This window comes from Cydia splendana, chromosome 1, assembly GCF_910591565.1.
Source record: "Cydia splendana chromosome 1, ilCydSple1.2, whole genome shotgun sequence".
Classification (NCBI taxonomy): Eukaryota; Metazoa; Arthropoda; class Insecta; order Lepidoptera; family Tortricidae; genus Cydia; species Cydia splendana.
Window position 1 is genome coordinate 22,703,726 of NC_085960.1, and position 243,793 is coordinate 22,947,518.

Genomic DNA, 243,793 nt, shown 5'->3' on the forward strand with positions numbered 1-243,793 from the left:
CCGCACCTCATTTTATCGGTAATATCGGTCATTATCGGCGGTTGAATTCGACGAGCCAAATTGGCGTTTGCGTCCGCACCTCCTTATTCGATCGAGCAATTGAATCAGATTGGCGAAAAATTTACTAATCTAGATACGCCTATAGCAAACTTAAATCGGGTATTTTCAGTTCGAGAAACAGTTTTAGTGTTACTATTGCTCGGAACTGCCAAAATTATAAATAAAGATAAGCATATTAAGCATATTATTACATTATGTTTGGGGTTTTTCAGTGATTTAGGGCCGATACAGTCGGAATACAACCCGACTGCAACTTATATGGAAACTGCACGCCGACTGCACGCCAATTGCAACGTCGGCGTGCAGTTCAACAAAATGACCCAAAACCCTGGCAGTACCTAGTGGAACTCAGGTTTGGTGCAACATAGGCACACGCTGTTTTAGTAATTTTGACACGTCTTGATGAGCACTTGGGAGAGCAGTAGGTACGATAGAGCTGATGTATAACCCTGGCTGTACCTAGCGGAACTCAGGTTTGGTGCAACATAGACACACACTGGGTTGGGCATCCGACTCGTCATGATGATCACTTGGTAGACCAGTACCCAAGATAGCTGATGCTGAACCCTGACAGTACCTAGTGGAGCTCATCAGGTTTGGTGCAACATATTAGGCACAGGCTGTTTTGGACATCCGACTCGTCAGAATGAGCACTTGGGAAAGCAGTACCCAAGATAGAGCTTGAACACTGGCAGTACCTATTGGAACTCAGGTTTGGTGCAACATAGGCAAACGCTGTTTTGGTCATCCGACTCGTTTTTTTCAGCACTTGGGAGATACCCAAGATACTCGTAGCGCTGTAGCTAAACCCTGGCAGTATTTAGTGGAACTCAGGTTTGTTGCAATATAGGCACACGATCTTTTGGTCATCTCACTCGTCTTGATGAGCACTTAGGAGAGTAGTACCCAAGATAGAGCTGATGCTGAACCCTGGCAGTAACTAGTGCAGCTCGGGTTTGATGCAACATAGACACACGCTGTTTTGGACATCCGACTCGTCATGATGATCACTTGGTAGGGTACTAGAGTAGATAGCTGATGCTGAACCCTGGGGCCGATTGCATAACAAACTACAACTAATATTACAAGCGGAACTCCTTATTTAATAAGTGAAATTAGAAAAGGAGTTCCGCTTGTAATATTAGTTGTAGTTTGTTATGCAATCGGCCCCTGGCGGTACCTAGTGGAGCTCGGGTTTTATACAATATAGGCACACGCTGTTTTGGTCATCCGACTCGTCTTTTTGAGCACTTAGGAGATACTCAAGATAGAGCTGTAATCCTGGCAGTATTTAGTGGAACTCACGTTTGTTGCAACATGCACACGCTGTTTTGGTCATCTCACTCGTCTTGATGAGCACTTTAAGGCTCCGTCACACAGGCGCGTTTTGCGGGCGGCGCGTGAGCGGGGCGCGTCGCGTCGCTTTTACATATAAAACGCTCACGCCGCGCTCACGCCCCGCCCGGAAAACGCGCCTGTGTGACGGAACCTTAAGAGAGCAAATTATACGTAATTTATGTGCGGAGCAGCATGATTACCGCCTGTAGGTGTCCAGACGGGATAGTTTTACGCTCAATTGTGTGGTGTGGACGCATAAATAAATTCAAGAACATTGGCTCGCCGACCCAACATTATGTAGGAAAGCCAGTTGGCTTGCTTACAAAAAGTACTGGGCGACCGTTTAGGATGTAATAAGCGCTTATGAATTTGTATATTACGTGTGGATGATATTGGCAATTTGATTTTGTCGTCTGGACACGATTTTAATGGACAAAGTAAAAGCTGTAACAGACAGTAGCGTACCGGACAGCGACCGGGGTCCAATTAGTAGGTATATTTCTTTCTTGCACACACTTATAGCTGCGTCCTTAACGGACTTATGACGTACCCACTCGATCGAACATGGAACAAGCCTCGGACAGGATCAAAATCGCGGTCCGGTACGTTTAGGTCAGTGGTGGGCAAACTTTCTTCATGGGAGGCCAGAAAGTTTAGGAAATTTAAGTGGAGGGCCAGAATTATAGCCAAAATTTATTTTGATTTGTGATAATCGTGGGCCAATGCCATATAGCCCATATTCTAATTATTTCATACGACCGCCGGCGGGCCGGATAAAATCCATTCACGGGCCGGAGTTGGCCCGCGGGCCGTACTTTGCCCATCACTGGTTTAGGTAGAAAAACTCCGCGAGCCCTTACAAAGCTCTGCTTTTTGCTAGTTATTATCAATTTGTATTTTGTTGTTTTAAATTTATTTTTGGGTTATATTATTCAGATTGACTTTCACGGCTTCGGCAAACATTGCCATTCGTCCGGGGAATGGGCTAAGAATGCTGAGATGGGCCAAAAATACAAAGTTGATAGTAAGTTATGTAGGTAGATTAAAGTGCATGTTCAGATATTATTGAGCGACCTGATAAAAATAAGCAAATGTACAGTCAGCAGTCAGCCAAATATCGTAATATAATTTTGTTGCCATAGAAATAAGGATGTGGTCCGATATAGTGGCGAAATATTGAGAGACAAAAGCGGCTAAATTCAGTGGTGGCTCGGACACTTAGAGAGAATGAGAGAGGATCGTGCCGTGAAGAGAGCGCAGGTACTTGGGACAACAAAATGGGAGACGCCCGAGTGGACGTCTTAGGTACCGCTGAAACGACGTAGTTGCTCAAGACCTGCTCAACCTCGGCCATGGCGACTGGCGAGAGCTATCGCAAGACCGAGAGGATTAGACTACCTAATATGTTTGTATGAAAAGGCGATTTAAGGGCGGTGGTCGTCCATATTCGTCTTAAGGCGAAAATTAATCTAAGGAACGTTTTTGCAACTAGGCTTATAAGAACAAATAATAATTTTATCTTGAAACAAGTTTTAAATAAATACGTGTAGATGAGAAAAAAATTCTTGCCTTTTATCAAATCACATCATTTTATGACAAATTTGCGAATTGAGTTATCCAAATAACGGCTACAAATAAGAAATCTCTATCACAGTTTTAAACCATGGCAGGGTTGAATACATAATAATGTCGGTATTTAACTAAACATAAGACGAACTCTTTATTTCATTTACGCGAGCGGAGCTGCGGGCCCGTCTAGTATATAATAAAATTCCAAAGTCGATACAGGTAGAAACCAACATCCTTAGATTTAAAACACAACTAAAACAATATTTAATCAGCAAATCCTAATATAGCTAGGGCTTGCAATATCCGCCCATTTTTTGTATCCGGATATTTCGAATATTTATTATTTTAGTATCCGGATAAAACGGATAATTCGAATACTTGCTTTTTATTTAATAAAACTCACATGAACTTTACAAAAAAATAATAGAATCAAATTTTACGTATAAAAGGTTGCGTAACAGCAAGAGTTAAGGTATTTTTAGGAGTTCTACCTTTTCGTCGAAATTTTACTGTCCGAATTTCACTTGGAAAAATATTTCACTGAAGCTTTACTGATACAAACAACCTTCGGCAAATTTTATTTATGAGAGCGGTATTATTTGCTTCAGTTTTGCAAACGGAATCGGCTGAGTCAAACTATATTTATTTGTAACAGTTTATAGTTTATGAAGATACTTCAACCCTCCGCTTAATATTGGCAGCCTGCGCTGCGAAATTCATTTGTTAATTGACTTCAGATGATCACGAGAAATTTGGCGTTATTTCATGTAAATTTAAAACCATGAATTATAATTCTAGTCAAACTATTCTTCAGTTAAGAAATTGGCTTCTTATTGACATATGGTACTGACCGTGGTTTTGATGTTATTTCGAGAATCGAATACGTCTTCTAAATGTTGAGACAGTCTCTTCTTGTTGAGATATTACATTGCATTTAAGGTCCATCAAGGTTTTAATTAGAGACTTATTCAAATGCAGAATGCCAAATCTTTCTTATCATATCTGCTGAACAGCTACTACATCTCGTTCGGCAGTTCAATATTAACCGAAGTCCTCAGTTGGACCTACTTTAGTTATTTTCGCATGTTATTAATAATGTAACCAGACGCTAACAATAATGCAGCTCAGCGCGTTTGACAGAAACACGCCCGGTACAAGTACATTCAAAGCTTTGAGCAAAACCGGCTTCCGACACGTCGGAAGATTCAAAGTTACTTTGTACGTTTTATGGAGTTAGGCCGATCCGCATAAGATTGTTCCCAAATATAAAAAAAAATAAAGGAGTTATACCGTAAAAATGTATCCAAATAAATAAATAAATAAATCAACCGACATCGTTTACGTTATAATTTCCAACGTTTTTGAAATCGTTTTCTTGAAAAATGGAATGATATTTTTGTCATAAATGGTATTCGAATTATTCGTTTTATCCGCATATCAACCTCATCGAAATCCGGATAGTAAATTTCACGGATATCCGGATAAAACGGTTATCCGGATATCCGGATTGCAAGCCCTAACTATAGAATACAAGAATTCTTAAGCGAGTAATAGATTATTCAGTTCTACGAGGGGCGTTCAATAAAAAGTGAGAATGAGTATGTTATATACAACTTTTATTAAATGTTATTTTATTTTTCGACATAGTCACCTTTTAGCATAATACACTTAGTATATCTTTTTTTAAATTTAAAATTCCATTTCTAAAAAAGGGTTTACCTTGAGTACTTAAAAAAACCTTGTACTGCAGCGACTACCGCGTCGTCGTCTTCAAATTTCTTGCCTCTTAGGTATTCCTTCAATCTCGAAAATAGGTAGAAATCACTAGGTGCGAGGTCTGGTGAATACGGAGGATGCTTAAGAATATCGAACCCAGCATCACGTATTGCAGCCATTGCAACGGCGGACTTGTGTGCCGGTGCATTGTCCTGATGGAACAACACAATTTTCGAGAGTTTACCTCGTCGTTTTTCACGGATCTCATTGCGCAATGTTGCTATTTGTTTGGCATATAAAGTGCCCGTAATAGTGGCTCCATGCTCGAGATACTCAATCATTACGACCCCTTTACCATCCCAAAAACAGAGCCCATGACCTTACCGGCAGATGGGCCCACCTTGAATTTCTTCGGAGTTGGAGATTATGGCCTTTTCCATGTCATAGACTGCAGTTTCGTTTCAGGGTCGTAATGATGGAGCCATGTTTCGTCCATTATTATAAATCACGCCAAAAAAAGTTCCCGGTCTTGCTGTATCAGGTCCAAAGCTTCTTGACAAATCTCGACTCTAGTTTGTTTTTGCGCGTCAGTAAGCATTCTGGGTACCCAACGCGCTGATACCTTTTTCACACCCAAGCGTTCATGTAAAATATTATGCACGCTCCCCGTTGAAATCTTTACATTTTCAGCAATAAAACGAACCGTGACACGACGATCCGCCAAAACTAAGTTTTCGACTTTTTTCACAATTTCTTCAGTTACTGCTGTAGTAGGGCGTCCGGAGCGGGGACATCCATGGTCGATGTTCTTCCACGTCTAAATTCGGCGCACCAACGTGTGACTGTCGAATACGGAGGAGCATTAGACCTTAAAGTGTCCCGTAAATCTAAATTGACTTGGTCCGTAGAAATTTTTTTCAAAAACAAGTATTTGATAACGGCGCGCAGTTCAATTTTCTCCATTTTCGCTAACGTACTCAATAGCATTGCAAAGAAATCGCCGTATTTTTTTTTAAACAAAAAACAGTTAGTTTTTTTTTCATGGCATTCAGCTAGGTAGATTAGCTTTACTGGCCAGTATTTACTTTCCCAATATTTAAAGAGTTTGCATCTCATTCTCATTATATATTGAACGCCCCTCGTATAAGTTCGATAGTCGCTATAATTATTGTGAAAATTATTGTTATTATTAAGATTTGAATTAGTTGATATTGTCTATTCATATTTTTAATGTTGCTATACCCTCTCAGGGTTCATGTTGAGACTGTACTTAGCTTTAAGCTATTTTAAATAAGCATCAAATGTACATATGAAACGCAATAAAATATTTGAAATTTGAAATTAGAAAAAATTAGGGCTGATTTAGACGGCGCACGAACTCGGATGCGATTTTACTTACATTGCTGACTGTTGGTGACGTCCAATTCAACCGACCGATCAAAAACCGCAATGTAAAGAAAATCGCATGCGAGTTCTCGCATCGTCTAAATGAGCTCTAACTCTATGTTATATCTTTACGGGAATACGGAAATAAACTACTTAAAAATGAACCGTGTTTTTATTACTACACGTTCAAAAGGCAAGGAGTACGACTCTCAAGTGATTTTTAAGCGTTCATATGAACACAAATATTAGAAACGGTAAATAAGTTTTTAGCAAAAATTTTATTTTTGGTACAAGCTTTTATCGCTGACAGTACTTTTCTTACGACAGACAACTAATACTCATCGAGACAATTCTAAAAACCCCTAACACAATTAGGTTGCGTTGTTTCATCACAGAGTTCCCATGGCCACCTCCTGTCTCCATCATCAGATCAACTTCGACAGTACCATATTATTGTATTGTCATCAGAACTACATACAGCTGCCAATTTTCATGACGCTACGATCCTTGGAAGATGGTTCAATTAGTACCTTAGATTCCATTACAGTTAATTACATACAGGTCGACCTAATAAAAGCTTGTTAAAAAGCGCCAACGTCGGATTTTAACGCAACGCTTTTTAAGCTCTCCGAGGCCGAGACCTAAAAACACAGAACACCGCCTCTAGAAACCTAATATTGGCCATTTTGTTCCCGACGCAAATCACCAAACTGTGAGGTGCGGGAGGGGTGCTCACGGCGTTGCGATTGGTCGTTTTAAACATGGCGCGCTGACACGTGTAAATGTAGGGATGGGACATGTTCATTACTGGTAGTGGGTACTGCCATCGAAATTTATTGTGGTAAAATTGTTACCAATTTAGTATACTTAGAGTAAACTTACTTAATAATTATACTTATTGATTAATTTAATATTTCATTAAGTAATTTAACAACGTACCTGAATTTTTTACTTAACATATTAGGGCATTTCTGTTTAAAGTACCCAGAACTTGAATTTTTATATTATTTCCACTCAGAATCGCAATCTCTTTCGATACGAGAAAAAAGTGTCGCCAAAATCTCATACAATTATTTTCTTTTGTCCATTTTATTAAGGTCATAGAAGGTTGTATTGAAAACATATTCAAATGGACCAATAACATATGCCTATTACAAATCAACTCCGAGTTCTCTCGCACTTCTTTGAAGTTCATCATCAGGTCCATCTCGTGACATGAGACCTAACTGCTCACCTAGAGGATTCTAAAAAACCCATACAACATGTCTATCACAAACCAACACCGAGTTCCCTCGAACTTCTTTGAAGTTCATCATCAGGTCCATCTCGTGACATGAGACCTAACTGCTCACCTAGAGGATTCTAAAAAACCCATACAACATATGTCTATCACAAACCAACACCGAGTTCCCTCGCACTTCTTTGAAGTTCATCATCAGGTCCATCTCGTGACATGAGACCTAACTGCTCACCTAGAGGATTCTAAAAAACCCATACAACATATGTCTATCACAAACCAACACCGAGTTCCCTCGCACTTCTTTGAAGTTCATCATCAGGTCCATCTCGTGACATGAGACCTAACTGCTTACCTAGAGGATTCTAAAAAACCCATACAACATATGTCTATCACAAACCAACACCGAGTTCCCTCGCACTTCTTTGGAGTTCATCATCAGGTCCATCTCGTGACATGAGACCTAACTGCTCACCTAGAGGATTCTAAATAACCCATACAACATATGTCTATCACAAACCAACACCGAGTTCCCTCGCACTTCTTTGAAGTTCATCATCAGGTCCATCTCGTGACATGAGACCTAACTGCTCACCTAGAGGATTCTAAATAACCCATACAACATATGTCTATCACAAACCAACACCGAGTTCCCTCGAACTTCTTTGAAGTTCATCATCAGGTCCATCTCGTGACATGCGGCCTAACAGCTCCTCTGGCCTAGAGGATTCTAAAAAAACTTACACATGTTACCTATATGTCTAAAATGGTACAATACGGTATGACGAAGCACGAAGTTTCCGCAACTGAAAAACCATCATCGTCACATCACTAGTCGAAAGGGAAAGGGATAGCGCATTGCATTTTCAAGTTGACGAAAAGGGACGGACATACTTCGCCTCTGCTTACTGACCAGTATAAAATGAACCCCGCGGACAAGAAACATTATCCAATGAAATAATGAATTTCGCTTTCCTGTGGGATGTTATTCCATCTGTTTTGTAAGTAGAAGTCTTAGATGACTTGCCACACCATTTTACGCTGCAATATCCCATGATTTCCCAATGAATTCAATAGTTTACGATTTATTTTCTTAGACTCGTGCACACTGCTAACAGGTCGTAACCATGGGCGCAACTGATCGGAGCGGCGCGCGAACAATCTTATATTTGACCTATACACCATACGGGCGGTGACCGCGAGTCGTCCTATAAGCTCGGTCTATAGGGGTTGGTCTGTGCCTAAAAATGAGTTCGCATATTGACGACCAGTCTGGCCTAGTGGGTAGTGACCCTGCCTGTGAAGCCGATGGTCCTGGGTTCGAATCCCGGTAAGGACATTTATTTGTGTGATGAACACAAACATTTGTTCCTGAGTCATGGATATTTCTATGTATATAAGTATGTATTTATCTATATAAGTATGTATATCGTTGCCTACCACCCATAGTATAAGCTTTGCTTAGTTTGGGGCTAGGTTGAACTGTGTAAGATGTCCCCTAATTTATTTATTTATTTGTTATATGGGCTATAACCGCAAAAAAAGAATTTCGCGGGCATTTTTCTCTGTTACTCTAATTACGCCTTCATTGAAGTAAAAGAGAAAGATCCCCGCAATTTGCGAGATTCGGGTTTCGCGGCAGGCCCTATGCATATTATAATCTTACCAAGAGTCCGGTTAGTGTACGACCCACTAATTGGCGTCTACTTTTCATAGTGGTAGCAACTTAGTGGGTACAGGATACTCACTGGAGCTGTGAATTATCCAAAAATATACTCATCCCAATGTTTTAGATATTGATAAAACTACCCGACTCTACCGGGTCGTTTATCCCTAGCCGCACACGCACGGAATTTTCGTTCGGTTCCGTACGGAATGACAGGTGGGTACGGGACGTCGCTCTACAAATGCATAGCGCTGTCACGCTCAGGGCTCGGAACCGGTATTTTACTAAAACCCCGAAATAGCTCAATATTTTGCATTATTTCATGCTCTTTAGGTAGGACTGAATCATGTATTTAGGTAACAACTTTGTATTAAGGCCCCAGTACACAATGGGCCATTGCCGGCCACTCCAAGGGACGCATTTATGCGTTAGAGGGAGCAAGTGATATTGCTATCTCATTCTACCGCATGACTGCGTCCCTTGGAGTGGCCGGCGATGGCCCATTGTGTCTCTTTAAATTTAAGAGCTAGGCTCTTGTCGGTGCAGCGTGATGAAGTTGTCTCCACCTTGGTCGGTCCAAAGCCAGCCCCTTAGTGTCCTGGCCTATTGTGTACTGGGGCCTTTATTAGATTGTCCCATTAAAAATGAAATAATAAACCAAAGAACGGAAAAGAACGTAATCATACCGGTATTTTTGTATGGACCAAATACCGGTTTCCGACCCCTGGTCACGCTTGCACATGCATTGCGCGTGCATTCCGTGCGTGACATGTGCAAGAGAGTCAGCGCTATGCATTTGTTAGCGACGTCCCGTTCCCACCAGTCATTCCGTACGGAAACCGAATGAAAATTTCGAACGTCTGCGGCCAGGGTTAGCGCTCATTTGCACGAGCGCTTTTTCAACGCGCGTTAAAACAGCGCTTGAATCCGTCCACACGCTAAATTTGATAAAACGACTAAAGCCCCCCATTCACACTCCTACCTTGTAGTCCGCCTCGTAGTCCGCCTCGTTGGGTAGGATTGTGTATGGGGGTTGCAGACTACGAGCCGTCCTACAAACGGCTAAACGGTAGCAAGGCGGACTACGAGGCGGACTACAAGGTAGGAGTGTGAATGGGGGGCTTAACGCTTAACGTCGAAAATCCAACAACGATTGATAAAAAGCGCCACCGCCATCGTGTGAACAATACACATGTTTCCATTTGTGTCATTCAAACGCTTTTTAACGCGCGTTGAATAAGCGCTCGTGCTTATGAGGGCTAAAGTCTTTAGCCCCCTCCAGACTATGCGCGTGAATCGCGGGCGAAGCCGCGAACGCGAGTGTGGAGTCGATTTTCGCAGACAGCGAAATCGACTCCACACTCGCGTTCGCGGCTTCGCCCGCGATTCACGCGGATAGTCTGGAGGGGGCTTAAGATTCAAGTTCATGTTCAAAGTACCTATATCACATTAATTTTGGAACGTAACCTGTAAAGTGCGTTCTACCTTTAGCGATTTACACTCACGGCTCGTGGCTCGGCTCGTGTCTCGGCCACAGCTCGTAAGCTCGTCGAGCTAATCGATTTTAAATACAAACGGCACGATATAAGGTTTGTAACCGAATTAAAGCTGAACACGAATATAAACAGCAAGCGCGCATCCCCCCTTTGATTCGTGACCAAAAAACCGCTCCTCCACGAGAGTCCGGCAAGCGGGTGCCGAGCCGCGAGACGAGCCACGAGCCCACGAATTGATTACATTGATTACACTCGCGTCTCGTGGCTCGTCTCCCCGCTCGCACGCGAGTGTAAATGGCTGTACGCCTTCCGAACGTCATTACGTCATTAATGTCATTATGGCGCGGCACTCGAATTTCACATCGCACGGTTAAATAAAATATAGTTAGATGTAATATCGGTGGGTAAAATTGATTATTCGAATATTTTTATGGTGCTAGTATAGGTATATTGTTTGATTTTACATATCTATCTGTGTAACTACATATCATTGCGCATATTATATTTACCTTGTCTCACCTATCTGGATCGAAGCCAAAAACAAAGTGCTGATCTCTGTAAAACTTAATGCATTCGCGTGGCTGTGATTTGAAGCTAAATAAATAGTTGATTGCAATTTCTCTGAATATTGTATACTAAGACACAATTAACGATTCGGTTACAGTTCAATTGGTCTGGTATGTGATTGATTCGACCTTGCGAAGGAGCGTCAGAAATGGATGAATTGCCGGAGAGCATTGCAAGCGGTAGTAATGGCGGTGGCCAGCTGGAACCCTTGGATTACTTGCGCGGCGTGGAGTCGTCGACGTGCCTGCTACTGACGCCGAGTCCGACGCCGCTGGATTTTAAGCATCCCCTGTCCGAGGAAATGAATGAAGGGCCTTTTATAACGCTCAGTGATGAACCTATTGTAAACCTGCAGAATCTGGCCAACTGTGGTAAGTTATTTATGATTTGTTTATAGCTTTCTAGGTACAAATGGCCAAATATTATTGGTATACATCTTTATTTCTATGGTAACAAAGGTGTTCAGTTTGGTGGTCACTACCTTCATAAATATGATTTACATAGTTGTAAGGTACTTTTATTTATATTATTATTTCTTCTAGGACTAACACATATTGTTATTACATTTTATCTTTGATGTGACTGTTTTAAAGCCAGAGTGCATATAATATTACTAAACATTTATGCTTTATTATTTTTGTCACTGTATAGCAGACAGCTTTTAAGTATGTATTATCAACTTACAGAACAGAAGGAAGTATAAAAATTCCAAATTCAAGCCTAAACCCACTCAGGGCAGCATGACTCCTACTGCAAATTGTAAATCAGAGGATGCTTGTGCCTAGCAATAGGAGATATAGATAAACAGGCATTAAATATCATATATTCTTCTTCTTCAGCGAGTATGCCACCATGTGTGCACTTATACATACACCTTTCAAATTTTCCTCCAAGCAACCTGTTTCTTGAATCTCTCCTCCAGATCTTATATATTGTTGAGGTGTTACCCAGTCCAGATTTATTGAGTTCAAATGTAGATCTTGTAAATTCTGATTGCTGATCAGTGTGATTTAAAATTATTGAAACCTTATGTATTCAGGGCTTTAATATCAGGTTTTTTTAATAAAGTACAGAATGTTTCCAAGCGCAACAACACTTTGTAAAAAAATAGTGAACACATAAACATGTCACAAGTTTCTTTTGCATAACTTTGACTTCATATATATTTCAGATGCTTCGGGAGGTGACTCCTGCTCCTCAGGAGACTCGAACTCTGTAGTTCAAGACCCAGTCAGCGCACAGCTAATCAACAACATCAGCATGATGGATTATCAGACACTAAGCAAAAATGTAGACCTGGTTATTGGCGAGGTATGAGCATTTTTTAAATATTTGATACACTATTTAATGTTATTTATTTGTGACCACTTAGTACCACAATAATTAATAAATTAGTGCTTATCATTTCAGGTTGAGGATTGCAAAACTAACGGAAGCCTCAACTTTGGCAACAGAAAATTGCCAAATTTTGTGAACTGGAATTGGTGCATTATTCGTAAAGTAATGCTTTGGGTGGTCCTGTCGGGCCTTGTGGCTTGCTTGGGTGCAATTATTGGTATGGTGATCTCTATCCCCAAGGTGTGTGACCCTGATCTTCCATGGTACCAAGGAAAAGTGTTTTACGAAGTTTTCCCTGCTAGCTTTAAAGATTCAAACAATGATGACAGAGGTGATTTGAAAGGAGTTATTATGAAACTGGATTACATACAAAATCTTAATGTAGCTGCTATAAGATTAAATTACATATACCAGGCTAATGGTTATCCTGAGCACTATTACAATGTAACATCTCTAAAGAATATTGACAGTAGCATTGGAGACTTGGCAGATTTTGAACACCTAGTAACTGAAGTACATAATAGAAATATGTCTATCATCCTCGATATACCTGTGTGGTCACTGGCTTACCCTCATTCTTCTTCAAGTCATAATGCTACTCAACTAAGATATTCAGATCCCACATCTGATGCCATTGACTTTTGGTCTCGAAAATATAATGTTGATGGATTTTATTTGAAAAATTTAGAAAGATATGTCAGTGACAATGACTTAGGTCAAACGCTAAAATTGTGGAAGCAAATTATTGGTTTTGACAAGATACTGATTGCCAGTGAAGAGGCTTATAATAAAGCTAAAGGTGATAATTTAAATGTCTTGTTGTCTAGAATCGATCTAATTGATGTGCACTTAGACCTCGGAAGAGGTATAAATGAGTTGAAAGATAAAATTAAAAGTGTTATAAATGGGCCCCTGTGGGCTAAACCGCACTATCCTTGGGTACTTTGGAACATAGGTAATATTGATAGTCCAAGAGTCGCTACTGAAAACGATAAAAATGCTTTGGCACTCGCAGTACTCGAATTAATCTTGCCTGGCACAGTAAGCATTTTTTATGGAGATGAAATTGGTCTTGGGGATATGCCACATTACGAGGCGGAACAGGATTACCACGAGTACGAAAATGTGCGTAATTTGGTACAGATGAAATTCTCGAATAACGGAAATGAAGATAATAATATTATGCAAAAACACGTGCAATGGAACCCTGAGTCAGGTTTACAACCGAAATACGATTTCTTACATATAATAAAACAATTAGTTAAATTGAGATTAAGGACGCCGACAATTTATTTAAGGTCCTTTTTCAAAGATGGCAATGTATTGAAGAACATGGAAATTCGTAATGTAACAGATGAAGCTGAGCAAAACCTTTTGATAATCGAAAGATGGTATCCACGGAGGAATACGTGCGTTTTTGTTGCCAATCTTGGCAACAGCTCCATTACCACTGACTTGACCACGATGTACTACGGGGGCACCGTTATATCTGGCATCAACAGCTCATTGATAGGACAAGTTATGTACTTTGACCGGGTAACGTTTCCACCGAATTCTGCCATTGTCTTGAAGCTCGAAAAGTAAATTAGTTCTAGATAGCTTCCGCGCGGATTTCTAGGCAGCAGTAACACATGTAGACATATAGGTAGTACATATTATTATGATTGTGATTGATATTTATATCTGGTACTTAATTATATAGGTATTTTTAAACCAAACTATTTGGCATGTAGTTAAATTCCATAGAAATAATGGTTTACGAATAACTTCCACATTTAACTCTTTTTTTGTGTATGTACTTATTTTGTGTTAGTTAGTACATTACCTATGTTAATTAAGGCAGTTATTTTATAATCTGTTTTTTATTCGTTTAAATATGTACTTACCAGTAAAGAATAATATTATTAGTTAGGTTAGGTATAACCAATATTTTAAAATTAACCTTAATTGAAATATCGATCTGCGATGCAATAGATCTGAAGCGCGTTCTAGTTGGTTCTTTTTTATTGAATTTATTGGTGAGTGTTTTACGGGGTTTAATAATCATACGATTGATCTGTGTTGTGTAGTTTATGTTTGTTGGTTGTCTGTCTGTCAGTATGTATTTTATAGTATTATAGAGAAAAATAATTCCTAAGCGTATAGCAATTTAATGTACTTACTTCCATTTAGGGTATGCTCTCGGTACTGGATTTATTTAGGTACAACATCAGTCTCGGAACCGGGGATTCCCGGTTCTCGCCATACTAATTTAGTACCGGAAGCATTCCCTACTCCCGATATTATTTGTGGCTTATAAATATTTTTTAAGGATTATTAAAAAATAAGGCATAGTTTTACACATAATTATTTATTTACATTTGTACACATCGTTGTATGTACTCATTACACTTGATTATATATACATGTAAAGATTGTCTAAACAAAATAAATAGCTGCAGATATTATTATGTAAGTATTATTATTCTCTACGAATTATCTATACAATGACTTCAAACAGATCTAGATACCAAATATTTATCAATCATCTGCGAATTCTTAAAACTGCGAGTATTTATTATTACGAATAGGTACAGTGAATGTGTATAACCGTAAAACAATGAATTGACCACTTGAACATCTAGAAAAAAAATGTAGTTGATTAATACATACGAGAAAACGAATTTTATTAGAAGAGGTCGTGCGTTGCGTAGTAACTTAGTAACATGAAATAAATATGGAATTAATGGTTGGCTGGTGGTTAGAGCTTTTTTAATTTTATGCAAGCAATAATATTATAGGCATAAATAGGTATTCATAACGTTTGATAGCAGCAACTGTACAATACGTGGTTATAATTAAAAACAGGTTTGAAAACTATTTGAAATGAAAGGTATAAATGTAGTTAGGGAAAATAATACAATATTCGATTTTCGTGTTGTTTTTATCTTGAAAATCTACATTGAATAAATTGTATAATTTTCGCTCAACTACATCTACGTGGTAAAACAGCCAGACAGCAATAAGGAAATAATTGTTTATCGGTTGTTTATGGTTAATGTTAGATCGTTCATAAGGCATCAATTGCCTATTAAGGGCCTGTGAAACATACCTAACACATTACCGATAAGCCTGACTGTTTATGGCACAAATTCATCATACTTACTCAGTCAATGACATTTCATTTGTTTATAACACGAATGTTACTTATAAAATGTAGGTATCTAATGTGCACTATTATTCTATTACCGACATTCTCGAAAATTGGAATGTTTCTGATAACCTATTTTAAGGAATGTGTATAATTGTGATAAAATTGTAACTTTAAAATAACTAGTCGATAGGTCTATAAGGACTTTTTATTCAGTCTTATTGCGTAAGGTCGGTGGAGAAAGCTCATATCATAGCACTGGAAGTATTCACAAATAGTAAAGGCTAAATTACGATGTCAAGTCGGCACAGCGTGTCATGAGCTGGGTTGGATTTTCTTTACTTTTACACTTGGATGCATTACGTAAGTGTTCGACAATGCTCTAGGGGTGTGAGTGTCGGAACTGGGTAATGCGGGAAGTTTGTCTGTCGGCTTTCTTATCAAAATTTTCTTTTGCGTCCCTGTCATTGACATTCTTGCGATGCCTTCCTGTTTGTTGTTATTCTTAAGTTCTAGATTATCGGTGGTGTTTAGAACAGACTTGGTACACTTTCGTTCACTTTCACTAACTGTTTGTTTATGCAACTTAGGAACACCAAATGCTTTTGTCTGCTTTAATAACGACCGGTCGTTACATAACGCGGCGATCAGTGGCAGATCTAAATTTTTACTTTTTTCCCGAAGAGTTTTTATGTCTAGATCACCATTAGCGTCTCTTACTTTACTAATTTCACTCATCACATTTGCGCCACTGTTAGAAATGTTGACTTCCCTAAGCGGCGCCGAGAGCTTCTTTTTATGTTCATAGGGCGGCGGAGGCGGCGGTGGCATACGCCTCGAGCGAATGGGCGGCGGATCCCTCGGGTTTAATAGGTTGTCGTCCGACTTGGTTCGCGGGAAATTGGATACTTCCGGTGTTCGGATCGGTTTCTGTGGACGTTCCAGGTTAACTGAGTAATTACTAAGTGATGTTCTGGATGTTAAGGAATACCAACTTGAACGATTTCCAGGCAATTGAATATAAGAGTCTGATAGATTCTGTATGGATCCGTACATCGATGACGTCGACATGTTCGTCGATAAAAACGGCGTACTTCTATATTGTAGACCGCTCTTGTGCATATTTGAAACACGGGGTTCAGAAAATTTGTGATCGAGGTAGTTTTGTTGGGATATCGTCGGGTCTTGTAAAGGATAGTAAACGTAGTCCACGTCGCTATAAAGCTGTTGATGAAACATGGGATTATGTGGTGGAGGCGGAGGAGGCAGGCGGGCTATAGGCGGTGGCGGAGGTAGTCGGGTGCGGCGGGGTGGGGGCGGCGGCGGCAGTTTCATCATTGCCACCAGGACATTAGCGTCTACTACATGAGAGGGCATTTCTCTTGATGGGGATAGACTGTTAATTCCTTGAGCTAGCTTGGACCGCCCGGCTCTACGGCTGGAAGCTTGATGCCGTTTCGATTTCTGAAATCTATGTTCCATCACCATAGGACTAGCGAAGGTTCTTTCGCTTGGTGTATTTACATCTCCTGCTTCCGCTTTTAGTATCGTTATCATAGGCTTAGATGTTACAACTCTAGCGGCTACTTCTTCTTTTTCTGCGTAATTTTGAAAAGACCCATGACTGCTTATAGAACCGGGGTACGCAGGAGGAACTTTTGTGTTTGTAGATGTGTGCGCAGGAACAGTTTTGTGATTATAGTCGTATGGTGGTGGTGGAGGTTTTTCAGGTATGGATGACATCACTTGATCCCGGTCTATGTCCAATATGTTCGGGAGAGATAAATTAAAAACCTTTCTGCTATCAGTTCTAGTTGGCGGAGTTGGTGGTCGGTCGAAAAATGAACCGTTTGGGTAGTTATCATCAGATGGAGCAGTATCTTCGTGACCTTGGATGTAACTGTCACCAGAAAACGGCAGGGGTAACCTGACATAATCTGATACTGAGTCTAACGTATCACTGACGGATTGGCTTTTAGGATATACTCCACGTCCAACTATTAAGTCACTTAATTCACTAGCACTAAGTAAATTATGTTTCTGGTCTGTAGGGTCGCTGCCGTCGCCATGAAAAGATACGGCACTGACATTGGAGTTAGATCGTTCCCTAAAAATATTTTCTTTGTCATCATGCTTTTGATTTGTAAACTTTGCATCGCCATCAACACAATCAACATCTAATAGAGACGCCTGTAATCTAAGAGGTCCTGTAGAGTGACTAGGTTCGGCTTTGTTTTTTAATATTGACGAAACACTGTCAAAGGCAGCAAGATCGTTCTCTTCTGGTGGTTTGTAACTGTCATAATGAGAACTTTCATACTCTGTTCTACTACCTTCTGAATGGATCCCAAGTTTTGATCGTGCAGTTAGCTCTGAACTACCCATTGTGTAAACTCCACTCGTTTCGCTCGAGGCCGCTATTGTCACAGGCTGACCCAAGCCATCGTACAGCGCTGACTCGGTATCTTGAGAATATTCCACATCTATTCCAACTGTGCTGTTATCACTTAACATTGAATTTTGTGCTGTATGGCTAAAGCCTAGTTCTAAACTGCTTGTATTAGATGCTCTACTCAATGTACTAAGGCCAGCTCGCGCCATAACTACCGTACTGCAAGATGAGGAACACTGCGATCCCGTGCATTTTGATTTGTTGACAGGGCTATCGGTTTTTGACTCGCTTATGCTTTGATCGGGTAGCGAAACAGTCTCGGCCAGATTATTTAACACAATTTCTGAAGTAGTATCTAATTTAGACGATTCATTCTCATCCATACTTTTAGATTGATGTAACTTCGGTTTACGTAGCTGTAATGACGTTGTTTTGTGTAATAAATGGCTGTTATGAGAATCGTTTCGTAGGAAATATGAGTTTGAACTATCTAATAAATGGGCAAATGCCAAACTCTCTGTGGATGGAGCGGGAGGCGAGTCGATCATTATCTCTAATTCGTCTTCAGATTGCACTCTGTCACTGACAATTCCTGATGTAGTGTTTGAACTTGTTGTTGATATTACTGATATTCTTTGTTCGTTTTTATTATGCTGATTGTGATGAAGATTCAACGATTTCGAATATCCGTAACATACTTTTCGTTCGTCTTCTTCTCTTTTAACAATTTCGTTAAATTTGGGTGCAATTTTCATAGAAAACTGATGGGACTCTTTGCACAATGCGAACAAATATTTACATTTTTCGTCACTAGAAGAATATAAGGTTATTTTGCCTTCTTCCGTTTTTATTTCAAACTTTTTTCTATCAAAGCTTAGTTTTCCAATAGAACTCCATATGAAATTATAAATCGATCCATTATCGGGTAAAATTTGTATACCTTTAGCTGTCACCAAGAGCCAAACAGTTCCCGGCTCGGGTTCTGATTTAGTTTGCTTCATTCTGTATCTGTGCGAGTTGATAGTGTCGGGGAGCAGGCAGACTTCTCGAATGAATCTAATCTCAGCGTCATTCTTTGAAAGTCCCCGGTGTTCGCGGTGGCACGCACGCATAGCTGCGGCGACCCAGTCACCTGTCAGGGATGGTGTTGCATAATCCTCAACTTTGAAGTAGTCTCGGTCCTCGTAAGTGTCCGCGTCGCCATATTCTGCTTGCAAAGCCAAACCGGTGAGTAACAAAAGAACTTCCGTAGGCAATCCTTCTCTAGTTCGGACGTTATGCCGCAACTGTAAGAAGTACAAATGTAATCCGACCTCGTCTTGCAGCAGAAGTGGACTTTCGATGTGGAATTGAATGACAAGGTGTAATTCCAGGAGTGGCTTCCCATTTGCGTCCAAACCCTGAAATCGAAAATACTATTTGAATTATTTTGTTCCGTATATACACCGTGCGCTGGTAAAACCCGACAGATTTTAACCACGCTTTCCTGAGGTCATAGGGAGCAAAAATGTTATACGAGTTTTGGTCAAATTCAAAGATGGATTGGTTTAGATAGATTTTAAATCACAAATTTATCAAAATGTAGGCCAGAAATTCAGGTCTGTATATATGGTAGGTATCTTAATTAAAATATTTTCATATATCTTACGTGTGTGTGTGATGACCTCCAGCTCTTTGGTGCATATTTTGATAATTTACTTTCTTGGTCAACAAACAAGTATTCTCCATCTGAAACAGAAAAACAGCCACTTTATTTTTTATCTCTGTCATAAAAAAACTCGTTAATCTATGTTGTGCTCTTATTTTCATTCAATTTGTAGTACCTACGGTTTAATACCAATCTGTCTTCAAATTCAAGCAAACAATGCCTATTGTCAGAAGTCGACAACTCGAGGACGACGTCTGAAAAATCGCCCATTGTTCTGGTGAAAATGTCGCCTTGTATGTGACGCAACTAATAATAAGCGGGAAGCGAAGTGTGTTGCTTACGTTACGAGGATACTTTGTAAATAAATTCAAGCGGTTTATCCTTTCACATGGGCAGACAGTAGGTACACTTAGATGCTGTGTCGATTGGGGTGTTGGGATAATCATTTTGTATTGTGTCAGTGTCACTAACATGAATCACTCCATCTTATAAAACCTTTATAAAACAGTCTCCCACCGAGTATGTCGGTATGTTCGCGATAAACTCATAAACTATGGAACGGATTTTCATGTGGTTTTCAACGATCAATAGATAGAGTGATTCTTGAGGAAGGTGTATAATTTGATAAGGTTTACCCGTGCGAAGCCGGGGCGGGTCGCTCTACCACCACTACCACTACCAACCCATTATAATTGAACGTTGGAATAACTTTAACCGCCTCGAGAGAAATATCTTTGTTGATCTCAAGCTATGGACAAAAATATCTGTAGACTATTATCTACGCATCGACAGACTCGAAATCATCTCAATTTCTTACCTACTGATAAATTAGTAGTAAGTAGTTAGGTAGGTACATATTTGGAAAGTAATCTGGATTCTTTTCCGTCTCTATTTAATTCGGGTTAAAGATATTTTATTTGTCTCAAAAGAAATAATACATTTCACTTATTGAGATAAGTCGATAAATGCAGGAATTTTATAGGCTACTGAGCGTTAACACTAAAGCAATTAAGTTTCATATATTTAATTAATCCTTTTATAATCCTAATAATGAATAAGAAATGCCTAATAATTATTCCATGCTGTCACCCCTCGCCTCGCCTTAATACATTTTTCCTCGCGCGTTGTCCCTGCATTTTTGCCAGAGCTCATGGGAGTCTGGCCTGGGGTCCGATTGGCAACCATCATAATATAATCAGTATGCATTTTTTTTTCGTTATGTGGTAACGTAATTGTGGTTCTGTCATATTCTGTACATTACTTAACGTGATTGCAACATTTATGCCTAACCTAACCTACTACCAATTCTTTGTTCATCTGCATTATGGAAGTTTTCTATCATTTGCTTAGTTTATTCGTGTGTAGGTATCGTGCGTCACCGAATTCCATTAATTAAGCGTTTAACTCAGATTTGACATTTGTTGTCGTTACTAGATTTCAAGATAATGTATTCCCCGCTTTCTGGGTCATAAAGTCTACGTCTGTCCTTAATCGGTATTGTTATTTTCGAAGTTTTGAAGATAGATTTTAAACATAACTTACTTTGTAAGATGGCTAATCCAAAGAAGTCGGTGTCGGTCATGCCTTGTAGCTGAGCATGTGTGCTGGCCAAGGCCTTGAGCTCCTTGACCCTCGCCTTGGCTTCGACGACGAAGTGTAGCGGCTGGGCCCGGCCGGGCACGCGTAGCGACAGCAGCCGCGCGCCCGCGCCGAGCGCGCGCGTCTCGCCGCCGAGCGGCCCGCGAACCGAACATAGAGCGCGCATGTCGCATCTCGAAACAACTGTTACGCGCCCTGAAACAATAATGCACATATTTACGATTTCTGTCAATTTACAGATTCCTTAACTTGCCACGAACATTTAACGGAATGTTGGGATCGCCTATAAATGCTTATATTTATTCTGCCCTGCCCAGACTGCCTACTTGCTATCTGTGCTCAAGCCCGTAATAGGGGTAAACATTTTTGTAAAGGTCACCCCAAAGGGTTACGATTACGACCAGGACCTTCTGGACGTTATTAAAGCCTCTGCTCCACTGTCTGCCTATCAGCAAGGTTTCATAATTTGAAGATTTTACATTTTTATAAGCTTAAGCATAAAAGAGAAAAACTTGAAAAGTGGGTCGTGAAAGTTATTAATGCCGTTTCTTTTTAATGATTTTGCATGGAAAATGAATCCGACTGACTTACTTCCGAGCAACACCCACGTAGACGTAGGACGTAGGTATCTTCTAGGCACGATACACTCCAATAAAATTGATTAAAAGCCAAACGGCTTGGAGTGTTTTGATTACATAACATAGGTCCTACCTCACGAAAAAACCCGAGAAAATAAAATTCATGAAGGCTGTTTACGGTTGTACTACATTTAGTCCATTACCATAGAACAACCTACATATGTAATAGGTAAGTTTGAATGGAAGGAACAGGAAATCCAACACGGATATACATAGTACTTAGAGCTATATTTTCTCCAGGCCTCTAGCATAGTATACAGTATATAGTGTATAAATTCAATACGGGCAAACCTTTAAACGGTGGTTTAGTATTATAGGACCTAAGAAGTGTATTGAGATAGCTTTCGGTTAGAAACACAATGAAAATTTTAACCATACAAAATAAATCGGCCCGCAATGTAAAGGAATTCAAAATTTCGTATCTAGGATGTCATTATATGTTAAATATGTCTAGTAATGTTTGCAGTAGATAGGTTGCTGATCGGTAAATTTTTAAAAACGTATTCAGGGTCACAATTAAGTGTAACGTGACCGTGACGTGAAAAACCGGATTAGCACAGGATGGATGAAATGGCGACAGGCCACGGGAACCATTTGCGACGCCCGAATGCCTCTTCGATTGAAGGGTAAAATTTATAAAACCGTCATAAGACCTGTCGTCATGTATGGATCAGAGTGTTGGGCTCTAAAGGTGACGGATGAAAAGAGGTTGCATGTAGCGGAGATGAGAATGTTAAGATGGATGTGTGGTGTGACAAGAATGGATAGGATAAGGAATGAGTATATAAGACGAAGCCTAAAAGTTGCACCCATAATAGAAAAAGAAAGTAAGAGTAGTAAGAGCAAGAGCGAATCGCCTAGCGTGGTACGGGCATGTGATGCGGAGGGATGAAAGCCATGTGACGAAAAAGGTATTACGAATGAATGTGGAGGGAAGTAACGGGAGTGGACCGGAAAACCGCGAAAAAGGTGGATGGACTGTGTGAGAGATGATATGGAACCAACGCAAGTGAATGATGAGATAACGAGCGAGAGAGAGGTATGGAAGAAAAAGACATGCTGCGCCGACCCCAAATGAATGGGATAAGTGCAAGCGAATGATGATGATGAATTACCTAAGAGTAACGTAAAAAAAAATTACATACATAATTACAAGGGTAAATTCTATGTCGGGTTCCATTTATTGCCTGTATTCGATTTACACAATGTAAATGGTGAACTTTTCGGCTTCGGCTGGTGGAGTGGAGAAAGTTCACCTGGTATTAGCTCGACTGATAGGTATCTGTTCGGCATTCTAATAAAATTATTCTAACCAACCAAGACGTTGATTTGAAAACGAGAAAGTATGAACTATAAATAAAGGTACACAGGTAGATAAGCAATTAATTAATGGTACGTAATAATGTATAAATAATAGTTGAGATATGTACGCACATAATCACCTAATAAGCTAATGCGTCCAAACATAGTCTAAGAGCCGAAATGGTTTTTCGGAATTTGTCGGCATTACCTAATGCACATCCGTTTAAGTTGTGCCTTCCCGCGGCGCGACAGGAATGTCCGGATCTCGCCATCTGTGCATTCCTTTAGTTTTTTTGGATGCGATCTTCTTTTTGCTACCTGCTGCCTGTAAGGCCCACATTGTTGCCGCGGTATAAATATCTATGCGTCTATATATTGCTATAGTTTGGTTTAGCAACATATTAAATAAAGGTCATAAGAATATTTTCATTAAAGGCATTAACGTTGAACAATAGTAGATTAAGTTATGGGTACTTAAATACGACGAACGTAATTACATATAACACTACACAAAAAATATTAGGTACTATATACCTGTATGTATTAGGTTAGGTACCTACATTTAAAAAATAATACACATGTTTTTCAAATTTGAATAATAAATGTAGGATAATCTACAAATCTATTTTGGGAATAAGCATGGATTTATATGGGTTGTTTTACTGATTCTAGGGAATTCATTTGTAGACGTAACATTTATTTGAAGTAGGTAACGGGTTATCTTTATTACTAGAGTTAGACCAAGGTAACTCCGCAACGATGTTATGTATACCTTACGTCATAGTCATAATTTCATAGATGTTTGACGTTTAAAATAACACTTGCACAGCTTAGGCTATCAAAATTGCTGCAGACTTATCTTGGTCTATCTCTAGTGGTGTTTATTAACGGTAGGCAAAGTTTATATGGGTTTTCCAGATTACCTGTCTACATAAATAATATTGTAGGACATTTTTATGCAAATTGACTAAGCCCTTGACTAAGCTTGTGTGTACCTACTCAGACAACGATATATATAAAATAATATAATATACAAGTACTTACTTAAATACAAGGTCCAAGGGAGGTCCAAGGGGGAGGCCTATGTTCAGCAGTGGACGTCTTATGGCTGAGATGATGATGATGATGATGACTTAAATACATAGAAAACACAACCATGACTCAGGAACAAATATCTGTATCATCATACAAATAAATGCCCTTACCAGGCGGCTTAGCACGGTCGCGTTTTTATCCCTTGTCACCATGCCTGTCACGTTCTAACAAGTATGTAAGTGCGAAAGGGACGCGCATAGTGATAGTCGATAAAAATGGAACCGTGCTGAGCCCGCAGGATTCAAACCCGGGACCATCGGCTTCATAGGCAGGGTCACTACCCACTAGGCCAGACCGGTCGACAAATACAGACATATTCTTAATTTGAATAAATTTGTGATGTCTGAACGAAAAGAGATAAAATGTCATCTTTCCGGTGCCCCTGGATAGGGGGGGACCTAACACGTTTTTTGTTTTAGTAAATGCGCGATAGTTTGTGATGGCGCGGTCAGGCGCGCGGGCGCAGCGGGGGCAGACCGGTCCGAGGGGTGCGCGGGGTGCGGGCGGGGCGCTACGTAAGCGCGGTAGCAGCGGTCGGCGACGCGAGGAATGCGGACGACCTTCAGATGCCGAGCGCCCCTCCCCCAGCGCCAGCCGCATCTTGCGTCCTCGCATGCCTGTGCCTGTGGCCATCGCTGCCTCCACTTTTCGACATCTTGCCACCATTTCTGACACTAACGAATTGACAATATTACTGACACTATTTCAGGTATGTAGGCAACAGCACAAGTAATGTGCCACCTAGGGTTGCCAGATCGAAAGGCGCTATTATCGGGATAAAATATCAATTTTTCGGGATTTTGGGACTTAAGTCGGGAAAAAAACATTCAAATTAAGGTAATTGTATTAAAAACAACGATATTTTACATTATTGGCACTACATCTGCTGCTCTGCCCGTTTTTATATAAAAATAGTATACCTAAATTCTTTGAGATCTTGAACAAACTAATTATCAACGCGGGTCGCTCGCTCGCTCGACGACAGTTCGGAACATGAAATTATTGTTTTATATGGTGAAGCTGTTTTTCGGGACAGATTTCACTTTGTCGGGAATCGGGAACACATGCTAAAAATCGGGAGAATCCCGCCAAATCCCGACCATCTGGCAACCCTAGTGCCACCGCCGGCACCGCCACACACCATACGGATATTTAAGATTTATCGACTGTGCAAAGGTGGAAAGTATTGTTTTCTGTTCGTGCTTATTTATGAATAATGAAAGCTGATAAAATCAAAAAACTTTGACCGTTGCGAGGGTTTTAAGAAAATATACAAGTTTGTACCCTACCACCGGAAAAAAAAACGGAAGAAAAAACATTACAAAACTAGTAAGTATGCAAATTGATGATTTTCAATAATTGCTATTCCAAACCAGGTACGCAATTTTACCAACTGGCATGGAAAAACAACTCAAGATGTGACGTCAAAAAAAATATATCTACCTATGCCTGTTTGATTCAAAATCACAATTTGTCAAGTTAAGAATGAGATGTGCATGATAACAACTTCGGCTACTGCAGTAGTAAACAATGACCTTTTTATAGTTGCATAAATTTAATTTAATCCAATCTGAAACGTCCGACGTACAAGGCCCAATTTCTTTCACTTTTCTTCTAATGAGATTGCTGGGACTAAGACTGATTATATGACTTGATTGGCAATAACGCAACGGGTACTTTAAGTAAACAACCCTTTAACCGTTCGGTTACGACACTAAACATATGACTAATACCAATCACCAGCATAACTTCTTGTTTTGTACTCTGTACGGCTGCTTGAGGGAAAGATTATGCAACACGAATATTTGGGCCAAATAGTCGTGTTGCATCTCCATGGGCCATGTGTGTCACTGGCATTAAAATGCCGTACTTACGTATTAGTGCCGCTGTAAGAAGTGACTAAGAAAAACTGACTTCAAAAAGGATAAAATAAAATAAAGTAAAAAACTACAGGCCGATCTCTCTCTTAACGATGTTCTCTTAGTTTTTTGAAAATATTATGGCAAATCGTATATATGCTTATTTGGTCTCAAACAAAATTTTGGCTCCAGAACAATTTGGATTTCAAAAGGGAGTATCTATTTCTGATGCACTGTTTGAAATGTCTGACTAAGGTAGAAGTACTAGTGCTCGACGCTGCACTAGTATTCGACATGGGCAGTTTATGTCAAAGTATTATAGGTTAAATTTGAACGGCGAAGATTTTTCTGTATTCAAATTTAATCCTTGTCACTTTACTTCTACCTTCTGCACTAAATCAGCAGGAAAATGTTGTTGCCATTTTGTTAGATTTATCTAAAGCTTTTGATCATGTAAATCATAGCATAATGATATCTTAAATCGCTACGGCATTAGAGGTATAACAAACAAATGGTTTGAATCCTAGGTAGGTACTTGAAGCAAAGGGAACAATGTGTCTCGGTATCAACTTTGAATCATAAAACTCGTACTATGTTGAATATTAAATCTGATAACCCATGTATTGAATCTGGTGTGCCCCAAGGGAGCATACTGGGGCCCATCTTGTTCCTTTTGTACGTAAATTACTTGCCACAGCTCTTATCCAACAAAATAATTATGTTTGCTGATGACATTTCCATGTTATTTAAATTCAAGAAAAATGAAACTGAAGGCCTTAATAATTTAATTACAAATAACTTCTGTCGTATAGTCAGACCGTAAAAAGTCTGCAGCGATTTTGATAGCCCACGCAGTGCAAGTGTCATTTTAAACGTCAAACTTCTATGAAATTATGACGTATACATAACACTTACACTGCGTGGGCTATCAAATCCGCTGCAGACTTTGTTTGGTGCGACTATATATTGGTTAAGTATTCTCAATCTAACTACAAATATAAAAAAACTAAATGTATGCACTTTAGAAACATAGAACTGGAAGTGTTAGGCTAAATAAAATCAAATAGCTTGTCTGTTCTGGCTGTAAATGCTTTTTCATTTGAAAAATGAAAAATATTTCTACACAAAAAACGGCTTTGCAGGCGTATCATGCGTTTTTCCAATCTCACGTCCTTTAAGGATTAGCCGTATGGGGTAGTTGTATCGAAGTCCATCGTCTGTTTACAAAAGAGGTGTGTACGTATTTTAGTTGGCAGCAAATCCAATCGAGAGTCGTGTAGAGCCTCTTTAAAAAAATTAGGTTTTCCCACTCTTTCTGCACTGCATATAATAGAGCACTGCAAACTAGTTCGCCGGCATGTAAATAACAAAACTGTATAAGAATGTCAACCATTGTTTTGATGAAAACAGTAGATTTTTTTTTCAAAATTAATAGTCCGGTGGCCGGCTGCATGAAACAAACCTCATCAAAAAATAGAATATACCTACCCTGTAGAGGTACCTGACATTTAGTAGCTTCCAACGCACTTGGTCGGCCTAGGCTTAACCTGGCAGATTTTGTACAAATGGCAAAAACGTTGGACAAAAATTCATCAAAAAAAACCTCATCGAAAAATAGAATGAAACTTGTATGGTAGGATACCTGACCTTGAGGACAGTAAAAAAAAATTGGTCGGCCTCACCTTAGCCTGGCAGTTTTTGCAGTCCGACCAGATTTATTGGGTCACGTGAGAGCTACAATTTACCTCATCGAAAAATAGAATGAAACAAACGGATTATAATAGCTTAAATAAGCCTGTTGACGTATGTCTTGGTCGGCCTCACCTTAACCTGGCAGTTTTTGCAGTCCGACCAAATTTATAAAAAAATCATCAAAATTTTTTTATCGAAAAATCGTATGAAACTGGTATGGTACGATGGCTGCCTTTGAGGACAGTAAAAAAAAAGTGGTCGGCCAAATCCTGTGTTGGCAGGTTCCTGTGTCCGACCAATTTTGTGGTGCCACGTGAGAGCTACAATTTTACCTCATCGAAAAATAGAATGAAACAAACGGATTATAATAGCTAAAATAAGCCTGTTGACATATGTCTTGGTCGGCCTCACCTTAACCTGGCAGTTTTTGCAGTCCGACCAAATTTATAAAAAAAACATCAAAAATTTTTTATCGAAAAATCGTATGAAACTGGTATGGTACGATAGCTGCCTTTGAGGACAGTAAAAAAAAAGTGGTCGGCCAAATCCTGTGTTGGCAGGTTCCTGTGTCCGTCCAATTTTGTGGTACCACGTGAGAGCTACAATTTACCTCATCGAAAAATAGAATGAAACAAACGGATTATAATAGCTAAAATAAGCCTGTTGACGTATGTCTTGGTCGGCCTCACCTTAACCTGGCAGTTTTTGCAGTCCGACCAAATTTATAAAAAAATCATCAAAAATTTTTTTATCGAAAAATCGTATGAAACTTGTATGGTACGATAGCTGCCTTTGAGGACAGTAAAAAAAAAAGTGGTCGGCCAAATCCTGTGTTGGCAGGTTCCTGTGTCCGACCAATTTTGTGGTACCACGTGAGAGCTACAATTTACCTCATCGAAAAATAGAATGTAACAAACGGATTATAATACCTAAAATAAACCTGTTGACGTATGGCTTGGTCGGCCTCACCGTAGCCTGGCAGTTTTTGCAGTTCGACCAAATTTGTGGTACCACGTGACAGCTACAATTTACCTCATCGAAAATAGGATGAAAAAAAAACCGGATTATAATAGCTAAAATAAACCTGTTGACGTATGGCTTGTTACGGACGGCTTTCATAAATTCAATGTGGCAGTGTGCGGCAGAATCCACTTGCATCAAATTTGATGCAACACATTGTGGCTGGACATTAAGAGATGAAATGTATAAGATCAAATGGTTTGAAGGACACATAACGCCTTTGCGAGTCGAAGAAATAACAATAGATAAGTCGGAGTCTGGGGAAAGTTCGTCAGACTTCGACTCCGAAGATGATTATGATTAACAGTAATTATTAACAATAAAAGGGTTATTCCCACTAGTTACCACCAAGTTTTGACATCTGATTTGACAGTGACAGCAACTCCACTATGGAGGCGCCACCTGGCGTGATAAAATGTCAGTTATGCCTCCTCATTCTATCTGTAGTGGAAAAGTAGGATATACGATTCAAAACTTGTCAAAAATCGATGAAAACCTTTTTATTTTTGACATCTGTGAGACATCATCTCAACGTAAGTGTTACTCTGAAACCACGTCAGTAGTTAGAAAACGTTATTTAGATATTAGATAGATTTATGAATAAAATTTGAACTGAATGTTTTCTTTTTTTTAAAGCCCTCTAAGACCTCCATGGACTCATTTACTTATGACTTTTTTCAGTTAGCATTATTAAGTTAAGTTCAAGCTGCGAAGAAACCATATTTTCAATATAGAAATTATTATTCTTTATAAATGTGGTCGGACTGCAAAAACTGCCTGGCTAAGGTGAGGCCGACCAAGACATACGTCAACAGGCTTATTTTAGCTATTATAATCCGTTTGTTTCATTCTATTTTTCGATGAGGTAAAATTGTAGCTCTCACGTGGTACCACAAAATTGGTCGGACACAGGAACCTGCCAACACAGGATTTGGGCGACCACTTTTTTTTTACTGTCCTCAAAGGCAGCTATTGTACCATACAAGTTTCATACGATTTTGCGATAAAAAAATTTGATGATTTTTGTATAAATTTGGTCGGACTGCAAAAACTGCCAGGTTAAGGTGAGGCCGACCGAGACATACGTCAACAGGCTTATTTTAGCTATTATAATCCGTTTGTTTCATTCTATTTTTCGATGAGGTAAATTGTAGCTCTCACGTGGTACCACAAAATTGGTCGGACACAGGAACCTGCCAACACAGGATTTGGCCAACCACTTTTTTTTACTGTCCTCAAAGGCAGCTATCGTACCATACAAGTTTCATACGATTTTTCGATAAAAATTTTTTGATGTTTTTTTTATAAATTTGGTCGGACTGCAAAAACTGCTAGGTTAAGGTGAGGCCGACCAAGACATACGTCAACAGGCTTATTTTAGCTATTATAATCCGTTTGTTTCATTCTATTTTTCGATGAGGTAAAATTGTAGCTCTCACGTGGTACCACAAAATTGGTCGGACACAGGAACCTGCCAACACAGGATTTGGCCGACCACTTTTTTTTTACTGTCCTCAAAGGCAGCCATCGTACCATACCAGTTTCATACGATTTTTCGATAAAAATTTTTTGATGTTTTTTTTATAAATTTGGTCGGACTGCAAAAACTGCCAGGTTAAGGTGAGGCCGACCAAGACATACGTCAACAGGCTTATTTTAGCTATTATAATCCGTTTGTTTCATTCTATTTTTCGATGAGGTAAATTGTAGCTCTCACGTGACCCAATAAATCTGGTCGGACTGCAAAAACTGCCAGGCTAAGGTGAGGCCGACCAATTTTTTTTTACTGTCCTCAAGGTCAGGTATCCTACCATACAAGTTTCATTCTATTTTTCGATGAGGTTTTTTTTGATGAATTTTTGTCCAACGTTTTTGCCATTTGTACAAAATCTGCCAGGTTAAGCCTAGGCCGACCAAGTGCGTTGGAAGCTACTAAATGTCAGGTACCTCTACAGGGTAGGTATATTCTATTTTTTGATGAGGTTTGTTTCATGCAGCCGGCCACCGGACTATAAGGAACAAAGTACTTAATGTTTCAGAGTAAAATTTCTCAAACTTCAAATTAGCAGAATGTGAGTGAAATGGATTTGATGACAGTAGTATGTATACCTATACTTACTTACTGACACATATTATAAAAGCTAAAGTAACTCTGTATATCTGTCTGCTTGGATAAAGAAATCTTCATTATACCTACGCAGGTATTACATAGTATTACATTAAATCAAAAGCAAGCATGCCACGGTAGCGCCTATCGAGGACCCAAACTGTACGAACCACCAATACATACATATTTTAAGTTTCTTAATCCTACTTTTTTGAGTTATGATTATGACTTTATTAATCAAACCACGATGAATACTTTTTATTTAATGTTGGGTACTCTACTATGATAGGTAGGTTTACCTACTTTTAACTGAATTGGAATATTACACTTAACAGAACAAACGACATCAACGCTCTCCTAGACACCTGTTTCTGGGCTTAAATACGGCATTGATTAGGTTAACAACAGGTAGGTACCTACCTAAGTAGTTTTTTTTTATAATAAAGAAACTGGCCACCATATTTTCATTTAACGAATGAAGAACCTATCTACATTCTACCTTGAACGTAAAAATGGTACAAAAGGAACCCTTATGGTGCAACTCTGTCTGTCCGTCCATCCATCTGTCTGTCACATCGCTAAATACTCGTATCTCGAGAACTCTAAAGCTATCGATTTGGGAATAGTCGTGAACAACGCTAACACATTGAAAGTGTTATTTTTTATTTTAATTAAATATGTTTATCATAAGTATGTACTTACAAGTATATGAGATTACAATTAAAACACCTTCTTATAAATATTTTTTTTTTGACTTGGGTTCTAATGATTAAGAATTATCCCTGAGACAAAAAAGAAACCAACATACATACTACCGGTCTCGCAAATTAGTCAGCCGATTTGCCGATAGATGGCGCTGTACATAATTATACTTAGTAAGTATACCTTCTTCTAGTCAAAAGTCTTTAGTGTTTATAGTTACATTAGATAGTTGAAAGTTTGTACGGAATCCTCGGTGCGCGAGTTAAACGAACTCGCACTTGACCAGTTTTTATGTTTAGTTATTTCAACAAGTCCATACTTATCTCTGAAATAACGAAAGGAAAAAAATGTATTTGTGTCTCGGACTATTAACAGTCAACATGTCATAAATAGGTACATAGTTCAATTGTTTGCTTGCCTATTTTCATTTAGGTATGCATGTTCAATTGTTCACTATGTTCAGCATTATATTTTATAAATTACGCTGTGATATAAACATAATGATTACCGTAAAATGGGGTGAGTAGGGTCAAAACTGAAATTCAAATCTCGATAACATTTTATTTTTACATATGAAAACTAAATGGTGTATATAATAAGTGATCCGGACGTTTGTATTTTAGTTTTTAATTTATTTTGGGTAGTTCCATTTCATAACTTTGACGATAAAGAGGAAAACCCACTTCACCCCGTAGTGTTTCGTATTTGGGGTGAGAGGGGTTTTCATACAAAGGTGATTTTGGAAGATTGTTGGATCGTTTTTTTTTTATTATTCGTATTACTATAGCTCCATTTTAAATTGGAATACATTATTTTTGTAGCAGTAGCCTTAAAATCCCTTCTCACCCCCCTCTCAACCCTTCTCTCCCCATTCATAACCCAACTCTCCCCGCGAAACCTACTCACCCCGTTTTACGGTACCTTGGAAAATTCACAAATTTTAATAACCTAAAACCGCAAGCTTCGTTTTATCTCCAGACACTTCATATCAAAACTCTATGATAGTTGGCAAAACCAGTAAATTAACCACCAACGTAACGTTGTCGTATAGCTATGTCGTAAACTTTAACTCTGTGCTATCGATGGAATGCGGTCGCAGTTGTAGCTGGAAGAGCGTAAATTATGAATCATTTACTTTATCAATAAAGCGATGCGCTGAACAAATAAATAAGTATGTATAAAATACACACTTCGACATCATAAAGCTAATGGATGTGGCTGTGGTAGCTACGACCAGTATTGTATGTAGACCATGTACGAGTTATATAAAAATTGGTATGGAACAAAATAATGGCAATTAGGTAGGTACATAATTAATATAATTATTATTAAAGTTGAATTCGATGGTACTTTGGTCGGTGTCGAATGTGTCGATAGGTTTACAATGTGATTTTCTGTGCAATTACTAATAACGTCCAAAAACATATTCAGTTTCAAACAATTATTAAAATATATGCCCCTGTTAATCGCCTTGGCCACCACGGACTCGCCTGCTCCTCGGGCGCCGGCCGCCTATCCCGTCATGCCGCGCTCAACGACATCCTGAGGAGAGCGCTCGTCAGCGCCGACGTCCCTGCGGCTCTGGAGCCCCAGATCGCAAGGGATGACGGCAAGCGCCCCGACGGGATGTCGTTGATCCCCTGGCGATGGCGGTTGGGCCGCGCGCTGGTGTGGGACGCCACCTGCGCAGATACGCTGGCGGCGTCCTACATTTCAGCCACCAGTAAACAGGCCGGGGCGGCGGCTGACGTCTGAGAACGTTCCAAGGTTAATAAATATAGTTGTCTCGGCGCACACTACGAATTTGTAGCCTTCGGCGTCGAGACACTAGGTCCGTGGGGTAGGGGAGCTCGGGGGCTCCACAAGGAGCTCAGCAAACGCCTAAGGCAGGCCACAGGTGACCCTCGCGCGGGCAGCTTTCTCGCGCAAAGATTGGCCATAGCAATCCAGCGCGGGAACGCTGCCTGCGTGATGGGCACCTTACCAAGGGCGCAAAGTTTTGATAAATATTTTTAATTTTTAGGTTTAGTTTTTAGTTGTACTTAATTTTAGTTTTGTATTCATTTTATAACACTTATTTTGTGCTTATTTTACAATAAATGAGTTTTCCTTAAAATATCATTAGGTAAGAAAGATGGAAATGCTTTATTAGAATTTCGAGATCTGTGTGATACTCGTAAGGAAACCGCATGGGTGCTTGCCAAGGTTATACTTTCCTCGAGGTGATGGGACGAAAAAAAGCTAAATGTGTTTAGGTACCTACTTCTAGCTTAAAACCCTTACAACGCTTCCGATTCCACTTTTTGAAACCTTTAGCTTACCTACTCAAGTCTCCCAATACTCTCAATTCAACATAAGCACAAGAGGTAAACAACAACTTTGCTCCCTCACCTTACAAATAACTATATAGACTACTTATGCTTTATACAAAGTACCTAGGTACATAAAAAAAAGATGACAAACGATAATAGGTATGTGTTTGCTGTAGATTGACATTTAGCACCCTTTAGCTAGTTTATTTCACACTAGTGATGTACCGACTATTGATTTGGCCGACTAGCCGACTAATCGGCGCTCGGATGGCCGATTAGTCGGCTAGTCGGCCAGATCATTATTTTTGTCTAAGTTCGGTTCAGATGCACTTAAAAAACAATCGTTTTACTCCTTTCGTCGCGCTATTCATCATACTATAAATATAGTAACGCTGAAAAAAATATCCTAAGGCTATATTTCACACGACAGTCGGACAAGAAAGCGAACACACGGTCAATAATTCGAACAAAAGTTTTCGTAAGCACTAAGCACCCTAAATTGGAATTTTGGTAAAATAGGTGAAAAACTTATGGAAAATATTTATTGTTTATTTGTTTTTGCCCTGTTTTCTGTCACTTTATAAAGTGCGACTAATCGGCTATTTTTGCCGACTAATCGCCGACTACAAATGACGCCGGATAGTCCGCTTTCCCGACTAGTCGGCGACTAGTCGGTACATCCCTATATCACACCATTCCAAGCTGTGACGTCCAATTCTCCGACGGGTTTAGCTAATGTTTCTGACGTAATGCTTTTGAGTAAACACCTGAACTATTCGGTCACATCCGAATATCTTAGTCATTTTTAATGTGGGTGTAGGTATTCCTTATGTAGAGTAGAGAGGTATAGATATGTACTCGTATGTGATTGAAAGACAGCTTTTATTAATTTGATTTTCTACCTTGTCTTGTTCATTCTTATTTGTAATGTAAGTTTTGTATGTACATAGTTAGGTGACAATTGAATGGGACCCATTATTCGATTCGAATCGGGAAACTTTTGAAGAGAAGATTCCACATTTCCGCAGTTGGAATCATCAGTTATAGGAATATCGGAGAGCCCATCATAAATGTTTATTTGACTGTCGAAGACTCGAAGCTCATATTAGTGCATTAGTGTGTTAGCGTCTTAAGTTGCACCACCTGTACGGTTACCATCAGTTTGTCACTGACATAAACGCCGTCGAGAACGTAATTTACTTTCTATACGTCCCGTTTGCACTAATATGCGAGTGCGAGCGAGATGTATAGAAAGTAAATTACGTTCTCGACGGCGTTTATGTCAGTGACAAACTGATGGTAACCGTACTGGACCGATTTTCATGAATGTGAGGTACCGTAAAACGGGGTCACCAGAAATCGCGGGGTGAATAGAGAAATTTTGAACTTTTTCTTTCAAGTTGCTATATTTAAGAACGTATATCTCTAAAACTATATTTTATTTTGGAATACGTATATACCTAGTAGACTATTTATTCTCTATATTGATACCAAAAGAAGTTAACCAAACTGCTTAAAGGTTAGTTTTTTTTTACTCGGCCTCGCCGAGGTATGAAATGAAGCCTGGGCGCCGATTTTTGAATTTCGACCACTCGATTTCGTGTATTTCCTTCAAAAATATCTCTAGTACCCGGCATTTAAATTCTACTAGTAGAATTGAAAACGAGGGTCAATACCATTCGATTCCCAATTTATATCGCTTGTATTTCAAAAATTTGCATTTCGCTGTTTTCCACCGATTTTCGAGTGACGAAATCGAGCGCTCGAAATTTTAAAATCGGCCCCCTGTCTGAACTTTGTTCTAGCGGTAAATGTAATAGTGTCATTAACAAAGTAAAAGTTAGCTAACCGTAATATAGTATCTGAAGTACGTAAATAATAGGTATCACCAATTTTCTCTATACTGAAGTAATCTTTTTTGCAAAAAAACTATCAACAAGCAATTTTATGTGATAATGGGGTTAGTGGACACTCATTATGGGGTGAGTTAGGCTATAGGGGTGAATAAATATTTTAAATGTTTTTATTTGTGTAGTTAAATTTATAATTTAAAATTATAAAATTATTGAATGTATTATTTATTAAGTTCATGTTGATTTTATACAAATAAAACTGCAAATTATAGCAAACATTGTTTTTTGTTTTTTTTTTTATAGGCGTAGTGGCAGTGTGTCATTACGAACCATAAAGCAAATACTGCCTCTAGTTTTTTTTTATGGATGAATGCCACGATGCTGTGTCACAAATATCTGTGAAATGAAAATTAAAAAAGAGGCCTTTGCCAATGTTTGCTATAATTTGCAGTTTTATTTGTATAAAATCAACATGAACTTAATAAATAATACATTCTATAATTTTAAATTATAAATTTAACTACTCAAATAAAAACATTTAAATATTTCATCTAAACGTTAGCGGTAAAAAGGTCTACTCAAACACGCGTAGTTATATTTTTTAAATTGTTATGGAGGTAAAGTTGAAAAATATTCATTCTGTTTTATTGGATTTATGGTGCGTTGTTAATTTTTTGACTTTAATATGAGTTCCGACGAAATAATGAAATTAATATTTTAATTTTAATTGTAATCGTAGGCGTTGGAATTGGCAGCGTAAGCAGAATTGATTTTAATAACTTGCTGCCTCTGCCGCCAAGTCAAAGACGAAGTATGTATATGGTTGCTTATGGCAATTTTATTATTTGAGAAACTAAGAAAAACCGGGCAAGTGCGAGTCGGACTCGCGCACGAAGGGTTCCGTACCATAAATACCATAATGCAAAAAAAAAAAAAAAAAGCAAAAAAAAAAACGGTCACCCATCCAAATACTGACCACTCCCGACGTTGCTTAACTTTGGTCAAAAATCACGTTTGTTGTATGGGAGCCCCATTTAAATCTTTATTTTATTCTGTTTTTAGTATTTGTTGTTATAGCGGCAACAGAAATACATCATCTGTGAAAATTTCAACTGTCTAGCTACCACGGTTCGTGAGATACAGCCTGGTGACAGACGGACGGACGGACGGACGGACGGACGGACGGACGGACGGACGGACGGACGGACGGACGGACGGACGGACAGCGAAGTCTTAGTAATAGGGTCCCGTTTTACCCTTTGGGTACGGAACCCTAAAAATGGCTTACAGTTTATTAGAAACAGTTTTGTGGCATATTTTAAATGAATGTAACTACAAATTCGTCAACACTGTGGAAATTATACTTATTTACTCCGTGCATAAAGCAACGATGTATATGAAACATGATATCAACATGAAAGACTATGTAAACTTATGTGACGAAAACGACAGTCAGACGGATACAAGGCGAAAAAAATCAAAGATACATGAAAATATACGGGTAGTAAAAATACACGACTCGTGTAAAACATACGCGTGATAATGATATAGGTACGTGTTGGTTATATTTTGGGTGTAGTTTACTTTTAGTTTTTTCTATAAATAAAACTTGGGTTTCGTGGATTTTTTATTTTATTTATTTCATTGCATGTTTGAGAAAAGCACTATACATACCTCGGCGGGAAATGGGGTTGCCCGCGCTCAGACCTATCCGGCCTCGCTTCGCTCGGCCGTCTATATGTCTTCGGCCGGCAACCCCTTTCGTCCCGGCCTCTGTAGTAATGTACTATTAATTTAAAAATAAACAGGTTAGATGTTATTTAAGAAAATAGCCAAAAATGACCATTCCCCGTCCCATTTATCTCCAAAACTACTGGGTCAAAAATTTTGAAAAAAAATAATACACAAAATAGTTCTTTACCTATAGATGACAGGATAACCTATGAAGGGGCCCACTGATTAACAGTCCGCCGGACGGTATCGGCCTGTCAGAACAACATTTTGACAGTTCCGAACAACTGACAGGCCGATACCGTCCGGCGGACTGTTAATCAGTGGGCCCCTTTAGAAATGTGCAGTCAAGCGTGAGTCGGACTTAATGTACGGAACCCTTGAAAGTCGAGTCAGACTCGCACTTGGCCGGTTTTTAGGGTTCCGTACCCAAAGGGTAAAACGGGACCCTATTACTAAGACTCCGCTGTCCGTCCGTCTGTCACCAGGCTGTATCTCGTGATCTGTGATAGCTAGACACACACACATGATGTATTTCTGTTGCCGCTATAACAACAAATACTAATAACAGAATAAAATATAGATTTAAGTGGGGCTCCCGTACAACAAACGTGATTTTTGACCGAAGTTAAGCAACGTCGGGCGGGGTCAGTACTTGGATGGGTGACCGTTTTTATAGAAAATGGTACGGAACCCAACCCTTCGTGTGCGAGTCCGACTCGCAATTGGTCGGTTTTTTTATTTAAAGATACCTTTCATTTCAGAAAATTTCATTACAGCACAGCCTGTATCCTAGTATTCCTAGTTGTCGTTTTAAAGATGAACTTATTACTTTATAGGTACCTACTGCATTTTAGTTTACCAGTGGCGGGGCCCCCATAAAACTTAGATATACCCATAGAGATATCTATAAAAAGTAAAAGAAGCCAATCAGAAACACCAAATTATCTTCACATATTTAATTACTATATACATTAATTTTATTATTAATGGTAATTAACTGCATTTAATACCTACTAATGCCTAGGTACGTAGGCTAGAATTCTGAAGAAAGAAGCATTGCGATAATTGATTAGGATACCTACCTTATTGTTATACAGTAAGTATTGCTAATCGGCAGTTTTCAGGACCTTGCTACTTTTTGCTGTTTGCCAATCTAAGTACCTATCTGTCTGTACCAAACAGTAGAATACTAGAGCAGTTGAAATAACGCGAGGCTGGTTGAGTACCTAGTTGGTGAGCGTGGCTGCGATGGTGCTTGCCGCTTGCTCCAGAGGAAGGGCGCGCGGGCGCGGGGTCAGCGGCCGCGGCGCGGTCGGCGCGGGTGCGCGGAATTCGAGCTATGCGTATGAAATGAAAGTGGCCGCATCGTGAAAGCGCGCGCATCCACCATCCTCGTACCCGACGTAAACCAAAGGATCGAACTCACCATGAATAGACAAATCCAAAGTTGCTGAACGCAAGCGCACTATACTCCAAAGTCAACCGCATCCATTGGCACTTCACTTCACTTTACAATCGCGCGATCTCCTACGAACAAAAAAACGAGCGTCAACGCGCGCAAGCGGCTAGAGCGCGCTGGGACGACTGAGTTGGTTGGGTTAGTTGAGCGAGGCAGGCGCGTGGGTCGGCGAAGGCACGCGCGGGGCGCGCCGCAACTTCGGCTTGGTGGAATGCGGCAAGCAAGATAGTGGCGCGGGTACCGGCCGGGGCCCGCTTAGGCTGGAGCCTTCGTGCCGTGGCTACGCGACACGACCCCGCGCCGCGCCGTCGAAGCTTGTGGCGCGACGACGGAATGCACGCATGCACCGCGCACACAACCAACCTCTACAATAACTTCACGAAAAGTTTCCGTCAGGAAATCTACTATTCGGTGTAGTTTCATTAATTGGAAAACATTTAATTTAAGCCTTCCTGCCTAGTGCCTATATAAAACTTAACTAATGAAGGAACTAAAATAGCGCAAACTTGGGATATACTACTGCCTGCTATACAGCTAGTCGGCCACATCTCAAACTATGACCCTTGAAGTAGCAGGAACCGGCTCCCGGTCAATTTACGGCAATCATAAAATTATAAAAAAAAACCGGCCAAGTGCGAGTCGGACTCGCACACGAAGGGTTCCGTACCATTATCTATAAAAACGGTCACCCATCCAAAAGTACTGACCCCGCCCGACGTTGCTTAACTTCGGTCAATAAAAACCGGGCAAGTGCGAGTCGGACTCGCGCACGAAGGGTTCCGTACCATAATGCAAAAAAAAAAAAACAAAAAAAAAGCAAAAAAAAAACGGTCACCCATCCAAATACTGACCACTCCCGACGTTGCTTAACTTTGGTCAAAAATCACGTTTGTTGTATGGGAGCCCCATTTAAATCTTTATTTTATTCTGTTTTTAGGGTTCCGTACCCAAAGGGTAAAACGGGACCCTATTACTAAGACTTCGCTGTCCGTCCGTCCGTCCGTCCGTCCGTCCGTCCGTCCGTCCGTCTGTCACCAGGCTGTATCTCACGAACCGTGATAGCTAGACAGTTGAAATTTTCACAGATGATGTGTTTCTGTTGCCGCTATAACAACAAATACTAAAAACAGAATAAAATAAAGATTTAAATGGGGCTCCCATACAACAAACGTGATTTTTGACCAAAGTTAAGCAACGTCGGGAGTGGTCAGTACTTGGATGGGTGACCGTTTTTTTTTTGCTTTTTTTTTGTTTTTGTTTTTTTGCATTATGGTACGGAACCCTTCGTGCGCGAGTCCGACTCGCACTTGCCCGGTTTTTAGTATTTGTTGTTATAGCGGCAACAGAAATACATCATCTGTGAAAATTTCAACTGTCTAGCTATCACGGTTCGTGAGATACAGCCTGGTGACAGACGGACGGACGGACGGACGAACGGACGGACGGACGGACGGACGGACGGACGGACGGACGGACAGCGAAGTCTTAGTAATAGGGTCCCGTTTTACCCTTTGGGTACGGAACCCTAAAAATCATGTTTGTTGTATGGGAGCCCCACTTAATTTTTTTTTTATTCTGTTTTTAGTAATTCTTGTTATAGCGGCAACAGAAATACATCATCTGTGAAAATTTCAACTGTCTAGCTATCACGGTTCGTGAGATACAGCCTGGTGACAGACGGACGGACGGACGGACGGACGGACAGCGGAGCCTTAGTAATAGGGTCCCGTTTTACCCTTTGGGTACTTCCGTACCCCCTAAAAACTAAAAAATATAGATGAAGTAAGAAAGTTAAATTTGTACGCGGAACTAACGGAACCCTCGGTGGGTGAGTCCGACTCGCACTTGTCCGGTTTTTTTCCTTACCTACAAATCTAATAAACACCCTAAAAAGCGTACAAAAAACGTAAAAAGCGGTTGAAGATTGAAGCCACAACAAAATTGATTGATAATTTGATTTGAAGCAAAGAGTTAGGAAAGGGACTTAGGAAAGTTAGGAATTAGGATCACAGCTAAAGTAAAATGTCGCTGTACGGCCCCATGCTATGTATATTACGGTATTATGCGGATTATGCCATTTATGCCAAAGTTCACTCCAAATCTAGGACACTGTATAGCGCCATTTAGTTTTGTTGTTAAACTCGAGGGCACGATTGTTTTCTCTGATTTTATACCTTTTATATATTATATCCTTACTAGATGAAAACCCGGCTTCACTCGGGTAAAATAAATAATAATAATAGGTACTTAACAACTGGTGTCACCTTCCTGCTCTATAAGTCCGGTAGTACCACGGAAGCGAAGAACTACAGACCCATCACATGCTTGCCTACACTATACAAGCTCCTTACATCCATTTTGAGAGCAAAAATCAACGCGCACATTGTTGCAAACAATATTCTGGCTTCCGCTCAAAATGGATGTAGGGTTGAGTCCCGTGGTACTAAAGAGCTCCTCCTCATAGACATGACCATTTGCCAACAAATCCGGCGGAACACGGGTGCCCTCTCGGCCGCTTGGATTGACTACAAGAAGGCCTATGATTCGGTGCCTCATTCATGGTTGGGGAGGGTCTTAGAGCTGTATAAAGTTGATGCAGCTTTGAGAGCCTTCCTAAGCGCGTGTATGAGACAGTGGACCACAGTCCTTCGTCAACCAGGAGGCGGGGATGACCGCCCTGGCCCGCAGGATTTTATAAGGATTGAGCGAGGAATCTTTCAGGGCGACAGTCTGAGTCCCCTGTGGTTCTGCCTAGCTTTGAATCCCCTCAGCACTAGAGCTTCCAAATACCGGACTTCTTTCAAGACCGGTATTAATACCGAAACTGTCTTTATCAATACCGGGATCCCGGGATCCCGGTATTGACTATAAATGGCTTAAAAAATTTGAGTTTTTTTTTAAAGGCTCACTTTTACACCAGATATGTATGTCCTTAGCTTAGGATATTAAACAATAATCGCCATCTGCAATAATTATGTGAACCCTCCAGGTTGACAATCATTTTATCCGCCTTGTTGACTTCACAAGTCACATTTTTAGTTCAACCTAATAATCAGCCAATAAATATTCTTTGGCACCAATAATTCGTATGCCATTACAGTTAATTTCTTTCTACTTTTTGATAAAATTTTAAGAACTAATTATATTAAGGGGCTACCCGATATTTTTGACAAGTTTTGAATCGAATCTCCTATTTTTTCTATAAAAAAACCACTTTTTTCGTATCTAGTTTGCAGTGAAGAATCTTACGAAATCTAAAAATTTGGGTTCGTACTTGACGTCTCGAGAAACGTGTCCAGGGTCCATTTTAAACTAATTAACACAAAAGTTATGGCCAGAAAACTAGTTTTTAGCCTAAAATTGTTCAACTTTGATGCCAAATATCTCGAAGGCGATGAACTTTGAAGTAAATATAGGATACTAAACTGCAAAACGTAATTCAAGACCAAAAAAAGTAAGACAATGTTGCCACTGCAATAATTTGTTTGTAAAATAATAAATTCCTTTTGATAAATAATCACGCTAAGATAATTTATTTATTAGTAATTTTACTCCTGCGATTTAAGAAAGTACTTTTATATACTTATTTTTGCATAAATACAAGACGCGCTAGTAAAAAGTGGCAACATTTTCTTACTTTTTTTGGTCTTGAATTACGTTTTGCAGTATATATTGCTTCAAGCTGTTGTTGTTAATATAATAACCTACAAAAAACATTAGAAAACTAAGGGATTCAGATCGAAGGTCATTCGCGTGGGGTAGCCCCTTAATATATCCTGAACATCAGAATTCATCACCAAATATTTATCTAACGCATATGCACAGATCTTGTTTCAATTAAATGATCTTCTTTAATTAAATTGGCAAGTTATCTTCTTGATACAGCCGAATTTGACCATTTTAATAGAATTTAAACGTTATAATAATTAGGCACATTTTCCTTGTTTTTGAAAATACCGGGATCCCGGTATTTCATTAAAAAATAAGTACCGGTATTGAAAAATCTGTTTAAACAGACGGGATCCCGGTATTTCGGGATCCCGGGATCGCGGTATTGGAAGCCCTACTCAGCACCCTGCTGAAGGATTTGGGACTAGGTTGCCGGCTTCGGAGAGAGGGTGCAGTCATTTCTCACCTTCTGTACATGGATGACCTCAAATTATTTGCACCAAATAGCCAAGACTTGTTCCAACAAGTCTACTGTAAACCACCGAAGTCTTCAGTAGTGCCATCCACATGGAGTTTGGTGTCGATAAATGTGCGGTTATGCATGTACAGCGGGGGAGGGTTGTAAATTCAACAAATTTACAACTTTCTGAGACAATGTCTTTCAGATCTATCCCTGAATCAGAAACCTATAAATACCTTGGTATGTCACAGGTCGGTGAAGGAGCGCTTTTTCAGTCGGCTCACAAAAGTCCTTAACAGTCTTTTGTCAGGAGGCAACAAAGTGCGCGCCTTCAACGCCCGGCTATCCGGATATCCGTATTATCCGGATAACCGTATTATTTAGTATCCGGATTTAGATTAAGTTGATATCCGGATAAAACGGATAATTCGTATAATACAATTTTTAAGAAAACTATTTTAAAAACGTTGAGAGTTATAATGTAAACCATGTTGTCGGTTGATTTTATTTATTTGGATACATTTTTACGTTATAAAACTGTTTATTCATTACTCCTTGATTGCCGTCTACTCCCTTATTTCCACAATCGTATGCAGATCGACCTAGCTTCGTAAAAGTAACTTTGAGTGTACGAGTACGAGTAAGTTGGAAAGAATGGGGATAAGAGATATTCCGTTTCGTCTTCTCCAGGACTATTTAACAAATAGGAAACAGAGGGTGAAATTGGGTGACTCCAGTTGTACCAGTGAAGATGAAGACGTGACGTTCGGTGTACCACAAGGATCTGTGCTTGGTCCAACGCTATTCCTAATCTATATCAATGACTTGTGTGACTTAAAGATCCCCCACGCAGATATATTTTCGTACGCAGACGACACCGCCATCGTCTTCACTGGGTCTTCATGGGAAGATGTTCAGAAATTTACGGAGACTGGACTTGAAACTATTAATGAATGGCTTAAGAACAATATCCTTACGTTAAATACTGCCAAAACAAATTATATATGTCATAGTATATACAGCAATACACAACCTGTTAATAATAAATAATAATAATAAAATAAAAAAAAAAAAAAAAAAAAAAAAAAAAAAAAAAAAAAACCGCTGACACTGACAGACGTCCTTTTACATTTCTTTTCATATAATATATTTTTACATGTGGTTTTTGCCCTAAAAGACTGATAATATACTCATGTGTGAACCCAGTTAGTAGTGAATCATGCGGACAATTGATATAATTGACTATAAATACCGCGACCATGGGTTGCAGTCGCATTAATACCATGTTGACATTTGTCATACACCACCGGCAAAACCACGAACGAAATTAGAAATGATTACAAGGAGTCGAGCTAAAGCGGTAACGACAAGCGCACGCCTACCACCCCCGCCCGCCTCGTCCACTTCCTCGTCCACATTGTCGTCAGGCGACGAGTTCGCAACGGCGCCTGACACAGACGGGTCCAGTGACGAGAGCGGGCCGCCGCCGCCGCCGCCACGACCACCTGTGCGACGAGGACGGCCACCGCTGCCGGCACGCTTGGGGCCTGCGGGACATCCTGCCCCGCCCACGGCTCCCGCTACCGGTGGTATAGTGCGACGCATGAGATGGACTCGAGACATGAACGAGAATGTCATGCGCGCCTATTATGGGGCTACAGAGGGGGGAACACAGCTGTCCGCCTACCGTTCGAGAATACTGCCTCTGTTTCAGACTCTTGAACCCACCATCACCGTGTCGGAGCAGCGATTATCGGATCAGGTGCGCGTTATTCAGCGGCTAAAGCGCTTGGATGACGCGACACTTGATCGGCTTCGCCAGGAGGCTCTCTCTGCTCGCGCGGACTCCATCTCGGTGCGGGATCTGCCCGCCACGTCGCCGGATCCGGTGCCCGCACCCGACCTGGCACCGGGGGCGCCACGGGTTGATTTCTGTACCGACGAGGGGGACTTCGTGAGTCAGAATGTGAGTACAACTGCTAATGAGCAACTGAGGAGGACTTTGGAAGAGGTGATTACGCAATATCGCGCCACAACTAACTCTAGGCCACGATTACCACGTCTGCCTATGAATAGACGCAATCTAGCGCTAATGGGAGCCCTAAACGCTTTACTAGAGCCACATTTACGGACTAGTAAAGATTTAGATGATACGCACTCGATCTTGTACTGCGGAGCCATCGCGGCGTGCCGTGTTGCTCGCGTCAAGTTCCCGGACGCTGAACGTGCACCTAGGACCGTCGGAGGTGTCCCTGCATGGCAAGCGCGGATCGAGCGACGTATCAGCTCGTTTAGGACTCTCATCGCAAAGCTAATCTGCTTCAGGGGGGGCAACAATCGCCCCCGAGTAATGCGCTTTGTGAATCAGGCGTTCGCGGGGACGGATATCAGGCCCCGCGACTACATGGCCAATGTCACAGAGCGCATCGACTTTCTAAAGCAGAAAGTCTATGCATGGGCAAACCGTATTCGCCGTTACAGAGAGCGTGTGGATCGATTCCAGCAGAATCGCCTTTTTCAAAGTGACCAAAGGAAGGTGTACCGAAAGTGGGAGGAAACCAACCTTCGTACGCCCGACACGCAGCCGCCGGATGCTACTGCCATGACTGACTTCTGGCGTAGCATCTGGTCGATGCCTGTTGGACATACCGAGGGGGGTTGGATGAGTGTTGTCGAGCGTGAGTGCGAGTTCATCGAACCTATGGGGGCAGTCACCATCAGCCCGGATGACATCAGTTGTGCCATCCGCACGGCCCAGAATTGGAAAAGTCCTGGACCGGATGGATTGCACAACTTCTGGCTAAAGTGGTTCCGATGCTCGCACTCGCGCTTGGCAGCACAATTCCAACAAGCCCTCGAGCTTGGTTCTCTCCCACCTTCCTTAACAACTGGTGTCACCTACCTGCTCTATAAGTCCGGTAGTACCACGGAAGCGAAAAACTACAGACCCATCACATGCTTGCCTACACTCTACAAGCTCCTTACATCCATTTTGAGAGCAAAAATCAACGCGCACATTGTCGCAAACAATATTCTGGCTTCCGCTCAAAATGGATGTAGGGTTGGGTCCCGTGGTACTAAAGAGCTCCTCCTCATAGACATGACCATCTGCCAACAAATCCGGCGGAACAAGGGGGCCCTCTCAGCCGCTTGGATTGACTACAAGAAGGCCTATGATTCGGTGCCTCATTCATGGTTGGGGAGGGTCTTAGAGTTGTATAAAGTTGATGCAGCTTTGAGAGCCTTCCTAAGCGCGTGTATGAGGCAGTGGACCACAGTCCTTCGTCAACCAGGAGGCGGGGATGACCCCCCTGACCCGCAGGATTTTATAAGGATTGAGCGAGGAATATTTCAGGGTGACAGTCTGAGTCCCCTATGGTTCTGCCTAGCTCTCAATCCCCTCAGTACCCTGCTGAAGGATTTGGGACTAGGTTGTCGGCTTCGGAGAGAGGGTGAAATCATTTCTCACCTTCTGTACATGGATGACCTCAAATTATTTGCACCAAATAGCCAAGACTTGTCGGAGCTACTGAAAACCACCGAAGGTTTCAGTAGTGCCATCAACATGGAGTTTGGTGTCGATAAATGTGCGGTTATGCATGTACAGCGGGGGAGGGTTGTAAATTCAACAAATTTACAACTCTCTGAGACAATGTCTTTCAGATCTATCTCTGAATCAGAAACCTATAAATACCTTGGCATGTCACAGTCGTTGGGTATTGAGGACGAGGGTATTAGACGGTCGGTGAAGGAGCGCTTTTTCAGTCGGCTCACAAAAGTCCTTAACAGTCTTTTGTCAGGAGGCAACAAAGTGCGCGCCTTCAACGCCTGGGTAATGCCCCTACTCACATACTCCTTTGGCATACTAAGGTGGACTCAGACCGAGCTGGACGCCCTGGATCGGAGGGTCCGGTCACTGCTCACCACACATCGCATGCTACACCCACGCTCGTCAGTTATGAGATTGTACATCCCACGGAAGTGTGGAGGCCGAGGCTTCCTAAACGCCAAGGATCTCCACAACCGCGAGGTGTACAATCTCAGGAATTATTTCCTTAACAACGAGTGTGGGATGCATCGTGATGTGGTGGCAGTAGACAGGAACCTCACGCCGCTCTCCTTGGCAAACGAGAACTGGCGCAAACCTGTGGTACTAAGTACTGCGGATCGCAAGGCGGCATGGGAGAGTAAGGTGCTACACGGGCGGTTCTACAAGGCCCTCACGGGACCCGATGTGGACCTGCTCGCGTCGGTGAACTGGTTACGATTCGGGGACCTCTTCGGAGAAACCGAGGGTTTTGCCTGTGCAATTGCGGACGAAGTGATGATGACGAACAACTATCGGAAATATATCCTGAAGGACGGTACGGTCGACATTTGTCGGGCATGCCGCCGTCCCGGAGAGTCACTCAGGCATATCATTTCCGGTTGTTCTCATCTTGCTAACGGCGAGTACTTGCACAGACATAATCTCGTAGCCAGAATTATTCACCAGCAACTTGCTCTTCTATATGGCCTTGTGGACCGCGAAGTACCGTACTACAAGTACTTACCTGCGCCTGTTCTCGAGAATGGTCGTGCCACGCTCTATTGGGATCGATCTATCATCACAGACAGGACTATTGTAGCCAATAAGCCTGACATTGTGATAATAGATCGATCGCAACGTCGGGCCGTGCTCGTTGACATCACCATCCCCCATGATGAGAATCTCGTGAAGGCCGAGAAGGACAAGTCCAGTAAGTACCTAGACTTGGCTCACGAGATAACCGCCATGTGGGATGTTGATTCGACGATCATTGTCCCGATAGTCGTTTCAGTGAACGGTCTAATAGCGAAGAGTCTCGACCAACATCTTGAGAGACTCTCGCTAGGTGGTTGGATCAAGGGTCAGATGCAGAAGGCGGTGATCTTGGACACGGCGCGGATAGTCCGCCGGTTCCTCTCTCTGCAGCCCTGACCACCGGTAGCTTGGGCCTTGCCCCGCTGCTGGCGGCACCCTAGGTTAGGTTTTTTATAATGTGTTTATATGTATTTTTTATCGTTTTGTAAGTGTTTTTATATTTTACTTTTATACTCACATTGTAAAACCCTAACCTAAGACCCTAATTGAATAAAGAGAATAATAATAATAATAATATCGGTTCCTCACTCTGCGGCCCTGACCACCGGCAGCTTGGGCCAAGCTCCGCTGCCGGCGGCACCCTAGGTTAGGTTTTTTATAATGTGTTTATATGTATTTTTTATTGTTTTGTAAGTGTTTTTTTTATATTTTACTTTTATATTCATATTATAACAAACCTAACTTAAGACGAAAAATAAATAAAAAAAATAATAATAATAATAAGATGAGAAATGAATAAAGAGAATAATAATAAAATCATTTATTTCAGGCAAAGCCCATAAAAATGTTAGTATCTGTACAAAGCAAAACTTAAGACTATTGTTAATAAAATACAGAGTCACAAAACACAGACACAACCGGATGAGCATAAATTCATTAAAACAGTCAATAAAATAAATGTAAAAATAAAATTAAATAATTGAATTGTGAATTACAGAAATAAATTAAATTAAAAACATTAAAATAATAACAATACTTAAATGTAAAAAATCGATCGACAATAATAAATAAAAAAAAAGATTAGATAGCAATTATAATAAAAACATGTCATCAATTAAAATTAAAAAATTACCAATTATAATTTACGAATGTCGAATGAAGGCCGATCCATCTTTTAAGCATGGGTGAATCCCACCTGTCGGCAAACACCCTTAGAAGGCTGCTAGGGCTCCCCCGCATCCTTTCTAACAATGAGGCGCAGCGCTTCCTCATGATCGCATGAAAGCCGTCAATCCCCGCCTCCGTAAACATGCCCGAAGCACTGCACCTCCGATGAAGCCCCAGCAACGCCCTAAATGCATTATTATATTGCACCCGGAGTGCGCTGTACGTCCTCTGCGCATAATTGACCCAGAGATTGCAGGAGTAAAAGCACTGGCAGTATGCCCTAAATAGCGTTAGTTTTACTTTTCTAGTACAGCTTGTTACGTTTCAAACGTAGCAGGGGAAATTTCCTTTTTTTTAGTTTGGTACTCACAACGACACCTAGCGGCATTGTGGTTGAACAGACCGCACAGGATTGTCTTCAGCGCCATCTATCCGCACAAGATGGCACTTGATCACTTAGTCGCAAGCTGTTACTCTAGGAAACTTTATGGTTCTTATTTAGTATTAAAGATTTTCTTTAATGATTGAAAGATTTAGGTTTAATTCTTCTAAAATATTAATACTCAATATCGTTAGTCTTTTAATATGATAATTTTCAAATATTGTTTGGGGCATCGTTTGCAATGCCTGGCAAAATTCCTTGGCTGTGAAGCGCGGATGTAGATTAAAAAAATAACAAGAGAGGAAATTGATTGTCGAGCGCGATCAAGTCACGGAGATTTCCGCAGCCATGTGAGAAAGTTGGTGCAGATCTTCTCTGGTCGCTTTGTACGGGAGCCATCCCTGTAAAATATGGAAACACACCTCGACTTCTTGTAGCAAGCAAACAGAACTCAACATGGCGTCCCATATTAAGTCCCTGTAAGGGCAAATTAGGATTATTTTTTTATAAATGTCGGCAGTGTAACATCGGCAGCTTCAATTGAAATCCGGCTTTAATGCCGGTCTCTACCCTGGGTTTTTTTCTTCGGGCACGTGTCGGCGCTGGGCGTTGCTGTGGACCTTGGGCTGGAGCTTCGTGCTGTTCAGCGCGACGTTGGCGAAGCGGGCAGGCAGCCACCTGGACACGTGGCTGACGGTATCACCGCGTGTCACCGCGACTCTTGGCTGTTCCCCTGCGCGCCTCTGGAGCAGTGCGTGGCCACGGCTTCACCGTCTTCCGCTATGGACACGTGACTCAGGTGTGGTCAGATCTAATTTGTTATTGGCTCTTTCGAGCTCGTGATTACTGTTGCGCATCGCGACGTTGGCGTGGTAGATAGGCGGCCACTTGGACACGTGGCTGACGGTTTCGGCACGTGTCACCGCGGCTTTTGGCTCCAACCTATGCGCCTCTGGCGTAACACGTGGACACAGCCAGACTGCCTTTTACTATAGACACGTGATTTAGGTGTGCTGGTATCGATAGACTTTAATTAGCTTCACGCAATAGTGGCCTCTTATTAGACTTCAAGTGCTCAGTGCATAATTAGTGTATAGACTTAATAAACTTTAACTGAGACTGCCTAGCCAGTCCGATAGCATAGTGTTCTTAGTATACTTAATTAGCATAAGGGTATTTTCTGTACTGCTTTACTGTACTACTACTGTTTTCCTTGTGTGAAGCTTTGAAATTATATTTAATTGTCTCGAGCTTAAACAATAGTTTTTCTTTATCTCATCTTAGTTTTACCTATCTGTACGCTCTATAGCGTGCTGGCGCCCAATATTACTGCTTACTCTTTCTCTCTAAAATTAATTTAGTTGGCAAATAGATTTTTAGGAATAACACAGACGTGTAGTGTGACAATAGAGCGTCAGACCCACGAACCCTGAGTACCACCAATAGTTCATGGCTTAATAAGACCAAAACGCTTGTTACAAGCTTGCAAATCTCCGAGCCAACATATTGCAGCGAACAGACAGCGCCCTCCGCTCTCTCTCTATGTCCATATTGTCAGAGAGGTCTTCAGTGACCCAGTGGCCCAGATACTTAAAATGCTTAACCCGGTTTAAATGGGTGCCACACAGAGCAATTGGTGGCACAACCTCGTACGTCTTAGCACCAGCCTTGAAGATTAGGAATTCACTCTTCTTAGCATTGTATCTGAGCCCATGGTCCACTGCATACCTCTCACAAACACCGAGCAAGTTTTGCAATGCGCCGAGAGATGGCGTGAGCAGCACCATGTCGTCTGCATAGCTGATGTTGTTAATACAAACTACATCAACCGAACAACCGACGTTGGTGCTGCTCAACTCCTCTATCAAACCGTTGATGTACAGGTTGAAAAGCCGGGGAGACGTAAGCCCCCCCTGTCTCACCCCGCACTCCAACCTGTACTCCTCCGAAAGAACACCCTCCCATCTCACACAGTTTCTCTGGTTATGGTACCAATATTTAAGAAGAGAGGTTACCTCTGTCGGCATCCCTGCTACTTCCTCAACCTTGCTCCATAGGACCTTATACGAGACGAGGTCGAAGGCCTTAGATAAGTCCAGGAAACATGCAAAGACTGGCGTTTTTCTAGACGTATAATACTGGACGGTCCGCTTGAGGGTCCGCTCATAATAGTTTTGACATTAAAATACATAGCTGTTGTAAGAATGTACTGAACTGCTCCCAGCAAACCTGTCCCACTATACTAAAAGTTGATAGCACCAAATATCTGGGTGTTTTTGTGGATCGGGGACTGTCCTGGTACCAACATCTCGAATATGTTATATTACGTTTACGAAAGCTTAATTGGATTTTTAAAAATTTAAGACATGTGGTGCCAAGAAGCGTTCCGGGTCTAAATGGCCGCAGTAGAGACCTTTTAAAAGAAATCTACACATCGTTGGTTCAGTCTGTGTTAACCTATTGTTTGCCTGTTTGGGGTGGCGCTGCTAAGACTCGCTTTATAGACGTAGAGAGAGCCCAGCGTAGTCTTCTCAAAATTATGTACTTTAAGAGGATGTGGTTCTCAACTGATAAACTATATCAAATGTGTAAGTTGCTTACTGTTAGAAAACTATATGTGGCGTTATCTATGAAAAGGGGCCTTATTGTCGATGGCGCTTACGCTATTATTAACGATACTCCGATATAAATACAATGCCGCGCGACGCTGTGCGGCGTAAGCGCCATCGACAATAAGGTCCCTTTTCAAAGATAATGCCCCATATATACTAACCTCTGTTCTAAGAAAGCATAAAACCACAACTTTTGATCGCAATCTCTTGACAAGACGGAGGAAAGATATTGCCATGCACCTACCTAAAACCAACACCACTTTTGCTAATAGGCAATATAATAAACGTTCTTCGCACCTATACAATATTTTAAACAAAGCACTAGATATATACCCAAAGCTACAATACGATGTAAAAAATAAGGTAGTAAATTGGTTAGTAGATAAAAATTACGATCAGGTGGAAGACTTGCTAGGTTATGTAGCCTAGCCAAGCCGCACAAGTACACACACACACTCACACACACACACACACACACACACACACACACACACACACACACACACACACACACACACACACACACGCACACACACACACATACACACACACACACACACACACACACACACACACACACATATATAATTAAGTATATGATAGTATAATACTATAGTAGATTGTTAACCAAGGGTTGATAGGCACCTTTGGAAATGGTGCCTTTCACCCGAGTTAAACACTCTACTTTTCATATCGAATGCGAGGAAACCAAACAAGACAAGGCAATTTCGCAAAATCAGTAATTGAAGTACCCAATATACCTACGGCCATGATTTTTTTCCTTAGGACTTACTTGCAATCGGAGACTTTACATGTGTGAAGATTAATAAACCCTAGCGAAAATCATTCAGATTGCATATTTACGAAAACACACATTTTTTAACTAACTGCAGTAATTTTAAAATGATTTGTTCATTATAGTGTGAAAATCAGCGGGATTGCCTCATACTTTTTAATTTTATACTTTTTCGTTCTAAAAGCCGCCACAGACTACCGGACCGCACCGCGACCTTGGTACGCCGCACCACGCAATAACATAATAAAAGTATTTTAAATATTAAATAACAATGTAATTAATAATATAAGAAATTTTTATCTTGTATTTTATTTTATTTTTATGAATATAGTGCTAAATAACTTTAAAAACCAATTTAATATCGTACAAACGTTTAACTGTGGCTGTATAAGATTCTGCCTTTGCTCATTTACGCAAGTGTAAGGTTTAAAAAAATATTTTTGGTGTATTCCTTTTGGTTCGAGTCTTATGAAATCGAGTAAATAGAATTCAACGAAAGAAATTAAGAATAATTTGTTTTTAACAATTTACTTTCATCGTTTTTTATAAAAAAAAGGATCAACGTGGGATTAGTAAAATTAAACAATTACCAATTGTTACAGGCGAGGAAATAAAGACACTATTTTTCCATTTTGTTTCCACCCAGTTGTTCGTGGGACGGGGACGCAGAGGAGTACACCACTTTTCTGCGCTAGAGCATAAACGTATCACTTTCTGCGCACCTTTTAGAACAACAACGACCCACTTTCAGAGCATGAGATATGAAAAATAAATTGTAAATTAGATATGGAAGAGCGGTGCCTCCCAGCACAGGTTATTTTGTAAATAACTTACAGGGAGACACCAGCCATTGGTAAAAATATGTAATGGTTTTTAATGAAATAAAGAATTTTGTATTTTGTATTGTATTTTGTATTTTGTACCGTGTTCCTGTCAAACATTATGTGACGTGATGCGCTGTCATTATTGTTAGCGTCCGAATACATTATTAACAAAGTGCGAACAGAACTAAAATGAGTCTAACGGAGGAAGACTTCGGTTGATATTAAACTGCCGATCGAAATCAAATCGAAATGCACGGTTTAGCAGAATGATGAAGGTTTTAGCATTTTGTATTTGGATAAATATAGAAGAGGAAAAATGATCGGCCACGTGCTACGACACGACCACTTCATCAGAAACATCATAGAAGGCAAAATATATAGAGTCATCGGCTCCAATATAAAGAGTTATATGAGCCAAGTAAAGGAGCATGTAGGGGCCGTGTCGTACCAGGACATTAAGGGGCTGGCTTCGGATCGACCAAGGTGGAGACAACTTCATCACGCTGCACCGACAAGAGCCCAGCTCTTAAGTTTAATGATGATGATTTGAATAAATCTGTAATGGAAACCTTGATTGACTTTAAATGCAATGTAAAATCTCAACAATAAGAGACTGTTCTAACAGTTAGAAAATGTTCGATTCTCTAAATATTATCAAAAACTCTACCAAGAAATTAATTTCGCAGCGCAGACTGCCAATATTAAATGGAGGGTTGAAGTATCGCCATAAAATAGTAAATTATTGCAAATATAGTTTGTGTCACCCGTTCGACCATATCTAATCAAGCAATCAAAGCTTGTGTAAGAAATCTTTGCCGAAAATTATTTTAGTTCTTGGTGAGTATAATTTTTTGCCTAATGGCATTTTGCCGTTATCACGTCACGTGGCAACTTAACACAATAACTCGTACCAACTTAACTAACCTAACCTAACCTCACGGTTACATCAGCTGAATATTTGCACATGCACATCAACTTAAAAGCATCGGCGAAAAGGTAGAACGCCAAAAATAGCTTAAACACTTGATGTTACATAGCCTTTGTATACGTAAAATTGTATTATATTACACTTTTTATTGAGTTCATGAGAGATTTCTTAAATAAAAATTAAAAAGTAATTATTCGAATTATCCGTTTTATCCGGATATCCGGATAGTAAAATAATTAATATCCGAAATATCCGGATCCGAAAACTGGGCGGATATTGCAAACCCTAGTAATGCCCTTACTCACATACTCCTTTGGCATACTAAGGTGGACTCAGACCGAGCTGGACGCCCTGGATCGGAGGGTCCGATCACTGCTCACCACACATCGCATGCTACACCCACGCTCGTCAGTTATGAGATTGTACATCCCACGGAAGTGTGGAGGCCGAGGCTTCCTAAACGCCAAGGATCTCCACAACCGCGAGGTGTACAATCTCAGGAACTATTTCCTTAACAACGAGTGTGAGATGTGTGAGATGCATCGTGATGTGGTGGCAGTAGATAGGAACCTCACACCGCTTTCCTTGGCAAACGAGAATTGGAGCAAACCTGTGGTACTAAGTACTGCGGATCGCAAGGCGGCATGGGAGAGTAAGGTGCTACACGGGCGGTTCTACAAGGTCCTCACGGGACCCGATGTGGACCTGCTGGCGTCGGTGAACTGGTTCCGATTCGGGGACCTCTTCGGAGAAACCGAAGGTTTTGCCTGTGCAATTGCGGACGAAGTTATGATGACGAACAACTATCGGAAATATATCCTGAAGGACGGTACGGTCGACATTTGTCGGGCATGCTGCCGTCCCGGAGAGTCACTCAGGCATATCATTTCCGGTTGTTCTCATCTTGCTAACGGCGAGTACTTGCACAGACATAATCTCGTAGCCAGAATTATTCACCACTTTCACCAGCAACTTGCTCTTCTCTATGGCCTTGTGGACCGCGAAGTACCGTACTACAAGTACTTACCTGCGCCTGTTCTCGAGAATGGTCGTGCCACGCTCTATTGGGATCGATCTATCATCACTGACAGGACTATTGTAGCCAATAAGCCTGATATTGTAATAATAGATCGATCGCAACGTCGGGCCCTGCTCGTTGACATCACCATCCCCCATGATGAGAATCTCGTGAAGGCCGAGAAGGACAAGTCCAGTAAGTACCTAGACTTGGCTCACGAGATAACCGCCATGTGGGATGTTGATTCGACGATCATTGTCCCGATAGTCGTTTCAGTGAACGGTCTAATAGCGAAGACTCTCGACCAACATCTTGAGAGACTCTCGCTAGGTGGTTGCATCAAGGGTCAGATGCAGAAGGCGGTGATCTTGGACACGGCGCGGATAGTACGTCGGTTCCTCTCTCTGCGGCCCTGACCACCGGTAGCTTGGGCCTTGCCCCGCTGCTGGCGGCACCCTAGGTTATTTTTTTTATAATGTGTTTAAGTATATGTATTTTTATTGTTTTGTAAGTGGTTTTATATTTTACTTTTATATTCATATTATAAAAACTCTAGCCCAAGAAGGATGATGAATAAAGAGAATAATAATAGGTACAAATTTTGTACATACGTTACGAGCCCCGATGCACATGTTTTCGTCTAGTGAGACCATTTTTTGAGATTCTCGCGTTTATTCAAAAATAATGGTATTGTTTAAAAATTACTACTTAATATTTAATGCTTATACTAATGTAATTTAATTTTATATGGTAATATTCTGCAATAACTAATTCCAAATACAAGAAATACCGTTTGTACTGAAAGAAAAAAAATTATGATTTTTTATTTTTTTATTGACGGGTAGGATTACAACATATGTGAAAGGGCTATTACTAGGGAAAGCAATAGGGCTCTGCCAATATACTGACAATTTTGTTTCGAGCCCATGCATGCAGCAGTGCTGTAGGAGAGGACAATATAATTTTGACAACGTTTTTGAAAAGTCAATTTTTTCAGCAATAAAAGTCTCATGCAATTTTATTATACGATCAAAATAAACTACATTAAACATTGCTATTATGGTTTCCATTACTGGGTCATTTTAAGTTCATGTGTAAAATTTATTAAAATAAACAAAATTGTTGCGTGGAACTAGACGAAATCATTTGCATCGGGGCTCGTATAACTCTAAAATCTTACTTCTGCAGAAAAGTGGGTTAGGTTAGGTTTTTTAATTACAGATTTGTTTTTAGATATATCGGAATAGTAAGTTTTTGGTAGCAGTTCGGTTCTGTAAGGGTCGCAGTTCTAACCTAACCCACTTCTGGTTGCATTGTTATAAGGATCACAGCTCTATCCTGACCTACTTTTCTGGTCGCAGATCGGTTCTGTAAAGGCCGCATTTATAACCTAACCCATTTTCCAATCTCAAAAGAGGGAACCCTTTTGTACCTACCCTTCATGGCACTAAAATGAAAGTATGGAAATGATGACTACGATTTCATTATAAAATATTAAATACAGGCGGCCGATTTTTGAATTTCGATCGTTCGATTTCGTCACTCGAAAATCGGTGGAAAACGGCGAAATGCTAATTTTTGAAATTCGAGTGATAGAAATTGGCAATCTAGTGGTATTGACCACTCGTTTTCAATTTTATTAGTAGAATTTAAATGCCTAGTAGTGGAGATATTATTGAATGAAATAAACGAAATCGAGCGGTCGAATTTCAAAAATCGGCCCCTTGTCCGTTAATAAAATTAGTTTAAAAAATATTAACAAAAACTGGATAAGTGCGAGTCGGGCTCGCCCACCGAGGGTTCCGTGCTTTATAGTATTTGTTGTTATAGCAGAAACAGAAATACATCATCTGTGGAAATTGCAACTGTCTAGCTATCACGGTTCATGAGATACAGCCTGGTGACAGACAGACAGACGGACAGTGGAGTAAACTGAAATAGCGTTTATATGAAAAAGCGGCGCGCCCCGCTCACGCGCCGCCCGCAACAAGCGCCTGTGTGACGGAGCCTTAAACGTCATATACTAAGAAAAAATCGGGCAAGTGCGAGTCGGACTCGCGCACGAAGGGTTCCGTACCATATAAAAAAAAAAACAAAAAAAAAGCAAAAAAAAAACGGTCACCCATCCAAGTACTGACCACTCCCGACGTTGCTTAACTTTGGTCAAAAATCACGTTTGTTGTATGGGAGCCCCATTTAAATCTTTATTTTATTCTGTTTTTAGTATTTGTTGTTATAGCGGCAACAGAAATACATCATCTGTGAAAATTTCAACTGTCTAGCTATCACGGTTCGTGAGATACAGCCTGGTGACAGACGGACGGACGGACGGACGGACGGACGGACGGACGGACGGACGGACGGACGGACGGACGGACGGACGGACGGACAGCGAAGTCTTAGTAATAGGGTCCCGTTTTACCCTTTGGGTACGGAACCCTAAAAACCGGCCAAGTGCGCACGAAGGGTTCCGTACTTTTTAGTATTTGTTGTTATAGCGCCTATAGCGGCAACAAAAATACATAATCTGTGAAAATTTCAACTGCCTAGCTAACTATCACGGTTCATAGTGTCGATAACCAATAAAAAATACGTGTTATAATGACCCCCCTTATATTCTAACCGAGTTGGTCTATATCGCGCAAAATAGGCTCCGTGAATGTCGATTTGCGGAAAATAGCCAGCAAAATTAACTAAAGGGGAAAGATTTTGGAGGTTTTGATAATCGCATTTAAAGATTTTGGAGATGAGATATGTAACTGCCTTGATGAAGGTTAAAAGCAGGGATGTAACGGATGTGGTTTTATCGGAACCGAAAACGGAAACAGATGTTTTCAATTTAGGTTAACGGAACCGAAAACGGGAACGGAACCGAAAAAGGAAACGGAACCGGAACCAGAATCGGAGCCTGACTTTTTAACGATGTAGTCGTTTTCCCCTTTCTAGAATAAACCTTCAGACAAAGTTTACACTTAGCCGTGTCCCCACTAACTTCATCAAAATAGTTCCAAATCGAACTTGATTTCGGCTTCATTGTGCGTTTTTTTACACACTAATATTCACCACACACACTACACACAGTCAGTAGTCAGTACACAACACAACAGAACACATACGATTTTAATTTTAATAACACGAATAAAACAAAGTATACAAACAACAAATTAGCGTAGCACGTGGCAAGCGGGGCGATGAGCGAATGACTGGTATGAACCTGTTTGTTTTTGATGTACACCGCCGCCGCGCGAAGCATTGACAACCGTTATAACTTCCGTTTCAAACGTAACGGAACCGGAACAGAAACGGATGTGTAATACCAAAAGGAAGTTCCGCCTTAACGGAAACGGAACCGGAGCTCCGTAACATCCCTGGTTAAAAGTCTAAAAGTAAATATAGATGGTCAAGCAAATCTTGTCAGCAGAAAAAGGCGCGATATTCAAATTTGCCGCCTTTTTCTACTGACAAGATCTGCTTGACCCAGTATAGTTACTAAATTCAAAATGAGTATTATTATTTATTTTACCCGAGCGAAGCCGAGTTCACATCTATCTAGTAATCAATATTTTTACTTTGAAGTAGGCATGTTGCACTTGCTACATGATTGCTTAGGGTGCATTACATTTGTTATAATTACTTTTCATATATTATAGTTTGCTATATCGTTATTTTGAATAACGTAATAAATGGCATACTACCGTATTACCTAATTAACGGTATATATAATGTTATTATTAGTATAATGGTCATAAGGGATATTTACACTTCGTCTAATATACATTGCCATAATTATTACATATTCTAAAACATATTATTTGTTATAACAAGTGACATCACATAATTATTTGTGTGGCATAATAGTTGCATGACATAAATGGGTTAGCTTAGGTTGGAACTGCGACTCCGCACAAACGAATTACCTAACAAAAGGAGGGTTAGGTTAGTTTAGAACTTTGACCCTCCGTAGAATAAAATATTCTAAAAAAAAAGGGGTTTAGGTTAGGTTTGAACTGCGGCCCCCGCAGAACGAAAACCGTGAAAAAAGGTATCGTCTTGGGTCGTCCCATTCGTTTTTCGTCAAGTTCTAAAATTAGTCCTATTCTGCTTTCGTCGCTCATTCTACATCGAAAGCCACCGACGATTGTGACGAATGTAGAATGAGTGACGATACCTGAAAAAATTGGTTAGGTTAGGTTAGAACTGCGACCTCCCCAGAATAAAATAGCTAGCAAAAGCAGTAGGCCTGCGTACTAGTTATAAAAAGTATGTAAAACTTTACGTTATCAGTAAATGAAATATGACAAAAAATGTTATACAATACTAATACGACTATATATGTATTTATACTTGACAAAATTGTATGAAGTATTACGTTATGTTATACAAAAATATAATATAAGTAATAAGTGTCATTATAAAACATGTCTATATACTATTTGAAAATTATATTACATTAGGCATTATATCCATGACAGTTTAGATGAAATCACAATATAATAAAGGAAACGTATAGTATACATTACATTATAACATACAATAATATATCAAATGGCGTTATAACAAATGTATGATAGTTTTTTTATAATTATATTAAGCATTACACACCCGATTACTTAGACTACATGCGTGTCAATAAATAGGAGCAAATTTACCTGCAATGTCTTTGAGATAGGCATGTTAATGGCTTAATTTGTCTTAACTTATTGAACAAGCCGGTGGTAATAGAGTTCTCTGGACGCCTACAAAATCAATAGGTACTCAAAGTACAATATATCCAGCCGAGTCTAAAAATAAACTACATAATTATAGTGTGTCACACGCCATTTCCGTCAGTAGAAAAAAAGCGGTAAATTAAAAAAATGTAGGCGCGAAATCGTTCCATAGAAAAAAAAACAACGGGTTGCACTCCGGGAGTGCCGACAGAAGTGAAAACTCAATGACTAGTCCAAAATGTCTGCAACACTATGTATAATTGACCATTCCTCCTTTCTATTGAAAAACTTTAGTTCCGAAATTGCTGGCCAGTGAGCTTAAATTTGTAGCGTTAATTGTTTTTCACGCCACTGTTCGGAAATGTGGCAATAGATGGTCTAAAACCAAGCTGGAAAGTAGGCAATAGCTGTAGCACCTGCGGCGCTACCGCGAAAACCGAAATTCGCAAATTGCGGGGATCTGTCTCTTTTACTCCAATGAAGGCGTAATTAGAGTGACAGAGAAAAATGCCCGCAATTTGCGAACTTCGATTTTTGCGGTAGCCCCTCTGAACCACCACTACTACAATGTTTCATTGTTATCATAATCTGTCATTGGTGACGGGGGTGACGGTTCGCTACAGCAATGAGTATCATTTAAAACATAAAAATCAATAAAAGGTTTTTTTTTGGCGCAACTTTTTCCTGCAAAAATAAAATTAGGTTATTTATATGACCAATTTCTTGTTTAAAAAAAAAGAAATGTCAAAACCAATCATTCATTCAGTCAAATCATTCGATTTACGCTTAAGGCGTTTTTACTTTTGTAGTTGTTTGTGGTATTTTTAGCAAAAACGCTTCTAATGCTAGCTGCACACGTAACTATAAAACGTAGCGATTAATCTGTGCAGTCCGACTGTGCAGATAAATCGAACGTTCCTAAAGTCTATTTCAATAGAACTTGCTAACTATGTAAACCAACAACGTAACTTTGTTTTATCACTGTTTCTCTTTTAATTTTCACACCACCTCATCAAATACAATTGAAACCATCAGAAACCATACACATATACACTATTGAAATGGTCCGTTCCGTAAAATACATAAATATATAACTGTATCTTGGATATTTATAGACGGTCAAGCAAATCTTGTCAGTAGAAAAAGGCGCGAAATTCAAATTTTCTATGAGACGATATCCCTTTGCGCCTACATTTTTCAAATTTGCCGCCTTTTTCTACTGACAAGATCTGTTTGACCAAGTATAATTAAAAGTTTAAAATGGGTTCATAAGTTAGGTTATTAGGACCTGTTGGAATGACGTAGATATGAGCGCCGCGCCGGCGCGCCGCCGCCGCCGACAAAATTTTCGCGCCGCCGCCGCCGACGCTGCGCTATCGGCGTGGCATCGGCGTGACCTTGTTAGATACTTTCAAAATCAGATGATATATATTTTATTTAGTTTAGATCTTGAACGGGGCCAGTCTGAATAGCTTATAGACATTCAAAAGGTATTTTAAGGCCATATAATTCAAAAATATCGATGGTAAAAATATGGATGGACCAATAGTTCAATTCCATGCTCTGCTCTCTTGCAGCTTGGCCTTCGGCCTCGCACAGAAGCGCGCCGTAGTCGGCCATTCGTGGTCGCCGTAGTGGTCATTCGGCCGTCAGCCAAGCTCATACTTGGCGTCCGATGCTAAGCTGTAAGCTTACCTGCAGCTCAGCATCTGGCCTCGCATGGGAAGGCGTCGGAATCAGGTCTTCGGTGTTAGGTGGAGCTTGGCCTTGGGCCTCACTTTTTGACATAAATCGGTTTGTTGGGTTGATATTGGTTAATGACGGAGCTCTATTTTCCTCACTCCGGCTCTTTGGACTGTCGACCAGACGTTTCTCTGATACCTACAGTCAATCCGCTACTTTTTACTTAGCACAAAAGATAAGGGCCATGCAAAGATCTTCCGGCCAGGACCTCGCCAAGATTAAAACTGCCTCTGATGCTGCGCGATATCGTTTATACTATATAAAAAAAAATCGTACCTTTATTCAATAAATTTTGCTTGAAATTGAAAAATGCACTTATTTTAGAACTTTCTTACAGCAAAAACATGTATTTTTTTGGGTAAAATTTTGGTTTGAATTCTTTTTTCATTAATCAAAAGGTGTTTCAAGGCCACGCCGCCGATTCGCCGCCGCCGCCGATCGATTTTAACCGGCGCGCCGCCGGCGGCTAAATGCCTATCGGCGCTCATATCTAGAATGACGGTTTTGTTTCTTTTAAATTCTACAATTGTCTATCGGTAACGGTAGTGTTGTGACTAAACTCTAAATCATAATTAGATTCCAAAAAATGTTGCCATTGCAATAATTTGTTTGTAAAATAGTAAATTCCTTTTTATAAATAAATACGCTAAGATAATTTATTTATTGGTAATTTTACGCCTACGATTTAAAAAAGTACTTTTATTTACTTATTTTTACATAAATACAAGACGCGCTAGTAAAAAGTGGCAACATTGTCTTACTTTTTTTGGAATCTAATTATGATTTAGAGTATAAAGTTTGTGCTATAAACTAGGGCTCGCGGTCGAGTCCGTGTTTCGTTTACACGTTTCGAATACCCGTTTCCGAATAACACGTACACGGTTTTCTGGCCCGTTCCGCACGTGTAATTAAGAAACGTGTAATTAAGATCCGTCTCCACGGATAAACGGGTATTCGGAGAAACGGATCTTATTTACCCGTGGCTCCGGACACGTCCTTGACGAGTAGCGAAGGAACGAACCGGCGCGGCGTACTTAAGAGTTAGAAACAAGTAGACAAAAGATTCATGACGAGTTTCCGTCATATTTAACCTTATTCCGTGGTTCATAGAGTCGAAATTCAATAAACGGTTTCTGAGCAGGTAGTTTTTGCTTGCACCCATATAACCATTCCAGTCGCAGAATCACAAAGTGGTAACTAAATGTCAGATGTGTCGTAACAGAGTCCACACAATGTGTCTAGAATTGTTTCGAAACAAAGTGTCGTCGCCGTGTCTACACTTTTCCGTAACAAGGTGTCGACACATTTGTGTGCACTTTGCGTGCGGTTTGCGACTAAATCTGACAGCAAATTTGTGACAGCAAATGTCAATATAAAATACCTCTTGAAAACCAAGGTTTGTCAAACTACTATTAGTGTCTCGTGTGCTCGTAATTCTAGTAAGTCATCATGGGCAATGCAAATGATAATAATCGACCGAAACCATATAAACACCCAACACCCGTCAACCTTTTACAGAAAAGTTTTTAAAGAAATTCAATAAGCTACTTAGGTCAGGCAACGAATGCTCCAAAAGTTGTAGAGGGAAATGCTCGGAACACAATTTTTGACTCCGTAACTCTGTTTGACAAGTTAGGAGGTGAACATATCAAAAGTCCCCGGCCGTAACCCTTGAGCGGGGGGGGGAGAGAAGGGGCTTTGAAGGTCCCATTTTCCCGTTTTTCGATTATATCTCGGAAACTATGCATCTCAGCGACATGGCCACTTATACAAAATGAAAGTTAATTTAATTTGTTACAAGTTTATTCAATCAATTTTTTCGATATGTTGAATAGTTTTTGAGATATCCGCTCTTGAAAGTTTATTTAGGGCTCTCAATTTTATCTTGATATATCTATATCAGTGAAGGTGCTAGGCCGTGTTTGGTATCGTTTTCGTATAAATCTGGGGTGCTGAATCCATTTAAGATATCACATTGACACCATTCCACAAAATAAAAATAAATCTTTTTAGGGTTCCGTACGGCGTACCTCAAAAGGAAAAAACGGAACCCTTATAGGATCACTCGTGCGTCTGTATGTATGTCCGTCTGAATACACAAAATAGTTCTTTACCTATAGATGACAGGAAAACCTATTAGAAATGTGCAGTCAAACGCGAGTCGGACTTAATGTACGGAACCCTTAATACGCGAGTCCGACTCGCACTTGGCCGGTTTTTTTGAAACTCTTCTTGACGCTTAACCGCTGAACCGATTTCGTTGAAATTTGGTATAGAAATAGTTTGCGTCCCGGAACAGGACATAGGATAGATCTTATAACCAAAATCATCTTTTGAAGGTGTGAAAAGTGGCGTGGAAATTTGTACGGGAAATCAATAACCGCTGAACCGATTTATATGAAATTTGGGATGGTCTACATCTTTGATTTAGTTAAAAATGATGAAAAAACATGACTTCAAACCTAAACTTAAACAGTATTAATTTCAAGAAGTCAATTCTGAATTCCCCCCTACACCTCATATCACACCTTTAAAGGATGATTTTTGAGATAACTTATTATATCCTGTCTCGGGACTCAAAATATATGTGTACCAAATTTAAATTAAAACTGTTCAGCAGTTTAAGCGTGAAGAGGAGTTTAAAAGAAAGTATTTTAATAAGTTTATATGTTTTTACTTCGGAATGGTGTCAATGTGATACCTTAACTAAATTTGGTACTGCGAATTTATACGAAAACGATACCAAACATGGCCTCGTAGCTTTACTGTTGTAGAAGTCAAAATAAAATTGAGAGCCCTAAATTCTTATTACTTGGCCAAACTTGTGTAGAAGGAAAAGGTAAAATAAAAGTCTTCGGCAGGAATATAAGACACAAATATATTTTTTTTTGCGTTACTATTTCATTCATCAAATATAAACATACCTTGATTATACTATTCTAGTGAGATCCTCATAGATAAACAAAAACATTTACTTAAAAAATTACAAGGTCGAAATGTCACGGAACTTGTGAGAGTAATATGTAAAAAATAAAAACTTTTATGACAAAAAAAATCTGGACACAATTTAAGAATCACCCAATTGCGTCGAGGAATCATCTGTATTTTTGCTTGTTTCATTACCTCCTCGCTTCTTTTTTGTCCTTTGTAATCTGTAGCAATTTGTTAGATCTGAAAATAAAGATAACTTGCGTCGTCACGGATGTCGATTTATAGGTTTTAGGGAGTGCAGAATTCGAAAACGATGATCATTTTATAATCCAAGATGGCGGCTACGTATTTTGTCATAAAAGTGGAATCCAAAATAGTCATCATTTTCGAAATCTGCGTCCCCTAAAACCTATAAAACGATATCCATGACGACTTTTATGACATAGGCATTGCCGCCATTTTGAAATTGAAAATGTTATCATTTTCGAAATCTGCGCCCCCTAAAACCTATAAAACGACATCCATGACGACTTTTATGACATAGTGCATGGCCGCCATCTTGGAATCCAAAATAGTCATCATTTTCGAAATCTGCGCCCCCTAAAACCTATAAATCGATATCCATGACGACTTTTATGACATAGTGCATTGCCGCCATTTTTAAATTGAAAATGTTATCATTTTCGAAATCTGCGCCCCCCAAAACCTATAAAACGACACCCATGACGACTTTTATGACATAGTGCATGGCCGCCATTTTGGATTCCAAAATGGTCATCATTTTCGAAAGCGCGGCCCCCTAAAACCTATAAAACGACATACATGACGACTTTTATGACATAGTGCATGGCCGCCATCTTGGAATCCAAAATGGTCATCATTTTCGAAATCTGCGCCCCCTAAAACCTATAAAACGACACCCATGACGACTTTTATGACATAGTGCATGGCCGCCATTTTGGAATCCAAAATGGTTATCATTTTCTAAATCTGCGCCCCCCAAAACCTATAAAACGACACCCATGACGACTTTTATGACATAGTGCATGGCCGCCATTTTGGATTTCAAAATGGTTATCATTTTCTAAATCGGGGCCCCCTAAAACCTATAAAACGACATCCATGACGACTTTTATGACATAGTGCATGGCCGCCATCTTGGAATCCAAAATGGTCATCATTTTCGAAATCTGCGCCCCCTAAAACCTATAAAACGACACCCATGACGACTTTTATGGCATAGTGCATGGCCGCCATTTTGGATTCCAAAATGGTCATCATTTTCAAAATTGGGGCCCCCTAAAACGTATAAAACGACATCCATGACGACTTTTATGACACAGTGCATGGCCGCCATTTCGGATTCCAAAATGGTCATTATTTTCGAAATCGGCACTCCCTAAAACCTATATATCGACACCCATCTCGACTTTTATGACAAAGTGTTTTGCTACCATCTGCATGCAAGACATTTCTATTATTTTTACGTACAAAAATGGCCCCCTGTCAACTTTCAATCGAGATTTAGGGTCGGTTGCACCAAACTGTTCGTATCGTTAAAGAGTTCGCTAAATTTTTATGTATGGAAAGTTTCATAATAAAGCGCCGGGGCGCGCCGGCTGATGTTGATCAGTCTGTCAAATGTGGTTGGTGCAACTGGCACTTAATCGATAATTTATTCGATTAATATTCAGATTAATTCAATTTCAATCTATGTTAGGTCGACTAAACTAATCGCGATGAAAATTTGAGAATTAACTTTTTTTATTCCATTAATTAGTCGAATAAACAGTTAATCGATTAATGCCCATCTCTGACCACGGCATTTTTACACTTTGAGAATATCTGAAAACAAATCAACACAAGGAGCCATTTTGCAAATCCAGTAACATACCAGTAACTTTGTTATTACTTTTGACAGCGCGTGTCATGTGTCAACACAGAGTCGACACAAAGTCGAAACATTGCAACTACTTTGTGACTGCAATATTTCTCAGCCTTAAACCATATTTATACATCATAATTAACAAGTTTCGTAGTATGTAAAGCGTTATTTCTGTTATTTAAGTATAGTATACGCATCGAAGTACTAAAAATGCTTCAAATAATATAGTTATGAACACAGGCACTGAGAAGTAAACAATTTCATTTCCGGCTAAACTAAAACAATGTGGTGGCGCGTTGATTATATTACACTTAGTTTATCAAATCACTCGAGCAGTTTAATTCCCCATAATAATTTAAGTCCTATTGTAATATAAATGCAAACAATATATAATTACGTCTTGTAATCCGTTTTAGAGATGGCGTATTAATGTCACTTATTTTTATTTAAGTATTTTTCCATCTGACAGTTTCCATTTGACAGGAACAAAATGAACGAATGAACGAATGATTTTGGCATAAAGTAGTCGCAAACCCGAAACAATATGTGCACACGGCGACCCCACTTTATGTCACTTTGTGTCATGTGTCGACCCTTCCCCATTTCTGGTAACTGTGTCGACACGGCGACGACTCTGCGACTGGAATTGTGACCGAAACAGACGGTGTCGACACAAGATGTGTCAACACCGCGTCGTAACGGCGACTGGAAATGGTTGTATGGGCAATGTTGCAATACGAGTAGAAAATTAGAAATACAGTATACCTATGCTACTTATCAAAATAGTATTTTATATAAGACTTCAAATACTAATACTTTATGGTTTATTAATATAACTAGATAGCAATAAAATTAAAGTGCTTAAAAAAAATAAAAGCAATAAAGAGTATAAAGACTTAACGTTAAAATCTGGCCATGCATGATCTGGTAGGTGGTGGTAGGTAAGTATACAATATTCTTACCAATTGCATATTTTTAAACAGTTCTTATATTTTTAATAATTTGTATTCTATATATTGTATGGGTGAGTTTTTACGAATATATTCTGTCAATAAGAAATGTATATTTTTTAATCTAATTATTTTTTAAGTTACGTAAGCCAGACATCTTAGTATTATTATAGTAAACCATGTAAAAAATAATAAATACAGTGTAACTCTATATAACGACATTAACGACACTGAAGGGACTGCGGATTTTTCGACGTTAAGTATAGAGAGTGGTTGTTAAATGGAGTGAAATAAAAAGGTCATCTTACTATTCTAAATATTCTAATGTATCTGTTTATAATATACTTAGGACACATTTTGCACAAGAAGAACATTCATTTCATACAAATAACAATAACAACGCCTATTAATTTGACGGCGCATCAAGAGAATTGGCTTGGTGGCGCTAGTATCGCCTGTTTGATTTCTGAACGAAACGTGACAGCTGTCAAAGTGACGTAACACCGAGCGCTGGGGTGGCGGCCATGTTGATTAGAGTGACAGTTGTGATTTGGACGTCGCCATGATGCGCTCGCGCCTCACGTGCTACGGTGGAACGCCATTTTAATTCTAATCGAAATTAATCTGTCTCAAATACTGTGTTGCAAGTGTAATTTAATCCTGAATTCGATTATACGTTTGAAAAGCTATTCGGAACAACTTTTATTTCGACGAACCTGGTCTCCTAGCCCGAATACCCACCAAAATGAATTCCTCGAATAAAGGCGTACGGAACGATCACAATTATGTGTCTTTATCAGAAGTGGGATACCGAGGGCCTGATATTCAGGGGACCAGTAACGTAACCGTCGACCCCCCGAGGACGGACAACGGAACGGCAATTTTTTTTGGCAACATGGAGACACTTTTATCTCGCCTACTCGCGGCAACGCAGAATACACCTTCAGGCCATGCTCAGACAAAGCTTGTCAAGTTTGACCCGGACGAAACCGACGCAGACATACAAGGTTGGTGCAACGTGACCGAAATCGTAGTCAATAGCCGTAATCTGGCCGGGCCAGAGCTACTGCTTGCTCTAACGCATGCTCTAAAGGGACGCGCCGCTAAATGCCTCACCTCACTAAAGGCTGATGACTTAACATGGCCCCGTATAAAAGAAACGTTGCTTGCTAAATTTAACCGTCAGATGCTAATGCAGGATTATTTTGATGATATCCTTAAGTTTCAAATAGGAAGCAAGGAATCCGCTACGGAAGCAGCCGCGCGTCTATGGAATCTTATTGAACGTGTTCCAAAGGTAGAAATGAATGAAGAAGTCGTCACAGGATTTGCTATTTCAGTTCTGTCACAGAAAGACCCTTTAATTCGCAGAGAATTGAACTCGCACGTGATTTCCACAAGAGCCCAGCTTTGCAGAATCCTTGGTGGTGTATCACTCAAAAGACGCCATGATGACCATGAAACCAATGAAGTGGACTCAAAGAAGACACGTTTAAATAGCGCGACGGACGCTCGCTTTTCTGGCACCTGTCACTTTTGTGGCAATCGAGGACATAAAATTGAAGACTGCCGCAAGCGCCGCGAGTCCATAAAACCAAAGGAAGCCACAAAACTACCAGACAAAGAAAAAGAGAAGATCTGCTTCACCTGTGGAAAGCCGGGACACATCAGCACCACTTGCCCCGACGGAAAGAAGAAACCAGCGAGTGAGACTATCGCGCGCAAGGAGGTCCACATCTGCGAGCGGCGGTCAGCCAGAGGTACCCTGTCGACATCGTCTGGTGAGGTCATTTCATTCCTTTTTGACACAGGTGCTGCCTGCTCATTGATTCGATGTAGTTTTAAAGAAAGGTTAACGGGCACAAAGCGTAGCGACTCTGTCTGTCTAGTGGGTATAGGAGATAATATTAGCTGTACTGAACAAATCATGAGCACGGTGGTAGTTCAAGATATCACCTTACCACTCTTATTTCATGTCGTGCCAGACCATGTGGTGCCGGAACCAATTATAATAGGTAGAGATGTATTAGCACTAGGTATACACGCCGAAATCGACAGTGATAGCCTTAGGTTCTCTATCCGTAAGGAGACAAATCTGTGTAATAGTACACGAGTCTTTGATCTAGGCGAGATTGATACGGATCTTGTAGGCGCAGAAAAAGAAGCTTTGCTAGACATCTTGAAAAAGTACAGCGAATACTTCATTGAAGGTATCCCAACACGTCGCGTAAAAACCGGCAGTTTAAAAATTGATCCGATTGATCCACATAAAACCGTCCAACGCAGGCCGTATAGGTTATCCGTCGCGGAAAAAGATATCGTCAAAGGCAAAGTAGAAGAACTATTAAAAGCGGGTGTTATTCGTGAAAGCTCTTCTCCTTTCGCAAGTCCCATCCTGTTAGTGAAAAAGAAGGACGGCTCTGACAGGATGTGCGTCGATTATAGGGAACTTAATGGAAACACACGTCCGGAGCACTATCCTCTTCCGAGGATTGACGATCAAATAGATCGCCTTACCGGTGCCCATTACTTTTCCTCACTAGATATGGCATCTGGCTATCACCAGATACTAGTAGAACCTGACTCGGTAGAACGTACTGCTTTTGTGACCCCCGAAGGTCAATATGAGTATCTGGCAATGCCTTTCGGGTTACGGAATGCTGCGTCTGTCTACCAGCGTTGCATTAACAAAGCCTTGAAATCTCTTAAAGATACTGTGGCTCTTGCATATATGGACGATGTGCTTTGCTTTTCACCTGATGTTTCCGAAGGCTTACGTCGTTTGGATGCTGTTTTAGCAGCTTTGTCTGAAGCCGGCTTCTCCTTCAATATTTGGAAACGCAAGTTTATGAAAACTGAAGTCCAATATCTTGGGTATGCGATAAAAGCTGGCGAAGTAAAACCTAACCCGCGGAAAATACAAGCACTCGTTGACGCGCCAACCCCATGCACAGCTACACAGGTCCGACAATTCTTGGGGTTAGCGTCTTATTTTAGGAGGTTCATTCCCGGGTTTGCTACCCTTGTCAGTCCGCTCTATCCGCTCACAAAGTTGAAGGGGCCTATTATCTGGACCGACCGGCATAGAGAGGTCCATAGCAAAATCGTGAAAATATTAACTTCTGAGCCGGTCTTGACGATATTCAACCCCGATATTCCGATAGAACTCCATACAGACGCGAGCTCAGATGGCTATGGCGGTATCTTAATTCAGAGGGAAAATAATGTACCACATGTTGTCGCATATTTCAGTCGCCGCACCACCGAGGTGGAATCCAGATATCATTCGTATGAACTGGAAACATTGGCGGTGGTGCGCGCTGTCGAGAACTTCCGACATTACCTTTATGGACAGCATTTTACGGTCTTCACCGACTGCAATTCTCTAAAAGCCTCTAAAGCTAAAGTCGACTTGTCTCCTCGTGTCCACCGTTGGTGGGCTTATCTACAGGCCTATGACTTTGATGTCGTGTACAAAGAAGGTCGTAATATGGAGCACGCTGACTACTTGTCCCGAAACCCTCTCCCTGCTCCACCGACGACTGCTAACGACACTTGCGAGTTTAGTAGGAGTGGAAACACTCGTTGCAAAGCGGTTAACTTTGTCGAACTTCACGATAGTTGGCTTCAAGTAGAACAGAAGCGTGACCCCGAAATTCAAGACCTAATTAGTAAGCATATAAATAATCAGCTTCCAGAAGGCGTAGCTCATACTTACGACGTACGTGACGGAATCCTCTACAGGAAGGTTGAACGTAATAAGATGAGCTCTTGGTTACCCATTGTTCCGCGATCACTTATTTGGACTCTTATTAATCATGTTCATTGCGAAATCAAACATTTAGGATACGACAAAACTCTGGACAAGATTTATGAGCAATACTGGTTTCCACAAATGGCAAAAAATGTCCGCAAGTTCGTCGATTCGTGTATAGTGTGCAAGGCCTCCAAAGGACCATCAGGAGCTCAACAAGTAAGAATGCATCCCATTCCTAAGATATCGGTACCCTGGCACACCATACACATCGATCTCACGGGCAAACTTAGTGGCAAAAGCGATCGAAAAGAATACGCATCAGTCATTATCGACGGTTTTACAAAATATGTTTTACTCGAGTATACCCAATCCCTAGATGCGGCGTGTGCCGTAAAAGCCTTGCGGAAGGCAGTCTCATTGTTTGGAGCACCGAAGAGAGTCATAGCTGATCAGGGGCGGTGCTACATCAGTTCAAGCTTTAAAGAATTTTGTAACGAGCACAACATTGAACTGCACCTGATAGCGACCGGCTCTTCTCGGGCTAATGGACAGGTCGAACGTGTCATGCGCACCCTAAAAAGTCTCCTTACCATTATAGAAAACGATTCCAATAAGGTGTGGCGAGAGGAGCTTGACAACGTGCAACTAGCACTGAACAGTACACGTTCAAGAACAACAGGATATACCCCAACTGAACTCATGTTTGGCATAAGCGCCCAATCACTAGGCCTTTCTAAAACATGTCCCAATATAAAGCCTCCCCAACGCGCTAACTTAAACGAAATTCGAAATGAAGCCGCGCGTAGTATCCAAAAAGCAGCCCTAGCTGATGCCGAACGTTTTAATCGCGGTAGGGCACAAGTAAAAGCATTTTCGAAAGGAGATTACGTCTTTATAAAGTGTAGCGAGCGAAATCAAACTAAGTTATCCAGAAAATTTCGCGGACCCTTTGTTATCACGAAAGTGCTAGAAAACGACAGGTATGAGTTGAGGGCTATCACTAGTGGTAATCGTGTCTACAAATATTCGCACGAAAATCTGCGTTTAGTGCCCAAGGGTTTTGAGGGTTTGGTTGAAATTGCTAATAATTTAATAGAGACTGAGGAGGCCGAGACGGCGGTTAATAGGGAACAAGTAGACCATGACGATAGCGACAGTGATACACTCTCGGTGATTAGTGATCGCACCATGACCGCCGGCTCAGACACCCTCTCTGATTCAGATAATGAAGATCGATTAGTCATCCCTAATAAGGAAGGGCGCGCAAATGAAAGTAAGTTCTATAAAATTGAGTAGTCTTTATTAGGATCTTGTACATAACTTGCAGTCTGTATTAGTTAGGTATAGACAGAGATATTAAGGTTAGTCAGTAAATGAACTGCCGAATATGGGCCATGCCGTGTCGGTGCCGGCAGAAAAGGCCGTGTATGCCTGTGCTGTGCCACGATCTTATCTGTGTTGTGGCCGGTCGAAGAGGCTTCAGGTGCCTGGTCCGCGTCATAAGTGTGTTTTCAAGGCTGGTCGGAAGGGCTTCAAACGCCCGGTCCATGCTTGATGATGATGGTGGCTAGTCGAAGGGGCCTAGCATGCCCGGTCTACGCCGCAGGTAATGGTAGGCTGTTCGAAGGGGCCCAGTACGCCCGGTTCACGCCTTGTGTTGATGTGTGTCAGTCGAAAGGGCCTGAGCATGCCCGGGCTGCTTAGTAAGTAAAAGTAGGTTGGTCGAAAGGGCCGTAAGCGCCCGGTCCACACCCAAGGGTTTAACTAGTTCTGAGATGATCATAAATGTGTGTGAGCAGGCTTACTACGCCTGAGTTTAATATTATCGACTTATAGACCCCGCATTCGCTTTATCAGTCAGGAGTGGTCGAGCGAACAAACATTGAAGCCATATCTTTTCTTGCAGATGCTCCACTAGATGACTAATCGCACGAGGGCGTGCGACGGTCAGGGTTGGCCGTGACGGCGCATCAAGAGAATTGGCTTGGTGGCGCTAGTATCGCCTGTTTGATTTCTGAACGAAACGTGACAGCTGTCAAAGTGACGTAACACCGAGCGCTGGGGTGGCGGCCATGTTGATTAGAGTGACAGTTGTGATTTGGACGTCGCCATGATGCGCTCGCGCCTCACGTGCTACGGTGGAACGCCATTTTAATTCTAATCGAAATTAATCTGTCTCAAATACTGTGTTGCAAGTGTAATTTAATCCTGAATTCGATTATACGTTTGAAAAGCTATTCGGAACAACTTTTATTTCGACGAACCTGGTCTCCTAGCCCGAATACCCACCAAAATGAATTCCTCGAATAAAGGCGTACGGAACGATCACAATTATGTGTCTTTAAATTTATAACGTGTAACATCTTGTCAAAAGTCTAGTGCCCGAGGTAAACATGTGCAAGTTGATCATACAAAAACAAAAGACAAATTTTCTTAGAATCTCCGGTACGTCAGTCGAAGTAAACACGTGCTAGATAATAAAACAACAAAACAGCAAACAAAAAAACGTACACAGCTTCAGTTTTTGTCAATTTCGGCAACTTAGAAAGTATTTCTTAATGATGTATTTTTATTTATTTATTCAGGTAATTACAACACAATATCTAAGCTTAATTACAAAAGTATCGTTATACCAGTAAGGTTTGTCTCGATACTCCATCATCCGCGGTAGAATTTATACAACAATAGAATAACTTTTAACAACAACTTAAGAAACTACTTACATATTCATATTCATAACATGCTCAATTTAATCTATCATTTAATAATATGATTAATATAATTATGCCGTATTGTTGTCGTTAAATAGAGTGAGCGTGACGCTATATAGAGTGTATTACTGTAAAGAAAACAAGGTAAACCAACCAAAGTCAAGCAATTTCGACATTTTAAGGAGTTTGTCGCTAAATCGAGTGACGTTATAAAGAGTTTACACTGTAATCATGTGTATCTGCCAATAAGTAATGTATTTACAACTTTTAATATAATTTAGTATGAATTTATGAAAAGTAAGACTTTTCTCATATAAAATCATATAATCTTTATATAATCTTTTTTATCATATAAAATGAACTTTAAGACTGTACTAAAAAATATTATTTACAATTTTAGCAACAAAACAACAAAACGATTTTAAATTAAAGTAACTTGGAAAGACTGTATTTTACGAATTGGCCGACTAAGTGGCGAACTCGAGTCATACCTACTTACCTAAACACAATATCTTAAAAGTCATATTTATTTCGTGTTCATTTGCTTCGATACATTTGCTTCTTTAATTTTAGCCGCTGCGTTTGTTACAATTGCATATATGTGTAGACAGGTTCTCCTTATTACACCGACATAAAGCTTATAATTAGCTATGGCAGTTCTGATCATGGTTTGGGATGCTACTTGTTTTCGGCGATATCAGACAAAAGGGTAAAACAACACGTTCTAATGAATGGAACACCACCGGCCGGCATTTATTACCTGAGCACTAGTGTGAAAGTGACTCCAGTCAACATGAATGATTACCAATTTTGAGATCTATCTTAATGTATTTAGCAATATAATTGCAAGGTAACCAAGGTAGCATGTGTTTTTAAGGTTCTCGCTTGAAATCCTGCGTTTCAAATGCCGCTGTACTTTTTTTGCTTCGTTGGTAGATTAGTAACTAATCTAACAGTTAGGTAATTGATGAAAATAACAAATAACCACAAAGTAGTAGTAGGTAGTATTTGTCTGCATACCTATTCTTCGCGAAACTATATAACTTACACCATTATATATAAAATGTGTTTCTTTGATTGAAATGTAATATGTAATGAAATTAACTTAAAAGCAATAATAGTAAAAAAAATTTGGCCAAGTGCGAGTCGGACTCGCACACGAAGGGTTCCGTACCATTATCTATAAAAACGGTCACCCATCCAAGTACTGACCCCGCCCGACGTTGCTTAACTTCGGTCAAAAATCACGTTTGTTGTATGGGAGCCCCACTTAAGTCTTTATTTTATTCTGTTTTTAGTATTTGTTGTTATAGCGGCAACGGAAATACATCATCTGTGAAAATTTCAGCTGTCTAGCTATCACAGATCACGAGATACAGCCTGGTGACAGACGGACGGACGGACGGACAGCGGAGTCTTAGTAATAGGGTCCCGTTTTACCCCTTGGGTACGGAACCCTAATTAAGGTTCTAAACTAGGGACGAGTTAGTTCAAAATTAAAAATAGTAGACTATATAGAATAGGGACACCTACTTCAATTCATATACAGAGTCATTTTTTGACCGTTAGCCATATTGTGCGAGGTGATTAGGTAGGTCATACTGAACAACTTTTTCTATGGGACCAACCTCGAAATTCCAAAAAAAATTTGGCCTTCCCATAGAAAACGTCGACATCGACATCCACTCGACCAAAATGTATGAAAAGCCAAAAAAAATTTTGTGATTTCGGAGTTGGTCCCATACAAAAAGTTGTTCAGTATGGCCTACCTAATCAGCTCGCACAATATGGCTAACGGTCCAAAAATGACCCTGTATTGTATAGTTGGTTAAATATGTTATATTAACACATGTGTTAAAACTGTTATAAATAATTAAAAAAAAAAATTCGTACGCTAAACGAGTTCATCTGAAGTCAACATTCAATACTAGACCTTGTATACCCAGAGCTAGAGCATTGATTGGCTCAAACTGTTTCGGATCCGTTCGGGCCGGTCTTAAGTACCCGTGTAAACGGAGATACGTATCTGAGAAACGTTTCTTGGGAACGGTTCTTGGATACGTATCCGGATCCCGGCGGTTCCGTGTAAACCGTGTTCTTAGCACCGCCGGTCTTAAGAACGGCTGCTATTTAACTGATCACCAGATTTAGTAAAATTTAATACCAAAAAAATCTATTTTACCACCCTAAAATCATGAATGATCACCAAAATTATAACACCATTTTAATGTGAAATGATTACCAATTTTATTACATTTTACTATCCTTTTAAAGGAAATGTCACCAAAATAATCATTATTAACCCAAAAATAGTCAATGATTACCAAATTTCAATCCCCATTTTAATGTGAAATGATAACCAAAACTTTACATCTTGCTATCCTATTAAAGAAAATGACACCAAAATAATCATTGTAAACCCAAAAATAGTAAATGACCACCAAAATTAGAACTCCATTTTAATGTAAAATGATAACCAAATTTTTAAACTTGCTATCCTATTAAAGCAAATGGCTCCAAAATAATCATTGTAAACGCAAAAATAGTAAATGACCACAAAATTGTAACCACATTTTAATTAAAAATGTGCAATCATTTAATATATCGTTATCCTATTAAATTAATTAATCCACTTCGTCACCTTTTTTCTAGTAGCATTTTATTTCTGTAACAGTCGCAGTTCTAACCTAACCTAACCCACTTTTCTAGTAGCATTTCGTTTCTGTAAGGGTCGCAGTTCAAACCTAACCTAACCTAACTCACTTTTCTAGTAGCATTTCTTTTCTGCAAGGGTCGCAGTTCAAACCTAACCTAACCCACTTTTCTAGTAGCATTTCTTTTCTGCAAGGGTCGCAGTTCAAACCTAACCTAACCCACTTTTCTAGTAGCATTTCGTTTCTGTATGGGTCGCAGTTCAAACCTAACCTAACCCACTTTTCTAGTAGCATTTCTTTTCTGTAAGGGTCGCAGTTCAAACCTAACCTAACCCACTTTTCTAGTAGCGTTTCGTATCTGTATGGGTAGCAGTTGAAACTTAACCTAACCTACTTTTCTAGTACCATTTCGTTTTGTAAGGGTCGCAGTGCTAACCTAAGCTAACCCACTTAACTGATAGCAGTTTAACTTACTTTTCTAGTAGCATAACGAAATCCTACTAGAAAAGTAGATTAGGTTAGGTAGGTATGTGGTGCGGGCTACGGGGGGTTGAGCGGGAGGGGCTAGTAATTTTGGCATCAGTTTACTTTATTTGGTAACATGTATAAATTTTTTGGTAATCATAGTGGTTTATTTAGGTGAAAATATCGCATTAAACAACTGTACCGATATTCGAAACCTAAGAATAATATTGAGAGTGGCAACACCGTTTGTAGGTCGCATTGTCCTTTTCTAGCATATACGTCTCTCTCTCTCACACACTCCCACCACAGCAGTTTTGCTTTTGACAGTTACACAAGGCAAATTTTAAAGTCATTGGCTTGCTGTTTTTCCATCTGGAAGGTCGTGAAGCTAAACTGCTGGTGAGTTTTTGAATTTGTACCCCAGTTTAGCTGGCTATATTGAAAAACAGTTTCTAACGGCTTTTGCCGTTCGAAATAAATATTTAAATTTAGTTGTCCGATATACTATCTAGCAAATAAAAACGATCCGGAATAGTGCAAGTGTTTTCAAAGGCTGCCTGCGCGCACCGTCGCTATGGCAATGAAAATACTAAAACACATATGTTAGAAAACACATCGAGCTGGTAAAGCGTGCACGTGTCACCATTATAATTTAATTTTATACCTACATTAAGTCTCTTCCGAGTCTTGTTAGTTTAAATCTTTGTGTGTGTATAATAAAATAACGGTTGAAATTATAATACTTAAATGGTGATTTGTGGAGGCATACCCTTCAGTTTTCAAGTGATTTGTGTTTTCGATTACGAAAGGATCGGATAGTTAATACGTGTTAAGTAGAACCTATGTATTAAGGTAGAAGTTTATAGACGTGTAGGTTTTATCTGCCCAAGTATCTATCAGCAATTTGTCTTTTTATCCCGTTCCGGGTTAATATAATATTGCAAAATTATTTTTTGATAATTAAATTGCTGATAAATAAGTGTACCCGCTTAGGAGTCGACGAAGCCCCGCCTTCGCGGGGCTTCTATTTCCGCTCTGAGGGACACAAGGTAACGAACAAACCTACATCGCAAACATTGCATTTATTTTTGTGGAAAGTGAGTACTTCGGCAGTACATAAACTTAAATCTGACTAGACATAGAGAGAGATTAGCATGGCTCTGCGCAAGAATGACATGCGAAATCTTGAAGTATTTCACTCTTGATCTACCAACTTATATCGCTCCAACTAGATATTTAATTTTGAAAAAAAAAAAAAAAAGGCTACAATGTAGGTAGGTTAAAATGTAGGTACCTACTTAAATAAATAACATAGCAGGTACTTACAGCTTAAAAGGTTAAGGAAAAGAACTCTTGCATGTAGTTGCTATATGTGCTTGTGTTATTTTGGATTTGAATAACTTGATTATTAATTCTATACGTAACTACATACAAGAGGGTCAATTCTTAAGCCTACCTACCTACTTACATAAATAGTACACTTGGCATTAACGATACGGGAATCTTTAGATTGATTCATTGACGAAGACGCATGGTTTGGTTCATATTGTCAAATTATATTAGTTAACTGAAGAGTTAAAGTTTAGTTTTGGCAAATCTGCGCGTCACCGTGAATTACACTTTCTAAAAGTGCCTGTGAAAGCCTGCATAAAGCCTTTCACCTTGTCGAGCAAGGAACCCGCAACTAAGGGAATATTACCCATAAACTCAGGGTATTCGATTTGAATGATATTCTTAAACCTACGTCTGTTATGGTTCCACCTGCGTAAGGTGTGCCTAAGAAAATTTTTTATTCGTTCACAAACTAACGTCAAGTTATTTGTGATGAAACCAATATATTATGTATCTATCTAAGGCTGCGCAAGGCAGCCATGTCTCCACCTGCGTAAGGTGTGCCAAAGAATATTTGATTCATTCACAAACTGACGTCAAGTTATTGATGATGATATTATAACCTATGTAAGCCTGCGCAAGGCATGTCAGACATATTCACAAAAATATAAATGATATGGTCATAACACATGCGAGCAAGTAATCCACAATCAGAAAAATATTACAAAAATGAATTTGTAAATATCTCCTTTTAGAGAAAGTAAAAAGGGTTCTAACAAAATCAGTCGAAATAGGCAAGGCTTTGTTATTTTATTAGTTTTCATTTTTGTTTACCAAACTATTCTAAAAGGGTCCCAAACACCCTATTGGCTAAACCCAAAATTGGGCTAATTAACTGTGGTAAAAGTGAAAACTGCTTTCCCTTTACATTACATTTCTAAAATTATAAGGTATAAAATAACCTAAGATTCCAGGCCTATCTCGACTCATTTTTATTTTAAAGATGAAAAAATCTTTGCACCCTAATATAAAATTGTGGTCTGGAGACGCTTAGCCTCATAACTTGGGCGGCATAGAGAATACTAAGCGATTTAGTCTCCTAATTTCGATTATAAGCCCAGGCAGAATATTGATAATTAGAATCAGGAGTGGTCAATCCACCAAGGTCCAGACAATCTGTGGACTCTAATTTAATCAGACTATGTAAGCTCACGACAGTGCTTACGGTTCCATTCTGAAATAAGCTATGTTTACAATATAATTCAAATTATATTACTCATGGTGTGAAACAAACAGCCTGCTCAAGGTGTACAAAGGGTCCGATTAACGGCCCTATGAATATCTAAAAAACCTTTGAAGTCTAGGCCTGCTAAGGCAGACTAGAAATAAATACATATGATCTCAATGTAAGAGCAGCTCACAGTTGCATAAATTATATTTGCCTCGAGAGCACTAGACTTTCAGTTAACATGTTTACGAGTACCTACCTATGTACACGACATGACCAAGGTTACCTACCTATTTAACTATTATATCCCTGACTGCCATGGTATAGGAAAATTATCATGAGCTGGCGGTGCTGCACAAGCATGTTTGAAATAAAATATACAAAACTGGCCTGACGGGCGTTTATCAATTATGTATTTTACACCTTGTGTCTGTATTGTGACCCAGGAAGTTTTAAACCACCTGTATCATAAGTGCTCCTATGCACGGATTAAGTTTATTTTAAACTACCCATGCCCTAACCTCAAGGGCAAGTGCTTCTATGCACGGACTAGATACTGTTATCACTTAATTCACTTATCATGACTTGTCATAGTTTGATACTACACGTTTAACAAATTTAAGACCGTGGAATGTACCCACTACAAAAAGGTTTTTAAAAACATTGCACGAACGGTTCTAGCACAACTTCTGGGCGGTCACGTCTAGGGCATGACCCTCTAGTTCTCAATTTATACATAATTATAACATTGTGATACTGTTCGCTTTGCACAATAAAATAGGGAAACAGGAGCACGCCTTGCGAAAAGGCGAAGCTATTTTGAAACGCGAACTTTTCAAAAATAGATTGAAATATATAAATATGTCTTTGATGTGGAACATGTACACCCAAACAAATGCATTCATTTATTATATGTTAGCAAAACTCTGCCAAAGTGTTAGTCTGTCTGTACAGTGTAACCTGAAGGCATCAATGAACAAAAATCTCTTGAAACATGGTGGATTAATTAATTTACACCCCGTCTGTGTCTTGCTCCTACCAAATCCACAAGTTAAGGACCTCAACCTATCTAGGTACCCTTCTTGCTCGAGACCTGAAAAAATGTTCACAATAATCTCATGCAGTCAAGTGTCGGAAAACTAGGTCCACACACTTAGCGCTACCGTGAATATATATCTAAGAAGTCTGTATACTGCCTTCCAGGAGGCGGGATGTTAATAGACTAGCCTATATCGTAGGCCAGAGATATAGTTTACAAAAGCACACTGGCCCAAATCCAGTAATATTATAATTTCAGAATATAAAATAATTGACAATTCTGCATATATTTGATATCAAAAAGTTACAGTTATCCTTAGTTCATAAGGAGGATAAGTATACATAAATATCAAATAAATTCGACAAAGTGTTGACTCTAGCATTGGATGAAATAGGTCCCTCTTAAAGGGCCTCTGCGCTGTTGGCTTTGGGCCCACGGGTGCCCGGCAAAAGGTCGGGGACCCCATGGTTCCGCACAGTTATTGCAAATAATGTAAAATCACTAAATAAACACACAAATCTGCATTTTGGTTAAAACACATGCTAACCTAAGGTTTCGAATTAAGTACCTTATTCTTAATAATTTACACACTGGAAAGAGGAAACTGAATATTCAGAACTATGCAATGTCTATGAATGGTTTACATAAATTAAGCCACTTAAGCGTTCAGAACAGAACCAATCAAGCTTATGTCTACTAGTAGGCACCAGATAAGGTAAACTACTCTTACTGCATATATAAAAATTAATGAGTACAATTAAGGTCACTTGATGATAGCTAAACATGAATATAAGCAGAATGAGCCTGCACCTATACAAATATCATTGATAAGGTTCTGTGGCATTTCTATATTAACCATTTGAATGCCAAGAGCACCAAAAAGCGTCATTATCATTACTAGTCGTGCCAACATAGTGTTATGTTATGGCTTAAGCTCTCAAAGTAACCTTCACAATTTTAAGTAAGGTTTGTTTAGGTACATTAGCTCGCGTTCGCGTTAGTAAAGCGTACAAAGGATTAAATGCATTTTATAGCTATAACCAAGTATATAGCTCACACTGACTCACGGTCATTAAAGGAATTTAGTAATTCCCTATGACATTTTAGTAAGTAGGTACCCAATATTAACTTTGTGGGTAGTGATAGTGAATTATAACGAATATTTTAAATATTCGTCTACTCAATCCCGAGGGATTCTGGAAATAAGAAAGGTCTTGTCCTTGTTATATTCCTGCAACTGCTTACTTTACTAGATAATTATTATCAAATTTGTTAATAATTGGGAGTTATAAATAAAAAACTACTCGAGTACTTTATGACTTTATTCTTTTCATACTTGAATTACTTACATCACTCCTTATCACAGATGTTGTATGCTCCTTGAAGAGTAGACTGACTTATCTCATCTTCTTTTACCTAGTTTTCACATACATATAATTAAGTATAGCACCATTGTGGTGACTCACTTTTTCTCTTTGAACATTTATAAGTACATTAAGTACGTATATGAAATGTAAAGTTAGTATCATAATATAATGGTATATCAAATTGTATGCTTTACTATAATAAATACCTCTCTCCTCACAGGTGTTAAAATAAAGGGTGTACTACATAATTAATTAAACACTCGTAATATAATAATATTACATATACATAATAAGTACATGTATAATCAGTAATCACATTGGCTTGGCGTCTTCCCACCACCAGGCGATAACAAACACGTCTCAATATTATTCTTAGGTTTCGAATATCGGTACAGTTGTTTAATGACAGCGTTTTACACAAAAATAAAACGCTAATTAAATAACTTACCATATTCGAAACCTAAACTTTTAATCCTGCCTGGTGTAAATATGTATAATTTTGAGACAATGACTTTAAAATTTGCCTTGTGTAACTGTCAAAAGCAAAACTGCTGTGGTGGGAGTGTGTGAGAGAGAGAGACGTATATGCTAGAAAAGGACAATGCGACCTACAAACGGTGTTGCCACTCTCAATATTATTCTTAGGTTTCGAATATGGTAAGTTATTTAATTAGCGTTTTATTTTTGTGTAAAACGCTGTCATTAATTTGGTCTTCAAGTTTTGGTGATAATTAATGATTTTTGGTGATCATTCAATATATTTGGTATTTGAATACAATTTGAAGTGCAGTCGTAATTAAAGTGGTGGTACTTTTGTATTTTTAGGCCTTATTTTTTTGGTGTTCAGTAATTTTTTTTGGTAAGCATGATTTAATTATTTAGGGTACCAAAGAGTAACACGGATACCGGGAGCCCTACTATAAACCCGCTACACACTACCCAACCCAAGGTCAGTACCTACCGCCGCGGTTCTAAGTTTCTAATACATCATTGTTAAGTACTAATTTGTCTTCTGATCGTGATTAAACAAATTAAAAATAAGTAACTACTTGTTTTTTACTTTTGGTATTTTATTATTCGATATGGTTTGACATTAGTAAAGTAGTAAGTAAGAGTCTTGACCACACTGAAATATGAAACCTATGGAAGTGAAACGTCAACGAAAAATGCGTGCCAGTGTGACGTCATCCGGCCGCTAAACATGGCGGTTTTAGTGCTGCCCAAAAGATTTTTACTGTTACTAGGTTTTATCGATACATACATTTAAAATATGAATGAATATGTATGAGTTATTTGTGGAATTTATATTTTAATAGTAAGTAAGTAAATATTCTTTATGAGTATATTGTTATGTGAAAAGATACTTTGATTGAGTAAGATGTGTAAAATCAAAGACAATTTCGTGCTTCGAATTTAACAGGTAAACCGAGATGACGCTGTGCAACTCCATATATATTGCGATTTTATCGGTTAACTCTGATTTTCAAAAGTTGACGTTTGACAACTCAGTGACCACAAAACACATGGCGCAGTACAGCGCCATCTGTTTTGGATGTCAGAATAAGTGTACGTGTTTTTCTTAGACTTTGCCTCTATTACAATCAATTTTGTTGTGTTGTTAACCCTAAAGTCCGTAACACACTACCGCACCGCACCTCGACCTTGGTGCGCCGTACCTATAAGTGAGAGCGATACAAATTCAAACTTATCAAGCGACGGGTGAAAAAAACAAAACACCTTCAGAACATTTATTTAATTACAAAAATAAGGAATGTCTTCCGCTCTTCAACTTCTTCAACATTTATTTAGCAAATAGGCCAAAAGGGCACTTGTACACGTCAACATTGAATTTACATACAAGCAATAATAATAACAATACATCAACAATTTTATAAAATACAACTAACTGCAACTACCAGTGGCCTATTTTATAAAGCTACAAGTTACAATTTACAAGCGGAAGTCTCTTTCTAACCCTATGTGTTAGAACGAGACTTCCGCTTGTAAATTGTAACTTGTAGCTTTATAAAATAGGCCACAGTTCAAACTAACATATTACAATTACTTATTGATGTACCTATATGGTCTCTTAATGTCGAATTACATAAAAAAAAACTATAATAATAATATAAAAAAAACCCCCAGGGCAGCTTGTGGAGTAACGACCCCACGGACCCGAGTGCTCCCGAGAGTCGGTCAGGGTCTCCGTCTCCAACCACTTTTTCTTTTTATGTTCATTTCTTGGTAACCTGTAAAACATGTTTTAATTATTTAATTAAGATAATTTAGTTGGTTTTAAGCGGGGTAGCATGATAAAATAAGAAAATATAAATAAACAATCATAATAAATCGATATCAAAGTCGATAAATAAAGTACAACCCTAGCTGAAATGTTTACATTATTTAAGCGTAAAAATATAGTTAAATAAGTCAAATCACTTCATGATCTATAACTGCACATAAGAACCTTGCTATTTATAATGTGAATCATCCTTAAAATTCCCAGGAACATTAACAATAACCAATATTTTTAATGTAAATTATAGCGTACCTGTGTAAGGTTAAAGATGGCTGATTTGGTGTTTGCTTATGCAGCACCCTAATACACTACACACTGGCATATTCGCGACGTAATTGTTCACATTTGGCTTCAATTATTTTCACACAGAAGCAAAATACTGAAAGATAATTTATAATTTTCATTTTCACCACGACTTTTTGACAGGACAAGTACCGGCTGAACTGACTGACAATGACATTTAGGCCGCTAAACATGGCGGATTTTCGGCCGCATTAGGTATTTACGTATTTTCATGAACCACTTTATGTACGTACCGAAATACTGTCATCCTTTTTTGCTGTGGGTGACAGTGCTGAGTAAAAACGAGATAGATAGATATTTATGTTTGTGCCGTCAAAATGGGTGCTATTTGTATAAGCAATTGTACGTATAGAACAATATGTCTTGTCCCTATTATACAGGTCTATGGTCATTGGTGACGGGGGTGACGGTTCGCTACAGCAATGAGTATCATTTAAAACATAAAAATCAATAATGCTTGACCATCACTAGTAAATTCATCATTCAGAGACAATTTCAATATGGCGGTTTGTTTACATGGTTAGTAAAGCCCCCCATTCACACTCCTACCGTGTAGGCCGCCTCGTAGTCCGCCTCGTTGGGTAGGATTGTGTATGGGGGTTGCGGACTACGAGCCGTCCTACAAACGGCTAAACGCTAGGACGGCTCGTAAGACGGCTCTTAAGTTCTATTGAAATAGACTTTAGTGCCTCCACACGCCTCCGATATCGGCACCAGGCAGGATTAAAACTTTAGGTTCCGAATATGGTAAGTTATTTAATTAGCGTTTTATTTTTGTGTAAAACGCTGTCATTAAACAACTGTACCGATATTCGGAACCTAATAATAATATTGAGACGTGTTTGTTATCGCCTGGTGGTGGGAAGACGCCAAGCCAATGTGATTATACATGTAGTTATTATGTATATGTAATATTATTATATTACGAGTGTTTAATAAATTATGTAGTACACCCTTTATTTTAACACTTGTGAGGAGAGAGGTATTTAGTAAAACATACATTTTGATATAAAATTATATTATGATACTAACTTTACATTTTATATATGTACTTAATGTAGGTACTTATAAATTTTCAAAGAGGATAAGTGAGTCACCACAAGGGTGCTATACTTAATTATATGTATGTGAAACTAGGTAAAAGAAGATGAGATTTTAAGTCAGTCTACTCTTCAAGGAGCATACAGCATCTGTGATAAGGAGTGATGTAATTAAAATATGAAGAGATAAGAATTATTTATAAAGTACTCGAGTAGTTTTTATTTATAACTCCCAATTATTAACAAATTTGATAATAATTATCTAGTAAAGTAAGCAGTTGCAGGAATATAACAAGGACAAGACCTATCTTATTTCCAAAATCTCTCGGGATTAAGTAGACGAATATTGTACATATTCGTTATATCACTATCACTACCCACAAAGTTAGTATTGGGTACCTACTTACTAAAATGTCATAGGGAATTACTGAATTCCTTTCATGACTGTGAGCGAATGTGAGCTATATACTTGGTTATAGCTATAAAATGCATTTAATCCTTTGTACGCTTTACTAACGCGAACGCGAGCTAATGTACCTAAACAAACCTTACTTAAAATTGTGAAGGTTACTTTGAGAGCTTAAGCCATAACATAACACTCATGTTGGCACGACTAGTAATGATAATGACGCTTTTTGGTGCTCTTGGCGTTCAAATGGTTAATATAGAAATGCCACAGAACCTTATCAATTATATTTGTATAGGTGCAGGCTCATTCTGATTATATTCATGTTTAGCTATCATCAAGTGACCTAAATTGTACTCATTAATTTCTATATATGCAGTAAGTTTACCTTATCTGGTGCCTACTAGTAGACATAAGCTTGATTGGTTCTGAACGCTTAAGTGGCTTAATTTATGTAAAGCATTTATAGACATTGCATAGTTCTGAATATTCAGTTTCCTCTTTCCAGTGTGTAAATTATTAAGAATAAGGTACTTAATTCGAAACCTTAGCTCATCGCATGTGTTTTAACCTAAATGCAGATTTGTGTGTTTATTTAGTGATTTTACATTATTTGCAATAACTGTGCGGAACCATGGGGTCCCCGACCTTTTGCCGGGCACCCGTGGGCCCAAAGCCAACAGTGCAGAGGCCCTTTAAGAGGGACCTATTTCATCCAATGCTAGAGTCAACACTTTGTCGAATTTATTTGATATTTATGTATACTTATCCTCCTTATGAACTAAGGATAACTGTAACTTTTTGATATCAAATATACGCAGAATTGTCAATTATTTTATATTCTGAAATTATTATATTACTGGATTTGGGCCAGTGTGCTTTTGTATACTATATCTCTGGCCTACGATATAGGCTAGTCCAAAGAATATAATACTCACTAGGAGAAGAACGATAACTCCATACAAAAAAATGTCCCTTTCAAAAGTTCGTTTATACTACTAGCGCTCTGGTGGGATACCATTGTAATTAGAATTGACAACCCGTTTAGCCTAGCGGGTATTGGCAGTAATCCAGTTCAGGAAGCTAATGGTCCTGGGTTCGAATCCCAGAGAGGGAATTTCTTTTTGTATTTTTTTATTTTTTGTTGGGGTCAGGTTTTTAAGAGCCCATCAACGTGCACACTAGCGCCACTGCTGAATACAATAAACTAGTTTTTATGTTATTGGATTCGTCAATCTACCCGTCCAAAGTTAAAACGGCCGTTTTTGTTTTGAGCTCATAGATCGACGAATCCAGCAACATAAAATCTAGTTTGATGTATTCAAAAGGTACCTAAATACACAATACAGTCCGTAGCGGCCCCTTTTTTAAATACATGTCGTTAAATTTAAATAATCACGATTATTTAGCAGTGGCGCTAGTGTGCACGTTGTTGGGCTCTTAAATTAGCATTTCACAATAAGTAAAAAAATACGTTAAAAGATAATGATTAGGTTCTATATTCAGAAATTCGTGAAATATAAAAGGTAACAAAAAGTTACGTATTATTAAGATATAAATATTTTCATAATACATATGAATACATACACTGATATGGCAAATGGTTACAAGTTGTTATTACATCTATCCGGTTATCGGACATTTTCTGCTTCACAGCTCCGCGCAGCGTTCTTGGTCACCGGGAAACTAGTTTGGATATGCGGCAGATACGTGCCCTTCTGAGCTTTTTCCAAGAAATCATATGACGGCCCAGGATTATATTATTATCTCACGCTCAAGCCATCTGCTGATTCACTTTCTAAAACAAAATAGTCAAAAAATTAAACAATATAATCTATCTTCCTAATTACTAACGTCGCTAATTCCTAGGGTTACCAGCTTAAACACTGTGGGGTTTTACATCTATGTTGAATTTTGATTATAATTTCGGACGCGTCCGCGGGACTTACGGGGATAGTAAGATTAAATTATTATATTTGAATTTGGTAATTAGCACGCTCATTTTTATTTAAAGATTAATATATATCTTACCTTGAAATTATCGCTGTTTCTGATTTACTACAACGGTTTCCACACACACATTAGGGCTTTCCATAATCCGGATAAGAATTGTTGATAAAGTCGCCATTGCCGGATACATACAGCAAGGAAGGAAGAGAGACAACGGTTTAAATTTAACTAAGTCTGTGCGAAGACGCATTTAGATATGTTGCTCGTACATGTGAATAGATTTTATTTTCAAAATTAATAGGTAAATAAATATATTTCAAGTGAATAAATCGTTTTATATGAAAATTTATATTTTTGCATTAAATGACTTAAATGACAGCATTGACATTACAGACTTTTATCTTGTCTATGTTCTTACCGGCCAGACCCAAATCAAGGCCTATCAAAGAGGCCAATTGACAAAGATTTTTTTTTATTTTATCAAGGAGGGTAGAGGCACGTCTACCCTTCGTAGATTTTATGAACATAGACAAAGAAAAACTGAAATATAATAGATAATAATATACATATATCAAAAAATAAATAATAATTTACATATGACTACTTCATAAAATACAAATCAAAATAATTTGATTTGTTCCTAGAAATCGCATCTATAGACAAAGCCAGTTCTAGCAATGTTGCTGTAGTAAAATATTTTGATGTTAATTACTGGCAATCTCGTCTGGGAACGGACAACACATGCACAATTTTGAAGGGTCACATCGTTTCAAGGAAGTCAATAGGCCTTGGGCTAGTCTATTAACATCCCGCCTCCTGGAAGGCAGTATACAGACTTCTTAGATATATATTCACGGTAGCGCTAAGTGTGTGGACCTAGTTTTCCGACACTTGACTGCATGAGATTATTGCGAACATTTTTTCAGGTCTCGAGTAAGAAGGGTACCTAGATAGGTTGAGGTCCTTAAATTGTGGATTTGGTAGGAGCAAGACACAGACGGGGTGTAAATTAATTAATCCACCATGTTTCAAGAGATTTTTGTTCATTGATGCCTTCAGGTTACACTGTACAGACAGACTAACACTTTGGCAGAGTTTTGCTACCATATAATAAATGACTGCATTTGTTTGGGTGTACATGTTCCACATCAAAGACATATTTATATATTTCAATCTATTTTTGAAAAGTTCGCGTTTCAAAATAGCTTCGCCTTTTCGCAAGGCGTGCTCCTGTTTCCCTATTTTATTGTGCAAAGCGAACAGTATCACAATGTTATAATTATGTATAAATTGAGAACTAGAGGGTCATGCCCTAGACGTGACCGCCCAGAAGTTGTGCTAGAACCGTTCGTGCAAACCATTCAGTCACTGTTTTTAAAACCCTTTTTGTAGTGGGTACATTCCACGGTCTTTTAGGTGACTAAATCTCTTAGTATTCTCTATGCCGCCCAAGTTATGAGGCTAAGCGTCTCCAGACCACAATTTTATATTAGGGTGCAAAGATTTTTTCATCTTTAAAATAAAAATGAGTCGAGATAGGCCTGGAATCTTAGGTTATTTTATACCTTATAATTTTATAAATGTAATGTAAATGGAAAGCATTTTTCACTTTTACCACAGTTAATTAGCCCAATTTTGGGCTTAGTAAAGGGAGGGAGGGGTATCTTTGAATGGGGGCTCTGAGAGATGATATTTTTTCCAAGCTAAGAACTAAATTAGGTTTAGACTTCTTGCGCCAATAAGGCTTAGTGTTACAGAAATTTTGCAATAATTTCAATTTGGGGATAAGGGGATGTGATGATAGACAAACTGTGCGGGATAAGAAGCGATCTGCTAAAAACTTCCGCCTGAGATCTAGAGGGGGGTCTACACTCTCCACCAGGATTGCCTTCTTAGGGGAGTTTCTCATGCAACCTAATACAACTCTAAGCGCCTTCAATTGTATCTTTTCAAGAACTTTAAGAGCTTCGACACTACAAGGTTCAAATATGAAAGTACCAAAATCCAGGTGGGATCTAATGAAAGCATTATATAAAAGTTTTTGAGAATAAGGATGAGCACCCCACCACGCGCCAGAGAGGGCTCTGAGCATGTTAATATTTTTTTCTCATTTTTTAGCTACATAATTTAGATGTTGAGCACCCTTAAGTTGACGGTCGAAAATAACGCCTAAGAACTTAACAGTCTCTGAGAGAGGAATTGATTCACTGTCATAAAGAAATGATGTTTGAGGAGGACACCTGGTTCTAGAGAAAATAATAGCAGAACTTTTTGATGGAGAGAGAGAAAGACCATGAGAAGAAAGCCACGTTTGGAGAGAGAGAAGGGCTGTGTTAATTTTATTAGTGGCTAATTGTGGGGATTTGTCATTACAATAAATAACTAAGTCGTCCGCATATTGCAGAATTTTACAATGTAAATTTACAGACTTGTCAAGGTCCATAGTATATAAGTTATAAAGGAGAGGGCTGAGAACCGAACCCTGAGGTAGTCCCTTCCATAGACATCTTTTTCCCAAGACATTACCCTGCCATCTTAATATAATTGTCCTCTCCAAAAGAAGATTAGACACAAAGCTAACAACCTTTGAAGGAATTCCTATCTGAGACATCTTATTTTTAAAAACTGAAAGCATGACATTATCGTAAGCTGAGGAGATATCCAAGAACACAGCAGCAACACACTCCTTTCTAGAGAAAGCAAGTCTAATGTCAGTTGACAGAATAGCATGGCTATCAGTAACACTTTTACCCTTACGAAAGCCGAATTGAAAGCGAGATAATAAGTTATTATTTTCAATATACCAGTCAACACGATTTTTCAAAAGATGTTCAGTTATTTTGCATAAGGTAGATGACAAAGCAATGGGACGGTATGAGGAGGCAAGATCTGAATTTTTACCCGGTTTCAAAATGGGAATTACAAACTGTTCCTTCCAGGAGTCTGGGATAACACCATTGTCAAAAAAACAATTAATTAGCGATAGGAAATAGGAAGTCGCCTCAGCGCCCGCTTTAGAAAGAAACGAGTAAACCACACCGTCAGGACCTGGAGAAGAGTCTGGTAGACAGTCAAGTACGCACCGCAGCTCAGAAATAAAAAAGGGATTTGAGAGAAAATTATCTGACGAAGAAGTAGACAAAGAGACAGAAGAAGGAATTTCAGAAAAATATGGAGCATAAGGAGGAGCCAATTTATTAAGAAAGTCATCTAGCCAGAGAGGATTATTAGAAAAAGACGAAGGAGGAGGGGCAGAGGGCCCCGCACATCGAAATGTTTTAATTTTATTCCAAACAATGGTAGGGTTTAGGGTTCTTTTTTTTTAATAAGTACTTTCTTACATTTGGCCTGTATTTGTTTGTATGAAATAAAATTTTCTTTATTAATGTTGTTGCTATAAGTTTTTTCGGCAATTTTGCGTGCTTTAACTATTGAAGTGCATTCAGGGTCCCACCAAGGGATAGGGACGCCTGTTTTTGGAAATATTTTTTTTAAAAGGGATGGATTCTTCAGCCCTCGGAGTAATTAACAATGGAGCCGCCATGTCTAAAATTTTCGGTACAAAATAGTCTGCCGTTTTTTGCGGGGGAGGGGCACATCAAATGTATAGGTACGTCATGTCAGATAAACGTCAGTCCATACATATGGTTGACATGTGGTTGACCATTGGCCGCCTTTTTTCGACAGAGGGGAACGCCTGTTAATGGCGGCTCCATTGTTAATTACTCCGAGCTTCAGCCGAAAGTAATAAATATTTTTTAAAAAGAAGGTAGACATCAAGGCAGTTTGTTGAAGAGACAACAGGTAGATCAGCAATTTTGTTACCTAGTGAAGAAGAAAACAGCGACCAATCAGCTTTTAAAAGATTAAATTTTTGAAGAGGAGGGCTCGAAGATGGCAGGGGGCAGTCCATAGAAATAGTGATGGTGATGGGGAGGTGATCACTACCGTAAGACAATTGAGAGGCTTCCCACGCAGCTATAGAAGTTAAAGCCGGAGAACAAATAGACAAGTCTACCGGGGATGGATTCTGTGTTGGGGATATGCGGCGAGTTGAACTACCATCATTTAAAACACAGAGGTTGTCATGGTCTAGAAGTTCTACGATTTTGCTACCAGAGGGGTCAGGAGAAAGAGATCCCCAGAGGGGGCTGTGGGAGTTGAAGTCGCCTAGCACAATAATGGGAGGGGGAAAGTTATTAAGGAGGGACCAAAATGACGAAATGATTCTAGGAGAAGGGTGAGGAATGTACACAGAAAGGAAGCTAATATTTAAGACTCGAGCGGCAGTCACGTAAATATGCGGTTTGTTAATAAGAGTAATTTGTTCATAGTCTAAACCATTCTTAATAAGGAGGCAACAACCAGCGGAGCCTTTGGGGCAATCCTGTCTGAGGCATGTATAGCCCTGTAAGCGAAATGAGAAAGATGGTGTTAACCAGGTTTCTGAGAGAGCAATGACAGAAGGTTTATGTTTGTTACATAAATATAATAAATCAGATTTATTCTTATTTACACTTCTAATATTCCATTGGAGAATCGAAATAGCCATTTTACCCTTAAGGCCCCGTTCGCACGGCAGCTTTTTCAACGCGCGTTAAAAAAGCGTTTGAATGACACCAATGGATAACCATGTATGTATTCACACGAAGGCGGTTTTTAAGCGCGGCGTTTTTTTATCGAGCACTGTTCGATTTTCGGCGTTGAGCGTTGGCGTCAAATTGAATAGAGCATACGGAACTCCGTGTATCTGTTCTCACAAGCGTTAAAAAAGCGCCGGCGCTGCTGTCAGTTGGCTGTCAAGTGTCAATTTTTGGTGTCAATGGTCAAGATTATTATTAGTTTCACCTTAAAAATGTCAACTTATGCTTACAAATTCCTGAAATATTCAAGCTATATTTAAATAATACGTGGTAATAGCAAATAAAGTATGGCTTTGCTGTGCTGCCGTGGCATTACGACTCACAAGTGATTTTTAAGCGTTCATATGAACACAAATATTGGAAACGGTAAAAAAGCGCCAACGTCGGGTTTTAACGCAACGCTTTTTAAGCTGTCGTGCGAATGGGGCCTTAGGGAGAAGAGAGGAGAGAAGTTTCAAATAATCGGCAACGTTGGACGGTAATAAATTATTTTTCACCAAAAATTCTACAGCTAAAGAGACAATCGAAGAGATTATGTATGAGATGTTAGTACCTGTGCCAGAGGGGCCAGATGAAGGTGGCTCTTGAGGATGGACACCCGGATCACGGTTTTCACCAGACAAGCAGACACCATTGCCCGGAAGGGGCGTGTTATATCCAGATATTATGTCGTAATGGGCGTTACGGTCATAGCCAGGGGAGAGAGGAGCGTGTGACTTCCTCAGCTTAACCACTGTTTCCTTGTAGGAAGTTGAGGGGTGGACAGAAGATGGGGTCTTGACTGCGGCACTATAAAGAGGTTTATTTTTAGGATGCATTTTCTCCGCTTCAGAGTAAGAAACACCTCACGTCCCCATTTTGTCTGTTGAACTCACTACAATTTTTGTCAGTTGCCATGTGTCGACCTAGACAGTGCAAGCAGGCTACTTTTGCTTCTTCTACCTTAAGACTTTTGAGTGTAAGGACACTCAGTGGCCTCATGAGGCTGGGCACACTTTGCACAACGTGGACGAGAGCGGCAATGAGCCTTTACATGACCGAACCGAAGGCATTTGAAACATTGAATTGTGGGCGGATTGTAGGGGTCTACCTCAAGCAAGCAGTGAAATAGAAAAACCCTTGAAGGGAGCGCCTGACCGTCAAAAGTAACCACCACTTTTTCTGAGGGCATCCATTGAATAGACCCATCATTGGGATCCTTGGTTTTATAATTAATGCGACGGGCCTTTATGGCTTTGCCAAATCCTTGAGGAGAGACAATAAGGGAAGGGAGTTCCTCATTTGTAAATTCTTTGGGAATGTATTTAACAACCCCTATGCGCGAGATATGAAAAGTTGGGATGAAAGCTTTGTATCCTGTTAGCTGTGCATTCAAAAAGGAATTGGCACTATCACCTGTTTGAAACTCAACCGACATTTTATTACGCCCTACTTTCTTAACACCACCCTCTTTAATGCCCTTTACACCGGTCTGATATAATAGTTGTCCGAACTTCACTTGATTCAAGTAGGTTTCTGATGAGTCCTTAGTAACATGTACAGTAAATGGACCTGAGTCTGACACTAAGTAATTATTCCTGTGGGGAGTAGGGGGGGGGGGGGGGTCTCATAGTACTGTTTGAGTCTGAGGGAGAGTTTTGGGAGACCTCCGTAGGGGTCACGAGATTTTGGGAAGGGTCGGGGGAGCCACCGGCTGCTTCATGTTCCGGTTGAATGGAATCTGATGAATTATGGAACTGAGATAGAGGCAGTTGCGATTCTTGGGAAGGGCCAGGGGGGCCACCGGCTGCTTCATGTTCCGTTTGAATGGAATTTGGTGAATTTTGGGACTGAGATAGAGGCAGGTGCGATTCTATGCCGGCAGACATGATAGAATTCATTTCATTCGGGCCTTTATTCAGGGTGATCAACTGCTTGGCACAGGGGGCCTCATCATCTGATTTGGATTCAGCGCGGTCTCTTTTGCGGGGAGTCGATTCTACTATATCCATGTGAACGGCGGGTGACGGCGGATTCGAAACAACCACGAATTCATCCGGTGGTTTCCCGGGGTCAAACGGGTTTGACGACATCATGTCGTCGCGGATAAGGTGGCAAGTACCTCACATAGAAGTAATTGCCACTTTTCCCACTGTTTCCACTTACCAAATGTTAGATAATGCTACCACACAGATTATCAACAAACACAAAACGAACACAGAATTCTCCTGATTTCCAAATATTTGTTCGTCTCCACAACGTGCTCGAACGATGGCCGGAAGCGGAAAAAAAACGAAAATTTGCCTTGTTTAACTGTCAAAGCAACCTGCCTGAGTGGTGGCAGTGTGGGAGAGAGAAGGACGTATATGCTAGAAAAGGACAATACGACCGACTACGCAGTGTTGCCATTCTCAATATTATTATTAGGTTCCGAATATCGGTACAGTTGTTTAATTTTCTAATGTTCCGCGCAACTTTCTCATTTTTTTTTCTGTCATAAGAAACTTCTCCTGACAATAACTAACATATAGACAGTCAAGCAAATCTTGTCAGTAGAAAAAGGCGCGAAATTCAAATTTTCTATGAGACAAAGTCCCTTCGCGCCTATATTTTTCAAATTTGCCGCCTTTTTCTACTGACAAGATCTGTTTGACCATCTTTAAGACTAAAAGAATTAGCGAAATTGGTCCAGCCTTTCACGCGTGATGCCGTGACCAAGAGAAATATGGATTCATTTTTATATTTTTCATTATTTACTTATAGAATGAACGTGCGCACACAAGCAAGCAACGTGCAGTACTGCCGAAATGACCGATCGCCATCCACACCTAACGATAAAACTGTGCAAATGAGGTGCAAACGCATCGACAACGATTTATTTAATATAATTTGCAACTGCCACCGATGAACGATAATCGACAACGATTTGTCATACACACGGTAAATAAAACTGCGCAAATCGGACTGCACAGTTTACAGCCTGGCAAAAAAGAGTAGAAATTAAAAAGTGGCAACAATGTAGTGTCGTCTCTTTCAAATCAAAATATGTAAGAGAACGGGACGACACTACAATGTTGCCACTTTTTAATTTCTACTCTTTTTTGCCAGGCTGTAATCGCTACGATTTATAGTTACGTGTGTAGCCGGCATAAGTTTGGAGTCGGTTGCATCCAGGTAAAAAAAATAGAGTCGGTTTGAAGCAAACAACAGAAAAACGCCTCTTAAAAGTGATAAAAAAAATTAAAAAGGCGGGATCGGAAAATTGAATTAGATAGTGTAAATCGTGTTTGACAAAAAAATACAAGAAAGACGTATCTACGCTCGCAATAAAAATGAGTTTTTCTAGTGAAGAAAATGATATTCTTACACTAACGCCTATCGAAATTCAAGAGACAGCACAGGTAGTGGCTAGTAATTTGCTACCAGAGAAATCGCGGTCTAGTACCTACTTATAGTTATGCAAATGTTTTCTTATACCCTCGCAGTAGTCGTGAAAAGGACTATGTAATGCCTCGGCCGGAAACGCTAAAGATGGAATCGTATTATTTGAGGGCCTCCACTACTAGAGTTCACTTTTATTAGCGATTTCATCAAGATGTAGCTTTATTGAATTATATTGGAGTGATATAAAGTTAGAATGTAACTGTGAGATCCTCGTATTTCAGCCCGTACAGCGCGTTACGCGTTAAGCCCCCTCCAGACTATGCGCGTGAATCGCGGGCGAAGCCGCGAACGCGAGTGTGGAGTCTAGTTCGCTGATATGCGAAATCGACTCCAGACTCGCGTTCGCGGCTTCGCGCCGCGATTCGCGCACGAGTGTGGAGCGGGCTTTACGCTGTCTCGAGTTTATCATTTTTTCCCCACCTCAAAAAGTGCTCAGCGCCGCTAAAGAAGTTTTCACTTCAATAAGTAAATTTCGCGCCTTTTTCTACTGACAAATTTGTTTGACAATCGCACCAATTTGTCAGTCAGTAAGAACCAGGAAAACTATACTCATCCTTTTCTTTTGGGTGCTAGTACTAGTGTAAGACAAAGATAGTATGATTCTCTCTGTCTATGATTGAAATGAGACAGTCCTTTGACAAACTATAGTTAACTTGTGCTTGCGCTGTTGCTGCGCAGTAACTGTGGCTCTAGTGAAAAAGGGTACAAGTCTTGGGCAGCGCAGGTGTAAAAGGGTGTAAGTCCCACGTAACACTTATGCCCTTTTACACCTAAAGCCCCCTCCAGACTATGCGCGTGAATCGCGGGCGAAGCCGCGAACGCGAGTGTGGCGTCGATTTCGCAGATTGTTCACGCCTTCGCGCCTTGTTCTCCGTTTTTTGTCGGTATTTCGGCCCGCGTCAAAGGAGACGCGAAGCGCGAACCACTGAAATAAATACAGGTCTATGGCGCGAACTTGCAAGACTCCACATTACACACTATTTTGGCTCTTCTGTGGCAAGATAAATATTAATTATATTATGATTATATTATATTAAGCAGCTATATTTTACAGTTTCACAAGAAAACAAAATGGAAGAACAGCTAAATCACGTATGATGCCATAGATAACTAACTAACAGTTAAACTCGATCAGCTGATGCTTTTCCGCCATCTTGCCGCAAACCAAACTGCGAAATCGCCGTGAAGTGTGCGAGTGTGGCTCGGAGTAATTAACAATGGAGCCGCCATTAACAGGCGTTCCCCTCTGTCGAAAATAGGCGGCCAATGGTCAACCACATGTCAACCATATGTATGGACTGACGTTTATCTGACATGACGTACCTATACATTTGATGTGCCCTCACCCGCAAAAAACAGCAGACTATTTTGTACCGAAAATTTTAGACATGGCGTCTCCGTTGGTTATATCCTCTAAGGAGTGTGGAGTCACGTCAACTTCGCGAATATGTTCACTCCGCGAGATCGCGCCGTGATTCACGCACATAGTCTGGAGGGGGCTTAAGCCGCGGAAGACTTGTACCCTTTTTCACTCGGAGTAATTAACAATGGAGCCGCCATTAACAGGCGTTCCCCTCTGTCGAAAATAGGCGGCCAATGGTCAACCACATGTCAACCATATGTATGGACTGACGTTTATCTGACATGACGTACCTATACATTTGATGTGCCCCTCCCCCGCAAAAAACGGCAGACTATTTAGTACCGAAAATTTTAGACATGGCGGCTCCGTTGGTTATATCCTCTAAGCTTTTTCACTAGGGCCACAGTTATATTATTTGGTCTGCGCGTCTGCGCACTGTTGCGCAATCATTAGCATGCTTCATAAACGTAGAGTGTTGACACTGACATTATAATTGTCAATGTCAATCTGAATCTGAGACGTCAATTGACAAACAAATTTGCGGTGTTCGGTTCATTTTGTATCTTGACGATGCAAATTTATATTATAAATCGTGATATTTATTAAAATTATTCCAATGGTGGATTAATTAGAACAAAGTTGAACATGCCTTTCTCCAAAACTGCAATATATCTTCTGTGCGTGTTGTTATTACTTTCAATATTTGTGACGAATTTGCTTAACAGTATTGCGACGGATCACAGTTACTCTGAAAACCAAAGAGAAGGCGAAAATTTCACCAAATACTTGGCTGATAAATACGGACGCATAACAGACGCAAAGGAAAATTTAATTTGGTTTATGCAAGTAAGTTTATGGGTGATACATATCCAACTAAAAGGGATGTCATATAACTCCCATGTACTTTTGTTTCATCGTATTAATTCGAGCTGCGTTTTTTATTAGACTAAGAATGTAGCAATGTGGTGAAGGCAACACACTTTGGACCTACACTGTCTTGTTTTATGGATCATTGCTCTAAGAACCTACTAAATGGAGAGGGACTAAAACTTATTTACTCTAGTATAGAGGCCCGTAAAACGTGGCTCGCAACTCTCGCAAGCCACTTGCGGCTCTTTAAAGGTATAAATGCAGCTCTAAGCCACCTAAAAGTTTCACATGAGTGTTCTAATCTTTAAAATTCCTATTGATATTCTTTTGTTATCAATTTTGTTTTAGATATCGGACATCCACTTAAGTATATTTAGGGATCCAGGAAGAATATCACAGTTTCAGCAATTTTGCGATAATACTGTGAAAAAAATTAAACCAGCAATTGTGCTGGCAACTGGGGACTTGACTGATGCTAAAGCCAAAGACAACCTAGGCAGCTCCCAGGTTAAGACGGAATGGATTTATTACCACAATATTATTAAAGAATCCAGAGTCACAGAAGAAACTGTTTGGTTAGACATAAGAGGCAATCATGGTATGAATATTTACATCTTGTCATATTATTAATTTATTTCCACATTCTGTTTTTAATAATGTAATATTTACTTTTTCTTAAACTGCTGTTTATTGCATTTTACTCTAATTCTATTTAAATATTACTGTTTTATTGTCAAATAATCAAAGTTGTTTTAATTTTACAGATAATTTTAACATTAGAACATTAAACTCACAAGAAAATTTCTTCAGAAACTTTTCTGTTCAGGGAAAAACATATCCTAAATCATATGTGCATTATGAAGAGAAGAATGGTGTAAGGGTTGCATTTATTGGCATAGATGCATGCCCAGAGCCTGGTTTGAGGAGACCATTCAACTTTGTTGGTATTCTTGACAGTCAAGAACAACAACAAATAAGAACATTACAAGCAGAGGCAAATGCAAAAGCTGATCATATTGTTTGGTTTGGGCACTACCCTACATCATGCATCCTATCACTTGACACGGGCACTGAGAAGTTGGATTTAAGGACACTGATTGGTGACAGCAAAGGCTCTCAAGTATATGTGTGTGGACATCTGCACACTATGGCTGGGCGTGTTCCTAAAATGTACACAAGGCATAGGAAAGGATACATGGAAATTGAATTAGGAGATTGGAAGGACAACAGAATGTATCGCCTTGCAGCCATAGATCATGGTATATTTTCATTTGTAGACCAGAAACATAACACATGGCCTCTTGTGTTGGTCACAAACCCAAAACATGCAAAATATACTTTGCCTGGAAGAGAACCCCTGCAACTGATACCGGATTCAACTCATTTAAGGATCCTTGCATTTAGTGATGTCAACATTGACACTGTTCAAATATCATTTGACAAAATTAGCTGGATGAATTGTAAACAGTCAGAAGGACCTCTTTATGTCTGTCAATGGCTGCCGCACTTGTTTTTACGAGATATTAATTATCTCTATGTGACAGTCAGTGATGAGTTGGGAAAAGAGGCATTTGTTGAACATCCATTTTCTATGGATGGTTCCACATTGAATTTCGACATAATGGCGAGAATACTCCTTATGCTTGATGCACGAGTAGTGGTAAGTGTAGCCATACACTATAATTTTAAAAGAGGTGTTTAACCATGTTTGTTTAACTTTCCCAATTTGTCTGTGACAAACAAATTAAAGCACTAATCACTACAGTATGTGTCTACAAGGTGTAACATAAACCAGCAACCAGCAACCCGCTAGGCGGGTACTCTTTTCGCTACATACGAGCTTCGGGTCCCGTGTTATCTGATTGATTAGGAAGAATAAAATAATAAAAAATACGCGAGAAAAAAAAACATCTTTATAAGGGTCAGGTCATCCAAATGGGCCAACCCGCCTTATAAAAAAACCTGCTCTTAATAAGAATATGATAACGCATAATGCCATTCCCACTATTTTATACCTTGTATGTATATGAAGGCATGAAAAACTAACAAATTAGACATTTTATAAAAATAAAACTACAATGAACTATTTTGTTTCAGTTCCAGGCAATATTTGGAAGTCTACTTTTGATGAACGTTTTACCGTTAGTGTATTTACGGTGGCAGAGGCAACCACCGACATGTCGAAGAAGATTGACCCGCTATGTGTTGAGAAGCCTATGGCTCCTGAGTAAAATTGACAAAATATACTATCCAATCGTTCTGTATGCAGTTTACGTGCCACTCGGACCCTGGGCGGTCGGTGAGCTAATCGACGGGCACGTGGGCGTGGTCTTCGCCTGGGGGATATTGATTAAAGGAACGTTTTTGCCTGAGCCGTTCACTTATATGTATGGAGGGGTACAACTACTGTTTATACAAATCCCTCTTATATTTGTGTTATCGCACACATTACAGAAACGACTTTATAGTTCATATTCTAGAGGCTTAAAAAGATTGATTGAGAATCTACCATTCATTATGCTACTCTCTGTTCAGTTGTTGTTGGCATACTTCTTTTGGTTAGAATATGGAAGCCTGGCGTTTATATTTGGACCTCTCAGAACATGGAGTGTTTTACTAAGTGTTGCATTGTGGTACAAAATCTTAACACTATCTCCCGATTACTGCAGGTACTTAATTAATTATACTTTAAAATTAATTAATTCAATACATAAAGCTTTTGTGTTGTTCTGTTTTTAAACTACGTGTTTTGTTTTCAGAAAACTTGTACACTTGAACGAGCACACGCCATCATAATGTTGTCTTCGTGTGAAGATATCGTATGAGGCATTGAATAAATCATTTTATAAGAGAGCGGCCGCTAATAGAAAAGGTATTCCTTCATTGCGTAGACCTACAGTAGGTAAACTATTCGTTTTAAACCAAATAATATTTAAAAAATATTCGATGTGGTCTCTGAGAAAAATATCGTCTGTGTTTTAGTATTAGTATTTAGTGTAACTAGAGAAAGCGATGTCGTTTATAGACTCACTGTTTCAAGCAACGTCGATCGATGATTTAATACCTAATTAACGAAGTGGGCTTGTCATATTGCCGTTTTGGAGCTTGGAAGACTTTGTCTAGTATTGCATGAGTATTTACTGTATATTGTTCACGGGCTGCATACTAGACCGTTTGCTGGCGACGCTATCGTCAACGACAGGTTCTAGTCCATTATAGTGGCGATCAGTCCATCAGAAAAGTAAAGCCACGTCTCAGTAAGGCGTAAGCTCGACACGTCTTAGGAACATGTACTGTATATTTTTGGATCCACTGTAGACTTTCAGCCAAGTTAATGGTATAAAGTAGGTAAAAAAAAAATCGTAAGGCTTCAAATTGTTCATAAGTCATGAAGGAGTTTTTACTGAGGAAAGTGACCAAGCCCTCCAGTGGCATAATATGCCACTCCTATATAGGCCTATACACGGTGTAACATGAGGAAATCGAATAATTTTAACAGCGTATTCCAGATCATATTTAGAGACAAAAATGTCCTATAAACTTTTTTGAAATTCGCCTAGTTTCAGAGATAATATTAATTTAAAAAAATACAAGTTTTTATTGTTACATAGTGTAAAAGGCCTTTTTGATGGTGGTGTTGCTGCTATGGGACGTGGTCTAAATATCCTTATTGATAGATGTCAAAAAGTGACAAGTAACACTTTGCAAAAAGTAGGTTTTACGAAAAAAACATGTAAAAATCAATTTTAAGTGACAAGTTTACCAATATCATTTATTTTTTATGTACAAATACATTCAAAAATTTTAAAAAACAAAAAAAAAAAATTTTTTTTTGGCGAAATTGACCTAAGCTCATATTAAATTTTTTCCTTCTTTTGACCTCAGAAATGCGTGGTTAAAATTATTCCTCATGTCACACCGTGTATAGGCCGAATTCGTACTGGGGTCTTCAGCTTTCGCGGCTAACGCCATAACCTCTGGGCCACCCGGTCACAGCGGCTCTCCTTTTTCTCTTTCTTCTCTTTGAAACACTAGGCGCCTCAGACCATATAATATAAATAATAATACATCATTTCAGCCTATATACCTATAGGTACGTACCACTGCTGGACACAGGCCTCCTCCTATGCGCGAGAGTGCAATGGGCTATAGTGCACGTGCCCCGGGCGCCGTACAAGGGGGGGCGCCAAAATGGGCAAAATACTACTTACCTCTCCGCCTTGCCAAAGGCAGCAGAGAAACATTTGTCAGTCGTATTTACCTCCACTGTGAAGTGTGAAATGCGGATGGTAATCTGGCCCACAACGCAAAAGAGAAAGCCGATCTTTTAGGTACTCTTTTTGCCTCGAACTCGACCTTGAAAGACGACTATCCAATAGCAGCTGTTGCATATCTATGACATGTTGTCTATCTATCGACGACAGTACTAGGGTTTCCTATACAGGGTGGCTAAAAAATAACTGCATTCCCGTTGCCAGGGAGGTTTTGGGATTATACTGAGCAACTTTTACTAAGGGACCAACCCCGAAATCGCGAAAAAAAAAATTTGGCTTTTTCATACATTTTGGCTGGTCCATTTTCTATGGGAGGGTACACTTTTTTTTCGCGACTTCGGGGTTGGTCCCGTAGTAAAATTGCTCAGTATAATCCCAGAACCTCCCTGGCAACGGGAATGTAGTTATTTTTGAAAATCCTCTATTCCTCTCGTTATGGGCTATCAGAATATACCCTATGTATGTTAGCCGATTTTTCGTAGTTTTCTTATGATTTTTTTTTCTTTAAACTTTTGTTGAGAAATTCCGGGCTGAAGCTTTGCTTTGCTTTTATGCCTTCTATTTAATTGTTTGTGGTATTTGCACTGATAACATGAAATAGCGATGGGGAAGTGACCCCATCAAATAGTAGAAATAACAAAAGAGGATTTTTTAAAATGAATTACTAATTTGGAAGCTTTCCACCTCATCAGTTCCTTTGACCGGCGACTCTGTCAAATTATGACTATTAAGTATCACTTTTTTGACCTTTTAAAAAAAGCGATGGGGAAGTGACCCCATCAAATAGTAGAAATAACAAAAGAGGATTTTTTAAAATGAATTACTAATTTGGAAGCTTTCCACCTCATCAGTTCCTTTGACCGGCGACTCTGTCAAATTATGACTATTAGTTATCACTTTTTTGACCTTTTAAAAAAACTTAGAGTCTAGCAGTTTCTAAAATAACCAAAAGTCCTTGAAATGGCTTGTATTTTTATTTATTTTGGGTAAGCGCAAAATCTAAGCTTGACATGCTTGAACGTAAAACTTTGTCTTTCTTTTCTAACTCAGCCAAGTGAGGATGCTGATTTTTTTTAGCAACTGCGCCGTTTGTCAAGGATTATGTTACAAAAAGAAACATTCAAAAAAGTTCAATAGTTTTTTTAAATAAATTAATTGCTTCACGCCGGAATTTCTTAACAAAAGTTAAAAGTAAAAAATAAAACATAAATCGAAAACTACGAAAAATCGGCTAACATACATATTCTGATAGCCCATAGCGTGAGGAGTCTAAAAAAAAATTTTGGATGTCAAGGTTTGGACCATCCTGCCGCACATGCCGTGCCAACATCCCTCGTTCTGTGATGCTAGAATGTCGCGAAAAACCTTTGTCAGATATCGAGAGCATTCTATCCAGAGTTTCGGTGTGGGATCGGGACAATTTAGTCCAATTCAAACCCACCAAGCCTCAATTTTGCGCGTTTACCGCTAAGAAAACCCCATTTTTCAAGGCACAACCCTTCCCATGTCAGCGAGTATTGGGAGCCTCGGTGTCGACATCTCCAGTGACGTCCAATTTCATAGCCACCTTGCAGGGTAGGCTGCGCTCGTATCAAAAAAAAAAAACTCGATGCTCAATAAAGGGAGGCGATACTTTACTCTGGGGTACTGTGTGTATTTTATGTAAGTCGCAAGTCGGATTCCATATAATGAATACTGCTGTCACCTTTGGGCAGGAGTACCTGGATGCCACCTTCGACCCTTCGAATCAGTCCAAAAGCGCGCTCTACCTACGAATAGTCTACGATCCCAAACTCACAAGTAACCCTTTCGTTTGTTTTCGGCAAATTTGGTGCCTGCCCCGGGCGCCATATCCTCTAGCTACGCCACTGGTCGTTCGTTCGTTCGTCGCGCGGTGTCGCAGGAAAAGGAGGGGCTATTAAAAGCAGTTTTAATAATAACGATTTTTGGAATCAAACCGAAATGATAGTACTTCACGTCAAGTACACGAAGTACATGAAACCGGTATAAAAACACAATTGGTATCCGCGGCTATTCAGAAAAGTGTACCATTAAGTTTTTTTCGAAAAACTAAAGTTTCGGAAACTTTTTTCTTTCCTTTTTAAATCGATAGATCTCGTAGTCTGAGTAAAAAAAATAGTTCTATTGTTAGACATAAATAATTAATTTTTAGACATAACCTGAAAGTTGATATTGCAACAATATTTTCTTAAATATCTAGGTAAAATCCCCTTTAGGCGTGGTTTAATAACGGAAGTTATAAATAACGTATTGCACAAAACGCTGAGCTTAACTTTTAATCAAATCTTTAACGGTTAAAGGACCCGTGGGTAAATAACTTAACCATTAGTAATCACCTTTTATTAAATTAAATAATTGAACACATTCCAAATGAGTTTACAGTGATGAGTTGATGACTCGTCAGTCTCATCACATACCTTCTTAGAATATTTAACTTTTACTATCGTAGGTTATTTTTCTTAGGTACGCAGTAGGTATTTTTCTGCAAAATTTTAGCACGCTTATATTTTAATCGATAAAGGGTCAAACCCTTTTATATAATTACCTATTTTTAGCTACCTACCAACAAAGAGGTTAGATATGTGCTCTTGTTAAGTAGCTAATCGAGATCTTTATGGCATAACTTACTGGGGCATGCATTTAATTCCTAAATGCATGCCCCAGTCATTAAAGCCGCACGCATTAGCACAGTAATTAAACGTGTAGTTGTTCAAACTACCAAAGAATATTAGAAACATCTGAAAGTTTGATCTTGTTTAGATAATAATGTTTGAACTTCTCATTAATTCCACTAAAAAAACGTATACTTACGTAACCTTTAGACAATATAAGGTTAAATACTGCCAATAGCTTACTCAAGTGGACGTTGTAAATGGTTTTATCTGACAGGTTTGAAGTCTAGTTCTAGGGTTCATTTTTCCTGTAATGTTTTCACTTCGTTAACAAGAAATTTAATACTTTTTGGGTTTTTTTTACCTCGAAACCCGGAATACGAACTGAGAAACTCACCTATCAGTTCAAACCACGCCACCAGTACAGTCACCTGCAATAATATGTTACTCTTCGAAGGCCGCAAAAATATGTGACACGTTCTTATGATTATGACTCTACAAATAAGATCGGGTCAGATATTTTAGCGGCCTTCGTTGTGTAACATACTATTGCGGGTGACTGTACCAATTCACGAATTCATGTGAAGTGCTCACCTGTGTAGGGCTTCGGGCGTTTAAGTAATAACCTAATTGATTTTAGTTAATTGTGAAATCATTGTGAATTTGTCTTAATAAATTATTATTAAATATGTTTACTATTGCCAAAGAACTTCGTCTGCTTAGATAGTTTTTTTTTCCTTGTCAACTTATCAACTTTTAATGTTCAGAAAAAAAAGACGATGATGCAACGAATACGAATACTCGTATTAACAAACCATTCGTATTTATTAGTGCTTATTGCAAAGTTTGCTTATTTTATAATTATATATGTTTCACAATGCCTTAGATATATAGGATACACACAATTGCATTTACTTTTTAGTAGTATGTAGGTACCCCAGCACCCCACCTATCTCTAACAGCGGAAATTTTCACTAAGTAACTCAAAGGAAAACGTTAAAAAGCGAATCAGAAAGAGGCCGTGTGGCTAGTCCCCAATAAAAACCCGTAACATTATGGCCGTTATTCCGTGAATATGGTGCTTGCATACCTACCTATAAACAAATTGAATATGTACCTACATGGTTAATACCCAGTTATTTATTAATTGTAGCTAATAAATAAAGTGACTCAGTTTATTTTAAATTTGGATGATTCGTAACGGCTTAGGCCTTGTAGTATAAGTCTCCATATTATGGAGACCTATACAGTACCGGCCAATAATATATCACCTTTGTGTTTTTTTGTATGAGCATGTATAGAGTGAACTACAAGTCAATGTTAGCTTCTTAAGACACTAGTCAAATATGAACGCTATGAAAGTTATGTAGGTAAATGTTGCTTAATATATTTGTTTATCTTAAGACGTGGTGACTTACAAAGCACTAAATAATGAACTGTATTATTTTACACAACAGTTGTTGTTTATTCATATAATTAAAATGAAACGATTAATATATTTTAAATGTGAGATTACATAACGTAAATCGATCAGATGACCTGTATTTTCTGTGTATTTTAATTAATAAAACACGCTGGATAAAAAGACCATTGCATCAAAATGTTTATTTATTTATTATTAATCTATCTTTCCATGAAACCGATACATTTTATCGCTATTTGAGCAGTTCTGTTTCGGTTATTATCACTAGCAAGGCTCGGAACCAGTAGGGCTACCGCCAATACCGAAAATCGTCAATTGCGGGCATTTTTCTCTGTCACTCTAATTACGCCTTCATTGGAGTAAAAGAGTAAGATCCCCGCAATTTGCGAATTTCGGTATTGGCGGTAGCCCTACAGTTTAAAATACTCATACCGGTAAATACTGGTTTGTTTCGGTTTCGCTCTGAATTATACTTGAGACTGCGATTATTTAAAGAACTTTATTTAAAACTAAATTAACCGTTTTAAATTTTTGAATACAGAACCGAAACCGGTTTTATAGTATTAACAGACGGGCGTACTGGACCGTCGTTAACAGACGTATGGCAAACCATCTTACCCTCGATCGAACAGGCCAAGGTAACGGTCCGATACGCCCGTCTGTAAGTGATTTTACGTCTAATACCTACATTTGAACGGTTTGAAAATTTAACTGGTATCCGAGTCTTGGTCACTATGCCGGTAAGATCAAATATACCTATCAACGCCAGAGGTGAAGTCACACTCACACACAACAGTCTATCATGTTACGACATTAATGACTAAATTGTCTTTATTTGTCCTAAATTTTAACAGTCCGAAAATGCCTTATATGACAAATTATTTCCTTTTTAAAATGGCCGAATGTCATAATGACTTAATTCATATCGCCCAAGTTTCAAAATATCGAAATATTAAAAACAGTAAAGGCCCACTGATTACCAGTCCGCCGGACGATATCGGCCTGTCAGTTAAAAGCAAAATTTGACAGCTCGCACCAAGAAAAGTCTGCAGCGGATTTGATAGCCCACGCTGTGTAAGTGTTATTTATACGTCATTATTTCATAGAAGTTTGACGTTTAATTTGACACTGCGTGGGCTATCAAAATCGCTGCAGACTTTTCACGGTCTGACTCTATCGTCCGGCGAACTGGTAATCTGTGGGCCCCTTAACAACAATTCTAACAATACATTTTTTCGGGCATTTTCATCACTAAACCGCATCAGTGTGATAAACGCGTAAATGTAAAATTCATAAATAATAAACAATGTCATCTACAACAATGACGAGGCACGTCTCTTTGATCAAAGTACTTTTATCAGGTGCCTATCTATCTACAAAGACAAATTGATTGTATAAGATGTGTAAAGTTTAACACAAATTATTGCTTCGAATTGGCAGCTAATGTAGATGGCGCTGTGCGGTTCGATACATTATGTGGTAACCCTGGTTGCCAAAAGTTGACGTTTGACAATTCAGTTAGGTAGAGTTCGACCAAGAAAAGTCTGCAGCGATTTTGATAGCCCACGCAGTGCAAGTGTTATTTACACGTCATAATTTCATAGAAGTTTGAAATGACACTTGCACTGCGTGGGCTATCAAAATCGCTGCAGACTTTTCTCGGTCTGACTCTACCTACTACAAAACATACGGCGCTGCATAGCGCCATCAACTCAAGCTGTTAAATTCGGTCGAACTATTTTTCTTAAACTTCACACAGTTCACATCTACTACAACCATTATCTCTTTGCTACAAATATAAGTACTAAGTTTACAGTCTTATTGATTTAGTGATTGTGTATATGTACCTACATATCAAATTTCATCTAGATCACTTCAGCGGTTTAAGCGCGAAGAGTTAACAGACAGAGTTCACAGAGTTAATTTCGCATTTATAGTATTCTATTATAGGTATTACTTATCGAAATGCGCCTTATATTACTCGTTAGCGTAGATAACTATATGTACATAATATTTATACGCTGTAAACATGTCATGGAATGTTATTTATCTTAGGTATATTTATGAACATTATTTAAGAATAGGTACCTATGTAGAATTGTAGGGTTAGAATTAACTTACAACCTCGTATAACATACGATACGTCGACCATTATAAATAAATAATCGTTCGATTACAATATAAAAAAACCGGACAAGTGCGAGTCGGACTCGCTCACCGAGGGTTCCGTACTTTTTAGTATTTGTTGTTATAGCGGCAACAGAAATACATCATCTGTGAAAATTTCAACTGTCTAGCTATCACGGTTCGTGAGATACAGCCTGGTGACAGACGGACGGACAGACGGACAGCGGAGTCTTAGTAATAGGGTCCCGTTTTACCCTTTGGGTACGGAACCCTAAAAAATCATAAAGTTACTACTTATACATTTTAGTACTTAAATATAACTTTTCGCATAAGATCGTTAATCGCTCGGGTTAATCGTCATGGACAGAATTAGAATATCCAATGGTATTACACCTAAATATAAAGGCTTCAATTATAATATTAAAATAACAATATAATTAGAAAATACGTAGTATCAGAATGTATAAAATTAAAATGTCAGAATTGAGGTGAAATATACGTAGAAAATACAAAATGAATAATTAAAACATATACATACAAAAGAGTTACATTTAGGTATTACAAATTAACAATCAAAATTAATGAACAAACTGTTCTCACAATTAATAATTTTCTATAGTGATTTAATTTTGAAAGCGTTGTCGTTAAATTGTAGTTGTGACGCTATCGCAGTTATCGCACTAATGTGGAAGAATGATACGAGTAGAGAGACAGAACGTTTCGTAGTCGTAGCGCAAATGATTGTCATCTTGATTTAGGTCCCCTGCAGGCCTATTATGATGGCTTTATCTGCGTGACAAAATATTCGTGCACTTTTAACAGAGCGCGACTGAAAGTGACGGATACCGTTTTATCACGCTATCACATAGACAAGAAGGATCCGTATTGGTGATCTAGGTTTGTTGTAGATAGGTAAGTATCTAAGAATTTACACCTATCACGCACACAAACCTAGCAGCCGCCATTAGTTACGTTCTCATTTTAAAACAACATTCTAAAATAACATGTAATTAGACATGTGAACATTCAAGTAACATTACGAGTGTAAGTTACGAACATGTTTCATGTAATTTCAGCATGTCGTTTTAAAATGAGAACGTGACTTCCATTGTATGGGGGCGGGTTCATGTGAATGTTGATATTTTTTACCGATGTAAAAAATATGATTTGTTGTTTCATTCATCTTGAGATTTTAAGGTAGATTGAGCTAGCTCTGTAGCTTTCTAAGTACGAGTATACTATCGACATGCCTTATATACTCTGTATTTTAATACACATACAAACAAAATCTGCAATAAAACTATCCATATTAATAAGGCGTAGATATCATATATGAAAGGTCTATTTAGTCCTAGATATTGCAGATACTGCTGTGGGGTTCGGAACAGGCAGAATGCTTTGTTGCACGGCATAGGTTCTCGCCCGAAGCCGTAGGCTGCTTGCACGAAGGCATCGAAGGCGTACCGGAAGTAGGATATGTTTGCGAAGGGCTGTAAGTATGTCGGCATCTCGTGGTAGGGAATGAAGAACTCCGAGAACATCAGCATCGGAATATTGGCGGCTGGTACTACGAACATTCCCAACTGCAAAAAATACGATCTTTTTAATAGGACAAAGGCTGCAAATTGAAGTTCACCACCTGTCACAAGCTTTATTTGTTAAATAAATGTCGTGGGACAATCTTATCAACGTATCAGTCTAGTTCCCACACAGTAAGCTCTATATTGATATGAGTGCATATGGCCGGTATATTAAACATAAATTAAAATTGTTAATTAATGAGATAACTGAACGTATGAGTGGCTATGTCATTAAACACCTTGACATCACACGCCGTCCCGACGACCAGCCCAAATGTCTGCGCCAGTATCGTGATGAGAACGCAGATAGCCCAGGCTAGGCCCAGGCGGTGGTATTCCATCGGTTGCGACGTCAAATACCACGCCGGAAACAGGAACAGCGTAGCACAAAGCAGCTGAAAAATAACAAGTAAATACCTTAGTATTTACTTAGGTACATATATATTCTATATCTTAAAATTTTAATAGTACCTACACTTTTACTACTAAGGCCGGAAAATAGTAGGATTACTGCTAGAATTAGAAAGCTAGTATAAATTTTCCTCACCTGCACTGGTAGATCAATTATTATTTTGGCCATGCAGTATGCTGTTAAGCTGTACCATTTATTTAAATGTTCTTGAAGGATCACCGTTGCTTCTGCTGGAACTGAAATGTGAAATAAAAACACTGAAGTGCCTGCAATCTGCATACATTACTAAATACCTAGTTCATACCAGAAAACTTATATGTACCTAGCTAGAATGATACACTGGGGTAAGATGTTTAAACCTTACGACTTCCCAACTCCCTTCCGTTGACGCTACACCTCCCTTAAGGGTGCATTAAGGCACATTTCATCCTAATGGTACCGGTAACCTATTGACTGCGTTTTATTCATTTTGGCAAAAAACTAATATACATAACAACTATTATTAGATACCAATAAAGTATGAATGGAGAAAATATAAAAAGATGTTTCTAAGGGTCACACGAAATTGCTTGTTACAAGAATCTTCTACAGGAGTGACGTTTGAATCCTATACCCAAATATAGACCTCATCATTTCCAAAATATAACTAATCTTTTCTGAATTTTGTGGCCTATGGTAAATATTAAATGCTACATTATATTGTGATAAGTACTGTTTCTCTGTCACTAGGCTATTTATTACCTTACCCTTACCCAAGCTGACTTCCATCGCTTTCCTTCGTAGGCATGTAATACAAATAAGTAAGAGTAGGAGTAATTACACGTGTTAACAGTAGGCATTGCGTTGGAGAAGAAGAGGAAGAGCAGGAAGAAGAAGAGGCAGGCGGTGTTGGTGACGATGCGGTCGGCGCCTGCGCCCGCGCCGCTGTACAGCGCGCCCAGCAGCAGCGCCACGAGCAGGTGACATACCAGCCGGATCTGGAAATCCGTACAATATACATAGTCAAAAGATGTGGTTGATTTCCAAAAAAATCCTGAAATATGTATTTTATTAATTATAACAAATAAGTCCCTAATATATAAATTTTCAGACCTCTAGCATCAAAAGTCTAGTTTAAAGAGTTGGGGAGTAAAAGTTTCAAGTTTTAGAATTCTTCTCCTTTTTGTGTACTAATACTTGTTACATACCAAATTTCAGCTTTCTAGGACTTTAGAAAGTAGGTAGGTACCCTAAGATGCCCTAAGAATTTTGGTGATCATCAATGAATGAGTGAGTGGTTAAAAAAACGACGAAGCGCTTCGAGAAAAGGTAGGCGCAGGCCCTTGCGCCCATGTCGGCGGATTAAGAACTATGGGACATATTTTTGTGTAAGTTGTATGCACCCTTGTTTTTACACTTGACTGTACAGCGGTAGATGTCTTCTATAAATTTAAGTAGCTATACTATACCTGTGTTAAGTGTACGTCTCGCATGGCGCCTATACTGCAGCGCCACAGCAGCGCGCATAGCTGTCTCCACAGCCCGGCTGTGAGCCGCGCGGACTGCGCCGGCGACGCGCTCAGTAAAGCCTCGTCTTCTGTTGCGTAAACTGGAATAGGTGTCCGGAAACAATAATGCTTTGACATATTAACGACCGTAGTTAAATTATCTCTATTATCATAGGTGGCAAGGTAGGCAACCCTTTTTAGTACTGTCGTGTCAGTGCTGCTATTATACTACCTAGCTTAGCTAGCTGCGGCTATTTTATCAGACACTAGGTACTTGTTTAGTTACTAAATTAAAGCTTCGCATGTTAAAATTAAATATGACTACAGTTATTAGATTTTATATAGATTCTGAATGAAATATTTACACATTAGTCAATCTGTGAAAGTGACTTTCGTCCACTTCATTATCGTGATCGCAAGGGAGACTATTTTCCTATTGAGTCGACAAACATTTTCGGTTATGTTGGAGAAACACCCAACAGGTTTCTACGTTTTTAGGGCTCCGTACCTCAAAAGGAAAAAGCGGCCAAGTGGGAGTCGGACTCGCCCATGAAGGGTTCCGTAGCAGCAAGTAACATAATAAAATTGCGGTTTACGATTTATGACGTATTAAAAAAAACTACTTACTAGATCTCGTTCAATACAATTTTCGGTGGAAGTTTGCATGGTAATGTACAGTCACCTGCAATAATATGTTACACAATGAAGGCTGCAAAAATATCTAACACGAACTTATTTGTAGAGCTATAGTTCGTTTTTTTTAGCATTAGAAAGAACTTCAAAGAAGGTAAGCGATTTTGACATGTCTTTTAATTGAAAAACGCTTTCTAAAAATCAAAAACTATTACTTATGAAAGCAGAAGAATATAAATGATCGTATTAAATTCATAATTGTTACATATTTGCCGTAAGTTATTTTTAAAATCTGTTTTTCAATTAAAAGACACATCAAGATTGTTTACCTTATTTCTAATGCTAAAAAAAACGAAGTATCCCTAATAGCATTTTCTTGTAGGGATTTTGTTGGGCCTTTGTTTACGTATTAGTTGGGCAACCGTTATATTTGGCCGTACGATTTGCTGGAGGGCCCTCGACAAAGGCCCTCCCGAAGATTCCCAACAGAGGGCCATAAGAGTAATTTTTTCGTTGGGCCTATTTAAATAAATCATACAATTATTCAACGGTGGTGGTTTTGGTTGGGCCGTGGTTGGGCCTATACACATTTGTTTGATGGTTGGTTAATTGTTACATTTGGCCGTACGATTTGCTGGAGGGCCCTCGACAAAGGCCCTCCCGAAGATTCCCAACAGAGGGCGATTAGAGTAATTTTTTCGTTGGGCCTATTTAAATAAATCATACAATTATTCAACGGTGGTGGTTTTGGTTGGGCCGTGGTTGGGCCTATACACATTTGTTTGATAGTTGGTTAATTGTTACATTTGGCCGTATGGCTTGCTGTAGGGCCAACTGCAAAAAAATAAAAAAGGGCAATTTTTTCGTTGTGCTTCTGTTTGCAAATTCAACAATTACCCAACGGCAAGTCAGGTAGGGCGGTAGGTAGTCGTGCTCCAGGTTGAAGGCCCAACACAGCTTGTCCCACAAAGGGCCAACATTGTAACTTTAACGTTGGGCCTTGTGTAGGATTCTTACAATACTACCGTAGGTAAATAGTTGTGTAATTTATAGTGTGCCTACAGTCTAATTATGTAATGGGCTTTTGTTTACGAGTCCTACAGTTACCCTACGTTAAGTAAGTGGTTGTGTAATACGACGTTGGGCCTTTGCTGATAAATATTACAATTACACTACGGTAGGCATTGGTTGTATCCACATGAAGGCTCTAGGCCGGGCAGCAGTTGTTGTTAATCTTCTCTGTATTCCAATTTTAGTATATGCTGTGTTCCAATTTTAGTATATGTACTGTCGAAGCAAGTACACTTAATATACACTCTAATTTGTATATATACTAACCGCACTTCGAAACTTCGTAAGCGAGATTTATGTTTTTTGAGATTTAAATTGAGAAAATGTTGGTAAAATACAATTTTTTAAATTTATGTATAAATTTTATAGTTATAGCTATTAGATTTATAAGTTACTTTAAAAAATATTATGATTATATCCGGAATAATCGAGAAAATAACTATAACTTCGATGTTTGGAGACAGTAACGCCATCTAGTGACGCCACAAGCAAACTCAACTGGTATTGTTGGGCATCAGTACCATAGCCAATGTTGGTAAATGCGATATTTGTGCTCACTGGGCCAACGAATGTTATCGTTGTTTAGCCACCGGTACCAAAATACACAAAAGCCCATTGTTAGGCGTCAGTGCCACAGCCAATGTTGGTAAATACGATATTTGTCATCATTGGGCCATCGGATGATATCTTTGACTAGCCAACGTTACCAAAATACACAAAGGCCCATTGTTGGGCATCAGTGCCACAGTCAATGTTGGTAAATGCGATATTTGTCATCATTGGGCCATCGGATGATATCGTTGATTAGCCAACGTTACCAAAATACACAAAGACCCGTTGTTGGGCATCAATGCTACAGTCAATGTTGGTAAATGCGATATTTGTCGTCATTGGGCCATCGGATGATATCGTTGATTAGCCAACGTTACCAAAATAAACAAAGGCCCGTTTTTGGGCATCAATGCTACAGCCAATGTTGGTAAATGCGGTATTCGTCACCATTGGGCCAACGAATGTTATCGTTGTTTAGCGAACGGTAGCAAAATACACAAAGGCCCATTGTTAGGCCTCAATGCTACAGCCAATGTTGGTAAATGCGATATTTGTCGTCATTGGGCCATCGTATGATATCGTTGATTAGCCAACGTTACCAAAATAAACAAAGGCCCATTGTTGGGCAGCAGTGCCACAGTCAATGTTGGTAAATGCGATATTTGTCATCATTGGGCCATCGGATGATATCGTTGATTAGCCAACGTTACCAAAATACACAAAGACCCATTGTTGGGCATCAATGCTACAGTCAATGTTGGTAAATGCTATATTTGTCGTCATTGGGCCATCGGATGATATCGTTGATTAGCCAACGTTACCAAAATAAACAAAGGCCCGTTGTTGGGCATCAATGCTACAGCCAATGTTGGTAAATGTGATATTTGTCGTCATTGGGCCATCGGATGATATTGTTGATTAGCCAACGTTACCAAAATACACAAAGATCCATTGTTGGGCATCAATGCTACAGTCAATGTTGGTAAATGCTATATTTGTCGTCATTGGGCCATCGGATGATATCGTTGATTAGCCAACGTTACCAAAATAAACAAAGGCCCGTTGTTGGGCATCAATGCTACAGCCAATGTTGGTAAATGTGATATTTGTCGTCATTGGGCCATCGATTGATATCGTTGATTAGCCAACGTTACCAAAATAAACAAAGGCCCATTGTTGGGCATCAATGCCACAGCCAATGTTGGTAAATGCGATTTTTGTCATCATTGGGCCATCGGATGATATCGTTGATTAGCCAACGTTATCAAAATACACAAAGACCCGTTGTTGGGCATCAATGCTACAGTCAATGTTGGTAAATGCGATATTTGTCGTCATTGGGCCATCGGATGATATCGTTGATTAGCCAACGTTACCAAAATAAACAAAGGCCCGTTTTTGGGCATCAATGCTACAGCCAATGTTGGTAAATGCGGTATTCGTCACCATTGGGCCAACGAATGTTATCGTTGTTTAGCGAACGGTAGCAAAATACACAAAGGCCCATTGTTGGGCATCACTGCCACTGCCAATGTTGGTAAATGCGATATATGTCATCATTGGGCCAACGAATATTATCGTTGTTTAGCCAACGGTACCAAAATACACAAAGGCCCATTGTTGGGCATCTGTGCTACAGCGAATGTTGGTAAATGCGATGATGGGCCAATACAAAATTAATGTTGGCTACGGAACGAACCTCATCCCGTTAACGTTTTCCCTACCGTTGGCACCGTGGGCCCCAACGAAAATGCTACTAGGGATATAAGAGTGTGTCACATATTTTTGCGGCCTTCAAAGAGTAACATATTATTGCAGGTTTAGTTTTATCATTCTCTTATTTTAGAAGTTACAGGGGGGGGGGGGACACATTTTACCACTTTGGAAGTGTCTCTCACGCGGGTTCCAAGGGGAACGCGTGTCTGCCTCGCACTTGGCCGGTTTTTTTAACTAGCAAAGTGCTTTCTTATAATAATTATCATAAAAATATGTGCGTTCACGGCAATGAAGTGGACCAAGTAAGTGGTCAAATAATGACACTGTTCGTAGGAAATACCCACCTTTTCCGTTTCCGTTTCCGTTCCCGTTTAAGACTGTGTTCTTGGCTATTTTCTTCATTTCAACCGTGTAACTTTTAGCTTCTTGCTCTATGTAGGTTAAATTACCAATATGGTCTCCACTGGCGATTTCTAATACTGTAAACAAATATGAACAAATAACACCAAACCTAAAGTTACATGAAATAATTACAATTATCATTAATGAAGTCTTCATCACTGAATAAGCTTTTAAAGGTAGACGTCCACAGGGCCGCATCGCACGCAACGGACGCATCGCACGCAACGGATGCAACGCAAGTGCGTCCACTGATCCGCAGTGCAGTGCCGATCAGTGGACGCACTTGCGTTGCATCCGTTGCCGTTGCGGTCCTGTGGACGTCTACCTTAAATAAGTAGCTATTATCCGTAAGACCGACTGTTGTCTACGCTAGTTTAATTAATGTACAAGTATATGCTTAATTTGTGTGTACTGTTTCTTTTTGTTATTAAAATATACCGGGTGTGGCCTGTAACATGAGCAAAAAATTTAACTGTAGGCTGTACTCCTCATACTGACCAACATTAGTTCAGCGACTTTTAAAAATAACTTGTGGTTTGATTTTTATTAGACTTTAAAGTTTATTCTAAGACGCAATGTATTGCGAATTTTGTTATGTTTAAGGCATGACAAGCAACGTCAATCACAATAATATGGCGTGGCGATGGCGTCCATTGAAGATAATATTTATCTTGTATGAAAAATAGGGAGTCTAAATACTTCATAATTTTTAAAAGTTGTTGAACAAAAGTGTCACCGTTTGAGGAGTACAATCTATGTTTTAATTCTTTGCTCGTGTTACAGGCCACACCGTGTATATATAAGTAAGTATATTACAGGATAATTTTACACAGATCGGACCTTGTCCCACAGTAAGCTCAATAAGGCTTGTGTTGTGAGTACTAATATAGAATATATATATATATATATATATATATATATATATATATATCATCATCATCATTTTCATCATTTCAGCCTATATATACGTCCCACTGCTGGGCACAGGCCTCCTCTCATGCGCGAGAGGGCTTGGGCTATAGTCCCCACGCTAGCCCAATGCGGATTGGGGACTTCACATACACCTTTAAATTTCTTCGCAGATGTATGCAGGTTTCCTCACGATGTTTTCCTTCACCGAAAAGGTAGTGGTAAATATCAAATGATATTTCGTACATAAGTTCCGAAAAACTCATTGGTACGAGCCAGGATTTGAACCCGCGACCTCCGGATTGAAAGTCGGACGTCATATCCACTCGGCTACCACCATATATATATATATATATATATATAAAGAATGCTTATCTAAATAGAAAACACACAAATAAACACCCTTACCAGAATTCGAATCCGGGACCTCCCGGGACTAGGCTAGAAGACCTAGGGGAGGAGGTTAATTGGTGAGCAATAAGGAATATTTGTTTTGTAATGTATTGTCGCTAATAGAACCAAACCTGGTAGGTAGGTATAGGTAGGTACCTAACGGTAGTTACCTATCGATACTTAAAATGTATAGCAAATATACCAATTATATTATCCCATCGGTTAACGGATTTATAAGCTTGCGTTATATTTTTTAATTCTTGTCCCTGAAAGGTTAGAGCATGATAGAATGGAATACCTACCCACAACATTTATATCTATTGTTTCAAGTTACAGGCCAAAACTATGCGGATCATTATTTCCCTAATATAAATCTAGAAAATGACTAGTGTAGTAAAATAAATACACAATTCAGGAATAAATATTTGTGTTTGTCACACAAAAGTAGTTCAATTCAAACTGACCATCAGCTTCACACCTTGCCACTACCAACAGTTAAACGCTCAATGTGTCGCATAGCTACTTACAATAATCAGCCATGTTGTAGTACTGAGGACATCTGTAGCCTGCTTTAGCCAGGGTGTCGGGGATATCTTGGATCGCGCCCGCGTATATAGTCCGCCCTTCGGCCATCAGTATGACGTCGTCGGCGGAAGTGAAGAGGTTGGAGGATGGTTGGTGGATGACGCACGCCACGGTGCGGCCGTTGCAGGCCACGTCGCGGAGCGCGCGGGCCACGGACATCGAGGACACAGAGTCTAAGCCACTAGGGAGAAGAGAGCGAACTCATGATAGGTTATGATTTTGTTTTGCAGTTTACAATCTAATATTAGTTATTTTTATTGTTAATTTGTTTTAGCTTAACATTCTTGTATTTTACCTAACTAAGCGGTATCGTCTTGGGTCGTCCCATTCGTTTTTCGTTAAGTTCTTAAATTAGTCCTATTCTGCTTTCGTCACCCATTCTACATTCGTCACAATCGTCGGTGGCTTTCAATGTAGAATGCGTGACGAAAGCAGAATAGGACTAATTTAAGAACTTGACGAAAAACGAATGGGACGACCCAAGACGATACCAATTAAGCTGCTTTTTACTTATTGATGTTATATTATATACCATCGACAATACAGAAACATAAACATGTACAGATGTACAGTCTGCGATAAAAGCTATATAATAAACCCTACGTTTTATAATGAATATTTTAAGTTGTTTTGTATCAGTCTTTTTCCTATATAAATATTCGGAGAATAACTTTTCTTTGTCTTTTAAATAAAAACCGCCCAAGTGCGAGTCGGACTCGCGCACGAAGGGTTCCGTACCATTACGCAAAAAACGGCAAAATAAAAACCGGCCAAGTGCGAGTCGGACTCGCACACGAAGGGTTCCGTACCATTATCTATAAAAACGGTCACCCATCCGAGCACTGACCCAGCCCGACGTTGCTTAACTTCGGTCAAAAATCACGTTTGTTGTATGGGAGCCCCGCTTAAATCTTTATTTTATTCTGTTTTTAGTATTTGTTGTTATAGCGGCAACAGAAATACATCATCTGTGAAAATTTCAACTGTCTAGCTATCACGGTTCGTGAGATACAGCCTGGTGACAGACGGACGGACGGACGGACAGCGGAGTCTTAGTAATAGGGTCCCGTTTTACCCTTTGGGTACGGAACCCTAAAAATCACGTTTGTTGTATGGGACACTTAAATATTTATGTTATTCTGTTTTTAGTAGGTACCTATTTACTTGTTGTTATAGCGGCAACAGAAATACATCATCTGTGAACATTTCAACTGTCTAGCACAATCACGGTTCATGATTACAGCCTGGTGACAGACAGACAGACGGACGGACAGTGGAGTCTTAGTAATACGGTCCCGTTTTTACCCTTTGGGTACGGAACCCTAAAAATGCATACGTATTACCTATTAGGAGAATAAAACTAAGATAAAATTACGTACCTGGTAGGCTCATCCAGTAGCATGATGAGAGGATTGGTGAGTAGTTCACATGCAATCGTCAGTCGCTTCCTCTCGCCTCCTGACATTTGATCGGCTTTTGTGTCAAGTACACCCTCCATACCGAGCTGAGATGACACCGACTCGATCTGGTGGCATAATTTGACTTCTTTTAACGAAGGCTCGTTACATGACGATCAAAGTTACAAAGTTATCTCTTCGTAAAATAGGCAATCTTTGTGAACAGACAAATTTCGTGTTATCTATAGCAATGGCATTACAAGGTTTTAAAATGTTTCCGGCTTAATAAAAATGTTCTGAATTCGCAACATAGGTATCCCGATACGATTTGGGCACTTATACAAATTATATCATTTACAATAATAGGTACATACCTACTTAACGCATTATTTGTTTATCGTAAGTATATAGCAATTAGGTACACACTTATTAAATTTACAATTAAAATCAAAATTTACAATTCCGATAATACAAACTCCAACATATTCACTGCCAACGTTTTTGTAGCGATACGCTCGTAGCCGATCCCAGCGTTAGCCGCTCCGATATATCGTCGCTATACTTACTCAACCTCATATCTGCAACAAACATTTGATGGAAATGTCGCTTTTCTTTCATTCGGAATACGGGTGTTTTTGTCATCAAATGAGTGTTGCAGAAACGAGGTTGAGTAAGTATAGCGGCGATATCTGCCGTCCGTGCCTAGTGTACCTAGGCCTAACGGCGCAATTCGGGAAATTAATTAGAGATTCACTAAATATGAAATATAGACCGGGAGATAGTGACACATTTTACTGGGTCATTTGTACCAGTATGGCGGTTCGTCAGGGGTCTAAGCATGTAATGAAGGAAAGAAAATGCTATGACCATAGCGCTGGTACCGGCGGCCCAATCGCGTGGGCGTTAGTCGAACGTGTCGGATAAAATACGAGTGTCGAACGATTTGTACCACAAAAATCCTCGTATTATTCGATAGTCCATAAAAAAGAAGTAGGCGGTAGCGTAATGCCATACTTCTCCGGTGTGACTTACAGCCCGCCATACTGAGGCGAACACGTTAATTAAAAAAAAACAATTCAACCATTTGTACCAAGCTAATTTTTGCACAGGTGATCATCGTCGAGCAGCCATTCATGGACATCACCATGCCATACTTTTCGGATGGTTCCAAATGCCCGCCATACCGCCGCAAGGGAGTTAATTTTTTTTTTATTGCTAAACGATTTGTACCATCTTGAATTTTTTTTTCAACACTTTCTGTGTGATCATAAATGGAAATCTCATAATGCCATACCTGTAGGAGGTGGCAAATGTGTACAATATTTTTTTTTTATTTCAAGTATGGTGCCCCTTTTTCCCCCTATTAGAAGTATGGCAAATATAATAATGGTCACATTGCATCATATAATTTCCAAAAATCCAAATGCCATACTGGTACAAATCGTCAAAAAATTGTTTTTTGTTTTAAGTCTTGGCTTAAGTCTCACAGTCGTCCGCCCCGTAGTTATAATCTGAAATATATTTTTTTAGGTACAATTGTATCCAAACAAACAGAATATGATGATGCCATGCTGTAAAAAAATATTTTACGTATACATAGTCGTATTTTTGAAACGTGTCGATTAAATAAGTTTTTCAAGTATGGCAGCACTTTATCCCCCTACTATAAGTATGGCAATTATAATAACGGTCACATTTTATCAAATACTCTCCAAAAATTTAAATGCAATACTGGTACAAATCGTTTAGCAAAAAAAAAAAATTAACTTCCTTGCGGCGGTATGGCGGGCATTTGGAACCATCCGAAAGTATGGCATGGTGATGTCCATGAATGGCTGCTCGACGATGATCACCTGTGCAAAAATTAGCTTGGTACAAATGGTTGATTTTTTTTTTTTTAATTAACGTGTTCGCCTCAGTATGGCGGGCTGTAAGTCACACCGGAGAAGTATGGCATTACGCTACCGCCTACTTCTTTTTTATGGACTATCGAATAATACGAGGATTTTTGTGGTACAAATCGTTCGACACTCGTATTTTATCCGACACGTTCGACTAACGCCCACGCGATTGGGCCGCCGGTACCAGCGCTATGGTCATAGCATTTTCTTTCCTTCATTACATGCTTAGACCCCTGACGAACCGCCATACTGGTACAAATGACCCAGTAAAATGTGTCACTATCTCCCGGTCTATTTCTAATACTTCTCTAGTACCTACTTACTGACTTATCTCATGCTCATGGCCGAGAAAATGAAAATTATTTCCACACTCCACATTTAGTACAGTCGCCATCAGATATATCGGAGCAGGCAAGGTGCTCTCAAATATCTGAGCACGCCTCTATTGTCAAGGCTAAGTGCGTGTTCAGATATTTTTGAGCACCTTGCCCGCTCCGGTATATCTGATGGCGTCTGTGCCTAGTGTACCTAGGCTTAAATCTACTTCTATCTTTGTCAAACTTACTGCATTTTCTCTCTCTCTAGATGTAGCATTGGGAAGCTTGAGGCTGGCTGCAAATATTAGGGTTTCCATTCCTGTGAGGGTGTCTATAAGCGACGCTTGTTGAGCCACCAACACCGTGTTCGGGTCTGTACCGTATAGCGATCCTTCTACACCAGCTTTCCTGCAACCACAGAAGTATATCGTGTTACATTACATTTTTTTTAATGTAATAAAGAAACTCACATACAAACATGAACCCTGAAAACAATAAACTCCTTTATTGGGCAGTCGTGTAAAAAGTATGGCAATGAACCCTGACTACTGAATAAGAATCGTTTACTACTGTGTACACCTACTAACTCGATTACCTGTAAGCTTTACCAAGACTTCCTTAGCAGTGTCGAACTGATATATTCGATAACGTCTGCGAAACTTACTTTATATACCTACATCTCGCTCGCACTAATATGCGAGTACGAGCGAGATGCATAGAAAGTAAGTTAGGTACACGCTAGAGTTTATGTCAATGTCAAACTAGGTAGTGGTAAAGTATACGTACTGGACGCAGGCGAATATATCTTTAAATTGCCTACACTTGCTCATAAAGGTTGACAATTCACGCAGGTTTAGTCAATGTAAAAGTCAAAAAAGTCCCTAGGGAGTTAATGGATTTTATTATTCTGTCACAGAGGCTAATTAATTAATCTAATTAAATATTTTTAAACATAAACAAAACAATTAAATTATAAACTCATTTTATATCTTGACTTTAGTTTTGTTCGTATGAGTTAGACATAATGAAAAAAAAAGAGCTATAACTGCCGTGGGAGTAAAATGGACTTTACCTCCCGATGCACATGCGTGAATAGCTCGCTTTCTAAGCAAGAGTGATGAAATATAAACATATCGTTATCGTATCTTGGTGATGTCTAAAAGATGTCTAATAGATGTATATTTCAAAATCCGAATCGGGCCCATAGTAATTTGCTGTTGCATAGAGCTGCTTAAGTTTTTAACTGTTTATTAATTTCCGTCTATTTTAAAAGAAATGGCGCTATACTGTCCATAACACATGGACATGGACAGCACCACTATTTAATTTTTGAATAATTTTGCAGTACATATCTGTCATTAAACTCTTCGAAAACAAAAGGTGAAAAGGACAATTAACTTTTAACGCGCAAAGCGGTAGTAATTGAAAAACTTCAAATTTTCTCTTAAATCTCTAATGTTTGGTGCCGTTACTGTATACATATATACTGGAAAGTATATATGTATACAGTATTTATTTTGAGATGCAGTAATGTCGTTATGTTGACTTTAAGGAGCATTGAGGTCAAGGAAGGCTGCTCCTGCAAGTGGACAGGTAGGTACTTACAGCAAGCCAACAGGGCCGTTTAATCCGTTTTAATGTAGTTTTTTTCACTACACCAGCTCGTAAAGAATTTCTACAAAACATTCTTCAAAATTTGATGAGTAGGTAGTTAGGCTTTGTTTTTCAGAGTTGTTTGTTTGAATGTAATTATAAAATCGATATTGATGTAATTCATAATTATGCAATAGTGACATTTTCACAGATAAGAAATTTGTTCTAACAATACTATTTATCTTTATGCATATCGTAATTTGCGGTTTTTGAATGCATTATAGAGGGTTATGATATGTATGATGTAGATAAAAATAGTAACCATTAAAAACATTGCTTGTTATCGAAGAATATTGAACTGACCGTGACCGAAGAGGTGCCGCGGATGTGTTAGCAAGATAAACTTACAAAATGATATCATATGCATATTAAAATTAATTTTATTAAAAAACATCGATAAAATTTTGTTTAATGCGATTTTGCTAGTGTCATTGCATTGCACCCTGACTAGATTAGATAGACATAGTGATTACCTTCTGTTTTATCTCTTGTCATTTATTTTTATCGTAAATCGTTATTTTTTTTAACTTTGTGTGTATTTGCAGGCGTTTAGATTCGACACCCAAACGCTCAAAATGCATGTAAGTATTAGATGTAGGTTTCAACAACGATACAACAGTAAATAGGATGTGGTCCACAAACATCATCCTACTCTTCTCTTGTGTAGGTAAATGAATAGCGATACACGATTCGGTGGCTTGTATTAAATATCGGCTTAATCTTGTTTGTAGTCAGATAGATAGATACATTTATTGATAATACCTTATTGAAAATGAAAATATCATGTCAAAAGAAAATGAATTCACAAAAAGATAGTCACATATTAATTATAAAAAAACACAACTCAATAACAAAAATGATAATTTAAAACTAAAACAGTAATCATTAAATCAATAATATAATAAGAAAATTACAGTAATATTCATTACTATATAAAACCACTTTCTAGAAAGGGGCTATTCATAAATTACGTCATTTCAAATTAGGGGGGGGGGTCTGGACATCGGATGACGGTAGCATGAAGTAGGACGAAATGGGGGCTTTTGCGCATGATTTTTGGATGATTATAGGGGGGGGGGGGGTCAAAAATCGTCAAAAATCGATGACGTAATTTATGGACAGCCCCAAAGACAGAATAATTAAAATTATACAAATGTTCAAAATAATTCTATGCCTATATAGGTACCTAATGTCAGAGAGTCAATTAAAAATAATACAATAAAAATTAAAATGTCAAAATTTTATACCTAATAATCAATTAAAAATATTAAAAATTAAATATCATAGTGTTTTGGTGTAGTGGTTTGGAGTAACCGGAACTCTATTTTCAACTCCTTCTGCTTTTAATATTGGTTGTAAATTGTTGTTCAATACAATTTTCGTGAGTCGCGACACTAGAGAATTCTAGCATTAAATAGCGGTACTGATAATTCTGCTACTCGATGCTAGATGACAACTGCGAAAATAATAGGCAGTCGTTTTGGTATCAAAACTGATGTATGGAGTGAGCACTCTATTCTTACTACATATATTTCTCTATGATGATGATGAGCCATTATACGCGGTCCTTATCTAAAATTTTAAAATATATTGTATTTACAGACGAATTTATATTGTTGACGTTAACGAAAGTCAGTCGATGAACTTTATCATTGTGTTTGATTTGATTCGCCATCAGATATATCTGAGGCTAAGGTGCTCACAAATATCTGAACACGCCTCTATTGTCCAGGCGTTAGAGTGCGTGTTCAGATATTTTTGAGTACCTTGATCGCGCCGGTATATCTGATGGCGATTGTAACATGTTATAGTTTTATGACTAAGTATAGGTACATATAGAATTGACTTACTTTCGCTTTGCTAATATTTTTAATAAGGTGGTTTTCCCTGCGCCCGATGGCCCGAGGATGAAAGTCAGGCGGCCCGGCCGGAGCGCCCCGCAGGCTCCCCGCAGGATGGCTTGTCTCTCGCGTGGGCCTCGCTTTATTCTCCTGCATATCCGCCCTGTAAACGTGCATTATTTAAATAAATATGCTTGTACAGTCGCCATCAGATATATCGGAGCAGCCGAGGTGCTCAAAAATATCTGAACACGCACTCTAGCGCCTTGACAATAGAGGCGTGTTCAGATATTTGTGAGCGCCCTGGCCGCTCCGATATATCTGCGACTAGGTAAGTATTGTAAGGTTCATAATGATAACAATATGTATAACAGCTAATACTAATTCTGTACTATATCTCTGTATGTATGTTCAAGGGTGTTATTAGATTTTGATATGACAACTCTATGTCAAACTGGGTAACGTCATTTTGATATGGCAATACTATATATTATTTTTTTAATGAGAGCCTGACAGATAATTCGGAGGGAGGATTGACGTTTTTGCTGTAAAACATTGTCCTGTTGATTTTCTTAATTTCACTAATAATATATGAAAATATCTACTGGAAGTGAGTTTGATTCAAGACCAAGACAAGACCTTTATAACTCAGAAGTGGCACAATTACCGAAGAAGCCCACAATTGTTGAAATAAATGTGACATTTTTGTTTCGTCGTTGTGGACGAAACTTCCAACGATGGATAGTAACGAGAAAGAGAATGATCGCAGCCGCAGTAAACACAAATCTGTGCGTGTAAAAAAGAAGGTCCAACGGCGCCATGAACGCGAACAAAGTAGAAATATACGGAATCGGCGTTCGAGAAGTGCTCGTCGTGTAGCGTGCGAAGAAGGTCGGAGGAGTCGGTCCGAAGAGAAGCGTGACCGGTACCGTACGCGAAGCAGAAAACCCAGTCGAAAACGCGACTACGAAAACCGAAGAAGTCGTAGTACCAGCCGTCGGCGCAGCTCAAACCGTGGTCGACGTAACCGTAGTTCCCATGGTAGAAGCCGCGGTTTTCATCATAGGAGCCATAGTGGGAGCTATAGCAGTGGTCGTGAGAGCGGCGGATGTGATCAGCAGAGTCGGAGCAGTAGTCAACGAAGCTGTAGCCGCGTTCATGACAGCAGGCGCAATCTAGGGAGCCGCAACCATGCAGACATGCCGGGTACTTCCAAGCAGAGCGGTGAGAATCAACCAGTTTTGACGACTATTGAGAATGTGAATACATTTCAAGGTAATGAACATCAGCTATTTCTTAGAGAATTAGTTAAAACATTAAAACAGAACAGGCCAGAGGGTAATAAATTTCCTATGTTAGGCAATGTAATACCAGAATTTAACCCAATGGTTAAAGAGCAAACTGTACATATGTGGCTGAATAAGGTAGATGAGTGTGCAAAATTGTATAACTGGGGTGATGATCAGATCATCCATTACGCATTACCCAAATTGTCTGGTGTTGCGAAGAATTGGTATTTAGCTTTGCCATCTATGTCATTTACATGGCCGGAATGGAAAACAAAATTAATTGAATCATTCCCTAGCATTGATGATTATGCTGAACTGTTAACAGAAATGCTGAATAAGCGAGTTAAGTATAATGAATCTTTAGAGCTTTACTTTTATGCCAAATTAAATTTATTAAATCGTTGTGATATCCATGGAAAGCGAGCTGTAGATTGTATTTTGAGTGGAATTGATGATAGATCGGTTAGGTTAGGTGCTAAGGCTTTAAAATGTCAACAACCAGAACAAGTGTTGGAATATTTTCAATCTGCCAAACAATCACGAGATTCAGAAAAACAAAAATTTAATTCTGGTACTTGGACAAAACAACTCAAAACTTCAAATGCGGTAAGTGATAACTTAAAAAGCGTTTCAAATACAGATCCAAAATCCTATTCAAAATCTATTGTGTGCTACAACTGTAAGGAACCGGGTCATTTTAGTTTTAAATGTACAAAAACCATTTTAAGGTGTAATATTTGTCATAGAATTGGGCATTTGTCTACAGACTGTCCAAAATTACCAGGCAATGACAGGGGTGAGAGTGTTCCTGAAAAAAATGTTCTGCGTGTTAATTTTGATAAACACTTTGAGGGCGACACTAACCGTGATAGCAAATATTTTAAAAATATTAAAATAAATAATTTTCTTACACATGGCTTTATAGATATGGGCAGCGAAGGCACATTATTGAGATATAGTGAGGCAGTTAGGATGGGAATAAATTTGAAAACGCATAGTCAACTTCCACTTTTGAAAGGAATAGGACCAAATGCCATTGTGCCTTTAGGTCATGTGAGTGTTGAGATGGAGATAGATAATATAATTGAAACGGTAGATACATATATTGTTGATGATTGTGTCATTAAATATCCAGTATTAGTAGGTCATAGTTTTACAGAGAAACCTGGGATAATTATTACAAAAACTGATTATACCCTTATTATTGAAAAAGGATTCCCGGTTAAATTACAGCTTATACTACTAGAAGACACAAAAATTTCACCAAATAAAATGATGGTTATCCACGTAAGAGCAGACACAGATTATTCAGGTTCGGTATATGTAAAAGGTGGTTTGCGCGGGAAACCGAATGCTGAATTATATCTTTTGCCGGGTGAATATATTATTGAAAAAGGTCAATGTGGAATACTAGTACAAAACATCTCTGACTTACCACTCACATTGCTAAAAGGGGAGCTGGTTACTCGCGTAACAACAACTAATTTCTGTCTCAATGTAAAATCTCTCAACCTTGTAGATGATACTTGTACGGATTTAAATATAAGTGAACACCTCTGTGATGACGAAGTATCAAAATTGAAAATGGTTTTAAAGAAACATGAGGCTTGCTTCTCAAATAACTTAAAAGATTTAGGTTTTACAAATGTAGTTCAGATGGAAATTGAATTGACAGACAAACAGCCAGTTGTATATCGTCCTTATAGATTGTCTTATCCCGAAAGAGAGTTAGTGCGTACAATGGTACAGGAAATGATAGATGCTGACATAGTATGTGAATCAAATTCGTCTTACGCTAGTCCGATTTTATTGGTGCAAAAGAAGACTGGCGAAAAGCGACTCTGTGTTGATTATAGGGCTTTGAATAGCAAAACGCGGAAGGAACATTACCCCCTTCCACTTATAGATGATCAGCTGGACAGGTTAGCAGGTAATTCTCTGTTTATTAGCCTTGATCTTGCCTCTGGATACTACCAGATTCCGATTGCGGAATCATCACAGGATCTGACATCGTTTGTGACCCCGGACGGTCAGTATAAATATAAACGTATGCCTTTTGGGTTAGCCAATGCGCCGTCCGTGTTCCAAAGGACGATGAACAAGGTGCTTGCAAAAGTTAAGTATGTTATCATCTATATGGATGATATACTAATTCCAGCTCGTAATTTTGAAGAGGGCTTAATACGTTTAGATGAGGTATTGAATCTCATAAGTGAAGCTGGATTAACACTTAAATTAAAAAAATGTTACTTTTTCTATAAAGAATTGGATTTCTTGGGTTTTCACGTAAGTGGTGAAGGTATACGACCGGGTGCTCGAAAAACAATAGCTATCTCAAACTTCCCGACACCAAAGAATGTTCATGAAGTACGACGTTTTATTGGGTTAGCTAGTTTTTTTCGAAGATTTGTCAAAAATTTTGCTTTGATTGCACGTCCTTTAACTGATCTATTAAGAACTAAATTAGAATGGAAATGGTCAACCGAACATACAGAAGCTTTTAACGCTTTGAAACAGAAATTAGTAGAACGCCCCATCTTGGCGTTGTATGATCCTAAATTAGAAACAGAATTGCATTGTGATGCTTCTAAATTTGGCATTGCTGGCATTTTGATGCAACGTGGTTTGGATGGGTTGCTGCGAGCCGTAGCGTATTACAGTCGAAAAACCACAGCAGACGAACAAAAATTGCACTCATTTGAATTAGAAACACTTGCTGTAGTCGCTTCTTTAAACCGTTTTAGAGTGTACTTACTTGGCGTAAAATTTAAAATCGTAACTGACTGTAACGCGTTGCGGACTACACTTACCAAAAGAGACCTTATACCTCGTATATCTCGTTGGTGGGTGCAGTTTCAGGAGTACGACTGTGAGATAGAGTACAGGCCAGGGTGTCGTATGGCACACGTAGACGCTCTCAGCCGTGGTCCTGTTGCTGACCCCACGAATGATTCACGGCCTCATGTTATCGATGTTCTGAATATTGATGTTAAAGATTGGATAGCAACAGTACAAGATGACGATGATGAATTGAAGCGTATTAAACACATTTTGCAAGACGAAGATACTAAATTGATAATAGATGTTCAAAAGAATTACCGGTTGAAGGGAAATTATGTATATCGAATTTTAAAGGATGGGAGTCTAAGGTGGGTTGTGCCTCGTGGTGTTAGGTGGCAGGTTTTGCGCATGAATCATGATAATGTTGGGCATTTCGGTTTCGAAAAAACTTTAAGCCGATTGCGTAACACTTATTGGTTCGCGAAAATGCGGCGATTTACAAAAAAATACGTAGCCGCGTGTCTTGAGTGTGCTCACCATAAGGCTCCAGGAGGATGCAAGGAAGGGATGTTGCATCCGATTCCAAAGATCGAAAAGCCGTTTCACACAGTTCATGCCGACCATCTAGGTCCGTTCGTGCGCTCTAGAAGAGGCAATATGTATATACTTGTTATAGTTGATGCGTTCACAAAGTATGTTGCTATTCGGGCTGTAAGAGACACAAAAACGAGTACTGCTATAAAAGTTTTTAAAGAACACTTTAGTTACTTCAGGCCTCCGTCTCGTTTGATAACAGACCGAGGGTCCTGTTTTACTAGTGCTAAATTTAAGGAATATACAAACGAAACAGGTATTAAGCACGTGCTAAATGCAGTTGCCTCACCAAGGGCGAACGGCCAAGTTGAACGGTTTAACCGAACAATACTGGACGCTTTAAGTACTTCATGTCATGGAAAAAATGATAACACTTGGGATGAATACGTAGGAGAAATCCAATTAGGAATTAATACTACCGTAAATAAAACGACAGGTAAGAGTCCATCGGAATTATTATTTGGCTGTAACTTTATAACTACATCAGAAAATAAGTTAAATGATGCAATAGATGAAATTTCTGAGCGAGTAACAGGTGATAACTTAGTACAATTAAGAACGGAAGCTAAAGATAAAATAGATAAACAACAGGAATATTCTCAAAGGAAATTTAATAAACATAGGCGGGTAGGCAAGTCTTATAATATCGGCGATTTGGTTAGAGTAGAAAGGACTATTACAGATAAGGATCACATTGGTAAATCAAAAAAGTTGATCCCTAAGTTCCATGGGCCGTACCGGATTGTAAAAATTCTACCGAACGATAGGTTTCTAATTGAAGATACACCTCTAACTAAAAAGGGAAACAGAAAATATGAAAATGTTGTAGCACTAGACAAGATTCACCCCTGGCTTAGTTTTAAAGATTATACCAGTGATAGTAGTGATATGAATGATAAAGATAATTGTAACTCAAGTGAGACTGATTAAAGTTAACGTTATTATACTGAACATAGAAGGATTAACAAAAAGAAAAACAATAATAAGTAACCTAATATGAAAAAGAATGAAAGATATTGCTGTTATATTGTTTCTTGAGGATGTTTAGTGATTAGACTATATTCAGTGCAGAAATGAATGGTATTATGTAATTAATACTGCACATATGGCTATTTACTGTGATGAGTTGATGAGACTAGTATAGTTGTTATTTAGTTTGTGAGCGATCAGTGCAGAACTGAATGGTGTTAAGCAATTAACATCGCACAGATGGTCGTAGATCACAACATATTATGATGAGACTGGTAGTGTTCTTATTGTTGTTATTTAGTTTGTGAGCGATCAGTGCAGAACCGAATGGTGTTAAGCAATTAACATCGCACAGATGGTCGTAGATCACAACAGATTATAATGAGACTGGTAGTGTTATTATTGTTATTATTTAGTTTGTGAGCGATCAGTGCAGAACCGAATGGCGTTAAGCAATTAACACCGCACAGATGATCGTAGATCACAACATAGTTTAATGAGATTAGTAGTGTTATTATTGTTGTTATTTAGATTGTAAGTGATCAGTGCAGAAACGAATGGTGTTAAGCAATTAACACCGCACAGATGGTCGTAGATCACAACAGACTGTGTAATTAGATTTACAAAATGTGAAGTTCCCTTGTTTTGTTTTGTTTGAATATTTAATGTGTTAATGTTGCAATTTTAATGGAACTTGTTTTTCTCTTTAATTATATGGGGAGGACCCCACTTTAAAAAAAGGACGGCCGAGCTGTAAGGTTCATAATGATAACAATATGTATAACAGCTAATACTAATTCTGTACTATATCTCTGTATGTATGTTCAAGGGTGTTATTAGATTTTGATATGACAACTCTATGTCAAACTGGGTAACGTCATTTTGATATGGCAATACTATATATTATTTTTTTAATGAGAGCCTGACAGATAATTCGGAGGGAGGATTGACGTTTTTGCTGTAAAACATTGTCCTGTTGATTTTCTTAATTTCACTAATAATATATGAAAATATCTACTGGAAGTGAGTTTGATTCAAGACCAAGACAAGACCTTTATAGTATGACAACGACATACACAATAAATGAATACATAAATTCAAAACACCGATGACTCAGGAACAAATATTCGTGCTCATCACACAAATAAATGCCCTTACCGGGAGTTTAACCCAGGACCAGGCCAGACAGGTCGTCAGCAACGGGGCAAGCCCCACCCTTGGGCTTGGGGTAGTCAGGCTCGAAACCGTAGTGTGGGTTATTTGATGCTATAAAACCTTTAAATACTTATGCGTGTTTACTTTTAGCTGATAGTAATTCTGTTTGTGTGAAGTGCATGTGCACTGAATTATTCATTGATTAATACAATAGTAATGTGCAAGCTTGTTAAGGAAGGACATCACCAATCGTCTGGCAGGAGTTTATAAACAAGTGTCTAATTAATTAATATATGTATGAAGAAACTTATATAAATGAGAAACCCATATTTAGTAAGTTGTAGGTACATATTATCCTGATAATATCTAAATTGTTGTGCCATTATTTTCATCAATTGCATTTATGATTTTAAAAATTATTTCATTTTGAATAAATAAAATGTATTCACTTTTATATGTCTCGCGTATTAAGTTCATTGGTTTTTGGGTCCTGTAACCTTGTCGTGTTCTTACCTATTTGTTTTTGCTCACCGCAAACTTAACCCTGCATAAACAGGTAATTGAGGTGTTGTTTATCTACACGGGTGACTGCGTGTGTAGGTAACAAATAATGCATATAAATGTAGCTTACATAGTTTACACATGCATACCCATATACATTTATATTCTATACGTACTTAGGAACTGAAAATATAGGTAATAAATAAAATCCGGCAAAATGTTGTGCCCAGAATTAGTTTGGGAGATGGTCAATTTTGTCCGATTTTTCCAAGGTATGGTAGGTTCAGAAAAAGAAGTTTAAAAAAAGTCGTAGCGCTTTTTTGGATTACATTACGGCTGTTATAAATTTAATTAGCAATCTTTAAGCCTTTCTTGAAGGACTGTATCGATTAGAATCCTGAGATTTTGACTTTCACTTGATTGAAAAAATCACGAACAGTATAGGTCTAAACTAAAATGCACTTTAAAAATATGTAACAAACTATAAATATGAATGTGCTATTGTGCTATCATGTTTGAGGAAACGTATCGATAACTTTTTTATTTATTTAAATGTACAAAAAAAAAAAATATTAAAGAAAACATGATATCCGTGCTCCCGGGCACGCACTTCCATCTCGCTCACGCTTACCTACGCTCAGTGAGAGTGAGAGAAGAACACGAACTTACGGCCTTAACCCTTTGCCTACGGGTGACGAATGAAGTGATTCCATAGTACGGGTGACATACATACTTATTTTAAGAAAATTATTGGGAAGGAAGTAAAGTTACTCTGTGTCTTGAAAACCAAGTTAATTCGTTCGTATTTGTCCGTACATTATTGGCGAGAGCGAGACGCACGAAAGCTAAATTACATCAATCGGATATAATAGCTTAAAAAGACATACAGGCCAATTCGAACGTACACTCATATCAGAATGATATCTGATTGATAAGTTCCGTTTTAATAAATAATAATTTAATTTAATTTGCATGCAGTGTTTACCTCAATTTTATTGTACACTAAGCTCTTAGTTATTAAGCATTAATAAATTTATGTATGCGTCAGTGTAACAGTTACTGGTAAACCAATAAAATGAAATAAAATATAGTTTTCATATATCTATCTATGTAAATATAAAAACTGTTGGAGTGCTCCAACTTACACCACTTCAAATATATTTAATTAAGAGTTTTAGATTTTAGCTCGGGGCAAAAAACACACGAATTTAAACATATACATACTAACTTGAGAAATTACAGAAGTTGGTCGTTCCAAACACTGTGACATCCAAAAAGACCGTTGCGGTCACATTTTTCTTTTCACACAGATCATTTATTTGAACAACTTCCATAACTGAGCTAGTTTAGTGAGGCCGGTGAAGCGGCACTCGGCGTGCGCGCTGCGAGCATTCGTGTGGGACTGATGCTGAATGTAGAGAGATCCACCCAGCACACTATCAAGCTTGTCTGTGTTTACCGCTTTACTAAGACACACACATTGAGTGATCTCTAATTATGTATGATTGTTATGGATCTCTAGACCACATGTATACTAGCGCCGCGTAGATGTGTCAATAAGCATCGTCGGGAATAACAATAACTGACCTGAGGGCATAATTCGCGCCGTTTACTACATATGTAGTTTGAGTATATGTTATAAATTATGCGTGTTATCAGCATCCGTATTGTAATAATTGTAATAAAACTGTTTTAGCTTAAATTATGGAGCGTGATTTAATGTCGTTAGGTATTAAGTAATATATGTAAACATCACTTTAATGGTCTTGTTAGCCATGCCTTTCTCGCTTTCAAAACAAAACAATATATACTTATACTCTTTACATCAAATAATGCATGCCCTTACAGTAGTGTTTTTCTTAAATATTGTTAAAGGACTTGTCTTTTCCTACTCAATACCATCGACGTGCCTACAAAACGATTCATCATGCATGAGTCAAGTGAAAACATAGTGAAAATAATGAACTAAACTTTCTCTCATATCAACATATTTAGGTATTCCTAGTTCTTTCTATTTTTATATTGATATTCTATGTATACGTTCCATATTTAACAAGTCATACATATATTATTACTAGCTTTTGCCCGCGGCTTCGCACGCGCATGAGAGTTTTTTTAATAATCTATGTACTTTAATGGTTTTAGGTATTTTGAATGTAAACAAACCGTTTAAGATCATAATTATTTTAAAAACGATGTTTGTGTACTGTTCAATTATTAGAAGGTATTTGTAATCTTATAATTTTGTAGCTCAAAAAATTTACTTTAAGGGATTGAATTCTCAAAAGTCTGGATCACGTGTGGCTGTAAATCAGCGTGTATGTTACAACCGTCTATGCTATCTTCGTAATTAGCATTCCCCACCACCCACCAGGGGCCATAGTCCACGTCGGCTACCTTATATTTTAATTTTGATCCCATTTTTGTAATTTTTGTAATTAGCGTCCCACAAAACCATGGAAATGATACCCATATTGATATTTTGAAATTTCAACCCCATTACACCCCCACCAGGGGGATGATTGTTCACTTCGGCTACGTTAATTTTAATTTTGATGCCATTTTTGTTATTAGCGGCTCAAAATACTATGAAAACGATACCCATATTAATATTTTGAGATATCAACCCTATTGGGGACTTTTCCCCCTCTTAGGGGTTCAATTTTCAAAAAACCTGAAACACGTGTTTACTCATTTATCTTTAGGAATACTTCTGTGAAATTTGGAATAAAATAGTCTAACTTATCTTGTTTCCCCATACAAACTTTGGACCCCCATTTCACTCCTTTAGGGGATGAATATTGAAAAATCCTTTCTTAGTGGACACCTAGACCTTATAAGGAATCTAGTTGCTAAATTTGGACTTTCTAGTCCCAGCGGTTTGAGCTGTGCGTTGATTTAAGTCAGTCAGTCAGTCAGGTCTTTCACGTTTATATATTTAGATTATATATTTAAGAGAAGGTATTTGTAATCTTATAATTTTGTAGCTCAAAAAATTTACTTTAAGGGATTGCATTCTCAAAAGTCTGGATCACGTGTGGCTGTAAATCAGCGTGTATGTTACAACCGTCTACGCTATCTTCGTAATTAGCATTCCCCACCAGGGGCCATAGTTCACGTCGGTTACGTTATATTTTAATTTTGATCCCATTTTTGTAATTTTTGTAATTAGCGTCCCACAAAACCATGGAAATCATACCCATATTTATATTTTGAAATTTCAACCCCATTGCACCCCCACCATGGGATGATTGTTCACTTCGGCTACGTTAATTTTAATTTTGATGCCATTTTTGTTATTAGCGTCTCAAAATACAATGAAAACGATACCTATATTGATATTTTGAGATATCAACCCTATTGGGGACTTTTTCCCCTCTTAGGGGTTCAATTTTCAAAAAACCTGAAACACGTGTTTACTCATTTATCTTTAGGAATACTCCTGTGAAATTTGGAATAAAATAGTCTAACTAATCCCACAAAACCATGGAAATGATACCCATATTGATATTTTGAAATTTCAACCCCATTGCACCCCCAACAGGGGATGATTGTTCACTTCGGCTACGTTAATTTTAATTTTGATGCCATTTTTGTTATTAGCGGCTCAAAATACTATGAAAACGATACCCATATTGATATTTTGAGATATCAACCCTATTGGGGACTTTTCCCCCTCTTAGGGGTTCAATTTTCAAAAAACCTGAAACACGTGTTTACTCATTTATTTTTAGGAATACTCCTGTGAAATTTGGAATAAAATAGTCTAACTTATCTTGTTTCCCCATACAAACTTTGGACCCCCATTTCACTCCTTTAGGGGATGAATATTGAAAAATCCTTTCTTAGTGCACCCCTAGACCTTATAAGGAATCTAGTTGCCAAATTTGGACTTTCTAGTCCCAGCGGTTTGAGCTGTGCGTTGATTTAAGTCAGTCAGTCAGTCAGGTCTTTCACGTTTATATATTTAGATTAATATGTCTTAATGCATTATTAATAATAGCTGGTAAATAGCGAAAATTTGCCTTTTAACTATTAACTGTAACGAAACTTAAAAACAGTATTGAATGTTACGAGTAGGTAGGTAAGTTAGGTCAAGTCATATTGTACTATCACGCTCCGCGATTGTTGCGCGATTTAGGGTCCTAGCTAAATTGGTTGTTAAATACTTACGCTATAGAATTTCCAATTTAGCAAGAACCCTAAATGGCATAACAATCCCGTGTGGTGACTGTACATACCTAATGAAAGAAGGCAGGTAAACAAACTTAAAATAACTTAGCAGATATAGATTTTCTGATAAACAAAGTTTTTGCCATTCTTAGAGTTGTTTGCTGATCATTTTTAGCAATTAATTTTTGTAGGTATCGACGTCGGATGCTGTGTGCAACGTATTGATTTACCTCTGATGGTGTAGCTACAAAGTAAAGGTAACATTTCAACTGCGACAGAATTGCAGCGCATCGTTGCTGCAGATTGCATTACTTTAGGAAACGATTAATAAAAAAACTTTTACAAAAAAAGAAAACCGACTTCAAAAAGGATAAAATAAAATATAATCCGTTTTTAAGTATATGCGTTACTAACTGATATGTTTGAATTGGGTGCCAAGCCAAATTTGAAGCATATACCATGATTTTAGGGCGATCCGATAACAATGTGGCTATATGTATGTACGTTGGATTGCCTTACACGACAGCAATGATCATACTTTCTGTAGATACCTAAGAACCCACTGTCAATCCACCTTGGCGCAGTCCGTACCATGTTTGTCGGTACTAGTATAAAACCAATGCGATTGCCGATATGTTTTTTAAAGAGCAATTTTTACTAATTTTCGAACTGTCCATAGTACTCAGGTGTGGGATTGGGACTGAGTTATTTCCCGCCTCTTATCCAGATAACTTGATTTCAAAATATAAAACAATTCAAGAACCATCTACAGGGCTTTAACTTTTTACCTGCATGGCAAATTTCACCAGTTTACATGGCAGTTGTTTAGCTGAAAAGGTGACAAAGAGACAGACAGAATTACTTCCACTATTATAATACCTATTAGTACAGTTGTAATGTGATTTATAGACATATAGCTGATTATTTTTGACCGGTATTGTTACTATTTGTCTTGGCACCGACTTCAAACATATCAGTTAGTAACGCATATACTTAAAAACGGATTATATTTTATTTTATCCTTTTTGAAGCCGGTTTTCTTTTTTTTTGTAAAAGTTTTTATTTTTCCATTTCTAACAGGCAAGGCATTGTTAACAGCTTATGAGTGCGCGTGACGCATGAATGAAAAGAATAATGATGCGTATCACTAAATTCGTAATAATTCCTGTCACTACAGTGCACAAACACAAATTCCATCCTCCGCCCCGCCACTGACCCCCAGATCACTCAACCTCACAGCACATCAACCCCTGATCACGGAACCCCTCGACCCTGAAGCCTGAACCACCAACCCTTCAACCGCCATTTCCCGACTCCTCAGTAGCCTTACCATAAGTCTAACACTGACATATTCGCTAGCGTGTGCGTAACTTACTTTCTATGCGACTCGCTCGTACTTTTTTTTTTTTTTTCAAAATCAAAATTTATTTATTTGTAAAACATAGGTTAAATAAAGATCTTATACAATAATTTATGTTTCACTATGTTTTGCCATTTGGCATACAAATATAAAATCAGAAGAGATGGAGCATGCACTAATTATAATATAATGTCAAGCGAAAATAATATGTAAAATGTCAAGCAAAATAAGAGTGTACTTAAAACTAAATTAAAATGTGTCCAGTAAATATTCCATTATCGAATAGTATGCTTTTTGTACCAAAAATCCATACAGGCATTTCTTAAATTCAATTAATTTATCTATTGTAATAATATCCCTTCGAGTGGCATTGTCCTCCTCGAGGTCTCTACGGTAAGTGGCGGTGGCCGCGAGACGGACAGACATAACAAGCCGGTTGAGTGGCGCAGCCATTTTGGAAAAATATACGTCAAGTGGCGGCGCCTCAACGGGTGATCATCGCGAATTTGGCGCGTGTTAGAAATATGACCGTTTTCCAAAAAAAATTTATGAATGATATATATAAACTATATATCACTGAATTCGGCATAAAATGGGTTATTTGATTGTATACCAATGAATTCTATTCTATTTATGTGAATTATGCTAGACTTGTTCTAATCTCATATTACCAATTTTTTTCTACTTTCATGTAAAAATACGTATAATTACGAAATAAAACAATTTATTGTAGAAAAAGCAGTCTTTATGACAAAACAATACATTTAACACGATTCACACAGTTTATTTCACTTTTTATCAGTGCGTATTCCGTTTGAATGTTCGCGGCTCGACGACGGTCGGCGCGTAATGGGTGAGGTGGGGCAGGAACATCACGTCATTTCTAACAAACTTTGTTTTACGCGGGAATTAGACCGTTAGGGAATACCATCCTTGTTTATTGACGAATGCATCTTGCAAGAGTGAGCAAGCAAGGCATAGTTTTAACGGTTTTATTTTAGGCGCGAAATGCAGCGTCGCACAGATGCCTCGAGACGGTCTCTGCCAATTACGGGCTTGTTATGACCGAACCTTCTCGCGGCCTCTGCCACGCAGAGGCATATTTAAAAAAATGGCCGCGCCATTTGTCCTACCGTTCAACCGGAGGTGCTGCCACCCGAAGGGATATGTCTTGGCAGCTTATTGTATATTTTAGGTGCCATCCAAAAAATACTTTTAGCAAGCAAAGCAGAGTTCACGGATTGGATGTAAATTTTGTCGCATCTGCGAGCACTTTTAAATATTGAAAATTGATGCATGTTGTTCTTGACATAAACCGCAGTTTCAAAAATGTATAGACATGGCAGGGTTAGTATATTGAACCTAATGAAGTGTGGTTTACAGGTTTCAAGTAACGGTAATCTACAAACAGATCTTATACATTTTTTTTGCGCCTTAAAAGCAGCCTCTCGATCAGTGGAATTTCCCCAGAACATGACGCCATATCTTAGTATAGACGTGACATATGCATGGTAGGCAGTCAGTAAAGCAGACTCGTTAACTCTTTTACTTAGATTATACAATGCATAAGAAAATCTGCTGAGCTTATTACATACAATTTCAATTTGATTTTTCCACGTCAACTTATTGTCTAAACTTAATCCTAAAAATTTTGTAATGTCAGTTTCATCAATAATATTATCTTTATATGACACAGTAAGATTAGGCAATTTGTCTACTCTTTGTTTAAAATTCATAATTTTTGTTAATAGTCAAATTAATGCGTAAATTGTTTCTGTTTAACCATTCTATTACTGTTTCAAGCGTCTTGTTTATGTCAATTTGTAATGCATGTGGGTCTAAATCTGAGAAAACAATTGTACAGTCATCTGCAAAAAGGACCATGGGGTGATCTATAGCTAGTGGCAAGTCATTGATATAGATGATAAAAAGCAATGGGCCAAGTACGCTGCCTTGAGGTACGCCATATTTTATTTCTTTGAAATCAGATGACACAAGCTGCTCTGTTTTTGATTTTATACATATCTTATTAATTGTAACTATCTGCCTACGTCCAGTTAGATACGATTTTAGAAGTTCATTGACATTGCCGCGTACGCCATAATTATATAACTTATTTAACAAGATATTGGGATCAACAAAATCGAACGCTTTGGACATGTCCATGTACAGAGCGCAAACCGGTTTCTTTTTATCCATGTCAGTCATAATTCCATGCAGTAAGCTGTAAATTGCCATATTTATAGACTTGTTTTTCCGAAATCCATATTGTTCTACTGCAAATAATTTATAAGTTTCAAAATATTGGTAAAGACTACTATAGATAACCTTTTCTATGATTTTGGAAAAAAATGACAGCAGTGCTATTGGTCTATAATTGTCCATGCATTCTTTATCACCCTTTTTAAAAAGCGGTCGTACTACTGCAATCTTGCGCATTTCCGGAAATTTGCCGCATTCAATGCATAGATTTGTAATATAGCTAATAAGTGGTGATATTATATGAGCAACTTTTTTTACGACTTTACAAGATACTCCATCATGGCCAGTGCTATTCGTGTTTTTTAAAGAATTAATAATTGTGTAAATGTAATGGGGGTCAGCAGGTCTCATAAAAATGGAATTAGGATATGTATATGTCAAGGTATTATTACTAGGTAAATTATTATTTGACGTCACGTGGTCTACAAAATGCGAATTAAATTTTTGTGCTATGTCTTTTGTGTCATTTATTCGTCTACCGTCACACTGAATGTGTGTAATGTTCTCTCTTAAGCAAGGAGCTTTTGATTTTTGTATAACATTCCATGTAGCTTTGGATTTATTTACAGCGTTTTTAATGTAGTAGTCATTCTGTGATTTTTGGGTAAGTAGTATAATTTTTTTAAGTCTATTGGAATAAGTTTTATTACATGTGTTAGGCGATAATCTATATTTCCAAAGTAACTCCCTTTTTTTCCTACAGCATTTCCTTATTCCATTCGTTATCCACCTAGGTTTTTTGGCTGTTGATATCTTTATTTTGACATACGGAAAGCAAAGATTGTAAAATAATTGAAAATGATTCATAAAGTGATTATAAGCTTCGTTGGGGTCATTAGTCATGTATACGTCATTGAAATTTAGGTTTTCCAGACATTCAACAAATTTTGTACTGGCATCCTATTAGTGCGAGCGAGATGTATAGAAAGTAAGTTACGAAGACGTTAGCGAATATGTAGTGTCAAACTCGTGGTAAGGCTACAGTTGTACTTCATCAAATGGGTTATTAACGGGAGGAAATGTTTGAGTTACTATAAAAAACAACGATGTCGCCATACTCGTACCTTTAAAAATTGAGGAGTTCCCTCATTTCCTTATGAATTCCGTCACCAGATTATAACCAACAATATTATGGGAACACCTTGGAGGTAACTTCGTTCAAACAAAAAAATAATTACTTAAATCGGACCACGGGTTCCGGAGTAATCTACACTTATAAAATCATCAACAATCATCATCATCAGGTCCACTCCATCAAATTAGTGGTTTTTAAGAGGAAATGCTTGATTTGCTTAAGGCAATACCCAAATCACCATACATGTGCTTTTAAAAATTGAGGAGTTCCCTCAATTCTTCACGGATCCCATCATCAGAACAGCACCAGATTAATGTGGGACGCTCTTGGAGGCAGTTCCTTTCAAACAAAAAAAGAATTGCTCAAATCAGACCACGGGTCTCGGAATAATCGCTGAACGTCGTACATTTTAAGAAATCGTCATGATTATCATCAAAACAATCATCATCATCAGGTCCACTTCATCAAATTGGTGGTTTCCAGAGAAAATGCTCGAGTTGCTTAAGAAAACACCCAAATCACCCTACATGTGCATTTAAAAATTGAGGATTGTGTTTAAAAATTACAATGTTAGCCCTGCAGGTGTACATAAATTAATTAATAAGTTTGGCACGAGGCCTTTCCGACCCGGAATTGCAGAGGAGACATTCAAATGTTTAATCGAAAACCAACTCTGTCTATTCGGGATGCTGCTCGTAAACCAAAAACTTCTATAGGAACGATCCAGCGTATCAAGAAAAGAAGACCTACATAAAACAAAAACAGCCCAAACGTGATGACAAACAGACAGTTGCTGTTCGAAAACACACCAGAAAACTGTATGACCGAGTTCTTACTAAAAAAGTGCAGTGTATCATAATGGATGACGACACTTATTATAAATTCGATTACAAAACTCTACCTGGCCCACAATTTATAACAGTCTCGGCCAATAAAAAGGTTTCTCAAAAAGATAAGTCGATCAATATGTAAAAATTTGGAAAGAAAATTTTAATTTGGCAAGCAATTTGTCAATGCGGGCTGAAATCAAAAGCGTATTTCGCTACAGGAACTATAAATGCCCAAGTTTACCGCGACGAATGCCTACAATAGAGGTTGTTGCCTTTTATCAAGAAGCACAGGATGCCTAAGGCCAGACGTGGCCGCCTGTCATTATTCGAAAGTGGCATGAGAGTGGTATAAGGCCAACAAGGTAGATATTGTAGAGAAAGACATGAACCCGCTTAATTGTCCGGAAGTTCGCCCTATCGAGAGATACTGGGCCCTTATGAAAAGAAATCTTTAAAAAAATGATAAGGCTGTAACTTCCCCTGCTGACTTAATAAAAGTGGAATAAGGCTTCTGAAAGCGTGACCAAGAAAGTCGTCCAAAACCTGATTGAGAACATCAAAAGAAAAGTCAGATTGCAGGCAAAGTAGGGGCATTGCAAGTTGTTTATCTAAAAAAATATCCTTTTTCAGATTACATATTTCTATTTACTTTTGTTTTTTTTTTTTCAAAAATACGATCTAATTATAAAGCTTTTACACTATACTGCAAAACGTAATTCAAGACCAAAAAAAGTAAGACAATGTTGCCACTGCAATAATTTGTTTGTAAAATAGAAAATTCCTTTTGATAAATAATCACTCTAAGATCATTTATTTATTAGTAATTTTACTCCTACGATTTAAAAAAGTACTTTTATTTACTTATTTTTACGTAAATACAAACGCGCTAGTAAAAAGTGGAAACATTTTCTTACTTTTTTTGGTCTTGAATTTTGTTTTGCAGTTTAAGTAGTTGTCTACTTTCTTTTCGGTACGGTCCTTAAACAGGTTTGGCTTGTTTTCCGAACACACTTTTTGGCTCTTTTTGGTCATAGCGATTATAGTCCATAGCGATTATGATTTAACAATTTGTTACGCTTTTGGTCTTGGCTTCATACAACCTTGACGATAGCTCATCGATAATTGGTGCGGTGCGAGTGAGATATGAAATAACACGACTACAGTGCAATGAGCTATTGTCAAGGTCGTATCAAAACAGAAACAAATTGTTAAATTGGAATTGGTCTCGTGGACTACTACGACCAAAAAGTGTGTTCGTATTTCGTAAACTAAACTAAACTAAACTAAACTACTCGTAAGTGTGAAGGTTTCTTTGACAGCGTCCGCTATAACACCCATAGTGGCCCTTGGCGTGGTGGGCACGACTAGTAACGACACCTAGGTGTTCTTGGTGTGCAAAAGGTTAAGCCGGGCGTGCATTAAAAAAAAAACCGGTCCAGTGCGAGTCGGACTCGCGCACAAAGATTTCCGAACCATTATGCAAAAACGGCAAAAAAATCACGTTTGTTGTATCGTTGGGAGTCCCACTTAAATATTTATTTTATTCTGTTTTTAGTATTTGTTGTTATAGCGGCAGCAAAAATACATCATCTGTGAATTTCAACTGTCTAGCTATCACGGGTCATGAGATACAGGCTGGTGACAGACAGACGGACGGACAGACGGATAGACGGACAGTGGAGTCTTAGTAATAGGGTCCCGTTTTTATCCTTTGGGTACGGAACCCAAAATGTTCGATCTCTAAAGCAGGCCACTGACGAGCCTTCCAAATGGATACCGTTACAATGGATTTATCCAAATGGACGGCATCCTAATATTAAACATTGTACGTTTTTGACATTCACGGACCGATTTTGGATTGCAGCTACGCTATTTGGACTGTTGGAAGGCTCGTCAGTGGCCACCTTAACAGCGCTCTGCTGCTATCGGGGAATCTCTCGTATCGTAGATTGCAACTCTCGACGATGGTACGTCGTTTTTGTAGGGATTTTGACAATGCCTTAAACAATGCATTAGTTGCCTTCCCCATTGTAGCAATTTAATATTTTACGATAACAAGAGAACTATAGGACTTACTGACCCTTTATTGCACTAAGTATATCGAAAATAATATATCAATTATATTATAACCGACCTTTGTTCCCTGTAGATTATTACAAGCAGAGATAAACCCGGCGGAATCGACAAGACAACAAAAAAACGATATATTAACACAATTATACACTGTGTTGGGTTTGTAGATAACGAAACTAAAAGCTAAATTTATACACGAAAAATTATATGTTCCATTTCAACAAAAAAATATAACACAACAAATTACCACTAGTGGCTCTGTGAGCTGTAGACCTCGCGAGCAGAGCTTTAAATTACATGGTGCTAAGAGCTTTAAATATAGTAAATAAAAAAAAAAACTATACGAAATTTAAGTGTAAAAAAATTAAAAAAGTTATATCCCAGCATACAAATACTGGGGATCGAACCCAGACTCTCTGTGCAAACAAAAAAAAAGCGAACGTTTACAAACTAAGCCAAATAGTTCTTAGATAAGCTGACGAAATTTAGCTACTCATTCTCAAGTTAAAATTAGTTAAAATTAAATATCTCAATACCTCCGAAACCAGCGAAATAAATTTTCTTAATTTTTGGCCATTTAATCTATAAACATATCTCAAAAATAAAAAACTCTTATGATATCGATACGCCTATTTGTTTAGGCGCGAGGTATCACGCTCCGCCATTTTAAAAAATTTCCAAAAACTGGATTGACATAAAAAAATTATTTAATCATAGAATCTGGTCACAAAATTTCACGAGAATCGGTTGAGAATTGTGACCTGTAGAGGAAAACATCCGGACGGACATACGAAAGCAAAATGCCCGAGTCAAAACGTAGACCTTCGCTACGCTTCGGTCAATGACAGAAAAATAAAACAGAACAAAATATTTCTTTTTCTTCATAGGTAATAAATAACTCAATAATGCGATTTGGAAAGTTTCCTTTTTTTTAATTCTTTTAAAGTCCCCTAGGTACCATCACGCTCCGCGATTGTTGGGCCATTTAGGGTCCTAGCTAAATTGGTTGTTCAATACTTACGCTATAGGATTTCCAATTAAGCAAGAACCCTAAATGGCACAACATACCCGTGTGGTGACTGTACATACCTATAAGAATTGGAAAAAAAGAAATCTTACCAAACCGCATAATTGAGTACCTAGCAAATAACAAAATAAATCATTTTAAGCAATTGAAAAACGTTACGAATGACAGGTGTGGTCTAAGGGACTTTGAAAGAAATTGGTTTCCAATTAGATCGCACTTCTTTTAGTAGCCATACCGTTTACGAATTTAAAATTCTTGCACTATTATGTTTTTGATGGGATAGCCCCAGGAAGGAAGTATGAAAAGCATGCATGTAGTATATGTAAGGTTAAACAAAATGTTTTCACTTCTCATGCTCAAAAAGTGCACCTTTATGTCGTGCGTAGACGACATAAAATCGCATTTTATGCTCTAGAGCATAAAGTAAAATCATCTATTACGACCCTTATTGACTTAGCAATAAAGTCCAAATTCTGCCATACAAACTGCCAGCCCTGCCGGCGCGCCCCTGACCGGCGCTCTCCCGATCGGCGTGCCCCGCGCCTCCGACCGGCCCAAGAACAATTTTCTTTAGTCTTGAGTCTTTAATAAATACGTTAAAATAACCTAAAATATTTGATTTTTTGTATATTTTCCTCGCAATCGAAGTGAAAAGCAGAGTGTACAACAAGGGCATAAATGTTCATTTTTACCCTCGTCTACTATTTTGGTCTTCGCTTCGCTCAGACCAAAAAATTGCCTCGGGTAAAAATAGGTCACTTTATGCCCTTGTTGTACAATCTACTATTTTATACCTGTAGACACAGTTCGGCCAACCTGGGAGACATCAGCTAAGCAATAGTTTTTTTATTTGTTTTACCATGGTGCAACGTTGTTATTTAAGAGGAAAGGAGAAGACGGCTTCTTCATACAAATTTAGTCCCTCAGCCCCCCTCTCTCTGCATATTTACATTATGCAAAATATTTTTTACATAATTTAATGTAGGTATTTATAAGACGTAGATATAGGTAAGTACATATGTTTTTTTTTATTATGAAATATTTGTGAGGACACCGGATTGACTAATCCATATCCATAATACCCTCGGCGTTTTAGAGTTAGATGGCAACTACATTCGTCCTAAATAGTACCTAGCGTTAATTCCCGGGTTTAGGTTACCAAAATGAGCCCGGGCTCGTTTAAGTTGCAACTGGGAACAATATTAAGTGATTGATGCTCTCCTGACCGATTTCGGCGACAGCGATTGAGTGCTCTGGAGTAGGCAATTAAACGCACGAGTTAAAACTCGTGTAACGTGTTATTAGAGTGTAGCTGATCCACTCTCTGGTGTGCCCTTAGGTGGCTCGCAATTATTAATATATTTTCTACTAAAACTGTGTATTAGTTTGATAGAAAGTTAGAAACCGTTTGCTAGTTTCGTCAAAATTGGTCACTTTTTACAAGCTTTTATTTAACTTGCCCTGTTAGTATGTAAGTTTATGAGAGTGTGGGTCAAATTTTGGAAGCTAAATTTGACCCACTTCCCGATTGAGCTAAAAATTTGCATAGGTATTAATACTACTCGGGACTACATTTGTATGGAGAACCGGTCGTCCACTTTCCTCTTAAGTAATCTGGGTTTTAGGTATTTACTTAATTAGGATAATCAGTGAGTAATTAGTATTGCTGTTCCATGGAATATTACCAAGCACCCACAAAATAATATTAAACCAAGTACAATAGTGATCTGAAAAAAAGGTAAATATACAGGTACACTTACCAGCAGTTGACTGTATCGTGGTATATTTAGTATCTAAGAACACAACGAGATTCGAGTCCTCGACGCTTATATTGTCCTTGCCGGCTTCGACGTCCATTCTCGCTAAATATTCACGTTTAAGTAGCCTGACCGGACGAGCTGGTTACTCTGCACTTGTGGAATTGAATAATCGTTTGCGAGTAGTAGTGAGTGGCTGCGGCGCAGCGTACGCGCAGCACGATACTAGACGCGGGTCCAAGCACACGATACACGATCAGTCCCACTTACGCACTCAGAGAAGTGCCGGACTTTCACTTATACTTAATACACTTAATTCCACTATCGCAATAAATATTTTTAGCCTTTGACGCTTTATCAGTTAACGGCTGTATTAACGAATTCAAAGTGATAATGAAAATATATCAATTAATGGGGCTGGATTACGCGTATTTAAAATATTAATATACAGTGGAATCTCGGTAGCCCGTAACTTAAGGGATAGGTACTTACGCCAAAAACAATGTGATACCGAGTCTGGTCTGTCTTATACATGATATAGAGGGTATCGACTTGAGAGAGGAACCAATAGAATTTTCTTCGTAGGTACCGAATGGCGAATTCGTATGAAAGATATATTATATAAACGTGTAAAGGACAGTCTTATTGTTTCTGTATTGTTTTATTTAAGTTATAGACGCTAGTTAGAAATTAGCTTGGAGATATAGTTTGAGGTAATAAAACAATACGCCTATTTTTAACCGACTTCAATTTCATAGAAGGAGGAGGTTCTGTATTCGGTTGTGGCTATTTTGTTTTTTTTTTTTTTCTATGTACGTTCACCGATTACTCCGACATCCGTAGTCCGATTTGAGTAATTCTTTTTTTGTTTGAAAGGAGCCCTCCAAGTTGGTCCCATTTTAATTTGGTTTTGTTCTGATGATGGGATCCATGAGGAATTGAGGGAACTCCTCAATTTTTAAAGGCACATGCATGGTGTTTTGGGCGTTTTCTTAAGCAACTCGAGCATTTTCTCCCGAAAACCACCAATTTGATGAAGTAGACCTGATGATGATGATTTCTTTAAATGTAAGTATGTTCAGCGATTACTCCGGCACCTGTGATCCGATTTGAGTAATTCTTTTTTTGTTTGGAAGAAGTTACCTCCAAGGTGTTTCCGTATTATTTTTGGTTCTGGTCTGATGATGGAATCCATGAGGAATTGAAGGAACTCCTCATTTTTTAAAGGCACGTGTTACGTGATTTCGGGGTTTTCTAAAGTAACTCGAGCATTTGCTTCCGAAAACCACCAATTTGATGTACTGCAACTGTAGCCTTACCACGAGTTTGACATTGACATATTCGCTAACGTCTTATGCATCTAAATGTAACTTTTTATGCATTTCGCTCACACTAAGGTTAGTACGAGCGAGATGCATAGGAAGTAAGTTACACACATGCTAGCGAATATATCAATGTCAAACTCGTGGTAAGCTGGTAAGGCTACTGATCGGGGGTTAGGGTTAGGAGTTAAGGGGTCAGGGATTAAGGGGTCGGGAAATGGCGGTTGAAGGGTTGCTGGTTCAGGATCGAGGGGTTCCTGGATCAGGGGTTGATGTGCTGTGAGGTTGAGTGATCGGGGGGCTGAGGGATTGGGTCAGTGGCGGGGCGGGCGGATGGATTGATGACAGGAATTATAATTTCCCAGACGAACTCGAGAAAATTCCTGATTACATATTTACTAAAGTAATAGGTACACGAATTTAGTGTTAAACACGATCTTGTTTTTCATTCATGCGTCGCGCTCTTAACAATGCGTTAAAACTAAAAATGGTAAAATAAAAACTTTTTACAAAAAAAATTAAACCGACTTCAAAAAGGATGAAATAAAATATTATCCTTTTTTATGTCTATGCGTTACCAACTGATATGTTTGAAGTCGGTGCCAAGCCAAGTAGTAACAATACCAGTCAAAAATAATCGGCTTTATGGCTATAAATCCCATTAGAACTGTACTAATAACTATTATAAATGTGTAAAGAATTCTGTCTGCCTCTTTGTCGCCTTTTCATGGCTAAACAACTGAACCGCTTTAGGTGAAATTTGGCAAGAAGGTAAATTCCTTGAATTGTTTTATATTTTGAAATGTAGTCCTCTGGATAAGGGACGGGAAATAACTCAGTCCCAATCCCACACTTGCGTGCTAATCGTGCTATAGACTGTTCGAGCATAAGTAAGAAATGCTCTTTAAAAATACGACGGCTTAAAAATGCATTTATATTTACACTAATGTGTCGATAAATATGGTACGGACTGCGCCAAGAAGGTTTGATCGTGTGTTCTGAGGTGTGTTCTTAGGTCAAGTCGACGTCAATTATATGTTTACACTTTTGCACCTTACTCCTTTGTAATAAGGCGAAAAGTGTAAACATATTTTTAACGTCGACTGTACCTACAGAAAATACGTTCATTGTCGTCGTGTAAGGCAATCCAACGTAGGTAAATCCTTATCGAATCGCACCAAAGTCATGGTATGCTTCAAAATTTGGCTTGGCACCGACTTCAAACATATCAGTTGGTAATGCATATACATAAAAAGGATAATATTTTATTTCATCCTTTTTGAAGTCGGTTTAATTTTTTTTGTAAAAAGTTTTTTGTCGAGTTATAAACGTCAAATATCATTGGTCAAAGAGGTTAAATATGTATAGGGGTTTTGGGCTTTGAATGGAAGGAAATAGCATTTTATTCCGTGTTCACGAGAATTTCGCCTTACCGGGGTTCGAGTTACCGAGGTTCTACTGTAGTTGTATACTTAACTATCATTGGTACCTTATCATATTGACCCTAACGAGGCCTCTGTTCGATTTACTAACTACATTATAGATTAAGTGCCAGTTGCACCAACCACAATTAGCAGACTGATCAACGTTCATCAATATTTTTAATATCTAGCTCTATGTTACACATTCCCACCCCACCCAATATATTATGAGTAAAATGGTAAAATATCGCGTCGCAGTCGGATGCACGAAAGTTACGGAAGATACGTAAGATGGAATGAATAATTCATAAATATTAAGAAGTATTGACGGGTGTAAGCCTTTACTTCTTTAAGTACGGGTAAGATTAGTAAAATAAGTCAATCAAGTGGAAATTGACATAATTGAAAATGTTTTAACATATTTTGATGTATGTATGTTATAATAATAGTCTACAAGCATTCTACTAAGTAAAACGTTATCATAATGAAAATTTTGCCGAATGTTGGTTGCCAAATAAATCATATACGAAATGTGGATTGGAGAGTGAAATTCGGACACTAAAACTTCGGCGAAAAGGCAAAACACCTTGAGGTGTTATTACGTAAATATTAGCAGCGGTGCATTGTGATTATAATTAACGATAGTAGGATGAAATTGAGTAAGTAAATTGTAATGTATTGCAATCTGATATCTTATTTAATCCGATAAACACTATGTGGTATCCGGTCTAAAATATCGATCAATGTATAGGTAAACGGTTTTTAATTAGGTAGATACACTTTTTGAATTTTCCATTTTGTGTGGCAGTGAACAGTGAACACTCTATTGTGCGTGGACCAATACATACGTACTTGCCCGGTTCTTTAGCATTTATTTGTAACTATAGGTGATTATGTTATTAGGTTAGGGCTACGTTTCAGTACCAATTCTAACGGATCCGCCTACGGAGAGAGATTCCATCTGTCTGTCAACAGGCTATACTTATCTTATTGAACATACCTAATATGCAGACGGTTATAAATTTCACAAATTGAAAATATATTTATTGCACAGTAAGTAGGAACTCGCTAATCCGGACGGGCAAAAAACAGCCCTTGACGGATTACAGAAGTTTCCCAATTATCATCTGCAAATGTGGAGTAGGAGGAGGAGGAGGTTATCCATCAAACAGCCCAGGATTTAAGTCAGTGGAATAATATGATTTAAGCCTTACACTCTGACAGAGGGTACCTACCTAACACTATGAATACAGGACAATTATGTAAACTCCAGATTAATTTTGGTGCTTTTACTGGATTTCATTTCATCTGTCCAAAAATTACAAAGGCGGCAGACAGCGCCCGCCAATATCATGCTAGGGTAACATTCCATTCCTCACCGCAGCTGCACTCAATTTCCGTAGTAAAATGAATGGTAGTGCTGCTGTCGTTGGAAATGGACTGTCACCTTTAGGCACAAAAGCCAAAACTTAATGCTTGGTGAAATATTATTTCTGAAGAGCGATAATAGTTGGGACGGGCTAAACGATGAATCAGATACAGTGGGTAGGTATTCAGAATTAGAAATTCATATTGAAAAAATATTTTGCGCGGATTTTTCCATACATTTTTGAGAAGGAAGGAAAGAATCAAGAAAATAAACGTTACAGTAACTCATAAATACATACATAGTATGTCATAAGATATGGAGTACTCGATTAACTGGTTATTGTTATTCGGAAGATTAGGGTCTATGCTAATTAATAAAAATAAATAAATGTCTTAGGTTTATATTCCCCTTGTATAAAATTGTTTTTACAATTACCTACATATTATTTAATACTCTAATAATCATATCTCTTTTCTTCATAATTCACAATATTTACAAATACATATTTATATTATTTATGACTAAAATGACATGTAATGAACTTCGATCCCTTCATTCCTGACGTTGCAAGTGGCAGACAGAAATAGTGCTTACCTATGATAAGTAGTAAACACTTATACTCTTTGATGTGCTTCTTTTAAGTGAACACCCTTAGAAAAGCGAAAAGAATTATGATGCATAATATTGTCAGGTAACAATCAAAACTAACCACTTTTTCAAAAGTTAAGAGCAATAGCCGTGCTAGTACCAAAATAAGTTAAATTTTTGTTTACCTAACAATATTTTTGCAATTAGTGTGTATTGGTTGTCAACTGATAATATTGAAATGTCAATTTATTGGTAATTTAATGTGACAGTACCGCACCAAAGTCAGGTAAATACCTAAGAAATTATCGTTGTACGAGTAAACTTATTGTGTGATTTGTGTGAGGATTAAGCATTCAGATCATTTTTTATCCTCATCAACATCATCATCATTTTAACATCAGTTAAGAATAAAAAATGATCTAGTATGCTATCACCGTCGTAGTATATCACCGTCAAGCTGTTTCATCGCGAGTACCAATTTGAGAAAGAGTTTGAGAAACAGTACAGGTAAAAAGAGTAGGTATACTAATTAGAGGAAAGGGTGTGCTATTTTACTTAACCTAACTTAATTAGGACTAAATATTACTTACTGTAATGACTGTAACGACGGAATATCAAAGTACACATACAACTTATCTATAATTCTGTCCTTTAAGGTACGGATATCTGTTCATAACATTAGTTAATATTTTACAAAGGAGTTACAAAAGAAAATAGTAAACCCTTTCCAACTTCAGACAATTATTACGAACAAAAAGTACAACCCATAAATTACACATAATAGCAGTAGGTAAGGTTTGTACGACATCTCTAATGTTTGTTCCCAAGTCAGGATCTTTTTTAAATATTTACTTATACAATTACATTATCGTAGATGTTTATAATATACTTTATTATGATAAAAATATTTGTTTGCACAAATAATTGGTCATGTTGTATAAGTATATAAATACCCACGGATTGTACTTACCCATAGAACAAATTTTAGGTAAAACGAGTCTTTGATTTGATTGTTTTTTATTTTATTTAAAGCTTTTTAATATAATATACTTTTATACCCGTACCGATGGGATAAAACAATGGCAAACCAGTAATTAGTACTTAGGGATTTAATTAAGATTGCACTAAATCACAGATATATGCGCAGGTTCACACTCCCGAGTGCATCTACGCTACATAAACACCTATGCATCATTGAAATACACATGTTACACATCGAATAATTTTATGGTTTAGACTCACTTGTTTTTAGTCACTCGCGCGACATGTTTCGGAGAGCCTAGGTCTCCTTTCTCAAGCACTAACAGTGCGAGCAGCGTTCACGACGGCCGTGTACCGCGTACTGCAGCTCGCCGCGTCGCACGCTGCGCGCGCGCCGAGAAAACAGGTTGGGGGAGGTCTTCCGCTGTTATTGTAGGCGGGCATAGTGGTGTGTTTGGGCTTGGGTCACCTAACACTTGTAGCGATACACAGCACGAATTATTCAATGTTAGTATGTCTCACAACAGTTTAAATTCGATGTTACACATCAATATTTGCCATAATGTAACTAGTTGTATATATAATTACTTTTTCGGTGCATTGATCTATTTACAGACTAAATGTGTGGTAACTACCTATTTATAAACTACCTACATTCATATTAATATGAAATGACAATACCTTTATAAATCACCACATAAATACCAAAAATATAAATTTTGACACAAGACATTTTTCAAAAAGTTGTGTAAGTAATTAATACAATTTTCATATCGAAGTATGACTATTAATGTTGTAAACAAAACCACGTGACTCTATCATTGAGCCAATATATATACAAAATGTAATTGGCTGAATAACCATGTTCAATTTACTTGGTTTAGTAAGTTTATGTTTCTGTTTACATTTTGAGCAATTAAGGTAAACGTACTGGTGCTCGACGCGGTCCCAGTACATGTCATCTTGAAACTTAAGTCATTGTTAATAGAGGTGATAGCAAGGTGTCATATATTGGGCATTAACATGTCGAGCACTAGTACGTTTACCTGTCTAAAACAACAACGTGGGTCATCATCATCTTCCTCGCGTTATCCCGGCATTTTTGCCACGGCTCATACCAGGATCCCCTGGGGTCCGCTTGACAACTAATCCTAAGAATTGGTGTAGGCACTAGTTTTTACGAAAGCCAGTTTTTGCCATTTTACCATCAAGCCAGAGGGAAAACTAGGCCTTATTGGCAGTGCCGGATTTGCCCTAAGGCCCAGTAGGCCTGGGCCTAGAGCGGCAAAATATTAGGGGCGGCAGCAAGGCGGCAGTCTATAGATAAGTGCTGAGAAAGGGGCGGCTAGTAGTTACTACAGGGCCAGGGGCCTAGGGCGGCCAACATTGCAAATCCGCCACTGCTTATTAGTCCGGTTTCATCACGATGTTTTCCTTCACCGAAAAGCGATTGGTAAATATCAAATAATATTTCGTACAGTTCCGAAAAACTCATAGGCACGAGCCGGTGTTCAAACCGGCGACCTCCGGATTGAAAGTCGCACGCTCTTACCGCTAGGCCACCAGGGCTACAAACAATAACGTTAAGTATACGTATAGTGACAAAATATAATCTTTCACACACACGCTACAAGTTGTCATTTTACAATTATACCGTTCCAACTGTAAAAACAGCAGCTTAATCGTGAGTCAATGCCGATTGATCAGGTTCCTTTTTGTGCGGAGAGTGCGACGTTGAATTCCCCATAAAATATAAAAAAAATGTCACAGTACTTTATCGATTATTGGCAGACTTTTTATTTTCTGGTTTATGTGACTAGCTTTGTATCTATCTAAATAACCCACATATTGACTTATTACGTTAACTTACCTAAGTTTACATACTGTTAATTTAAATTAAACTTGATACAACATGGCAACGCTCATCAACCAAAATCTCCATTAAACCTAATATAATACTTTACCACTTACACTTGAGTCTAATTTTTAATGAAATATACGTACACAGAATAACTACGGACACTATGGCGGCAAAAGCTAAGATAACAACGGAATATTGTTCATTCAACATGCCGACCTCCTTGAGTAGGAAGCGGGGGTACGTGTAGTGGCAGTAAAGGTCGGAGCATGGGAGGCGCGGCCGGCCCATGCCGAAAATGGTGATACAGAGGCCGACCAGGCCGTGCTTCAGGAAGGACACGTGGAACAGCCACCGGAAGAAGGCCGGCGAGTCGGGCAGGTGCAGGAAGAAGCCAGAGAATACCGTGAATGGCATTACGAAGAGCGGCCCGAAGATCATGGCGTGCTGTAATTAACATAGTTTAGCTGTGTAAGTATAAAAATGAGAGAAAATCTACTCAACTATTTAAATTATTTTTAAAAATTTTTTTTTGATTTGTATTTTTAAGTAGTTACACTACTTATATATATATATAAATTTAAACTGAAATATCTGTCATATACTAAAAATAAGGTGACCAACTTCGGCCACCGGTGGACACCGGTGGCCGAAGTCGTAATCGAACCGGTGTCGGCGTCTTCAGCTTACGCGGCTAACGTCCTGGGGCCTTATTGCGATTCTGTTTAGGACCTAAACTGAATCGCTAAAGGACGGAGCTATATACAGGACAGGACAGGACAGGACGCTATGCCGAGCTCCGTCCTTTAATGATCCAGTTTAGGTCCTAAACAGAATCGCAATAAGGTCATCATGGTAAGGCCCCTGACCACTAGACCACCCGGCCACCGTCTACGTCCGGTCACGGTCTTTACTATATGCCATCTATTTCAGTTTAAAAAACCCACCAATTCGCTTTCCCTATCAGTACCTAAATTTAAATTCCAATACATTGTAAGATAGTGAGAGTGTGTGATAATTCTAAATTGACAGAGGTAGAGCATTTATGTCCGAGCGCCGATCATTAAGACCTTAATGTATAAAATGTATAACAAGATTACCTACCCAGTATCTGTCATGAGTCGAGCAGTATTGTAGCTTCATAATGTTACGTGGCGACGTTTGCTAACACGCTGTCGTAACTGGTAACCGGTTTGTTGAACTCTTGAGTTTGTGATTGTTTTTTACTGCCACGCGCGTGCCTATTTCTTTTTGTTTTGTATAATTAAACATAAATAATTAAATTAGGTAGATACCTATTTATGTGTTTCTTTACATCAATTCTTATTGAACTGAAACCTATGCTAAGAAGAGTGTCATTATGACTAGGTATGCATGCGGCTGTACCTTAATATCAAATAGAGACCCATTGAGCAGCCCTACACAGAGAGCCGTGTATGAAACCATCAGTAAAATGATGCAGAAGCTTCCGAAGCGAATGATTTCTGGCGGCTGGCCCGTGAGCCAGTAAGCTATGCACGAGTAGCATAGCGTGCACACCGTCTGCGCGGGCAAGGCGGCTACAAGTGTGGACGCGTAGTAGGCGCCCGGGGTGTACCAGCGATTGAAGTGCTCCCGTTTCACCATTGGAAATTGTAGCGGGACTGGAAACAGTTAAAAGCGAATCATTAGCGGAAGTATAAATGCATATACCGGGTGTGGCCTGTAACACGATCAAATAATTAAAACATAGATTGTACTCCTCAAAAGGTGACACTTTTGTTCAACAACTTTTAAAAATTATGAAGTATTTAGACTCCATATTTTTCATACAAAATAAATATTATCTTCAATGGACGCCATCGCCACGCCATATCATTATGATTGACGTTGCTTGTCATGTCTTAAACATAACAAAATTCACAATACATTGCGTCTTAGAATAAACTTTAAAGTGTATTAAAAATCAAACCACAAATTATTTTTAAAAGTCGCTGAACAAATGTTGTTCAGTATGAGGAGTACAGCCTACAGTTTAATTTTTTGCTCTTATTACAGGCCACACCCGGTATGTATATTTTTTGCCGCTTAGCTTTTCAGAGATCATTGTAACTTTATTAACTTTTGTAAACTACAGCCATCAATTAACATATAGCAAGCTGTGTGCTGTCGCCCTGTATACATACATACCTTATTACTAACATAGTAAGTTTTATTTCCATCTTCAGAAACAAATGGAAACAATAATTAGATACATGCTTAACTTTTGCTTGCTTGTTTGATGTGTGCTTTGTCAGATTGAATTAAAAGAGACGTCCCCCCTTCATTTGCAAACAATCGTACTCCATCTATATCAATCCATATTATGCGAGAGCCGGTTGTATTGTACCAGAGAGCCTACCGCGAAAATCGACTTTTCTTGCATAATGAAGAGAGATCTTATAGTCGTGATTGAGATTAAGTAATTAAAATTTAGTTGCATCCGGTTGTTATTTTCTGACTGAAGAATTTGATTATGTTCTGATTTGTCGCATCAATCAGCGTTAACGATCGTATCATATTGTGGTATATAGGATATAGCAGGGATATAATGTAGACGAGATGCATTCAGGATATTCACCATTTATTGACTGACATGACATATCGTTCGAAACGACGTAACCATTCCAAACAGCTCTGCGGCCGGAGGTCGCATACACTACAGTTCCTCCAACATAGATCATACACATAACATGGACATATCCATAAAGCCAAGCTAACAGATATTACAACAAAATGGATAACCACAACTAAACTAACTACTCCTTATAACGAACAACCTTATCAAGTCGACATTTACGAACTGGGCGAGGTTCGGGCGGTACGGGGGTGTCAGACACGGAATAGGTCTGTGGCTCGTTGGCCGATGTGGCGACACCGGATGAAGTTGACGGCGACGGCACAGCTGGCGATGGTGTGATTGCCGTCGGTGTGGTGTACGCGGCTGGTGCCGGGCTAAGCGGGACCGTTTCATCAGTCGGCGTAGACGTAAAGGGAATTTCGGACTGATCCGACCCCGTGCGAGTACTGTCAGGCAAGGGCATAGCTAGCGACCTACTCGTCGACGCGAGACACTCGGTATCTGGGCGGGTTACGGGTTGAGTCCCTACACGCCTCCTCAGCTGGTCGACGTGCCTATGAATGTGCTTGCCGGTTGTAATATCGCATACCGTATAGTCGCTTGGTCCAGTAGAGCTACTTACCTTACCCGGTAGCCACTTCTCCCCTTTAAGGTATTGGCGGAACCAAATATCTTGACCTACCGAAAAGGTCCTACCTCCTGACCTCTCACTATTAGGCGAATTGTTTAGGACTCCCAAGTTTAAGTCGGGCTTAAGAGCATCCAACTTCGTACTGTGGTATATAGGATATAGCAGGGATATAATGTAGACGAGATGCATTCAGGATATTCACCATTTATTGACTGACATGACATATCGTTCGAAACGACGTAACCATTCCAAACAGCTCTGCGGCCGGAGGTCGCATACACTACAGTTCCTCCAACATAGATCATACACATAACATGGACATATCCATAAAGCCAAGCTAACAGATATTACAACAAAATGGATAACCACAACTAAACTAACTACTCCTTATAACGAACAACCTTATCAAGTCGACATTTACGAACTGGGCGAGGTTCGGGCGGTACGGGGGTGTCAGACACGGAATAGGTCTGTGGCTCGTTGGCCGATGTGGCGACACCGGATGAAGTTGACGGCGACGGCACAGCTGGCGATGGTGTGATTGCCGTCGGTGTGGTGTACGCGGCTGGTGCCGGGCTAAGCGGGACCGTTTCATCAGTCGGCGTAGACGTAAAGGGAATTTCGGACTGATCCGACCCCGTGCGAGTACTGTCAGGCAAGGGCATAGCTAGCGACCTACTCGTCGACGCGAGACACTCGGTATCTGGGCGGGTTACGGGTTGAGTCCCTACACGCCTCCTCAGCTGGTCGACGTGCCTATGAATGTGCTTGCCGGTTGTAATATCGCATACCGTATAGTCGCTTGGTCCAGTAGAGCTACTTACCTTACCCGGTAGCCACTTCTCCCCTTTAAGGTATTGGCGGAACCAAATATCTTGACCTACCGAAAAGGTCCTACCTCCTGACCTCTCACTATTAGGCGAATTGTTTAGGACTCCCAAGTTTAAGTCGGGCTTAAGAGCATCCAACTTCGTACGAAGGTGTCTTTTCTGCAAAACCGCGGCAGGAGTTTCACCAGTACTAGCATGGTTAGTATTCCTATAGTGTTTTAGGAAGGTATGTAAGGCCATGTCAACATCCTTGGATTCCGTTAAAGCCTTTTTAATTACCCTCTTTAAGGTCTTTACTGCATTTTCCGCGGCCCCATTAGACGCAGGATGGTAAGGTGGTGTAAATATGTGCTCAACACGCTCGTTTTTGATAAAACTATCAAACTCGGTGCTTGTAAACGGAGGGCCGTTATCAGTTACGACTTGTCTAGGGTTCCCAAACCTACTGAAAAGCTCGCTAAGTTTATTAACAGTGAACTTGGCTGCCGTACTGGGGACCGGAAAGATCTCTAGCCACTTGGACGTCGCATCTACGGCTACTAAATACGTTTTCCCGGCTATAGGGCCCATGAAATCTAAATGAAGCCTAGACCAAGCTTGCGCAGGGCACCCCCAGGGGTGTGGTGTACGCGGCTGGTGCCGGGCTAAGCGGGACCGTTTCATCAGTCGGCGTAGACGTAAAGGGAATTTCGGACTGATCCGACCCCGTGCGAGTACTGTCAGGCAAGGGCATAGCTAGCGACCTACTCGTCGACGCGAGACACTCGGTATCTGGGCGGGTTACGGGTTGAGTCCCTACACGCCTCCTCAGCTGGTCGACGTGCCTATGAATGTGCTTGCCGGTTGTAATATCGCATACCGTATAGTCGCTTGGTCCAGTAGAGCTACTTACCTTACCCGCCCAGATACCGAATTCGCAATATCGTGACAACTTTTTCAATTCCGCCACATAGGAAGTGACATTTTCATTGGCATTCTGACGTCTCTGGCGGAATCGGTACCTCTCTGCTAATGCGGACGGCTTCGGCTGGAGATGTTGTCGCATAAGCTCCACTACCTGTGCGTAAGTAAGATCAGACGGTTTCTTCGGGCTGGCTAAGTTTACGAGCAGCTCGTACGCTTCGTCTCCCATCGTAGCAACCAGGGTGGGGAGTTTCCTGTCTACCGGAATAACGTTGGCAAGAAAATACATCTCTAACCTGTCCACAAATGATGCCCATTGACCGTTCCTTACATCGAATTCCTTCACTTTGCCGACCGACATTGTATGACCTAAATCTCACGCGTACGTACTTGTAGGTACTTTATCTTCGCTATTTCCTCGTCGCCACTGTGGTATATAGGATATAGCAGGGATATAATGTAGACGAGATGCATTCAGGATATTCACCATTTATTGACTGACATGACATATCGTTCGAAACGACGTAACCATTCCAAACAGCTCTGCGGCCGGAGGTCGCATACACTACACATATAAATATCAAAACTTTAACACAGATTCCCAAATCTAAAGTGTTGTGTAATTAGTAGGGATAATACGTACATTTTATAGACACGGCGCTGAAGGCGGTGAACATGACGAACATGACGCTGTAGGAGAGGAAGTTGTAGTTGTCGATGGTGTGCTTGGCGTCCTCGCCGATGTTGAAGAACAGCACGCCGACGAACAGCGCCATGGCGCAGTGGATGCCCGTCATTATCAGCGTGAAGTGGGGGTCGCGCCACGCACACTGAAATGTGAATAATTAAGTGTTATTTGACACACTAAGGGCCACTTGCACCATTCCACTAACCCGGGGTTAACCGGTTAAACCTGTAGTTACCATGGTTACTAGTACAATTTGACACTGGTTTAACGGTTTAATCGCTTAACCCCGGGTTAGTGGAATGGTGCAAGTGGCGAGAATGAAAATATATTTATAGATAAATAAATAATAAATATTATAGGACATTAAGGACATTAATAGGACACAAGCCCCACGGTAAGCTCAAGAAGGCTTGTGTTGTGGGTACTCAGACAACGTTATATATAATATATAAATACTTAAATACATAGAAAAGAACCATGACTCAGGAACAAATATCTGTATCATCATACAAATAAATGCCCTTACCAGGATTCGAACCCGGGACCATCGGCTTCGTACGCAGGGCCACTACCCACTAGGCCAGACCGGTCGTCAAACCGATAGATAACTTGGAGTTCTCGATTTACTCCTAAGTACATTTTTATTTATTTATTTATTTAAATCTATGTTCATTCATATGATACTCGTGTACTGGCACGCAATAAATTTTTACATCAGTTAATACTATTTACTTAATACCTAATACCTACAATGTTAAATTATATACTAATTATGCAGAAGTTATTACAAAAATAGAATTATCATTCAGTACTTTTTTTCGTTACCTACGTAAATGAATAGTTTATTATTGTTTATAATTTCGATTTTAAGTAAGTAAAATCAAATAAATTAAAGTTTGATTTTACTTATATTAACAATCGCAATTTAGGTCGTTCAGGAAAAGTCAGATAATGTTCTTATCCATTTATTCTGAGGTTTTGCTAGTTACCTATACTTACTAATAATGCTCTTCTTGTCAATGTGGTAAATTGTTTCCACGTCGACGTACTGTACGTACTTTTCAGTGCTAGTAGGATCTTACTCGTCGGGTCCTCCTTTGGAGGTGGAAGTGCCGTTAGAAACACTTTCTCATATAAATCTGTTTTAAATATTTCTGAAACATCAACAATACATCGCATGATTACAACTAATCAGAGTCATCATCAGAGATGATCAATATGTCGATTTAAATAAAAATAATAAAGTTATCTGCGCGTCTTCGGCTTGTTTATGAAAATTATCAAAGTTCGGGATATCTTAATTTATATATGCTTTACGATATCCTCATGTTGCACTCTTCTTTCTAATATTAAAAAGTTTATTTATTAATATAAATTACTAAAAGACAAAAACAGGAATATAAAACCAAAACTAACTACAATTTAAATAATTAAACCTAAAAATTAAAAACACCTATCAAAATTTAATGCCTTCGGGAGGGTGCCCAACACGCAGGCAGCGTTCCCGCGCTGGATTGCGATGGCAATTCTCTGCGCGAGAAAGCTGGCCGCGCGGGGTCGCCCTTCTTTCTTGGATGCATCAACGTCCAACATAATTATTTTCCAACACATACTATTTTTAACTAGTCTACCTACTATTTTTCTAAATTTGTGTTTTTATATACGACTTTACTTGTTTGTACTTACCTAATAATTTATCATGAGTTTCATTAGATATATTATGAAGCCACTGCATGTCTCGTCCATTTTCCATGTTATTTACTAGTTTTTCTGGCTGCTCTCCACATATTTCTATAACTGAAAATTATAAATACAAAATAAATTAGCTTGAATATGTGAGAACTAAGAGAAAAAATCCGACCGTGTAAAAAATACTCGTCGAGGTAAAAAACAATTGAAAATAAAGATACCTATCCGATTACTACCTACGCCATTGAATAAAAAAGCTTCATTCTATTAAAATATTGGCGAAGAGAATCGTTATTTCAGGCGATTAAAATTTCTTATGGTTTCAGACTGTTGAAAGTAGCTATAGTCCACCGTAGAATTTACTACTAATATTATAAATGCTTAAGTAACTTTGTCTGTCTGTCTGTACGTTACCTACACAGTTGAGGGCCTACACAGTCGAGGACCATCTATAATTACCCTTAATATGCATAAGATCAATTACAATTTTGCGATAAGGAAAATGATTAAGATACTTACGAAAATCTACAGGATTATGAAATTTCGGGCAGTTCAAATGAAGGTTTTCGAAGAAGGGGATTAGGTTATCGACTGAGCCCATATACGCGCATTGGCCAGCCACCACCGCGTACAGACGATCCACCATTTGCAGCAGACCGGCTGATGGCTGGTGCATGGTCACCACGACTGTGCGGCCCTGGTGCGCCAGCATTTGCAGCATATACACCATCTGCTTTGATGTTGAACTGTCTAGCCCGCTGGAAACAGATATTTTACTAAATATTACATAGTTGGATATTATAATCGTCCCTCACAGACCTTTTAATTGTATTATTGCCAGATGTATGATGACCTATTTTACCACTGCTCTGCTTGGCTTTGGTTCTGATTAGTGATTACTTGTATTTACATATGGGTAATACTGTTAATATTTGCGTGTTTAATACTGTTCCTGACTTATATATTTATTAGTAATTCACTATCTGCAAAGCCCACATATCTTTATTTTTATTGAACAAAAATTGGGCGCTACCAGATGTTATAGCTTTCAGCAATCTTTATTTAACTATTCTTGATTCGAACAAAACCGAACCTGCCCTTGGCAAGATCCTGCGGAAAAACTTTCTTTTGGTATCTAGCTTCGGGTCGGTAAAAAGCTAATAGGTACATGGAAAGTAATCAGTTACACAATGCTGATGTACCTATTCGGTTACAATAACTGCTACTATCTGCATGGGCACCACTGATAACATGAAATAAATCAAGTACTTTAGTTAAAGTATACAATGATTCATCAAGTGGATTAGGTTTGATACAGTAGGTACAAGGGCAACATAGTCTAGATATACAACTGACTCATCCGTTATTAGGTTAGAACTTAGAGGATATAACCAAACGGAGACGCCATGTCTGTAATTTTCGGTACAATAATCTGCCGATTTTTGCGGGGGAGGGGAACGTCAAATATATACGTAACGTAAAAATAGCCATGTCAGATAAACGTCAATGATAAGTCGAATGATCCGTGGATACCAGGAATCGATTATAACAATAAATTTACAACTTTTTTTAAATTTAAATTGTAGCATTTTAGATAACAGAATCGTTGAGTTGAAGAAATTAGCTGCAACAATTTACATAATAAACTTTATGATAATAGTTGATAATAGGCAAGTACGTCAACCAGGCGTTCGTCCGTTTTTCCTAATCTATGCCAGATATATGCAGAATCAGTCAGCTCAGACGAAAATAACTATGAAAAAAAAAATAGCTTTAATTAGGGTAAACTAAAAGCAACCCCACTAAAATATTTAATAACTCTAATAATGATATAATAACATTTTGTTCAATCAAAGTGAAGAATAATAGGGACATCGAAGGGTTTAAAAATGTGCATAGGTATTCTATTAGGATATGACTCCTGGCAGACCGACCCTTGTTTAATTATTGTTAGTACAACGGCATCAGAGGTACCAACGATTATAAAAATTGAGATGGTTGGCTCGCACAAATAAGTTTCTCAGAACGTGTGTACGATGTTATCATTGTGATACTTACTGATAAAACAACGAGACGAAACTAGCCTAAGATCGAAACAACGAGACGAAACTAGCCTAAGATCGTCTCGTTTCTGCTTGAAACAATTCTTGGGATTGGGAGTGCTGGTATGTATAAAATAAAAAAATAAAGAAAATAAAATTGTAAACTTGTAAGTTGCCAATCGTACCCGGGCTCTTTTACAATACAACCGGGATTAGGTAAAGACGGCAAGTGTTCGTTGTCTCACCTAGTAGGTTCATCCAGGAACATGACAGGCGGGTCGCATATCAGCTCCAAGCCTATGGCTAGGCGCTTCCTCTGCCCGCCCGAGAGCAGGGCTGCTCTCGTGTCCCGGACCTCACGTAGTCCGAGGGCAGTTATGATCTCTCTTATCTGAGAACAAAAACCGAAGTTGTTACAATGTATTGTGCATTAAGGGCGGTAAGATAAGAACGGGATTACTAAAGAGAATCTACTAGAAGTTCGACGCCAAAGGCGGAGGGATTTTAATAAATCTAACTTACCTAACCTAACCCTGATACATACAATGTTTTACGTCATGCTCTTCAGCAACCCCACATTGCAATTTGGCATTTTTATTATATGAGGATTTAGTACATAATTGGTACTCAATTTACTTATACCAGACTTATACTTGAAAAAAATTGTACATCTATAGTTTGGGAGTACAAGCCAATTGAAGTTGAGATTGCTGTAGACTTGTAGAGTATCTGTCCAGCAAACCCACAGACTACAAAGAGATAACTCTACTGAATTCCAACATAAGCTCCAACTTTTCCAGCAATTAAGAGACTGGAATATTTAGTACGCATGATTTTATTCCCAAATAAGTAAATTTAGTCTAGTTTCATACTTACTCGCCTAGTTTTTTGTTCTTTACTAATATGGTTTCCTAGTTTGAGCTCAGCTGCAATGGTGAGGGATTCTTCGATGGTCAGCATGTCTTGTACTTTGTCATCTTGCAGGATATAGCACGATCGTCTTCGAAACCATTTGATTTTGCGGATCCTTCCGTTTACGTAGATTTTGCCTTGCGTCTCGTTTCTGCAATAAACAAGTAAATTGTAAAAATGTATTTAGATAAACATTTAAGAATACCGATCGACAGTAAGTTATGATTAAATAACGGGTTTTACGTTAATTCGTTACTTTAGGTTCGAAATCATTTTAGGCTATTAAAAATCATTTAGCATAAAATCGTACAGTAACAAATAAAAAAAAATATCCGTTTGATAATAAACTTAGATAACCTACCTACTTAGGTCTTATATTTACCGGAGCTGAGACCTAACCAGCTTATTACTATGCTGCCAATAGTACCTACGAGTATGCTGGTACCTAACCTAACAATGTATGAGAGCAATAAATGATACTGATAGATATGCACACTTTTGTTGGGAAACGCTAAGATGATGCGAATAGTATTTTGTTACATTGTGGAAGGTACCTACGCGTACCTCAATGGCAAGGATAAAAAATAAAAAGGCAAGGTATGTATACCTTGTATACCTTGGTCCGTAGACGTAAAGATAAATCAACTGAAAAAAAAACAACGGGTTGCACTCCGGGAGTGCCGACAGAAGAGAAAACTCAATAACTAGTCCAAAATGTTTGCAGCACTATGTATAATTGACCCATCCTCCTTTCTATTGAAAAACTTTGGTTCCGAAATTGCTGGCCAGTGAACTTAAATTTGTAGCGTTAATTGTTTAAAATTCGAATAGAAATTGTAAAGTTACCTTGCAGACCTCGCGTCTAAATATATTTGGTCATGATATTTTGAGTTTTATTCACCAGTAAGTGAACTCTAGTCACTTTTATTAGCGATTTCATCAAGATGAGACTTTATTGAATTATTGAATTATATTGGAGTGATATAAAGTTAGAATGTAACTGTGAGATCCTCGTATTTCAGCCCGTATAAGATTAGAACATTGAGCTTTATTGCTTAATATAAAAGTCCAGTTTTAAATAATTGACCTGATTATGATACGTTATGACTAAAGTTCTTTGGTGAATAACATCGTCCGTCACACATGACATAAGTCACGCAAGCGCCCTGCGCCGCCTACATGAAACAGCAGGCTCAGGCATACATTTTCGCCGTGCGGTAGAAAGAGAGGAGAGATGCCTTACGCGTTACGCTGCACACTGGAACCCGCCCATACATTGCTGTGCTCAAAACTACAATAAGTAAAATTAAGCAAAAAAAATACTATTCTACATTCGTAATGTCAAGTAGTGCTTATAATAATAATTATTTACATTATATTTATATTAAAAAATAAAATATTCCTATGATGACGTTACATATTCACCGATAAACATGTTGACAGCTTCCGGGTGAAATATTTTTGAATTAATAATTGGCAGAGGTCGTGTGCAGGTGATGATGGGATCAGAAGAAACCAAGAGCCTATTAAAAACATCTGTCATGTTGTCGAACCTACAAGTTTTACGACTAAATCTCTCTCGATAGTTTTTAAAATCCTTATTCCTCGCTTCCTGGGCCTCTTCACTTAAATTGCCTATTGGGATCAGGTGCTCAGATATTATTGCGACTCCTTGAATAAGGATTTTATGAACAGTAGGTGTCATGCGACACCACCGGTACAGTTTTACATATAACTTTGCTGTCTCTAGACAGTATTTTTTGAATTTACACGTATCGATCTTGTAGCCACTGGAAATTGTTTGTAAAATTATGTAAAAGCGACGTATGAGTTCTTCATCTATTTTAGTAATTTCGGCTGATATTTCGTAGTTTTGGAAAAATTTTCGAGCCACATTACCGTTATTAATATTGCCAAAACCTGGTTTTGGTTGATCTATTATTAAGGAAGTTATTAAGTTATTATTAAGTAAAATTGTATCACTTTTTTCATCTGAAACAGTCGAAATGCATAGAAATAACCTTAAGGTAAAATATTACGCACTAAAACATTGTTTTAGTGAGAAAAAGTTATATTTTCGCTAAAGTAAAAACGCCTGATCAAATAGTCGGAGCAAAAAATTTGGCCCATTTCGAAAACTGGACAACATCTTTTACTTTCGAATAAAGAATCTTAATAACGACAACTTTTTTAGCTATCATGCCTAAAAATTATCAAAAGATGTTGTCCATTATCGGAAATATGACCATTTTTATTAAATTACAATATATGTTACTATTTGTCGGAATACCACAAACCCAAAATTGTTTTAGAACATAAAATACGTAAAACATAATCTACATACCTTGCTCAAGATAAGTCATTGCGGATTTTGAGTTATTCATACCAACTACAATTACTTGAAATAACTATTTTGTTAATCAATACAAATTACCACTGAGATGTGACATATAAAATCCTAGACCTTTGACATAATGCAACTATGTAATGACAACTGATAATGAAGGTATTTTTCTGCAGTGAGGTGCAATATCTCCCTGTTTATGCATATATTTCAATTTGAGTACAAAATACCCACAATTGCAAAGTTGAGTTTTGAGCACTGCAATGTATGGGCGGGTTCCAGTGTGCGCTGTCCCGAGTTTATCATTTTTTCCCCATCTCAAAAAGTGCTCAGCGCCGCTAAAGAAGTTTTCACTTCAAAAAGGTAATTGTGTGGTACTGGATGGAAATCAATGCCAATCATGACAAAGTTTGTATAAGGATGCAACAATTGACAACTTTTCAAAATTTGTAAACTGAGAACTATTTCGGTAAATATGCTTCCTGTATGTAATTTTAAGTTTTTCATTAATTTCTTTGAAAATCGCGAAAAAGTGTAAACTGGAAGTGTGACGTCATTACCATGTCTATATAGAAAATATTTTTTTTATGTATTAAATTTGAATTGTGGCCGGTTGTCAACTTGTCATAGATATAGACTGTCATAAATTTCAATGTCATTGTCAGCTGTCACATTTCTGTTTTACGTTTATTCGCGGGCTCTTTCTTTCAGTATTCAGTAAAATATTCTGTTAGCTTTTCAAGATCGTATTTTTGTGTAAGTACCTACTTGTTTGTTACTTAAGGACTCTGGCATTTGTCGATACTCGATACATATACTTACTTAGGTATACATATGGCACCGATTGCAAACATATCAGTTGGTATACTGCTTGTATGCTGATATACCTATGTAGTTAAATAGATAATCAATTAATAACTACACCTTATAAAACAAAGTCCTCCGCCGCGTCTGTTTGTGTGTATGTATGTTCCCGATAAACTCGAAAACTACTAAATGGATTTTCATGCGGTTTTCACCTATCAATAGAGTGATTCTTGAGGAAGGTTTAGGTGTATAATTTGTTAAGGTTTTGTGTAACCCGTGCGAAGCCGGGGTGGGTCGCTAGTATTTTATATTATCATTTTGAAGTCGCCGTATTATTTTTTTGTAAGAAGTATTCATGCTTGTTATGTATGTATAATATGTATATGATACCAGCCTATTGACATTACAGTAAACCAATACGTCATAAAACTTAACACTAATCATAACAACATAGAACTAAGATAGGACTATATTATTATTACATTACATTGCACACACGAATAACAAACGTTACATTACATTCGCTCGTTGACTCGTGATGAATGGGTAACTACAGAACCCTACACTGAGCATGGCCCGACATGGCCGGCGTTTTAAAAGGTTTTGACAAAAGCACATGCTTGAAAGAATAAAACAATTGAGGTCAAGAACCTCAATAAGAGGTAACAACTTTATGAACAACTTTTTTTTTGTTTATGTAAATAATGTATTTTTGTTTAGGTATAAGTTTACAGAAAATCATTCATATTTTTTTGTTATCACCCCTTAGTTGTTGGAATTACTGAAGAACTTAGCCTCGGGTAGATTTACATACAATGACTAAAGTAATTACTTATGTATAGATTAGGAGCGGTACAGATATTTTCGAGCGGAAATATTGTTAACTATTGAATTAATCTTTGTGCTTGTATACACGCACTAGTAAAAATAAGTAAAAATGTGCAGTTTAGGTCTATTAGGTATTAGGGAATTCTATGGAGAGGGAGTAACTTAGCTTTGTAGTTAACAGTACATTATACATACATAAAATATAAAGTATCTACAGGTATTCTTACGAGTAATTCCTTGCGTTACCACAATATTTTTTTATCGTTTTCCGTAGATGCCTGCATAACGATGGTTGAGAAGGAAGTGAGTAAGGCCGTCGAATGACGGCTTCCTCATGCTCTAGATACCTGGGAGTCGTGGCTGAAGATCACAAGACCGCGCAGTTACCTCATTAAAAGCTCGCTATTTGAAATTACGCTCTCCTGTAGACTGTCGGTTTAGAATCGATATAGATTAGATATTATGTAGACTAAAGTAAGCAAAGAGAAAGAATAGCTATTGAGCGTTTTTTGATTGTTGTATGTTCATGTTATCTTAGGATTCCTAGAAATTGTAGGTTATTCCGGTTCAGAATTATTAGCTCTATTAAATAAAATTGAATACTTAAGAATAATATAAGAAATATTTTTACATTTTATGCATATATAACTACATGTTCTGTATGTACAGTACATGGCCCAGGTAGGTATATCCTTTTCCCCTCCCTCCCTTTTGTCTGTCTCTCCTCCACTTCTATTTGTCCCTCCTTCGCTTCTATTATTATTGGTGCACTATTAGTCATGAGCTTAGTCTTTCATATGTTTATCATTAACCCAACCTCAAAGCTTGCTCTGCTTAGGTCCCGCAGCGTAAAGCGGAGCTCCTTAACTGAAGATGAGAACAAGATTACTTACTTACTTACTCACGGACATTTCACCGACGACATAAGTCATAAATTCGCTAACAATGCTTAATAATGCTAAACACATATTTGTGTATAAATATTTACAACAATATACGACAAACGTCAGTAAATGACGAATTAAGCATCATGTTTATATTGTTTACGATGGGCAAGTGATAAGGTGATAACTTATTTATTGAAAAGACGACTTTCTACGTCATTGTATGAGTGATCTAATGGCGCAGTAAATTATGTACCTAACGAGCAATATAAATAGAGTATCGTAATTATAGTGGGTCAAGCAAATATTTTCAGTAGCAATGTAAAGCAAACTAAAGTAGGGCAACACTCAAGGAGCAGTCAATACCGCTAAAAAAAGCAGCAATGTAAGTACATCGAACCAAAACATTTTTTTTCCGCTGAGCGCGCCCTACGTACGTCAATTCAAATTGTCACTCGCGGTTTATTGAAAATTTTTGAAATTGTTATTAATATGGACGGATAATTTAAAAGCGGTGTAAAAACGATGTTAATCAAAATGATTAACTAATTTGAAGATCTCAAAATAAAATTAGAAGCGGACTATGCAGTTAAACAAGAATGTATGAATAAAATCATTGCTTCTGCTTCCGCAGGTAGATGTCCTACTGGATTATAATATTTTATTAGATTACTCAGTTGGAATTCAATATTAATGATATATCACAATAGCCTTTTAACTACTGATGTACCGACTATTGATTTGGCCGACTAGCCGACTAATCGGCGCTCGGATAGCCGATAAGTCGGCCGACTAGTCGGCTAGTCGGCCAGATCATTAGCTGTGTCACTAGTTTCGTCTAAGTTTGGTTCAAATGCACTTAAAAAACAATCGTTTTACCCCTTTCGTCGCGCTATTCATCATATTATAGTAACGCTAAAAAATAAATAATATATAAAATCCTAAGGCTATATTTCACATAAGAAAGCGCTCATACGGTAGGGTTGCCATAAGTGTGGGGGCTCAGACCGGGACATTTAAAGAAAACCGGCCAAGTGCGAATCGGACTCGCGTTCCAAGGGTTCCGTACATTGCCCAATTTTTAACAATGTATTTTTATATGTGAAACGCGAGTGAATTGCCTTTAAAAAACCCGTAGGGGTCGGATCAAAAACGAAGTAATTAGTCCGATCACGCCTGACTGCATATTTCTATAGGTTTTCCTGTAATCTATAGGTAAAGATCTATTTTGTGTATTTTTTTCAAAATTTTAGACCCAGTAGTTTCGGAGATAAAGGGCGGGAATGGTCATTTTTTGGCTATTTTCTTAAATAACTTCTAAACTATTTATTTTAAAATAAAAATAAATATATTTGAGATTCTCAAAATGAGCTCTTTCATTTGATATGTAATATGTAACACGACATAGTTTAAAAAACATTATTTTTTAATTTTCTTATTTTCCCCCCAAAAGTGGCCTCCATGTTTAAAATTCATTTGTTTACGTAAGATGTCTGTCTTTGGGTCACGAATTACATATGTGTACCAAATTTCAACTTAATTGGTCCAGTACTTTTGGAGAAAATGGGCTGTTACAGACGGACAGACAGACAGACAGACAGACGCACGAGTGAACCTATAAGGGTTCCGTTTTTTCCTTTTGAGGTACGGAACCCTAAAAAGTAGTAAAGGTAGAAAAAAAGGAACTTTTATTACAACAATAGGTAACTTTCCTTGCTTAAACACAAAACAACTTTTAAGACAGTCATTTAATGCCAGAAAACCGCCAGTCGGGTTCTCTGCTCGTAGACGCTTTTCGCTACAAAGAGGATAATGCACGTTATCGGCTACGAGCGTAGCGCGTATGCGTTGGCGTGAATGTGTTAATTCTGATAATTATACAAAATATAGATAAAAAATAATAGTTTTACGAAATCAGCTTTAACTAATGTATTGAGTATATGTAAAAAAAACCGAACAGAAAGCTTCCTTATCATGCCTACGTCTTTTAATAAACTCTTTTGTATAGTCGTCCGAAAATGAACATTTATTTTTTCCCATATTGGCCATTTTGTATTATCACAGTTACGAATTACTTGAAGAACTGCTTCATAAACTTATTTTATCTGTCCAAACCTCAAAATACACGCACACGATGCACAGCACGACATAGAAAATAACTGCCAAACGGTCAGATAGAAAACATGTTTTTGAAGTGAAAACTTCTTTAGCGGCGCTGAGCACTTGAGTGAGGTGGGGAAAAAATGATAAACTCGGGACAGCGTAACGCGTAAGGCGTCTCTCCTCTCTTTCTACCGCACGGCGAAAATGTATGCCTGAGCCTGCTGTTTCATGTAGGCGGCGCAGGGCGCTTGCGTGACTTATGTCATGTGTGACGGACAATGTTATTCACCAAAGAACTTTAGTCATAACGTATCATAATCAGGTCAATTATTTAAAACTGGACTTTTATATTAAGCAATAAAGCTCAATGTTCTAATCTTGTACGGGCTGAAATACGAGGATCTCACAGTTACATTCTAACTTTATATCACTCCAATATAATTCAATAATTCAATAAATAAAAGTCATCTTGATGAAATCGCTAATAAAAGTGAACTCTAGTACTGGTGAATAAAACTCAAAATATCATGACCAAATATATTTAGATGCGAGGTCTGCAAGGTAACTTTACAATTTCTATTCGAATTTTAAACAATTAACGCTACAAATTTAAGTTCACTGGCCAGCAATTTCGGAACTAAAGTTTTTCAATAGAAAGGAGGATGGGTCAATTATACATAGTGCTGCAAACATTTTGGACTAGTTATTGAGTTTTCACTTCTGTCGGCACTCCCGGAGTGCAACCCGTTGTTTTTTTTACGAAAGGTATTATAACGCAGTTTTGCAAAAGAATTGAATGAAAATGGCTACAGTATAAACAAAGTGTGTGCTGGACAGTGTGCGACAGTGTTCCCTATAGTGGGCTTGATACTCGTAGTGTGCCAGTGCGCTCTCGCTCTGTCGACGCCGTGAGTTCGCGATCCCGAAATGTGTTGACACTGTTAACGTAAATTCGTAAAAAGAAAACGGACAAGTGTCAGCGCCTTCGTCGTTCTATCCTCGTACATACGATTAGCCTAGCTAAATAGTTAGTCGCGTTTATTGTAGGTATATTATTATTTACCAAGTCCAGCCCCCTACTAAATAACTATGATTTTTAAACCGGGACAATTTCCTTATCGGCCGGGACACCGGGACACCATGCTTCAAACCGGGACATGTCCCGGCGTACCGGGACGTATGGCAACCCTATCATACGGTCGGTGAAAAAAGCCATATATTTATTTGTACCCCCATCATGTACAGATGGTGGTAGGTACATACTTCATTGACTCGTCTGACATTAAAATAGTACCTTCAAGATAACACCAATTACCTACACGAAATATGTTGCCAAGCGTAGATAATATATGATATACAGTTGAGTAGACGATAGACGTGTTCGACCGGTAAGCGAAATTTAAAATAAATTGCGATATAAATTCGACACCGAATAAATATGAAAATTACAGAAAGCTATAAATGTAAGTACCTACTGTGTGGCTAGCACCAGTTTGGAACTGACATACCTAAACGTTACCGAGAACGTACATAACTTAATTTCAATGCATCTCGCTCGTACTCGCATATTAGTGCGAGCGAGATGTACCTATAGAAAGTGAATTACGTAGATGTTAGCGTTATGTCAGTTTTGATACTGTTAGTGACTGCGTGACAAGTAAGGGCTCGGTACATACTTTGTCAACTCTTACAAAGACGTCTTAAGGTGACAGTCCATTTCCAACGACAGCAGCACTACCATTCATTTTACTATGGAAATTGACAATAACACCGACGCGTTCGTACTAGTAGTGCAGCTGCGGTCAGAAATGGAATGGAAACCTATACTTTCCATTTAATAAATAAGTAAATAAATAAATTTAATTTATAAAATCGATCGGGCCGCTTGTAACTGAAAAAGGATCAAAAAATCCTTACATGCGTCCATCTTTACAAACTAACACATTCACTGCCAACAAACCGTTAGGTGTGTTGATTTTGTATTAGAAATGGGGCGCTTCGCACTGAAAGTGTTAAACATTTACTGTCAGTGGAACTGGATGAGTCATCTACACGTGCTGGATTTCAAAGAACATAAAAATACAATATGGATTCTTATTCAACCCAACTATATGTACAGTCGGCAATACGCTTAGCACCTTTGCATACAAACTTCTATGCAGGGGGGTACCTTTTCTCTGCAGCTGACTGTACCTACAAACATGAAAATAGATGTATTAAAGAAAAGGGTTTTATTCATCTTCCGCGGCGAGTATGTAAGGCGTGGTAAAGCGGACAGTGCGGCTTAGGGGCTATTCATAAATTACGTCATAAACCCTCTATGATGCACTCTAAAACCGTAAATTACGGCCATCATAAAGACAAACTGTTTTGATAGAACAAATTTGTTATCTGTGATTTATTATTTATTTATTAACTAGCGTCATGCCAAGACATAGATATCCTAAGAATCCGAATTTTTATTGTTGTAGTTATAAATAAATAAATAATAAATAAATATTACAGGACATTTTTACACAAATTGACTAAGCCCCACGGTAAGCTCAAGAAAGCTTGTGTTGTGAGTACTCAGACAACGATAAATATAATATATAAATACTTAAATACATAGAAAACAACCATGACTCAGGAACAAATATCTGTATCATCATACAAATAAATGCCCTTACCAGGATTCGAACCCGGGACCATCGGCTTCATAGGCAGGGTCACTACCCACTAGGCCAGACCGGTCGTCAAGTTGAGTTAATCGATTTAGAAACTCCCTACCTGTCAGTTAATTTTGCCCCCATGAATCCGATATCTGGGTATGACGCTTGTTATGATTTGAATTCGATAGGTATAGACACAAAATCAAGACACAACATAAACAAAAGGTATGGCCTATTGTTTCAAATCCACCTTATCTCTGATAAGTACATAATGTATGATTCAAGTGATATGTAAGTCATGGAGTCCCTACAATCCATGTACAGGTATTCATGTAATTTCATCGAAGTAATCCCATGACTCATACAAACATTTTTTAGATCATTTGATATTTTTCTTTAAATGAATTAGTTAAAGGTCGTGCCTCATACAATATTACTTAGACTTGTCCGTTTTATATTATAAATACGTCTCGTACAGTTACAGGTGTGTAACATACGTGCTTTTTATTTTATTTTATTTTAGTTAAAGGTTCACCAACAGTTATTACATTGAAGCTTACATCTATACAAACAATAACAACATGCTGAATGTATAACTAATCACTGGTAAACACCACATGCAAGTAATTAAAAAAAGCAAAGTCAACAACAGAGCCGGCACATTTGAACACCTTATTACTGTAGAATAAGGAGCAAAGCGCAACCATGATGTCGACTGGTTAAGTATATAAACTAGATAAATATGGAATTAAAACTAAATATACTAATTACGTAGGCAACTCTGAAAGTTCTTAGAAAAGGCTACTTAGAGATCATATAACAAAAAGAGCCATATTATTTATGAAAATATAACTCTTTATACTTTTTTTGAGGTATATGCAATTTGGTCGTTATCTCTGTTTCAGGATTGATGGCAATTTGGAAATTGTACGTCGAGCGTTATTTCAATTTCGACCTAAGAATTTTTTCGTATTACTATTTATAACGATTTTCATTGTGGGCTCAGCCAACAACAGAGTTACAGTAGGCTTCAGTTATAGTTTCATAATGAAGCCTAGTTCTTGTACGTCTGTTTATTTTTTAAATTACACATTTAATCGCTTTTGTAGTTATTCAACGGATGATCATAGAGAAGCATGTCATTCAAGAGTGACGTCAAAAGTTTACATCGCACAGTTGTGCGGTTACTAAAAAATACTGGCAAAAAATTGTATATCAGTGGTTTTTGATATCCCTCAGTATTCATATGACACTGTTAAAAAAATCTTGCTTAAATTATTTTGTGTCAAAAAAGCTTGAATCCCGATGGGTACCTCATGAATTTCATACAAAACCTCCGAGGACCTAAAATCGCCATACATAAAAGGCATTGGAAGAATGAGCTGTGTGCGCTTCAGGGTAATCCTATCCTAATGAAAATTTGTACGCGTGGTCAGAAAGAGATAAAGCACGCATTAAAATAAAGAGTAACGTCCTAATTACTTCAGCTTTTTCTATTCTAAACACTTTCAGTTTGCCCCTCGTACTAGTGAATAAATTTCTAATTTTGGTCAGAGAGAGTCAAAGTGAATATCGAATCTGTTACTATATTTATTGATTAAATTGCACAGGCGTGGTATCGGGGAGTTTGACCCTAATACAGTTCGGCGCTTAGGGCGAGACAGTGGTTTGATAGCAAAACGCGGTGTTCTTCTAGGCACTGAGAATCGAAAGCTACTCAAAAGTTGTGGACAATCTATGTTATTTCTTAAAAGCTAAGTGAGAAATTTTAAATCCAGTAGATCTCTACGGTTCTCAAGAGATAACATTTTAAAATGTTTTAACCTATCCTTATAAGAGAAAGATCTTTTCGCAAGACCTACCGATCGAGACAAGTGCCACATAAATCTTTTTTGCAATCTTTCAATCCGAAGACAATGAGTTGCATAATGTGGTCGCCAGACGATACTACCATACTCTAGGTGACTGCTGCCCATGCCCACCTATAGGCATAAAACCGTAATAAATACGTACCACTTCTGTAAAGGGGCCCACTGATTAACTTTCCGCCGGACGGTATCGGCCTACTGTTAATCAGTGGGCCCCTTTAGACAGTAATAGTTTTGTCGATTTAATCGATATGAAACATAGAGTTAAGCAATAATTTATTATCATATATCGAGCTAATTCGACGATCAAGGGACCACATAATTATGTCGAGGCGGAATCGGCAAAATCCGATAGAAAAAAGCTTTATGTCTGCGGAATAAGAGCGAAAAAGTCGTCGTTCGGCTCGGCTCGCATCGGCCGGCGCATGCCGTCGCGTCGAAGCTTTCGTTCTTATTGCGCGGAGTTAAAGCTTTTTCCTATCGGCTTTTGCCGAATGCGCGTCGATATATCTGGGGAGACCCTAATCCAGGGGGTAGCAGTAAAGGTATTTGAGCTCATATGGTTTGTTTTGGCTTGTGATTGGACTTTGGCGGCATAATGTACTTATACAGTAGCGATCAAAAGTATTTTGACAAACGAACTTCTTTCAATATGTTTATGAATAGGGTATATATTTAAACATTACGTTACGATTATATCTTATTCACCCTTCATTTGTTACTTTTCTACTTAGATTACTAAAACTAAACAACAGACTTAGAATTAAAACTGATAATTTGCGCTACCGGTAGATCAAAAGTATTTTGACACTTTAATGAAATGCTTTTGCTGAACTGGCAAGACGGTTAAAAAAAAAACATTTCATTAATATCTAATGGCTACAAATATAATGACCACCAAAAAATACTTTGGTACCCTAAATAAAAAAATCATACTTACCAAAAAAAATTACTGAACACCAAAAAAATAAGGCCTAAAAATACAAAAGTACCACCGTTTTAATTACGACTGCACTTCAAATTGTATTCAAATACCAAATATATTGAATGATCACCAAAAATCATTAATGATCACCAAATCTTGAAGACCAAATTAATGCGATATGTTAACCTAAATAAACCACTATGATTACCAAAAAATGTATACACATTACCAAATAAAGTAAACTAATGCCAAAATTACTAGCCCCTCCCGCTCAACCCCCGTACCCCGCACCGCATACCTACCTTTTTTTTTTTTTTTAACCTAACCTACTTTTCTATATTATGCTACTAGAAAAGTAGGTTAAACTGCTATCAGTTTGAACTGCTATCAGTTAAGTGGGTTAGGTTAGGTTTGAACTGGACCCTAACAGAAAAGAAATGCTACTAGAAAACTGGGTTAGGTTAGGTTTGAAGTGCGACCCATACAGAAACGAAATGCTACTAGAAAAGTGGGTTAGGTTAGGTTTGAACTGCGACCCATACAGAAACGAAATGCTACTAGAAAAGTGGGTTAGGTTAGGTTTGAACTGCGACCCTTGCAGAAAAGAAATGCTACTAGAAAAGTGGGTTAGGTTAAGTTAGAACTGCGACTGTTACAGAAATAAAATGCTACTAGAAAAAGGTAACGAAGTGGATTAATTAATTTAATAGGATAACGATATATTAAATATTTGCACATTTTTAATTAACATGTGGTAACAATTTTGGTGGTCATTTACTATTTTTGGGTTTACAATGATTATTTTGGAGTAATTTGCTTTAATAGGATAGCAAGATTTAAAAATTTGGTTATTATTTTACATTAAAATGGAGTTCTAATTTTGGTGGTCATTTACTAGTTTTGGATTTACAATGATTATTTTGGTGTCATTTTCTTTAATAGACAACAAGATGTAAAAATTTGGTTATGATTTCACATTAAAATGGGGTTTGAAATTTGGTAATCATTTACAATTTTTGGGTTAATAATGATTAGTTTGGTGTCATTTCCTTTAATAGGATAGTAAAATGTAATAAAATTGGTAATCATTTCACATTAAAATGGCGTTATAATTTTGGTGATCATTTATTATTTTAGGGTGGTAAAATATATTTTTTTGGTATTAAATTTTACTAAATCTGGTGATCAGTTAAATAGCAGCCATATTTAATGGCATATCCTCTGGCCTTCCTCACAGCAGTAAATCAAGACGGCATAGAGTTCCCTAACTTCTGTATATGATCAAATAGTATGTTCGCCCATTCTGACTGAAGACCATGGAAAAAACCCCATTGTTTGAATTATTTCTGCACCTCACACTGGACGGTCCCACGCTTTCTATAAAAGCTCTATAGCATTAAGTTCAGTACCTTGACTAGGCCACTCAAAAACCTAGATTTTTTAGCATTAAAGAAGCCTTTACATGACCGGATTTGTGTTTGAGTTCGTTATCATGCTGAAAAACCCAGCGAAGTGGCATATTTTCTTTTGTATAAGGTATCATTTGTGTGTAGAGTAAATTTTCATATACATATCGATCCATTATCCCATCAATTCGTACGAGAGGCAGACTCCATGGTGAGAAAAATATCGCCAAGTCATTACGTTAGGGCCACCAATGCCACCAGGCTAGACTGGGTGGGTACCTGGTATCGCACAACGTGTCTTTTGTTATTAGGACGACGCACATACTTGATACCATCCGACGACATTAAATTAAACTTGATTTCGTCACTCCATAAAGTTTTTGAACAATCGGAACTTGTCCACAACTTGTCACGAATCGCGAATGCTAATTGGGATACCTTATTCTTTGCTGAATGATATGTATATTTTTTTAATGGGCGTCGACCATGTAATCCATGCTCTATTAAGAGTAGTTTAATAGTAAAAACAACAACCTTTACGTCATTCGATGAAACTAAGCTTTTTACGTGTTTCAAGGAGCTTTTAAGCCATTGATTAAACTATCATAAATTCATTTGAAAAAACTAATATGTTTCATACAATACCAAAGTTATTATCATTGTCAAAATACTTTTGGTCGCTACTGAAGCTAGCGGTAAAAGCGTGTTTAAAAAATATTTATAACGGAAACCTATTATTTTGTTGGTTTGACAATTTGAAGTCGGGTAGCACCGGTTTGTGTCACGAGAGTAATTTTGCAGAAAAGGATGTTGCTAGTTTAATAAATTAACAAGTGGGCGAACTTCAAGTCTAAGTTTATATACGACAAGGTAGAGTGGAGCTAGAGACGTTTTGTGGAGAGTTTTGTTTGTTGTATTCTGTTTTTATATATTTATATGGTTAACTTTGCATTTCCCAGACTTGGTGCCTCTTTGAACAAAGATTACTGCATATTTATCCATTTATTTTTGTATTTAAGTTGGTTTAATTGTAAACTTTTTAGAGTTTTTTTATTTCATACAGTTTAAAGTTGAAATAGTAGTATATGTATTCTTTATCATAATCAGATTGTGTAACATATTTATTGAGAACATACGAGGATGTGGTGTTCCATGCCTAAAGGGTTCTAATGCTCCATGTATGTATTTACATGAAGACTTATGGTCATGGATCATTACATATCAGGGAGTTGAAAAACGTTCTTCTCGTGATCCTAGGTGATCTAGGTGAAAACGTGAAGATGCTCATATTAGGTCAAGTCTCTCACATGCTCTTCATTAACTAGAAGAGATGTGATGATCATCAAATGTGACGTCCCACGAGTAAAGGTACCTTATGGCGGTTGGCGCTTACCCTATTATTAACGCCGCTCCAATATTATTGCGGCGCTATGCGACGTAAGCGCCAGCCGCCATAAGGTACCTCTTTGTCATGGAACGTTACAAATTACTAAATCGATTTCGAAACACTGTCGATCAACAATTGACTGTCGATGTCGATTAAAAAAAGCTCTCGTATTACTAATACGATTTTCTTCGGTGTGTTCGGTACCCGAATTTTGCTTTCTGTCTATTTGTGCTTATTGAAATGAAACGAAATGAAATGAAATGAAATGAAATGAATGAAATGAAAATAATGTTGTCTCAAAGAGGATACCACTCAGCATATGTCGGAGCACTTAGTGCAACGACGCTGATTTTCAGTGGACCCTTAAACTTATAAAATAAGAAATAAAACATTACTAACTTAAACATACTAAAACATATAAAAAACAATGCGAAGCAGGTAGTATTATAAAATTACAATGGCCGGCATAAAAACAGAATCAGAATTCTTTTAAAAACAGGTACTTAGTATGGAAACAGAGATGAATGAGGAATGTATATGCAACTTAAAAAAAATATTTATTTAAATGATAAATAAAGAGACACAGGCGACTAGGAGTGAGAAATTTGATGTGTAATAAGATGATGTTTTAACTTGTTTTTAAATGAATAAAGTGATGCTGCGTTTCTTATTGGCGGAGGAATATTATTCCAGCATCGCGTGGCAGCGTACCGGAAGCTACCACGAAAGCTAGCCGAACTGTGTCTCGGGCAGATAAGGCGGGAGGCATGTCTTTCAAGCATTTGAGAAAATGTAAGTTTGTTAAAAAGATACGAGGGTGTTTTGCTATCTATTATTCCAAATAATAAGGTAGCAAGATGTAGCGTTCTACGTGCCTCCATTTTAAGCAGTCTACTGTGATTTATGAATGGTGTAATATGAGCGCGCTTTGGTATAGGAAAGCAAAATCTGGCGCAGGCATTTTGTAGTCTTTGTATTTGCATTTTTGTACGCGATAATAGGCACTCTCCAATTACTGTATCAGCATAATTGAGTTTTGACAGGATAAGTGAATCACAAAGCTTAATACGCATGTCTATGTTAAGGTGATCACGGATCTTATATAAAACTGTAAGGCGATAAAAACAATTTCGAGTATTCTCTAGGACGTGTTTTTCGAATTGTAGCCTTTCGTCTATCAGTACCCCAAGATTCCTAGCTTCAGCTACGCGAGCTATGCTCTCGTTTAAAATATGGACCTGCGGATTGCGAGATGTGGTATTTACTATCTGAAATTTTGAACCGATTACTATGAACTTTGATTTTAGAGGATTTAAAACTAAACTATTTTGTTCAGACCAGACTGCTATCTGACTAAGATCTTGATTAATTTTTTCTACAGCTGAGTGAGTGTCTTCAGGCTTGAAAGAGGTATATATTTGTAGGTCATCTGCGTATAGGTGATATTTACAGTGACTGATGTTGTGGGTTATATCTGCGCTGTATAGTAAAAATAAAATAGGGCCCAGAATTGATCCCTGGGGAACGCCTCTGGTGACTATAGACTTTTCTGAGAACATTGACACGCCCTGTGAGTTCCGTAATTCTACCCTTTGGGTGCGCTCACCAAGATAAGAAGCAAACCAATTTACCGCTTTAGGGTCAAATCCATAGTACGTTAATTTGGATAGCAATAAAGTAACATTGATCGTATCAAAAGCGCGCGAGAAGTCAAGTAAAACAAGAATTGAGGCTTTTCCGCCATCTTGGGCAGTGAGAATGTCATCGACAACATCAAGAAGCGCAGTTGTTGTGCTGTGTTTTTTTCGAAAACCTGATTGATTGGAGGGGAGAATATTTTGTCCTTCGAGGTATTCTACTAATTGCATACATATTGTTTTCTCTAATATTTTAGACATGAGAGGGAGAATACTTATGGGACGTAGATCTTTGAAATTAGTTGGTGAAGTAACTTTAGGGATGGGTCTTATCACAGCACTTTTCCAGGCTCCAGGGAAAACGCCTGTTTCAATCGACTGGTTAATAATAGCTGTAATAGTAGACAATGTGCGTGGTAAGGTCATTAATAACATATCGAGTGATATATTATCATTTCCCTGGGCCTGGGTGCTAATGGAGCGTATTATTTTATCAATGGTGGTTTCTGTTACTGGCTTAAGTTTAAAGTGTGCATCGCTGTGTCTATTGAATTCGTAATATGTTAAGTTAGATATTCTAGTTTTGTTTTCGCCAGGAACATCAAGAAAGAAGTCATTTATGCCATTGGGGTCTAATAAGTGTTGTGGTATTTCAGAATCTTTTTTATTAAAGTCAGCTATGTTTTTTTTAACGTGTTTCCATAAAGCGCGAGGATCTTTTATTTGAGAGGTAATGTACTTATTGAAATATGCAGATTTCTCTTTGTATATGGCATCAATGACTACCTTTTTCATGTCTTTATAATATATTTTGTGAGTATCTAGGCCACTATATCTGTACTTTGCATATGCTTCGTCCCGTTTTGTCATTAATTTTTTAATGGTATATGTAATCCATGGAAACGAGCGGTCTTTGAATACAATGCGTTTTAAAGGTGCATATCGGTCAAACAAATTCAGCAAAAATGCGTTAAAAGTAATTACGGAATGATTAACATCGTTTGATATAACATTTTCCCATTTTATATTATTAATATCAGAATTAAAACTATCTAGATCTATGTCTTTAATTGGACGGTATATTATACAGTTTGGTGGATATTTAGCCTTAGTTATGTTCACTTTGCACGATATAAACGCATGACTACTTAGATCTGGAATAAAATTTACACATATATCGGAAATTTTAAGGCTAGAACAAATAACATCAATCAATGTTTCACTATGCTCTGTAAAATGGGTGGATTGATTTATATATTGATTCAGATTGTGACAATATAAAAAATCGCTTAATTTTTTAGTATTTGAATCTTGCTGCTTAGACATATCTATGTTAAAATCTCCCAATAGGACAATATGGTCGAAAGAAGAAAAATGAGCAACCGAGTCACTTAGAGCGCTGATAAAAATGTCTGGATTTTGCCACGGCGGCCTGTATGCGGTGCCAATAGCTACCTTAATTCCATTAACAGTAATACTTAGCCACATTTGTTCAATAGAAGGCGCTAGCGGGTGCGCGAGCAGGCGCGCGTTTATGCCGCGCTTGAGGTAGAACCCGACGCCGCCGCCGCGCGTGCGCCCGCCCGCCGGTCGTGGCGTGTGCCGCAGCCGGTAGCCGGGCGGCGCGGGCGCACAAAAGTACCTAACCATTACTGGGATTTGAACCCAGGACCACCCAGTCTCTATTGCCTGGGCTAACCCGGTCGTCAATAGTAAAAAATAAGTTACCTACCTATATCCAGCTAGGATGTCCATGAGTGTACTCTTGCCGGCGCCTGACTGGCCCACGATGACAGTCAGCTCGCCGGAGTTGAAGATGCCGCTCAGATCGTTCAGGATCACCTTGCGTCCTAAAAACACATAAAAATCATATATATAAAATCGAAAAAGCAGAACGTGATAAAAAACGAGGGAAGAAGCGAGATGGCGCCTTACAAATTTCTAAAAAAGTTTTGACACGTTTCTCAAATACGACGCACGTATGATAAGAAAAAACTGTTTCAATCTATTACCTAAATATGGGAATAGAACTAGAGCATAAAAACTATCGCTTTCGATACGTATTTAATTTACAATAAGCAAAATAAATTTTCATAACAATCTTTATTTTGGGACGATCGGCCGTTTCTCGGCAACTCTCGGTTAGTTTCGTTTCGGTGGTGCCGCAGACTAGACCAAATTATTCGTAAGTTAAGGTAACCTAAATTATGTTTGTCATGTTGGTATACAGTTATTTCGACGTTTTTTTACACGAAGTAACATAAAAAGTGCTGTCAACATCAACCTTAGTCTTTAGCCTAATATACGAGTGACTTATGCCACATATGACTTATCATTATCAATCAAAATAATATTATCATATTATTAATAATTTGTATTTTGTTGTTTTAAATTTCTTTTTAAGTTATATTATTCAGATTGACTTTCACGGCTTCGGCAAACATTGCTATTCGTCCGCGGAACGGGCTGCCGAGATGGGCCAAAAATACAAAGTTGATAGTAAGTTATAATGTAGGTAGATAAAGTACATGTTCAGATATTTTTGAGCGACCTGGTGAAAATAAGCAAATGTACAGTCAGCAGTCAGCCAAATATCTTAATATAACTTTGTTGGCCTAGAAATAAGGATGTGTTCCGATATAGTGGCGCAATATTGAGAGACCAAAGCTAGCCACTTTAGTGGATCGGACACTTAGAGAGAATGGGAGAGGAACATGCCGTGAAGAGAGCGTACTTGGGACAACAAAATGGGATACGCCCGAGTGGACGTCCTAGGTACCACCGAAACGACGTAGTTGCTCAAGACCTGCTCAACCTCAACCATGGCGTTGGCGACTGGCGAGAGCTATCGCAAGACCGAGAAACATGGCGTGATCTGGTGTCGGAGGCCAGGACTCACTTTGGGTCGTTGCGTCACCGTAGCCATAGTAAGTAATGTTAATATCCATAAAGGGAAATGGGGACTACCTACGTTTGTATGAAAAGGCGATTTATGGGCGGTGGTCGTCCATATTCATCTTAAGGCGGAAATTAATCTAATGAACGTTTTTGCAACTAGGCTTATAAAAATAAATAATCATTTTATGTTGAAACAAGTTTTAAATAAATACCTACAAAGGTAGATGAAAAAATACAATATTGCCTTTTATCAAAACACACAATTTTTTGAGAAATTTGCGAATTAAGCTATCTAAATAACGGCTACAAATAAGAAATCCCTATCACAGTTATACTTAAAGCCTGGCAGGGTTGAATACATAATAATGTCGGTATTTAACTAAACATAAGACAAACTTTTTATTTCATTTACGCGAGCGGAGCTGCGGGCCCGTCTAGTAATTATATAAATCTAAATATTGTTTCTTACTACGCCATTAGGTACATCTTCCTATTATAAGCAAGTTCAGTGCTGACATATTTAAATATCAAATAAGAGATAAATTAGAAAGTATTAGTATAATTTAGTATTTTTCTGGACATCATCATCATTGGCCACCGCATTTTTGCAGATGATATGTTTCTTGTACCTAACTATAAAAAAAAATTACAAGGAGAAGGATCTAATCCACAGGAATCTGTCAATAGAATTTTAAGTTTAAATTTAAAATTTTACAGGATTGATCCTTTTCGCTAGACTATATCTAATTGTTTATTTAATAAATTATAGAGGCTGTTAGCTCGCTACTGTGCAAGATATATGTAGTTCATCGGTAGTGACCAATATAGGTTCGTTCAATCTTAATATAGGTACCAAGAGGTGCTGCTCTAACCTGCCAGAACTAGAAGGTACCTATTAGAAGTTGGTAGTTCAGTTTGTTTGTTCTGGTAGTAACTTGACAAAATTAAGCTTGTAGAAAATGTTATCAGCTTTTGTTTTGTGTAAGTAGTCATGTCGCTAAGACGCAAAGTTTCCAAGATATAAGTGCGAAATCTTAAAACGGAACCTTTTTAAATTAATAAATGTCTATTTAATAAATCGTTTTACGCTTTATTTTTTCGATTGTACTTACGTACGTACAACAAAGTAATATTTTCGTAAGAACTTCATAAAAATGTTGATTATTTGCATATTTTGTGTTTGGTCTTAAACTTTTTGACGTTAGTGTAACTATCATTGTACAGTCAGCAGCAGAAGTTGCTAAGCGGGCGAGGTGTTCAAAATTACCTTGTCACGCTCTTATTCTCTTAACAATAAAGTCGCGTCAAGATAATTTTGAACACCAGTAATACATCTGAGTATTGTAAAACAAAGTAAATGTGAAAACGAGTTAAATTATGTATAATTAATTAATTATTATTATATTATTTACATTGTTTGGTTCAGCTATCACTATCACCTATGGGCATGATTTATATAGTATATCTAGTATGCTTGCATTGTTTGTATTATATATCATTAGTGTCGTGTCGGCATTGATACCAATGTTAGCATGCAACTCAATAAAGTCAACAAGGGCAATGGTACAGTAGGTATTCAAGTATTTATTGGGTAGTGTTACGAAAGGTCATTTACTAGGTACCCAATGTCGGGAAGAAGTACGAGTAGTATTGACCCATATACTCGTACCTACCTAATAATATGTGAGTCATGTGCAATATAATACCAGTGTATTTGTACTACAGTAACTTTATAAAATAAATTGTTTGTATAGGTAAATAGGTTAGGTAATAGGTAGGGTAGGTGGGTATGGGTATAGGTATAGGTAGGTATAGGTAGTTATGGTTTGTCGGGGGTGGCACTGTCACCAGTCTCAACAAAGCAAACAAACCAACTAATTAGTAGGTCAAAATTAACAACAAAGTCCGAATGATACACCATTATGTAGTACAGTCAGCGTATCCATACCTTATCGTACCTATCTGGGTGTAGATGTAAAGCTTAAATTGAAAATAATGGGCAAGATACGATAAATTGAAATAATTATTTCAACACAACTCATTTGACAGTCGGTTGACAAGTCATACCGATGTATAGTTTGAAGATATTATGAATGTATGAACAACCCTAGGTATATTCTAATTGGGAGGAATTCGTAAGGATTCGGGTGGGTTTTTGGGACTGTGCTCTTGGACAAGGAGCTTCGCAAAATTGTGATCGAACTTCACTTATGATAAGTTCGTTTGATCACATAATTATACTCGTCTCCTTGTCCAAGAGGGAATTACAAGTAGTTGTTTATATGTAGGGTTGTGAGTAAATGTCAAGTACAGTTATTAAATTAAAATAACATTTATTTTACTCCTCAAAAAAACACAAATTAAACTCTTAAAAATAATATTATAACATGAATCATTAAAATTTGGTTAGTACCATTATGTACCTAAAACAATACAAGTAATAATTCAGTAAAATGAAGTAGGTAATTTCTAGAATCATACATCTAAATAATATCACATTATACATGAGTATGAGTACCCTTAACTATCCGTTAGTAGAGTCTAAAACTGCTTGACTAACGCGGAAATGTCAAATTTGACATATCTAACTTACAAATCACTTATCGATATCGTATCTTATTCATCTCTAGTGTTAACGTTAGAATAGGGGCGTAAAACTGTGTGTACATATATTTTCATTGCGGTTTCCAGTTTTATAAGGATCTCTCCTAATGTCAGTAATGTCACACGTTTCACGTTACAGCAATGTACTCGTATACATAGTTTAACATCATATCGATACCTTTGGGTTCAATTGGCGCAAAGGACAAAATGCAACTTTTCAGGAGACGCGAAAAACTGCGATTTTAATTAAATTTTGATATAATATACGTAAACTCATAAAGTTTAGCTTAATTATATTTTTAACTTCAACAACAAATCGTAAATATTGTTACTTATTTAAAAACATTTTTGATAGAAACAAATAGCTTCGAAACGAGTAGGTACCTACTTATTTAAGCATTGGCTGTGGTATTGGGTAGGTAGGAATTGTGTAAACCTCTAGCTCTTAAAGTTAAGTTATAAAATGAGTATGAACCCATTCTGATTATATAAATATATCAATGATAAGTCACTTTTCTGATTCACTCTCTCTCTCTCTCTCTCTGAGACACTCACAGCTCGTAATCCGGCTAAGTATTCGTTTATAGTTGCAGGACGGACGTGCCAATAAATATGTAGACACGCATATTTTCGGGCATCATTCGTTCATTACCTACCCTTTCTTTCCTATGAGTACCTAACACATTATGGTTGTAGCTAAGATCTATATACTTAAATATATGAAATATGGGTCGACAGTCTTTTTTTTTTTTTTTTTTTTTTTATTATAAGACATTTTTACACAAATTGACTGAGCCCCACGGTAAACTCAAGAAAGCTTGTGTTGTGGGTACTCAGACAACGATATATATAATATATAAATATTATAAATACCAAAATACATAGAAAACAACCATGACTCAGGAACAAATATCTGTATCATCATACAAATAAATGCCCTTACCAGGATTTGAACCCGGGACCATCGGCTTCATAGGCAGGGTCACTACCCACTAGGCCAGACCGGTCGTCTTAGATAAGCATTACATAGTCCTCATTTACTCAACCGTCATACTTAATGGCCATATAAGTACCTAATTACTTCCACACATTCTGAATTAGCTGTTGTGTAATTGAATTATGATAAATTAATTGTTCTTACTACGTATGTCAGTGTAAGTCTAATAATTTCGCCTTTATCTTTAGCACACGATCATGATACGAGTTCAACTGTAGATAAACTAGTAAAGCAGCTCTTTGTATACGTTATGCATATATATTAACGAACTGAACTACATTAATTAATCCTGTTATCATCTTTTAAAGTTCTGAGACTTACCTCTGTTGAAAATGCCTTGTCGGACCGTGTAATTAAGGTTTTCGAATGAAATGTTAAGCGAAGAGTCTTCCGTCAGAGACGTGGAAGTAGTCTCCAAGGATATGGACTCACAAGCCATGATGCAGGATTTGCTCACTATATAGACACAGAACTACACATTCATTTCCATAGTTTAAACACAAAGAATCGTGATCGATACAAACAAAGGACACGAGGCTGCGCCAGCTGCGCGCATGACGCCCAGGCGATGCAAGGTGGGTCGCTACACTGTGGCACGCCGCGCGCGCAACACAAGCCAGCGATATCGGTCGTTCCCCCACTACACTACCAATACTAACATGCATGAGTCCTCAGCTGATACCAACTATGGACGACTGTTAGAGACAGATAGACCCATTGCCGACCGGACGGTAGCTATTACTGCCGAAGTATAGGCATCTACAAAGACCAGTGTGATGGAAATGTAGGGGGACTTCATTAATGACTGATTGTGAAATATTACTCGGATGGTGCGGGCACGTCCTTCGAATGGGACCGCTTGCCTAAAGCTGTTCTCTACTCGGAGTTGATGGCGGGGAAGCGGCGGTCGTCAGCACTTGCGCTACAAGGACGTGCTCAAACGGCATCTGAACGCTTGCGCCATTGCGCCATTGACCCAGGCGTTGGGCGCCTCCCAAGGAAGAAAGTTATCTTGGCGTTCTACCATCCATAACGGTGTCAAAACATTTGAAGATAACCGCTTCACAGGCCTAGACATAAAACGCAAGTTACGGAAAGATAGGCCCTCCTAAATACGTGTGTGTACACGTTTAACGCGGCTGGCCAACTTTATTGTCACGCGTGCAATAGAGTGTTTAAGAGCAAGATCGGCCTGGCCAGCCACATTAGGGCTCACACGATGAGGAGGATTATCTAATAATTTCGGCAATTTAAGTCTTTTCAGGTAATTATTGTACATATAAAGTATTGCTTTCAAGCCCAGTGATTGGTAGAGATTCGTTAAAAGCGCATTGTAAACCGTTTTAAAAAATGAAACTTTTAATACAATAATACAGACCTACAAACCACCCATATAACCATTCCAGTCGCAGAATCACAAAGTGGTAACTAAATGTCAGATGTGTCGTAACAGAGTCCACACAATGTGTCTAGAATTGTTTCGAAACAAAGTGTCGTCGCCGTGTCTACACTTTTCCGTAACAAGGTGTCGACACATTTGTGTGCACTTTGCGTGCGGTTTGCGACTAAATCTGACAGCAAATTTGTGACAGCAAATGTCAATATAAAATACCTCTTGAAAACCAAGGTTTGTCAAACTACTATTAGTGTCTCGTGTGCTCGTAATTCTAGTAAGTCATCATGGGCAATGCAAATGATAATAATCGATCGAAACCATATAAATACCCAACACCCGTCAACCTTTTACAGAAAAGTTTTTAAAGAAATGCAATAAGCTACTTAGGTCAGGCAACGAATGCTCCAAAAGTTGTAGAGGGAAATGCTCGGAACACAATTTTTGACTCCGTAACTCGGTTTGACAAGTTAGGAGGTGAACATATCAAAAGTCCCCGGCCGTAGCCCTTGAGCGGGGGGGAGAGAGGGGGCTTTGAAGGTCCCATTTTCCCGTTTTTCGATTATATCTCGGAAACTATGCATCTCAGCGACATGGCCACTTATACAAAATGAAAGTTAATTTAATTTGTTACAAGTTTATTCCGTCAATTTTTTCGATATGTTGAATAGTTTTTGAGATACCCGCTCTTGAAAGTTTATTTAGGGCTCTCAATTTTATCTTGATATATCTATATCAGTGAAGGTGCTAGGCCGTGTTTGGTATCGTTTTCGTATAAATCTGGGGTGCTGAATCCATTTAAGATATCACATTGACGCCATTCCACAAAATAAAAATAAATCTTTTTAGGGTTCCGTACCTCAAAAGGAAAAAACGGAACCCTTATAGGATCACTCGTGCGTCTGTATGTATGTCCGTCTGAATACACAAAATAGTTCTTTACCTATAGATGACAGGAAAACCTATTAGAAATGTGCAGTCAAGCGCGAGTCGGACTTAATGTACGGAACCCTTAATACGCGAGTCCGACTCGCACTTGGCCGGTTTTTTTTAAACTCTTCTTGACGCTTAACCGCTGAACCGATTTCGTTGAAATTTGGTATAGAAATAGTTTGCGTCCCGGAACAGGACATAGGATAGATCTTATAACCAAAATCATCTTTTGAAGGTGTGAAAAGTGGCGTGGAAATTTGTACGGGAAATCAATAACCGCTGAACCGATTTATATGAAATTTGGGATGGTCTACATCTTTGATTTAGTTAAAAATGATGAAAAAACATGACTTCAAACCTAAACTTAAACAGTATTAACTTCAAGAAGTCAATTCTGAATTCCCCCCTACACCTCATTTCACACCTTTAAAGGATGATTTTTGAGATAACTTATTATATCCTGTCTCGGGACTCAAAATATATGTGTACCAAATTTAAATTAAAACTGTTCAGCAGTTTAAGCGTGAAGAGGAGTTTAAAAGAAAGTATTTTAATAAGTTTATATGTTTTTACTTTGGAATGGTATCAATGTGATACCTTAACTAAATTTGGTACTGCGAATTTATACGAAAACGATACCAAACATGGCCTCGTAGCTTTACTGTTGTAGAAGTCAAAATAAAATTGACAGCCCTAAATTCTTATTACTTGGCCAAACTTGTGTAGAAGGAAAAGGTAAAATAAAAGTCTTCGGCAGGAATATAAGACACAAATATTTTTTTTTTTTGCGTTACTATTTCATTCATCAAATATAAACATACCTTGATTATACTATTCTAGTGAGATCCTCATAGATAAACAAAAACATTTACTTAAAAAATTACAAGGTCGAAATGTCACGGAACTTGTGAGAGTAATATGTGAAAAATATAAACTTTTATGACAAAAAAAATCTGGACACAATTTAAGAATCACCCAATTGCGTCGAGGAATCATCTGTATTTTTGCTTGTTTCATTACCTCCTCGCTTCTTTTTTGTCCTTTGTATTCTGTAGCAATTTGTTAGATCTGAAAATAAAGATAACTTGCGTCGTCACGGATGTCGATTTATAGGTTTTAGGGAGTGCAGAATTCGAAAACGATGATCATTTTATAATCCAAGATGGCGGCTACGTATTTTGTCATAAAAGTGGAATCCAAAATAGTCATCATTTTCGAAATCTGCGCCCCCTAAAACCTATAAAACGACATCCATGACGACTTTTATGACATAGTGCATGGCCGCCATCTTGGAATCCAAAATTGTCATCATTTTCGAAATCTGCGCCCCCTAAAACCTATAAAACGATATCCATGACGACTTTTATGACATAGTGCATTGCCGCCATTTTTAAATTGAAAATGTTATCATTTTCGAAATCTGCGCCCCCCAAAACCTATAAAACGACACCCATGACGACTTTTATGACATAGTGCATGGCCGCCATTTTGGATTCCAAAATGGTCATCATTTTCGAAAGCGGGGCCCCCTAAAACCTATAAAACGACATACATGACGACTTTTATGACATAGTGCATGGCCGCCATCTTGGAATCCAAAATGGTCATCATTTTCGAAATCTGCGCCCCCTAAAACCTATAAAACGACACCCATGACGACTTTTATGACATAGTGCATGGCCGCCATTTTGGAATCCAAAATGGTTATCATTTTCTAAATCTGCGCCCCCCAAAACCTATAAAACGACACCCATGACGACTTTTATGACATAGTGCATGGCCGCCATTTTGGATTTCAAAATGGTCATCATTTTCTAAATCGGGGCCCCCTAAAACCTATAAAATGACATCCATGACGACTTTTATGACATAGTGCATGGCCGCCATCTTGGAATCCAAAATGGTTATCATTTTCGAAATCTGCGCCCCCTAAAACCTATAAAACGACACCCATGACGACTTTTATAGCATAGTGCATGGCCGCCATTTTGGATTCCAAAATGGTCATCATTTTCAAAATTGGGGCCCCCTAAAACGTATAAAACGACATCCATGACAACTTTTATGACACAGTGCATGGCCGCCATTTCGGATTCCAAAATGGTCATTATTTTCGAAATCGGCACTCCCTAAAACCTATATATCGACACCCATCTCGACTTTTATGACAAAGTGTTTTGCTACCATCTGCATGCAAGTCATTTCTATTATTTTTACGTACAAAAATGGCCCCCTGTCAACTTTCAATCGAGATTTAATCGATAATTTATTCGATTAATATTCAGATTAATTCAATTTCAATCTATGTTAGGTCGACTAAACTAATCGCGATTAAAATTTGAGAATTAACTTTTTTTATTCCATTAATTAGTCGAATAAACAGTTAATCGATTAATGCCCATCTCTGACCACGGCATTTTTACACTTTGAGAATATCTGAAAACAAATCAACACAAGGAGCCATTTTGCAAATCCAGTAACATACCAGTAACTTTGTTATTACTTTTGACAGCGCGTGTCATGTGTCAACACAGAGTCGACACAAAGTCGAAACATTGCACCTACTTTGTGACTGCAATATTTCTCAGCCTTAAACCATATTTATACATCATAATTAACAAGTTTCGTAGTATGTAAAGCGTTATTTCTGTTATTTAAGTATAGTATACGCATCGAAGTACTAAAAATGCTTCAAATAATATAGTTATGAACACAGGCACTGAGAAGTAAACAATTTCATTTCCGGCTAAACTAAAACAATGTGGTGGCGCGTTGATTATATTACACTTAGTTTATCAAATCACTCGAGCAGTTTAATTCCCCATAATAATTTAAGTCCTATTGTAATATAAATGCAAACAATATATAATTACGTCTTGTAATCCGTTTTAGAGATGGCGTATTAATGTCACTTATTTTTATTTAAGTATTTTTCCATCTGACAGTTTCCATTTGACAGGAACAAAATGAACGAATGAACGAATGATTTTGGCATAAAGTAGTCGCAAACCCGAAACAATGTGTGCACACGGCGACCACACTTTATGTCACTTTGTGTCATGTGTCGACCCTTCCCCATTTCTGGTAACTGTGTCGACACGGCGACGACTCTGCGACTGGAATTGTGACCGAAACAGACGGTGTCGACACAAGATGTGTCAACACCGCGTCGTAACGGCGACTGGAAATGGTTGTATGGGCAGTATTTTTCAAACCCGCAATACAGAACTGCAATCGCATGGAGGCTAAATATTTTTCATCACAATTGTTCTAGAGCAGCGGTCGACCTTTTAGCAACCAAGGGCCACATAGTATAAGTTAAGGAAGTTGACGCGGGCCGCACTTTTGTTAATGTGTGTGACTTTATCAGACATTGTTGTTTGTCAATATTACATACAAAATGGCCAGGGGGGCTCGCGGGCCGCTTGTTGCTGACCGCTGCTCTAGGGTGGTATCTCACGCAGGAGGCAAATTCGAACATACTTACATGAGGTTAAAATTCGTGCGTGCATTTTGCTTTTACGTCAGAGTCTTACCATTACGATCTTCTAAGCTGAGATTTGAGAAGACTAGTTCACTCTAAGATGCAACTTGAAGGTACTTATGTAGGTAAATACAGCCTATACAATCGTCGATGAAATCGCTCCGCCCTTTCCCTTATAATAAGAGATGTAAGATGTAATGTTATCGGGTGAAGCCATTGAAAAAATGTATGAGCAATGAGCGTCTTCTGGCAAAAACAAAGCGACTTATTCAGTGGGTACAAAATGCTTCAATGTTCAGTTTTATGATGGGGCCGTGTCGTACAGCTACGTTCGTGACCCACAAAATAAATGGTCTCACCGGAAGATCAGCGCTGACTTTTGGGTTAGCATTATGCTGAGGCGGGACCATTTCGTGGGAAACTATTTATTTATTTTATGTTTATATTTCTTTGTTATTCTATACTTGTGTATGTTATAGTTTATCACGAATAAATGCGATGATTCTGTTTCTGATAATCAGTTTCCTGGGTACCTATAGCCTATAGGTACTTAATAATACAATGTGAAGAGATATCATACTAGTAATATGGCGCTGTATAACATGGAATAATAAAAATAAATCATTACGTAGGTACTCCATTATTTATTTACTTAAGTACTTAGGATTCGAGTTCTAAATAGAAATACAATAATTTAACAAACAATAGACTCTATCGTGATTACAGGAATGAGTTGATTAAAATACCCTAAAGATTAACTTGAGACTCGTTATTCGATTTTAATGGTTTTACGACAATCATGGGTACCTATAGTGTAAATAACATTATTTGCGGTATTTGACGTCTGTCACTCACAACAGCAATACTACGTAAAATGTTTTGCACATCGAAATCACAAAGGAAAACAACTGCACTGCGAACGTTTACGGTCTACGTCTTTTTTTTTTAATTTTAGGGTTGGCCGGACATCACCGTTATGAATCGGTAGTCGTCTAAGTAAATCGATATGAATTTTTCATTTTTCTTTTAATAAAAATAAGGAAAAGGTGGATAATTAACTGCAAATATGGATATATTTATCGTCACTTAACAGACAACAAATTTGACACAGGAATAACATAAATAAACTTTAAAATAGATCCCCAGTTAGTTTCAATTTTGACAATGGGTGCGACCTACTCGGTCGGTGTATTAAATACACCGGCCGACTGGTAGCTTGCGGGAAAACCATATAATTCTAGCTTTATTTAAATTTCAAATAAAAATTCATTATACGTCACAATTCGATACCTCAGTCTACGTGCCATCCAATCGTAATCGCTTGCTGTGACAATCGATTTGCGTTAGTTACATCTCTATATACGTCAGTCATAATGTGTCAAATACCGCAAATAATGTTATTTACACTATAACCCATGTTAAAATTCTTGACTCATGTTTACATAACTTTAACCTTTGTACCTCATTAGTTTTTACGGTGGAAACTATTTTGCATTATCTTATAAGGTATACTTGTATACCTACTTACAATGGGTACACATTTATGTGTGTGTGCATGTGTCACAGCTCACAGTAACGATATGAAAGCTGAAAGGCTGAAATTAGGTACATATCTATAATTTTTTACGATACAATTGCGCTCGCTCGGGCCTGCACGATGCGCCCGCAAGGCAAAAACATTGTAAACGAGTTGCTATGCTATGTTTTCATTCCTACCTGTTCACATGCAATTTTATGAATGCACTCGCAAGTTAACTTTAAACACAATTGTATCACTGCGCTCACTAGTATAAGTCTATACTTAAGTTTATATTTATAAGTGCACGTTTCTCATGTAAGTGAATTACTGTTATTCTTTTTGAGAAATAAAATATCTTTAAACCGAATTTTAGAATGTAGGTATTTATACACTTACAGATGACATGCCAACTATGTGCTTACATGAATTTCACTGGGTGATTTGAATGTAACTAAATCTTCTTATTAACCCTTTATTAAGCAATGTAGGATAGAAACAACACAAGTTATGACCCTCTTTTGGCAGTCTAAACAACAATCTTTGTAACAAATTAAGCGTCACGACGGCTTAAACCCGCTATCTTGGACATTTTTTTGCGGCTTAAATGGAAAAAGAGGTTTTTAATTAAAAACGTTCAAATACCGATTCTAAATGTTTACATCAAATGGTACCATAAACATTAAACAGAGATTAAGGTACTTAATAGGTAATACATACAAACACAATGAAATCAAGTTAACACTAAGGATGTTTGCTAAAGATTACATTAATACTTGTCATTAATCTAATAACACAAACACCTATCACCACACAGTGGATCACGTAAACAAAGCGAACAACTAAAATCACTCCAGATCAGATTTAACAAGGTCATGGTTATAATTCAGATCCAACTAGGCAAGCTAATTGAGCAAATTTTTATTAAGTATTTAACACATTCTTCGTTTTGGCAGGAACCCCTAACTTTAACGTTAAACAATACCCTTCTGGCCATTCCTTATTCAAGGAACCTCGATCAATTAATTAAAGAGATTTCATTTAACCTATAGCTGGTCAAGCAGATCTTGTCAGTAGAAAAAGGCGGCAAATTTGATAAATGTAAGCGCGAAGGGATATCGTCCCATAGAAAATTCGAATTTCGCGCCTTTTTTTACTGACAAGATTTGCTTGACCAGCTATATATTTTAGTAATTATTACCTTTATACACTGGATATAATGTTCAGAAAATATTTAAGCAAAGCCAAGCCATTAGAAAAATTGTATAACAGATATGATACAATTTTGCCACTTACAGGGGTAGTCATTGACATTATTATGATTAAGACGAAAGTGGAGGACCCGCCCGAAATCGTCTTTTCATACAAACGTAGTCGTAGTCCTCATTTTCCTCTCTGGATATTAACATTATTGAAAATATTTTGACACAATTGGTTGTATATCAACCACAGCTATGCCCCGACGTTTGATTTTTTTCGAATAGTTGATTATTATAAGAGTTAGGACCATTTAAAAATGAAATCTGTTTTCGAATTCGCTCCTAATTTTTACAATAATCAATAAATCTATAAAAAAAAATCAAACGTAGGGGCATATCTATGGTTAATATACATCAAATTATGCAAAAATATTTTCAGTTATGTTAATATCCAGAGAGGAAAATGAGGACTACGTTTATATGGAAAAGCGGCCGTCCCCTTTCCTCTTAAGATAAACTATTGATAGGTACATATCATCTGTGCCGTTCTTGTTTCACCTCTTGTTCAGCCTGTACCATAAAGCTATGCAGGTGAGCGTGTGCATGACGACCGTCATGCCGAGGATGAATGTCATGTTCCCGCCGACGTCGACGTGGCTCATGTCCATTTCGTTTAAAAACTTACTTGGGGTTCGGTAGTGACAGTATTCTGAAACAAATGAATGTACTCGTAAGTTATCACTTTTATCAAAGCTTTTATGGGTTAACGTATAAATACATAATACTAAAAAGTTATTACTATAACGACTTGTTACCTATAGGTAGGTACATGTGTCACGTTTAAAGTTTTATTTCATAGGTAACATTGTGTGACAAGGACAACATAATAAAACACTATCACGTTCTCCCTGTGTCACGCGCTGTTATACAATATTCTATAACAGCCAATGTAGGAGCACCATAAGATTCTAACGGGAATCGTACAAGCAGGCACTGAGAATGTTATTTTCATATTTGAAAATCACATTTACCTCTTATAAAAGAATACCCGAATAATAATTTTGAAAAAGCGCTATAAAACCTTACCTTTGGAACAGTAGATGTTGGTTCTGTTAAAACCGTATACAGAATGCACGGCCACATGGAAGCCGGCCCTGAAGTAGGAGATGTAGTGCAACCATCGGAAACCCATGGGCGTGTCCGCTAAAGACAGGCAGAAACCGAATACCGAGAACAGGCACGCTAATATAGGCCCTATGAACACTGCAATCTGAAAATGACAGAAAAATATAGCTTTAAATATAACCTATTCCTGTAGCTACCTACTGATATAGGTAGGATAGGTGTAATAATTGCGAGGAATTAAGTAATATATAGGTATAATATTTACTTGATAATCTTATTTTTCAATACGAGTACCTATCTCCAAACGTAACTCTTTTACACTTAAGCATAAATTAGTAATGGGCAAATACAAAAGTTATGTAAATTGTCAGTTTTTGGTATTGCAATTCCAAGAGCAAAACTGTCCTAGTCCTACCTTAGTAGGGGTCGTCGAACCGATGAAATACCCCCATGACTGCGCGCAGAGAGAGGTGGTGACTATGGTCGCCAAGAACAACGTCGCTCGCGTCGGCTCGAGAGGATTGTCTGTTAACCAGTACGACAGCACCACGTACGACACGCAAGAGATCATCTGCGGACCAAATTCACAGTAGGCATTTAATATTTTTCACTGATAAGAAACATCTGCTACCGTAATTTTATTATATCTGTACTGTAACTGTGTAATTATAATGGATCTGATTCTTTTAAAACTGATAAGTACAATTCTAATTGATAATTATTGCAATCCGATATAAATACGTGCGAAATAGCATTCGTAAAAACTATGTTGGAAGTGTTAGTTTTTCTTTATTTTACGGTTATGGAACGGCATACTGTAGCATCGTTGATTCAACTAACTGACTATTCTTATACTTAGCTTATTTCAACGAAATAATATTATAATATTAATAAGTGTGTTGCTGTCGGTAGCTACAATAACTACAATAACCCACCTGAAATGGTAGCTCCACTGCCAGGAGAGAGACGACATAGGGCCCTAAATTGTACCACCTATTGTAATGTTCTCCTTTTAATATATTCATCTCCAGGTTAACTGTAACAAAACATAGTTTGTCATTAAGATACAATACATATGGTCGTATGCGTCTAGAGTTCGTCTAGTCTATTAAATCCACTTTCATTGTGATTTTTAGGGTTCCGTAGTCAACTAGCAACTCTTATAGTTCCGCCTTGTCCGCTGTCTGTCGTGTAGTGATCGTTAGTGCTAGAAAGCTGCAATTTGGCATGGATACATAAATCATGCATGACGACAGAACGGTAAAATAAAAACTAATTACACAAAAAAATTTTGGGTACCTCACATACAACATAGTATTTTTTCGCTTTAACCCAAGGGTGTTTCAAAACTAATGACGATCTCTAAAAACATCTTTTGATATGTAAAGTACACCTTTTGATCAGCTGTATTCAAATATCGATTAATTGTAATAATGAATACTAACATTTTCACAGATACGAAATTGGTTGTAATAAAACAGTTTATTATTTGTATGTCTTTCCCATCACGGAACAATGGTGTTCCGGACCTTCGGAAGGCGTGCGCGAAGCCGAAGCCAACACGTAGAGGCCCTTTTGACACACATTTTATTATTAATATCGTGTCGCTGAACTTCAAACTCGGGTAAATCCATTCGACCCTCTCAGCAAATATCTACCCTATTACCATTTCTTAATACCAAAATCGCATAATCTGACAGATGGATTTACCCGAGTTTGAAGTTAAGCGACTTATGATGGTCATGTTTGCGGTTTGAGAATGCATAAAAGAGGGTTTATGATACATGTGTTGATACTTTGTTTATAATCCGCAACGCAGGCTTCGCAGGTGGATAAAATAGGCTTTGTCATAATTTTATAATGGCCAAAAAGTCAAGTAATAAGAATTTAGGTACACATTCCCGACAGTGCCGTGAATCCGCGATAGTGTTTTACGATAAGTTACTGATAAATACAATGTTGTGGCTTGTTGCGCAGCAGCGGCATGTCCTTGGCTCCCAACAATTTTTTGATTAATTTTGTCTCTAATCTTTAAAATAGGATAAGACCCTAGATTATATTATAACATATATTAGATAGTGGGCGATTAAAATAAAGTCAAGGGTAAATGACCTTAGGTGTACCTATTTGATTTAAATAGGTAGGTAACAGTTGAACAAAGTTTAACGCTTTGTATACCTGCCTATGCAAGTAAGGCTTCTGTCGTCAACGATTAGGTCAATTCTAGATGCACAGCAAGGTAAACTGCAATTGTGAATAGAATTATACATACCTACCCAAGGCAAGGCTTCACTTCACTACACAAGCTCGTAAAGACCCTCTTTATCTTTCACAAACGGAAGAGAAAGTTGCATTTTATCCAACAAGATTGGCGAAGTAATTGGATTTGTAATGTTTTACAGTTAGTATTTTCTTAGCGTTGGTGTGGTGAAAAAAAATGTGTTTCACTTGGTAGCAAAGTGTGTTTCAATATAATAAATACTTATAATTTTTAATTTAATCTTATTTTATTTATTTTAACAGAGTTCTAGAGCTACAGTACATTCTGTTTTTTTTAAGTCAATTAATACCTACTCTTTGGCTAATGTCAAACATTCCCGCATCGAAAACCCAGATGTATGATCATAAGCTGCTATCTCATACCTCGCTCTCGAAATGTGAATATTAAATTAATAAAAACTAGATCAAAAGACTCACATGCTAACGCTAGAGACATCTCGCCGGTGTAGACCACCAGCGGCAGCATGGAACCGTACACGACGTAGTTGCCGAGCACGGAGCTCGCCTCACTGTCCACGCCGCCGTGGTACAGGTAAACAAGGGTGGAGAGAAATACGTATGTAAAGTGAAGACTCACATGATAACGCCACGGACATCTTCCCGGTGTAGACCACCAGCAGCATGAAACCCTACAGGTAGGCGTAGTTGCCGAGCACGGAGCTCGCCTCACTGCCAACGCCGTGGTACAGGTAGACAAGGGCGGAGAGAAATACGTATGTATGTAAAGTGAAGACTCACATGATAACGCTACAGACATCTTCCCAGTGTAGACCACCAGCAGCATGGAGCCGTATAGGTAGACGTAGTTGCCGAGCACGGAGCTCGCCTCACTGCCCACGCCGTGGTACAGGTAGCCGAAGATTAGGGCGATTATCACGTGACACGCCACTCGGAGCATAAAGTGAGACTGTTAAATAACAATGCCATTAAATAACAACATCTAGCAATATTATAGCGAACTGTACCTACCTTGTCTACTAACTAAATAATGTTTTGACTGTGTGTATGGAATTTAATGTTCTGAAATAAAGATATTTTATTTTATTTTATATTTATAACAGAACTGTTAAGAACCATTTCAATCATATCTCATATCCAGCAAAAACTAATTGGATCATTCTGAGTTTCATCACGACCCAAAAAGTTATAACCCGATGATAGCATTTCAAGTACAGTTATTCAAGATTTTACTTGAGAGGTACGTGTAAAATTATTATTTTGTGGTCTGTAGGTATGTGCTTATGTCCTTATAGAAATATAAATACGTAGCGTCGAAAATTCGGTCGGGTTAAAGTTATGTTACTTATATTTCAATGCAACTAGTTAAAATAACTGTTTGATTTATTTTACTTGCTTTTCTGTAGTTGTTACTACCATAGATGGTGGTGGTAACTTTACAGTTATATAAAGTGAATGTAGTGCCTATGTTGTTTTATGATTAGTAAATTTGAAATTGTCTGAGACTTACATAATTCCGAGTAGTGATTAAATAGTTCCTGTACAGCAAGATCCACGTTTGGCGCAAAAGGCCAGATTGTCTGTACATCGTCTTCTTGTGACTCTGCTGGTGCTTGGTATTTGCCAGAACCGATTTGAATCTCAGCTCCGAACTTATATCTGAAAATTGACTAATTAGGAGTTATCTGGAAAACAGATTTTAGTTTCTCGACGTATATCTTAGAATCTATGCAAGTATTCATTTTATAATAGTGCCTACATTTATATCTTGTGACAACGAATCTTGTTCGTCATCGAAATGTTGCTAATATAAAATATAATTATAGGCGTTTCTTGCTTTCTTTTATAAACTATGTTTTACAAGAATAAAACCGAGTATTTGTGTTCTCTCCATTAGCGGAATTCACAACAACATTTTATCTACATTGTAGAGCAAAGTTATCATGGCATAAACCGCCTTGCTGGCCGGACTTGAATTTGCACGTTGCGCCTATCCTCTTGTGCCCCACGGTCCTAGTATTAGTTTTTGATTTTGTTATTGTAGTGGCATTTGTAGGCATGTTTCATTCGATTAGAACTAAAACAAATACAGTTATATTTTCTAACATTATTTATTCAATCTTCCCTGTAAAAATTTCTTGAGTGGTAGGCCGCTAGAGGCTATCTTCCTTGTTCATAAAACTTTACAAGCCTCAGGCCTTAATTCATTAATTTATGTTTCATTCCTGTCTTACAAATCCATAAGTCAAAATGACAGATTAAGACAAATGATTAATAGATAATTTAACTTCAGGCTTGTAGCGCGTTTTTGCACACCACCATATTTATGTATACTCGTATAATAAGCTTATGTAGCTTACCTAATGGACTAGGCAATGCGGGTATTGTGGGGACATTCCAGCTGGCGGTGCCATTGCCATCCGGGTTCGCCTCGTGTTTGTATTCCAACATCGTCTTGGCCGTCCTGACGAGGTCCACGTCGTACTCTCCCGATGCTACCTCCATCACTGAAACAATAAGAGAGAATAAAAGAAAGGAGTCATTAATATTTTATATAGGTACGATGTTGCCAAATAAGTATGACGTGTGCGACTGATTCAAACATTCACGATTTACACTCATTATTAATCGCGTACACTTAAGTGTAAGCTTTTAAATTACCTCCGGCGTTTCGGAGACGACATTGTCTCCATGGCCTCGGAGAAAGACTGGTTAAAGTCGACATCAACATTTTTAATTTAATAATAATGACACGCGCATCGTGAACTACTGATCATTAATCTTTTTCAATTGAGATTAACAATAATAAATATTATCACAACGAAACAAATCTAGATTGCCAAACTTAGCCTTAGATAATTTGTTCCCTCCCCAGTACGAGTATATACATTGTGTGGAATATATTTATTTCACTACGAGTATAAAGCTTATTTGATTTGTTTTTGTGTGCTGTAACGCCTGTAACGTTACAACATTTAATGCCCGCATCCCTTTATCTAATAATGATCTTTACTTCTTCGGTTCATTGTCACTTGCACTAAATCGAAATAAAATGAACAGTATATCAGATAACCAGACTAAAGTTGGTTATTAATGTAATTTCCGATAGGTAATGTAGGTATCAGTTTAAAGAAGTCTACGTTTGATGTTCATTGTATCGGGCTAAAGATCTCTACATTCAATGTTTCTATGAGCAGTGTAGGATGCGCGTGACTGGCTAACTTAACTTGGAATATAGGAAACGAAGGTAAATAGCAACAGACTACATATAGTTAGGATACAATACACGGAACTATGACGCGATGCGCTTTAAGAGGCTTCCTTACTCTAAACAGCAGACTATAATATTAAATATTTTTCGCACCGCTCTTCTATTGTTATTTGAAAGAGAGTAATGAAAGCGGGTAACTGGAGACGTCATGGCTGTCATTTTCTGTACAAAACAGTCTGCCGATTTTTGCGGGGGAGGGGACGTCAAATGACAAATGTATTGCTATTTCTACACGATTTCTACGTAACGTTCAAATAGCCATGTCAGTCCATACGAAAGTTTGCACAATTGTGCAAGTTTTCGGCAGAGGGGTAAGCTCTTAAAGGCGACTCCGGTTATTAAATGCTCTAAGATTGTGTTAGATAGGTAATATACTGTTCGAATGTATTAAACTAGATATTTAAAAACTAATATTATATACTTTCATATATTAGGTATACCTCGTAAAAATAATTATAATACTTAATTGATGCCCGAATCATTAAAATGATTGGTAAACAAATGTAGACTTTTTAAAATATCGATACGGTTCATGGCTAAAGTTTCTAGTGCTTACAGAAGTCAGCAGGGTTGTGATACGGTGGGCACCGCAGCCCCGCGCTCGCCAGCGCCGGCAGCAGCAACGCCCTTGGCCCTTTGTACAGCGTCCGGCCATCCACCAGACAGTATAGGGAGTCTATCTTCTCAAAGAGCAACGCTGAAGGTTGGTGGATGGTCGCAATTAGTGTCCTGCCTCCGCGGGCTAGGCTGCTCAGCAGTGAGATGAGTGACGCTGATGCCGATGAGTCCAAACCCCTGAAATTGTAAAGTTACTTTTTAATGGCAAATCAACAAATATATGTTCATGATATGTGGTAGCGTAGTGCCTAGTAAATTTATTCTAGGCAAATTATGTGTAATTTTATAACTGCATCATTTAACACAATTCTCTGCGATTACCTATATCATTAAAATTATTCAATACCCACAATAAAAGGCTAAATTTCTACAACTTAAATCGAGCTGTCCGAAAAACATTTTTGATGCAATAATACTTTCGGCAATTTTTTTGTGAACATGTCAATAGTTTGTAAAAGAAAAAGTTGACTTACGTAGTAGGCTCATCTAGAAATAGTAAAGATGGGTCAGAGAGGAGTTCTAAAGCGACGCCGAGCCGTCTTTTCTGGCCCCCAGAGAGGTCTCTGCAAAGGGTCTGAGCCGCTCCACTGAGGCCTAGTAATGAAAGAATTTCATATACCTGAAATACAAAAACACTTATTGTCGATAAAATTCGCAAGAATACTTACAGTAGGCTTTAAAAATATTCAATATGAATACAGTGTTCTATCAAAATAGTTCCGAGTGAGTTGGTATAGAATATTCGTTCCTAGAGAGTTGGTAGGTATAGAATGTTGGTCGAGCGCTTCGCTTTCGCTAATGCAGCTGTGAGTATAAACGCTTGTTAGGTTTAATGGCGTACAAACAGCAACACTCCTAACTGTACATCGGTGGACTTTATTACAAAGGGCATAAGGTCCACCGATGTACAGGGCAATGGTACGATATATGTAGGAGTTGCATGTTTGAGCTTTCCAGTTGCCTACTTTTGGCTTAAACATGTAAAGAGAAAGTTATAATTTCTGGTATAGGTTATCTAGAGTCTGAAGTCATTAAATCCAGTTATAGAAGTTTATGGCTCTACGCGGCTAGTGCAGCTGGTCCAAATATAAATAATACAACACAGTCTCACCCTAGCAATGCACGCACGAGAACTTTCCAAAGTTGCGAAACTTTCCACATGAGAATTTCTCGGTAACTTCTGAGAATGTTCTCGAGAACGAGAATTTATTTATTTATCGTAGTTTATACCATGAATATTCACGATAGTTTAGGTGTAGTATCCTTACCCCCAGAAAATTCCGACTTTTGGTCTACCGCTTCCGGTCAGAAAAATGTATGACGGCCCGGCCAAACGGTCAGACCTAGGTGGGGGGTGCTCGACCAAATGTCATAGAGGGACCCTGGCAGTTTTTGACGCGGCCATGTTTTTTTCAATATGGCCGACTTTTTTTTTAATTTTTTCAAGTTTGTCCTAGCGCGCTGAAATTTTGGTCACGGAATCTCGGGGTCCCCTAGATACCTATGAAATATTTTTTTTGGGAAAAATGCTACAATAGGGAATATTAGGCAAAGCTCTGCGTAGGTGGCACCTTTGTGGCACATACAGTAAACAAACCACATTGACACATGGCCTACCGCGAAACAAGAAAATCGAAATTTCGTTATCTAATCTCTCTATCACTCTTGCATATTCGAGCGATAAAGAGGCAGATAACTAAATTTCGATTTTCGCGTTTACCGGTAGGCCCTTGTTAACAAACCGCCTTGATGCATCAATGTCATATTTTATTGCATGTGAAAACTTCACGTCAAATAACAGTTTAAGGCACAGTATGTATAAGTTAGTCTATGAATTTACTGAGTCTGTAGTGCTGCACTCTGGCGGCAGAACATTGCAGTAATATCCCCTATTGCGGGAAAACTGGCCACTTCTATTTTGTATGGCAACTTTTAAACGGTGCGCGATAGGTGGAGGGTGCTCGACCAAATGTCATAGAGGGCCCCGAGACAAAACAGACTGCATTAAAAAAAATCTAAATGGCCGACTTTTTTTTATTTTTTTTCAAGTTGGTCCGAGCGCGCTGAGATTTGGCATGGCGGGAGATAGAGGCCTCTAGATTCCTATGACCAAAAAATTTTTTTGAAGAAATCCAAGATGGCGGAACAATAAATTTCCATGTTGCAGAATGTTCTGAGAACATTCTCGAGAACGTTTCCGCTTTTTGGGAATGTTCTGCAATTTGTACCTACATTACTTACCTACTAGTTATAAAGTAGGTATATTTCAATAGAAATCGCCTTATCGGTTACGCTAGTCACAATTTAGCAGGTTATTCGGTTCGTTTTGGATGAGGGTGACACAGGCCGGCCACATGCCAAATGAATAAGTAAGTAGAATCCATTAATTCTTAAAATGATCCCCTTACCAGAACCCTTTACTAGGGTAAGGGATATATATTTCCCACATATGGCACTTCAAACATGTGTTCTATTTTCGATGAGTAAGACTGGCATTCGATTGTCATTTTTGAAATGTCAGCCTGGGAAAGGGTTAATTGGTTACGTATTTGTTTCGGTTATAATAATAATAATAAATCATTTATTTCAAGTAAGTTACACTCATATCTTGGTTAGTAAAAAATATTCTAAAATAATGTATTAGTACAGTACTTAAAAACTACGAATTAATATTATATACATCTATATTTATAAACTATGAACTACATATTACATATTTTTCTTATCCGCTGAGTACGGCACATGTAGCCGACTGCAACGCAGCAAATAAGGGGAGTCCAGCCTGTCCCCTATCATCTTCATGATGATGTTGGGGCTGGCGCGAGTCCGGCGCACCAGAGATGCGGCCCTCTTGCGGATTGTGGCATAGAAGCAATCCACCCTGGCTTCGGCGAACATCCCTGATGCGCTACAGAAGCGCGGCAGCCCCATCATCACCCGGAACGCATTATTATACTGGACGCGGAGGGCTTCGTAGGCCCGCTTCGTATACGAGAGCCACAAACTGCACGAATACAGTGAGGTGCAGTAAGCTCTAAATAGAGTCACTTTCACCTCCCTGGTACAGCGCGCAAACTTGTGAGCAATCATATTCGCGCGGACCGACAGAGCCCTCCGTTCTCGCTCTATGTCTTTATCGTCTTTGAGGTCTGCCGTAACGATGTGGCCTAGATATTTAAATGTGTCCACCCTTTCGAGGACTGCCCCATTAAGTTTGATGGGTGTTACTTCGGCTGTTCTGCTACGGCCGACCTCAAAGACCATATATTTACTTTTCAATACATTGTATTTCAAGCCGTGAGTTTCAGCGTATGTCTCACAAACCTCCAGCAGCCTACGTATGCCACCAACCGATGCGCTTAGCAGAACCATATCGTCTGCATAACTAATATTATTAACGCAGACATCGTCGATATGACATCCGATATGCATTCCGCTAAGCGCATCCAGGAGCTCATTCATATATAGGTTAAATAGAGTTGGCGAGCTCAACCCCCCCTGTCTCACCCCACACTCCAACCTATACGGGTCTGAAAGCACGTCTGCCCATCTAACGCAGTTGACTTGGTTTCCATACCAGTACCTGAAGATGCTGACTAGTCCAGATGGAAGTTTAATGTCTTCGAGTTTCTTCCATAAAATCTTGTAGGAAACCAAGTCAAATGCCTTAGATAGGTCGAGGAAGCAGGCGTATACAGGGGAATTTCTATTTACGTAATACTTGATAGTGTGCTTAATACGTATACTAACTTTCTCCTTCCTCTCGAGCGGCGAGAAGTCGGCCAGCTTGAGTGCCGCGGCCAGGGCCATGGCTTCGTAGATCGTGAGGTAGGCGCGTAGGTCGTCATGCTGGCGGATGTACCGGGCGCCGCCGCGCCCGCCGGACTGTGAGGCGCACGCGCACACGCCGTTGACGGAGATCTCGCCTTTGGCGCCACGGGTGCTGCGGGGAGAGCAAGTTTGATGAAGTTTAAAAGCCAGTTGCATCTACCGTAAGGGACGGAGAGTGTGCTCATTGATTTTCAATATAAAATCAGCCCCGGAATCGGGAATTACCGGTACTCGCCTTACGCATTTAGTCCCGGGAGCACTAGTTGTAAGATGGACCGATCAAAGCCGAGTCCTGAGTAGCAGTGAACTATGAAATTTCCTACTGTACTCTTACTTAGTTTTTCTTTAGTCACGTTGCACCAAACACGTCGATGAACTACATAATTAGGTACCTACCGTAATTCAACAGCAAACAATGAGACTTCAAATTTAATATTTTCTTATAGCAAAGAAAATGGTTACAGGCACAAGGTTTGGTGCATTCGACCTACAAAATTTAATTGACCAGTTTAGCAGATCTCTTGCAATAATATTTGCTGGAGCTGTTATAAAGGATATGCTAATATTTTAGACTTTATTTATTTACAATGGACAATATTATATAGCGTGACTCTTGTTGGCCTAGTGGCCGCCAGGAAGTCTATTCTATTCATAAATACCTCACTTTACATCAGCTAAACTAACTCCGAATATTTGCCAATTTAATGTGGTTTACATTACTAAAACAAACGCGGATTTTCGTCATTAGTCAGGGATGATTCAACAAATAAAAAATATCCTATATCCATGTCAAGATTTTCCGAAACCTCTCCAGCCATTTTAGTACGATTGAGTAAGAACTAACATCCAAAAGCCGAAAATACTTTCAAACTTTCACATTAACGTTACTTATTAGCAAAATTTGGATTAGTTTTGATACTTACGTGTAACCAGCCAGTATATTGAGAAGGGTCGTCTTCCCAGCTCCCGACGGCCCCATGATGGCTGTGAGCTCGCCTGGCTTGAAACACCCGTCTACGCCATCTAAAATATTCCTAGGTTCTGTAATAGAGAAAAACCTATATTTAGAGAAAAAAGTTAGTTACAGATCAATAGGCATTTGAATTGAAAATACTAGTCGTATGAATAATTCACAATACACAATTAATGATTGACGTAGCCCATCTTTTAAACGAGTTCACGTTGACGTAGAAAACATTATTAAAAAACGTTTTTTATATACCTACCTATTTCATCGTAAATATTTGCGTAAATATTCTTTCGCTTTAATATGTAAAATAACCCAGGTTATTATTAGGCATTTAAAATTAGATTTTAGTTGTTAATTAGGTAGGTAGCTACTGAGTAGTACTGAGTCGGTTTGATTTAATTTGAAAAATATTTCATACATGACTAAAATAAAACAAATCATCAATATCATAATACATCGAAATGATCTCTATGAATAAATAAATCCACCGTAATCAATAAAACCACTATGTGAAATGGAGTGTGAGAGTTGTCACGTAACATCGAGAATGATGCCGGCTTTTTATGAGTTTATTGTCACTTCGCCGTTAAATACGATTATTTTGTAAGTAAGAAGTTTTTGTACTTTGTGGTAGTATTTTTTTTGGATCGCAGGTAGCCTACTAAGAACTAGCTTAAATAAGATAACAAATATTAAATATAAATATAACAACTTTCTGTTTAGCCCAATGGTTGATTGGTAGACAAAGCCTTAATGCGTTAAGTCCGCAATTTGTTTAAAATAAATAAAACTAAAATAAATAGCTACTATGCTTCTGCAGATTGTATGTTTTAAAGTTACAACTCATGTGATCACAGCTCAGTCAGCTGTAAATTTATCAAAATCATTACTTGATCTGCTCTACATTCATAATACGTATACGATACAATACCTGAGCTGATGCTGAACCCTGGCAGTACCTAGTGGAGCTCGGGTGTAATACAACATAAGCACACGCTGTTTTGGTCATCGGACTCGTCTCGATGAGCACTTAGGAGAGTAGTACCCAAGATAGAGCTGATGCTGAACCCTGGCTGTACCTAAAGGAACTCAGGTTTGTTGCAACATAAGCACACGCTGTTATGGTCATCTCTCGTCGCGTCAAACTGCTGTCAAGCAAATTTCATATCTTGCAGCAAATGGGCCGCTGCCGATCAAGACTCGAGTGACGATAACGGCGATGTGGCTACCACTTCTCGAGTTGACTACGGATTTCCCGTGTAATAATTTTCTTGTACTTTGAACAGTAATATATCCTGCTTATTAATCGAAAAATGAAATATGTACCTATACTTATGCGCCACGGCGACAATTATTCAAACTTCGATACGCGTGTGGAAATTTTGCAATTTGCGTTGCACATGTCCAGGATACTTGTGTTAATTTAAGAATAAAATAATTATCATTCAACGTTGTACTTTTATTTTGTAACTTTTTCCTTATACAGACTTTCTCGTCGCTCAGCGACAATATTTTTTCGAATTCCATAGATTCCTTTCCAACGTGCTCGATAGTCGTGCGAGGCACGAAATCTGTGAATTTTTTACTTGTTTTCCATTCACAAATTACACATATGTTTTTATAAAAATCAGTAACGTCAGCTGCTGCCAACTAACTTAATATGTATATTATTATTGCTTTTAATGGTTTTAATTATACATTTCACGTTATAAAAATGGGATAGATTGACATATCACACAAATAACGTCAACATGTGAATTGTCCATTAACTAAGTGTGTAGGTTGCTCTACTGCAACTTCGTAATCATGAAGAATTAGCGTCTTGAGATTAAGTTACCAAGTGATAAAAATGATTGATTCAAAGAGCAATGCTGATCCATTACCATGACGTCAAACAGGCGTGTTTAACATTTGGGATCCAGTCTAATGTCGCAGACAATATTCTTATCACAAACCACCCATCAATAGCTTGTGACTGACATTTCATTCATCACTGTTGACGTCAATCGTTGTTACCCAGAATACGAATTAAAAATGTTTACTGTCGCGGATTCATTATAGTAAATCATTGTATTTCAGACATCGTCCTACAGGATGACAGTATGAACGAATCAAAACTAAAATAAATATGCAAACGAAAGTACGAAATATTCACTTATCTAATAACTATTAAATTAAAATTCTTAAAAACCCCCTACGTTAAATGCCAAAGAAAACCATTTCATGCCAAAAATGCCATACATAATTTTGGAAAAGAACCGATACGATACCTACTCTTCAGATTTAGATTGATATCTATCAAACATAGCTAAGAACCACCGCAAGGAAACTCGCTTTCATGTAATAATAACGCATCGAAATCGGTTGGAGAACTACGACGCCACAGACAGACCCTCTTTTTGTGTCGGGGGTTAAAAACAAACTCAATGACTACAAAAACACGTAGATGTACTTTTTTAATGAATCTAGGTTGCTCATTGTGTCATTGTAAAACGAGTACTATCATTTTGAGTACCACGTCATTGTTGATCACCGGAAATACAGACGGTGCCGTGAACAATCAGGGTCATGGACTGCGAGGTCGTCGCTGATGATTGATAGCGAGACAACGGATTTGAATCCCATTACTTACGTATTCCGCGCCACGCGTCGCCCGCGCCGGCCACGCATGTTAATAAGATGCCAATGAATTATCTGCAAAACATGCCGTGTCTACTGTCAATTGTGTTTAATTACTCACCAGTCATGTTAATTGTTCACACGTTTCTTTCTAAACTGTAATTAATACGAAAAAATCTAGACATACCCAGGCATTTAAAGCTGTGAATGCTGTAATACAACCATATAGTTGTCTATCATCGCGGATGTTCGTAATGAAGGCTAAGAGTAATGAGTTAGCGGCCTCCGGTATCATGTCCCCATGATACCGGAGGCCATTTCTCCGCTTTTATTTAAAATTTTGAGCTTAAATTAAGTTAATTTCTCAAAGACACTAGTATCCTAATTAGTCCAATTTCGAATATAATCAATAATTATTATACATCTAATAATTGAACGAGTGTAACATCTAATAACAAAACGTGTGTCGTACACTTGCTTTAGAAAATCATACAGTAAAGTAAAGTAAAATAAAACTTTATTTGTGGAACACAGGTATAGGTAAGGCCTTATATATAAAATAATAAATAGAGCTCTGTGTTTTGCCTATTCGCGTACAAATATTAAAACTTAATAATAATGGTGACTCATTACGAGTATGTTAACAATAAATTATTACAGTTAAACAATAGCTATGCCTATTAGTAATATTACGGCAATAAATAGAGTAAAATATTATATTGTTTAACATCCAAATAAAATAATAAAATTTCAGACATCACACAATTACAAACAAAAATTCACAGATTTCGTGCCTCACACGACTATCGAGCACATTGGAAATGAATCTACGGAATTCGAAAAAATATTGTCGCTGAGCGACGAGAAAGTCTGGATAAGGAAAAAGTTACAAAATAAAACTACAACGTTGAATGATAATTATTTTATTCTTAGACTAACACAAGTATCCTGGACATAACGCATGTGAACAAACAAATTGCAAAATTTCCACACGCGTATCCAAGTTTGAATAATTGTCGCCGTGGCGCATAAGTATAGGTACATATTTCATTTTTCGATTAATAAGCAGGATATATTAATGTTCAAAGTACAAGAAAATTATTACACGGCAAATCCGTAGTCAACTCGAGAAGTGGTGATCGGCAGGGGCCCATTTGCTGCAAGATATGAAATTTTCTTGACAGCAGTTTGACGCGACGAGAGATGACAAATACAAATAAATACAAAATATATTTATTTTCCAAATTGACATGACATGAAACCTTAGTAATTAAATTAAAATTAACTATAGAATATGTACAACAGCTTCTTAGAACAAACAATAGCCCTCACACTAGGTCGAGCCTGTGTCGTGAGGACTGTGGGGCATTGAACATAAGATTTACCAAGAAGATGCGGAGGATACAGATCTGATACCTAAAAGTAAAATAATACTACTTACTTATATCAAAGATTATTAAACACAAAGAAGAAAGAAATTTGTACAGATATGCTCCGGGTGTGTGTGTGAGTGTGTGTGTGAGTGTGAGTGTGTGAGAGAGAGAGTGATCCTGTGTATGCGGTGCGTTATTGCAAGGGTTTTAGTATCTCTTCGGTGGCCTTGTAGGAAAGAGAGATTAACCATTTCTTAAGGGTGTACAGCAGTTCTTTGAGAGACAATGTTTGGACGTTGAAAGCTTTTAATATTTGGTTATAAATATATGGATGTAGAAACTGTGGATAGCGTCGTGAGAAAGATGTTTTTGTCAAAGTTTGTGGGACACGAAAAACCCTTTTGCGTTGTAATGCTGCGTATGTGGGGGAGTTAAGAGTGAGTTTGTGCATCAGCATGGCGACTCTGCAGACAAATAATTGACGAACTGAAAGTAATTGGGTTTCAGAGAAAAGTTTGTCTGTAGGATGTTGGTAGGGCTTTTTGTACATTACCTTGAGAACAGCTCTTTGTGCCCTTTCCAACCCGAGCATCGTGGTGGTACCAGCTCCGCCCCATACTGATATACAATACCCCAGTATAGACTGACATAAGGCAATGTAGACTTGACGCAGGATTCGGTTATCAGCGGAATTCCGAAGTAGGCGCATAACATAAATCAATTTTCTTACTCGCTGTGAAAGTGAACCTATGTGTTGCTTAAATGAGAAGTGCTGATCAACGTCAACGCCCAAATACCGAATGCAATTCGTTCGGCTGATCGAATTGCAGGGGTCATTCGATGATAGACCAGCAGCACACTTGACATGAAGGGCCGTGACTAGCCCTGGCTCAGAAGCTTTGGTTTTGTGAAAACAAATATATTTGGTTTTCTTTAGGTTCAGAGAGAGAAGATTATTGTCTAACCAGCGTTTCATATCGGACATACCCACTTCAGCTTTTTGCAGAGTATCGATCCAGGATTTCCCGTAGAAGATAGCCACTGTATCATCTGCATAGCATATGAGGTCGCACTGAGCAGGCGTGGCGGAGAAAATATCATTTATATAAAGGATAAACAGTGTTGGGCCTAGAACACTCCCTTGTGGTACGCCGAAAACATTTGGCGTTTCTTCGCTCAAGTACTCATCCACCCTCAATCTCTGATACCTGCCAGTAAGGTAACTCTCAAACCACTGAAGCGGAAGTCCCCTTATTCCATAATGCTCTAGCTTTCGCAGTAGTATGGGCACTGAGACGGTGTCGAATGCTTTTGTTAGATCAAGAAACACTCCCACTGACTTCAGGCCGCAGTCCAATGCAGAAGTGATTTTCCTGGTCAAGCTTCCGACTGCATCTTCCGTCGACTTACCGCGTCTGAAACCGTATTGGGAGTCTTCTAGTAGGCTGAAACGGTCCAAGTAGTCAACTAGGCGACTATTAACAATTTTCTCAAGCAATTTTGAAAATATAGGCAAAAGAGATATTGGTCTATAGTTTTCGGGTGCGTTTCTTTGGCCGCTCTTGTGGATAGGGATAACCACTGCTTTCTTCCACATGGAAGGAACTATTCCAGTTGTGAGACTTAGGTTGAATATATAAGTTAAAGGACTAGTTATAGCGGCTTTAATAGCTTTAAGGAGTGAAGGTTTTAGGTTATCAGGACCAGGGCTACTATCATTTCGCAGCACACTAATAAGTTTGGCCACTTCACGTTCGTCAGTAGGCCGCAAAAAGAAAGTGTGTGGGGATGAGGCAGCATTGCTGAGAGTCGATGGGAGAGAAAGCTCTGTCTTGTTCATTTTTGAGAGTAAATTACTGGCTAGACGTGTCCCCGTGTTGGCAAAGTGGTTATTGCAATAATTTATTGATTCTAAGGGCGTTGGCTTTATTTTTGTTAGTTCCGTGGCTTTTGACTTACTATCTGGGAATTCGGCAATGTTTTTAATTACTTTCCAGAGTCCTTTTGTATTACTTACGTTTTTTTCCAATTCTCTGCTATCATGAGCGTTTTTTAACCTATGTTGTAACTCTGTAAGAAAATTTCTATACCTCTTATACACCAATTTGCGCATGGGGTCATCAGGGTGGTTTCTAAGTTCCAAGTGTAATCGGTCACGATGTTTTTGACATCTAATAAGGCCGGGTGTTATCCACGGCTTCAAAGTATATGTCGATCTGCTCGCACGTTTTTTAACTGTGTGCTTTTGTACTACCGATTCAAAGACCTTGTGAAATTCTTCAGCTGCCACATCGGGGTTATTTTGTTGCGTTACCGCAGACCAGTCCTCTTCTTGGAGTTCTAAAACTATGGCACGGCAGTCTGTTTTAAAAATAAATCTGTTTTTATCTTTAGGCTTGTCGGTATGGAGAGACATTCCAAGTATCACAGCTTCGTGGTCAGTAATATTCGTTTTGCATACTAGGCCAATTAATTTGTGGGATTTTGATTTCACAAATATGTGATCTAGGCAAGAGTCCAGTCTAGTGGGTTCCGAGATTACTGGTCGAAAACCTGATTCAGCCATGAAGCACAGGTACTCATGACTATAACAGCGTTTGTCTATGTTGCACCAAACCTGAGTTCCAATAGGTACTACCAGGGTTCAGCATCAGCTATCTTGGGTAATCTCTACCATGTGCTCATCATGACGAATCGGGTGTCCAAAACAGCGTGTGCCTATGTTGCACCAAACCTGAGTTCCGCTAGGTACAACCAGGGTTCAGCATCAGCTCTATCTTGGGTACTACTCTCCTAGCTAGGTACAACCAGGGTTCAGCATCAGCTCTATCTTGGGTACTACTCTCCTAAGTGCTCATCAAGACGAGTCGGATGACCAAAACAGCGTGTGCCTATGTTGCAACAAACCCGAGTTCCTTTAGGTACAGCCAGGGTTCAGCATCAGCTCTATCTTGGGTACTACTCTCCTAAGTGCTCATCGAGACGAGTCCGATGACCAAAACAGCGTGTGTTTATGTTGTATTAAACCCGAGCTCCACTAGGTACTGCCAGGGTTCAGCATCAGCTATCTGCTAGCAGCCGCCAGCAACATGCTGAGGTGAGACCATTTCGTGGCACTTTTTCTTTTTTATGTTTCTCTGTATGTTTTTATTTTGTGTTTCTCCCTCTCCCTCTCCCTCTCCCTCTCCCTCTCCCTCTCCCTCTCCCTCTCCCTCTCCCTCTCCCTCTCCCTCTCCCTCTCCCTCTCCCTCTCCCTCTCCCTCTCCCTCTCCCTCTCCCTCTCCCTCTCCCTCTCCCTCTCCCTCTCCCTCTCCCTCTCCCTCTCCCTCTCCCTCTCCCTCTCCCTCTCCCTCTCCCTCTCCCTCTCCCTCTCCCTCTCCCTCTCCCTCTCCCTCTCCCTCTCCCTCTCCCTCTCCCTCTCCCTCTCCCTCTCCCTCTCCCTCTCCCTCTCCCTCTCCCTCTCCCTCTCCCTCTCCCTCTCCCTCTCCCTCTCCCTCTCCCTCTCCCTCTCCCTCTCCCTCTCCCTCTCCCTCTCCCTCTCCCTCTCCCTCTCCCTCTCCCTCTCCCTCTCCCTCTCCCTCTCCCTCTCCCTCTCCCTCTCCCTCTCCCTCTCCCTCTCCCTCTCCCTCTCCCTCTCCCTCTCCCTCTCCCTCTCCCTCTCCCTCTCCCTCTCCCTCTCCCTCTCCCTCTCCCTCTCCCTCTCCCTCTCCCTCTCCCTCTCCCTCTCCCTCTCCCTCTCCCTCTCCCTCTCCCTCTCCCTCTCCCTCTCCCTCTCCCTCTCCCTCTCCCTCTCCCTCTCCCTCTCCCTCTCCCTCTCCCTCTCCCTCTCCCTCTCCCTCTCCCTCTCCCTCTCCCTCTCCCTCTCCCTCTCCCTCTCCCTCTCCCTCTCCCTCTCCCTCTCCCTCTCCCTCTCCCTCTCCCTCTCCCTCTCCCTCTCCCTCTCCCTCTCCCTCTCCCTCTCCCTCTCCCTCTCCCTCTCCCTCTCCCTCTCCCTCTCCCTCTCCCTCTCCCTCTCCCTCTCCCTCTCCCTCTCCCTCTCCCTCTCCCTCTCCCTCTCCCTCTCCCTCTCCCTCTCCCTCTCCCTCTCCCTCTCCCTCTCCCTCTCCCTCTCCCTCTCCCTCTCCCTCTGCCTCTGCCTCTGCCTCTCCCTCTGCCTCTGCCTCTGCCTCTCCCTCTGCCTCTGCCTCTGCCTCTGCCTCTGCCTCTGCCTCTCCCTCTCCCTCTCCCTCTCCCTCTGCCTCTGCCTCTCCCTCTGCCTCTGCCTCTGCCTCTGCCTCTGCCTCTGCCTCTGCCTCTGCCTCTGCCTCTGCCTCTGCCTCTGCCTCTGCCTCTGCCTCTGCCTCTGCCTCTGCCTCTGCCTCTGCCTCTGCCTCTGCCTCTGCCTCTGCCTCTGCCTCTGCCTCTGCCTCTGCCTCTGCCTCTGCCTCTGCCTCTGCCTCTGCCTCTGCCTCTGCCTCTGCCTCTATCTCTATTTCTATTTCCACCACCACAAGAATGCATAGATTGTCGAATAGTGCGTTATCTACGCCCGTCTCAAACAGAATAGATAGAGTTAGACTAAGAAAAATCTGCAGCGATTTTGAAAGCCCACGCAGTGCAAGTGTTATTCTGCCGTCATAATCCCGATAATTCACAACAAACACCGATAACGAACTCTGCGAAACATGAAGTCATAAATGTCCTGTGAAAAATGTCGTTCTGACTTTTTGACTATTTTAAGGTTAGGCTACAGGGCAAACCCTTAACCCGATCGTCTTTGTTTTAGGCTCAAATTGTAGCTGACTAAATTGCCCAGAGCCGTTTTTCTCAAATTTTTGATATCATTCTTCGTTTCCAAATTATCGAGCACCAAAATCAAAAATTCGGAAAAAATTGAATTTTATTTTCACTATTTCGACCATAACTTTTTTTGTTTTTGACTTTTTCGAATAATTATTTTTGCACCTTACAGCTCTCGTGATTATGCGTCTTTTGAGCCTATTATTTAATATCATATCTTCACTACTTTCCGAGATATAAGGGGATCGCACTTTTTCGTGAAATCGGACCGTATACTGGAGCGAACGAAAAGACATTTCCAATGTCAAAACTAAAAACTTAAACTATTATATAAAATGGACAAGTTATAATTGTTTCAGGTGTCTGCATGAAAATCACTTACGGAGTAATAGAATTTGTTAATTATGTATGTTTTTAGTTGTATTTTAAGCTGGTCAGGTTTCAGGTACTTTATACATATAGTTTGGGATTTTATTGAAAATTTTTGGAGCCATACCTAGTATACTCTTACCCAAGAAAGCTGTGTTGTGTAGATTATTGCAGATGTTGTTAAGATATTGTACACGTAGGGAAAGCTTGCGTTGTTGAGATATCAATTTGAATCGGTGTGGGTGGATTGTTTTTTATAAAATTTGCTAGTTCATATATGTATAGTGCTGGAAACGTTAAGATTTTTAACGATCTAAAGAATGAAACACAGCTTTCCCTCCTATTTATTCCACAAATAGCCCGTACGAATTTTTTTTGGGCTTTGAAAACAGCGTCTCTATTGACTGAGTTCCCCCAAAAAATAACACCATATCGTAATATAGAGGCTATAAGGCCATGATATGTAGTTATTAGTGCATTATTATCAACAACTTTTGCAAGGTTTTGTAATGCAAATGCTGATTTGTTTTTTTTTTTTACATATATATTCTATACGGTTTTTCCATGTGAGTTGATCATCAATCATAAGCCCTAAAAATTTTGTTACAGCTACTCTCTCTATTGTATTATTATCATATTTAATATTCATATTAAGAACCGTTTTTATTGGTGCATGATATTTAATATAGTACATAGAAGGAGCGCTAAGATTTAACAAAAAATGTAGTGCGTACGTTTTTGGCGTTTCACCTCTTCCGTAATTGTAAGGATGCGAAAATTATTCATCCACTTGGCAGATGCTTTTAAAGGGAAATACATAGTTAGATGGAATACTAACACATCCAAAAACGGACATAATTGCAGGCAGTATAGTTTTCAACACCGATTTATATCCTTGGTTGGCTAATTTTGAATTAATTGTTTCGGGATAAATAATGCATTAGGTGTAAATATTGAACACGTTTCACCGGAACATGAGGTCAACGTAATTATTGGTTTGTGTATTTTGAGACAAACAGCTAATAATAAACATTGTATTTTTGTAATAGATCTAAGTACACAGAAAGAATAGTTTTGCACTTTGTTGCATCATTCTTTATTCATAAATTTAAGCCATCCAGCGGGGCAATGCGGCCAGCCGCCAGCCTTCTGGACACCCTACCGAGCGACTACGACTTAGGTCAATTTTTTTATTTATTAGTTTTTAATTTAAGTGTTTTTATTATGTTTTTAAAATGTTAAATTACTAAATAAACTCAGTAAATACTATAAAAAAAAAACAAATTTCATTAAATTTCTACAGCTTTGTAAATTAATGCAATGCACTGAGAAATTCAACACAAAATACGAATAATTAGTTCTTCTCTAGACTACTACGTCTTTTTTTTTTTTATTTTAGTGTTGGCCGGACACCACCGTTATGAATCGGTAGTCGTCTAAGTAAATCGATATGAATTTTTCATTTTTCTTTTAATAAAAATAAGGAAAAGGTGGATAATTAACTGTAAATATGGATATATTTATCGTCACTTAACAGACAACAAATTTGACACAGAAATAACATAAATAAACTTTAAAATAGATCCCCAGTTAGTTTCAATTTTGACAATGGGTGCGAGCTTGCGGGAAAACCATATAATTCTAGCTTTATTTAAATCTCAAATAAAAATTCATTATACGTCACAATTCGATACCTCAGTCTACGTGCCATCCAATCGTAATCGCTTGCTGTGACAATCGATTTGCGTTAGTTACATCTCTATATACGTCAGTCATAATGTGTCAAATACCGCAAATAATGTTATTTACACTATAGTAGAGTTTTGATTACATTTTATACAGTTTATGAAACCATTTTTTTCTATTTGTTTTGATAATTATTATTTCAAATACATAAAATACAACGAATAATAAAACACAACGCATCACATGTGTCAACATCCCAGTTGACGCCTCGATTATTATTTATACTTGATTGCCGTATGACCCTGCCCTATTTAACCACGATAGGTATATGCGTATTTTTATTATCATGGGTCATGACAAACTTTAGCGAAATATGGTTGCGACATAAGTTCATTGTTTAATATTGGTGGTGACCTTGCCTTCAAAGCTAGTGGTCTGGGCATGGCAGTGATCCCATATTATACTCGTAGCTTAATGTATACACAGCTTTGTACGACAAGCGAATCATCTGCATATCTCTGAGGGGCTACCGCTAAAACCAAAATTCGCAAATTGCGGGGATCTTTCTCTTTTACTCCAATGAAGGCGTAATTGGAGTGACAGAGAAAAATGCCCGCAATTTGCGAACTTCGATTTTCGCGGTTATAGTCCTGAAAAGAACTTGAATAATTGTGTAACAGTCGGATAATATCTAAAATGTATTTTTAAAATATTGCTATTAATTAGAAACAATGTTCTTATATGACAAAGCATTTAAATTTGATTAACTGACGACCGGTCAAAACTGAATATTTAGCAGCGAACAATTACTTACGCACCCATGACTCGTACCCGTTTAACAAAGACTTATTGAAAACTTATTGACTTATTGAAGTGTAAGATACATCAATATTCAAGTATAAAATGTATACCTACACTGGTTTATTTCCATAGGCCAATATGTTATGCACTAGTTCTGATTTATAGACGGATTACTGACACTTAGATGGACTAGTTCTGACCGTTCATTCATAGTAAACTAGGTAATAACGGTTTTTTGTCTTCAGTAGTTGGTGGGTAGCCATTGTAGCCAACGTACCAATCGTTAATGTTCCGTAGCGTATCGTAATCATCTCTCTCTATCACTCTTCCACACCAGTGTGACGGTGACAGTTTTGTTTCGTTCGCTACGGTGTGTTAACGATTGCACGTTGGCTACGCACCCAGTTCATCACATTAGTTCTCTATCTATAACAGTTAATTTTTATTATTATTAGCCATTATTACCGTCATCATCATTCAACATTAGTCACGGCAGCTAATTACTGAGCTAAAATACCATTTGGTGTATTACAGTGGATTTTTATTCGCGTTTGCGTTAGTTTAGCCTTAGTTATTTAGAGGTTTGAAAACTAAATACGAGTACATACAAGGTGACGCATATTAAGTATGTAGGGGAGAAATACCGTTTGTGGTCACTATACCCTTTGTGGCCATACTACCATATATGGCCACAAAGGGTATAGTGACCACACGCTTTTTAGATCATAATTTGGTTGCCAAAAAATATGAATGCAAATTCGAATTCTTATTAAACAACTTTGATAGAAAAAAAAGCACGAACATGTATCCTGGGCCTAAAAACGCACCATTAAAAATTTGTAGCTTTTATTGCACTAAAGCTATTAACATAAAAATTGCTTCTAAATATGAGTACATAGTTTCTTTGATCAAACACGCCGATTACTTTTTGCTACGAATAAATGAATTCTATTCTTTCTCTTCTATTTTATTCTACATTTTTCAGTAGCTTGTGCCATGCTTATGTATAGCCACGTCAAATTAAGCCGAATTTGGGCAAGCTGCGGAAATAATTCGTGTAGTTTTGAAAATTGGTACAGGCATACCTTGTGGTGTCCAGATAAACATACTAAAAGTCCTCGAGGGTAGGGGGTGTGCTGGGGGTGTAGAGGGGGGTTGAAGGTACCTTTTTTCATATTTTTGCTCATATCTCGAATATCTGTACGAATAGCATTATAATTACTTCGGACAAAAGTTTTAACATAAAATTTACTACAAATTTGGTTATGTTTATTTTTACTCTGCGATCAATACTTTAGGAGCTACAGGCTGTTAAAGTTAAATGAGAGATAAAAAATAGACGGTTTAAGAAAACGTTGTAGTTTCATAATTCATCAGTTCCAGTTCATCATAAATAAAATATTTAGTTTAGAATAAGCAAGCTAAACAACCTGCTGATAAAATATAAAAAAAAACCGGCCAAGAGCATTTCGGGCCATGCTCAGTGTAGGGTGCCTTAGTTACCCGTCCGTCAAAATAGACTATTTGCAAAAACTCAAAGACTGCTAGACCAATTAGGTTCGCTATATTTTTCCCTGAAAGTATTTACTAAGTTTTATTTTCACGATTTTTTCATGATTTTTGGACCCATGGTTCAAATGTTAGGGGAACCAAAGTGGAAAACACAACTTTTATTGTTTCAGATCGATTGTTTCCGAAAATATTAAGTTGATCAAAAAATGGTTCTCGAAGACCCTTATTCGTTTTAAAAGACCTATCCAACGACACCCCACACTATAGGATAAAAGCGAAAAAAAAATTTCATCCCCACTTTAATGTAGGAAAAACGAATAAGGGTCTTTAAGAACCATTTTTTGATCAACTTAATATTTTCGGAAATAATCGATCTGAAAGAAAAAAAGTTGTGTTTTACCCTTTAATTCCCCTAATTTTTGAACCATGGGTCCAAAACATATGAAAAATATCGTGAAAATATAGCTTAGTAAAGACTTTCAAGGAAAAATATAGCGAACCTAATCGGTACAGCTGTTTTTGAGTTTTGGCAAATAGTCTATTTTGACAGACGGGTAACTACGGAACCCTACACTGAGCATGGTCCGACATGCTCATGGCCTATTTTTTTATATTTTATCAGCAGGTCGCTTAGCTTGCTTACTCTAAGCTAATTTTTTTATTTATGATGAACAATTACAAAAAAATGACATTTTCTTAAACCGACTATTTTTTATCACTTACTTAACTTTAACAGCCTGTAGCTCCTAAAGTATTGATCGCAGACTAAAAATAAAAATAACCAAATTTGTAGTAAATTTTATGTTAAAACTTTTATGCGAAGAAATTATAGTGCTATTCGTACAGATCTTCGAGATATGAGCAAAAATATGAAAAAAGGTACCTTCAACCCCCCTCTACACACCCAGCACACCCCCTACCCCCGAGGACTTTTAGTATGTTTATCTGGACACCACAAGGTATACCTGTACCAATTTTCAAAACTACACGAATTATTTCCGCAGATTTATCTAATTTGCTTAGGCTAGAACGCATGCGGGACCCACAGTAGAATACGTATGTATTTTATGCATGCGACATTGTGTTTTAGCGAAGCGCTGCTTGCCAATCATTGCATCAAACTTCGTTTATCGATTGGTTAACAGTTACCTATTTATTAGCTAAAATGTCAGGTCGCTTGCTTCAATGAACAGTAAAAAAATGAATTCAGTGCATATTTTACATTTAAAACATTCTTTCGCCAGAGGCGAGCATTAAACACGTAATCAAGCGACCCGGTAGGTAGTGATGCTGTTGCTAAGTTCTAAAATACTCATTGAAATTTGACAAACGATGTGTCATTCGAAACGTCTTAGGGTCGGTTGCACCAAACTGTTCGTATCGTTAAAGAGTTCGCTAAATTTTTATGTATGGAAAGTTTTATAGTAAAGCGCCGGGGGGCGCCGGCTGACGTTGATCAGTCTGTCAAATGTGGTTGGTGCAACTGGCCCTTAATCGTCCGCTGGTTATAGGCTATATGACGTCACAAAAAAATGAACACGGCGCCCTCTAGAGGTCATAAAGTCACGATCCAAAATAATAAAAATAAGTAATGATGACGTGTTGTATATCATTTGAAAGAGCTCAATTAGCAGATTTCAAATATATACATATTGTTAGCTTTTGCACCCGGCTTTGCTTGCATGCACCCGATAAAACATTAATTCATCGGGTAGATAATTCGAACTACGAATCCACAAGTGCTCTGGATTCTATACGCGACCCGCGTGTTACGCTTATGCGACTACGGCGATACAAAAAGGTTTTTGCAAAATAAATTTGCTAGGCCGCTATATACATGGTGTTTTTTTAATGACATGCATTATTTTATAACTGTACGGGTTCCAAAGTGGGGCTCATACTAAAAGAGTCGAGTCGAGTACGAGGCTCGCTGTACGCGTTTCAAAGCCGGGCGCCTTCGGCGCCCTCATACTAAAAGAGTCGGGCGTAGCTAGACGTACGAGGCTCGCTGTACGCGTTTCAAAGCCGGGCGCCTTCGGCGCCCTCATCCTAAAAGAGTCGGGCGTAGCCCGACGTACGAGGCACGCTGTACGCGTTCCAAAGCTGGGCGCCTTGGGCGCCCTCATACTAAAAGAGTCGGGCGTAGCCCGACGTACGAGGCTCGCTGTACAGGTTACAAAGTCGGGCTCATACTAAAAGAGTCAGGCGTAGCCCGACGTACGAAGCACGCTGTACGCATTCCAAATCCGGCGCCCTCATACTAAAAGAGTCGGGCTTAGCCCGACGTACGAGGCACGCTGTACGCGTTTCAAAGCCAGGCGGCGACTCATACTAAAAGAGTCGGGCGTAGCCCGACGTATGAGGCACGCTGTACGCGTTCCAAAGCCGGGCGCTTTCGGCGCCCTCATACTAAAAGAGTCGGGCGTAGCCCGACGTACGAGACACGCTGTACGCGTTCCAAAGCCGGGCGCCTTCGGCGCCCTCATACCAAGAGTCGGGCGTAGCCCGACGTACGCGGCTCGCTACGCGTTCCAAAGTCAGGCGCCTTCGGCGCCCTCATACTAAAAGAGTCGGGCGTAGCCCAACGTACGAGGCACGCTGTACGCGTTCCGAAGCCTCCATGCCAAAGGAGTCAGGCGTAGCCCGATATATGCGGCGCTCTGCGTGCATTTCTGTACTGTGGACGCCCTCGCAAAAGTAATATAATGTGACTTCAAATAGTAACGAAATCATGACCCCAAAATTCATTAAATAAAAAATAAGTTCAAAAACTAAAACCCGACTACTGCAAATCGCGCTCTAAAAAGTATGAAACAAGAATTCTTATCTGAAATTATCAAACAGGAAATATTATAAATGTTAATAGTAAATTATATTACGTTGTATTTATTTATTTAAAAAATGATAACATTTATAATATTTCCTGTTTGATAATTTCAGATAAGAATTTTATCTTGTTTCATACTTTTTAGAGCGCGATTTGCAGTAGTCGGGTTTTAGTTTTTGAACTTATTTTTTATAAGATTTAGGTACGTTGGTGTTACTCAAGACCTAGGGGCCGATTTTGATTTCGAGCGCTCGGTTTCGTCACTCGAAAATCTGTGCAAACGGCGAATTGATATTTTTGAAATACGAGCAATAGAAATTGGGAATCTAGAGGTATTGTCCACTCGTTTTTAATTTCGGTCGGCTCGGTCCCCTAAGCATACTTACTATCCTATTTGTTGCCCTAGATTTATTTAATTCTTAGTACTGTAAAATGTGATACCAATTTTTATGTTGGCGCCTGTGGCGCCATCCATCTCAGTATTTAGATTATTTAATACCTATGTAATATTAAAACAGGCATATAATGTAGTAGCAGGTACAGTCATGTTTCGTAAGATCAATTATTGCGAAAATCAAATATATCCAAATAACTTCTGTGTTATTGAGGTGGAGGAGAACACGCAAGGTAGATATTTCAATTAAGGAAACTCACATAAGTGAGGTAACAAGGTTTTTGTCGTAGCACTTACGCTCAATAATACGCAATATTGTAATTAGGTTAGACGTATCGACCATTTTTTTCTTGAGTTGTGATACATTTGTATCTTGTATACAATAAGATATTATTTGTGTCAATTTTGTCATAATCATTGACTGTATAAATGGACGCCCGTGTATTATGTATGACCTTGTCGTAATATTCATTTAAACAATTTATCGTAGTATGCCTTTTTATGTGAATTACAACGCCATAGTCTGTTTTATGGTAAATTTATTTATTAATAATGACGATGCGGAAACACGTCTATCTAAATATATTCTCTTCTCGTGGGGCTGATTTAGACGATGCGAGAACTCGCATGCGAGTTTCATACCATTGCGGGTTTGATTGGTCGGTTGAATTGGACGTGAACAGTCCGCAATGTAACTAAAATCGCTTGCGAGTTCGCCCGCCATCTAAATCAGCCCATATTGAATAAAGAACCCTATTCTGTCGTAACTCACGAAGGTAACCGCTGTAGTCTTATGACATTTATTGCTAATATTTTATTTTCTAATTGTGTCGCTTTACTTCAAACGGGTAAATTTATTTGACCCTCTCTACAAATATTTACCGTATTATCGTTGGTTAATACCAAAATCGCATAATTTGACAGATGGATTTACCCGAGTTTGAAGTTAAGCGACTCAATTTATAGTACCTGTAAATTTTTTTTGGAGAGTGAGTTACTGTGAAGTCAAGGCAAAATTTTCTAAATTTGTCGTCTTTTTTGCTTCGAGGTTTCAAAGTTACAGGGAATCCTTATTGCGACTTTCGGATCGAATTTTCCCAAGTTCTAGGTACGCTACGCTACGGAGCGTAAACGATTGGCACGTTGGCTACGCACCCTGGAGATTTAGGCGGAAGGCCTCTTCTTCTCATACCCATCAGTAAGATACGCCAACAGACTGATAAAAAAACTACTTACAAAACTCAGCAGCGGCTTGAGCGGCTCATTAAAAACCCATACGTCCAAAACTCCTTCTGAGTGAAATGCCAGTCCAGACGGGCATGAACGATACTAAAAGACTAACCCCGTTATTCATATAACTTTACAGGCCTGATTTAGTTAAATTATGTTTTATCCCTTCCTTACAAATACATAAGTCAAAATGACAGATAAAGACAAACGATTATTAGCTAATTGAGGCTTGTAGCGCGTTTATGAATAAGGGGGTAATTAATGGGGTTGGCAACTGTCAAAGGTTTGCATAGATGGCGCCATCATAGCTTGCCCCCTTTTCTATGAGATTTGGCTTAAAGGGCTGGCATCCAGGGTATTAAAAAAACAAAAAATTGACACAAGTCTAGGGATTGACAGGGCAAGCTATGATGGCGCCATCTGCTACAAACTTCCACCGGCCAACCCCATTATCACGGTATTTGGAGCCGGCATTATACACGCGTATCAGGCATGTTGCTCTTTGCACCCGAATCCGAGCATTGCGTGGGTATACATTTTGCCGATTCAACTTGAAAGTACATCAACAACTATATTAACCTCTGTGACATCACAATTACATCATTAATTACAATTTCTTTTGTATGTTTAATTTATATGTAAACCATTAATTTCATCGTTTATCTGGTACTTGTACCATGTAAATACCTACGTATTTAAATTAAAACAAAAACATTTCATGACATGTTTATTACTTAGATACCTACTTTAAGTAAATACCTATGAGTATAAGTATTTGTCAAAGTTGCTGCGAATTAAGTGCGTTGGTAAAACCTTCAGGCCTTTGATGATTAAGGCCTGATGATTTTACTTTTAGGTAAAATATTAAACTTTTAATTCTTATTTGCCTAATATTGTCATCAGTATTGGCTGAAAAGGCAATGCAATTGACTAACTATTATTTGAACCGCAAACTGTAACCGTCCGTTACCGTTTACGGTTCAATTTGTAATGGTTAACGGTCAATTGCAATTAACGTTCGGCCAGCACTGATTGTCATACCTAATCCGAGACGCGCGGAAGAAAGCCTTTGCCCATCAGTGGGCCATAAGAGACACAACAGGCTAACAAAGAATTGGTGGATGACGAATAAATAATTAAATGGTATTTTAGTGACATACTTATTATATTTACTCAACGAAATTTAATTGTTTCGCTAATGGTACACATGTACCATGTACCTAATCCGATGTTTAGGCCCGTATCACCTAACCTTTGACAAAACATTTTACTTCCTCTTCTTGTTTGTGCCTTATCATCATTGTCACAAAAAAACAATGTTTAACTAAATACCTATTATGTCAATACTCTGCCACAACACATTGCCTTTGACATATTTATTATGTCATTCAACTCCGTAATATTTGCCTACTTTGAAAACTCTTTTTATTTACTTTTGTATATTTGTTGTTGTGTAGGTATGGTTATTAGTATTACTTATTGTAGTGTAAGTACAAGTTTAGACGGAAAAGTACTTATAAACTGAAATAAATGTCATATAATATGAAAAAGTAACTAAGGCCTCCAGTGCCCCAGGCTGGAATCGAACCAGCGTCCTCTTCTATCGCGACAGGTGCTTGTTCCATTCGGCCACCGGGCCACAGAGGCATAGGTCGATTTTTTTCAAGTAAGTATGTATATGCACTTTCCTACTGAAAGCTTATGGCGTCCCCTTTTCTTTGTGTATATGACATTTATTTCAGTTTATAATTTATATAGTAGTGTTTCTATTTGACATAACAACATTTTTTTTTCTGAAAATATTAATTTAATTTGTTCATACTTGTAACTGTATGGAAAAGTATAGTGTGAATCAAGCGATCTGAGCTAGTTTACTCAAAGAGTCTCAAGAATACAATACCATTGAGTGGTAAACCACAAATTAGGATAATCCCCTCGTAGTAAAAGCAGATTATAACCGCCTTGAAATGTTAGTATAGATTAACGACTCTATTTCTTTAAACAATAGACTATAAAATACACTAACTAAATAATGGCTAACCCAACTTTTTTTGCATTTAACAACCATCGACACCTGTCGTGGCTAAGGTGCATGTGACTTTCCAAAAGATTGAATATGATATTATCTTTTTAGACAATTTTAACCCCATTCAACAAGAAATAAGGTTTAGAATTCAATATACATGCAATGTACTTCTAACTTATTTTGTAAGTAAATTGGTTGGCCTACGAGAACAAAAGCAGATAATAGGATTGTAATAGAACAATGCCATTGTTAGTACAGGTAAGTGAACAAGCTCAGTTGAAAGAATTTTATCTATACTTGTCTCAAACCATGTCATACTCACATCATGGTCCTAACTCCTAATACCTGTCTCGGGCATACATAGCGCGCGTAACCAGTACTCGTGAGCGAGGTACATTGTTACCTTAAAGACGGTTGGTTACCCTGACACTGTAATTTTTAAAATAAAGGTCAATCTCACTCATATTATTATAGAATCTTTCGCTTGCACGGGACTCGAAATAAGCACTCGAAGAAATATCAAACTTTGATCTCTTGTTGTACAAATACCTAACTAATGCACTAGGTACATCTGTAGATCACTTGTATAAGGTAGTGCATGTACGAGTACTTTACTTTTGAATAATATATTTTTCACCACACCAGCTCGGAAAGGCTTACTTTGCACTTCAAAAACTGATAGCAAAGTTGCATTTTATTCACATGTGAGGCAAAGTAATCAAATGCAAATTTTGAGTTGTTTTCTTATGTTTGCTGGTAGAATTGACTTTTAAATGATGATTTTGGATGATAAATATTTAAAAACATTTATTTGGATTTATTTGGTTTGATTTTGTTTGATATTTTACATTAAATATTTGCTTCGGGTTGGTGTGGTGAAAAATGTTGTGTTTCACTCGGAGGCAAATTTTGTTTAACTCTCGTGCTTTGAAACCCTCGCAACGCTCAAGATTCCATTTTCGAACCACTCGCTACGCTCGTGGTTCAACTTTGGGATCTTTCGTTTGCTCGGGTATCAATATTAGCACGAGCGGTTAAACAACAACTTTGCCCCCTTGTAAAACAAATAACTATTTTTTATTTTTGTCTTTAAGTCCGTTTATATAAGTTGTGGTGAAATGATGTATAAATAAATATAGGTAATTATAATGAGCAACGATATTAGTAGACAGTTTGTTATATTATTCTTGTTACTGCATCCAGGCGTCTAGCACCTGTTAATCGGTGGAGGTAATTTCAAGAAGGCCATTTGAAAAACAATCAATTTTTTATCTGCAAGCGATAAGGTAGAAGTCCTAGTGATCGACGCTGCACTACTATTTGACATGGGCACTTTATGTCGAAGTGACAAGGATTAAATTTGAATACAGAAAAATCTTCGCCGTTCAAATTTAACCTATATTACTTTGACATAAAGTGCCCATGTCGAATACTAGTGCAGCGTCGAGCACTAGTACTTCTACCTTACTACAAATATTAATATTAAAGAAAAAAAAGGAAAATTCACCGCTTCGGGCTAGACTCGAACTTGCGACAGTTTGAACGATGCAAGTTTTAGAGTCCTGGGTACGGCGTAGTGAGTGTTGCCAGGCATTCCTGTTGGGGGAAACGAGGGCCAGGTGATATCTAACGTTATTCATATTCATATTTTTGTATTTTCGTAATAATTACATATATTTTTCTACCATATTTTGATATTGTAATTGAATCACCTTATTTTGTTAGCTATATCAGACTTATACTCAGATTCTGTATTTCAGAGAAAAAAACTGTACCAATATAGGTATGAATGCATTATCGTTACAATTCGAGACACATGGGTCTTAGTTTTTCAACCCTAATGGCTAATTAGCGTTAATTACGTTAATATTAATCATAATTTACCATTTCAGTTCGAATTATCTATACCAATTCCGTTAACACCACTCCGCTGCACCAAAAATGCTATAAAATTTACGATGTCTGGTTATGATACGGATTGTGATTCTTTGTATTAATACAAAGAATCACAGTATCTATTAGTGCAATACCTGCCTATAAGTGAATAGTTTTAACCTCTAACTTAAACAACTGTCTTTTAGCCAAATATAAATAATTAATTATATTAATATCATTAATAGGTACTGATAAGAATTGTTGATGGAGTCGCCATTGCCGGATACGGCAGGGAAGGAAGAGAGAGAGGTACTATGTAAGATTAGTAGATTGTTATCGAGAGAAATAACATTCATTTGACACTTCACGTGAATTATTGTTGATTCCGTTCATGCTAATTGAATTTTTGTACCTAATACACTGTGTTTTTATTGAATTCAGTTAAATTCATGAGTTTCATGACATATTGTCATTTCGAACATCGATAGTCCGATACATTGAACATCGATCGATAGATCGATAGATAGTACCTACTTACTTGGGTCAAAGACATATGTAACTTCGTATAAGACGAATAAAGTCTAAGGAAAAAACGTGCCTCGGAATTCAAGTAAAAGTCATTCTCGAATAGATGCCGCACACACCTTTAGCCTATCCTCGGCTAGATGGCGTGACGACACTGTTTCATATTTAACAATTTTAACACATAGATATCAGTGAATGAACATGGATCAAAATGATATAAAAATAATAAAATCATTTATCCATATATATACATTTTTTGATAACTTTATACGTTTTCATTTTGAGTTTTAGTCGTGTGTCGATAGATGGCAGTAAATTTACAGTGACTACAAAATTTACAATGACAGGACCCCTCTATACTATCTATTCTTTTTGCTTGGGTTTAACTAGTGGCAAATGTATGAACTACCTATACATATTATTAGCTATTAGTTACAAAGCAAACGATTTCATAAGTTCCACGTTACGACGAGCAACTGAGTTGAAAAATAATATAGGTATGTATTTTCAATCCGACCGCCTGCCGGGGCCCGGCCGACGGGGCCAGGGAACGAGGGGGCGACGGCAGGCTATATGAGAGATTTTTTACTTTACTGTTTTAACAATTAAAATTACACATATTGAATTTTTTTGGCAGTGTAGACATCGAAGGCACAGACCCATCGACATTCAGCCACAAATTGAAGAAAATTGTCTACTTTCCTACTAGTCAAATCAGCTTCTTTTTTAGAACTGTCAAAGCGATTTGCTAATATGGAATTATTATGGAATTGTGTTTAAAAATAACTGCTATCTATGTTTTTCTAATAATGATTTGGTGCTTTATTTCGTGCACGGTGTGAAATAATTTATTTTAAGTAGAGGAAAGTACCCAATTAAGCTATGACTCACGAGTGAGTTATGGCTTTTTTTTTGCAGAATCCATAACTCCTGCGGGAACAAAATAGGCCTTTGTCCTTCAGTACCTACACCTGCATGAAATAAGATCTTTTTCGAGCAAGTGTGACGAAATAGTTATTAAACGCATATCATATGATATGTTATACATATACTACATATAGTAAACCACTATTTCGTGCGCTAAACTCTCAAAATGATCACGGAATTACGAAAGGAAAATGACATTGGCATAGATTTTGTAAGTGAGACTAATGACAATAATAAACGTAGGTAGGTAATTGTCTCGCACCTCGCACCGGTTAGTATTAATTAGTATATGTAATTGTATAAAATACTTATAATATACTCTAACTGTTCAAATTACGTGTTTATTTTTTATGGGCTGTCACTTCGCGCAGGAAGTCCGTGTATTCGAGGCCTGAAGAAGCGTGAGGATGTCCGCTAAGGTTGTACACCTATATGGCGTGGTGGAGGCGGCAAGGGAGTTTCCATTCCCGTCCTCCCTTCCCTTGTACATATTTAAACTGTAGTAAACAGACTAAAAAGGTAGGTTGCGTTAGGTAACGAGAAGGTAGGTATGGTAAATCCTGGCAACATAAACGCAACAAACAGGAAAACCACACAGCGTTGGCCCATTATACCGTATAGCACCTAAAGCAGAGCAGTGAAATAAAGCTATATATAATTTTAAACCACTATGTACGCGGCGTACTATTTGTATTGCCACTATGAAACACTTTTGCTATCCTCTACTCTACTATACTCCTCTTCCCCCATGGTGCCGTGGTGCATGGCCGCAATCCACTTTTTGCTTGTTATCGAGTTCCACTACATGCATCTCTTTCCAAAATATGTACGTAAACTAGGGTGGTTCAAAATACATTTTTTTTTATTTTCCTACGGGGCACCCCCTAATTTTGTTACACTTATTATGCTGATAAAATACACCAAGTTTCGTAATTTTATCTCAACTACAAGGGGGTGCTCATCCACTTTGAAATTTTTCAAAGTTGTATGAAATCCAAAAAAAAAAGTATTTATTATTCAGAATTTTATTTAAGTGTCTGGTTTCACACTATTTGCACATGTGATTTATAAGTTTTAAAGTAGAAAAACATTTTTATTTCTATTTTTTATAATTTTCTAAAGTAAGATTTTTTGAAAGCCCAGAATAGGCTGGAATGGAAAATGCTGCAGCGACAGAGGGCCAGGCCCTCTTAATATTAATAAAAAGATTTTTTGAATTTTACCTAAAAAAATCATAAAAAATAGAAATAAAAATATTTTTTTACATAATAACTTTTAAATCACACTTTCAAATAATGTGAAAACTACTACTTACATAAAAATGTAAAAATGAATACCTTGATTTTTTTGGATTTCATACAACTTTGAAAAATTTCAAAGTGTTTGAGCACCCCCTTTTAGTTGAGATAAGATTATTAAACTTGGCGTATTTTGTCAATATAATAAGTGTAACAAAATGAGGGGGTGCCGCTTCTTCTAGCTAGAGTTTGAATTTTTTCCATACAAACGTGAACCACCCTAACGTAAACGTAAGTGACGCAACGACGCAACACAATAACAAATCACGAAGTGAGTTGACTGTTTCTTATAGGTACGAGTATCCTTATTTTGTGAGGTCTTGGCTAGAATAATAATATTCCAGAATTAGTCATTTACTAAATTTTTATCACTAAATAAATTGGTACGTGCGTAATACAGGCTCTTGCGTGATTCATGTGTTTACGGTTTATGTATGGGTACGTTTTTCATATTTATAATATAATACATAAAAATATATATGTATGTTAAAAATATGTACCGATATAAGTCAATTTAGGGAACAAAACGGTTCTTATATTCAATGTAATGGTGCAAATATATGTATTGTATATATGTATTTGGAATTTTTGAATGTGTCCATATGCTACGAGCTTTTCCTACATTTCGGACATTGAAAGAAAATTTAAATATACCTTTTATTTTCTTTTGACACTTTATATAATTGACTTTCAAAAATAAACCTAGTGTTAAAAACTGCAAAGTATAAAATCGATGTGCTCTCTCTAGGCGCCCCACATATTAATGAACCGGTTCAATTTCGTAATACTCTTATGTCACTAAAAACTTACTAAAGTGATAAACAAACACTTACCCAATCGAAATTTGTTTAAGGAGAATGTGTTGATAGTGCATCGGATGTTTTTAAACTCTAACAACACTGATGTCCGCGGTAAGAGAGGAGTCACATTGTTGTTCCCCAGTTCACTCAAGGCCGACTCCGCCGCGGGTTTCATGGCGCTAACGGAACCGTCACTTTCACTAAGTACTTGTGACAGTTAACTGGCACTTCAAACACTTTTGAACAGGTCCGCGTGTACCGGCCACGAGGCGTGGACTGGGGTTAATGTGGTTCCGCTGCCACCGCTCTGTATCGGTCGCTGTTGACCCAAGGGAATCTTCTAGGTTACCAAGTCCCAAGTTCAACGCGGTAGTAATCCATTCTGTACGGATCTGTAAATAAAGGGAATATACCGTTAGTTATTATTTATTGTCTAATTAACATGTGGTCGATAATGAGTGACCGCGATAATGTCAAAGCAAGGCCGTTGTGCTATAATATCCTACCGTCATATTAACCTATTTCCATTACCCGGCTACGCGGGCAGAGTAATGATTTTGACAGTTTGGGTATGGGTAAGTATATGAGATAAGTAATTAAGCATGTACATAGATGCACCTATGTTTGTGTCCTGTGTTTCACCGTAGGAAAGGTTGAAATTATTGAACCGATTTTGGTGAATAAGGCACCTATCAAATCGAATCAGGTGATATTTTCATAATTTACCAGAATTTGAATAAAAAAAAATTGTGAATTCCGCATAAACCGGGGTAGGGTTAAAGTTTTTAAAACGTTTTGCTTGTTTATAACACATACAGAAAGCAATTTCAAAAGCGTGCATCCCCCCATGTGTACTCAGGTCGAATATATGGTAATTGCTAAGGCTATATCCACCTTACACTTTCGAATCGACATTGTACATATGATACGACTTCGTCTTCGTTTGTATGAGTCATATAAGTCGTATGTGTTTATTTAGTTACGTAAAGGATCCATGCACTTTCACATATTTCTGTGTCATTCTTGAAAAAAAATATCTTAATTTTGCCGAATTCCTACCTACCTATTGCAAAATACTTACATACCAACTCGTACATCTTGTTCGAGTTCTTCAGAACTAACACTTACAACTAAATAAATAATTCCTTACGTCCAATTAGGATAATAAATTCAAACTATCACGGTTAGGTACTAACTAATAAGTATGTAGGTAATTTCTGAATATATCTTAGTAAGTAGGAGGGTACGAGTATGTAACAATTTTACGCAAATCGACGAGTTATAACTCATAACTATGTACCTAAGATATATTAATTTTAAGGTTTAACTCAAATATTTTTAGACATTCGAACTACCTAAGTGCGAACCAGTTCTCGGCATTCTTAATTAGTGTTTTAAAATGGGGACAGGCCTCTGAATGATAGAGGTCCTCGGCCCTCTGAAATATGTCGCGCGAGTGACTAAAAATACGTGCGTTAAATCCTAAAATGAATTTAACAGGTAGGTAGGTACCTATTTGCATCTGATAATTATGTAGGTACCAATCGTTTAATAAAAAATCGTTTAATAATGTTGAAAATACAAAGCATAAATTTGTATTGCCAATATGTTACCTTGCTTTATACTTAATAAAAGTACATAATAATGTTATTACACACGTAGCTATGGCTTACTGGGTCAACGAGGTAAAAACGTCTCGACAGAGAGCGCGCAGTATATCCTACGGCTGATAAGAATGGTTAAATAATTACATTTGTTTCTGTCCAAATGACTGTGATACTGATAACAGAAACATATATAGCAATTATATGCCTACCTCATTTTTAAATGTGTAATTTCTGGATCTCTCGACCTTATAGTTATGTATGATAATTCCTTTAATTACAAAACATGTAATTTTAGTGATACTGCATGCTTAGAAATAGTATTAGTACTTAGAAATAAATCTATAATATTATTGCTTTCAATTATCGTATTATAATAATGCATGTTTGTCGAAGCAAACATTAAATATTGTAAAATTTTAATACTTTATCTACGCAATGTATAAATAATATGAATTTTATATACCTATCAATCAAATGTTATAGAAAAATGTTTCTCATATAAGTGAAATGTAAATTTCTTTTTGAGAAAATAAAAATTCTTTAACCCGATATAGTCATCATAGTTAACTGATCATTGATTGATATTCTTTATTTCATTGAAATTGGGTTTACGAATTATCAGAAGTTAATTGCATCGACGATGGTAGGTAGGTACCTACCTAAACTATCTCTTTGTGTTTTAGGAGTTAGTTCCGATTGGATAACTAATAGGTAAATAAGTTTGTTTTTAGTGATAAGATGTGGATAGAAATGCTGTAAAAGAGTAGTAATAATTATATATAAGAAATATATGTACCTACCTACAATATGAAAATAAGTTTAAATATCAACTTAATTTAACATTTTACAAAATCAAATAATAATTAAAATGTAAGTTTTGTATAGATACCTATAACAAAGTTAGTTTCTGAGGGATGGATGGCGTTCATACAATATATTTTCTACCGCTGGCCCAATATTACAAGGTTCTATGTCTCACTTTTATCGAACTGAAATTTGAACATTGTCATAGTGACATTAAGTCGAATCTCAACTATCTTGAAAATGTAACATAGAACACTGTAATATTGGGCCAGCGATATCATAACTGCATGACATTATAATTAGGGATTAGATAAATAAAACAGGGTAGAAAAACAAGTGATTTCATTTTTAAATCAAAAACTAAAGGAAAACGCATTATACCTACTATTGATTGATTTTAAACTAGTTACTGTTTTTTGTTACCAAAGTCACGAACCACAATTAGATAACAGTATTGAATACAGTTATACATTCTATGAGAACGGTGATAAACAAAAAATCGTCAAAAAAAATATAATTCTCCCCGAGTTCCGAGTAAGGGTAGGATTTGTTTAGTCTACTCGAGAAACTGAAAACGGTGAAAAATAGAGATACTACTCCTAAAAATACGTGTGATACCTCATTAGATTCGTAATGATGTCTAGAAAAATGTGTTGGAAGCGTTTATTAGCACGCAAAAAAAAAAAACAAATGTTATAAACAAAAAAGGGGGGAAAAAGTATATAAGTATTTCTTATTTCCCCAATATCTCAAAAAGTATTAATTTTTAAGAAACCAAAATTCATATTATAAAAGAGGAGGATATTTCCAATAAAAAAAACCATGCTTGTAGAACTCTATCTCAATTATTTATACTTTATATTCAAGCCTGAACACAGCCCTCTGCGCCTCATTTTCGGGAAACGCGCGTGGCGTGAAAAAGCGAGTACGTAACATTAAATATCATTTAAAAGGTATTAAATATTCATATAAAAATTTGAAAAAAATATAGTATATTTTAAACATGTCAGAAAAAATACTATTTGTAGAAATTTATATTAAAGTTATTTTTTTAACAAGTTAGGCAATTGTTAATTAACAAAATTTTCTCGAACTTCCTTCTTTATTGAAAACTAAAAGAAAAATTTTCAAAATAACTACTATCGTACATTTTTTTCACTTTTTAGAGCCTTTCTCATACATACATGCTTAATAAGATCAAGTTATAAAAGCTTTAATAAAGTTAATACTTTATTAGTAAGTAGTTATTGTAGATAAGCTCTGCTGTAATTAATAATACACACAAAAATATGGAAAAACACTGGCTACGAACAAACAAATAAAATCAAATTTCCGCAAACGAACACTTTGTGTACATTAACAATAATCAAATTGATAATAATTATGTTTGTCTTCAAGTTACGCATCATTAGTTTATCAGAAGAATTAAATCAATTAATAAATAGCTTCAATTACAGGCCTTTTATTTCATGATTCATCAAAGAGTCATTTTGACATGTGTTTTTTGTTGCTGATGCCTAACTATAGTCTGTATCTTTGTATTTAAATAAAAGTAAACAAAATCTACCCTCAAATGGCTCCTTAAGTCATTTGAGGGTAGATGAAACCATTACATTGATCAAATAATATAGGTTAAAGCCAGGTCGTTCAGTGACAGAACCAGGAGGTTTTGTATTTGGTTGGTTAACCAATAAATGTTATAACTCCTACCCGAAAATGTACAAATTATTTGTTTACTTTTATTTAAATACCTAAAGATACAGAGCATAGCTTTGTGAGTAACATCGATTTTGTTGACACTTGGGTATTTTGGGTATTTGTCGGGTTTTTAAGATTTTTCTCCAATCAAGGAAATATTTCGTGCGTTAATGTATTTCTCTTCTAACAGTTACCTATTTAGTAATTATAGGAAATATTTTGATATTTTATTTATTATGACAATCTGTAGTGCTTCATAATATTAGGTATCTACCGCGACATTTTCCAATATTATTGCAATGCTACCAGGAATCAAGCAACGAATATTGGTCGAAAAAATTTTAAGATTCGGAAAATACTTACTGCATGGATAATCTATATTTTTATCGTATTCCGTAGTGTTTCACGCCTAAGTGTCTGCAATTTCATGGCACTTGGGACGTCTCTCTTCACTTATCATCGCTCAGTCGTGTGCAGTTGAATGTCGAGTATGAATTCAATGATCCCTTGCTTTTGGGAAAATGCCTACGTATAAATATCTTGACAAAATTTCCTTCTTGACGTTTCCTGCAGCAATGCAGCACAACGACGCTGCAGCAGTTAAGCCGCTGGTGTATTTTCAATCTAATAATATAGATAATGCACCTATCCTTAAATTGACGATGGTAAATATATGAGGTTACCAACATAATATTTTCAAGGACGAAGTAGGTACCTATAATGTAGCCCGCGTCATAAAAATGAATCAATTGCCTCCTCATTCACCAAAATCGCTTCATATCCGCATACAAAGTTACCTACCTAATAAGACTGCAAGAATTACGTAACTAGTCAGGTAAAAAAATACCTATTGGCGATTAGATTATTGAAGTGCCTTCCTTAGAGCTACTTAAAACGATCCTAGTGACGGTAGTCCTGTATTATCATATTACTTACTTACTATGGTCTCAACTAAATCCGGTTTTCCGTTTTAGATTTGCAAAATGCATATCACGGAACATAACGATTGCCAAGTGTAGGTAAATAAACTTTCAATATTTAGTCCTTTTTTTAATAATTTGGGTACAAAAAATAAATAAATATTAAATGTAATAAAATATACCTAAAATCAGCCAGACCGATGAAGGTTGCGTTAACAATGAACACGCTTAATCGTTCATTACCCGACGACATCACATCAGCCATGGCCACGACTGCAGTCAACAGTCAAGTACGATTGATTACTGAACGGTTATTTCCCTGAAGTTGCGTCAATTGGTTCTTCAATACAATATCATATTATCTAGAATTACATTTCCGATGATCAATGCAAAGTTAATTCAATGGAATTGGACAGATAGCGTCAGTTGTGGGCTCGGATAGTCTCCACATATGTACGTCAGTGTATGTTAAGCTAATTTACGTATAAACTGCTGCATAAATGTAGGTACGTAAATAAAGTACTCATACAGCATTAAACTTTATATTTAATGTCCCTAAAATGTACTGACCTGACTGACTGACTCATCAATCCATAACAAATATTCGTGATAAACATACAAATATGTGCCCTTACCTAGGGTTACCAGATACAAATTTAGAAAATTATACTTCTTATTACATTAGACATGATTTCCATTTCTAAAACATCTATGTATGTATGTATGCTTGAGTAAAGATTTGTTAATTAATCATTTAGAAGTTATTAAGTTGAGTGGATCTCATTTATTATTAAATGTTTTTGCATTACTTATGTTCATAAAAAGGTACTTTATATTCAAAAAATTCCTGACATTTTCGCGTTCCGTCCCCATTCCTGACAAAAGGCCAAAATTCCTGACATGTCAGGAAAATTCCTGTCATCTGGTAACCCTACCCTTACCCGGATTCGAACTCGGGAACACACAACACACATATATAGCACAGGCAGCGTCACTACCGACTTAAGGATGACTCACGTTAGACCGGGCCGTGTCCAGGCCGGAGCTTCCGGCGCATCATTTTCTATGGAAATCATTTCATAGAAAAGTAAGCGCCGGAAGCTCCGACCCGGACACGGCCCGGTCTAACGTGAGTCATCCTTTAAGTAGGTGTCAAAAAAAATGTACCTCTACCTACATGTTTTCGTTTGCGTACGGGACGTCAATTTAATTAGAAATGACGATCAAAAACCTAGTTCTACAGCACTAAATTATGAAGCACTCGTGTTTCTATCAGCCGTCTGAGGCATAAGTAAAACACAGCAAACACCTCGGCTGCCCACGTGTTTGCGAACACGTGCCAAGAGGATTGAATGCCATAGTTATGGAACCATTTGCTCATGTTATCGCTACCGTGTATGCTATTTCTTATGCAAATAAAACCCGTGCGTGATGAATTATAGCAAAGATTTAACATCAACGTCTTACATGGAAGATTTGTATAGGTACTGAAATGTAAATCACTATCGGGGGATCGGGGGATGCTCATGATTTTTTAATAACTTCGGCGACTTTGGATAAAACCTAGTTAGGTTCGCACTTTCAATAACTTAAATTTAGAAACTTTCAGGTCCTGTATTTTTGTATTATTTCCATATATTATTTAATATCCACATTATTATATAAATGTCATCTTCTGTACACAGTTTGTCAATAAAGTGTTTCTATTCTATTCTATTCTATTCTATTCTATTCTATTCTATTCTATTCTATTCTATTCTATTCTATTCTATTCTCCCCAGGTGGGGACAGGTGGATTTATTGTTACCTATCCCTACTGCCTTGTTGTTTGGTAGGGATATATGGAATTTCTTCCACTCGTCCCTGCTACCTTGTCGTTTGGTAGGGATATATGGAATTTCTTCCACTCGTCCCTGCTACCTTGCTGTTTGGTAGGGATATATGGAATTTCTTCCACTCGTCCGTGCTACCTTGCTGTTTGGTAGGGATATATGGAATTTCTTCCACTCGTCCCTGCTACGTAGCTGTTTGGTAGGGATATATGGAATTTCTTCCACTCATCCCTGCTACCTTGTCGTTAGGTAGGGATATATGGAATTTCTTCCACTCGTCCCTGCTACCTTGCTGTTTGGTAGGGATATATGGAATTTCTTCCACTCGTCCCTGCTACCTTGCTGTTTGGTAGGGATATATGGAATTTCTTCCAGTCGTCCCTGCTACGTAGCTGTTTGGTAGGGAAATATGGAATTTCTTCCACTTGTCCCTGCTAGGTAGCAGGGACAAGTGGAAGACCAAACAGCCCTCCCTACCAAACAGCAACCTGCAATTTGCAGGGGGGAAAACAGTAGGTACGGGTGGATAAAAATCCATTTACCCCTACCAGGGGAAAAATGGTAGGGATATGCGGAAAAAAATCCATTTGGTATCAATTAGTAGGGATAGATGGAAAAGTATCCCTACTAGTAGAAATAGATGGAAAAATATTCCACGTATCCCCAATTCCTCACTGGGGGGGATATCGCGGTAGGGATAGGTGGAATAGGCGATAAATATACCAATGTATTTGAGGCGATACCGTACCGTGGTGGGCGCTATCTTTAGCATTATTACTGGCGTTTCTTAATCATTGTTATTCAATAAAAAATAATTGTACATTATTCTTGTTGACCTTTCTTCTCATGGCCTGGTGACCAATTGAGAGAAATGCCAATGTCTTCAATAAAATTAACAAATAATGATATAGAGCATAAGCTCGTATGTATTATTGCTTATAAGGAGCAGTTGCACTCAGCGAAGCCTTCCAGCAGTCCTTAGTTGACCATGATGCCATTGACATTGATGATTTCTTACCAACCTCCTGAGTTAAGTGGTAATTATCTGTCTGTGTTAATTTCTTGGACGAGCAGAAAGTTAAGCATAATCTTTATATTTTAATTAAAAATATTTGTATCGAAAAGTTTAAATACAATAAAAAATATTAATTTAATAAATCCCTTTGTTTTCTTTACTATATATGCTCTACAAGTGATACTTACTATGTCTCGTTTTGTAATAAATATAAGTAGTTAAAATAACATAATAAGTTTGTTATTAGCGTAAAAAAGTAAACAGCACCTACATGAAAATTTTACATTTTTTTTTATCATAAGATATTATAATTAAAAGTTTGAGTTACCTAGTCAGTGCATGTTGAGATAATTTAATATAAAATTGCGATTAAATCAAATTTCTTGGCAATTGACAAGTCATTTAGAATCTGATAAAATCATTGATGCATGGTGGCAATGATTTTATTGACATTTACGAGATGCCACAACTGACCCATTTAAAAATTTCGCTTTGCGTATAAACAGAATAGATGGTGTTACAAGTATATTTAATTGAACGTACCGGTGTTATAATTAAAACTTACAGAGGCACAAGAATGTTTGGGATCTGCTTACACACCAAATAATCTTATGTAAACTATGAAATAAATTCATGACAAAAGTTAGTCATAAGTGAAAATAACTGCACTTACGTAAATTATTTCGACATAGGTACACTACGCACACATCCGAGCTGACCTCTGTTATACAGACAGAAGAAAGTTGAAGATCGCGATGTTATAAACGCAGCTATATCTGAGAGCAGCGAGCGAGACACCCTCTCCGAACACAGCACTATGGGCTACTGACGAGTGACGGGTTTCCATGCAAGCTGCTAGCATTTGACGATGCATTAATATACCCCGATCAACAAGTGTGAAAAAATACTATACTTTTGAGAGGATAAATTAGTTAAAAAACTTTTTTCGGTTATTGACTAAGAATATTCAGAGTATTACAGTCATCTGGAGGTATTGGGAATTTCTGCAAAACCAACGAATTTAGATTATCCTGTGCAAAATACTGTTCACATAGTTGTGATTGTGACCGAATGTCTGACGGTAAAGTTTCCAGCAATTTCCTAAAAAAATTAGCCAAGTGCGCGTCGGACTCGAGCCCCAATGGTAATCCCAAGCGTACATCACACATTGTTTTACAGTATTTATATTTCGTAAGATTGCCTCACGCTTGACCTTCATTTATTTAGTAATAAATCTGAAATTCGCAAGTAGTAACCTACTTATCGACTATCGTATTTAAGAATAAACAAGCTAAATTGACCTATTTTTCAAGACGTAGGTACAAATCGCCATTGACAATAAACATTCACAAGTTTTTTCGACGCAGATTGTCTAGTTTCGTCACAAATATTTTAAATATAGGTACCTAAACTTCATAATCAAAAAACATTTTTCGTACCAAATTATACATTTTTGGTCGCTTGTATTTTTTCTTCTATTACAATGAAATTGTCCTTGTAAAGTTTCGTATTATCGAGGTTTTTAACTGGGTATTTAATTTACAAACGCCGAATAAATATGTACCTACTTA

At 38.3% G+C, this 243,793-nt stretch overlaps 6 protein-coding genes and 1 non-coding gene across 13 annotated transcripts; 3 read left to right on the forward strand and 4 right to left on the reverse strand.

The window, feature by feature from the left end:
- The first annotated feature begins 10,790 nt into the window (after nucleotides 1-10,790).
- LOC134792081 (uncharacterized) lies at nucleotides 10,791-14,816 on the forward strand. Of its 3 annotated transcripts, none has more exons than XM_063763224.1 (4): nucleotides 10,791-10,868; nucleotides 11,133-11,406; nucleotides 12,207-12,346; nucleotides 12,431-14,816. In XM_063763224.1, exons 2-4 carry the CDS (start codon nucleotides 11,184-11,186, stop codon nucleotides 13,955-13,957), a joined length of 1,890 nt encoding a protein of 629 aa, XP_063619294.1. In that variant the 5' UTR covers nucleotides 10,791-10,868; nucleotides 11,133-11,183; the 3' UTR covers nucleotides 13,958-14,816. The 3 variants fall into 3 exon arrangements, with proteins under 3 accessions (XP_063619294.1, XP_063619315.1, XP_063619304.1); XM_063763245.1 differs by having other exon boundaries at nucleotides 12,446-14,816; XM_063763234.1 differs by lacking the exon at nucleotides 10,791-10,868 and having other exon boundaries at nucleotides 11,085-11,406.
- LOC134792077 (protein expanded) lies at nucleotides 14,708-39,223 on the reverse strand. The gene is made up of 4 exons (XM_063763211.1): nucleotides 38,883-39,223; nucleotides 21,086-21,337; nucleotides 19,544-19,623; nucleotides 14,708-19,295 (listed from the first exon to the last, which is right to left on the reverse strand). The coding sequence occupies exons 2-4, from the start codon at nucleotides 21,306-21,308 to the stop codon at nucleotides 15,819-15,821; spliced, it is 3,780 nt and encodes a 1,259-aa protein (XP_063619281.1). The 5' UTR covers nucleotides 21,309-21,337; nucleotides 38,883-39,223; the 3' UTR covers nucleotides 14,708-15,818.
- Nucleotides 39,224-78,241: 39,018 nt separating this feature from the next.
- LOC134798649 (U6 spliceosomal RNA) lies at nucleotides 78,242-78,345 on the forward strand. Its single transcript, XR_010145242.1, has one exon. It is a non-coding gene; the product is annotated as a U6 spliceosomal RNA (small nuclear RNA).
- Nucleotides 78,346-98,060: 19,715 nt separating this feature from the next.
- LOC134792088 (transmembrane protein 62-like) lies at nucleotides 98,061-106,898 on the forward strand. Its single transcript, XM_063763261.1, has 5 exons — nucleotides 98,061-98,379; nucleotides 98,752-99,001; nucleotides 99,168-100,063; nucleotides 100,501-101,072; nucleotides 101,163-106,898. Exons 1-5 carry the CDS (start codon nucleotides 98,179-98,181, stop codon nucleotides 101,197-101,199), a joined length of 1,956 nt encoding a protein of 651 aa, XP_063619331.1. The 5' UTR covers nucleotides 98,061-98,178; the 3' UTR covers nucleotides 101,200-106,898.
- Nucleotides 106,899-110,008: 3,110 nt separating this feature from the next.
- On the reverse strand, nucleotides 110,009-147,839 carry LOC134797260 (ATP-binding cassette sub-family G member 1-like). 4 transcript variants are annotated; one of them, XM_063769501.1, is made up of 11 exons: nucleotides 134,227-134,364; nucleotides 125,719-125,872; nucleotides 122,464-122,623; nucleotides 119,980-120,125; nucleotides 118,543-118,781; nucleotides 116,656-116,790; nucleotides 112,301-112,428; nucleotides 111,673-111,829; nucleotides 110,988-111,088; nucleotides 110,680-110,835; nucleotides 110,009-110,443 (listed from the first exon to the last, which is right to left on the reverse strand). In XM_063769501.1, the coding sequence occupies exons 1-11, from the start codon at nucleotides 134,330-134,332 to the stop codon at nucleotides 110,099-110,101; spliced, it is 1,827 nt and encodes a 608-aa protein (XP_063625571.1). In that variant the 5' UTR covers nucleotides 134,333-134,364; the 3' UTR covers nucleotides 110,009-110,098. The 4 variants fall into 4 exon arrangements, with proteins under 4 accessions (XP_063625571.1, XP_063625555.1, XP_063625577.1 ...); XM_063769485.1 differs by having other exon boundaries at nucleotides 112,301-112,440; XM_063769507.1 differs by lacking the exon at nucleotides 134,227-134,364 and adding an exon at nucleotides 147,559-147,839 and having other exon boundaries at nucleotides 110,010-110,443.
- Nucleotides 147,840-155,108: 7,269 nt separating this feature from the next.
- LOC134797249 (ATP-binding cassette subfamily G member 4-like) lies at nucleotides 155,109-189,364 on the reverse strand. The gene is made up of 10 exons (XM_063769474.1): nucleotides 189,049-189,364; nucleotides 183,961-184,078; nucleotides 165,353-165,539; nucleotides 164,722-164,867; nucleotides 162,954-163,192; nucleotides 162,432-162,542; nucleotides 161,745-161,899; nucleotides 160,701-160,887; nucleotides 156,481-156,737; nucleotides 155,109-155,541 (listed from the first exon to the last, which is right to left on the reverse strand). The coding sequence occupies exons 1-10, from the start codon at nucleotides 189,164-189,166 to the stop codon at nucleotides 155,197-155,199; spliced, it is 1,863 nt and encodes a 620-aa protein (XP_063625544.1). The 5' UTR covers nucleotides 189,167-189,364; the 3' UTR covers nucleotides 155,109-155,196.
- An 8,433-nt stretch (nucleotides 189,365-197,797) lies between these two features.
- LOC134797216 (ATP-binding cassette sub-family G member 1) lies at nucleotides 197,798-243,044 on the reverse strand. Of its 2 annotated transcripts, none has more exons than XM_063769445.1 (13): nucleotides 242,896-243,044; nucleotides 234,380-234,738; nucleotides 209,259-209,376; nucleotides 208,255-208,447; nucleotides 204,978-205,123; nucleotides 204,443-204,681; nucleotides 202,976-203,122; nucleotides 202,126-202,274; nucleotides 201,396-201,564; nucleotides 199,313-199,413; nucleotides 198,793-198,948; nucleotides 198,339-198,522; nucleotides 197,798-197,961 (listed from the first exon to the last, which is right to left on the reverse strand). In XM_063769445.1, exons 2-13 carry the CDS (start codon nucleotides 234,519-234,521, stop codon nucleotides 197,807-197,809), a joined length of 1,899 nt encoding a protein of 632 aa, XP_063625515.1. In that variant the 5' UTR covers nucleotides 234,522-234,738; nucleotides 242,896-243,044; the 3' UTR covers nucleotides 197,798-197,806. The 2 variants fall into 2 exon arrangements, with proteins under 2 accessions (XP_063625515.1, XP_063625523.1); XM_063769453.1 differs by lacking the exon at nucleotides 242,896-243,044 and adding an exon at nucleotides 235,714-235,731.
- Between the last annotated feature and the right edge of the window lie 749 nt (nucleotides 243,045-243,793).

Bases quoted from the DNA above. Each gene is read 5' to 3' on its own strand.
- LOC134797249 (XM_063769474.1), bottom strand. From the start codon at position 189,166: ATGGCTTGTGAGTCCATATCCTTGGAGACTACTTCCACGTCTCTGACG. The intron at 160,888-161,744 runs GTAAGTATAGGT...TTCACATTTCAG, and splicing joins TGACAAGAAGAGCATTATTA to TGTGCGTGGCGCGACCCCCA. The intron at 156,738-160,700 runs GTACGTATTATC...AACTGTTTCCAG, and splicing joins CAGCGCCGTGTCTATAAAAT to TCCCGCTACAATTTCCAATG.
- LOC134792081 (XM_063763224.1), top strand. From the start codon at position 11,184: ATGGATGAATTGCCGGAGAGCATTGCAAGCGGTAGTAATGGCGGTGGC. The intron at 11,407-12,206 runs GTAAGTTATTTA...TATATATTTCAG, and splicing joins GCAGAATCTGGCCAACTGTG to ATGCTTCGGGAGGTGACTCC. The intron at 12,347-12,430 runs GTATGAGCATTT...TTAATAAATTAG, and splicing joins TAGACCTGGTTATTGGCGAG to TGCTTATCATTTCAGGTTGA.
- LOC134792088 (XM_063763261.1), top strand. From the start codon at position 98,179: ATGCCTTTCTCCAAAACTGCAATATATCTTCTGTGCGTGTTGTTATTA. The intron at 99,002-99,167 runs GTATGAATATTT...TTAATTTTACAG, and splicing joins AGACATAAGAGGCAATCATG to ATAATTTTAACATTAGAACA. The intron at 101,073-101,162 runs GTACTTAATTAA...TTTTGTTTTCAG, and splicing joins CTATCTCCCGATTACTGCAG to AAAACTTGTACACTTGAACG.
- LOC134797260 (XM_063769485.1), bottom strand. From the start codon at position 134,332: ATGGAAGTTGTTCAAATAAATGATCTGTGTGAAAAGAAAAATGTGACC. The intron at 122,624-125,718 runs GTAAGTCAATTC...CTGTGGTTGCAG, and splicing joins AAAATATTAGCAAAGCGAAA to GAAAGCTGGTGTAGAAGGAT. The intron at 110,444-110,679 runs GTGTTTAATGAC...TATTTTTTGCAG, and splicing joins GGACGGCGTGTGATGTCAAG to TTGGGAATGTTCGTAGTACC.
- LOC134792077 (XM_063763211.1), bottom strand. From the start codon at position 21,308: ATGCGCGCTCTATGTTCGGTTCGCGGGCCGCTCGGCGGCGAGACGCGC. The intron at 19,624-21,085 runs GTAAGTTATGTT...TTTCTGTTTCAG, and splicing joins TGGATTAGCCATCTTACAAA to ATGGAGAATACTTGTTTGTT. The intron at 19,296-19,543 runs GTAAGATATATG...TTTCGATTTCAG, and splicing joins GGAGGTCATCACACACACAC to GGTTTGGACGCAAATGGGAA.
- LOC134797216 (XM_063769445.1), bottom strand. From the start codon at position 234,521: ATGAAACCCGCGGCGGAGTCGGCCTTGAGTGAACTGGGGAACAACAAT. The intron at 201,565-202,125 runs GTAAGTCTCAGA...GTTATTTAACAG, and splicing joins TAATCACTACTCGGAATTAT to TCTCACTTTATGCTCCGAGT. The intron at 198,949-199,312 runs GTGGGTTATTGT...TTTGGTCCGCAG, and splicing joins CAGTGGAGCTACCATTTCAG to ATGATCTCTTGCGTGTCGTA.